Source organism: Episyrphus balteatus, chromosome 2, assembly GCF_945859705.1.
Source record: "Episyrphus balteatus chromosome 2, idEpiBalt1.1, whole genome shotgun sequence".
In the NCBI taxonomy this organism is placed as follows: Eukaryota; Metazoa; Arthropoda; class Insecta; order Diptera; family Syrphidae; genus Episyrphus; species Episyrphus balteatus.
This window is the reverse complement of record NC_079135.1, coordinates 13,451,555-13,739,912: the sequence shown is the minus strand read 5'-3', so window position 1 is coordinate 13,739,912 and position 288,358 is coordinate 13,451,555. Positions and strand designations below refer to the sequence as shown.

At 33.4% G+C, this 288,358-nt stretch overlaps 14 protein-coding genes and 1 long non-coding RNA gene across 30 annotated transcripts in view; 7 read left to right on the top strand and 8 right to left on the bottom strand.

Annotated features, from left to right (window-relative positions):
• Positions 1–18,834, top strand: part of LOC129908361 (death-associated inhibitor of apoptosis 1) — a 45,639-nt gene extending 26,805 nt beyond the window's left edge. For 2 of the 7 annotated variants that reach the window (XM_055984805.1, XM_055984804.1), the window contains exon 2: positions 17,339–18,834. In XM_055984805.1, the coding sequence (XP_055840780.1) occupies positions 17,463–18,806 (1,344 nt within the window). In that variant the 5' untranslated portion in view covers positions 17,339–17,462 and the 3' untranslated portion in view covers positions 18,807–18,834. Of the gene's footprint in view, positions 1–5,426; positions 5,764–6,104; positions 6,122–16,398; positions 16,649–17,091; positions 17,108–17,338 lie in introns of those variants that run through there. The other 5 variants (XM_055984802.1, XM_055984807.1, XM_055984806.1 and 2 more) reach the window with 5 other exon arrangements.
• LOC129908364 (neuroplastin-like) lies at positions 13,246–14,456 on the top strand. Its single transcript, XM_055984809.1, has one exon. It carries the CDS (start codon positions 13,567–13,569, stop codon positions 14,344–14,346), a length of 780 nt encoding a protein of 259 aa, XP_055840784.1. The 5' UTR covers positions 13,246–13,566; the 3' UTR covers positions 14,347–14,456.
• A 15,763-nt stretch (positions 18,835–34,597) lies between the features above and the next one.
• On the bottom strand, positions 34,598–46,353 carry LOC129910149 (uncharacterized). The gene is made up of 7 exons (XM_055987423.1): positions 45,897–46,353; positions 45,415–45,828; positions 39,529–39,658; positions 39,299–39,462; positions 38,938–39,135; positions 35,406–35,569; positions 34,598–34,947 (listed from the first exon to the last, which is right to left on the bottom strand). Exons 1-7 carry the CDS (start codon positions 46,006–46,008, stop codon positions 34,729–34,731), a joined length of 1,401 nt encoding a protein of 466 aa, XP_055843398.1. The 5' UTR covers positions 46,009–46,353; the 3' UTR covers positions 34,598–34,728.
• Positions 45,072–45,452, top strand: LOC129910150 (uncharacterized). The gene is made up of 2 exons (XR_008771485.1): positions 45,072–45,168; positions 45,221–45,452. It is a non-coding gene; the product is annotated as an uncharacterized LOC129910150 (long non-coding RNA).
• A 3,861-nt stretch (positions 46,354–50,214) lies between the features above and the next one.
• On the bottom strand, positions 50,215–67,545 carry LOC129910148 (palmitoleoyl-protein carboxylesterase NOTUM). 3 transcript variants are annotated; one of them, XM_055987420.1, is made up of 4 exons: positions 67,356–67,545; positions 52,135–52,564; positions 51,562–52,065; positions 50,215–51,499 (listed from the first exon to the last, which is right to left on the bottom strand). In XM_055987420.1, exons 1-4 carry the CDS (start codon positions 67,425–67,427, stop codon positions 50,526–50,528), a joined length of 1,980 nt encoding a protein of 659 aa, XP_055843395.1. In that variant the 5' UTR covers positions 67,428–67,545; the 3' UTR covers positions 50,215–50,525. The 3 variants fall into 3 exon arrangements, with proteins under 3 accessions (XP_055843395.1, XP_055843397.1, XP_055843396.1); XM_055987422.1 differs by lacking the exon at positions 67,356–67,545 and adding an exon at positions 58,723–59,467; XM_055987421.1 differs by lacking the exon at positions 67,356–67,545 and adding an exon at positions 54,171–54,336.
• A 3,586-nt stretch (positions 67,546–71,131) lies between these two features.
• LOC129912539 (uncharacterized) lies at positions 71,132–72,343 on the top strand. The gene is made up of 4 exons (XM_055990828.1): positions 71,132–71,263; positions 71,380–71,660; positions 71,959–72,095; positions 72,156–72,343. Exons 2-4 carry the CDS (start codon positions 71,388–71,390, stop codon positions 72,283–72,285), a joined length of 540 nt encoding a protein of 179 aa, XP_055846803.1. The 5' UTR covers positions 71,132–71,263; positions 71,380–71,387; the 3' UTR covers positions 72,286–72,343.
• Positions 72,344–105,910: 33,567 nt separating this feature from the next.
• On the top strand, positions 105,911–110,477 carry LOC129910649 (DC-STAMP domain-containing protein 2). The gene is made up of 13 exons (XM_055988105.1): positions 105,911–106,003; positions 106,070–106,252; positions 106,318–106,628; positions 106,843–107,103; positions 107,161–107,374; positions 108,550–108,703; positions 108,771–108,939; positions 109,006–109,170; positions 109,225–109,368; positions 109,420–109,525; positions 109,583–109,657; positions 109,713–109,853; positions 110,267–110,477. Exons 1-13 carry the CDS (start codon positions 105,990–105,992, stop codon positions 110,313–110,315), a joined length of 1,986 nt encoding a protein of 661 aa, XP_055844080.1. The 5' UTR covers positions 105,911–105,989; the 3' UTR covers positions 110,316–110,477.
• Positions 110,478–131,629: 21,152 nt separating this feature from the next.
• On the top strand, positions 131,630–214,048 carry LOC129912689 (breast cancer anti-estrogen resistance protein 1). 2 transcript variants are annotated; one of them, XM_055991045.1, is made up of 5 exons: positions 131,630–132,183; positions 187,298–187,441; positions 194,296–194,604; positions 208,944–209,743; positions 211,564–214,048. In XM_055991045.1, the coding sequence occupies exons 1-5, from the start codon at positions 131,968–131,970 to the stop codon at positions 212,600–212,602; spliced, it is 2,508 nt and encodes an 835-aa protein (XP_055847020.1). In that variant the 5' UTR covers positions 131,630–131,967; the 3' UTR covers positions 212,603–214,048. The 2 variants fall into 2 exon arrangements, with proteins under 2 accessions (XP_055847020.1, XP_055847021.1); XM_055991046.1 differs by lacking the exon at positions 131,630–132,183 and adding an exon at positions 168,112–169,086 and having other exon boundaries at positions 211,564–214,044.
• A 4,259-nt stretch (positions 214,049–218,307) lies between these two features.
• On the bottom strand, positions 218,308–219,032 carry LOC129911565 (N-alpha-acetyltransferase daf-31). The gene has a single exon (XM_055989396.1). It carries the CDS (start codon positions 219,030–219,032, stop codon positions 218,460–218,462), a length of 573 nt encoding a protein of 190 aa, XP_055845371.1. The 3' UTR covers positions 218,308–218,459.
• Positions 219,033–219,049: 17 nt separating this feature from the next.
• LOC129911566 (small integral membrane protein 13) lies at positions 219,050–220,847 on the bottom strand. Its single transcript, XM_055989398.1, has 2 exons — positions 220,483–220,847; positions 219,050–219,230 (listed from the first exon to the last, which is right to left on the bottom strand). The coding sequence occupies exons 1-2, from the start codon at positions 220,559–220,561 to the stop codon at positions 219,088–219,090; spliced, it is 222 nt and encodes a 73-aa protein (XP_055845373.1). The 5' UTR covers positions 220,562–220,847; the 3' UTR covers positions 219,050–219,087.
• Positions 220,848–224,583: 3,736 nt separating this feature from the next.
• Positions 224,584–225,526, bottom strand: LOC129910265 (uncharacterized). Its single transcript, XM_055987568.1, has 2 exons — positions 225,162–225,526; positions 224,584–225,100 (listed from the first exon to the last, which is right to left on the bottom strand). The coding sequence occupies exons 1-2, from the start codon at positions 225,414–225,416 to the stop codon at positions 224,723–224,725; spliced, it is 633 nt and encodes a 210-aa protein (XP_055843543.1). The 5' UTR covers positions 225,417–225,526; the 3' UTR covers positions 224,584–224,722.
• A 2,084-nt stretch (positions 225,527–227,610) lies between these two features.
• On the bottom strand, positions 227,611–245,485 carry LOC129909984 (BTB/POZ domain-containing protein 3). 2 transcript variants are annotated; one of them, XM_055987184.1, is made up of 3 exons: positions 245,224–245,485; positions 245,082–245,128; positions 227,611–229,598 (listed from the first exon to the last, which is right to left on the bottom strand). In XM_055987184.1, exon 3 carries the CDS (start codon positions 229,499–229,501, stop codon positions 228,281–228,283), a length of 1,221 nt encoding a protein of 406 aa, XP_055843159.1. In that variant the 5' UTR covers positions 229,502–229,598; positions 245,082–245,128; positions 245,224–245,485; the 3' UTR covers positions 227,611–228,280. The 2 variants fall into 2 exon arrangements, with proteins under 2 accessions (XP_055843159.1, XP_055843160.1); XM_055987185.1 differs by lacking the exons at positions 245,082–245,128; positions 245,224–245,485 and adding an exon at positions 234,516–234,707.
• A 3,432-nt stretch (positions 245,486–248,917) lies between these two features.
• Positions 248,918–254,036, bottom strand: LOC129912259 (innexin inx5-like). The gene is made up of 3 exons (XM_055990434.1): positions 253,454–254,036; positions 253,255–253,397; positions 248,918–249,634 (listed from the first exon to the last, which is right to left on the bottom strand). Exons 1-3 carry the CDS (start codon positions 253,884–253,886, stop codon positions 249,116–249,118), a joined length of 1,095 nt encoding a protein of 364 aa, XP_055846409.1. The 5' UTR covers positions 253,887–254,036; the 3' UTR covers positions 248,918–249,115.
• A 4,666-nt stretch (positions 254,037–258,702) lies between these two features.
• On the top strand, positions 258,703–260,920 carry LOC129911317 (RNA exonuclease 5). The gene is made up of 2 exons (XM_055989070.1): positions 258,703–258,998; positions 259,055–260,920. Exons 1-2 carry the CDS (start codon positions 258,831–258,833, stop codon positions 260,888–260,890), a joined length of 2,004 nt encoding a protein of 667 aa, XP_055845045.1. The 5' UTR covers positions 258,703–258,830; the 3' UTR covers positions 260,891–260,920.
• A 5,042-nt stretch (positions 260,921–265,962) lies between these two features.
• LOC129908847 (transmembrane protein 184B) lies at positions 265,963–287,232 on the bottom strand. Of its 6 annotated transcripts, none has more exons than XM_055985642.1 (9): positions 286,092–286,168; positions 281,698–281,896; positions 281,459–281,624; positions 281,140–281,398; positions 280,903–281,072; positions 280,658–280,824; positions 269,069–269,143; positions 268,928–269,012; positions 265,963–266,236 (listed from the first exon to the last, which is right to left on the bottom strand). In XM_055985642.1, exons 1-9 carry the CDS (start codon positions 286,151–286,153, stop codon positions 266,028–266,030), a joined length of 1,392 nt encoding a protein of 463 aa, XP_055841617.1. In that variant the 5' UTR covers positions 286,154–286,168; the 3' UTR covers positions 265,963–266,027. The 6 variants fall into 6 exon arrangements, with proteins under 6 accessions (XP_055841617.1, XP_055841620.1, XP_055841619.1 ...); XM_055985645.1 differs by lacking the exon at positions 286,092–286,168 and adding an exon at positions 287,140–287,232 and having other exon boundaries at positions 265,966–266,236; XM_055985644.1 differs by lacking the exon at positions 286,092–286,168 and adding an exon at positions 286,885–287,088 and having other exon boundaries at positions 265,966–266,236.
• Between the last annotated feature and the right edge of the window lie 1,126 nt (positions 287,233–288,358).

Here is a 288,358-nt window from a genome sequence, read left to right as displayed (position 1 = left end):
TAGTGGTGTCTATAGCAATCGATTTTTTCGGAGTATGTTTTTTGATCCACCCTAATACCTATCTACATATCTTATTCTTGCAATTTTTAAGGATTTCAAAACATTGAACATCTTTCACTGTCCTCCTGCGCAGTGGTCAAATGGTATCCAATTTCATCTCAATTCCCGTTGAATTATCTTTTTTATTACATTTAAAACCAAATACAGAATTAATGTCAATTTTTTTATCCCCAAATTCCTTATAAGGTCACTCAAAAGCAATTGTAATCGATTTCGATGTTTCCTTCCGCGACATTCTTCATTACCCTGACACACAATGCTACGTCGATATTACATTTCTGCAACTCTCCAGACAAAACAGCTGCTCCAGGTGTTTTCAATATGAAAACAGCTAAAGTTGGCTGCTTTAACAACAACAAAACATCCTAATCAATATGACTTAATCGAGTTTTCAAATATCCATTGTCTATTCCTGATGGTAGACACGTATCTACTTTTATTCGTTTGTGTGTTTATTGTCCTAGACATTCGTCCTTCCATCAAATCGGGCATTTTTTTTTTTTAACTTTTGGTAAATCGCTACTTTGTCAGCCCCCATAACTCGAACCTTCATTCGGTTCTTCACCTCGCTTTACCACCACCATGTTATCATGTTTCATATGTCTAACATTTTAATGACTGCGTTCCGTTTGGCATGCGCCATCATCATACCCACAAAAATTGCTGGCTGGGCCCGCTCATCGTCGTCGTTGCCGCGCCGCGGCCATCATGTCGTCCTACCCCCCTTTCCTGTGTAATTATCAGTAGTTGAAAAGAAGAAGCCTCTCTACCAACAACAACTTAAAATTTTTTTGGATAACCTCTCTCCCCCACGCAGCACGCATATGAAAGCCACTCACTGGTGCATGGCATAACAACATCCGCTCTGGCTCCATATTGCTGTTGCTGTGTGTTGTGTGTGCAATGTGCATTGGCATATCCGCCGAGAGGATCCTTTTGTGTTGCAACAACGACTCTTTTTTTTGGTAGTGTGCATTGACGCATTGGTATTTGTGTGTGTATACTACGAAAAAAATGTGTAGTAGTAGAGTATTCGTATTGCGCGTTTGTAGAGTGTTAATGCGACGACGATGGAGATGGTATGATATAAATGAATATTTCCCGTTCATCATACTGCAACGACCGAACCAAACCACGACGACAAAAGTAAATGCGTACGCAAGATGCACGTAGTGGGCGATATAGAAGAGTGTATTTTTCGTGATTCTGACCATTTTTTTTTACGTTCCACTCGAGTTGAATGAAAAATTTAATGTGTATTTGTTGAGGATTATCAAATCAAATGACAGTAGCGTAGATTAATTTTCTTTTGAGGGGGTGTCATTGTGCAAACAGTTTTATGGTAAGCCCTTATAACCAAATTTTAAGTAAAAATACTATATCACCTACAGTAAGTAGGTATTCCACAGACGAAGAACCCCTTTAGATTATGTGTTGTTTTTTTTTTTTTTTTTTTATTCCTGAAAGTGGTTTTCCTGTAGTTTTATGAATTTTTGGCAACAATATACACCATTTGTAACATTAAAAAATAACAAAATTTCAACTTTGTTACAATTTTTCAAATGACCATTATAGAATTCCTAAAACTAGCACTTACGAAGTTTCGTGATATCTTAATATACCATCAATGCAAAATTATTTTGATTCTGTATTTTTTTTTTTTATTGATTGGAAAAAATGATGCAATCCCTGTACGAAATTTACTTGAGTTTTTAAAAGTTACCTTATAGTTTCCCTACCATTATGAGGATTTAATTAAAGTTTCTTATTGAAAAACAATAAATAAATTCTAAATAATCAATTTATTCATCCAAATAATATAGTCCAGTTAGATTTTTGTTCCCAGTTAATAGAACAAAAAAAAAATCGGTACACAATCTTTATATAAAGTACAAACCTGATTAACACCACTAATAGAAATTGGGGCAGTTGCAATAACTTGTTGCACTTACCGGGTTGTATTGTTTTTTGAACATTTTTTTATTAAATACTAAAACGAAATGTTTGAAATTAAAAAAAAAAAAACAAAAAAAAAAAAAAAACAAATGAATAAACACAAGAAGATGCACAAATTGTGGTAACATTTTTAAAAGGTTGGACTTAAGTTCATAAAAAATTGAGGGCGGGAATGAAATCCTCTCCTCACATGGAGACAATTGATCGAGAAACATTGTAAATTGGAATGAAATTATTTTTATCTCGCTTTGAGATTAACATATAAACTTTAACATAAACTTTGTTTCTATTCAAAATATATTTCGGTTAATTTTCACACCTCACAGTGTGAAAATTAACCTCACAGTGTGAAAATACAGAACGTATGACGATGCATTCATTTAAATGCTTTTTTTTAACTGAAGCATCCAAAATTAGATAAAATTACCCTTAAAACTTCCTATTCCAAAATTGAAGCACAAATTTTCGAAAAAAAAAAACTAAAATAATCTCAACAACATTAAAATACACGGTCTGGTTTTAAGATAATGAAATATGAATATAAAACACAAGATTTTGATTTGGTTATGTCAAAATCCGAAGCCAACAGAATAATACAAGTTACGAAAAATTTATTACTTAGCATACCTACATGTACAAGCGATTAAATGATACACAAAACTAAACGTGATGGAACGATTTTTCAAAAAGAACAAAAATGATGATATTTTTTTAAACGAAAACAAAACGAATTCTTACTTACTTACTTAAAACCTTAATGAAACATGAGCTTGAAATTTACTTCCTCATTATGTACACTTTGCTTATAAAGATTCATAAGTTTAAAAACTTTGAGCTAAGATTTTTACTAATAATTTCACTTATATACTGCACGTCTAGGTTGCACTTGCTCTTATCCTAGCTTGAGACTCAATCATGAACCAAACAGCAAAAGAGTGTCTTAATGGATTTCTTATAGATATATGGGTTTAAATTGAACAAAATTAAAAACTAAAAATTGTTTCCATTATTGGAACCATTGAATTAATAGCGTGCAATAACCCGAGGTATCCGGACGTTTACCTATGAGGCAATTAAATTTTCAATCAAGAAAATTTAACTTTATTCAACGATACGTTTCTAGGTTGAACTTTCAAATCGGTATTTTTTCACAAAATTCTGAACTTTGAAATTTAAAATACAAAATTGCCACAAATGATTTAGTTGAGTCATCTTTTGATAGGATGTCATCTTTTGATAGGATATGAATCTCTGTAGTTCATAGAAAATATACCGAGTACAACCACCTGTCATCCTTCTGAGACCCTGGGTTTTTATATTAATAAAAAAATATATACTACTGGGTGACAGGAGGCTATGCTAATATTGCTTACGACCATAATTTCACTAGTTTAAAAAATACATCTGGATGTAAACAATGTAAAATGTCAAAAATAAATCCAATTCCATAATATTCACTACTTAATTGCAATTCCAATTTTAAATTCTGGAGGTCTGTTTAACTTTATAAAACCAGATGTAAAATTCATTTTCACAGTGTTCAGTTATTTTGCCAAGTATTTTGTGAAGGAAAATTAAAGATAAATGCAAATTATACAAAATTTATTGAATAATCACATAATTGTTTTTTGAGTGAATAATATGAACAAAAAATTAAATCCTTGGATTCATGAAATTCAGATTTAATGGATTGGATTTAAAATTAACTCTAATCCAAACTTAATCCAGAGTGAATAATTTTATTTTTTTTTATGGGTAAACTCATAGAAGTTAACTGCTGGACTTAAGTCGTTTTTGAAATGATTGATTTAACTGTACTTTAATTGTACTTATGATTTTTGAAAGTTATTAAGATATTTAAAACATAAAAAAACTACCTTACAACTCTAAATTTTTGGTTTTGTTTAGCTCGATATTTTGCCATTTGCTTCCCGCTGCCTTAACATCAATTTTACTGCTTTACTTTGGACTGATAAAACTGAGGTAATTGAAACCGGGGTTGTAAATCATCATTTCATTTTTAATGCATTTTCCCTCCAATACAAATTTTAAAAAAATGTATTTATTGCAAAATGAAAATAATTTGCATTAAAAAAAATGTTATTGCAAATGAAAATATTTTGCACTAAAAAAAAAACAAATTATTGCAAATAAATACATTTTTTTTTAAACTCGTCGGATTTCTTCCAATAATTTTTTTTTTCATACGAAATATTTTTACTAGCAATACAAATTTTATCTTCAATGCAATTTTTTTTTCATTTGCGATAGCATTTTTTTTTAATGCAAGGTATTTTAAGTTGCAATAATTTTTTTTTTCACTTCAAATATTTTTCGATTACAACAATTTTTTTTAAATGCAAATATTTTTCAGTTGCAATAAATAATTTTTTTTTAATTTCAAATGCATTTTTTTTAATTGATATTTTTTACAACCCTGGTTGAAACCAGCTTTTAGTACTTAGCAGTAGATTAAAGTACCTTAAGGAATGCACCATTTTTATTAAATTGTTCTTTTTTTACACAACGCAGAAGAAATTGGACTTAAACGTCCGTGTGAAATGCGTTGTTACAACTCTCATAGACAACGCAAATACAAATTTGTATTTTCTCCAATTTTTTTTTTTTTTTTTTTCATTTTTTAAAACTATTGTAGTCTTTAAAGAACTGGAAGAATGAAACTTTTGGTAAAAATAAAAATTTTGCCTATCATATGAAAATCCAAAAAGCAAAATGGAAAACACGGTATACTGAAAATTTTTAATCTTCTAAAGGACTACTTTTTATTTTCAACATTTTTTCAATATTGATCAGAAAACCAACCACTTCATTTTTAAAATAATTACCCAAATTTAAAATTAATTTCCTTAAAAAAATAAACAAACTACGTCACTGTCTGGAAAATGCCATCTTGCTTTTCATTATACATAAAATCCATTTCGTAGTGAGCATGTCAAACGGCGCACAACGGTTGTATTGTATTTTTCTTCATATTTAAATGGGAACTCCGCTTATGCGTGTTTTCATCATCATCGTCCATCGTCACAACTACGAACATCTAGTAGTATTCTTACAATACTAGTAAACAAAAATTCCAACCATTTTTATTTGACTTCTCATTCCCTCATATATACTCATCTCTTTCTAACTTGTTTGAAAACAAATTCCATTCAACCATCGCGCATAAATACATACAAAAAATATAACAATACAAATATAAAAAAATCAATGACGGACGATGGCAAAAGGAAAATTCACAAATACACAGAAAGTAAATGAATTTCTACTTCCACTACCATCGTCTGGTAAAACTTTTCAAAACCAACTCCGTTCGATATTTTTCCACTTTTTCAGTTCAACGTACACTCTTCTCAGATAAGATAGTGGTGTTTCGTAGTCTCTCTTTTGTATATTTATTAAATAAAAAAAAATAATAAATTATATATTCTATAATTAAATTATGAAAAAAAAACTTTAATTTAAAAAAGATTAAATTATAAGTTTGTATTAAATCAACGTGTGTGATGAATTTGAAATGTGTGTAAATAAATGATAAATGAAAATTAAGCACATCTCGCAAAATACAAAAAAAAAGAAAAAAATACAGAAACAATTCTCTCTTGAATGTCTCGCAAATAACAAAAAAAAAACGGTTATAAATGAATCTCTCTCATCATTAAGTTATTTTTAACAAATTTACTAGGAAGTCAACAATCGAATTTTTTTTATAAAATAAAACATTAAAAGGTAGGTTTTTTTTCTCTATCTTTAAAAATTTTCCTTTTCAATTTAGTTGGAATACAAAAGAAAAATTTGTATTTTTCCCATTGAGTGTGATTAAAAAAAGAGAAAAAAAAATAAAATAAAAATGTATGTATGAACGTTGTGTGTGTTCCGTTTTAGTGTAAAAAACATGGCTGCCTTTTTGCTCCATGTCGTTCGTTTGTAATCATATAAAAACAGCAGACAAGAGGCTTTGACAGCCAACGAAACAAAAAAATCAATATTCGCCATGGTAGTGCTAAAAATGCGTTTTGGTGGTCCTTTTCTTTTTCCCAAAATAAACAGTTATTAAATTAAAGCAAAGTGATAAGACTTTTACAATGTATGTATGTGGGAAAACTATTCATTTTCTTAAATAAAAAAGGAAAAAAAAAGTCCAAAATTAAATAACATACTTTTAATATGGCTTTCTCTCTAATAAACCCCCCTTGCTGTTTTTTTTTTGTGTTTCTGTTTATTTCCCCCTTCCCCTCCTCTCTCTCTCTCTCTTCATTTTGCGTTCGAATGGTATTTGTCTGGTTTCCCGTTCCCACAATCCACACAGATATAAAAATGTATGTACGACGACAGTGGTGCCAGCAATATATTTATATTTATTTTTTTTTTTTTTCATTTCGTCTCATTCTTGTGTATATGTACTATTTTTACGAGAGTTTTTGCTCTGTGTGACACAAAACAACAGCAATACATTTAATTTGCTATGTTGCCAGTTTTCATTTTTAAAAATGAATTTGGTAAAAAATTTCTTTCTTAAAAGTAAATTTTTGTTTATTTTTAAAAGAAGTTAAAATCCATGATTCCGAGGAATGAAAATGATAGATATTAAATTCAGTTTATAAGAAATATAAACAAAAGATATAAAATTCATTTCAACGGAAGTTAGAAATCAGATTAAACTAAATACCAATTATAACTGGAATCTTCTGTAGGTATGGAGATGGGGAATGGATGGGATGGAAGAGAATTGAAAGACTTTAACCAAAGATGAAATGATTGCCTATTTTATATTGGTGATATCATTCTTTGGTACTCTCAGAGTCTTTAAGACTTGAAAGATCATAATTAAGAAATGTTTGTTATTTGGACATTTTTCAGATTGAAGGTCTTTTGAAAAGACTGAAAAAAATAGTTCATAAGTTGATAGTTATTTAATTTGTTCATTCATTTAATTTTGCAATACCTTTTTAAAGAAATTTGCTTAATAACTAAAGGAAAAGTCTAGTCTAGACAATATTAATGGATTTTTGTATATCAATCTCATTCATATTCTATTTTGTTTGTCGCTTGCGTTTTGTTATGTAGAAATGACTTGACTGAATCATAGACAATAAGCGCCTATTAAAATTGAATAAATTATAGACTTAAATGACAATTGAAATGAAAACAACAACGTACGTAGGTACTTGAAGCATAATTTATAGTAAACAACACACCTAGTAGGAATGACGAAGCAAATATATTTATGTAGAATGTTACTATCAAGTCAAGACGGATATCAGAATGGGTCTGTGTATAAATAATCCACCTAGTAACAATTCTCTAAGCAAATGGGTAACTGGAAAGTCTTGCCATTTTTTTCTTTTCTATGTTGAGCAGAATTTAATTGAAAAGCGTTTATCTACCTACTTTGCTTTAGGTCTTAAACTAATACAAAAAACCAATTGAGCCAATTCAATGAAGTTCCAAATGCTGCTGCTTTTTAAGATTCCTATTATAGAATTAAAGATAATTCCAAATGTCTTTTTTTACACGAAATATTTTTACTTAATTAAGTACATTTTAACTTAGTTTAAACTTATTTTAACTTCTTATTTTATTAAGGAAACCTTACTTTTCATATCATAACTTGCATAGGTATTCATTTGCTTTTTTTAAAGCTAGAATGTGTAAAAACCTTACTCAGTTCCCCATTTTGGGGAATACTAACTCAGCCGTGGCGGCCATTTTGTAAATAGTAGGTATCCAATCCATATTTGTAGAAGAAACCCACCACACAAGTAAACAAAGATGCTTCTACCTACCTTTCTTGGAGGAATGGATGCTGTGTTTTGTTAAATACTTAAAAGCTGTAGGACCTAGGATAACACTATAGTACCTAGATGATTGTAATTTATTCCTTTCAAACAAGACCAAGTTATATACCTACCTACCAATCTTCCTACTTGTTAATAAAAAAGTTCTTCGAGGCTTTTCTAATTATTTGAATTTAATAAGTCGATGTTTAGGGTGTTCATCACCTACTAGGAGCGGATATGCGGGCAGTACTAACACACATCCTCTAATGTGTTTGGCTTTTTCAACTCAATTAAAAGGTCTAGAAAAACGAAAACTCCTTAAATTTATGAAAAATACAACTTCTCAAAACTTAAAAAAGAAATTTTGTAGGAATTCGATTGGAATTTTTCAAAACTTGGATTCCATTGGCAAAAGAAAAAATGCTTCTTAATTACATATTTGGAATCAGGTATTTCAGTACCTATAAAGAATTTGAATTGGTTCTGCAAAAACTACTTAGTAAAGCAGTTCAAATTTTGCCGATTTTAAAACTATATTAAGCTCCAAAAAATTTACCAAAAAAGCTTGAACAGTAATATTTGTTTTTTTTTTCTGTTTGAAGCTTCCAAAAATATATTTATTATTTTCGGCATTGTCAGAAACGTGCATTAGCGCAAGATACAAGTGAAAAATTTTCTATGCACTTATGATAGCGAAATAATTCGTATTGCTTTCAGGTTGCACTTAGGTCTTAACCTCTAAAATATTCATAGACACTGTCTAACAAATAATATTTGATAACCAGGGGTTTAAAAACGATTATGAATATACCCCAATATGTTAGCATACCCACAATTTATGAAAAATTTCTTATTTAATAGGTATTTTTCATATTACTAAGACATTTTTCATAAATTGATCTTTATACTTTAAAAATACTGTAATATGAAGGACCTTAAAGTTAACACTTTAAATTGCATTGTGATGGTACAGAAGTTTTAAGAGTTGACCGCGAACTGGGTAAAATTCAAAGAACACATTTCGTAAAATCGCATTTGAAAACCTTTCTTTTTGCAAAAAAATGTGTTTCCCAAAATCAGATCTATTGAAGTTTTGAATTGACAATTTAATTCTGACAATATATTTGCAAAGTAATATTGGACTAACAATCCAATTTTTCTGATAGTTTTTGATAACCTAGTTCTGGCAAAACTCAGCACTGGTCCTTTACTCTAGAGTCCTACCCATAATCAAAATTTCTTTATTCTTTCCTTGAATGAGATTTTGGGAAGGGTTCCAATTCCAGACTATTAATAAATTAATTTATGTAACTTTGCTAGTTTAGTGTTCAACTTATTTTATTCACCGAAATATATACATATCTTTTAATCATCTAATTGATTGAAGCTAATGGGTGAAAAACTGTAGCTTGTAGTTACATTGTACCCGACCTTTTTATAAAGATTGATGAGCGATTTTAATGACAGCTTCAATAACAGCTTTTTAGTTTAGTTCAAGAAGTTGAAGTAACTTCACATATCATTATAAAATTTTCAATCATAAAAATTATTAGCAATTTTGCGGCTATAAATTTTCCAATTTTAAGTGCTTGCTAGTACAAGTATGATAAACACTAGGAAGAACGCCCCCGCTGCTGTTATCAAGAAACTATATATGTAATTTATATTGCCCCTTGTTTGTAGTTTTATTGCAAGTAATTATAATTTTCAAATGCAACAGGAAATGACTTTACTATGTAGTCGTTTCTTCATCATAGTTGTTTGAAGTTGTTGTTCTAATTCATTTCTATGAAATCTAAAAATTCTGAATAAACAACTATGACGAATGCAATTTTAAATTCTACTATGTCATCAATACTGCACACCACGTCTACGTCCATCAGAATATTTCCAGAAAATAGGTTCATTTCATTCCAATATCAATCAAACAAACATTCAGTATCGATGACAATTATCGATTTTTTAAATTTTACAACCATACGCGACATCAGCTGCAATCTAATCTGACTGAAAATAGTTAATTTCCGGTTTCCTTTCCCTTTAGAATTATACAAAAAAAATCATTTATTTTGGTATATTTGACTATATTATGTACATTCGTTTGTTGTTCTCATTTTTCATTTATTTTTTTTTATGACGCAATTTTGTGGGTACATAAGACCTCTACATAAAATCTATGTAGCAAACAACCCCTTGTTATTGTCATCGTCGTCTCTTTAAATTATATAGAAAAAAGACCGATAAACCATATGTTTTTTGTATATATTGCCAAAAAATATTTCATACAATATTCTCGAGTATGCGCATTTTACAACAAAATATAAAAGTTTCCTATGGAATATTCCAGTTAAGTGTAGGTTGGTTGATCTGGCAATTCTTTGTCGACAAATTTCTTGGAATTCGTACTCGCACAACTTGCAAAGCGTTCAATTGAATTGGACATTGTACCCAAGACATAACATATAGCTATGTTGTATGTATAGAGTTAGTTGATGCCCTCCGAAGAAGAAGCAAAGCCAAAAGACCTCACAAGGCATTTTTTCGAATGTACTTGTTTTATGCTATTGCTGCTGTAAGACTCTGATGGTTCTTCTCCTTACTCGTATCTCTCTTCTTCTCTAATAACTATTTGCCTTTTGCCACAGTTGAAGCAAAGCAAAACTTCGTGAGCTGTGGTGGTCTCCTCTCTGCATCTTAGGGAGTTGGAGTCTTTTTTTTTTTTTTTTTGTTACTTCACGATTTTCCCGTCCCAAAGCTGCATGACTGCATACCTTTAGGCCCCTGCCGTCGTCCGTCCGCTGTTAGTTGTTGTTGTGTCGGTCGGCTGGAAAAAGAAGTCGTGTTCAAGCCCACTAGATTGGTATCATTGATGAAGCCCGGGTAGAAGAAGAAGAAGGCGCAAGCGTACAATAATTGTGGAGGCATCATAGCATAGCAATAGCATAAAGCCCTTTGCGCAAAGCGGCGCGATTTATATATCCAATCTACTCTACACACACACACAAGTCGACGACAAAGTCGAAGTCAGCCAGCGTGAGAGACTTGCCAAGGGGATTTTCCCCCCTTCTATGCTGTTGTTGCAAGTAGGTTCCAGTTCCACTCCTCTGATTGCCATAATGTGTGGTGTGGAACATTCTGTGAGAAAGTTAGAATGGAATGCAGTCAAACTAGTGTGTTGCATGAGAAAAAGGCAACAGAAAAAAAAAATGAACACAAATCAAGCAGCTCTAAACCACAGAGGACGACGGGATACAAAAAACCATCAATGGATACAGAAATTGGTTGAGAAAAAAAAAACCATCATCGTCGTCGTGTCGGTACAGATTTTCGGTCCATAGTCCATTCGCTAGACTGCACGATACAAAAAAAAAGCAACAAAAGAACATGAGAAGTTATAAACTAACAAAAAAGAAACAGAAGAAAAAAACCTCTGGAATGCAGTTCTTCCACTTTGTGTGGTGGTGGGTTCAACTTCAAAAGAAGTACAAGAAGTACACTCTTGAGAATCGCTGGAAACTAAAAAAAAAAGAATCAACCGTGATTTTCAACGTTTTTTTTTTTTTACTTCATTTCGTGTTGCATTATAAGACGATCGACGACGAGTTTTATGCTCGTGTGTTGTGCATTTAGCTGCTTTGGCTGCTATTGCAGCAGCAGCTTACTGTGAGAATGGAATGCGGGCGCGATAGGAATCGAAAAGAGATTCTATAAGAATATGACCACCATCACCGCCGCCGACGATGAAGGCGACCTAACAATGAAAGACGAGTCTTTTTCGATTCTGAGAAAAATCTCTTATTATATTATCTTATAGTCCATTGCATTCCAAAGGGGGCAGAGCAGAAGTGAAACGCCAGAGGGGTGAATTACATCGTTTGTGTATCGGCAAAGTTCAATCGGTATACAAAAAATAGGTTTTTCTTTTTGTTATTTTTCTCGATGGAATGTCTTTAAGAAGAAGAAGATTTTTTTTTTTAACGTTGTCTTCTATTTAACGAGTATAATCTTAAATAGGCATCTCTAATGCCTTGTGCGCCGGGTTTTTTTTTTTTTTTTCTTTATTTTTTTGGACCATTAATGAGTATTGTTGCTGTGAAGATGATAGTAGAAAACACAAGGGAACACCTATATCTATCTACTCTCATTCTCTTGCGAGAGGTCTATGAATTATGTTAAGGTCGAATATCAGATGGTTCTTATTTTTTTTTTTCCAATTCTTTTATATTATTTTTTCAGGTTTTTTTTTGAAAAGATTCTTATTAGTTCTGAGAATTTTCTTATTTTTAGGGAATTCCATTAAGAATTTATTTAAATGAGTCTCATCATCTTCTTATCTAGAGGGGATTGATGACCACCAGGCGTGTTTGATGAAAAGAATTTTTAAATTACTCTAAACAGGGAGAGGGATAGAGAGATTGATAAAGAACTTATAATGTATTCTAGAGGTCAAGTCTGGTTCCTTTTTACAAATTTAATTTCTTGATTTTGTCTATTTTTTTTTTTTTGGTCTAAAATAGCGGTTCTTGAAATCCATTCTACTTGGAAGATTATAATTAAAATATCACCTCACCCTATCTACACAAAATTAGAGAACACTCAAAAGAGGCGATAAAACAACTGCAGTGGAAAAATTCACTCGATTGACATACCTCATTATTGAAAAAACCAATACTTGCCATATAGAGAAATTAAAAAGGGACGTCTCAAAATCAAAAGAATCCTCTAAAATGAAGCGTCAAACCATTTTTTATCTTAGAAACTTGGAAAAGCTCTGATATTTATCAAAAAGCGCGAAAGCCTTGTTGATTTCAAAAGAAATGATGAAATAAAACACGCGAAACAATCGTGTTTTTAAAAACGATAAACGGTTAATTTGAAAAACTAGATGACGCATTCGCACAGGAAGTCAATGTTATCATTGCAAATTGACGTCATTATTCCTCGAAATGCTTTCAAAACGATATTATCAAATGTTTTGAGAATTGCATTCGTTTTATGTGGAGAATTGCATTTTGCCTTTTCAACTTTGATTTGAAATGCAATCAAAGTCAAACCAATTCAAAGTCTGGCTATTTTTATAGACTTCAGAGTGAAGAACTTTTAACACTTATCGATTTTTTTTTAAATTAATTTGTTTACCGCCATATTCTTCTTATCAAGGTTTATGTCCGTTAAATGTCGCAGAAATTTCAAAAATTAAAAAAAAAAAAACGTTGAAAAAGATTGATAAGTAACAAAAAAAAAAAACTTAAATTTTTGTTTGTTGAAGGTTTGGTTTACTTCAGATATCATATCAGTACAATATCATTTCTTATCACTTGACTCGTTATCATATTGATTTTTGTTCCATTTTACTTCGCAGTTGTCTCCAAAACAAAATTCTATTCTTCAAGTTTTCTTAATGCTTGTCAGACTCTAGGAAAATTTCTTAATCTAAAGATAAGTCCATTTCTTGTCATTTTCGCCCCTATTTACTATATCCCTCTCTAAGGGGTGTAAATATTTTTAGCTTAAACCAGTTAGTTTATCTCTCTCAAGCCAAACCCATATCTTTACCCTCTTATCTATTTTTTTTTCTTTTTTGCTTTAAAAGTATTTCTGCATACTATAATGGGACTCTGAACGTTTTACTCTTCACATACGATTTTCATTGTAATTTTAAATATCAAATTCGTTGCTCGTAGTGCTGCTTAGTAAATTATTATCTTTGTTTAAAGAATTATATAATTCTCTATACTTCGAACTTGTAACAATGGCAACAAAGTTCTTTATAGTAATTTTCTCATTATTCATTACAACAATTACTGGTCAAAATGATCTTTTAGTTCCGAATTACGACAATGTCGAACATCAATTGAAACACTTTGCCATCAAACAACCATTAATACTCAGTTGCAATATTACAAAAACCGGAGATTATGAATTAACATGGGAAAAGAATGGAACTGAAGTCTCACAAGTTAGTTCACTCGAAGGTCGCTATAAAATTATCAATCCCGAGAGGAAATTCATCATTGAAAAGACTGAAGAAAAAGATGCTGGCATTTATAGTTGTAAAGTGAATAATGGTCAGAAGAGAGATATTCGTGTTGTGGCAAATGTTGTTGTACGATTGCCATCGAATACTAATGTCGTTGAAGGTGAGAAACTATCGATTGTTTGTGCTGTTGTTGGTACTGAACCGAGATTATATTGGGAAGCTGGTAATTTGACAATTTACAATTCAACTGGACGTCATATATTGAAGGCCGATCAGAATAATAATAAAAATGCTATTTTGATTGTTGAAAATGCTGGGCTGGAAGATAGGGGAGAATACAAGTGTCATGCTAGGAATATTGTTACAGATTTGGATTTAGCTGAAACAGCGAGTGATTTTACATATGTTCGAGTGAAGGGTAAATTGGCTGCTTTGTGGCCGTTTTTGGGTATTATTGCTGAGGTATTCATCATGTGTACGATTATTTTGTTGTATGAGAGGAGACGGACTAAAGGCGAACAAGACGAAACCGATACCGATGGAAATAACTAGATTATGTTGTTGTTGTAGAGATAAGATAAGATTAATGTTTACTTAGTAACTAGAAAGCAACATTTTTAATGTTTTAAATTAAATAAATGAAATTAAAATTTAAACGAAAATATGTTATTTGATTTTGTTCAAAGGTGTGTTGTGGTTCTTATCATATTTGTTGACAGCTCAAGGGGATACAAAAGTAGCATTATCTGAAAGTTCATAGTTTCATGAGAGGGTCTCATGTTTTCGAAAAGTATTTGATTTGATAAAGGAAAACTACATTTCTCTACTTACTTAAAAAAAGCAATTTGACAAAAAACTGTTTTAATTGAAGGACAAAACATTCGCTAAGAGCGCTTTTATTCTTATTTAATGAGTTCTTGATTTATAAAAGATCCCTTTCAGATATGGTGAGTTTTTCCATCGTTTATGTTCCCTTGCATGTTGTCATATATTGTTTAGTTTAAACCAATTGCTTTGTCATCCGATATGGGTCGTGTAGTTCATTTTTCTTCAACCATGAGAGAATTGGTGTATAAACTGGCACGGAAAGGCAAATCACAACGCAAAATTGCCAAAACTATTGATAGATCCAAATCATTTGTATTCAACGCATCACAGCACCCAAAAGAAATTGCTAAAGTAGGCAGACTGCGAAAAATTTCACAAAAACACGACCTCAAAATAAAGTTATTGTTTCAAAAAGACCTTTTCAAGTCATCTTTGGACATAAAATAAAATGCACGACTGGGTCGCACGTACTTGCTCTTGTAGTTCAAAGCATCTTTATCTTAAATATCTATTGGAAATTTAAGATTTTGTGGGGAAAAAAAAATAAAAACAAAAAAAAAACTCGAAAGTTAAAAAAATTCATTTTTTTAAATTTTTTGAAAAACTTTTTTTTTTAATTTTTTTTTTCATTTTACACTTCAATACCTATGATGTCTGTAAATTTTGAAAAAATTGACTTATGCATTGATGAAATATATGAACTTAAAAAACATGTCAATTTTTGAAAAACGGCAACGCCATATTTCCGCTCTCGGCATTTTTTGAGAAAAACTAAAAACGCAGTTTTGTTAGAATCAATAAAAGTATTCCGCACACCAAATTTGATCGAAATCGTTAGAGCCGTTTTCGAGAAATTTGTAATACCTCGAAAACGTTATATGGGAGATATGCGTTAAAATGGAGATATTAAAAAAAAAAAAAAAACGGACCTAGGGAATTACGTAAAAATCATCTGTACCAAGTTACAAGCAAATCCATCCACCCGTTTAGGCCCTAGCTCGATGTACAGATGGACGCACAGACGCACAGACGCACAGACCGACGGACGGCATGACGAAAACCACTTTTTTGATCTTCTCCATCATCGTAATGTTGGTTTTGATTAAAACCTCGATTTTTTTTTTCTACACGAAACCAATACTTGCCCTATAGAGCAAGTAAAAAGAGCTTAACTTGCTCATAAGTGAGAGTGAACCTCAGAAAGGATTCCATAATTGCTGAAAAACACTGAAATAATCCAGAATAATTCAGGGTCTTCTTGGTTTTTCATAAAAGTACTTTACTATAGTATTCCGACTATTCATCAGGAATTTCCAAAGATCCATTGATCCCAGCTTCAAAGTTCACTCAGTGAATATGTTAAGTTAAGTCAAGAGATAAGCATTTAATGATAAAACTATAACGAGTTTGCTCAGTCCTCAGTTGAAATGTGGAACACCCTGTAAAGTATATGTATATATCGCAAAAATTTGTACTTCGCACAAAAATAAGCAATTCTGTTTCTTTAAATTATAAAATTTCTTCATAAGATATTCATTCTTTGAAAAAAAAAATTGAAGATAAGATAAACAAAAAATAATTATGGCGGCGGCTTTCCTAGAAAGAAAAATGATAACCGAGGACGAACGAATAGCAAATAAAAAGACACAAAATTACTTCTTTTAGATAAAAAAAAAACAAACTAAACGATACTGTTGTCTGTTTTTAAAGCCACCCACACTGATTTAAAAATGTTGTTCAAGTATCAATTCACTTAAAAAGCAAAAATTATTTCTTCAATACTCTTGTGACTATAAACTCGAACTCGTCGCGAGTCTTATCAATTCCTCGATATACACTTTTTGTGTTCTATAAAAACGTTGTGGTTACACTTAATACTCCACCAGTTACCACATTTATCGGAGGAAGGTCACATCGTTCTTGTTTTATATTATTTTATTTATAATTTACTATTGTTTATTAAGAATGTAAAATTAATCAGAAGAAAATAATAAAAAATTAAAAAAAAACACAAAAAAATAGTAAAGTAAGTTCAGTTATTGTAACTATTTTTCATTACTTTTAACTTAAATTAAGATCAAACTATCTTAAAGACTAGTATTTTCTCTTTGAATAAAAGACAAAGCTTTTAAGAGCTTTTTTCTTGGAATTTTCAATAAACGATCAATGGAAACACCCAAAATATGATAACATTCGAAAGATATCATACACGAGTGCACCTTTTAAACGAGCTTTAAACAACAATATGATTAATTGGTTTTTAATGTTTTTCAAGTTGAAATTCGTAGAAATATATTTTTACTGCATATTTTTATTTTGCTCGTGATCAACATACAAACCACAAAACTTCTCGTTTAAATTTTTGTGGAAATACAATCAAAATCATTTGAAACTTGTGACTCTTATATTCTTGGCTTAACTTAGAAGCTTTTAGGAGAATTCTTTATTAGTAAAGTGGGCGACTTTAATTTGGAAATGACCTCAGGTCAGGAAGTTTAAATTTTGTTACCAATAAAATCTTAATAATGAAACTGAGATTAGTTTTTAATTGACTCTTGCTTGAAAAGGTTAAACTCAAGTTCCAAAATTGTGCCTTTCTATTGACTGAATGTGACTGAATGTGTCTTCTCTTACCAACTGCTAACTTTATATACAAAATTTTGAGTAAAAATCCAAATTTCTAATTGTTTTTTTGTTTTTTTCTTTCTCTTTACAGAACATTTATTGTATAAAATATCATCATCATCGTCTACTAGATAAGTCGTCCTTCCCACCACAAAATAATTTAATAATCAACTCTACTACTACCACCAATCAGAAAAACGAATTAAATACTAAAAATGTCTACGATACAAATTTCATGTATGGATTCGTTTTTGAAACGTGCTACCGGAACCAATAGTATCTTTGGTTCACCAATCAAAGATACCAATATTCCTTGGTATGTTAGAAGTTTCCAACAACAACAACAACCATTACCAACAATTGTTGTAAATAACAACAACAATTCCAACCAAAATAGTACAATCGACGAGATCGATAATAAAACCAGCGATCAGCCTGGTTTCTTTTCAAAATTTGTCATGAATGACATTTATCGTTCGGAAGCAGAACGTTTAAAAACCTTCGAGGAATGGCCACTCGATTTTATTGATAAGCATGTTTTGGCCCAAACTGGAATGTTCTATACCCGCGAAAGTGACAAAGTCAAATGTTATTTTTGTGAGGTGGAAATTGGACGTTGGGAAGAGAGCGATCATCCAGTGAGTGAACATATTAAATGGTCGGCTAATTGTCCATTGTTGAGGAGACGAACAACAAATAACATTCCACTTAATGTCGATGCATTGGAACGTGTCCTGCCGCCAGCTAGCTATGATGTATGTGGCAGTAATGATTCAATTGAAGTTCGACCAACAGCTTATCCCGAAGGTTCGATATCATCGGCGGCGGGTGTTGGTTCAGGACCTAGCTCTCCTCCAATCTATCAAATGGATTATCCCGAGTATGCGATCGAAGCAGCACGGTGTCGGTCGTTTGCTGAATGGCCACGAACCATGAAACAAAAACCTAAAGAACTCGCCGAAGCTGGATTTTTCTATACTGGCGTTGGTGATCGTGTGAATTGCTTTAGTTGCGGCGGTGGTTTGAAAGACTGGGATGAGAATGATGAACCATGGGAGCAACATGCTCAATGGTTGAGCAAATGTCGTTATTTGAAATTGATGAAGGGTCAGGCTTTTATTGATGCTGTGATAGCTAAATGTAATCGGGCAGCTGAGAAAACTCAAGAGGCTTTAAGTGCGTCAGCGGCGGCTGCTGCAAGTGATTCAGAAGTTCAAGAATGTAGTACTCAAACAGAAGAACAAAATAAACAAAATTGCCCAGCATCAGTAACAGCGGCGACGCAAGTTGTTGCAAATGCCTTAACTGCAGCAGCAACAACTACAACATCGACGATAGATAGAGATTTGCTTCAACGAAGCGATAGTAATAATAGCAATTCTGACAAGAGAATCATTCCAGAAGAGAAATTGTGTAAAATCTGCTATGCAGCCGAATATAATACGGCGTTTTTGCCATGCGGCCATGTTGTAGCATGTACCAAGTGTGCGTCTTCAGTAATTAAATGTCCAATGTGTAGAAAACCATTTAAAGACGTTATGCGTGTATATTTTTCATAAGAATAAAAAAAAAACAAAAAAACAAAAATTTAATAAGAAAAACAAAATTTATAATTCTAACATTTACAATTAAAATTATAAGTATGATGATAAGAAAACCAACAAATAAAAATAGATGTAACATAACAAAAAAAAAATTGGATTGATGTTTTATTTTAGAAGGAAAATAGAGAAGAATGCATTTTATTTCAGAAGGAATGTCGAATCATTGGCAACACGTTTCAGTAAGTATAGGACGTTTAAGGAAAGTTAGTATCCGCAGTCTCTAAATGAAATGAAGCAATTGAAGTGCTTAGGAGATGAAGATGCTAGGTGACATTTTCAAAAATTTGAGTCATGACATCAGCGCTTAACGCTATTTTCTCTACAAAGTGTACTGTACTGAAGTTTATTTTAAGCTTGAAAAGAAAATATTCGACCTAACCTCGAATTTTATTCGAATCGAAAATTTGCTACGATTTCCAAAAACCGAAGAAGAATTTGTTCGTAATGCACAATTTCATACTAATCGTCATTACGAACGGATTGATTGTTTTTTTTTTCGGGATTCGTTGAAAATTTCCAATACAAATGGAATATGTGATAAGACCGTAACGGTAAAGTAGAATCTTCCTTCGTGAAAGCTCAAACAAAATGGAATTGAAATCAAACAAATCTTGGATATCTCAAAAACAAGCAAAATTAGCGCTTTGCACTTTAAAATAAAATTATCATGGGACGAAAGATCCGATCGAATCGGATAGCAGAATAGAGCTCATAGTCTTAATAATTGCTTCTGTCAGGCCTTATTTTCAGTTCATCTTCAAGTGTATATTCCGCAAGTATGTACCGAATAAATGGCCCTTATTGTCACTTGTCTATCGATAAACGACTTTTGTCGATAGTCATCCATCGAAAATGGAAACTTTCAGAAACGTTAAGGACTAAATATTTAGTAAATTTTCCGGTTTCTGATAGGTCAACTGTCAAAAGAAATCCTTCCAATTTGGGCAGTTTTATTGAAAAGCTGACTGAATAGTTAGGCAAGAAAAATCTTCCTTACTCGATTTATTCGTCCAAATATCTAGTCCTTAATGTTTCCTGAACGTGTTGTGAATCTCTATTTAATCCAGTCAAATAAGGGTTTAACCTCGGAATGAATGTTAGTAGAAATTTTTTTTGCTCAATATCTTCCTTTTGCCATTCTATAACATATCTCAAAAGTCTAGAAAAATCTCATGTCCGCTTGTCGCGATTTCAAGGTCAAATCGCGAAATGGAGATTTTCAAAATTAGCAAAAATAGGCTATGGTATTATATACACATATGATACATGATTTCAAGGTATTTTTTAATGCTGATTCCAAAAAATTTAAAATCAAGACAATCTGACGTATCTGGAAAAAGTTATACTTGTTTTTCATCTGTCAACTCATATTATTATAACAGTTGCAAACTTACTGCCGAAAAACCCTTAAAAATTATGGTAGATGAACCAAATTTTGCATGAAGATTTTAGAATCCATCATTATTAAAAATCAAAACAATCCATTACAAAAAATATATATACCTACGAAATAATGGTATTTTTTGATGGAGGGGCAAATTTTAGGATATGCACTAAAGAAGATTCTTGTTCATCTTAGGAATAGGTGCTAATAGGCTAATTTTTTCATTTTAATCTTTGTTTGGATATTCTTTAACTACCCTCAAAAATCTAAAAAAATCTCATGTCCGCAAGTCCTAATTTTCTTGGTTTGAAGATAAGGTACAGATTTGAAAAAATTGAAAAACTACTCTTCAGATATTTGTGTCAGATCAACATGAATAAGGTACATTACTTTTCAGGGATGGTCATATTGATTTTTTTGTGGGTTTTGTTGGAATCAGCGTTAAAAAATACCTTGAAATGATATGGGTTACGTTGGTATACATATAAGAATCTAAAGTTTTCTTATTATTTTTTTTAAATCTGCACCTAACTTAGTTTAACCTGGAAAATTAGAACTTGCGGACATGAGATTTTTTTAGATTTTTGACATAAGTTATAGAATATCTAAAAAAAGATAGAAACAAAAAAATTAGCCTATTAGCACTAATTCCAAGATTGTACCAGGATATTTTTTAGGGCACATCCCAAAATTTCCCCTTTTCTCAAAAAATACCATTTTGTCATAGACATAAATGTTTTTTTGCATTGCATTGTTTTGATTCTTAATGATAATGGATATGAAAACCCTCATGCAAAATATGATTCCGCTACCATTACTTTTAAGGGTTTTTCGGTAGTAAGTTAGCAACTGTTATAATAATATGGGTTGAAAGATGAAAAACAGGTATAACTTTTTTCAAAGACGTCAGATTGCCTTGATTTTAGATTTTTTGGAATCAGCATTAAAAAATACCTTGAAATCATGTATCATATGTGTATATAACACCATAGCTTATTTTTGCTAATTTTGAAAATCTCCATTTCGCGATTTGACCTTGAAATCGCGACAAGCGGACATGAGATTTTTCTAGACTTTTGAGGTATGTTATAGAATGGCAAAAGGAAGATATTGAGCAAAAAAAATTTCTACTAACATTCATTCCGAGATTTACCCCTTTTTTCTCCTTATTTTACTGTATTAATTATGAACGATATTTTTTGCTTATCGTTCGATATTTTTCGTTTCCAATTTTGCGATCGATTGACTCAAATGAAGTTCATAATTCACAATAGCAAATATTTTTGTCAAAAGAGATATACCATAACATATTTATCGATTCGATCGACGTTGAAATTTTCTTCTGCGAATGGAATTCGTGATATGGCCGAATACTGATTTAAGTTTCATCTACTTTTTTAAAAGCCAAAGGACCAAGGTGTCTTTCTTCTCAGTTAAAAAACTAACTTCTAAACTTAAATATAACTTAGAGTTAATGTTTTCTTAAGATGAACAACGGCTACCATCATATTCCAAATTATATTTTCTATAAACTGATGAGCACATTGTTGTACCTGGGCGAGCTAATTTTTATAGCTACATAGTAGTTTTAGCTACATAGATTAGAAAAACAGCAGATCTTCAACCCACAGCTTTGTTTTAATTAGCCAGATACTGTGTCTTCTAAGAAATAGTGACGCTTTATCATGAAGAGTAACCTTGACTTAAAACACGTAATTTAAAACCCATTTGTTTCTTCTTATTAAAAAAGACAAAGAATGATGTATTATATTGCGTTTTAATTTAAAATCTCTTACTAAGTTTACCTATTTGTACTATTTTCATTGACGACGTTATTTTTTAAACTACCTTTTATGGAAAGTTGTTGCATTTGAAATTTGGATGTGGGCTGTTTTAATTATAAAAATAAAAGTTGAAGAATTTTATTGACATATAACATGATGTCGATATGAACATCGCATTGTATGAATAAGAACAAAATATATTCAAAGTTGATTGATTTATACTTTGTGGACATGACGTTTTAAAGATAAAAAAGATTTAAATTTTTACTAAAACTAACTAATGATGATTTTTAAAGAAAATCGGATAAGAAGTCCCGCATTAAGAATATCTATTCGAAATCAAACTGACTTTATCCACCTCAAAAAGTACACTCATTAAAATTTTGTGAAATTTTTTTTTGCAAAAAAAAAAGTATGAAAAACATTGTATTTTGGAAAAAGAAGTTAATGTATGTAAGCATGAAGTATTTCTTTTTAATTTACTGAAATAAGTGTTTTAAAATGATTTTCATTTTTTTGGTGTAAAAATTAAATTGAAAAAACTCAAAATGGGCAAAATGGCCCACTTAGTGGCTTAGTGCTCGGGTAAAATGGCATACTTACTTTCACATGCTATTTTATACTTTCTTGCACTCTTAATTTTTTTTAAAGTGAAAATAGTTGCTAAATATAAACGATGTACAGAGATGAGCGGAAAGCCCTTGATTATGTCAAAAACCTGGAAAAAAGCATCAAAAACATTTAAAGTTGCAAAAACTACAGTAACGAGACAAGCAACCAACATGAACTGGGTTTTGAATGACTCGTAGAAAGATATGGGGGGATTAAGCACCACTTGTTCCAAGAAAATGGAAAAGGAGCCCTTTGACTCAATTTTGGATTTAAAATCACGTATATTTGGACAGTGTGCCATTTAACCCGGGTAAATTTGATCAGTGAAATTTGTAGACGTCTTAAAAATTAAATAATTTTTGCAATTTTTTTAACTCGCAAAAGAAAAATATGTGATAGGAATATATTAAACTTTGAAAAGTTTATAGCATTTAAGTTTGAATGTCACTGTTTTTCGAGATATAGGACATTTTCCTTAAGGGGGCCATTTTAGGCCACCTTCCCCTAATATGTAAAAATAAAAACACTATAATATCGTCCGTCTTTCGCTCAAATCGGTTGAAGTTGTTAGGAAAAAAATGATTTTTTTTCCTTCGCTTATTATTTCGCAGCTTCTTTGCTAAGTGTTCAATTTCAACAAATATTAGCTTAAAAGTTATTTCTTGAAATTATCTTTCATGAAAAAGCCTAAAAATACTTAATATATTTTTGTTTTTGTATTCAAAAATTCAAATTTCTTCGATTTCTTCCTATTTTGAGCGAGCCAAAGATATTAATCAGCATGAAAATAAATTGTAAACGCAGGATTTAGTTTTGATAAGCAATGCAACTTTTAAAAGCTATTACATTTGAAAATTCCATTGTTTAGCATTTTGACACACCCTACTACTCAGTTGTGGTTATGGTTTTGAAGAAGAAATTTAAAAATAATTTATTATTGGTTGTTCCTCAAGCTTGACATACGAGTATGAAACTTTGTTATCACTTGAATCGAATAAAATCCTATCCTCTGCTCAAGATTTTAAATGTGTGACCAAATAAATTGTTTGTTTTTTGATATCGGTCATTCCCTCAACGGCGTATACAGGGGGGGGGGGGGTCACGGGGTCATGACCCCCCCCAAGAGCTCAAAACTTAAACAAGAAATTGTTATGTGAATTGCAAAATGTCGAAGTTTTAGAACATGAACGAAAATGAAAAGTGAAAAAAAATTTCGGTATTCAAACCAACTATTTTCCTATATTTGGGGATATTTTTAGCAACCGCTATGCTGGATTAGGATTATTTTGATTCGTTCGATAATATAAGGCATTGATAGGCTACAAGTTAAGCTGTGTTGTAGAGTTTTGTATGGATTAAGAATCCAAATACTATTTTAATTTTGACTAAACCGATAAAATAGATAAGAATATAAGCAAGCTTGTCTAAAGGCAAATTAAATATTTAAGCAAGCTTAGATCACTTAAAATATCCTTTTATAATCAATTTAACAAAAACTAATAAATATAACTGTATATGTTTTATATTTTAAACCGCCGATAAATACCTCAAAATTGACGAAATCAGAGCCGAAAATTGTAAAATCCTCAGTGAGTGATCTAAAACATTTCTTTAATTAGTATTGGCGTTTGAAATTTCGAAAAAATATCTACCCTAAAACTAGCATAATTTTGTTTATTATTTTCTGTTACGACAAAAATATTTTTTTGTCTTTACTGTTTTCACAGAGGTTCCTATTTGAATCCTGTAACCCCCTCGTCTTAAAAAAAAAAATAAAAATTCGCGTACAATTTTAAAACAAAATTAAAAAAAAATTATATTTTCAAACACAATTTTTTTGGAAAAACTTTGCGATTCGTTTGCCTGAGGTTAGGAAGACAATTAATTCGAAAGTTACCAGTGTTATTAAATTAAAATGATTTTTATTTTAACTTATTAAATAATTCTGGACTAGCGGAAAACAATGCAGAGTTGTTTAAAGGCAAATTATTGAATCGAAGGACTTGTACATTACTAGGGATCGGGTTTCCATGCAAATGCATGTTTTTTTAGGAACACCTCGGAAGCATGGCAACGAAGTATGTACACGAATCAGGATATTTCCTTTAAAATGGCAATCAATCGTTAGTGCATATTTTTGCATATTTTGCATTTTTTAGCATTTTTTTTTGCATATTTTGACATATTTTGGAAATAAATGCATGTTTTTCGTGCATATTTTCGCAAAAATTGGCAAAAATAACGAAATTTCACGCTTAAAATTTTTGACTAAAAGTGACTGAAAGTCAATTGGAAAAAAGTCAAAAACGTAAGCAAATGCTGTGCAAAACTGGCAAATTGTCCAAACTCATAAAAAACACGCTCAAATGATAAATTGGATTATTTAAGAGTAAATTTTCGCCAATTTTATTTATTGTTTTTAAAGAAAACCCCAATATTTCCAAAAAGTTACATCTTTGAACTCGGAAATGGTTTCGTAGGTATATAGATTTCATAAAAGTTACGTAAAATCTTTTTATAAATTTAAAGAAATATTTATATTTTACAAATTCATGTGGCCTTAAAAGCATATTTAAAGTAGATATTTTTTTATAAGAGTATATTTTGAGCGCATATTTTTCGTTTTTAAGTGTATGAAAATCCTATCCGTATACATTACACTGTACTTTAAGGACAGGATGGTCTTAATTGGTTAGACTTAAGGTTGAACCCTAAACAAAAGCAAACGAATCACACAACGTTTTTGTTTGGTTATTCTTAGAACTCTTCGGAACTGCTCGATTCGATTTGCAAAACGAACAAACTTTAATATTTTTAATTCAAATAGCACATTTTCAAGTTTATGCCTACTATCAAAACTTTTGTAAAAAAAAATTTGGCATGACCCCCCCCAAGAAGAAATCCTGTATACGCCCCTGCATTCCCTTGATTCCTGAATAGCCTTGAACAAAGTCAAAATTGCAAAATCAGACATCCAAGGTTTATTGCAGGTTAAAAGAAATTTAAAATATTGTAATAAGATTATAATAATGAGAGTGACGCATTATTGTAAATAAATACAAAATAATGCGCAATCAATTGATCAAGTGATGCAATTTATTAAATATTTAAATTGAATCTGAGAAATTGAACCTATCTTAAGTACACGGAGAAAAAGGAATAGCTAAAAAACAAGCGAATTCTATCTTAAACTGCATGTTTTACCGACTTCCAAAAAGGAGGAGGTTCGTCAGGGAAAATACTCCCTGTATTTTCTACCAAAGTACCTACAAGAGGATAAGTTCAAGGGTCAGGGATTTTGCGTAAATCGTACAAATGTATTCATAGCCGAATTATAGCAAGATCGTTCGGTGCCGTGAAATAACGCCGAGCGAAATAACGCCGAATTCCAAAATTCGGCGTTATTTCACTTTACAAAAGCGAAATAACGCCGAATTTCAACATTCGGCCTTATTGCACTTTGTCAAAGTGAAATAACGCCGAGTTCCAACTGAGAAATAAGGCCGAATGTTAGAAAAGTGAGCATAAGAGCAGACGCAAGTTAACCGGTATGTTACCCTTTTTTTTATTTTCAAAGGCATATAAGGCCCAAATTTATTTGGGCACAATGGCTCCCATACTAATTTGGGACTTATGTCCATCCCATCGAGGTATAGGTTCAAAAAAAGTTTTGGCTCTTATATGCCTCTTAATTATTCATTAACCTAGATAAGTTTCAAGAGGTGATAAAAATGTGGCGCAGGGACATAAGACCCAAGGACATAACGCCCACTCTTTATTTTTGGGAGTTATGTTCCACTTGAGTGGGACGACATTTAATTTAAGAATTATATCCCACTTGAGTGAGACATCAGCCCAACATATTTTTTATTTAACTGGGACATAAGCCCCACACTTTTCGAAATATAAAATAATAATGTAGAATAACTTTTGTTCTATTTTATTCGCGTTTTGTTTCAGATTCTTTAAATGAAAAAGAAACTTTGAATACAACCAACCTCGCATGATAAGCGCGGGTCATTTTGAAAATTATATCGCAAATAGGGCGGTCACCACAATACAAAGATAAGAAACGAATAAATCCCACCTGTTTTAATTGGTGGAAGGCAAAGCGGAAAAAAATTTGCTTACATGAGAATCTATTTAATTTTCGGAACCCAAACGCGAAGCGGAAAAAATTTTGCCCACGGGAGAATCAATTTTGAGGTGTGAAAATAAAAATTCGCGCGAATTTTTATTTTGGGTTCCGAAAATTAAATAGATTCTCATGTAAGCAAATTTTTTTCCGCTTCGCGTTTGCTAAGTTATAACACAAACATATCTTTGTTGTTGGTATACACATAAAAACAATAATAATACCCAGGACTTAGGCGTATAAACAGTGATGTATGTTTGGAGGCTGGGGACATGCTGTCCTGCTTTGGATACACTATTGGATAGGCGTATGTGCCAATAGGGTGGGACATAAGTGCAAAATCGAACTTTGTAACTATCCCAAATCCAGTTGGGAAATAATTTTATAACTTGTGAATTCTTCGTTAGTGAGACATAACGTCCATCTTTTATTTGTGGGTCTTATGTCCAACCTGAGTTTGACAATCAATTTGGAACTTATGTCTAACTCAAGTGGGACTTAAGTCCACAAATATAAAGTGGCTGTAATGTCCATGGGCTATGTCCCTTTGCCAAGAATATGGCATTTCAATACCAAAGTGACTACAGGTGGTTACATTGCAATTTTTCATAAGCTCCACTTAGCAGGATTTGCCTCACTGAAAAAGTGAAATAATGCCGAATCGGCGTTATTTCACTTTGTCATTGTGAAATAAGGCCGAATGTTGAAATTCGGCCTTATTTCGCTTTTGAAAGTGAAATAACGCCGAATTTTGGAATTCGGCGTTATTTCGCTCGGCGTTATTTCACGGCACCAGATCGTTCATCCTGCAATTTTTTCGTATTTTGTACGAAGTTTTTCTAGTTATACGAAAACTTGTCTTTTTTACCGACTTCCAAAAAGGAGGAGGTATTCAATTCGTCATTTTTTTTTTTAATTTTTTTTTATGTTTGTTACCGCATAACTTTGGACAGAGTGAATCAATTTTGATAATTCTTTTTGTATTGTAGTGGCTGCAATGTGGTCCCATTTCAATTTCGTTCGGTTTAAGCCATAGGAACTATTAGAGAAACCATAAAACCCCGTTTTGAATCATCGAAGTCGGTTTTGTTTTTTTAATAAAAATGATTATTCAAAATAAAGTTCTTCCAATTTACAAATGCATGTTTGTAAAATGTAGGTGTAGCAAACAAAAGATTGTTTTTGTAGACTAGAATCATAATTTTAAATATAAGGTAACTACTTGTTTTTACAATAATACATTCTTTTCTTAACGTTACTAGAAGCAGGCTTCGGTTTCAACATTAAAGTCATAGTTGCTGCACAACTATTTTTACTTGCGATGTAGGTACAACATATATGTCAAGTTATGCATTCGTACAAAAAAAAAAGTTGTGATAGCATTTTTCCATGACAATACGATGGTAGGGAATGCCAAAAAAGTGGGTCTCGGAAGTCCGTCTACAGCCTAAACGGATGGACTGATTGATGTAAAACTTGGTATGTAACGTTATTTGGCGACTCTCCAGAGGGGTTTTGGAATTATTTTTTTTTGACCAAAAATAACGGTACTTGTCATATACCGATTTTAGTAAAATTGAAATTGCTCAAAAAAGGCTCCAACGATTTTGTTTAAAAAATTCACATGTAACTTTAAAGACAAGGTCTATCTTTTAATAAATTTTTTTTTTCGAAAATCATTATTAACGGTACCTGCCATAGAACCGTTTTTTTTCAAATCCGATTATCTCCGAAAGTGCTTATTCGATTTCAACGAAACTTTTTGTAAAGAAGCATTTATATGATTTTAGTATAAGCCAAACATAAAATTTTGAAAAAAATAATTTTTGGATTTTTAAAAAAATTTGAAAATTTTTTTTTGAAAAATCAAATTTTCGAAAACGGGACATTGAATTTTTTTGAAATTTTGTTTTTAGATGTTGCCATACCAATTATATTTTAAAACTTTTTTTCCAAAAAATTATTTATAAAAAATTAGTTTTTTTAAAAAACGGCTCTAACGATTTTGAAAATTTTTTTTCGAAAAATACATCTTAATATATCAATTAAAACTGCATACTTGTTTTAGAGGGCAATTTCATTTCAGATTTTATTTTATTTTTTTAAAAAACGAATTTTATTTTTTTCTACTTTTTTTTTTGTATTCACTTTCCAAATTTCTATATAAAATGTTTTAAAAATTTAAGCAACTTGAACTCTAAGAGCAAGTTCGTGCGACCCAGTCGTGCATTTTATTTTTTTTTAATGCATAGCTTCAGATCAAAGTTAGTTGATCAAGTAGAATGTTTTCTTAATCTAAAGTCTTTAAACGTACTAAAGTATTTTGACTGAAAGACTGTATTCAGCAGATAGTAGTAATGTTATGTGTTTCCACAGTACACATAATAAGGTAATATATTCCAAACGTTGTCAAAATTTGTTTGTCAAAAATGGGCACCAATCTGTCATGGTAAATAATTGTTTAAAAATTAGTGGTGTGCGTGGTTTATCGATTTTTGTTCGTTTTTCGTCGGTATTTTATACAAATAAGAATTCGGTAGCTGACATTGGTCGCCAAAGTGTCATGTTTTAACAATCTGGCGACCAATGTCAGTTCGAAATATATTACTTTTTTATGTGTACTGTGATGTGTTTCAACCATCATTTTAAATAAATAAACTGTTGAATGTTTTATTGACTGGTTTTTGTTTTTGTAGGCATTCGTAAATTTTGTACTGATACTTAAGTAAAATAGGTTTGATTTTACTCAGAGCTAACCTAGAATTAAAAAATTCTTAAGCTGAAACTCGATACAAAAAAGAATAGAGGACTCAAGATTGTCCCTTTCTTAACACCACTTGTACATTGTCCCTTTTCTGTATAAACCTCGAAGGTTTAATTTATTTAAAAAAATATTGATTTTTGGACAACCCTCTAGAGAAGAAGAAACAAAAATTTTAACTTGAAACTCAATGAAGTTAAGGTCTGAAAAGGGGCTGTATACAGCTGGTAGCATTACATTTTTATTTTAAGTGGTTTATCTGTTCTTGAGTATACCATAGCACTCATTTTCATAATTAAGTCAAAACAACCATTGACAGGCCAGCAAACCCAAATTCATATAATTTATTTTTTTATATAATTATACTGCAACTTGTTGATATTTACATCAAAAAGAGAACATGATATAAGTATTGCACATTTTAATAACAACGAACGACGCATGACGTCCAGCCTCGGTTCATACATCAAAAATAAAATTTATCACCACTTAAACTGTCGAATGACACAATTAGCATAGCCGACGTCTTTGACTTTTCAATTTTTCCAGATCACATCTCACAAAAAAGCCATTAAGCTATTAACAAACAGCTGATTAAAAGTAAATCTAACTGCGGCCTGCGAGTTGCTATGCAATATGCTTGACTTGTCAAGGCAGACCGAATTGGCTTTTATTAAAAAAAAAATAAAATTTAAAACCTAAAACAGAACCGCACACTTTTCAGACAGTGCGCATATGTAAGCCCTCTCTCATAATGCCATAGCCAATAACTGACAGCTCTTATTAGTAGGTACTTTGGCTATATTTAATATTGTGAGTTACTAGTAAAATCTTGGTGATCAAGTCCAACTGGTTGGCAGGAGATCTTGGTATCAGTGTACAGCAACATCGAGCGCGGCATGGGTTTCTCTAAAATGAATCATCGATTAACAAGATTTGCATTTTTCAGAGACTTAAACTGCTTCTGTTTTTTTCCTAGAAGTTAGTTGCTTTAAAGCTGCCATTTACAATCAAAGCAACTAAGTATGCAAGGGGTACGTATGAAATAATTTGAGTGATTTTAGATGTTGACTGCATTGAACGGTCGATACTCGATAATCGTCGATATATATTTTTGTATACCTGCCATACGCCTGTCTCACAGTGAGTAATTTTCATTTGAGACGTCCATGAAAAGAATGTGGCCTTCAGGTGTTTTGGCCCACACGATCTATAAGGGGGACTTACGGGCTTTCAGGTGAATTAAATTACACTAGAATGTTGTTGATACTGTGAAACATTAGTTGCTAGAGAAAAAAAAATACATTCCTGAGCAAGAATTTTGTTGACTTAAACGCATTCGTGGCAGATTATATGGTCAAATGCAATAGTTTTTACTTGCTTGCTTGGGATTGGCTTCGTGGAAAAAAAATTACATATTTGTTTGTTGTTTTGAATCATAATGAGAAACTTATTGAAATGTCATTTCTTATACAGGGTGTCCCACAGTCACCGCCCCAAATGAAAACCATGGATTTCTGAGGTCATTTTAAGTCGAAAAACTTAAGAGGTAATTTTCTCGTTTTCGTCCCGTTTTCGAGTTATCACGGTTCTTATGATTTTTGCTCTCTTGTCCTTTAACTGGCCTTATCTTTGCCAGACTACGGTTTATTCGAAAGATTTATTTTACAACCAATCAAGAATTTATTACAGTTTTAGTTTGTCTCAAAACTCTTTTTTCTGCGGACATCCGTTTCTCCACAATTTTGCATCAAACACAATTTTCTTCGTTTTTTAAGTTGTTTTTTACACTTTCATATCATTTAAGTCAAAAAAACACTATAATGAGTATTAACTTTTTGTGCTTTTTATTAAAGCCCAGTTTATTTTCATAAAAAAATAAGTTTAATTTCATAAAAAAGGCTACTGGAAGTAATTAAATAAAAAATAAACAAACTGAGTGAATTAAAAAAAATAATAATTTTTAAATACAAAATAATTTAAATGAATTAAAACTTTTTCTGAGCTTTATCTATTTGTTCTTTTCTTAACCACTATAGCTCAGAACAAGTTTTTAATGCATTTAAATTAATTTTTTATTTAAAAATTATTTTTTTTTTAATTCACTCAGTTTGTTTATTTTTTTTAATTACTTTCAGTAGCCTTTTTTATGAAAATAAACTGGGCTTTAATAAAAAGCACAAAAAAATAATACTCATTAACGTGTTTTTTTTTACTTAAATGATATGAAAGTGTAATAAACAACTTAAAAACGAAGAAAATTGTGTTTGATGCAAAATTGTGGAGAAACGGTTGTCCGCAGAAGAAAAAGTTTTGAGACCAACTAAAACTGTAATAAATTCTTGATTGGTTGTAAAAATAATCTTTCAAATCAAACGTAGTTTGGCAAAGATAAGGCCAGATAAGGGAAAGGAGAACAAAAATCATAAAAACCGTGGTAACTCGAAAACGGGACGAAAACGAGAAAATTACCTCTTAAGTTTTTCGACGTAAAATGACCTCAGGAATCCATGGTTTTCGTTTGCGGCGGTGACTGTGGGACACCCTGTATACATTAATGAGTATGATTGAGTAATTTTAATATTTACAAAAGGTTAGACTGCATGAGTAGTTTCATATTTTTATTTGCAATTTTCTACAACTACATGCGTAGATGCATAGATGTGGACCATGTTATGCGAACATGCGTAGAACCGTGAATTTGGACTTGCGAACATGCAGACACTTGCCATGCAGACATGTAGACAGCCAGATATACGAACATCCAGACATATGATATCAGGACATCGGGATATGCAGATATGTGGACATGCGGATATACGTACATGCGGACATATTGATAAATAACTCAACAAAAAAAAAAAAAACTCCGAAATCTTTTTTAGATCCCAGTTACTTTTGTACAGCAGAACTGTCTGCAAGTTGATAGCTTTTAGTAATTTAAATATTTGAATTAGTTCTTTAGCTACAACCATGGCGTTGTCGCATGTATCTATTTCGTTGGTGCATTAGTACTCCGAAGTTATCCAGTATGTGTATTGGAGTTTCTCCATGCTCGTTGCAGATCCTGTAGGTGCAACTGTCTACCAGGCCGAGTTTGTTGAGGAGTTTACTACCTTGTTACTATTCTAAGGCTTTTTCCTGCTCAGAAGGATGCAGGTCTTATTATACCTTTTTTGGTTGTATTTCCCAAGTAATAGTTTTGCTTGTCTGGGGTTATGAGTCTCTTCCGTTATGAGCACTTTAAGAATACCAGCCCTAAAGTAAATTTCAACTTTTATTGTTTGATTTCAAATTTTTAACAAACATTTTTTTCATTTATGAATAATAAATTTGTCCACAATAAATTTTATTTATAAGAAATTAAGAATTTTTGTCACGTGATTTGGGTTTTAATTAGATACAATGCATTTAAGAATGCAAAAGCTTGTGAGTCAACTTTCTAAGATGTCAATGAACGCATAAAAATCTCACTTAAAGGTTTCGCACATGTACTACAAAAGTGTCACAACTCAAAAATCTTCATTTTTCAATAGAGACGATAAACCAATTTAAGGAGAATAGAACGAGTATATTTATTATTTACTTAAGTTTTAGAATAGGAAACACACTTTTAACCAATTTTAGACAACCACCATCATTTTAACTATCTTAAACCTTGGAAATTCACGTTTTTAGAGTTGGGACAATTTTCGTGATCTTTGGACTAAAAATGTGTCATTTTTGTCAAAGTAGTTTTTATTTCAAATGAAACATCTAAAACGACATTTTACCTTCTGGAATAAAAACTATTCAAATTATATCAATGGCAACTAGATAGATTTGTCCGGGAAAATTTCAAATATTTTTTTTTGTCAATAACTAAAAAAATCTGTTTTTTGAGTTGTGACACTTTTGTAGTACATGTGCGGTTTGTTTTATTATATTTATTTTTATGTTGTTTTATTTTTTTTTTTTTTTATAAAATACGAGTTCGTTAAAATTGTTTGCAGCACTAAATTTACCGACACTGGTAAGCGAAACAAAAAATTGGAGTTTTTAAAAAAATGTTTACTTTACAAACTTATTTTTTTCTCCTTTAGATATAAAATTTGTTTTTTTTTTTTAGCGGTAAAACAAGTTTTTGAACCATTTTGTAAATATTTTTTAACAGTATTGTTTTTAATGGAAAATAAATAAAACCGTTTTATGACATTTTACGTTAAAATTTTATTTTTCAATACAGAAAATTTTTTTATTAACAATGACATTTTCTTTACCTAATGCAAAATATTTTTACTTTTTTTTCAATTTGTAATGCATTAAAAGAAAATGATTTTTTACAACAAAATTCAAGTGACTTGAATTCTTTAAATATTGATAAAATAGGTGTGTTTTTATGCAAGCGTTAGTTAAATTTTCAAAATCATTATAGCAGGACTGACATCTCATGGCATTGAAAGCAGTCTTTCGATGAATAGAAAAAAAAAAAGAAAATTTAATTTGCAATATTTTCCTATAATTCTGTTACTGAAATGTTGTCTTCATTATTTCTTTTACTAATAACAGTAAGTGGAAGAAATCTAGAGCAGTAATTTGGAAATGACAGCTTTACGGATACCAACATTGTGTCATTTTTTAAAGTTTAAGGCATTTAAGAAAAAATGTTGCGCATACGCCATAGTGACCGGTTAAGTTAAACTTAAACAAAACATTGTTGCTTAAAAAATAAGACCAATTGATTTTGTTAACCATTCACTGACCTTTCAAATGTTATAAATGCTTATGCAAAATTCTTCTTTTAGGGTGCAAGTATCTTAAGCTTGTATTGGTTTTTTCGCCCTCAAGAAGACTAATAAAAATTAAAATGATTAGAAAATGATGCATCTGGTTAACTTTTCCTCGAGATAACTTGTTCCATTCGTATGCAACGTAAAAGTTTTTTGATCTTCAATTTATAGTATGTAAGTACCAATAGGAGAAACCGCAGTCTTATGGCATTCTGTATATTTTGAGAATATCAATATTTCTTACAGTAAAATATGTTTTTTTTAACCTTTCCTTAAAAAGCGTTAAAATAAAATAAATCAATTTCGTATAGTAAATTTGTTTCCTTATTTAATTATTATTATTTTTATTTGAAATACAAAAAAAAAAAAAACTCATCCATTCATCCATTACTCATGTACCGTTTAAAAGTCACCATATAATGCACAGTTTCATCAATTAGCAATTTCCAAACGCGTAAGATTTTTATTCGCTAAGGTGAAAGCCTTATGCAAGTTGGCATAAATTGCTATATCAATTATATTTGTATAAGTGAAAAAGTCAACGGCAACTACATTCGCCGTAAGACTCCATGGTCCACCAAGCCAACTCGATAGCTTAACATTAATAACACTGGCCCGTTGTTCGGTTGTTTTTGCTTTGCTGTATACGTTCTGCAAAAGAAAAGAAATAAAAAAAAAAAGATACCAATAGCCATTAAATTTTAGATAGACATTAAGACATACTACAGGTGCTCTCGGTTATTGTTGCTCAAAGTTTATACAAATGTATAATATTGATTGTTGTTCATTGTTCGCAGTGCTTTCACCCAGATGTGGGGTATTTTTATATATACGAGTATATCTATGACTAGAGTAGTACTCTAGATCTAGAGTAACACTTCAAGGTGAACAGAGAATAGACTTTATCGTTAAGTATAATAATGAATTTCTGTTCTTTCTCTTTTTCTCGTTATTTGAGAGGTTTACATTTTTTTTTTTTGCAAACGATGCAAGAAAAATTGTGTATTTTCAAGTCAAACAAAAGCACTCAACAATATCCAAGAACCAAACAGCACAAACAATAACAATTAATAAACAATATGAAAACAGAATTATAAGTCTATACATACCAGTGCCTGTTCAAGTCCAAGTACCGCATGGAATATCCAGCCTTCATCCTGGATGACTGAATCGTTTTTCCTTGCAAACAAAAACCTCATAAAATCCAATGATGCGGATGTATTCATGTCACCTAGTGAGAATGTCTTCCATGTGGGGCAGAGTATCTCGGATTCTGTGTGCACAAAGTAAAAAAAAAGAGATTGTAAAAATGGAAAAATTTCAAAATGTAGAAAAATTTTACTTCAGGCTAGTTTGTATGGAATAATATTGTATGTTGTACCCTATTTAGAAAAGAAAATCTTTGGGATTAAATTGTCACATACGTTAAACACATCGTACTTAAACGTTTTGACAGTAGATGTTTGTAGCTTTTTCTATAGATTAGATAAGAAAAGCAACTGCAAGACCGTTAATGCTGAATCACCTAAATGTCCGACGGAATAAAGTATGTTTTTTGTCGAAAGGGAAAAAAAGTTTTTGAGAACTCGGGCCCAAAAAAATTTTAGAAGTTATTGAAGCTGTAAAAAAAAAATTAGTTTCTAAGATGTCGAGATCAGTTTCCCAAATGTTCATACGTAGCTATCATTGTACCTTTACACAAGAGGACGAAACAAAAACAATATAAAAGCTAAGCTATTTAAAAAACTATCCAAGATCGTTTTTTCAAAACTCAACAAAACCAATACAAAATGTATGGGGGTTTTTCAAAACTAAACAAAATTGCAGGTTTTTGCCAAACTCAATAAAATTTGCCTGTTGTTGGAAGATTTATCTTTTTTTAAATATCAAATGTTTTTACATGGGTTGATTGGTTTTAGTAATTCATTGGCACATAGATTATGCATTAAAGGTTATAATTATAACGTTAGGCAGAAAAAAGTGTACTTTTGGATTTGTTTCAATTTAAAAAAAAACGTGTTTTCATGTTCAAAATAAGGACAAATCGTTTCAAATCTGAAAATTTGGTTGTGTATTCAGATGGGAAACAAAAAACCTTCTCCTAAAAAACTTGAAAAACAAACATTTGTTGGGTTTTGAAAAAAAAAAACTCTCCTCAATTGGTCAATACCTAAATCAGCCTCTGTTATGATAGTTAAATGGCCTCTTGAAGAAAATTCGTTTTCTAGATATAACTAAACCATAAACAATTTTGCTGCAGCTTTTTTTTTAGAGGTTATTGAGGTTTCTATACTGTATGCCTGAAGATTCTGCTGGTAAATGTTTTATCTAGCCAAAATCTTATCAATTTTTAGCAAAAAAAATGATGATGTACACATTAAAAGCATAACCCCAAAAACAATCTATATTCGTTTCTCTAAAAAAACACCCTTTCACCTTGGATATTGGTATAAACTCTATTCGTTCGTTCTTGGTTGTCATATCAACTGCAATACTCTCACTGAATTTGAAAGGTGTTGCCATCGACAAACTATACCAAGACTGGAAACTTTAGTACGTCTTACCTCCCAAAACCCTTTTGTGTACAGTGTTGTCTGTGAATATATATGAAAGCCACCACGTTGGTTAATGACGTTAACACGCACACATTTATAGATTCACGACATTCACCACACATCCAACACGAACACAACGATAGATTGATGACATTCACCACACCTCGCAGCTTGTAGGCAAACGTCATTCGACCGCTCAGTTTCCAGTCTTGGAATTTTTTGTTTATGGGTGTTGCATTCTATTCACAGGGTGTTTTGGTACCTACTAGTAGCAAATACCCTCTCGTGTAAAAAATTTAAATAGACTCCATATTGATTCTTTGTTTGACAAATAAATACGAAAGTGGCAAATTTTTCTATCATACCATTATTTTTAAAAGTACATATTTCGGTTATATTTTAACAATTCGTCGCCGTAAAGCAAAATTGTTCTAAGTCACAAAAAGCAAATTTTACAAGGAACGTTTTTTAAGTTTCAAATTGGTTTAAAGCGACAATTTTCTGCTCGTTTGCCATTCAAGTTATGTTTTTTATAAAGTTTGTTCTTATCTTTTGAATAAAATATACAAGTTTACCTCATTAGTAGGTACATACTATATTTAAATATTTAAAAAAACTAAGAACCCTAAATTGGACATAGAACAATTCCTATACATGTACGTTTTTTACTTAAATAAAAAGTTTACTTAGAACAAAATATGATAGGACTTAGAACAAGAATACTCGGGCTAATTTTCAAAAGGCTACTTTCCTGTTTTTATTGTTCTATGTCCCATTGAATTATATTATCTGTGAAATTAAATTTGTTTGATCAAAACGGTTTTCAAAATTCGGAAAGAGCATCCTCAAACTAGTAAAACTGCATCATTTTCGGTAAAAAGTGGATTTAGAACAATTGAATCGGTGATTGTTAAAACAACATAAGTGAAATTTTAATTTTTTCGTACGAGGCTCAAAAGCTCCTGTATTTTCCATGAGGTGGTCACATTTACAATGCTTTGGCAATTTTAATACCTCAATTGACATTCCTAGATTTAATATTGATTATTAATAATATACAAATCCGCAGCCTATTTAAAATTATAGCGGTTTTGGTCTCACGTTCGAAAAAAATAAAAAAAACAATCATCGATTCAATTTTGCTTCACGCCGACGAATTGTAGATACCTACTTAAAAAAATAATATTTTCATAAAAAGGATTATAAATTTTGGGTCTCAATCGATTCAGCGTTATAAAATACTTTGAAATAATGTGTAACAGATTTCCCATCTTTTCTTAACTATAGGGCTGTTAAAGATACGGCATTTTTTATTCCAAATTTTCGAATATTGTTTTAATTATTTTTAAATTAAGTACCGTAACGTCAGCACGTGTAAAAAAAATACAAATTAGGGCACGTATACGCCATAGTGCACGTGGACAATTTGAAGTACAACTTTGGCCTAGATGCTCAATCGTCAAAATAGCTAAATCTCGACACTTGATGTTCAATTCTAATTTTGACGGCCAGTGGAGTCGAAAGCTCAACTGGCAATTCGTTTCCACAATTTTAGTTAACATGTGAAGTTTTTTGCCTGATCTAAAATAAAACATTTCATTGAACTTAAAATATAAAACCAACTCAATACACCCTATAAAAGAAAAATGAAAGAAAAAATCATATACAAATCAAATCGAGTAAAAATCACGCTTCAAGCTCCGTCATCATTATGGGGCTGACAACATATACTCTATCTGGGGGTATATGGCTACATCATATCCTCTCTTAGCCAATTTTTATTTTCCATTGTTTACATCGAAAAAAAAAACAACGACTGACTGTTGCAATTATTGTTAAATCAACCTGTACGTGTTGATATGTCAATTTGTTTAACCCTATAACTACACATCTACCTACTTATAAATTTGTAAAAAAGCCAGAAGAGAAGTCATGGGCGCCACAAGTCTTATCTTTTTTTTCTTCATTATTTTAGTTGTTGTTGTTTATATTCTTGGAATTATTGTTGCTATAATAATAATCTGTTCCAAGATATTTAACGATGAGTAAGCTTTATATGGGTAATACTATAAATAAAGATACTTACCACTATCGGGATATGGCAACTCTTCAATGGGATAGATTAACAGTAAGTGTTTGCCAGTCTTGCGGATGTCATTCATTGATAGTTCATAGCATTTAAAGTTGGGATCTGTGGTGGAATTACGTTTATAGGCTAAATCACCGATTTCTTTTTCAATCACACGAAGCAGGTCACTGTGTCTATCCGGTCGTTTGTAGAAACCTTATAAATGAAATCTTATTTTATTGTGAATCAGTAAAAGAGTTTAGAATGGGTCTTTTTTATAGAAAGGTAGACTTAGTTAAAGTTTTATGGAGCATGACTGACTTAGCAGATATTTCTTGGCTTTGTGATCAACTTGCTTGTTAGGGTTTTCAAAACTCACCAATGGGAAACGAACTAAAATCCATTATAACAATTTCTCCTGAAGTTTCCACGAAACGTTTAACATCTTTCAAAATCGGAGTTAGCTTAGAAACTAGCATGTTTTCGTTTACAATCCAAAAGTTGTCATCCTCTGGAGGTGTTCGACTCTTTTTCAAGTTTATTCTGAAAAAGAAATTTCGAAACACATTATGTTCTCTAAATTTAATAGTTTTTATTGAAATATTTTACCCAATACTCATATCAAGAAATCGAATACCAAATATCAATTGTGACCAAACATCAACATGTTGAGAGAAAGCATAGTCTTTGATAAGATTTGATTTTTGATTTGAATTAAAAGCTCCAGATGCATGAGTTCCTGTCAAAGAAAAAAAAAATTATTTGTTTTAAATGTTTTGATAATTTTAAATGTAATTATTTTTTAAATATCTTGTACAACATTTATACCAATATAGGTTAAGTATTAATACCTACTTTTTCAGAAAAAGTTAAAAAACAAATAGAAAGAATTATTCTACAGTTATTCTCAGTAAAAGCTTTTAAGTATTTTAACTGTAAATTTCAATGAAAATATTTTCCTTCAATGACCAATTTTTGGTCAAACAAGAAAGTCTGAAGAATAGACCCAAATGGTTTGTTAAAAACGCGTATAAATGGAGTTCTATTAATAGTAACATCAATATAAAGATCTTTAAATTTAAAAAAAATTATAAAATATCAGCTTCTGTAATTCAGGAACTTGGATATTTAAAAAAAATCTTAAAATATGGATGTATGATATCAAAATAAGCATTTTTCATAACCTAAGAGGAGAAATGATTCGAAGTTGCACTTAGATGCATTTTTACTTGCGACATAGGTACTATAGGGCAAGTTTAGGATTCGTAAAAAAAATCGAACTCGAGATAACAATTTTCCATGACATTACGATGATGGAGAATGCCAAAAAAGTGGGTCCGGCAATTCTGTCTGTCTGTCCGTCTGTGTGTACCTCGAGCTACAGCCTAAACTAATGGAGCGATTTCCTTTAAACTTGGTAGTTAACAGTTTTGGGTAATTCCCTAGAGGACAAATTGAAATTTTTTTTAGGACCAAAACTAACGGTACCTGTCATATAACGGAAATAGAAAAGTTAATTTTTTTCTAAAACGGCTCTAACGATTTTGATTAAAATTTTTGTGTGTAGTGAAGCACATAAAAACTTCCTTTAGAAATAAAAAAAATATTTTTTGTACCGTTATTAACGGTACCTGCCATAGACCGTTTTTTTTGATTTATGAATTTATCGTAAACGACAAAACAGATTTTGACCAAAATTTTTATACAGAAACGTTTTAATATTCATTATTTGAAAAAAATTTAAATTTTTCAAAAAAACACATTTTTGGATTTTTAAAAAATATTTCAAAATTTTTTTTTGAAAAATCAATTTTTTGGAAACAGGTTGGTAAAAAATTTTGAAATTCCGTTTTTATGTGTGAATTAATTATTTCTTTAAAATGGCATACCAAATTTTATTTTTAAAAATGTTAGAAAATGTTTATATATAAAAAATTATTTTTTTAAAAAAAGGGCTCTAACGATTTTCGAAAATTTTTTTCTAAAAATTCCTTTTTATACAAGAAATAAAATGCCATACTTAGTTTTTTTGTAAAAGATCATTTAAAACGGTATTTAATTATTTATTAAAACAGATTTTAATTTTTTTTGCACCACTTATGAAATTCCGTGAAAATATCAAATTTTAAATTTTTCCTTGTTTTAACATTAGAGTAACTTTTACCATAAGAGAGCAAGTACGTGCGACCCCAGTCGTGCAATTTATTTTTTACAGATTCCATAAGATAAGATTTAAACCTTAAGGAAACATAAAGTAATAGATATTTATATACAGCATCTAGTAGACAGTTTTGTATATCTGTATCAATATTCCATAACAACTCTTTTCTATAGCCGCACCACAAAAAAGTACTTACTTTAGCATTGTTGCTAAATTATAATAGTATTAATTTTTATCTTTGCCCTTAAAAATTAAAAATTGGAACCATAGACCTGTTTGTCACCTGGAGTGACGAACAGCAGCTAACTATAAGACAATGCTAAACAAGTTATCTTATTTTAGTAGGATGTTGATTTTTTACGTTTGGATCAGTTTAAAATTTCTTGTTTTGTCCGCCTAAATTAACTAAATACCAGAGATCAGAAATAAATCTCAACCATTTGAAAGGATCTTTAATAACACATATTTGTTGCCATTTTCAATAAAGGTCATATAATAACCTTTATTTTTAAAAAAAGAAAAATTTCGGTCAAGGTCTGAGAGAATTTTTGTATGCTTCGGTCAACCAGTGAGATTTATCGCTGAGAGAAAAAAATAAATCTCACCTGCAAATTTATCAATTAGAACATAAATCTCCTGAAATATTCGATATTGCATTGGTCGTCCCAGCGACTTAAATTACAGTGGAAAGGACATTTTTCATCTTTACATTTTATTTTTTAAGCGAAAAGAGATATTATCTTGGGTCAAAGAACTTTGAGAGTCTATTATTAATTGAACTTAATACATAAACTAAGAAAAACATTTTTTTCATATTATATTTCTGCAAAATAAAGACATTTTTGGTATATTCGACTTTTTCTTTTGAATTAACCATAGTCCAGTAATTTTAGGTTTTATCTGCGGAAAAATTCCTACTGGGCTGAATTTTGGTATACAGCTTAATGACGGCTTTGTTATGAAGATGTGAAAAATCGACATTGATATCGTGTCCGCGTTAAGAGTTATAGGGGTCAAAAGGTCACAAAAACTGGTTTTTCACGATTTTCAGCAAAACGGTAAGTCTTATCAAAAAATATTCAATGCAAGAATTGTAGACCAGATTATTATATATAAAAAGTGTCATGACACTTTTTTTCCTAAGACCCACCGTTTCTTAGGTATAACGATTCAAAAAGTTGAAGTTTAGTTGTAATTGTCATAATCCTATTCCTGAAAAAAAAAAAAACCTAACTGAAAAGTTCCTGAAATTTCATTATTTTTTTAGCTTGAATTTCGTTCCTCAACTGTTAAGAATATGGGGAAACCAAAAAAAAATGGAAATTTTCGCCATTTTTCGGATTGGGGCCCTTCTCCCGAAACCATTTCCCTGGGAATTTTTGTTTAGAATATGTCTGAAAATATACAGGGTGTGCAATAGAGAATGGACAACCCTAAAACGGCTTATAGCTACACTTATGATTGTTCTAAAAACAGATAGAAAAAAGTTCTATCGCAACCAGTTCATAAAATATGGACTTTTTTTCGTTCAGTGTATTTTAAATTTTATCATCTTATGTTTTCGTTCACTACAACCACGAATGAATGAATTTTATTTATTTCTTTTTTTTATAATTTTCTACAATAATTGGATGAGTACATAAACAATTTAAAAATTTCATAGCTATTGCACATTTTCGTAAAAAAAATTTTGAAATCTGTTTTTTGATGCAAAATGTAAAAAAAGTATTTTATGAAAAATTTTAAACACCTGTGGTATAAAATAAATCTATAGAAACCTAGGTGGCCATCTTTCTTAAAAATATTCTCCTTATACCAGAATATTTTTAAGAAAGTTGGCCACCTAGGTTTCTATAGATTTATTTTATACCACAGGTGTTTAAAATTTTTCATAAAATACTTTTATTACATTTTGCATCAAAAAACAGATTTCAAAATTTTTTTTACGAAAATGTGCAATAGCTATGAAATTTTTAAAGTGTTTATGTACTCATCCAATTATTGTAGAAAATTATAAAAAGAAATAAATAAAATTCATTCATTCGTGGTTTAGTTGTAGTGAACGAAAACATAAGATGATAAAATTTAAAATACACTGAACGAAAAAAAGTCCATATTTTATGAACTGGTTGCGATAGAACTTTTTTCTATCTGTTTTTAGAACAATCATAAGTGTAGCTATAAGCCGTTTTAGGGTTGTCCATTCTCTATTGCACACCCTGTGTATTTTCAGACATATTCTTGTGACCTTTTGACCCCTATAACTCTTAACGCGGACACGATATCAATGTCGATTTTTCACATCTTCATAACAAAGCCGTCATTAACCTGTATACCAAAATTCAGCCCAGTAGGAATTTTTCCGCAGATTGGGCTTAAAAATGACTAAAATGACTGGGCTACCATTACATTGTCTAACTCTTAAAAAGTACTCGGGTGGAGACCTATTACGTTTTATAGGTCTTGGCGCTCTGATAACGAAATGGTTGGTACTACACCCCCAACTACACCCCCAAAATCTGGCAAAAATTAGTGTCGTCAATTTTTAACCATTATAAAAAAAACAGTATTTTATGCATTCTTGGGATAGTCTATTTTTTTTAACTTTATGTTCTATACATTATTAACATCTATTAGGCGTGTTTTTTCTAATACTCAGTAGCTACTCATTTTTCATTTTTTTCGCAAAACAATAATTAAAATTACACAAGTAAGTATTTGTTTTTATTGTTTTTCGAAAAAAATAAAAAAATGAGTAGCTACTGAGTTGTAGAAAAAACACGCCTATTATTAACAGGTTAAAGAACTAAAATCGGTTGAAAATTGACGACGCTAAAATTGTTGCAATTGCTTAAGATCGAAAAATATATTTTGCCTATTTTGGAAATTTATGTTACGTGTTAGGTGTTACCAATTTGTGTTTTCTGAAAAAATAAAACTTAAGTTATAAAATATAACTTTTCATATCTCTCGAAAAAACACCCTTTCATTTTTTCATCAACTGTAACACTTTCACTGAATTTCACAGATTTTCATTTTATTTGCAAAATGTTTCGGTATTAGTTTCTCACCTTTTTATTTTTCGTCTGTATCTTGTCGCGTGAAAAATTAAAAGAGATTTTATTTAAGCTATGGAAAATACGAACATTTTTCTGCATCTTACCATTTTTAATTTTACTTTTACTTCTTATCCTGCTCTCCCCTACTCAAAACATATTTATTTTTGATTTTTTTTTTGAGTGGCCGTATCGGTTTCATTCCATTCAGCATAGTAAAAACATACTTTAAAATAATGTGTCATATGGCCAGATTGTATGAACAATAAATAAATTCAAAATAGAGCACGTATACGTCACAGTGCAACGTGGGCAACGTGCAAATAAGGTGCGGGCACAAATCGAAATTAAATAATACTTGCACTTAAAAATTGAAGAAAATCTTTATGTTTTTAATTTGTCGTCAGGAATTTTGTTTGCTATCGAGTACACATTTCTGTAAAGCGACTCACATCACATTCATAGGATATTTTTCTCTCGTTGTCACTTTTGTACATAACAATTCAATGGTCTTGGTTTTTAACCAAAATGTTGAAAAATTAACCCAGAGATTAACCGGAAGCGATTTCATTGAACAAATTTTGTTAACAGAAGAACAAACTTTGTTGAAAGTTGAAGTGGTCAACGGTTAATTTTAGATATATGAAGATTTAAAACCATTAGTTTTAACCCGATTAAGATTTGATTTTTTTCTTATGAAATATTGACCAATGGCCATTGAGTTCATCAATCGATCCTCTGTTTCTATTACTGCCTTTTCAAAAGTTGCTTTTTCTTTGAGAGGAAAAAATCAAAGTGGTTTCCAAGCGATCTTGCCAAAATGCGATTAATAGGTATATGATTGAGAATTTCGAATGATAAAGTAAAAATTCAAAGTAGTCTTTCATAGAATTTTGAACTTTCTAAAATCCTTCAAATTTTCTTTTAAAATCAGTTTCTTAGTTATTATATTTTTAACATAATTTTGTGACTATTGTCCACAAAGCTAATTATTAGTTTGAACTTATATTTCTTAAAATTTCAATGCGAAAGGTAATTGAAAAAATTTACTGAATTTACCAACACCAAATTGACTTCTTTTCAGAAACGCACTAAAGCACAGATAAGATTAAGCAATGACAGGAGAGCTTGGGTTAAACTTTTTCGAAAAGGATTGAAGCAAAGATTGTTTTTGAGAAGAAATTTTATTTTCCTAAACCAATTTGCCAAAGCTGACAAAAAAAACCGTTTCTCACTAAAAATAAATCCATTAAACATTAATCCTTTATAAAATCTTACCTGGAATAAATAAACTTTTAAGTGGAACCTCAGCAACATTTTCAGTTTTTCCCATCCAATTTGGTAAAATCTTTAAACATTCCACCGCCAAAAGTTCCATGCCTTTAAAACTTGCCACAAAAAAATCCAAACATTTTCCCTTTGGATATTCAGCTGGCAGTGTATTAACATCATCACGATTCCATCCCCTTGGAAATCTTAACTTTCCAATTCTAACATCTGTTATGAATTTTCCGGTAGAATTTTTAAGATCATCAACTCTGGCCAATGGTTGTGTGTTGGAGATGGATGGATCATCGGGAAACAAGCCAATCCATTCGGGTTTGTTGCGGCAATCCGGTCCCCAGTTTATTTCCACAAAAGATTCTTCGATGGATTTTCCATTTAAGGAAATGGTCAGGTAAACCGGACATGCTACAGGAGGAGTCAAGAAATACTAGTAGTTGTCCTTTTTAATGAGAACTACAATTAATTGTACCTACCTTGAAGTGTGCCCAAAGAGGTGATGAACAGAAGAAGAAGCAATGTCCTCCTCCTTGTTGTCGTTGTCATAAGGTACGGCGACGATATATTTGAAAGATTAATTGCTGACATCTTTTCGCCACTGGTTTCTTCTTGGCATTCAAAGGAATAGGAGAATAGGAATTTTTCTGTGGATTTTAATAATTCAAAGCCTCATTGACTATGAACTTGATATTCCGGAATATGGCGTCTTAAAGTGGAGACTGCACAAACAAACAAAATCAACAATATAAATCCGACTTTGACTGGGAGAGCGAAATAAATAAAATTAAACTTGTACAAGTGCAAGCCGACGACGACGACGGATAATGTCAACTTTTTTATATGACACTACAGGGAAGATGTTTCGCGACACACTATTCTGGGGTTGATTTTATGTGACACGAGACGACCGCTACCGCTGCTGGCCGGTCGCTAAAATGCCGAAAGCCTATAAGATTGTACGTTAATAGAGTCATTTCCTCATTAAAAAAACATATGATCTTGTTTTTTTTTATAAGTTTGTTTAAGGCTCGTCATCGTCACTTCTTGATTGTCCAATCAGTAGAATAGAAATTTATATTATATCACCTCTCGGGAGATAGAAAAGAAAATCATCTTTTTTTTAAGCTTTAAACGAATTATAAAGACTTAGAGAAAGCATCTGTTGTAGTCTGATTTGGTGCGTGCGTATATTTTTTTTACGTAACGAGTAATTCACGTTTGTTGGTGCGGTGACATCAAATGCATATGGTTTGTGTATAGGCAGTGTCTCAACTAGATAAACTTATAAAAGATACTAGAGCATATAAGGCCATTTTGAAAACTACTTTAACCGTGACCCGCATTTAAATCAGTCTTCTTACAACTTTCTAAGCATTGACAAGGTTAATTTTTTAGTATTTCACTTCAAAACATAGTTTTTGCTATTTTTGTTGCAACTTTGAATTGATTGCGCTTTAATTAAAGTTCATCAATCAAACAAGAACAATGTCAAAAGTTTTATTAATCCGCAAACTTTTGAAAAAACAATTTTTGAAAATAAACAAAAACACAAAAATTCGAACCGAAGTTTGACTTTTATTTTTGATTGGAAAGGAATATAAAAAAATGTAAACGAAATTAAACCTTTATAATCAATGAAGGCCATCTATGAGAATCAATAGGTTTATTAGTTAAGCGAATTTATACGTGGTCGTATACACAGTTTTCGGGAAAATATTTGAAAAATCATAAGACATCATTAATAGTTTAAAGCAACCTTAATTACTAAGCTTTAGATAAATGTCCCCAAAGAAACGCAGCTATCATGTACTTTTATTTAAATTTTATTTAAAAAAATACGTATACGCCACAGTGTACTATGTATGATTTTTTTTTTTATCAACAATCGAAAAAGCAATTATGATCAAAACAGCATTTCCGGGAACACTTTAGAACTCTGAATAAATAATGTTGTATTACCGACATAATTCTGCTTGTTTTTTTTTTATATTTTTAAATAGAATCCTGGCTGTAATAAAAACTTTTTGATAAAAATAAATCACATGCGTAAAATAAATTTCTTTTTATAGAAATTGGACTTTGAATAATATTTTGCCGAAATAAAGTTATAATTTAGATTTTATTAAAAGCCTATCGAATTGATACAATTTCTAGTTTCCTACAGTCGTTTTGTATAGATCTTCACCATTTTATGGGAAAGTTCGTCAAGCACTATTTTGTGTTATTGCTGTTTGGCGGTAAATTGTTGTGCTCTACCTGTTTATGAGTCGATAAATGCTCCCTATCCCGAACATGAAATTTTAATCATAAAACAAAATTTTCACCTCAATAATAATTTTACTCACCTGTTTTGTTTAAGAAAAAAGTGCGTATACGCCACATTGTACTTTTGTTTTATTTACTGGTTCTGTTCATCTTATGTTTTTAAGCTTCTAGCTTTCTAATAATAAATTTTACTATAAGAGTAGTTAATCTTTATCTAGAATTTGGCAAATAATTTTAGGATGATTGTATAGGTATTTTTGACAGGAAATGGAAGAATGTGTGTGAAAACAAGGAAATAATTTGACCGAATTATCGAACACTAGATATCAATTTCACTCTCGCAACGCTTTCGTCTCGTCGTCTCGCAATATTGTGAATCAGGCATAAATGGCTTTGGAATGCTTTTTGGCAACGTTATAGGTTTTCAAAAGTGATGCAGAAGTCAAATAAAATTTATACCTACTCTCATCTCTAGTTCTTTTATGATAATATCTCTTCCATGTTTTTTTTTTACCGTTTTGTTAACCAAATTTGTCTGTGACTTAAAAACAAGATTAAAAGGACACCAAAACTTTTAATCTATTAATCAGTATTTATTATTTTCTTTAACAATTAACATTGGAAAAAAATTAAATATTATTATCTATAAGTACAAACATTATTTTACTTAAATGCAATACATATTTACAACAAATTATACAAAAGTAATAATACAAAATAATATTTACAATTTTTCACAAAAAAATATTACACACATATAAAAATTTTAGATATTTATTTTTACAAAAACAAAAAAAAATTTTTTTTATTTAATCTTTGTTTATATAAATGTATTTTGACGGAATGTTTTAATTTTTTTTTCTCTGTTTTGTTTTTTTTTTTTTTTGTGTTTATATTCGCAGGTACACTATTTTACATATAAAATTGAGTTTCTTTTGCTATGAGGTAGTATAAGATTATTTTTTTTTTTTATTTATTATTACAATTTTTGTTTTATTTAACAAAAATTATAATATAAATTTATAATATTTAAAAATGAATAAGGGCACGGAATAAAAAGAGAATTCTATTTCATCAACAAATAAATTAAATTAAAAATATAAAAATTATTAAAATTAATTATATATAAACTTAACTTGAAATATATATATTATTCAATAAATAATTTAAAAACAGTCTTGTAGTTGCATTTGTGTATGGTTGTTGTTTTTTTTTTCTTTTTTTTTTCTTTTTTTTTCTCTTGGTGTATAGGATTTTAAAAAGATTTATAGGAATTATATTTTTTTTTTGTTTATGATTTGTTTGATTTTTTTTGCTTTTAAAATGATCTGCAAATCTTTAAGATTAGAAATAAATAAATAAACTTTAAATTTAAACATAAACTTAATTTTTTTTTGTTTGATTAATTTTTTTCTTCTTTTCTTTTTTTTTTTAACTGGGCATAAATGTTTTAGTCTTATGTACAAAATATACATTTATGTATTTACAAGAAAAATTATATTTCAGATATTTACAAAGTTTTTTTTTGTGTAAAATTGTTCCATTTTACTTTGAAAGATTGTTTGTGTTTTTTTTTAAAGAAAAGTAATAATAGTAGCAAAGTTAAAACAACAAATAAAAAAAAAAAATAAATTAAAATCCTACAATTAAGAGAGGGAGAGAGTGTTAAACGTTAATTGGAGATATAGTCGCACTGGATTGTAAGTTTTCTTGTTTTGGACAGACATGAATAAAATTGTTATCAAATCAAAACCTATATCAATTTATAAATCTTTTGAGACTAGGTTGCAATTTCTTAAGTGGTGTGATTAAATTTGTGTTTGTCAACAGAATGCTCACGAACCTTATTCTTCTCGAATTTGTTTACAAACAACAAAATTATGTTCCATGTTCTTTTTTGAGTGTACAACTTCTCTGAACTAATTTGGACATTTAGAAGTAGTTTAGTTTATAAGTGACAGATGACAGTTTTAATGGATGGCTCATTTGTAACTAAAAGTCGTTAGAGACGTGGAGAAAAAAGTTCTTGTTGTCAAAATAGAAATAGCAAGAAAGTGAGGCACTTTTTAATTTCCTTTAGTTTTTGATATTTGAGATGTGCCTCACTCCACCGACTCATTTATGACATTTCTGTGAGTCCAAAGATTTTAAATGAGTTTAAAATGTCCACCTTTTCCGGCTATTCATTTCTTATCATGAATTTCAAGAAAGAAAGCAACGCAGTTATGTCAAAATGAGTTGGTATCTACTATTTATTTATGAATAGGTCTTTTCATAGCTCCACAATTTGTGGGTACTTTATTTGATAGTTGACACTGATTTTAAAGAAATAAAACTGTCAAAAAATCAGTGAAAATTTGACCAAATTCAACTCAGTCTGAGACTTTCGAATTTAGTCTGAGTCTTTTCTGAACCTCAAACATTTTGTTATTAGAACAGACCTTATTTGTTATTACTTTATGACGTTAATTGACGTATCATTTGACAGAAGTCATATTTTTATTAAAATTTAATTTAATAATTTGCGAATTAAGCAAAAAAGCTACAAGCAATACTATTTTTGGAGTTTCAGTCTGAATGTTGAACACACCCATTTCTTTGTTTCTGTTTGACAGTTGTATCCACAGATTATATTCAAGTACTGTTTGACAACACTTCAGTTTTTCCTTGTCTATGAAACTTTGACAGGTAAAAACTAATAATTTGAGACAAAACTTTTCTACATTTGTCTCTTTTATACAAAACGTCAAAATAATGTCCAGTGCTACAACTCCCCTAATCGAGATTCTTATTTCATTTCCAAAATTGAATTACCGTTATCTTCCTATATATACCTAACTTCAACTGACTTGCTGTGTCAAAAGATTAACAAGTTCTGTTCGATCCATATTGATCAAAGTTTGCATATCGACTCCTAAAGCTGTTGCCACTGTCTCAATATCCAACCCGAACGATGTCAACAATTCCAAAAATCTCATTTCCTCTCCCGTTGCAGGATTCGTCAGAGTCGGACAAGAATGATTACATTGTGGCCAACTACAACGTTCCAAATACCTCAAACTGCATTTCTGTTTTGGTCCATCTTCATTTGATTTTTGACTTTTGACAACTGGCATAATTGCAGGTTGTTCCTTTTGCAATTGTTCCTTTCGTCGTCGTTTCTTATTACCGCCATTACCATTACCGTTATTTTTCTTATGATGTGGATTTCTATGTCCACCATCTTTGTCGTTTTTTCTTCGATTCTTATGCAAACGATTTGTATGAGTTCCATTTTCGGAAATATTTCCGAATCGATTCGGATTCATTGTCGATGTTTTGATTCGTCTAGGATTTTTGTTCTTGTTGTTGTTATTGTTTTGGTTATTGCGTCGTCTTTGTTGGTTATGTCGGCGGCGTTGTTCACGTTCCTCTTTGGTCAAACGATGATGATTCCTTTGGGATTTGTCTTGTTTTTCTGCATGCTTGTGTCTTTGGTTGTGCTTCTTGCGTTTCTCTGGCGATGAGATAATACTTGTTTCGGTAGCACGTCGAAGTTTGTTGTTTCTCTTGCGTCGTGTTGATTGTTCCCAACAACGCAGAGCTTTTGGCAGGGAAACATCATCGATCTTAATATTGACCCAATCACGTTTGGAAAGTACCGCATGTCCAATACAGGACGGAGCAAATACTGCGGATACATTTTCTAAGGAAGACCTTAGGGCGCCACCCATTTCATGAATGTAATTCCATTGTTGAGGGGTAACTGGCGCCCCAACATTATCAGCTCTCATTTGTGCCTCATCGAATAGCCATTGAAATACGAAGAGAGGAGCTACAAAGAAAAATAACGGTTAACAAGTGTCCATGGAATAATTCTTGGTTCTTAAAACTTACATTCTAAAGTTGGATAGAGGCGATAGCCGAAATAACACCTCCAAGGTTCCTCTTTGTGTTGCTTTACACACGACTCGGGTAACTGCCCCTCCCACAGTTTCCAACCCTGTCGTACAGCTTCGCTAGAACCAATTGCAGCTGGAGCAAAGGGTTCTCTATCCAAAAACCATCCGGAATCACTGACTCCTCGGACCAAGACCTTCAAATTCTTCTCATGGTGAAGAAAATGGTTGATTCGATCTAAATTCAACATAACCCCCAATCCCCCAGCTGATGATCCCACCAAAAGCAGTTCTGAAACTGAACCTCTGCCCAAACCCAATGGAATCAAATCAGCAATAACTTGACGAATAATAAGTGATCCCATAAAACGCCAACTATCACCATCATCAGCTTGCGCTTTAGTTCCCGACCATGAGTCACTACTGCAATAGGGCACTAAAACATGATTTGCATTATGCCAATAGGGATTCTCTTCTGGAACACCTGACAAAATACCTCCAGCTGCAAGTACAAAAATTCAAATCATAAATAAACCAATGGTTAAATAACGGTTTCATTTTTCAAACTAACCATTTCTAAATTCTGGCCATTGATAGGAAGTCATCAAATGTCGTAATTTCATCCATCTTGCTTTGCATGATTTCGTATCGTAACAATGCCAACCACCTTCCAAGAATACAACCCATTTCTTTGAACCGGCTGATTTCCGTAAATAGAATCCCGCTTGGGAGCCATCATTGCATGTGACTGTACGATTTGATAGGAATACCTTTTTTAACGAACGGTTGTGGTCGTTGCTAACTTGAGCTTCTTCAACTTGCCGCAATATGGAATTTGTACCAATGATTAATCGATGTTTCGTTGAGTTTGTATTGGTGGTAGTGGTTGTTGTATTCGATGAAGTGGCAGCCATTGCACGTGTTTCGACATTGTTTGCATTTAGGATAAGTACGGATAAAATTAAACACACACAAGTGGTTGTTGTCGATGATATTTGCATCTGTGAATGAAAATAGGAGAGAAGTGGGTAAGTACAAAGTTAGGATAAAATAAAAATGATAAAAAATAAATGTTTTCAAATTCTCCTTTCAGAATTTTTATTTAAGGTGTGTTCCATCCTCATAGTCTTAAATTGTCAAATTTAGTCATATTTGATAATTTTCGGTCTGATTCTGTTTCACACTCCTGTCAAAGGTGTGTAGATACACGTCATATGAGCAAAAAAAAATTGTGTTTGTGTTGTTGAAGCGAATTAAGTTTGACGTTAATTGCAGATAACGGAGGAATTTTTCCTCGAGTTTTCTGAATGCATTAAACACGTAAAGCAGCCCATAGACACCACACTTGTGTGCACACCGTAGCGACAAAGTCAAAACTTTTTGATTTTTTTGTGTGAGTGGTCATGATCGGTGTGCTGTCTGTGGTGCGGTGTACACACAAATGTGCGTACAAGTGTGCACACAAGTGTCTTGTCTATGAGCAGCTTAAGATTATGAGAATTGACATAAGTCTGTGTCACTTGTTCTCTGAATTCGGGGAAAAGCTACACTGTCATTTTCATAAAAGAAATCAAAATTGGACTCAGTCCAATGTGAACACCTTCAATGCAAGATATACAGAATACAAGGTAGGTAATATACTAACGCTGTTTTGATGACATCACTTGTATTATAAATTGAATGTGAACACTGCCCTACAGATTAAAGACAGCCATACTTGAATGTTTTATCTATGGAAAGCAACAAATAGGTACAACATAAAACCATAGACAAACAACTACCTAACCCGGAATCTTTTGTATGTTTAATCTATGGACACTTTATATTAAAAAATTTTAATAATATGGATGACGATATCACAAAAACAGAAAGAGATAGTATGACGAAAAGTGTCGATATTTATCTTTTTAATTTTATCTTTTAATATTTTTTGACGTTTAACTGTGCGTTAAGTTTGTTATTACTGAATTTCGATGTAAGGCTAATGTCAGTGGATAGCAATAAAAATTGTTTGGAACAATAATTTAATAATTCATAAATAAAGTAATTTTTTCCGCAATATCCAAATCGACTTCATTGAACAAACCCAGAATATACAAGTTAAGAAAATTAGATAGTGTTTAGTATTAACGACAGAATACACGGTTTTTGACACATGTCAAATGCTGCTTATAGAAAATTATTTAAGCTATCGAAACACTTTTACCAAATGAAAATTTGATAGATAGTTTAAAATTGAACTGAAATAAATCTGTACCATCAAACCTAAAGTAAAAAGTCTTTATTAACAATTAATTTTTTTTTTCAATAACTTCAATATCATTATAAAAACCATCTGACAGAAGGTATTTTTTCCTTATAAAAAAAAAAAACGCGGAAGTAATGCAGAACGTTCTTCGCATATTTTCTTATATTTTTACATTGTATCAAATTAAAGCGTGAAATAACATTCTGCCGCTATGCTGCATGCAGACAAGACAAAAACAAAAAAAACATAACAACTCTGTGGAACAACATCAAAACATAGTCAACTTCCATAGATAGCTTGATCATATTTTTTTTCTTACAAACTCTAAGAAATAGAGGTATACTACCTTTACCTCTTACCTCGGTACAAGAGATACAAAATTACTTAAAGACTTTGCCGCAGGTAACAAGCCGCAATTACACACAAAATTAGAGAACACAGAGTAAAGCCGCACGTTCAACTATATACGCCAGCCAGCAGCGTAAGCGTTTTAAAGGGAATCTAATAGCAAAATGAAAAAAAAAAATAGCTTACTACTCGTATATCGAGATATCAATTGGGTTCAAAAAGATGTGTTTGAGACAAACAAGCCCCACAATAATAACAACAACAACAACGACGACTTATAACGTCGTCGTCGGCATAACAAGCCAGCGTGCGCGCGCGCTCACATACAAGAAGAAAAATGTACCGCGCACTGCCAGCCGCCGCGCGACAGACATTAATACAATAATTCTAAATTCCTTTGCTTTGATTTTGGCCCCGATGCCGACAAAACCAGCGAAACTCTGCTGTAGCTTAAGAACCGAGCGTCATTATACAAACTGGCATCACCATCAGCCACACATAAACTCCATGTGTATAATGTAGTAGAATGAAACCAGCTAAACAAGGTCTCTTCCATCCTCACACTCTCACTCTCCCCAATCGACCGCCACGCCGCCTGCCACCAAACACCGATATCACCTTTGATCGAACCAACGCTAGATGCTTAAGAGCAAATCTCACTTAATTGTATCAATTAATTAATACGGTGCCACATAAAACTGTTCACTTAGTGTCATTTACCAAAGAGATCATGAGAAGATCGATCTCGCAACAAATGATCGCCAAGCTTCGCGCACACGCCGACAAAGAACAAACAACAACGGTCAACAGCGACACGGTGCGGTGCGGTGTGTCGCGCGGGAGAATTAAAGTGGGCAACAGAATACAAAGCAACAACTACAGTGTGGCTGCCATACGACACGCACGCGTGTATTCGTTGTTGCTCTTTTTTTCTTTCTTTCGTTTCTCTCTGTTTGTGACTCTTCCATGAATGAATCTGCATTTTCATATAATTCCAAACAGCTGATAAACGATCATGATGCATGCCTCAGAATTGCATTTTAAAAAGGCTTGTGTCCTTTCCATTGGTAACTCATCATCATGCATGGTGCGGCGGAACGCAGCAACGCAACAACATATCGGCATTGGCGCGGGCAATAACAAAGTAGATTGCGCATTGTTATTATGTTAAATTGTAATTAATATTTTTTTCTCTCATATTACGCACCGAGGGAACTATAACTATCTTCTCCATACACACTTTAACTATCGCAGCGTGTTTGTATGTAAAATGTGTAGCCGTGTTTTGTTGTTGTTGTTGTTGTTGTTGTTGTATATTTCGTTTTTCTTACCTCAAGTCTTTAAGCGAACGTAAACACACTGTTTTGGCGGAAACTCTTTGATCAAAATGCGAGCAAGGAGCTCAGCGATAAGATCAAAGGGATTTGCCGACAGACAAACAGATACAAAAAAAGAAAAACCTGAACATATTAGGTACACAGATATAATACGCACACAAATACACACACATACATATATAGCAATCCGTGAAAGAACAACAATAATAATAATAAAAACAGGAACAACAACAAGATCACAACAAACACCGACAACTCTCGGCTACGATCAGTACCATAACAACAACAACAACAACGATGACGATTACTCTTCACCATCATTACAATAATAATAATGATGATGATGATGACGACAGAGATATGATTGTCAAACACACACACACACTAGCAGAGATACAGAAAGAGTCGGATAAAAAAGAGAGCGTTAACCGTCCTCGACCTGGCAACGCCAAGGTAACATGCATGCATGATTGGGTTTGTGTACGAGATATATTTATCGGTTGCAGTTGCAATTGAAAAAGAAGAAGAAAAAGAAATTGAGTTGTCAAACAATACTGTCACATGCACATGCAACAAAAGAGAAAATTACTGTTGATTTGATTATGATCTTTGATAGTACCAATTTTTCACCGGCATTTTTTTTAAATTTGATATGACATATGAAATATTGTGCTGTCAGACAGATACTTAATAGCAATAGCAAGGCTTTCGGCTTAATTTATTTAATTCCAATTTTGAACACCAGGTGCACATAGTTAACCTTATTAATCCCATATAAGGGAATCTTTGAATCTGTCAAAGTCAAAGTGACAACAATTACTTTAAGAAAACTGAGAGAAAGATTATTGGCGTTTTCGATTGGCAGTCCGGAAGCGTCCGGAATCATTCTGAAAAAATTTTATTCATACAAAACTGTCAGTTTTGTGCGAATAAAACGCTTTCAGAATGATTCCGGACTGCCAATCGAAATTACTATATGTGTAGATTGTAGTACTAGATCTACTAGATCTACTAATCATCCTTTCATAAGCAGTCTAGCACCTCCAAAAGTACGCGGCTATTGCATCGATCTCTATAAAACACTGGATAGTGTTAAACAAAGTATAACAGTTTTGCTGCTCCAATTGAAGATAACATTAGTTAAACCTGTGCACAATTCTGTCTCGATCTTCTCAAAAGAAGAAATGAATTGAACTGATTATAACAGTGCTTCAATTGGGATCAACATTTTTACATGCATTGATTATCCAATGTTTTATAGAGAGATTGTGCGTAGGGACTATTATTTTTATAACAGTTTAAAAGATCTTCGGCAACATTCAAGGACTTAAATTAATACAAACAAATTTTGACATATTTCTCAGCTTACAATGAGAACCCCAATTAGCAAACCTCTTTGATCGTATAACTTCAGATTTTCTCACAAATAAATTAATCTCATCATCTCGAATTTCGACAGCCTGTCCAATGAAATACACTAAAAGTGCCTATAACTTCTGGTTGAGTGTGATAAAGTGACACTTCTCCTTCTCACAAAAGTCATCGAATATTGAGTCTAAGACAATGGAAATAAAAAAAACATTTTTTGTTTCTATTTTGCACAAAAAGCTGATTTTATCACACTCAATTAATTTTTTGACAGATCTTATTCTCAACAGATGACAGTAATACGAGATACGAAGCGCATGATGGCACTTGTGTGTGCAGTTAAAAGCACTTATCTCTTTCAATCCTTATTGGCAGCATTTTACCGTTAACATTTTCTTTAAAGCTGTCATAATTAGTACAGTTTATAATCTTATAACTACTACTAACTTGCTATAGATACCTTGATATCGATCGTACTTCTAAATTCTCTCTAAATTATCTGTTTTTTTTTTTTATAAGTCAGGGAATACCTCGTTATTTTACCGTTACATGAAAAGAAGGAGCCAGATAAAAAAGCAAAGCCGGCTCTAGGTCTTTATATTTATGAAGGTATGTGCGCCACAATCTTAATAAGATCAAACGCATGCCGCAAGCAAATAACAGCGAGACACGATGTATAGATTTATCTCTTAAATGGCAACGTTTTCTTTTTTTTTTTTTCTTTAATATTAAACCGATAAATTGTTGTTGTTGTTTTTACATTTAATAGTGTAGAGAACTGTCAAAAATTTAATATCGATAATAATTGACATTTCTTTAAGGTGGCACCGCATCAGTCAGAAGCCATCTTGATTGCATTCAACTACAATAATACCTAATCGTAAGCACATTTAACACAAAAAAGTTGCGTTCACTGTCAAAGCTATGTTGTGTGATATCGATCAAATCACTATACCTACTACTTATCGACAATCAATTTAATCCGAAAAGGTTCCGCTCATTTAAAAAACTAAATAAATCTACATACATATAGAGACAGTCAACTCACGTACACATATGATTCTATATTACTTCTTCACAAACCGAAAGACTGTTAATCATCCATCAATCTTTTTCGACTACCGTTGATAGACGTGTTGATCGTAAAGCGTTGACATTTGTGGCCGAACCTGTCGATGACGATCGATTTGAACACAAGAGTGACAAACAAACTTATGACAGATGAACAGAACAAATGGTGACCAAGTAAATGACGTTTCACATGACGCACGTACTAACACTCTACCCATCGTAATTGATCCTCACCGTCACCACCGTCGTCCGTCATCATCATTCTCTTCATCATCGTCGTTTGGTGCTCGTCTTAGTCGTCGTCGATTGTTGATCGTCAATGACGAAGACGAGTTTATGCCGATCATGATGATGATATTTACTTGGCGAGTGGATAGAGTAGGATGATACGTCGTCGTTGTCTTCGTCTTCATCGTCGTCGTCTTCGTCGACGATGAATTGTGATCTATACGGCGCGTCCCCTTACGTTGGATAAACAAATATTTAAACGATTTTAAATAAAGAGGCGGCGTACGCGCGGCAGCCTCAAAGACCTATGAAGCGGTAATAATCATAATAATACTCTCCTGAAGATAATCATCGATTGCACACATCACACACAGGCACTCGCTGCTGCTATACAGAGAATGTGTGTTTGAGTTTGAGAAGATGTGTGGCGCCAGCAGATAGTCACTTTTATGACGGGGGACACAAACGGAAAAGAAAAACTGAGGTATACAAGCAGTTCGCTGGAGTTACCTTGGGGGAAAGCGCCAAGTAAAAAAAAAAAACACAAATTCTTAATTACCTTCCTCCCTTGCGGCACCGACAAATACAGTGGCTGTTATATTGCTATGGATGGCGCATGGCGGTGGATTTCACGCTCGTTCGAATTGATTTAAACGGAAAACTAATATTAGGCGAGATATGATTGCTGGCTGCTGCTGGTTGCTGGTGCTGCCTACTGACTAGATTTTCTGTACTCGTTTGATGCTTCGACACAGAGTGCCGCAGCCGCTGAGGAACTTGTGGTGCCCCCCTTATTTCTCACCACCCTATCGTGTTTGCCTTTGCGGGCTCTGACGACTGGCGGACTCCATAATTTGTTGAATCTTATGATGTCGTTGTGTGGAAATTAAATTGTCACCTGAAAGTAATTGCTAGTCTATACCGTCATTTATACTTGTTTCTTTTTGGTTGTTTTTTTTTTTTTTCAGTTTGTTTTTGAGTTTTCAAGTTTCGCCGAGCCTTGTGTTTATGGTTTAATTTGCACTAACCTCTCTTGGTATAAAGTACACGTTACACCTGTCATGTTGACGTTAGATGATATGTCTGTTTTTTCTTTTATATGTGAAAAACTTTGGTAGGTAGTTTTGATTGACTTGACAGGTTTTTGGCATAATTCACTTAGATATTAGTTTGACATCTTGTAGATTGACATTGGAATCTGGGTCACACAAAATAGATTTGTTATGATTCGGATATCCATAATAAAGTGTGACTGAAAATTTTAATTGAAATACTTAAGTGGTTTGATATGCGATATAGAGCTCTTATAAAGACTAATTTATTTTGTGTTGTTTACAGCACAATCATTTTTAAATTATGATAGTATTATTCAAATTGCGCAATTGGATCGTTATAGTGTTCAAAATCACTTGCACATTTTGACGTTTTAGTCAAAACCAAGTATAACATTGTTAATATCAAATTTGTCCATCTGTCAAAACTTTACTTAAGGTTGTGTTTCTGTCAGAAATGGGGAAATGTAGAAAAATGTACCAGATTATATTTGTCTACTAGATGTCAGTACATTGACACTTCGCAAATAAAACGTAATCAATTGAACACATTTTGACTTTTATGTCAAAACCAAGTTTACCATTGTAAACGTCTTATTTATCCATCTGTCAAAACCTTGCTTAAGATCGTGTTTCTTTTAGAATAGAGGAATTGTAAAAAAAATGTCCTAGATTATGACTGTTATCTGTACATGTCAGTAGGTACATTGACACTTCGCAAGCAAACCATCTAATGTCATGCTTCCTTCTAGGAAGTTAGCAAAACACAAAGTGGTTTTTCTGGAAAACTACTTTTGCAATTGGAAATATTTATTTGAACTTATATATTTCTATCAGCATGAAGTCTTTCTTCTTTTTTTTGTCTTGTCATCGAAATCCATACTGCAAGTAATTACATACCAACTACATCCGTAAAGTAGTACACACGTTACTTTAGTTGACAGTCGTCACGTTGCGTCGTCGTCGTTCCAGCTGCGTACCAATCGTATAATATAAAGTTGTCTTATTACCTGGTGACAGCAGCAGTCGCTCCTTCTCTCGATTGTCTATATGCCGCAATGTGTTTGTCGGTAAGTAATTAGATTATTGTAATGCGGCATACCTTACCTACCTACCTTCTTCGTCTGTGTCGTTGTTTATAAACGTGTCGGTGTTTACAACAATTTTTGTAAAGGAATCAGCAACAGAACAGTACAATATATAAATTGACATATGGCGCCCCCTGTCGATGACAGAGGGAAACTAATTTCCCAAACAACTCCATGCGAGTACACAAGAATACAAGAAGAAAAACACTATACAAAAAAAACTCCTCTGACAACTCTTACAAAAAAAATAAATAAAAAAACAAGTAAAAGAAAAGAAAACCGACCACGAGAAAGAGGCCACAAGAGAATAAGAGATGTCCATGCACACACAATAATTATATCATGATTGGACTGACGGATGCCATGTCGGTGAAACACTTTGAGGAATCCGGTAATTTATTGATGATCGCTATGATCAAAAGAATGCAACCGGAGCGTGCGTGCCGCAAGTTACCAATCTTGACGATGACCGACCGAATCAACCGTGCCACCATTCAACGACGAGTTGCTCATGCTATCTATATATTGCTTCCTCTGCGTCTGCCTCCAATCTCAATGCTCATTCGTGAACAACTTTTTCTCCGCTGACTGACCGACCGACAACGAAAACGATGGACGCGACATGATGCTGCCGCTGTTGATGTTGATGCTGTGTTGTTGGAGTATATAGTTGGTATGGTTTTGGTGGCGTGGTGGAAACCAAAACGGCACCCAGCCAACACAATAACTACAACATACAACACAACACACAATATAATAATGCAGGAACCGACCGCTGGTCTTGGATGGATCGCAGAGCACAGAAACAGTATAAAAATATGCTACTGCTGCTGCATCAGCGCAGCGGCATGATAGTGGAATAAAAAAAGGAAACATTTAACATCCAAGGAAACTTCATTCCTGGGAGGATAAAATGCCGTTTGCCGCGCGCGTTCACTATTGTGTACTTTCAGACATTTTTTTGCACTGCATTGCACTCGCTGTTGTTGATGATGACGGGCAGTAAAACAACAGACCGCATCATGCCAAATGTTTTGAGTTGACGGGTGATGATGATGATGGTGACGCGTTGAATGCTGCTGAGACATTTCGCTTGCAGCTAGCTGGACTGACGAGTGCGAGTGTGCAGATCATGGAGACGGACTCGGACCTCGGACTATGGAAAAGAAGTGTGCTTAATACAAGACTGTATTATCATTTAGTTCAACATTCTAGATAGTTGTTGTTGTTGGAGCAAATTGAATTTGATACAGGATATGTCATGATGTGTGTGGTGCCTTACGAAAAGAAAAGGAGAAAATATCATACATGGAGATGTGATTGATCTTCTTTGAAATAATTGTATTCCACAAGCGGTATTGTAATAGATTTTGTAAAGTTATCTATACCGCTCTTGTATACTTTTCTGGTGTGTGAGTATCTTAATCTAGTACATTAGCTACGTTCCTTTAAAGGTGGTAAACTAATCATGAGTAGATGATTACTAGATCTAGTAATACAATCAACACATGATCTTCTACTCGAGTACATAATTTGTAGGAATACGTTGTTTTTGTACTAGATTTATACTCTAGTGTACCACCTGCAAAGGAACGTGGCTATTAGCCGAAGTAGAATACTCATGAGTAGTAGTAATCTAGTACATCTACTACACTGTCCTTTCTACTCTAGCAGAAGATCATGTCTTGATCTTATGTACTAGATGTACATATCGTCTACCCACCTCCAAAGGAACACTGCATTTTAAGGTGTAAACAAAATGTTATAGATCAATTTCTTATTTTTTGTTTATATTTTGATAAATTTGATGAAATGGACGATAACTTACTACCCAGCCATACCAAAAGTAATTAAATTTGAAAGCTAAGCTTAGACACAAACACAAAGAACAAAATTATACTTTTTTGACAGTTGTTGTAAAAATCTTCCTAATCTTCGCAAAAATAGACTCTACCTCACTTGAAATATTAAACAATCATAATTCAACCACATGTTATAACCAGCTTTCAAATAGGACAAGGAGTGTGAAAGAGACCCAAGGAGTTGATAGTGAAATAAAAAAAATAAACTTACTAAAACTGAAAACAAAAAAAGAAACCAAACGGATCAATGGATGCCGACAACATTGAGAGGTACAAATGCTCTCAAATGAGCCGAAAAGTGAGTTAACTTGGCTTGAATAGCCGCTACTGGTCTCGTTCGTAACAAACAGCAGCTCAGTAGCAGTAACCGCCGCCACCACCACCACGCATATCGGCCACAAAGCTTTGTAGTGACCGCAGGGTAAATGAGTTAAAAAAAAAAAAAACAATAATAAGAAACTGGAAGGAAACAACATAACAAAAATTTAAAAAAAGTTGAAACACAAAAAACCGAAATCGGCATCATCGTGCACCTGTTCGAAGAGACGTCAGGAGTTCAGGGCAAAGATAATTCCCGGTCTGATTACTGCTTGCCGCTGGCTGGGCTGCTCCTTGTCTTGGCTGCTTCGCGCGATGTTATGATGATGCAGCTTCCTTTTTTGCGCGGCTGACTTACATGTTGTTTAACTTTTTTTTGTTGTTTGTTTTTTTTTTTTTGGGTTTTTTGGAATCCCAATGCAATTTTTCTTTTCCTTTTAACATTGGTAGGCATCGTGTTGGTCTTTTTTTGTTTTGTTTGTTCCTTCGTGCTGAAAGAAATTTTATTTCTTTTTTTTTTATTGTATCGGTTTCGGTTCTGTTGAAGTAGTTTTTTTTTTTTGTGTTTAAATGGGAACAGGAGTATTTCGGAAGCTGTATGCGCAGCGTGCAACTATGTGACACATTTTTGTCTGATTGGTATGCAAAGGGTTTTATTTATTATTATTTTTTTGTTTTTTAGCGAGACACTTCTCTGGAAAGTGGCGAATGGGTCGATAAGGTTGTTGTTTATTTCAACAATTTAAGTTTCAGCTTTTGAGTTATTTGGCTTTTGAAGCTTAAATGGGATTAAAGAATTATTCAATATGCCGCATTCTGCACTAAAAATGTGTATACAGGTGAATGACAAACATTTTAATAGTTTCAAATTGAATTATGTTGAATTTGCAGATATCAGTTAACAACCTCTCCAGCTAATAGCCAATGCCTGTTACAAATCATTGCGATTTCACCTTTAATATTCGAATGATTGTGTTTCCAGCTTTTGTAGTACTTTTTACTTTTCAACTACTAGAAGAGTTTTACGAATTTGACATCTGCTCATTTAGAAGATCATGTGTTAATTGTAGTACTAGATTAAGTAATCGTCTACTCATTAGTAGTCTACCACCTCCAAAGGAACAACGGCCATTTTCAGCTGTGTTCAAGTTGCATCGCAATGTCAGAAGTTTGAAATGAATGACAGTAGGTGCGTTCATAGCTAAATACAATTTAAGGGTGGAAACAAAATGTTACGATTTAGTTTCAATTTAAATTAAGCCTTCACAAGTTATATACAAATATTTTAGTCACACGCAAACGAAATAATAAAATTCAACGAGGTCATCCAGCTGCAAAAAAAAACACCCATTAAACTTTTTACTTTTCCCATATTTTTTTTTAATAGTTTAACAATTATTGTTCTGGTCATAAAAATGTGCAGATGTGCTTTCCTTTCAAAAATGACATAGACCTAATTCATTTGCTCAACTTATTTATAAGCCGGTCAATTTTAAGAACTGATCGTAAATTTTACGACTTTTGGTTCACAACAGGTAAAAAATCTGCACATGCACAATATGTCTTTAAATACCCAACAATAAAAAAAAGGGTTTGATTCTTTCACCCCTTTGACATTCACGCATACAGGATGATCATTTATTTGTGTCCTTTTTGATGGTGGCGGCACATCTTTTCATCTTTATTATCCTTTAAGAAGCCTCGATTTTATCAGCTGAAGAGTAGAGAGAGAGAGAGAGAGAGAGAGAGAGGCTATATAGAGAGGAGTGATGCATCTTTCAAAAAGGTCATACAGAAAGGTAAGAACGCGAAACAAGGTATGAGAGTAGGTATGGTTAAGGCAAGGTATTAAAAACGCGGTTTCACTTGAAAGCTGCTGTGCTGCTGCTATCCTTTTGCGCAGTCAGAGCGAAAAGATACTCACTCCAGCAGTCCATAATGCAATGAGCCGCTATTTTATTGGCCACGCAAAAATATCAAAAAGCCGAAAAGTCGTAAAATGTTTCCTGCGTTGCGTTGCAGTTGCTTTTCTTTTATTTATATTTTTGTTTATTCCATTCAAAGGAACGCGGCAGCACAGGTTCAAAGTCGGAGAAATCCAATAAAATAAAAGGAGGAAATTATAAAAAAAAGACAAGAAGAGTAAGGGAGAGATATATGAAGCTTCATACACGAGCGATCATCGATTGGGCCAGACCCCGCGAGCACTAAGTCAAGAAGAACAACTGTGAAGCTAAAATAGCAGCTTCACTGTCCTTTACACAAAAAAAAAAAGAAAACAAACAAAATATAAAAAAAAAAAATGGTGAAAAACAAAACAGTCAAAGCAAAAATCCACTTGACTTTATTTAAATGGCGTAATTTATACTTTTGTCGGTCGGCGGCACTTTGAGTTTTAATTCACCTCGTTTGTAGTTGCCGTCCCGCACCATAGCTTGGTGAAATTGCAATTTTATGTGCCCATTATACGTGCACACACATACTATTATGGCACACGAGTTCTCTGTATATTCTGTTGCTGTTTCATTTTTAAAGGTGGTGAAAAATACCGCGAAGGTTAAAATGGACTTGCCGCGATATAGGTGGATAGGAGGTATTTGTTTTCGCACAAGCCGACTGCTTTTGTTGTTGATCTTGATGCTGCTGCTGTTGCTGCCGATTCTTCTGAAATTGAACATAACACAGCAGAAGAAGAAGAACTGTGCCGTGTGTAGAGATACGTATCTGCCGGAAAATTCTTAAAATAACACTGCGACATTGAATGTGGTTTTTGGAGGACGATTTATCAACAAGACTGATTGGTTTTTATTTGGGGTCTCAATAAATATTTATCTTGAATTGAAATTGAAGCAGGTATTGGTGTATAGTAGGCACTATATTAAGATCTGTGGTTGATAATGAAAAAGCTATAAATAGAGATATGACGTTTGGAGTTAATGGATAACCATACTAACAATTTTGCTTCTATAATGCTTTACAATTGCATCTGTAAAGCTTTATAGAACCAAAATTGTCTGTCGGGAAGGTTTGTTGAAATCAAAACCCACGATTAGTTTGGATCTTGATGTAAGGATTATTTCTTCTTCCCCGGGTCTGATAATACATTCAACACGTATATAAGTCATGTTTCATGTTTCAAATGTCAATGGGTACAGATCTGAGTGACAGTTCTTACTTTGCCGAAATTATCGAATGATGCAAGGTTGAAAGCTTTTTATAGAAAAAAAAATCGTTTGTGCCAAATGCGCTTGTCCTATTCGTTGAACCAATACAGAATCCGTACAATAGAAAATTTACAGTCAAAATATTGTAACACAACGGCATAACAGTAACAATGTCAGTGAATCAGTAAGTCAGAGATGAATTTCCACGAGCCATAAAACAAATTTCACCAAATGTCAGTTTCATCAAAGTGAAAACTTTGAAAACCTTGTGAACAAACAAGTCACTCGAGTGACAAGTTGCCAGTAATTTTGTCACAGAACTGTCAAATGCTCTTGTCATAAAACTGGTGAAAAATTAACAAGTTTATTCTTTTATTGGGGATTTTGCCATTCTTTTATTTAAAATAACAGATAGCTTATGCGACGAAAAAATCTTTTTTTTATGAAATTTATTTTTAGTTTACATGGTTTTTAAAAGATTGACCTCACGGATTTAGTGGTTCAATCTTGTTTAATGTTATTAGCTCAACGATTTCGGTATGGAATAGAAGTGCTTCAATTCTGGTTCAAACATTTACTTAGCTATTTTTATATACATATATGAACCATAGCTCAACCTCAACTAAGACATGATTTCAAAAGCTGTACCTTAGTCGCGTAATTTAAGCTGACATTTTTCTCTCCAATCAGCTTAACTCCTAGTTTAATTTTGACATATGAAATTTGATGGAGAGTACTAGAATTTTTCTACATATTGAATACTTTTAAACAATTTTATAAGTTTGTATTTTCAAAATTTGATTTGTGAATTTAACTTAACTTTGACAGAAAGCCAGATTATGTAGGTACAGTTGGACGCGAAAATTTGATTTTTAGCTGACACCGTATTGCTTTAAAATTACAGCTAAAATTTTCAGCTAAATTTTAGCTCTGCTCAAAATTGGAGAGAATTCTGAGCACTACGAGATTTGAAAAGATTGTTTCTAATAAAAGTAACAGTCTGTCAAAGCTTGTAATCATTATTATTATTGGTAGAGTCTTGGGTTTTATAGATTAAAGTTTGACAGTTTTTGAATTTTCTACTGGAATATAAGAATCTTTTAAGGATTTATATAAAAGGTGATTTCATTGTGTTTCTGCCTTCAAGAAAGCATTGACATTGAATGCGCTGAAAAAATCAGAACGGAATTTCCACTAAAAAATATTTTTTTTTTTGGGAGCGAAAACTATTTTCAGCAATACAATCTTTAAGTATCTAAAGGTTTTGGTTAGATTTTTAATAAAAATCTGGAATAAATTGCAATAAGTTTTCCATTTTGACACTTTTTATTGGGTGTGTTCGATTAAATGAAATGAGTGCGTCCAACAAATAAACTATCTACCTAATTATTAAAAATAACTTAAATGATATTAATTTTTAAACTTTAAAGTCTTCGCTGGTTTAAAGAAATGTGTTTGTATTGATTTGAAGAACAAATTTCATGAATATTTATATGATTTCTCCAAGAGCTCATTATTTTTTCTAGAGTTTCAGTTGAACTTATTTCTTTAAGATAATATTTACATAGATTTTTAAATTTTGCATTAGCAAATCGGCATCATTCAGTGACAAACTAGTTTACAAAGACTACTTATCTTGATAATCAAACGAAAAAAATGTTCAAAAATCTCTAAACTGTCAATATGACATTCCAATGTCAAAACTTACCATTCTTGTAAAATGTTTAATCCTCAAAAAGACATTTATATTTGTCAGTGATGTATTTGTAATCGATGACATTTTGTTGATTTTATAATTTATACTTAAGATTCATACATTCACAAAATTATGTACTTGATTTGCTTTTTTTTTTTCAACACTGGTTAAAAAATATATTTTGACATTTGTTTACATTTAACGAATCTTTTTAATTTATCGTTAATTTTAATTATAATTTTTACATTTTAAACATAAGATTTTTATAACACTTAAAAAAAAAACTGTATAAAACTACCATTTATGGGTAGTTAACACTTTATTTTATATTTTCTTCGAAATTTCGATATATTTTTTAACAATTCGATATATTTTTTTAATAAACTTAACGAACAATTCGATCGATACGAAGCGTACATATAATATCGCTCTTATTATTATTTTTATAGAGAACTGTCTAATGTAAAAATTTTACAGTTATAAGACGATCCAGAGAGAACTAGACAACTTTACCGATTGAACGATCGTTTCGGAATGAAAGAAGAAGTCTGTTGCGCCGTGTGTTTACCTCGCAGAAGAAGTTGTGGTAATACCTCAGCTCTAGCGCAGCAGAACTGGATGGAACAAATCCCAACAACCTAACAGATGAGAGCGTGGCACTGGCACACAAAAACAACACCAGGAGGATCTTCCTTCGAACATCAACCTGATCTTGTCAATGTATTGGTTTTGTAAGGTGTATTAAGGAAGCCTCTTTGCGGTATCCTCAATGACGGAACGGACTCGGTAAATCCAATGCGATCAAGGCTTTGGGAGAGATATGTCACGAATAAATAAGAAAAAGAGTATAACAATGATCATGACGATGTTGATAATAATGATCATGATGATGAGAGAAGAAAAGAGAGGTGTACGGAGTAGTTTTCTTACTTTGGCGCTTCTTTTTGAACAACACACAACACATTTGTTTAGAATATGAATGTTAAAAGAAAATTGATAAAACAATTTATCAGTATGAGTGATGATGATTATTGTTTGTAGATCGTCGCGCATCTAAAAGAGAGAATTATAATTCAACTCTGTATAGTATCGGCAATTTTCAAAAGAAAGATCAAAACAATATTTTTTTTTGTGTGTGCATGTTTTTCAGCTTAAGAGAGAACACGAGGCTTTCTCTCTCTTAAATTATAATCTTCTGTTTGGCGGTGGATGGTGGCGGCATAAATGAAAGAAATAAATAAAAAAAAAAAAAACTAATTGCTGATTATGTAGGTGAAATGAATGAAGATGATAAGAAAGTTAATGGGATTTTCAAAGTGATTTTATCCTATATGTATAATAATGAGAATGCGGAGAAGGCGGCTTGGCGATTATGTTGAAAGAACAATACTGTTTTATCAAAGACTATCCGTTTTTTCGGGTGTAGGTATAAGGTATAAAGATATAAGATAGTAGGTTGAGGTAACCGTTTTTTTGTTTTTTGGTGTTTTGTGTTCTCTGTTTTGTTTTATTTGATAGAGATTTCTTTTTTTGGATTATTTGCGTGAATTCAGTGAATTGAAGCAATAATTGAAATAAAACGGAGTGATCAAAAGATACACCGACTATACAAAAGTAATTAGTAGGTAACGTATATAAATTTTATGATGTAGAAGTATGAGATGCCACAAATCAATTAAACGATGAAAAATGGCTACTAAGGGTAAAGGTTGTTAATTATTTATTTATTACATTTTGAAGCATTTTTTGATCGCAAATTTTGATCAGTCTCGGTAGCAAATTTTCGATTAACATTTTTTATTTTATTTCTATTGAAAGTTTCTCAATATTTTATAGTTTTCCTGTAGAGAACTTTGTAGAATATTATTAGGTACATGTAAAAGTTTGTGACTACAAGAAAAATATGAAATGATAAGAACAATAATATACATCAGTGGCGTATTGAGGGGAGGGGGCTCAGGGTTCTCAAGCCCCCCCCCCCCAAGCCTCCAAAATCATGTTAGTATTTAGCTGATTTCATCATAATCTACATGATTAACTGAAACTTCTTCGTAAATCGTAGAGATTTAGAGGCAGCTCAAATGATCGAGCCCCCACCAAATTCTAAAATGGTTGTTTGTGTTTGTTTGAGTAAGTGCCTTAGTTGACGTTGAGGTTTGAGATTTTCAGGATTTTAGTCCAATTCAGAATTCTTCAAATAATTTGTTTGTTGTTTTGACGTCGAATTACATCACCGTTAAATTTTGCAAAGCTTCTTATGCAATCCCGTCGTATTTTATTGTCTTGAGTATATTACTTTTTTTTCAAAAATAATATTTTTCTCAAAGATATTGGAAATACAAATTTTTTATATCTCAATATCTTAGTGGTCAACATATGTAACTAATGGTTTATTTAAGCAAATTCCAGTTTGTGCTTCTGATTTGTATTAAAAAAGGAACATATAATTAAAAAATATATACATATTTCGGATTAAACATCAAAAGAATTTCATTGAAAATTAGGTTTCGACTTTCGGTCGAATTGCGGAAATATGGGCATTTATACCGAAAAAATTGATGAGTATAGCTCAAAAACTAGACGTGATAGGAATAAATCTGTAAACAGTTTTGAATTCAGCACATGAAAAAGTTCGAACGAAAAAGTGTTTTTTTTTTTTTTTTAAATAAAAATGCACGACTGGGTCGCAAGAATTTGCTGTTAATACTGTTCCTAAAGTTCCTAAAATATTAAATTGAGCTCTGCAAAAAGGTTTTCATTATAAGATGTATTTTGATAAAAAAAATTCCAAAATCGTTAAGGTTTACAAATTATATTTAAAATAACAAATTATATTGAAATAAAATACCCTCAAAAACAGTCCAAATAACGTTTTTTTTTTTCTTACATCTTACCACGTAAATATGTCAAAAACGAAGGCCAATAAAATTTTCCTTCTTAAAATTCGAGTTCGGCAACCCATAAACATTCAGAAATACATACACATTTTGGTTTTTGTGGTAAAAAAAAAAAAATGTTTAATATTGCTGAGCAGCGCTATATTAAATTAATGCACATATTTAAAAAAAAAATTCTAGAAAATTTCATTAGGTACTTCGTTTTGAAAAAAAAAAAATATTTTGTATTTTGTTAAAAAAAACATTGAACTTTTTTTAAAAATCCAAAGTTGATATTACTGACAAAATGGAACTAAAAAGAAAATATATTAAGCTTTAAAACACTTTAAAATTGGCTTTTCTTTCCCATCTCTACCTTCTTATTAGGTAAACTCAATAGTCCAATAAATAATTTGGATGAATGCAATGAAATGATTAAATACATTAACTCTAAACCGAGTAGACACTTCATGATTTATTTTTAATTAATTTATTTTTTATTATTTGACTAAATTCAGTTGCATGAAAGAATTAAAAAAAAAAAAAACAAATAAATATTATAAATTCATATAAATAAGTGGGAGTGATTCTGCGAAATACATTATTTAGACAAGACCACAAGATTGTTTGCATTTTATCATTTCGGTTGTTTACTAAAAAGCTTATTAAAATCAAAAAAAAATATCTTAAATAAACAAATTTTTGCATCAACGAAAAATACATTTCTTTGCAGTTGATAGAATTCTATAAAAATTGTACCACAATTTTTAATTTTGGTTAGTAAAGTAAAAATTTTCTTAGCGTTAACCGTTTTTAGTGCGATTTTATAAATATCGGTGGTAAAATGAATTTTTCAAAAGTAGGTGGATAAGTAAAGTTAAAAAGAATTAAAAGTATCTAATGAACTTTTAAAGTTGTTAGTTTTGCAGATTTTCTTTATTGGATTGCTAACATTGTTTAGCAAAACCAATGCAGATTGCAACAAATGCAATAGTTATTCCATTGCTTGCAAGAATTCGTCAACATTTAGCATTTGTGAAGATGGTAAATATACGACATATTTCATACATTACAACGTAATTCAGTTTTAAATAATTTTTTGATGATTAAAAATATTGATGATTGTGTATTAATTCGGAACTTCCTTATTAATTTTGTAGGTGCAAAAATGTCTGAAAACTATGGACATTGTAAAACAGGAACAGTTTGTACTGATCAAGCAACTACTTGCATGCCAACAGGGGGCACCACTGTCGCAGCATGCACTGCAACTGAATGCAATGAGTGCATTGGAAGATTTAAGTGCACGTCACAAACTACCTACGATTTATGTGATTCGGACAAGAAAACAATGGCAAGTGGAAAATGTGATAGTGGAAAAGTATGTAGCATTGCTTTTCTCAATTCGGCATCAAAATCAATATGTGGAACATCTTGTGAGGTAAGTTTTTTTTTTAAATTAAGGCAAACTAATTAAGGCCCTAGCTGATATGACACAATTATTTAAGTAGCATAAAAAAATGAGTTTGGAAAGGGATGTGTTCATTCCAGGCCATTTCTGCATACCTAATTGGGGTTCCTCAAGGCAGCCACTTAGGTCCTTTTCTTTTTATCCTAACCTTAAACGATCTCTGCGGAACGATACCTAGAACCATAACCGATTTTATTATTTTTGATAAATTTATTAACATGATCTTTTGAACTGTTTTTTTTTTTTTTTATTATAACTTTCATTCAAGACAACACCAACATGTTCCAATACTGAAATAATACCCACTGTTGCCCCAACCACATCAACTGCGAATTATAAGGAGTCGTGTAATGGTATCACAGTTAAAGGCAACTATGCAATGAAAGATGATCTCCAATGTAAGAAGTAAGTTTCTTCAAATTTATTTTTTTGTTTTATAATATTTAAGGACTTGAAATCTTTAAGGTACGTTTATTGTGAACCTACGGGTACAACTGGTGATATAGCTGCAATTTTATTAAGTTGTAGTGCTGATACCTACTTCGATGCCTCAAAACAAAAGTGTGTCGGTGAAAAGCCAAGTACTTGTACTTGAAGCCTAATTATTTCATTCAATAAATAAAATGCTTAAAATATGTAAAATTTCAATAATTTCCAAATCGTTTTCACAGAAATGAGACCTTGATTTTGAATAAAATATTTACTACTTTTATTATAATGCATTTTTTTTATTTATATCGTACCATTTTTGAGTGTTTTATGCTACTTGCTTAAGTAAACAATGTAGCAAGAGGGTAGTAGATAGAGGAAAATGGAAAATTGGAAAAGAAAAGTAGGTACCAAATGCTTAGTGATAAGTGTTAATTGAAAACGGATAAGTGGTAAGCGATAAGTAAAATTGTAAATTGTAGATAAATTGTAAATTTTAAATCGTAAATTGTAAATTGTAAATTGTAAATTGTAAATTGTAAATTGTAAATTGTAAATTGTAAATTGTAAATTGTAAATTGTAAATTGTAAATTGTAAATTGTAAATTGTAAATTGTAAATTGTAAATTGTAAATTGTAAATTGTAAATTGTAAATTGTAAATTGTAAATTGTAAATTGTAAATTGTAAATTGTAAATTGTAAATTGTAAATTGTAAATTGTAAATTGTAAATTGTAAATTGTAAATTGTAAATTGTAAATTGTAAATTGTAAATTGTAAATTGTAAGTTGTAAATTGTAAATTGTAAATTGTAAATTGTAAATTGTAAATTGTAAATTGTAAATTGTAAATTGTAAATTGTAAATTGTAAATTGTAAATTGTAAATTGTAAATTGTAAATTGTAAATTGTAAATTGTAAATTGTAAATTGTAAATTGTAAATTGTAAATTGTAAATTGTAAATTGTAAATTGTAAATTGTAAATTGTAAATTGTAAATTGTAAATTGTAAATTGTAAATTGTAAATTGTAAATTGTAAATTGTAAACTGTAAATTGTAAATTGTAAATTGTAAATTGTAAATTGTAAATTGTAAATTGTAAATTGTAAATTGTAAATTGTAAATTGTAAATTGTAAATTGTAAATTGTAAATTGTAAATTGTAAATTGTAAATTGTAAATTGTAAATTGTAAATTGTAAATTGTAAATTGTAAATTGTAAATTGTAAATTGTAAATTGTAAATTGTAAATTGTAAATTGTAAATTGTAAATTGTAAATTGTAAATTGTAAATTGTAAATTGTAAATTGTAAATTGTAAATTGTAAATTGTAAATTGTAAATTGTAAATTGTAAATTGTAAATTGTAAATTGTAAATTGTAAATTGTAAATTGTAAATTGTAAATTGTAAATTGTAAATTGTAAATTGTAAATTGTAAATTGTAAATTGTAAATTGTAAATTGTAAATTGTAAATTGTAAATTGTAAATTGTAAATTGTAAATTGTAAATTGTAAATTGTAAATTGTAAATTGTAAATTGTAAATTGTAAATTGTAAATTGTAAATTGTAAATTGTAAATTGTAAATTGTAAATTGTAAATTGTTAATTGTAAATTGTAAATTGTAAATTGTAAATTGTAAATTGTAAATTGTAAATTGTAAATTGTAAATTGTAAATTGTAAATTGTAAATTGTAAATTGTAAATTGTAAATTGTAAATTGTAAATTGTAAATTGTAAATTGTAAATTGTAAATTGTAAATTGTAAATTTTACAGTCAAAAACAAAAAGTCATCTTTAAAAAAAGTGATGATAAACAGAACAAAGAGAAAATATCACTTTTAAATGTCTAAATTTCGATTAACTTTTATACGATCGAAAGGTCTTCTGGCAGACATTTCAAATTTTAAATGTTAAGACATTAATTTGATTGAAAATTCCAATATTTTATTGATAATAACTTTATTTCTTTCCTTACAATTTCATCCGCCATAAGATAATAATTAATAAAACCTCACAAACTGGCAAACAAAAACCATCCATCGAATCAATCGAACTGGGACAAAATGATACAAAAAAAAAAGAACACAAAAATATAAGAAATAAAAATCATTTTAAAAAATCAATTAATGACATGACATTAAGAGTTTTTCCTTTGATTTTTGCCGACAAACTGATCACCGACCCAGTGTAACTAACTAATTTGCCTTGCATCACATCACTGACGCGCCGACACGCCATTGCGCCGCTCCTCCTCCGTCTTAGGTCCATCATCTCAACAATAACAGCAACCAACAGCAGCTGGACGCAACAAATAACAGAAAAGAAAAAAAAAAGTTTTTTAAAAAAATATAAAACAAACGAAAAAACATTAAAATCGACATCGACAAAACAACATTATAAAGAATTTTTAACAATAAAAATTAATAACGATCGCTTTTCAATACTTAGACGGAATTAAGTATTGTTTTTAACGATCACGACGCAAGGGTCAAATAATGATCGTTATTATAATGCTTCGGCGCAGCAGAAGCGGCTGGCGGCGCGGCGGCAGCGGCAATCGCCTCTTGCGGTAGAATTAAAAACCACATAATAACAACAAATAATCGATTTAAAAATAAAACTTTGTACATTAGGTTAGGTGGATTTTTATGATATTGTTTTTGTTGTATCTTGTATCTGTTTGAAGATGCATTTTGTGATGGGTTTTACCTGGCACAAATGAGGTGAAAAGATGAAATGAGAGCACCGCCATCGCCAGTTGAGTTTGCTTTAGGTGACAAGGACAACCGTGCAGGTAATTTGTTCTGAAAAAGAATTAACATTTTTGCGGATCTTCAAGTATCTACGAAGTAGTAAGTTTTTCCAGATAATTTTCTTCTATCGGGCATTCGAAAAATTAGCCGATGTGAAAATAGTAAAAGCCTAGGTCGTATAGGTAATCAAAACTATTCAAAATGCCCTAAAGCATGTTTTCACTAAGGCCCGGTGAAAGCATGCGATTTTTTGACGCATCATGCAGCCATTTGATTCTTACAGGAATCACATCAATGCGGTGACGGACGCTGAGAAGAAAGATTTCCTCTTTTAAATGCTCCATAGAGTTTCCCGAGTTAAAATTAAAATTGACCGCCAAATGACCGAACACCACAGCCGTTTTGGTGAAAAATTGCTCCCACGCTGGTGTTGCGAGTTGAATAAATTTTTCTCCTGATCAAAGGCTTCGGTAAATTTTTTAGCCAATTTTTATGGAGGAGCGAGAACACTTCACGGTAATCCTGCAGATCCGAGTAAAAACGAGAATTAAATTTTTCGCCCGACTAAAAATCAAATCCCGTCGAACCACCACAGCTCCCTCATAACCACACGGCTTTTTGAGAACCGAACCACCGCACCACAGTCGCAACGTCAAAATCGACAATCAGATTTTGGAAGATTTGGCCGATCGTCAACTTCTCGATGGTGGACGCTGGGATACGAATCCAGAATTCTGGTATCATAGTCCATTGCATTTACCAGGGAAGAAAGCTTCCGAAAGAATACACACTTCACCAAAGTTATTTTCATACATTTTCTATCAATATTCAGAAGGAAATCTACTTCAGTTCACCAGCTCTTACGAAAGCTTCTCTTCTTCATTCAGAAAAAAAAGACTCAATTAACTCAATTAATAGCTACATCTATCAGAAACAAACCATCGAACATATACAATAAACCAATTACAATAAAACACAAGTAGATAGAGTCTCTACCTTGAAAGAAAAGTAAAGTGGAAAGACACGGATGGGATACTGGAAATAATACAAAGTACGAATACATGATGCCACATTATTTTGTACCACATAAAAAAGCTACGGTAAGAAGGACGAAGAAACGGTCTATTATTCCCACACCAACGGAGTTCAGCCTGTGATCGGTGTAATCAAACAATAATCTCTGCATTAAGGCACACGCCATTTCCAAGATCAAACGTTGCCGACAAATTTTCTGCGGTTGCGCGCGCGCGACGCAAGAAATCCCAAGAAATCAGGGAGTTGTTTTGTTTCTTCTTCTTTTTTTTTTAGTCTTCGTTATAGCTGCCCGCCTTTATGCCACACCACCTCCCTGTTCCGCACTATGATGTTTCTACTCTTCATATTGGACTTTATATCATCATCATCACCGTCCACATCATCGTCATTTTCCTCTTTTCGTCTTCCAATGATGTGTATTTGTGGCCTTAAGCTATTCGTTTTTTTTTGTTTTTTTTTATAAGAAACTACGGAAGATTGTCTTCTGCTTCATCATGATGCACACCATTCTTCCGCGGTATTACTGGACTTGGCTCTCTTTAAAGTTGCCGTAGAAGAAGCATTCACACCGTCATTTATGAGACAACCTGTAAGAGTATACCAACGCAGTACCAAGTCAAACGAAGTCAATCCACCAGCCAAGAAAAGTTAAGTAATGTCTTTCAAAGAGAGCTATTGATGGAAAAATACGAGAACAAATATCCAGTTCAGACTTTATAAAGGAAGTATTTATGAAGGAGCATTGAAAATAAAGTTATCAAATCGGGAGGGAAACAACAAATTATGGTAGCAGGGCACGCCAGCCCATCGATTTACTGATGCTTGGTGGTGATACATTTTGAAAGAAAAAGAAAAAACTAAATAAAGGGACCTACTGCCAGTTTGAAATTATTACACATTTGCGTGCTGCCAGTTTCTCTGTTGGTGAAAAAGCTTAGTCATTTTTGATAGTTGAGGGGGCCAACCATAGAATCCGTCACTTGCGTTACGTCGAAGTTTTCAACTGACATGACAGCCTGATAGAATATAAACTTTCTTATTAGAACCAACCCATAAGCGACGGATCGGACGAAGTCCAACGAATGCGACGGAATTAGCCCAACTTTCAAATTTTTAGTTCGGCAGATCCGTTGACATCAATTGTCAAAAATAGATCCGTTCGATTTTCGTTTTCTGAGTGCACACCGGAGAATATCAGGAGTCGAAATCCGGCATACGATTACGATCATACGTTAACGTTTTGAATATTGCTGTCTCTATTTTTTCAGTACAAAATGATAGAGACACATAGCGTCAATACGTTAACGTGTGATCGAAATCGTATGCCGTATAACGGCCCCAGAACTCATAACTATGTTCTTTTATCATCCGATTTTATGAATTGTGAACTTTCATTGTTTATTAGTGATGAAATTTAAAAAAAGGATCTAACATTTATGTCCTAATGACATTAATTTCTGTATTCTGTTGTAGTGTCCAATTTTACAATACCACAGTCATACCAATAACTGATGGCCTGTTATTAAAAAATGTTTTTAAATCAGTTTTAAATGTCTGCCTCCCTTTACCATCTCTTTCTTCTCATAAAGTGCAGAAAGAACAACGATATAATAGTTAAAAATTGTTTATATCAGAAAAAATCAGAACTTCCTTAGTGACACATTTAGAGAGAAAAAATCGAACAGAACTAGAAATTTGAAGTAAGTTGTCAAAAAGCAATCTGTCATTCAAAGTATTATATGGGTCACACCTTTCCGTCTCATCCGTCAACTTCAACATCTCGACTGCCGCAACGCAGGCAACGGACTCTATAGGTTGGGCCCTTTATTTTAAAGATATAACGAAAAGGGTTACTTCGTTTTAACTCTGTTAAGTGGACTTCTTGTTAAGCATATTTGCATCATTTATGTCATCTAATACATTACCTTCCAAGTGACGGATAGACAGGAATCCCAAGCATCAAGCTGGTACATTTATATACAAAAAGGAATCTTAAAAACCCAGTTCAAAAAGCAAGGCGTACATACACAACATAAACACCTGACCAAAAACTGAGTCTGTCTATGTTGTCGCATATATGCCATTTTGACATTGACCCATGTAAGTTCATGTCTATTATAGTTGGACTTTTACAGCCGTATGTAAACTTTTAACGAAAATTTACCGCAGAGCCCGAACGGATAAGCAAAGATGTACTTTTTCATGGCAATGAAACTCTTGGAAGCTCTGTCAATTCTGCTCAAGAGGTTGTACCCCTAAAAAAATTCTTTTTATTTTTGGAGGCTGGAAATCAAACTCAGACCTCTGGGTAAAATTCACCTTCTTGGAATATTATGTTTGAGTTTTGAGGATTATTCCAGGCCTCTGGAAATCTCATAAAAAAGGTGTTTCCACAAGACAAGAAATAAGAAGGCCCCGAGTAAAAATAGTAATTTTTTTGTTACCTCCGAACTGTAGCCGTTTGACGGCTTTCAAGTAATATTATTAATCATGTTGCGGCTGTTGTCCGGCGCGGCGGCGGTGGTTTTGGTTCAGCTAATTAATAATTGATCGTGGTGCGGTTCTGATCCGGCGGTTGTGCGGCGCAAATAAAGTCGTCCACGATATCGCCTGTGGTTCGGTGGAGTTACATTTTTACTCGGTGTGCCTTCCTATTGTGGACACTGAAATCACGAGCTAAAAAAACCTACTTTAGGACTATCTGTCACGCTCCAACATGTACTTAACGTCTCCTATATTCTACAGCAATGTGTCTAAATAATGTCATTAAATTAGCTATTACCATTTAAAAGACAATTCATTTTTAGCCATAACGTACCTTAGAACCTAATAAGTAAACGAAGAATAACTACAAAAAAAAAAAACTAATGATAACGTCTGATAAACTCCAAATGGAAATCCCAATACGAAACAATAACAAAAAAAAATATCTGTATCTTCTAGCAGCAACAGCACCTTAAAGCAAATGCATGTGCAACAAAAATTCGAAAAAAAACTGCAACAGCTGTTGCCCTAAACACATCATCATGCAAAGGAACTTGTCTGTGTTGTGTTTTGTGTGTGTAAGCGGTCCCTTTCATCCCGCCATTCTATTGTTTCTGTATCAAAAGTCCACTATTATGTAAACAGTCGGCACTTTTGATCTCCACCGCATCAAAGGGCACCGCGCTCTGGGCTTTCTCTCTCTGCCGTTCGCCGCGCCCCGCTCTCTGACTCTGATCTTTCCAAATAACTCTCAGTGGACTATCTCTGGTGGCCAAATCCCTGAACAATACAAAATTGCCGGTCAACCAACCAACCAACCAACAACTTGTTCTTCTGGAGAAACTGAAAAATGTTCAAATCTTCAGCGCGGAACACTTAAGATTCGTGCACAGCACACTCTTGAAGTGCGCATCAACGTCCGTCGGTCGTCGTTGTCCGTCGGCATCGTCCGAACAACCTATTCTTCTCTTTTGTTGCAAAGGAGCTGGATGGGTTTTTTTCTTCGGGTTGGTGTGTATTATTTTGAGGGAATCCAGTTCAATTTGTTGGCAGTTCGTTTCTCTGATCAGAACGAAGAGTGCGATCTTTTCTTTTTGATCTTCCTACACTCTCTATACAATTCAAGTTGTGTGTTGAGTTTGTGTCTGTATTTGTGCGTTTACATCTGTATGCCGCTGGCACTTCATTTACATTTTTATTTATTTATTATTTTTTGATGAACTGAACTGGCGAACAATAATAATTTCATCAGAGAACCAAAAAGCTTATGCAAGGATCTAATAATCGTCTGAGCATCGATACCAGAGCCTACAATGTACTCTTTCAGCATCATCTGTCTTATAAAGGGGGTGCTTCTTTATGGCAACGATAACGATGTTGCGTATGGGCAAAAAAAAGGATAATTGAATTTCACGGATTTTATCTGTGTGGATCTGGATAAAGCAGGTGCTGAAATCAAGTGGACTGATTTAGTTTTGCCTTTTTAGTAAGCGCAAAACAGCTAATTTTGTTTGCTTATTGAAAGGATAATTTGAATCAGTATTTCTGTCCAAGAAAATAAAAAAATTGCTATTCTGTTTAATACTTTGCTGCATTGAAGAAATATCCTTATGTAAGGTGGTCTCCAGGTCAAGAAACCATTTCAAAGTTTCTTGAAGCGAACATTTATTCGAATCACGTCATTGTTCCTCCAGAACAAAGATTAGATATTGTAGGATATATTGATGTAAATAAACCGCAGGGGCTTTTACAGGCTGGGCCTTTTTTCATCTATTGAAGGAGTATTACGCAATATAAAGGACTAGTGAAAACACTACCGATGGCCTCTCAGAAACTCGAAAACCTAATGTGCTAAGTTTTAGTTTAAGACCACCAAAAAGGAACCCCTTAGAATGCCAGCACAAAGACGAGAACGGCTGACAAACCTGCTCCTGAGTTCTTATGAAGAGATACAAATGGAATTTCGCCGTACCAAAACTGCACAACGTCCGCAGCACTTTTTGACCCCCCACCACCGCTGCACCACGTCCGCACTATTATCAGAAATTTCTACGCCCGCACCATTTTAAATATTTCTAAACTGCCGCAACACCACTGCACCACGTCCGCACCGTTTCATTTTGAAAAAAATATTAAAAATATTAAAAAAAAATTCTCTGCACCACCGCCGCACCACGACTGCAGCACGTCCGCACCATTTCATTTTGAATGAAAAATTTGGTGCACCATCCTAAAGGAACTTTAAAAAAAATATTTCACAGAAGATTAGCTCTATATCCCCAGAATTCTGTTCTTTCATTCTATTTGAACTAAAAGAAGCAAAACAAAGAAGGTAATAAATAAAAGGAAACCCTTAATTTTTAAGACTTTAAAATATCCAACTTATAGAAAAGTGGACTTGACCCATTATCATTCTGAACGCCTCATATAGGTTCTATGAATCTAGTCGTGCTTTTTATTTTTTATTGCAAAAGAAATTTAGTTTTATGAACAAAAATTTAAAAAAAAGTTACACATACGCCACAGTGACCGTTGAAAATTTAAACTCTGAATTGCTTAAACATGGTTTTTTGATGATTTTTTTTTTCTTCTGGTCATCATTAAAAATTAAAACCAAAAACATCACGAATGCATGAAAAAGCTTCACTCAAAATAGGTCCACAAAGACGAAATCAAAATTATTTTGTTTGAGATTTTTTTTTAAATTATGTAACAAACCAAAAAGGATCCATGTTAACAGTTTTTTTCAAGACATGGTTCGTAAATTTTTTTCGGCTTTAAAAAATTATTATTGTTTTATCGAAATAGTAAAATAATAGTACACAGAAATGGCGATATAACCAGGTAATAGACAATGAATTTAAAGTTTTTGATTTTCTTTTAAAAAAGGAAGCATGATGTGTAAAAATTAATTTTTGCTGTTTTCAGAAAAAAATATTGAAAATTTACATTTTGAACAATAACTCTGTGAAGATTTTGTGAAGATCTTAACAACGATGACCTTCAGTTTTCTAAATTTTAAGCCGAAAAACTCAAGTGGCAATTTTCTCGTTTTCGTCCCGTTTTCGAGTTATAACGGTTTTTATGATATTGGATCTCTTTTCCTTTAACTGGCCTTATCTTTGCCAAACTACTTCTGATTCGAAAATTTTTTTTTGCAACCAATCAAGAATTTATTACAATTTTAGTTTGTTTTTAGTTCATTTAAATTAATTTTTATCTAAAAATTATTTTTTTTAATTCACTCAGTTTGTTTATTTTTTTTAATAACTTTCAGTAATCTTTTTTATGAAAAAAAAATATTTTTTTCAAGAAAATAAACTGGGCATTAATAATATGTGCAAAAAATTAATACCCATTTACGTGTTTTTTTTTTTGGCTAAAATGATATGAAAGTGTAAAAAATAACTTAAAAAACGAAGAAAATTGTGTTTGATGCAAAATTGCGAAGAAACGGTTGTCCGCAGAAAAAAAAGTTTTGAGGCAAAAAAAATCTTTCGAATCAGACGTAGTTTGGCAAACATTAGGCCAGTTAAAGAAAAAGAGATCAAAAATCATAAAAACCATCATAGCTCGAAAACGGGACGAAAACGAGAAAATTGCCACTTAAGTTTTTCGACTTAAAATGACCTCAGAAATCCATGGCTTTCATTTGGGGCGGTGACTGTGGGACACCCTGTATATACCTATTATATATTATAAAAAGAAGCGAACTTACCTTACAGGAATTTTTTTCGCGATCGGTAAATGATCAAAGGGTTATAGCTAAATTGTTTGATTAAAAAGGTTGTTTAACGGCTAAAAATTCTTTGGGTCGATTTACATTAAATTCAAATTTTAAATAAATTTTTTTGGTCCTTCGCTTTAAGAATAGACTAAATATTAGACTTAAGACGCCAAAAAGACGTTATCGTAAAGTCCGTTAATGTTTAAAACTGCTTATTTGGTGGGAATTTCGTCATCTTACCTTCGAACATATCCTAAATAACCTTCTTTCTAAAAAAAAGGCTTGATCTTATCACCAAATTAAAACGCTTTTAATGTTCAACCCTAATTTTTTTTTTGCGACAATTTAGGCTGAACTTAATAAGATGAGAATAACCATTCTTATAAGTTCCCATCAACCATCTGCTTCTTCTTTAAAAATTGGCAAAATTTATTGATTTCCCATGTCAATCTTCTTCGTCTATCGTTCGATCGTAAAAATCATCATCAAAAAACATAAAACGACCATCCTGCGACTAATTGACGAATAATTTTCAAATTATTATCAAAAAGGTTAATTTCCATCGCCAAAAACCCAAAATGTATTTAACGATCACTCTAATATCTATACTTTTTTTAAGATGAAATCTTTCTTTCACGCTCTCAATATTATTCGATTGTTTGGCAGTTAATTTTTGCTAAAAGCTCATCGCTCGTAAAATAGATAAATACCTACGTCTTATAAAAATAGTATAGTTCTATCGTAGATAATGTTGAGCGGCGCGTATTCATTGATCTTCAATCTAATTTTCTTCCATATCTACTTTGTTGTTGGCTAATTCTTTTGCTAGATTTGGTTGATGATGAGCATGCGTGCGGCAATATAACCAATCACCGCGATGGATGGAAAAAAACAACAAACCAACCGAATTTGTGTCACTATCGGCAAAAGATCAAAGCAACCGAAAAGTATCTGAAACAAAAAAAAAAAAAAAAAGATCAAAAGGACCGCGTGCGCGAACACTTCGCAAAGCAGATTCGGCAAGAAATAGTCCATAGTTCGAGGGCTACACCTCGTCGCCGCCATCACCGCACAGCATCGCCATCATTCGAGTACCATCAAAATTGACGGCTTTAAGAGGATGTTTTTTTACATCTTCGCCTTCTTTTTTTTCCGATTTTGATGTCTTTCATTTTATCTGTTTTATTTTTATAATTTCTTTTTGGGAAACCTAATCAGCCAAATTGCAATTCCTACACGCATGTCAATGCGGTATATCATTCCATTTCCATCAGGCTACTGTGAATACCTACGAACTATGAAGCCAAATCTATAGAAATCTGAATCCAAGTCTCAAATCTTTTGCATGCTCCAATTCGGCTTACGAGCGTATGGTTAATTGATTTGGACAAAAAAAAAATATCCTACACACGAGAGAGAGGACGACAATTATGGCGATTTTACTATACACACTCAAAGGATGCGCCGACATCGACAGTGCACGACGAAATTGGCGTGTAATTTTTCGGATCCACCACCTGCTTGCCGTTTATGATTAGTTCCCTATGTTTGTACTTTGGGAACCGATGAGAATGACTATACAACAACTACAGTAGGAAGGAGATCCTTTTGTGAGTTATCTCTCTCTCTTGTCTCTTGTGTAGTTATACCGACGACCGACCCCGTTCAATTTTGGTTCACAGGTGGAACTTAATAAAATCCTTTAGATCCTTCCGACAAGGAGTCGCAAATCAATTTGAACCACCACTCAAATCTTTTTATAGAACAGGGAGTAGCGTTGCAAATTATGAAATTACATATTTTACTTTAACTCAAAAATGCTTTTGATTAAAGGGTGTTTTTTTTTTTTTGAAATGTTGAATTTTATGTAAGAAAGGTTCAATAGCAGGTGACATACTTTTTTTTTTAATTTTCAAAGTTCGTGCAAGAGCTTCGTTTGTCATTGTCATATAAAAAATAAAAATTGCAACAAAAAATTATTTTTAGTGAAAGGGTGTTTTTTTAAAGAAAAGATGACATCAGTCAGAACAGAACTAGCACCTACCATAAAAACTATGACCAAAATGATACCTTATTGAAAAATGGTAAATATGTTTCATTTACCACTGGCATCACAAATATAAGTAGTGTATCAAAATATTTAAGCTTAGAACAAGTTTTTTTTTTTGGGGAAATATAAAATCAACGGTGTAGACATAAATTGTACCCCAACGAACTTTATTAAAATGTTGTCGTTACGAATAAAATAAGACTATAAAAGCAGAAACACAATCACGCTTTGCGGTCGATTTTGACAACTGCCAAAAGTACAACTATACGAAAACTGTGTAACCTCACACAATGACGCTTTTTCTACGTACGCTTTTTTTGACAAACGTAAGGAAACGTAAGAAAGCGAGCAAAAGTTCAACCAGACTGAACTTTTGCTCGCTTTCTGACATTTTTATCAGACATAGTTACAGTCACTCACAAAATTATTGGGCCAAACGTGGATACAAAAAAAAAATAAATTATTACAAAACTAGGTGTGTTTTTTTGTTTCTCTATATAGATTTTGCACAAAAAAACGACATCGAGATATTTTAAATAAAAACAATTTACATATTAAAAACAACAATAATTTAGACTGAGTTTTATTGTTTGTTCTGTTTGAAAAAAAAATTTATTTTGATTGGTTTTGTTTTTATAACTATAGGATTAAAGAATAAACAAATTTCTACGCATTTTTTAAACACATTAATATCCTTCTTCATTTTTCCACATTTAAATCAAGATAAAGACTTGGCCCAATAATTTTGTAAGTGACTGTGTTTTTTTTATTTGACAGCAGATTTTATGTTTCAATCAGCTGTTCGACGTCAAAGTGACAGAAGCGCGCTTTGAGGATTTCTCAACGTAACGCGATGACGCGTCTGGCAAAGCGTGATTGTGTTTTTGCTTTAATTTGTTTTCATGTAAAAGGGTATTTTTTTAGGTGTAGAGAATCTGGGTTTATTGAAAAATCCTAAGTAAAAATAATGATACCCTATTGATAATCAGCTATTATGTTGCTTTTGAGATTGAAAGCAAGAATCTAAAGTGTCCGTAAGAATAGAAAGGGTGAAAGGTTTTTTTTATGAAAAACAAAAAAAAAAATGAACGGCAACCCTAATGAGATTTGGTTCCAACGTTGCATTAGTAATAGAAGAGAGTAAATTTTGTAATAAGCCCCCAACGGCAAATGATTCGTTTATAACGTCTAAGATCTATAACATAACATTCAATTTGGGAGCGGGTCATAATTCTGCTTGTCAAAATTCTGTACGACAAAATTCTGTGGGGTCAAAATACTGTAATACCATAATTCTGTACGTCATTATACTGTAAATACAAAATTCTGTACGTCAAAATACTGTATCAACAAAATACTGACATGCAAAATTCTGTTTTGTAAAATTCTGTACGACAAAATATGTACTGTATATCAAAATTCTGATTACATTATCAAAACGATATTTTTTTACAGCATTTTTACAGAATTTTGATTTACAGAATTTTGATGTACAGAATTTTGAAATACAGTATTTTGACCAACCAGAATTTTGCTATACAGAATTTTGACTTTCAGAATTTTGTTCCTACAGCATTTTGCACATACAGAATTTTGGCATACAGTATTTTGGCATACAGTATTTTGAATACAGAATTTTGCAACACACAGAATTTCGACCCCAACCCATTCAATTTGCCATCGATACTAAAAATAATATCAATTTTTTACTGAAAGATTTTTTTTGTGAAGAAAACAAGAGTATTTATCAAAAATCAGTTTATAAATTGGCACTCAATTGAATACAACCTTCCATTCAAAGGCTTGTTATATTTTTGGTTCTCTTTACATATAGAACGTCTATATTAATTCCTGGTGTTTTTGTTCCAGGCTAGATTGAAGGTTCTGTTTTTCTTTTTTTGCTTAAGAATTAAGGGAACGGTTTAGAATTACCTGAGTTGTTTATTATTTATTATGTAATTTTCAAAAATAAGGATTTTTGACGAGAAACCATCTTTTTTATGCATTATTGTTCAAATTGTGAAATCGTGATATTCAAATTCAGATTATAAACATTTTATTTGCTCCAAAAAGTCTATATGCATTTCTTCCCAAAAAAAAATAAATGAATCTTTTCAGTACTTAAATACTGTAGGTCCAACAAATGAAATAGAGTGAAAAAAAAAAATTGTATAAAAAAATAGTTTGTAAAATATTGACCCTTAGTATAACACTTCATTTTTCTCATTTCATTTTCTTCATTTTTTTTAATGCATTAAATAGGATGAAAATGTCACATTTCCACTAGAAGATATATAAGCCATTCTCTCAAATGTCATTGAATTAAAAAAAAAAAAAAGAAAAACATAGAAGAAAGTTGAACATTCAAAAGCGTATTGGTAACACAATTTGTCTACTTTTTCAATCGAACAAAATAAGCTACAAGCAAAAAAGCAAGCTGCAAGCTTTTACATGTTTTATTGCTCTCTTTGCATTTTTAATGCATTTAAAATGATAAAAAAAGAAGTATCATTTATAGGCTTGTAAATGACCAAAATCGAATTGTTATATTTCAAGCTGCAACATTTCTTCCTCGGACTGTTAGAGCTTAAAGAAATTTTTGGACAGAGTCAGAGGCAATGCAGATAAATAATGGATCGATCCACAACAGTTTCTCTTGTCGTGAATCATCCTTGATTCAAATAATTTTTTGTTCAACAATCCTTTATCGATTCTAAAAATGCTGATGATTCGGTGTAAATTAGATGGTGGTCGAATTTTAACCAGCTTGAAAGAAATAACTAAAGAGTGAATCGATTCCCCTGCAGGAAGTCTAAACGAAAAAAAAAGAAACTAAACAAAATCATCTCTAAATCGGTTTTCGTTTGATTTTCGGCCATAAAATATTGACCCCTGCAGTTTGGAACACACACAAAACCACACAAAAAAAAACAGCGAAAGTTGTTAGTTAAGTAAATATTGACTTTGAAACGTGCAGCGCCGCCGCTGCCGGACGCAAGTCGCCTTACCACGCTAAACGATAAAATCAAATGAATTTCTTCTGATATTGACTAATTGATTTTAATCTGCTGAAAATGTATATTCTTTATGTTTCTTATTTTTTTTTTTTTTTTAATATTTTAATTAAATTTTGGTTGTTTTGTGTTATTCATTAGCGGCGTCCGTCCGGTCAATGAATTTGATTAAATGGTTATAAAAATATTGCCAGAAAAATACATAAATTTTAATTGATTTTATTCACAAAGAATTTCTTCAGAAAGAATATACAATGTCGTTTAAATAAAACTTTGGGTGACATTTATATTTACGACTTAATGTGGTTTTTTGAATGATTTCTTCTTTAAGAATTTCTAATAAATTTGCAAGAAATTATTCATTGTGGTCAAAACCATATTCACTTTAAAAATTTATTCAAATTCAAAATAATTTCAAACTATTTTAAGATTATGAGGTAACTATATCTACTAGCATCATATAATAAAACGGCAAACACTTATTTTGTGGTACAAAATACGTGGCCCACAAAAACCGAAGGGGCATAAATTATATACGGAACGATAGGAAATTTTATCTAGATGTGCAGAATATATACTTTATTTATTTTTTTTTACCGAAATAGCTAAAAACAATAAATTAAAATTGAGGAAAAAAACAAAAACAAATGTGCTGAACCACGCCCTCTCCCTTCTGGAAGTGGAAACTTCTAAAAGCAAAGACGAGAACCTTCGAAAACATTCTCGAATTTCGAAAAAAATTAAGTGTTGCATATTCTTAGTAGTAAATAAAGTGATTTATATAGTGTGCTTATTTGAGCATAAATAAAAGTTACAGTTGGCACTCGAATTTTGAGTGCGGGGTCGGCTAGTTTTTATTATTTCTTGACTTAGAAGTTGAAATTTCCATGAGCAAATTGCTGAAAAAAATCCGATTTAATTTCATTTCTGAGCTAGTTTCCTTGCTATGTCCAATATAGCGCCCTCTAGAGGCAAAAGACATAAATATTTAAAAAATGTTTTATATAAAGTGGCTTTGTAAATATAATTTATAACAGCAAAATAATACAAAATTAGCACTGACTTTCAAGGCACTCAGCTCAGAAATTAAAAACATCGCTTTTAGAGCGGGCGGCCACTGCAGAAACGCTCAACTCATCGAGCTAAAGAAAATTTCAAATGGGAAGTGAAAGAGGGCTATTAGTAGTTACGAAAACCACAGGTCTTCCCGTTCGCATCCTGGCACGATTGGCGTGGTAAAGTGCATTGTGCATCTCATAGAGTTAAAAGACAATATTGATGTCAAAATAAAGGTGATATTATCAGCTATCAAAATTCAGAGGTCTTCCGGGTGAAAGTCTGGCAGTTTTGTCATGCAGCCCGTTTTAAGGTTAGAAGCGATGAAAGTGAGTTTTTTCATAAAGTCTTGTTTTTTGGTATTTGGTTCGATGAGTTAAGGAGTTTTTTCACTATAAAATAAAAAAAAGAGTTATAAGCATTTAAATATAAAACGATGTTTTGGAAAAAGCTTGATAGATTATTAAAAATGACCCAAAGTATATGCAAAACTACGAATAATTCACGAAAAAGTCTCAAATAATACGCTGCGCCCCTTACAACTTACCGAATTAAAAGGCGAATTTAATTTCAAATTAAAGCTAAAAATGTCTTTTTTTGAAAACCAGAGGTCTTCCAAGCCACATCTTGACATTTCACCCCCCAGCCTGGGGGAACTTTATAAGTGAAAAACGCTCCTAACCTTAAAACAAGCTGCGTGACCAAACTTCCAATTTTTGGCTTGGAAGACCTCCGGTTTTCAAAAAAAGTAATTATTAGCTTTAATTTGAAATTAAATTCGCCTTTTAATTCGGTAAGTTGTAAGGGGCGCAGCGTATTATTTGAGACTTTTTCGCGAATTATTCGTAGTTTTGCATATACTTTGGGTCATTGTTAAGAATCTATGAAGCTTTTTCCAAAAAACCATTTTGTATTTAAATGCTGATGACTCTTATTTTTATTTTATAGTGAAAAAGTTCCTTAAGTCATCGACCAACATACCAAAAAACCAGACTTTATGTAAAAAACTCACCTTCATCGCTTCTAACCCTAAAATGCGCTGCAGGACAAAACTGTCAGCATTTCGCCCAGAAGACCTTTGAATTTTGATAGCTGACAATCTCACCTTTAATTTGACACCAATATCGTCTTTTAGCTCTATGAGATGCACGATGCACTTTACCACGCCAATCGTGCCAGGATGCGAACGGGAAGACCTGTGGTTTTCGTAACTACTAATAGCCCACTTTCACTTCCCATTTGAAATTTTCTTTAGCTCGATGAGTTGAGCGTTTCTGCAGTGGCCGCCCGGTCTATTTTCAAAACTGCTGTAGAAAGTATTAATTTTTCATCAAAATTTTTCATTTCACACTCAAAAACTGGAATTAATCGACGGTGTTTTAGCAAATCACTTTGACATTAAACAACTCCTCTCTTAGATAATACTTTGCACATGTCCCACCCGTGACAAAATATTTTCCGACCCGTGACATTAATAATTCATTTTATAATATACATACCTAAAGGTAATCTTTTTTAAGTCACTACGATTGTTTTGTGTATGAATATTTTGTAAATAAATATTTGAAATGAATTTGCAGATAAGAAAATGTTCTACTTTAAAATCACTTCCTTTTCTTGTCCCACCCGTGATGAAAAGAAGACCTTGTCTATTTTCAAAAATAATTAGCTTGGAATATTTTTTTTTGACAGTTTAATTAATAAGCAAATTTTACTCTCAAAAATTTGAAAGGGAAACAAAATTATAATTGTTCAAGTGTCCCACCCGTGACGATGGAATGCCCCATATGACAATCGACACACAAGTAAAAATCGGTAAAAATACACAAAGGTGGTTTTTGCATCTATATTCTAAGATGTCTATATTCAAAGATCAAATATTACTTTTTTTTATATTACATTCTGCAATGCAAAAACAATTCAAACTAACAACTTCGAACTGTGTTATCGAAAAAGGAAATTGTGAGGCAATAACAAATAAGCATGGAAAACTAATTTCAATCGAAATAGTTGCTATGGAATGTAAAGGTTATAATTTTAAAAAACAGAATTTTTTTTTTCTTTTTTGCCTTAAATTTGTGTTAGTTTAACAGTTAAAACTAAAGTTTAAAATTAATAAGGCAAGGTAGTGCTGTTTTTTAAATAAAAAGTAGCGCTTAAGTTCGAAATATCGAGCACTTACTCATATTTAACTTTGAAACTGGCTCTAAAAAGCAATATTTTCAACAAAACAATTTTTTTTTCGAGTCTTGAAAATTTGTTAAAAAAGAAAACGTTACCTTTATTTAAAAAAGGCTAAAACTTAAGTCCTTACGTAAGTGTATAATTTAAAAGTAAGGTTTTTCCATAGTTTTTTACTTCGTCTTCTTTGAATAAAAAAATAAAACCTTCCTTATCACCCCATTTCATCGCACATTACTTTCACCATTATTTACGCCTGAAAAAAAAAAAAAAAAAAAAAAACTGAAGAAAAGAATAAGAATTTAAATCAATTTTATTTCGATAATCCTGTCTGGTTCTTCAATCATCCACGCTTCTGCAACGCTTATAACCAACTTATATAGTGTTAAATTTACTCTCTACAGCATCTTCTCCAATCTCCATTGGCAGGTTGCACTGCACCGCATCATCAAGAACCAACAACAAAAAATAATATAAAAAAGGTAGCCCTAAAATGTGTTTGCCCATTATACTTAGGATACGCTCTATTAGGAGCCCAATATACATTTACATAGGTGCTGTATGCGAGACCGAAGAAGATTACACACACAAATAATTAAAAAAAAAAAAAAAAACCAAGATAGAAAGGGCGGCTACGATAAAAGGAGTTATTGGTTGGCGCGGTGCTCAACAAAGGCTACCGCTTTTTTTCGATCTGGTATGGTGGCCACAAGAACGAACAGCCAGTAGCAGCCGGGGCCAGACCAGAAACATCAGCGTATCACGGTAGCACTTCAAAAGTAAATTGCTTTTAACATGATTCTCAATCGGTTGTCCATTTTCAAAAAAAAAAAAAAAAAAATAAGATAAACTTTATGCGTGCATCACACACATTTATGGACATGTATTTTTTTTTTAAGGTGCATGTATTTGTTGAGATTTTAGCCATGCGATGGTCAAGGTAATCCTGAGGGAATTAGTTCCACTTTGAATTGAAATTAAGCGGCGATCTATTGATTGAGATTGAAAAGTGAACATTTATATGTTACTTTTGTATTTTAACAGATCTCAAAAAGGACATTGTGGTTGTTCAAAAAATTCATTTAAAGACTTTTTTTGCTTGCTGAACTTTACTTAGAGCTAAAATACAAAATATCATTTCAAAATTTGAGGATAAAAGCCAAATTTTATTTTTATATCTAAATCTTCAAGGAACAATAAAATGCTAGGAAAATCTTGTCAATTATTTTTTTTTAATGGAACCTATATTTTCGATTTATTTGACTGTGTACTTTGGAAGTCTTAAATTAAATTAGAAATAAAATAAACAATAAATAACTGATGACCGATCATTCGATTTTCTTATACTTAAGTGGAAATAATTACTTTTTGGCGCCGTTGGCAGTAATTTAAATAAAAAAAAAAAAAACATCAAACCAGCAACGAATAATAAAATTTGAAATTGGAAAATAAAAAAATAAAATTAATGACAACAACAGCAAATCTCCATCAACCTAAGGCGCATTATTATTAGTGATGAGATTAAATTTTCGTTCCGACAAAGGCTATTAATTATACAAATCTTTCTTCTAAAAGCATTGAAACATTAAATGTTCGTCAAATAAATATAAAAATTTAATTCCAGTAGTCGCAAAAGGGTATAAATTTTTAACTCATATAAATTTTTGCCGATAGCTATTATAGTATAGGTATTGCGGTTAACTTTGTGTTTTTTTTTTTCTTAATTTAAATTTCAAGTTAATCCAGTTTTTGATTATCGGTCAAAAAGTGTATAATGTGCGGATGGCATTAATGGCATTAAAAAAAGAAATCAATAAGAAAGACTTAGGCAAATTTGGAACAATCAAATTTTTATTGTTATTTATTTTAATATATATCACTTAAGCCTTTCTGCATAGCATGTGTGGTTTATTTTTATGACTTTTTTTCAAAATAAAATAAAAAACTAATAATACAGTCAAATAAGGAGAAAAAAGGGGTAAATCTCGGAATGAATGTTAGTAGAAATTTTTTTCGCTCAATATCTTCCTTTTGCCATTCTATAACATATCTCAAAAGTCTAGAAAAATCTCATGTCCGCTTGTCGCGATTTCAAGGTCAAATCGCGAAATGGAGATTTTCAAAATTAGCAAAAATAGGCTATGGTATTATATACACATATGATACATGATTTCAAGGTATATTTTAATGCTTATTCCAAAAAATCTAAAATTAAGACAATCTGACGTCTCTGGAAAAAGTTATACCTGTTTTTCATCTGTCAACTCATATTATTATAACAGTTGCAAACTTACTGCCGAAAAACCCTTAAAAGTTATGATAGACGAACCAAATTTTGCATGAAGATTTTAGAATCCATCATTATTAAAAATCAAAACAATCCCTTACAAAAAATATATACACCTACGAAATAATGGTATTTTTTGATGGAGGGGCAAATTTTAGGATATGCACTATAGAAGATTCTTGTTCATCTTAGGAATAAGTGAAAATAGGCTAATTTTTTCATTTTAATCTTTGTTTGGATATTCTTTAATTACCCTCAAAAATCTAAAAAAATCTCATGTCCGCAAGACCTAATTTTCTTGGTTTGAAAATAAGGTGCAGATTTTAAAAAATTAATAAGAAAAGTTTAAATTTTTATATGTATACCAATTTAAGCGACATGATTTAAAGGTATTTTTTAACACTAATTCCAACAAAACTCACAAACAAGTCAACCTGACCATCCCTGAAAAGTAATGCACCTTATTCATGTTGATCTGACACAAATATCTGAAGAGTAGTTTTTCAATTTTTTCAAATCTGCACCTTATCTTCAAACCAAGAAAATTAGGACTTGCGGACATGAGATTTTTTTAGATTTTTGAGGGTAATTAAAGAATATCCAAACAAAGATTAAAATGAAAAAGTTAGCCTATTTGCACTTATTCCTAAGATGAACAAGAATCTTCTTTAGTGCATATTCTAAAATTTGCCCCTCCATCAAAAAATACCATTATTTCGTAGGTATATATATTTTTGTAATGGATTGTTTTGATTTTTAATAATGATGGATTCTAAAATCTTTATGCAAAATTTAGTTCATCTACCATAACTTTTAAGGGTTTTTCGGCAGTAAGTTTGCAACTGTTATAATAATATGAGTTGACAGATGAAAAACTGGTATAACTTTTTCCAGAGACGTCAGATTGTCTTGATTTTAGATTTTTTGGAATCAGTATTAAAAAATACCTTGAAATCATGTATCATATGTGTATATAATACCATAGCCTATTATTGCTAATTTTGAAAATCTCCATTTCGCGATTTGACCTTGAAATCGCGACCAGCGGACATGAGATTTTTCTAGACTTTTGAGATATATTATAGAATGGCAAAAGGAAGATATTGAGCAAACAAAATTTCTACTAACATTCATTCCGAGGTTAAACCCTTATTTGACTGGATTATAAATAAATAAAACGTTTCCTTTTTAAAAAAAACAGAAGCACATCTTATGGGATTAATTTCATCGCCTTGGCAGATATAAACTAGATATTTTATGGGAATATATCTTTGGGTTTTATTTTTGCCATAAAAATGCGCCCAAGTTGCAAAAGATTGTCCCAACATAATGGATTCTAAGAATTCTTTAAAATATTCTGGATCAATCTCATGTGAAGGAAATTCATGGTTTAAATTAGTTAAGAACGTTAAAATATATCTGTGTAATCTCTTTAATATAACTTTCAATAAAATGAATTTTAAATGGAACCAATTTAGTTGCCCAATTGATTTCTCTCAATATCAACAAAATATAAAATCAAAAAAAAAAAAAAAAAAAATCATGTGTGCAATTCACACGTGGTAGAAGTGAAACCTTAAAAAATCATTTTTCTTGCAAAAATAAAAAAATAGAAAAAATCTACCTATTTTTATTCTATCACCTTCAAATCCATGTTTTTTATATGACAACCTATAAAAATCTTATATCATCTGAAAGCTTATTGTCTAAGCTCAAAATATATATATCGATCAGTTCTATGAGACATCTACAAAAAGAGCTAGAATTTTTTGAACTGAAATTTTTTGAAATTTTTAGACCATCTGAAAGCTTATTGTCTTAGCTCAAAACATATATATCGATCAGGTGTATGAGACATCTACAAAAAGAGCTAGAATTTTTTTAACTCGATGAAATTTCATCTAAAAAGCAAAAAAAACATTTATTTTTATGTTCTCATGCTTTAAATCAATTTTTTTGTTTGACAATGTATAAAAAATTTTATACCATGTGAAAGCTTATTGTTTCACCTTGTATAATGATGTATAAATCTTATTTCAAAGATGTCTACAAGAGAAGTTAGAATTTTTTAAAGTCAACCATGTCGAATTTCCAGACTGAGATTACGGTACTTCCTACACTGATAGCTGGTCATCGCCAACAGATCTCCACAGGTGTTTTGAGGTATTTTTAAATTTTTTTCAATTTAAGATTGTGTAACTTGTAGAGCACGTAACGTTATGTGTGATATATCAAATAAAAGGTTATGTTAGCAGCATGCGTATTAAAGTTAAATCAAATTTGTATGTGCACTAGATCAAAAGATATAACGTGTGTTCGAAAAGAACATCTTTTTACCGTTATCTCCGAATTTTGAATATGAAATTAATTGAAATTTTGTACAATAATATATTATTTAATTACCTATCTACAGTACAAATTTCATTCATCTATCTATTAAAACAAAAAAGTTATAACAAGTTGAAGTCGTGTCGCGTTTTCGTTTCATTTTGTTTCAAATCACTACGATACTAAAGAAGTTTTCACTTCAAAAAAAAATACAACTTAAAATTCCTAAATTAAATATTTAATTTAATGTAAATTGCTCCAAATATCGACAAATTTAAGTTAAAAATCCATTTAACTTGATTTATGATGAGCTACTGTTTTCAAAAATTTTAAATCAGTTTATTCAGCTAAATTGTTTTAAATTTGCATTTTTACATATGATTACAGTATAGAATATTAAATTCAGTATAATTTAAAAAGAATCAACATTTTGTGGCGCCAAAAATATAAACTAATGTATAAAATAACTAAACTATGCAATTAATTAAAATTAAAATTAAAATATCTCAAAAAGAAGTTCTTGCATCAGCTCTTTCGTTTTACTTTTACTCATAAAAATTCTATTATTGAAAAGCTCGATAGCGAATTTTTAAAGAATGCTTTTGGTTTATCTTTATTTTGATTGTTTCTTTAATAAATATCTTGGTATAACAGATGTGATTTGTTTAAGAATAAGACATATTTTTGGCCAAAACCGTGTAAGTCGAAATATTTTATGTTAATTTTTTTTTGAAATCAAGAAATGTAATTTTGGCGATTGCCAATTGTTTTATTTCATCGAATTTCAAGATAATTAAATTGACAAATGTTAAAATTTTTTATACAATTTATAAAATGTATCAAGAGAACAATACAAAATTAAAATAAAAATAAAAAGTAAACACAGGGTGTTACTTTTACTTTCGAGGGTGGGCGCCAGGAAACTTTTAACTGGTAGTTTGAATTACCATAAGAAAAATATATATCTTGGTATAACAACCAGCAAAAACGGTTGCGAGTTCCGCAAAATTTTACTCACTTTTTGGCCAACGAAATATAAAATCACCTATTTTTCGAAAATACTAGTTCAACAATTAAACAATACAATTTTTTTTTTCCAGAAAACATTCGTTCGCAAGTGGAACTTTTATTTTCTTTATTCCACTCAAAACTCAATTTGCATAGGAAAAAATCGGCATCGGAAAATATTTCTTCCTAGCAGGAAAATCAACGGATGAATCCAGAAAATCTTTATGGGAGTTAATCAACAAAAGAATCCGTCAAATCAACATGAGAACTTGTCAAATCAACAGGCGGTATTTTAGAATTTACGGGATAACTTTTAAAATCAGTCAACGATTTCGGTAACCAGCAAATCAATCTGTCAAATCAACGAACAGGCCCGAAAAATCAACAGGTGATATTGTCAAATCAACACTTCCTTTTCTTGTCCCATCCGTGATGAAAAAAAGGCCTTGAAACTGGCTGATCTAAAACTTAAATTAACTTGGAAAAAACTCTTAAACTTATTCTTTTCATGACAATCTTCAAATTCTATTTTCAAATTTGATGAAGTCTCTTCCTTACCAACAGCAAAAGTATGGCGTCTCTAGTAGAACATCAAAATTTTAACAACAAAAATAGTAAACAAACTAGAATTTATTTTATTTGCATACATTTTTAACGGTGGCGGTGCGTTAAAGACAGTCCGTTGCTTCCTTCCCTTTAGTAAATGCAGATTATCAGAATATTTATTTTTGTTTGCTGAGTTAAAGCGCACCATTTCCCTCTACTGTGTATACCGCCAATGGAGTATTTTTTATGTAAATGATAATCAATTATAGGTCGTGTTTTCTGATAAGCCGAACGTGGTCCAGACAACGCACAACCAGACACAACGCCACACTGTGCTATCCTCTGTAACGTAGAACTGACTTTCGAAGGGATTTACGCACTTCCACTCTCGCTGTTCATCGCCGTCGGTTACCGCCGCCGCCGCCGGAACAACTGGGGCGGCAGTGTTTGACGATTTGCTAATTCTTATAGCTACTTCTGCGCTACTACCTATTCGCCTGGGACATTTCATAGTAGACTATAGATTTACAGCTACAGCTGCTGCTCGTTTCGGTCAAAAGCTGAAACTTTGATCTTGTATGCATTCGTTTAGTTGTTGCCCTGTGTGTTGTGAGCTTGAATTATAAACCAATTCAATTAATTCACGATGATTTTGCATGTGAGCCAGCATCACCACCGTCTGCGCCACCGCACCGCTTAAACAGAGACAAAGGTTTGCCGCCACAACGCAACTCATTTGCCAAGGTTTTGGTAGGTCGGTCGGTCGGCCAGTAAGTCCGCTGAATAGATGTTGCCTTTTGAATCTTTTACTTGCGATGACGCGATCACTTGAGAGCTCTGACCATAAGCTCTGTTGTTTGTCGGTCGCCAGCATTTTTAAGGAAGAAAACTCCATATCAGTTGCGCATATATACAATGTAATGGCTTTTGGCATGGAACACACACAAATTGCAGTTGACTTGATTTGTTCCTTTCCAAGTAAAACAAATTGAACATAAAAGTGTGACGTTTGACAAATTTAAATTAAGGTTTTTCTTTACACGCAAGCTGGGGTAATAAAGTGGTAAAGAGAATGCAAGAACTTTAGAATGCATGACAAGTCTGGAAGATCCCTTTTGTCTATAGCCGCCCTAACTGACAAAACTATTTTATCATTTCACATGATCTGATTAAGAAATTTGAACATTTTCCAGCTCTATTCGAGAGCTTGTTTAAAGCTAAAAGCCAGCTCACGCACAATGCCAATTTTAATAAATCATTGACAAAAGTATCCAAGGAATGGAAATAGTTTTCAAGCCTCCTCTACAAGTTACAAGTCGACCGACAATACGATGCTACGCACTCTCTGGAAAGTCGGAACCTCAGAGAGACTACAATCTACAGGGATTTATCTCGGATGCCATATTAATTATGTTGCAGCCCCAGCAGGGACAATAATTCCAAGTTCCACACAAGGTGCAGCACCAGCATGATGGTGGTCACTGTCAAAACCTAGGCTTCAAGAGACACCTAGCTGTGAACTCGCATTCGAGGAACTTAATTTTATGTTCCGATCAAACAGACCGACCGGGACGACCAAGCAGCAGCAGCAACCAGCTTAATACGCTGAATAACAAATAACCATGAGTCAGGCGAGAGGGCTCGCAACACAAAACACAGCAAAAGGCAACGAAACAAGACAAAACAAAACCAACGGTGAAATAAATAAAGCAATCGGACATCAGACGGTTTTTCGAATCGGAATCGGACGATGTCATGCTGGGAGCAAATAAAGGTGAAATATCACCAAAAGAGTGTCGTTCTGTCAAAACATCCGACGCGCCGCCACCGGCCAACCGAAACGCGAGACACCATCAAGACCCCACTTACTGTTTCGGCAGAATTCCTTGAATACTTTTCGAAAAAGTTGGATGAGAATGCGTTCCTCTCCAACTCGAATTCAAGGCGGGAGATATGTATACTGCATCAGGTTACTCTGATGTGCGAGCGAGTCTATTGAGTCAGGCGAGAATTCCTGAGACGTCTTGGGCCTTTAAGAGATCTTGTCAGATATACCATCCATCTGGGCAGGGTTACGAGAGGGGGCAGCTCACATAATGGGTCACACGCAGATGATAATGGTATTCATTCGATTTCGACAGTTCGAGTGAAGTTCGAATATGTGTTGTTCGTTCGGTGATCTTCAAACAGACAAATGCATCCTACATCATTATTCAAGCGGTCATCTCGTTTTAGTGCTACACATACTCCAAATGTATCTTCATAGGGGTTTTCGGCTAGGATTTATTGTATCCGAATGATGTCCTGCAGAGATTTTTGTTTACCTTTTTATTATAAGAGGCAATTAAGCGGAAATAATATTTTGTGTGATTTTCGATTTAAAAAAATTTCGATTGTCGGTTTAAATATTTTTTTTTTTTTTTTTGTTCGAAACTGGACATAATTTATGGATGACAATAGTCTCCTACAACAACTGGAAGACCACCTTGTTTGGGTAAATGATTCAGATTCTATTCTTTAAATTAAGTGATTAAGGTTTGGTTTTTTCTTTCTTTTGTTATATAGGTGTCGTGTGTTGGGTAAATATTTGTCGGAATGTTTCAATTATTATATGAAATTCTTAGAAGGTCATGAAAAAGGAGATTTTATTTATGAGTTCGGTTGAAGATTTTAAATGGAATAATGGTATTTATCAAGGACCACCCATTATTTGACAATTTGTCTTAAAGATTTTTTCCAATAAAAAATCAATTTTCCGTGTGAATGTGTTTCAAAGATTTTTTCGCTCAAATTATCTCTATTATATGCTAGTATTTACGGTCTAATCATTTTCCAAATGCATTAAAATGTCACTGAAAATTTTACTTAGTGGAAACATACTATTTTAAAAATTTCATTTTCACTAAGAGTTGTTGCCAAAAATTAAAAAATAAATATACATATTATTTAAGACAATGAAATGCATAGGTACTCTTGACTCTTAAAAATTGACAAAGGTACTTCGTGCCCAACTCGTTTTTTCCTTCTTTATTTATATATATAAAAAAATATATAAATATTGCATCCCTGTTCACAAATTTGAACTAAACGTCAAATAATGACAGAAACTAGCGCTGCGTTGTTTTGAGAAATTTCAATTTTTGCTTATGTTATCTTTTTTGTGGCCCCCATTTTTGCATCCAAGTAATGTATTTTTAAAAATAAGGAGGCGAGATACCTGATATTTTATTCTTACTCTGACAATTCACAGCACGACAAGTATAGACTCTCATACCCAAAAGGAAAAAGAAATTTTTTTGGGCCATGATTTTGTTGTAACTTTTAAAGAATAAGTACCTACGTTACGTATACGTTGACTAAAGGCCCAACCATAATAGGCATGAACTTACATGGGCTAATGTCAAAATGACACGTACGACTCAAAATTCCAAATTTAATTTGTTGCAACTGAATGAAACCAATTCACCTTCATTGACTATTTTGAGACACTTGGAATTGAAAATACACTGTTTTAAGTTAACACATAAATCAGGAATTTTTTCAGGATGTCAAAAATATTTCTTTAATTCAATTTTGGATTCTTAGCGTACGGCAGTATAGACCAGTTGAGGAGTGTCTTTTCAAAGGGGGATAAAAACACTTTTTGCCCATATTTCTCAGAAAATGAAAAAAACTGAAAGCAAAAGTATTTTTTCATACGATTTTCAGTTTTCACCGGTTTTCACCGGTTTTCATAGCCCGAATTGTTGAATAAATTTTCTGTTTTCATTTCACCCTTTGAATGTGAAGAACTTAGTTTGAAAAAAAAAAAGTAAAAAGTGATTTTGAAAAGTCACCAGTTTATTTTGAGTAATTAAACGCAGATTATAAGAATTACAAGATTATAAGTGAAGCGTCTTTGGAATGTTGCTCTTTATTATGGTCCTTTCTGCTTTTAGGAAAAGTGACAAGACAAGCCCAAAAGTGAATCAGTTACTCTTTGCTGAGATTGAGCAATCCTTAGTGAAGATCCTATATTTTGAAAAGAGCATTTGATTGTTATTTGCATGTTCTGTAGAAAATGGATACCATCACACCTCCTCTCTACGTCATAAACGTCAAACTTTTTGATTTGATGACATTTCCTTATTTTTTTTTAGAAGCAGCTGTCAAATTTATGTAATACACACACCGAAAGATTTAATTCTGTTGTAATTAAAAACAATCAGACAAAAAAAACTTTCCTAAATGTTTAGGGAAAATTTTCTTGCCAGCTTTCCAATAAAATAACCTAAATTGGAAAGATTTTTTTTGACAGTTGACCAATCAGAGCCCGAGAAATTGGGCACGTTCAGGAAATATTAGGGACTAGATATTTAGGCAACGTCATTTTCCGAACGGAAATTTGAGTAAATTGACTAAATTAGTTTGGATGTGATGCTATTGTCAAATTTCGAAATTTACTTAAGTATTTTACCGATCGCATGGGGAAGACACCAAATTTCACTTAACTGTAATGAATAAATAAAATTAATTATAGCCGATAATGCACTTTTTAGTTGTTTTTCACACAAATAAATTAAATTTTGCTAAATTAATTCTTTAACTAAAAACAATCTGCTGTCATGTTGACAAAAAAAACTTTCCTAAATTTATAGGGAAAATTTTCATGCCTAACTTTCCAGTCAGCTTTCCAATAAAATTACCTAAATTGGAAGGATTTTTTCTGACAGCTGACCAATCAGAGACCGAGAAATTACCTAAATATTTAGTGCCTAACGTCTATCTGAACCTGCCCATTACCTAAATATTTAGTCCCTAACGTTTCTGAACCTGCCCAATGTAAATTAATGGGACTTTTCAAATATTTTTTTTTTGTTTGACATTATTAGAATTCTGTGTATTCGTTCGAAATGGCTTTTCAAAAATTACCTTATCAGTAGAGCCTATATCATATTCCTTAAGGAATAAAGCAATGCCTTCAAAACTATGGTGCGGAGATTCTTATCTTTTATCAATGTCTTGCATAAAATGTATTCACTCGGTGTCATCTATTTTTATATGACTCTGGCCTTGAGATCTCTTGATATATTTTTCATCTTCATGTAAATGAGTTCAAATTAAGTTGTTCATGGACGGAATGGACAATCGTATGCAAAAGTTTTGCAGAATCGAGATCTTATCTGATTTAAGATTCAAAGCTAAATCTTGCCGGCTCACCTTTGTGTGAATGAAAAATCAGAACTTTTATAATTAATGGTTTTTTGGCATCCAAGGAGGCCAATTTATGATACCTCCTCTATATTACACTCTCTTCCTACCTCTCGAGCCATTTCAATATAATTAATGATTTATTTCGCAGCACTGCCAACAGTGGCGTACGTTGGGTCGCCGGGGCCCCGGGGCTAGACTAAATTTTGGGGCCCCTTTGATATCTGGGGGCCCCTTAGGTATAAAAAAAAGTACGTATAAACCATACATTTTTTTTGTATAGCTTATTTATTTTTAAGTTTATTTTAATGTTTTAATATGTTCATAAAAGTAGTAAATACTTGTACTAGGGGCCCCCAAAATTAAATATATTTAGAGACCACTAAAATAAAAATTTGTTTAGCTTAGAATTGATAGTTCTTGGGGCCTCTGTTCTGAAGTAATATGTACAAGTACATGTACCTACACATTTGATTTTCCAACATCAAACATATTTTATTTCTTTTGGGGCCCCTGAAAAATTATTTTTGGGGCCTCAAAATTAAGTGCTTAGAGGCCCCTAAAATATAATTTAATTTTTTTGGAGCCAAGAAATAATAGGTATTGGGGCCTATGTTCTGAAGTAATATTCGGAATGCCACCAATAACGTAATGTTTTTCTTTTGGGCCCTGATGTATTTATGTTGGGGCCCCTGAATTGATATTTAATTTTCCATTTGATTGTTTCGAACCACTGAAGTAATAGCTTTAGAGGATCCTCAAATAATATTTGTCATGCCATCAGAAAATTTGATGAATAATTTTGGGTTCCTTAGTTATAGATTTTGGGGAACCCAAATTATAATTTAATTGCCTCTAAACTAACGGGGTTCCTGAAAAATTATTTTTTGGGATCCTTCATATAATATTTTTGGAGCCCCGAGGTCATATATTTTGGGGTTCCTAAAGTAATATTTAGTAATCCATCAACAAATGTAATTTATTTTAAGAAAACAATTTTTTTTAATTTAATTTTTTTTTGACGCCCTGAAGTAAAGGCTTTCGGGGCGCCCTGGCCTGAAATTGTTTTTTGCTTTTTTGGGGCCCCTAATGTTTTACTTGTGGTTGCAAAGATTTTTCAAGTAATATTTTTTTGGGCCCTGAGATAAAATTATAATTTTTCTTTTAAAAAAGCAGTTAATTTTTTTGGGTTACCCCTGGGGCACCTTTTTATTAAATCAATATATATTGAGTGGCTACCAATGACCAATGATACTGAATGACTTAATTTGTCTCCTTTGTATCTGAAGTGATTCAAATACATTTTAATTTACTTCGTAACTCAATTTCTGCTAACAGTTTCCTTCTCTGCATTTTCTCCAAAGGGGGCCCTGGGGTCGGTTGGGGGCCCCGGGGCGCCGCCCCACTTGCCCCAAGGGAGTGTACGCCCCTGACTGCCAAGTTTTTTGAGAGTCATGTGTCGGACAAATAAAATAAAATAATAATCGGAAATGCCAACACCTCTATTAGCTTCCTGGAAACTTACCTTCTCACTATCCCTTAATCTACATGTAGGTATAACCTCTGGGATGATGGTTTGGTTTTGGGATAATCTTGGGGTAAAGAAACCACAATCTCATTTCGCCGCGCGCATTTTTGATGTTGCAAAGAGCCTATGACTTTGTGTGTGTTAATGCGGGTTATTAAACAATACCTTGTGTTCTGTGTACCTTCTAACATATTTTTGTCCTATTTATTCAAATGTAGGTAAAAATTCTCATTTTAATGATGAATAGGAAGAAGGACATATATATGACGGTTAGGTTTTTGAAAGAGAAAACAAAAAATAATAGAATATTGTAAGCAATCGCACTATAACCTCAGGGCTGTGTTATCCAAAGGCCTTCTCTAAATAGCATCGTAAAGCGGGGCGGTAGCCTTTGAAGTCCTAATTGGTTTATTACTTTGTCGGCATCTTGGATTTTCGTTTTTTTTTTTTGTTCTTTTCTTCTTCTTGATTTTTATACTATATTATTTAGGCATGTAGGTTGGCTCGCTCTCTCGCTGCTGCTGCTGCCGCTCCGCTACACGCCAAGATGAGATTACAAAACAGGTAAAATCGTAAAATTCATAAAAACAGAAAAACAATATAAAAATGTGTAAGAGAGTTCTATAGTAAAACAGTGAGCGAGTGGAAAGAACTAAAACCAAACCAAACCAATGGCAATGGGAATTAAAAAGAACACAAAATATGGTTGGGAAGAATAGAATGGCATTTCTTGTAAATCTTTGTGACCAACTCAAGGGAATATTTTTTTCTCTCTTGTTTTTGTTGTTGTTGTTGGGCCTTTAGGAGAAAGAGTACAGATATGCTTCCTATTTGCCTTAAAACAGTCAGCCAGCTAGCAAAGAACTGCTCAGCGGTGCAGAAAGGCTTTAGCGGGAATGCTCAAGGCGAATAGATATACGAGAGATAGAGAGGCAACACCGCCGCCGCGCCGACCAAAACCTAGACCGAGCCAGTCTCTTGAGAATGAATTGTGTTTTTGGTCTAGGATTTTAAATGAAATAGGTAAAGGTTTCTTACTTTTAGAGGAATATTTTGTTTGGCGGCTGATTTTATACCAATGAATCCTAGATAGATATTTTATTGGAGTACTTTTGTGCATTTTTATGGATTTTAAGTGACAAAAAGGATGTTTTGTTGGCAAGATTATAGAGAAATAAAAATGTCGGTAGATTGTTTTTTTTTTGTTTATTGTTTTTCTTAGATGAAAATCAATGAAGATTGATAGGATTTTTTTTAAAGAGGGAAATGCTTCGTTAGAAGATATGGGAACTAAGATTTTATCGTGACGAATATTATCAAAATGAACAAAAGAATTTGTAATCGATCAGCAATAAGAAAATGATAGATTGTCTTTAGTTTTATTGAAAAACTTTACTTCGAGTTACATATATAAATTCACATTCTGAGACAGGTTCAGATTTCATTATTCGTACTTTACGCATTCTTAACGAACCAGATGACGAACCGAACTCAGTCCAAAAGCAGAACTGCACCATTGAATGTCGTCGATGAATTTTAACATTTGCGTCCCCCCGACTTGGACAAAGAAAAAAAGACTGGCCATGAGTACCCAAACTAAAGATGACATTTGTCATCCTATATTAAGAGCAAGAAGGTTAACCAAGTTTTGAAAATCCTTTTTTTTTTAAGTAGGTAATTATTGTTTTGGCTTTATCGCTCTGTTGAATGCAGACACTTCTAAGAACCAGCCCATGTAAAGGCCTAGTAATCAACTCGTTGAAGTATGACGTTTCAAGTGACGAGTCTGACCTGTCATAATTTGATCATCATCTGTCACTCTGTCATTATCAAAATGAGCTGGTGCAAATAAAATTGCGATTCTTCCAAATAATAATTGTGTCGTGTTTTATTCCTTAAAATTAAAGATTTTTACAAACGAAAAGCTTAAAAATAAATATAAAGGCTTTCGTCGAAAATAAGCTCCGCCACCACGTAGTGTAGTAGTTTTGCTTTATGTTGACTTTTCAAAAATAGATTTTTGTTACAAAAACTAACTGCACGATAGAAGTCAGTTTTCAGTTATTCCGACTTTTCTTGAATCGATATTATCCATTCAATATGCCGCACGTCAAAAGTCGGCTAGACAATATTTCATTAAAGTGGTCCATCAAATTTTGTATACCTATTCAATAAAAAAAAACACCCTTTTAACCTTTAAATATTCTCAAAATCAATTTAGATTCTTGTTTCTTATCTCAAATGTAACATAATATAACTGAGTTGCATTAGGATGGCATTATTATTACTTAGTTTTTTAATATTATCTTTTCTTTAAAAAAAACACCCTTTCATAAAAAATTACATCGTAGACAGTTTAGATTCATAGTTTTTATGACAAATGAAACTTTTTCACCTATTTTACGAAAAACAACAAAATTTATGTCAGCTACTGTTAACCTAACTAAGCCCTTAAAAAAAACACCCTTTCACCAAAAACATTTTTAAGAACTTTATGGATCATTTCTACTTTCCAATTTTTGTATACCTACTATTTTACCTAATTTATGCTATATATGTATGATTTATTACTTTGAAAAAATTAGAATTTAATTTTAATTTAAAAAGAGGCTTATTTGACATACATATAAACAAAAGTAAAAAAAATAGAGACCCCTCTTTTCGAATATCTGTCTATTTCAATGAGTGTCAAAAAGTAATTGATTTTATTAATCTTCTATTACTTTATTTATTTAAGTAATTTTTTCCATTTTTTTTTTAGATTTCCTTGGAAGTCTTTCCTTAAATATATCCTTTTCGGCTATATAATTGGACTATCAATTACATTCACTTGGTTTCTTTATCATTTCTCTAAATTTGAATATCTGCAGAGAAAATCAACTCTTCTAGTACTTGCAATACTTCTTCTATATGGATTTCTTTTGGCATTTAACAAAAATATCAGGTAACCTTAAAATTTATTTAACTTCCTATTCGTATAGCTTTTAAAAAAAATACAATATTTTCCAGATGTATTTCAACACTCATTTTACCGATTTTATTCAGTTCAAAAGGTCGATCTGTTCTAATTGCTTCTGCAGTTGTTTTAGCGGCAACAGGACCAACTGTAAATATTCTAAGTAACGTTGACATTCTTATAGAAAGTATATCTTGCGGTCAAGAACAATTAAAAGGAGCTTTAGAAAATATGTTGGATTTGGTTAATAGACCTTTGGTAACAGTAAAGAATGCAATTAAAGTTTCAATGGCGGAAATAAAAAAGGTTCTTAAGCGAGTTGAAGAAGTTCTTTTGAGAATTCGAAGTTTAACTGTTGATATTTGTAAGTTATAAATTAGTTGTTTAATGGGTTTTAAAATGGTTTCCAATTGGTTTCTGATTGGTTAAAATTTGGTTTGATTAAGGTTTCTTAGTGTGTGTTTCCGAACTGATTTCTGAATGGTTTCCAATCGGTTTCCAAGTGGTTTTCAAAATAGTTTCCTACTGGTTTCTGAGCATTTTATTCATTCAATATTATGATCCCTTCTACTTTCCAGTGGAAGCAATTAAAAAATCCTTCGACTGGCTTGGTAATGTCGTTAGTATGTGCAACAAGGAGCTAGGCACTCCATTTGATCGTTGCATAAAAATTGCAGATGATGCCATGACTGATTGTAAAGAACAAATGGGAATATTAGAAGATTTATGCAATGTTACGGAAATATCTCGTGCACTTTGCTACAGTGTCAAATTTATTGATGTTATCTGTGAGTTGGTAGACTTTGTTAGCGATTCAATTGTTGCAACCGTTACCGAAAGTAAATCTAACTAATTTTAAACTCTATCAAAATTTTTAAAAATTAATTTTCTTGTAGAGCTTCAAAAATTTACCGATGACATTAAAAACATGTTTTTTGCTTCAATAAAATTTGATCATGAATTCAATTTTAAAACAGTGGCAACCAAGAATTTGACAACTGTTGGAAGTGACATTTTGACAGAAATACAAAATCAAATGTCTGAATTCTTTGTGCTCTTCAGTTGGGTGGAATTCGTTGGAAGTTTTATGGTGTTTCTTGTGGTACTGAAGTTAGTTTCTTCCATTCTGATTAAAAACAAAACATTCCAAACAATCAATTTAGCTTCAATAATGCCTTACAGATGCTTTTTTATTTTCTGTGAAGCTTTAAAGAAGCAAAATTGGGCAGGTTCAGAAACGTTAGGGACTAAATATTAAGGTAATTTCTCGTGCTATGATTGGTCAGCTGTCAAAAAAAATCTTTCCAATTTAGGTAATTTTATTGGAAAGCTGACTGGAAAGTTAGGCAAGAAATTTTTCCCTAAAAAATTAGGAAAGTTTTTTTTGTCAACATGACAGCTGATTGTTTTTAAATACAGAATTATTTTAGCAAAATTAAATCTGTTTGTGTGAAAAAAAGAGTAAAAAGTGCATTATCGGTTATAATTAAAATTATTTATTTATTAAAGTGAAGTGAAATTTGTTGTCTGTCCCACGCGATCTGTAATTTTCTCAAGTAAATTTAAAAATTTGACAATTATGCCGTATCCAAACTAATTTATGTCGTTTTCGATTGGACGTCCAGAAGCGTCCGGAAGCATTTGGAAGTCTTCTGAAACCGTTTTATTGAATTAAAAATGACAGCAAGAACGCTTCTCAGAAGAGAAATTCTCTTCTCGATTCAAAATCAGAATCAAATCCAGAAGCACTAATACATGAATATTTAAAAGTCAAAATAATCACTCAATCACTAATTTTTTTGGTTTTTCATTCAAAATGTTATTTTTTTCTGCGTAATTAAACAAATAAACGCATTATATACTTACTTAAAATATTCTGCAAACCAACTGTCCCATTTATTAGCTGAATATTACCGTATTTGAAAATTAATTTGCAATATTTCATTTGAAAGAAAAAAAAATTAATTTATATTTGACATTCAAAATTTCACAGAATAACTAACACAAACACAAAAAACAGAATTGAGTGGAAGTGATTCAAACTGTTTTATTGGATTTCAGAATGAGTGAATCCTTGAGTGATTCCAATCGAAAACGACATTAGTCAATTTACTCAAATTTCCGTTCAGAAATTGACGTTGCCTAAATATTTAGTCCCTAATATTTCCTGAACGTGCCCATTGTATGTTTGGTTTGACAGTGTACTTTGACAATTCTCCAAGAACTGTCAAATAAGTCTTCTTAATTTCACTCACTTTGTTCAATTTAAATTTACCTATTTTTAGAGCATTGCTATACAAAAGCAAGTATTTGACAAGTGATCATTTTGATAATCAATTCATAACAAAAGATTTCATTTCAATCAACAACCAACGAGAGAAAATGGGAATGGATTGCGTTTTGCCTTTAACAAGAAAAGAACGCCGGAAATACGTCATGGTAACGTCTAACTTTTCAAATTCAAACCTTAAAGGGAATTTTTAATTGACGAACAAATTCCCTCTAGATAACATCCCTGACATTGGTTCGTGCAGAAATATTCAACATGTCCCGTACGATTTTATTTCTTACGATATCATCAATTCAGTTGGCTTGCATCTGCATTGCCGACTACTCGTTGTTTTGGTTGTTGTCTATGATAAATGTCTATGGCCAACAGGAAGCTGGTTTGGATAGTAGGAAAATGGGAAATTTATTTTTTAGAAAAATATCCCTATTTTATTTGAAATTTTTGTTTTCAGTTCCGCCTTTTCTAACTGTCAACATTTCCGGTGGCGGTTTTACTGCAGATATATTCAAAGGTATTGTTCATGCTTTTGAACCTTTGAAGGAGAGCTATGAAATAGATCCAAGGCCTTGTTTACCGATACCTAGTTTGCCAAATTTTAAAAGATATTGGGAAATAGGTGAATGCCACCATATTGGAATTGGAATTTTGAAGAAAAGTTTTTGTTTGACAGGTGGTCTTATTTTTACTGCTTGGGTTTGTTTGATTTTACAACCTTACGGTTTGAGGCTTCGTCAAGTAATTATGGGTGTATATTATCCGGATCGGTCGAAACAGCGGGCATTGTGGCTCTACAATGAAATTTTACTAAGGAGAAGTAAATACTTGATTTTTTCAAAAGAATGTGTAAGTAAATTTTAATTGACAGCTAGCTTCATAAAATTCGCTAGACGTCAGGCAAGGAACAAGCTCCTCGAGGACGGAAATGTCAAAGATTATTCATTTCTGGATTGGATAAGAGCAAGAACTAATCAGTATGTGCAATAAAGATGAATTGCGTATAACAGTTTGATACTTTTTTTTTTTGACAGATATTGGATATTTCGAAAAATACTTGGTTCTGGTAAATTAGAATGTTGCAATATCTGTGGAAGTCCATTGAAAGGGTTAGATATAAATTTAATTTCTAATCTACTACTTTTTTTATTATATACATTTTAGAGAAGAATCATCTGTCAACTGTCAACAAATAGGATGCAATGAAATGTATTGCACAGAATGCTTTGAAGAATTGAATAATATTTGTTGTTTGTGTCAAAAGCCAATTGATTATGGTGATTTAAGTGACATTTCTGAAGAAAAGTAAATAACATTTATTAATGGGACCATAAAGGGACGATTAGGGACTTGATTTTTATATAATGTCATTTTATGAACGGAAATTTAGTCAGACGAATAGCGATTTTTCTTAGCTAACTTTACAGTCGTCTTTCCAACAGAAATTGTTTACATTTTAAAGATTGTTTTTGACAGCTAATCAATCAGAGACTAATGGCGTTTTCGATTGGCAGTCCGGAAGCGTCCGGAATCATTCTGAAAGCGTTTTATTCGCACAAAACTAATAGTTTTGTGTGAATAAAACTTTTTTAGAATGATTCCGGACGCTTCCAGACTTCCAATCGAAAACGCCATAACTCAACTCAACTAACTCTTTTAAGTCCCTAAACTTGCGCATTGTAACGATTTTGAATTGTAGTTTTTTTTTAAATCCTTAGAGATTCGTCAGATGAATTAGAGGAAATTCAAGTAACTCAAGACCAATAACTTAATAAGCACTATAAACAAAGATGTGAAACCGGGGAGGATGGCGTTGTTATTGTTATAATTTTTTGATATTGTTTAATTTATTTATCTTTTTTAAGACATGTGAAATTATAATATAATTTTAATAAAAAGCTAGCCCTTTGGAGGCCTTGTATAGAGTAATTTTTTGGTCCTAACAATCTTGTTCCAAATATGTAATGAGCATGTCACGAAGATATCCCGAAGATGTCCCGAAGATGTAACGAAGATGTCCCGAAGATGTCCCGAGCATGTCCCGAAGATGTCCCGAAGATGTCCCGAAGATGTCCCGAGCATGTCCCGAAGATGTCCCGAAGATGTCCCGAGCATGTCCCGAAGATGTCCCGAAGATATCCCGAAGATATATCGAAGATGTCCCGAAGATGTCCCGAAGATGTCCCGAGCATGTCCCGAAGATGTCCCGAAGATGTCCCGAAGATGTCCCGAGCATGTCCCGAAGATGTCCCGACGCTGTCCCTAAGATGTCCCGAGCATGTCCCGAAGATGTCCCGAAGATGTCTCGAGCATGTCCCGAAGCTGTCCCGAAGATGTCCCGAAGATGTCCCGAAGATGTCTCGAGCATGTCCCGAAGATGTCCCGAAGATGTCCCGAAGATGTCCCGAAGATGTCCCGAGCATGTCCCGAAGATGTCCCGAAGATGTCCCGAGCATGTCCCGAAGATGTCCCGAAGATGTCTCGAGCATGTCCCGAAGATGTAGCAAAGATGTCCCGAAGATGTCCCGAAGATGTCCCGAGCATGTCCCGAAGTTGTCCCGAAGATGTCCCGAAGATGTCCCGAAGATGTCCCGAAGATGTCCCGAAGATGTCCCGAAGATGTCCCGAAGATGTCCCGAGCATGTCCCGAAGATGTCCCGAAGATGTCCCGAAGATGTCCCGAAGATGTCCCGAAGTTGTCCCGAAGATGTCCCGAAGATGTCCCGAAGATGTCCCGAAGATGTCCCGAGCATGTCCCGAAGATGTCCCGAAGATGTCACGAAGATGTCACGAAGATGTCTCGAGCATGTCCCGAAGATGTCCCGAAGATGTCCCGAGCATGTCCCGAAGATGTCCCGAAGATGTCTCGAGCATGTCCCAAAGATGTAGCGAAGATGTCCCGAAGATGTCCCGAAGATGTCCCGAGCATGTCCCGAAGTTGTCCCGAAGATGTCCCGAAGATGTCCTGAAGAAGTCCCGAAGATGTCCCGAAGATGTCCCGAGCATGTCCCGAAGATGTCCCGAGGATGTTCCGAATATGTCCCGAAGATGTCCCGAAGATGTCCCGAAGATGTCCCGAAGATGTCCCAAAGATGTCCCGAGCATGTCCCGAAGATGTCCCGAAGATGTCCCGAGCATGTCCCGAAGATGTCCCGAAGATGTCCCGAAGATGTCCCGAAGATGTCCCGAAATTGTCCCGAAGATGTCCCGAAGATGTCCCGAGCATGTCCCGAAGATGTCCCGAAGATGTCCCGAGCATGTCCGGAAGATGTCCCGAAGATGTCACGAAGATGTCTCGAGCATGTCCCGAAGATGTCCCGAAGATGTCCCGAAGTTGTCCCGAGCATGTCCCGAAGATGTCCCGAAGATGTCCCGAGCATGTCCCGAAGATGTAGCGAAGATGTCCCGAAGCTGTCCCGAAGATGTACCGAAGATGTCCCGAAGATGTCCCGAGCATGTCCCGAAGTTGTCCCGAAGATGTCCCGAAGATGTCCCGAAGATGTCCCGAAGATGTCCCGAAGATGTCCCGAAGATGTAACGAGCATGTCCCGAAGATGTCCCGAGGATGTCCCGAATATGTCCCGAAGATGTCCCGAAGATGTCCCGAAGATGTCCCGAAGATGTCCCGAAGATGTCCCGAGCATGTCCCGAAGATGTCCCGAAGATGTCCCGAAGATGTCCCGAGCATGTCCCAAAGATGTAGCGAAGATGTCCCGAAGATGTCCCGAAGATGTCCCGAAGATGTCCCGAGCATGTCCCGAAGTTGTCCCGAAGATGTCCCGAAGATGTCCTGAAGAAGTCCCGAAGATGTCCCGAAGATGTCCCGAGCATGTCCCGAAGATGTCCCGAGGATGTTCCGAATATGTCCCGAAGATGTCCCGAAGATGTCCCGAAGATGTCCCAAAGATGTCCCGAGCATGTCCCGAAGATGTCCCGAAGATGTCCCGAGCATGTCCCGAAGATGTCCCGAAGATGTCCCGAAGCTGTCTCGAAGATGTCCCGAAGATGCCCCGAAGATGTCCCGAAGATGTCCCGAAGATGTCCCGAAGATGTCCCGAAGATGTCCCGAAGATGTCCCGAAGATGTCCCTAAGATGTCCCGAAGATGTCCCGAAGATGTCCCGAAGATGTCCCGAAGATGTCCCGATCATGTCCCGAAGTTGTCCCGAAGATGTCCCGAAGATGTCCCGAAGATATCCCGAGCATGTCGTGAAGATGTCCCGAAGATGTCCCGAGCATGTCCCGAAGATGTCCCGAAGATGTCCCGAAGATGTCTCGAGCATGTCCCAAAGATGTCCCAAAGATGTCCCGAAGATGTCCCGAAGATGTCCCGAAATTGTATCGAAGATGTCCCGAAGATGTCCCGAAGATGTCCCGAAGATATCCCGAGCATGTCCCGAAGATGTCCCGAAGATGTCCCTAGCATGTCCCGAAGATGTCCCGAGGATGTCCCGAAGATGTCCCGAGCATGTCCCGAAGATGTCCCGAAGATGTCCCGAAGTTGTCCCGAGCATGTCCCGAAGATGTCCCGAAGATGTCCCGAAGATGTCCCGAGCATGTCCCGAAGATGTCTTGAGCATGTCCCGAAGATGTCCCGAGCATGTCCCGAAGATGTCCCGAAGATGTCCCGAAGATGCCCCGAGCATGTCCCGAAGATGTCCCGAAGATGTCCCGAAGATGTCCCGAAGATGTCCCGAAGATGTCCCGAGCATTTCCCGAAAATGTCCTGAAGATGTCCCGAAGGTGTCCCGAAGATGTCCCGAGCATGTCCGGAAGATGTCCCGAAGATGTCCCGAGCATGTCCCTAGCATGTCCCGAAGATGTCGGGACATCTTCGGGACATGCTCGGGACATCTTCGGGACATCTTCGGGACATCTTCGGGACATCTTCGGGACATCTTCGGGACATGCTCGGGACATCTTCGGGACATCTTCGTTACATCTTCGGGACATCTTCGGGACATCTTCGGGACATGCTCGGGACATCTTCGGGACATGCTCGGGACATGCTCTGGACATCTTCGGGACATCTTCGGGACATGCTCGGGACATCTTCGGGACATCTTCGGCACATGCTCGGGACATCTTCGGGACATCTTCGGGACATCTTCGGGACATGCTCGGGATATCTTCGGAACATCTTCGGGACATCTTCGGGACAACTTCGGGACATGCTCGGGACAACTTCGGGACATCTTCGGGACATCTTCGGGACATCTTCGGGACATCTTCAAGACATCTTCGGGACATGCTCGGGACATCTTCGGGATATCTTCGGGACATCTTCGGGACATCTTCGGGACATGCTCGGGACATCTTCGGGACATCTTCGGGACAGCTTCGGGACATGCTCGAGACATCTTCGGGACATCTTCGGGACATCTTCGGGACATCTTCGGGACATCTTCGGGACATGCTCGGGACATCTTCGGGACATGCTCGGGACATCTTCGGGGCATCTTCGGGACATCTTCGGGATATCTTCGGGACATCTCCGGGACATCTTCGGGACATCTTCGGGACATGCTCGGGTCATCTACGGGACATCTTCGGGACATGCTCGGGACATCTTCGGGACATGCTCGGGACATCTTCGGGACATGCTCGGGACACCTTCGGGACATCTTCGGGACATCTTCGGGACATCTTCGGGACATCTTCGGGACATCTTCGGGACATGCTCTTGACATCTTCGGGACATCTTCGAGACATCTTCGGGACATCTTCGGGACATCTTCGGGACATGCTCGGGACATCTTCGGGACATCTTCGGGATATGCTCGGGACATCTTCGGGACATCTTCAGGACATCTTCGGGACATGCTCGGGACATCTTCGGGACATCTTCGGGACATGCTCGGGACATCTTCGGGATATCTTCGGGACATCTTCGGGACATCTTCAGGACATCTTCGGGACATGCTCGGGACATCTTCGGGATATCTTCGGGACATCTTCGGGACATCTTCAGGACATCTTCGGGACATGCTCGGGACATCTTCGGGACATCTTCGGGACATGCTCGGGACATCTTCGGGACATCTTCGGGACATCTTCGGGACATGCTCGGGACATCTTCGGGACATCTTCGGGACATCTTCGGGACATCTTCGGGACAACTTAAGGATATGCTCGGGACATCTTCGGGACATCTTCGGGATATGCTCGGGACATCTTCGGGACATCTTCGGGACATCTTCGGGACATCTTCGGGACATCTTCGGGACATCTTCGGGACATGCTCGGGACATCTTCGGGACATCTTCGGGTCATCTTCGGGACATCTTCGGGACATGCTCTTGACACCTTCGGGACATCTTCGAGACATTTTCGGGACATCTTTGGGACATCTTCGGGACATCTTCGGGACATGCTCGGGACATCTTCGGGACATCTTCGGGACATGCTCGGGACATCTTCGGGACATCTTCGGGACATCTTCGGGACATGCTCGGGACAACTTCGGGACATTTTCTTGACATCTTCGGGACATCTTCGGGACATGCTCGGGACATCTTAGGGACATCTTCGGGACATCTTCGGGACATCTTCGGGACATCTTCGGGACATGCTCGTGACATCTTCGGGACATATTCGGGACATGCTTGGTACATCTTCGGGACATGCTCGGGACATCTTCGGGACATCTTCGGGACATCTTCGGGACATCTTCAGGACATCTTCGGGACATGCTCGGGACATGCTCGGGACATCTTCGGGACATCTTCGGGACATGCTCGGGACATCTTCGGGACATCTTCGGGACATCTTCGGGACATCTTCGGGACATCTTCGGGACATGCTCGGGACATCTTCGGGACATGCTCGGGACAACTTCGGGACATCTTCGGGACATCTTCGGGACATCTTCGGGACATCTTCGGGACATCTTCGGGACAGCTTCGGGACATGCTCGGGACATCTTCGGGATATCTTCGGGACATCTTCGGGACATCTTCAGGACATCTTCGGGACATGCTCGGGACATCTTCGGGACATCTTCGGGACATGCTCGGGACATCTTCGGGATATCTTCGGGACATCTTCGGGACATCTTCAGGACATCTTCGGGACATGCTCGGGACATGCTCGGGATATCTTCGGGACATCTTCGGGACATCTTCGGGACATGCTCGGGACATCTTCGGGACACCTTCGGGACATCTTCGGGACATCTTCGGGACAACTTCGGGACATCTTCGGGACATCTTCGGGACATGCTCGGGACATCTTCGGGACATCTTCGGGACATGCTCGGGACATCTTCGGGACATCTTCGGGACATCTTCGGGACATCTTCGGGACATGCTCGGGACATCTTCGGGACATCTTCGGGACATCTTCGGGACATCTTCGATACATCTTCGGGACATCTTCGGGACATGCTCGGGACAACTTCGGGACATTTTCTTGACATCTTCGGGACATCTTCGGGACATGCTCGGGACATCTTCGGGACATCTTCGGGACATCTTCGGGACATCTTCGGGACATCTTCGGGACATGCTCGTGACATCTTCGGGACATATTCGGGACATGCTTGGTACATCTTCGGGACATGCTCGGGACATCTTCGGGACATCTTCGGGACATCTTCGGGACATCTTCAGGACATCTTCGGGACATGCTCGGGACATGCTCGGGACATCTTCGGGACATCTTCGGGACATGCTCGGGACATCTTCGGGACATCTTCGGGAAATCTTCGGGACATCTTCGGGACAGCTTCGGGACATGCTTGGGACATCTTCGGGATATCTTCGGGACATCTTCGGGACATCTTCAGGACATCTTCGGGACATGCTCGGGACATCTTCGGGACATCTTCGGGACATGCTCGGGACATCTTCGGGATATCTTCGGGACATCTTCGGGACATCTTCAGGACATCTTCGGGACATGCTCGGGACATGCTCGGGATATCTTCGGGACATCTTCGGGACATCTTCGGGACATCTTCGGGACATCTTCGGGACATCTTCGGGACATGCTCGGGACATCTTCGGGACATCTTCGGGACATCTTCGGGACATCTTCGGGACATCTTCGGGGCATGCTCGGGACATCTTAGGGACATCTTCGGGACATGCTCGGGACAACTTCGGGACATCTTCGGGACATCTTCGGGACATGCTCGGGACATCTTCGGGATATCTCCGGGACATCTTCGGGACATCTTCAGGACATCTTCGGGACATCTTCGGGATATCTTCGGGACATGCTCGGGACATCTACGGGACAACTTCGGGACATGCTCGGGACATCTTCGGGACATGCTCGGGACATCTTCGGGACATCTTCGGGACATCTTCGGGACATCTTCGGGACATGCTCTTGACATCTTCGGGACATCTTCGAGACATCTTCGGGACATCTTCGGGACATCTTCGGGACATCTTCGGGACATGCTCGGGACATCTTCGGGACATCTTCGGGACATGCTCGGGACATCTTCGGGACATCTTCGGGACATGCTCGATACAACTTCGGGACATCTTCGGGACATCTTCGGGACATCTTCGGGACATGTTCGGGACATCTTAGGGACATCTTCGAGACATCTTCGGGACATCTTCGGGACATCTTCGGGACATGCTCGTGACATCTTCGGGACATGCTTGGGACATCTTCGGGACATGCTCGGGACATCTTCGGGACATCTTCGGGACATCTTCGGGACATGCTCGGGACATATTCGGGACATCTTCGGGACATGCTCGGGACATCTTCGGGACATCTTCGGGACATCTTCGGGACATCTTCGGGACATGCTCGGGACAACTTCGGGACATCTTCGGGACATCTTCGGGACATGCTCTTGACACCTTCGGGACATCTTCGAGACATCTTCGGGACATCTTCGGGACATCTTCGGGACATGCTCGGGACATCTTCGGGACATCTTCGGGACATGCTCGGGACATCTTCGGGACATCTTCGGGACATCTTAGGGACATCTTCGGGACATGCTCGGGACAACTTCGGGACATCTTCTTGACATCTTCGGGACATCTTCGGGACATGCTCGGGACATCTTAGGGACACCTTCGGGACATCTTCGGGACATCTTCGGGACATCTTCGGGACATGCTCGTGACATCTTCGGGACATATTCGGGACATGCTTGGGACATCTTCGGGACATGCTCGGGACATCTTCGGGACATCTTCGGGACATCTTTGGGACATCTTCAGGACATCTTCGGGACATGCTCGGGACATGCTCGGGACATGCTCGGGACATCTTCGGGACATCTTCGGGACATCTTCGGGACATGCTCGGGACATCTTCGGGACATCTTCGGGACATCTTCGGGACATCTTCGGGACATGCTCGGGACATCTTCGGGACATCTTCGGGACATGCTCGGGACAACTTCGGGACATCTGCGGGACATCTTCGGGACATGCTCGGGACATCTTCGGGACATCTTCGGGACATCTTCGGGACATCTTCAGGACATCTTCGGGACATCTTCGGGACATCTTCGGGACATGCTCGGGACATCTTCGGGACATCTTCGGGACATCTTCGGGACATCTTCGGGACATGCTCGGGACATCTTCGGGACATCTTCGGGACATGCTCGGGACAACTTCGGGACATCTTCGGGACATCTTCGGGACATGCTCGGGACATCTTCGGGATATCTTCGGGACATCTTCGGGACATCTTCAGGACATCTTCGAGACATCTTCGGCACATCTTCGGGACATGCTCGGGACATCTACGGGACATCTTCGGGACATGCTCGGGACATCTTCGGGACATCTTCGGGACATGCTCGGGACATCTTCGGGACATCTTCGGGACATGCTCGGGACAACTTCGGGACATCTTCGGGACATCTTCGGGACATCTTCGGGACATCTTCGGGACATCTTCGGGACATCTTCGGGACATGCTCGGGACATCTTCGGGACATCTTCGGGACATGCTCGGGACATCTTCGGGACATCTTCGGGACATCTTCGGGACATCTTCGGGACATGCTCGGGACATCTTCGGGACATCTTCGGGACATCTTCGGGACATGCTCGGGACATCTTCGGGACATCTTCGGGACATCTTCGGGACATGCTCGGGACAACTTCGGGACATCTTCGGGACATCTTCGGGACATGCTCGGGACATCTTCGGGACATGCTTGGGACATCTTCGGGACATGCTCGGGACATCTTCGGGACATCTTCGGGACATCTTCGGGACATGCTCGGGACATCTTCGGGACATCTTCGGGACATCTTCGGGACATGCTCGGGACATCTTCGGGACATCTTCGGGACATGCTCGGGACAACTTCGGGACATCTTCGGGACATCTTCGGGACATGCTCGTGACATCTTCGGGACATGCTTGGGACATCTTCGGGACATGCTCGGGACATCTTCGGGACATCTTCGGGACATCTTCGGGACATCTTCGGGACATCTTCGGGACATGCTCGGGATATCTTCGGGACATCTTCGGGACATCTTCGGGACATGCTCGGGACATCTTCGGGACATCTTCGGGACATCTTCGGGACATCTTCGGGACATCTTCGAGACATCTTCGGGACATCTTCGGGACATCTTCGGGACATCTTCGGGACATGCTCGGGACATCTTCGGGACATCTTCGGGACATGCTCGGGACAACTTCGGGACATCTTCGGGACATCTTCGGGACATGCTCGGGACATCTTCGGGATATCTTCGGGACATCTTCGGGACATCTTCAGGACATCTTCGGGACATCTTCGGGACATCTTCGGGACATGCTCGGGACATCTACGGGACATCTTCAGGACATCTTCGGGACATCTTCGGGACATCTTCGGGACATCTTCGGGACATGCTCGGGACATCTTCGGGACATCTTCGGGACATCTTCGGGACATCTTCGGGACATGCTCGGGACATCTTCGGGACATCTTCGGGACATGCTCGGGACAACTTCGGGACATCTTCGGGACATCTTCGGGACATGCTCGGGACATCTTCGGGATATCTTCGGGACATCTTCGGGACATCTTCAGGACATCTTCGGGACATCTTCGGGACATGCTCGGGACATCTTCGGGATATCTTCGGGACATCTTCGGGACATCTTCAGGACATCTTCGGGACATCTTCGGGACATCTTCGGGACATGCTCGGGACATCTTCGGGACATCTTCGGGACATGCTCGGGACAACTTCGGGACATCTTCGGGACATCTTCGGGACATCTTCGGGACATCTTCGGGACATCTTCGGGACATGCTCGGGACATCTTCGGGACATCTTCGGGACATGCTCGGGACATCTTCGGGACATCTTCGGGACATCTTCGGGACATCTTCGGGACATCTTCGAGACATCTTCGGGACATCTTCGGGACATCTTCGGGACATCTTCGGGACATGCTCGGGACATCTTCGGGACATCTTCGGGACATCTTCGGGACATCTTCGGGACATGCTCGGGACATCTTCGGGACATCTTCGGGACATGCTCGGGACAACTTCGGGACATCTTCGGGACATCTTCGGGACATGCTCGGGACATCTTCGGGATATCTTCGGGACATCTTCGGGACATCTTCAGGACATCTTCGGGACATCTTCGGGACATCTTCGGGACATGCTCGGGACATCTACGGGACATCTTCGGGACATGCTCGGGACATCTTCGGGACATCTTCGGGACATCTTTGGGACATCTTCAGGACATCTTCGGGACATCTTCGGGACATGCTCGTGACATCTTCGGGACATATTCGGGACATGCTTGGGACATCTTCGGGACATGCTCGGGACATCTTCGGGACATCTTCGGGACATCTTTGGGACATCTTCAGGACATCTTCGGGACATGCTCGGGACATGCTCGGGACATGCTCGGGACATCTTCGGGACATCTTCGGGACATCTTCGGGACATGCTCGGGACATCTTCGGGACATCTTCGGGACATCTTCGGGACATCTTCGGGGCATGCTCGGGACATCTTCGGGACATCTTCGGGACATGCTCGGGACAACTTCGGGACATCTTCGGGACATCTTCGGGACATGCTCGGGACATCTTCGGGACATCTTCGGGACATCTTCGGGACATCTTCAGGACATCTTCGGGACATCTTCGGGACATCTTCGGGACATGCTCGGGACATCTTCGGGACATCTTCGGGACATCTTCGGGACATCTTCGGGACATGCTCGGGACATCTTCGGGACATCTTCGGGACATGCTCGGGACAACTTCGGGACATCTTCGGGACATCTTCGGGACATGCTCGGGACATCTTCGGGATATCTTCGGGACATCTTCGGGACATCTTCAGGACATCTTCGAGACATCTTCGGGACATCTTCGGGACATGCTCGGGACATCTACGGGACATCTTCGGGACATGCTCGGGACATCTTCGGGACATCTTCGGGACATGCTCGGGACATCTTCGGGACATCTTCGGGACATGCTCGGGACAACTTCGGGACATCTTCGGGACATCTTCGGGACATCTTCGGGACATCTTCGGGACATCTTCGGGACATCTTCGGGACATGCTCGGGACATCTTCGGGACATCTTCGGGACATGCTCGGGACATCTTCGGGACATCTTCGGGACATCTTCGGGACATCTTCGGGACATGCTCGGGACATCTTCGGGACATCTTCGGGACATCTTCGGGACATGCTCGGGACTTCGGGACATCTTCGGGACATCTTCGGGACATGCTCGGGACATCTTCGGGACATGCTTGGGACATCTTCGGGACATGCTCGGGACATCTTCGGGACATCTTCGGGACATCTTCGGGACATGCTCGGGACATCTTCGGGACATCTTCGGGACATCTTCGGGACATGCTCGGGACATCTTCGGGACATCTTCGGGACATGCTCGGGACAACTTCGGGACATCTTCGGGACATCTTCGGGACATGCTCGTGACATCTTCGGGACATGCTTGGGACATCTTCGGGACATGCTCGGGACATCTTCGGGACATCTTCGGGACATCTTCGGGACATCTTCGGGACATCTTCGGGACATCTTCGGGACATGCTCGGGATATCTTCGGGACATCTTCGGGACATCTTCGGGACATGCTCGGGACATCTTCGGGACATCTTCGGGACATCTTCGGGACATCTTCGGGACATCTTCGAGACATCTTCGGGACATCTTCGGGACATCTTCGGGACATCTTCGGGACATGCTCGGGACATCTACGGGACATCTTCAGGACATCTTCGGGACATCTTCGGGACATCTTCGGGACATCTTCGGGACATGCTCGGGACATCTTCGGGACATCTTCGGGACATCTTCGGGACATCTTCGGGACATGCTCGGGACAGCTTCGGGACATCTTCGGGACATGCTCGGGACAACTTCGGGACATCTTCGGGACATCTTCGGGACATGCTCGGGATATCTTCGGGATATCTTCGGGACATCTTCGGGACATCTTCAGGACATCTTCGGGACATCTTCGGGACATCTTCGGGACATGCTCGGGACATCTTCGGGATATCTTCGGGACATCTTCGGGACATCTTCAGGACATCTTCGGGACATCTTCGGGACATCTTCGGGACATGCTCGGGACATCTTCGGGACATCTTCGGGACATGCTCGGGACAACTTCGGGACATCTTCGGGACATCTTCGGGACATCTTCGGGACATCTTCGGGACATCTTCGGGACATGCTCGGGACATCTTCGGGACATCTTCGGGACATGCTCGGGACATCTTCGGGACATCTTCGGGACATCTTCGGGACATCTTCGGGACATCTTCGAGACATCTTCGGGACATCTTCGGGACATCTTCGGGACATCTTCGGGACATCTTCGGGACATGCTCGGGACATCTTCGGGACATCTTCGGGACATCTTCGGGACATCTTCGGGACATGCTCGGGACAGCTTCGGGACATCTTCGGGACATGCTCGGGACAACTTCGGGACATCTTCGGGACATCTTCGGGACATGCTCGGGACATCTTCGGGATATCTTCGGGACATCTTCGGGACATCTTCAGGACATCTTCGGGACATCTTCGGGACATCTTCGGGACATGCTCGGGACATCTTCGGGATATCTTCGGGACATCTTCGGGACATCTTCAGGACATCTTCGGGACATCTTCGGGACATCTTCGGGACATGCTCGGGACATCTTCGGGACATCTTCGGGACATGCTCGGGACAACTTCGGGACATCTTCGGGACATCTTCGGGACATCTTCGGGACATCTTCGGGACATCTTCGGGACATGCTCGGGACATCTTCGGGACATCTTCGGGACATGCTCGGGACATCTTCGGGACATCTTCGGGACATCTTCGGGACATCTTCGGGACATCTTCGAGACATCTTCGGGACATCTTCGGGACATCTTCGGGACATCTTCGGGACATGCTCGGGACATCTTCGGGACATCTTCGGGACATCTTCGGGACATCTTCGGGACATGCTCGGGACATCTTCGGGACATCTTCGGGACATGCTCGGGACAACTTCGGGACATCTTCGGGACATCTTCGGGACATGCTCGGGACATCTTCGGGATATCTTCGGGACATCTTCGGGACATCTTCAGGACATCTTCGGGACATCTTCGGGACATCTTCGGGACATGCTCGGGACATCTACGGGACATCTTCGGGACATGCTCGGGACATCTTCGGGACATCTTCGGGACATGCTCGGGACATCTTCGGGACATCTTCGGGACATGCTCGGGACAACTTCGGGACATCTTCGGGACATCTTCGGGACATCTTCGGGACATCTTCGGGACATCTTCGGGACATCTTCGGGACATGCTCGGGACATCTTCGGGACATCTTCGGGACATGCTCGGGACATCTTCGGGACATCTTCGGGACATGCTCGGGACAACTTCGGGACATCTTCGGGACATCTTCGGGACATCTTCGGGACATCTTCGGGACATCTTCGGGACATCTTCGGGACATCTTCGGGACATCTTCGGGACATCTTCGGGACATGCTCGTGACATCTTCGGGACATGCTTGGGACACCTTCGGGACATGCTCGGGACATCTTCGGGACATCTTCGGGACATGCTCGTGACATCTTCGGGACATCTTCGGGACATGCTTGGGACACCTTCGGGACATGCTCGGGACATCTTTGGGACATCTTCGGGACATCTTCGGGACATCTTCAGGACATCTTCGGGACATGCTCGGGACATGCTCGGGACATCTTCGGGATATCTTCGGGACATCTTCGGGACATCTTCGGGACATCTTCGGGACATCTTCGGGACATGCTCGGGACATGCTCGGGACATCTTCGGGACATCTTCGGGACATCTTCGGGACATCTTCGGGACATCTTCAGGACATCTTCAGGACATGCTCGGGACATGCTCGGGTCATCTTCGGGACATATTCGGGACATCTTCGGGACATCTTCGGGACATCTTCGGGACATCTTCGGGACATGCTCGGGACATGCTCGGGACATCTTCGGGACATCTTCGGGACATCTTCGGGACATCTTCGGGACATGCTCGGGACATCTTCGGGACATCTTCGGGACATGCTCGGGACAACTTCGGGACATCTTCGGGACATGCTCGGGACATCTTTGGGACATCTTCGGGACATGCTCGGGACATCTTCGACACATCTTCGGGACATTTTCGGGACAACTTCGAGACATCTTTGGGACATGCTCGGGACAACTTCGGGACATCTTCGGGACATGCTCGTGACATCTTCGGGACATATTCGGGACATGCTTGGGACATCTTCGGGACATGCTCGGGACATCTTCGGGACATCTTCGGGACATCTTCGGGACATCTTCAGGACATCTTCGGGACATGCTCGGGACATCTTCGGGACATGCTCGGGACATCTTCGGGACATCTTCGGGACATGCTCGGGACATCTTCGGGACATCTTCAGGACATCTTCGGGACATTTTCGGGACATGCTCGGGACATCTTCGGGACATCTTCGGGACATCTTCGGGACATGCTCGGGACATCTTCGGGACATCTTCGGGACAACTTCGGGACATCTTCGGGACATGCTCGGGACATCTTCGGGACATCTTCGGGACATGCTCGGGACAACTTCGGGACATCTTCGGGACATCTTCGGGACATGCTCGGGACATCTTCGGGATATCTTCGGGACATCTTCGGGACATCTTCAGGACATCTTCGGGACATCTTCGGGACATCTTCGGGACATGATCGGGACATCTACGGGACATCTTCGGGACATGCTCGGGACATCTTCGGGATATCTTCGGGACATCTTCGGGACATCTTCAGGACATCTTCGGGACATCTTCGGGACATCTTCGGGACATGATCGGGACATCTACAGGACATCTTCGGGACATGCTCGGGACATCTTCGGGACATCTTCGGGACATGCTCGGGACATCTTCGGGACATCTTCGGGACATGCTCGGGACAACTTCGGGACATCTTCGGGACATCTTCGGGACATCTTCGGGACATCTTCGGGACATCTTCGGGACATGCTCGGGACATCTTCGGGACATCTTCGGGACATGCTCGGTACATCTTCGGGACATCTTCGGGACATCTTCGGGACATGCTCGGGACAACTTCGGGACATCTTCGGGACATCTTCGGGACATCTTAGGGACATCTTCGGGACATCTTCGGGACATCTTCGGGACATCTTCGGGACATGCTCGTGACATCTTCGGGACATCTTCGGGACATGCTTGGGACATCTTCGGGACATGCTCGGGACATCTTCGGGACATCTTCGGGACATCTTCGGGACATCTTCAGGACATCTTAGGGACATGCTCGGGACATGCTCGGGACATCTTCGGGACATCTTCGGGACATCTTCGGGACATCTTCGGGACATCTTCGGGACATGCTCGGGACATGCTCGGGACATCTTCGGGACATCTTCGGGACATCTTCGGGACATCTTCAGGACATCTTCGGGACATGCTCGGGACATGCTCGGGTCATCTTCGGGACATATTCGGGACATCTTCGGGACATCTTCGGGACATGCTCGGGACATGCTCGGGACATGCTCGGGACATCTTCGGGACATCTTCGGGACATCTTCGGGACATCTTCGGGACATCTTCGGGACATGCTCGGGACAACTTCGGGACATCTTCGGGACATGCTCGGGACATCTTTGGGACATCTTCGGGACATGCTCGGGACATCTTCGACACATCTTCGGGACATTTTCGGGACAACTTCGAGACATCTTTGGGACATGCTCGGGACAACTTCGGGACATCTTCGGGACATCTTCGGGATATCTTCGGGACATGCTCGGGACATCTTCGGGACATGCTCGGGACATTTACGGGACATGCTCGGGACATCTGCGGAACATCTTCGGGACATACTCGGGACATAATTGGGACGTGTTTGGGAACATTTCTAAAACCCAATCCAAAAACGTACGGTACTCCATTCGATCGGATGTCTAATATTCATGAGTTAAGTTGAGCGCGATGTTGTATTGACTTTCTTTTCATCTGATAGCGAAGAAAAAACAACGAAAATTTTTTATACTTTGACCATCTGGTGATCTAACTGGCAAATAATACTAGGAAAATTTTAAAAATTTAAATTTAAAAAATTTACTGACTGTAATAGAAATGATTTTTGCCTATGACGATAAGAGTTGCTGTCAAAAAAAGTTTGAACTTTAAAAGTTAAGTAATTAATTAAAGGGTTTTTTAGCATTGTTAGTTCAATCAACTGCCAAACCCTTTTATTGGAAAACCCCAATAAATGTCCAGACAAAAGTATAGTTATTAAAGTATAAACTTATATTAAAATAATATTTACTCTCAGAGTAAGATATGTATAAAGATCATAATGCAGGTATTTTTATGTAAAAATAAAAAAACACAAATTTATGTAAATTTATACAATTTATTTGAACCCATCAATAATAATAACAGAAATAAATTTTTAAAAAATATATGTTTGATTCTACGGGCTATGAATCTATTTTTCAGCGTGAAAAATATAATTTATATGGAAATTTTCATATAAAAATCAAAAATTTTATTTATCTTTCCAATTGACAATAAACAACAAAAAAAACCCTCTGTCCACACAAAAGGATTTCCTTTCCACTCGACCAAATTGAACACAATAAACGTGTTCAACACAATGGATTATGAAATTATTATTATCTTTCCAACCGTTGCACCGCACCGTTCTCTTTTGATTTTTCCATTTTTATTTCATCCGAATTTCCCGCCTCAAAATGAATGCATCACAATCAATAAAAAATCGACAAAATCCCATTTATATAAACAACATCAACAAACAACAATAGCCAAAATATTGTCAACTTTTTTCAAAAATAAAAATCTTTAAGGACACAAAAGGAAGACGACAAACCCATCATTTGTATTGTCCTGTGTGATCTATGAATATTATGGAAATCACTCCTTGTGTCCAATCTGTCTATGATAGCATTTTACTATTTTGTGTCTGTGTAACTGCATTTTAAACTGACAGATGAATGACCACACACAATGTCAACTCGATTCTATAGTTAGACACAAATTTATGGGCGTGTAATCTGTTGTTTACGCTTGTTCGTCCTTTTCACTTTCTGGCTCTCTGATGGACACGGACATTCCCCATGGATGATATGATGCTATCGCCTATCGTGGAGTTTCCATTTGGAAAATTAAGTGAGCATTTATTTTTGTCACCCGATCTATCTTTAGGTTATAGGTACCTGGAGATGGATGCTGTATCTTAAAGATAAGAGAGTGCCCTGCCCTCCCTTTTTTAAATGGGACTGTCTTTTGATGCGGCGATAAATATTATGCCACAAAACATGCGGCTGCATGCCACAGAAGTTGTATGGAATTTCCTACCTTTTCGATTGGGGTTGAAGATATAGAAAATATGGGGCTTTTTGTTAAGTGGAGCGGAGAGATATGTTTGGTATTTTACCGCGTGCAACAAAAAGATAGAAATAAAAAACATTTCTTTTGAAACTTTAATCGAGCATTTAGAAAATGGTCTAAAATTTGATTTGAAAGGAAAACGCAATTAAGGAACGAATTCATTCTTCGACATGGTTTTCATCGTTTTCCACGATAAGATCGTTCGAGGTTTTTAAACTAATGCTTCTGGAGGTTTTAAATTACCACATTTCAATATTCCATAGCAGTTGTTTTATTCGAAAAAATAGCCAAAGAGCGGACCACCGAAGTGTTAATCATGGTTCTATCTGGAAAATATTTAGTGGAATGTATTGAAGAGGAAAATCTTTGGTTAGAGAGAACACAAATGGTATCACTTGTGGACATTGTTCATGAAATAGGTATATCTAAAAATTGGGCTTGGGTAATATTTTATTTAAATTCAAGAACACTGGTTTGGCCCATGTAAGTTGTGTGATTTCATGACACCTTTGTGACATGGGTTTAATGGTTATGGTCAATGACAGCAATGAATATATTTTGTGTGTGTAACTCATGTTACATTGAACTTTTAGGTTAAGTAATAAAATGATGTTTTTGACTGTTGTGTAACGTATATTTAAACAACAATGACATCAACATATTAGAGTTGCTCCACTTTAAGTGGCAGTAAATAAAATTTTTAAGAAAATATCAATCATAAATGCTCTGAAAAACTACATAAATGTCTATTTTTTGTATCAGAAAGTTTCACAAAATGCGACTTTATGCTAAAATACTCTAACCATATGGTCAAACCACCGTTGAACCACCGGCCACCGCGGGTTGACGAATAAGTAATTGTTGATCGTGGTGCGTTATAAGGAATAATTATATTATTATAATAGGTGTGTTTTTTATTACCACCGGGCTTAACTGGACAAAAAAAACGCCTCCGAGCTTAATGAGAAAAATTAGCAGCACTGCATATTAAATGTTCCGAAATCAGCTGACACAAAAATATATATTTAGAGTTGTCATATTTTTCGCTTTTGAGTTTTTTTGTGTGTTTTTTTGGAAAAAAAGTTTAATAATTAAACAAATAGTTAAAAAAATAATTGTCATTCCAAACATCAGTTTTGATGTTTTTAAACTAATTTTAAACAATTTATGAAAAAACTCATTTGGTAGCACAGATTTTAATCTGTCGAAAAAGTTAAGCCCAGAGAATTCTGAGCCCGACGGGCTAAGGTGTTGTTGTATTTAACATGTAAATTTCTTAGCCCAGACTGCGTTTTTTTTGCCCAGTTAAGACCGGTTGTAATAAAAAACACACCTAATAGTAATAAACATATTATTCACAAGTTTAACAGAAAACTCATATATTTTTTGATACTTGATTAAAACATGCACAAGGTAAAATCTCAAAGGAATGCGTTTTTCTTAGGTCTCAAAAGGCCCACAATAAAAAATAATATTAAAAATATCGGTGGTTTTGCTGTGGTTCAGCTTTGATTCGGCGTTTGTTCGATTACCGACCATTTGTGATTTTATGAAATGCACGATGCCTTTTAAAAAACTATCCCGGCGCTCAAGCAGAAAAGCTGAATAGAGTCGGCGAATTATTTATTTATTTTATTTTATTTATTTTTTTTTTTTGGACTTAAGTGCCACTTACACAACTGTGAAATAGACCCTTCTTGGCATGATAACACTTATTATTCTGCTTCCCCTGAAATATTTTTTTATTTAAAAAACGTGTAAGTGTACTAAATCCACCCACATAAACACATAACCTTACATCTTTTAATTAAATGTTAACTACCTTGCTAACTTCTGCAACAAAAACTATTTCACCGGCTTAAAAGTACGAGTTGACACAAAGGACAATAGTTAATTTTATCTTAACTTTTATGTATGGAATACAACTCATTTCAAAACTATGCGTTGAAAAGTCATAACAAAACAAAAATATCTGTAATTAGTCTTGTTGAGGGGATCGCGTGCTTGTTGTTCATAAATTTCGGGGACGAACATCACAGTGTTGTGAGTTGTCTGTGGAAATAAGAAAATCACTGATTTTTATCAAAATACACATTGTTTGTTTGGAAAGGGAGCATTTCTATTTTCTACGAGTATATATGTATATACAAATAATCGTGACCTGCACGAATTCTATCAGGATTCCAGGATACAATACACTTAATGTTAATTGGGCTAAGAGAAATATAACACTAACAACAAAGCTATATCTACCTGCTTACATAAATATAAACGAGCAAAATCGGAATCAAAGTCACACAGAAATTTATTAATGTATTGAGTAAAATGTAAGGTCTATGAATATTCAACACCAAATAAATTATCGTAGGTTTTTTTTTGGCAACAACAATTATGATGTAATGTGTAGTACAAAAAATCCATGAGTTAAGATTGGTGTGAAAACTTGACAATGCTAAGCTAAAATTGGTGCGGCCGACTGATCACCGGGACAAAAATATCAAAAGAGACATAAATCTAAACGCCCTCATGAGACATGTCTCATCGGACATTTCTCATGAGACATGTCTCACGGGACTTGTCTCATCGGACATGTCCCATGAGACATGTCATCAGACATGCCATAAGACATGTCATCAGATATATGATCAGACATGTCATCAGACATATCATCAGAGACATGTCATCAGGGACATGGCATCAGACATGTCATCAGACATGTTGTCAGACATGTCGTCATACATGTTTTCAGAAAAATTTCATGTCTCATCGGACGTTTGGCGTCTGGATTCTATCTTAGTCACTTCTAGATGACGTGTGGGAAGCTACTGAGTCACAGACGTGACATTTACGCGAACAATAAAAATTCGGTTTGGCACTCAATGGGTGCGTTCACGTACGCACAGATACAATATCCAAGATACCTAAGTATCCGCTACGTTTGTGAACACGAATCAGCTGTTCTTCAAATCTCCCATAAGATACACAAGAATCCAGAAATTTTTAAGATACCTTTGAATTTGTTTGCTTGTCAACACATGTGTTAGATCAGCTGAGATTTTATATGGGATTACAACAACACAAAGGTATCCGGATACCCTTGGATCGGTACGTGAACGCACCCAATGGGTCTTACATTTACAGCAATTTAATGTAGAAAATTATTTTCTATGTTTAATGCGATTTTATTCACCAGTTATAATATAAGAAAAAATTCTTTTATGACCTCAATCTAACTCGCGTAGGCTACAATTAAATCTTTCAATCAATCTCATCAATAGTAATCCACTTAAGAAAACATTTTCTTTCATTCCCAAAATAAACAAACCTTGAACGATGACCAACCTCAAATTGAATAAAAATAGATAATCTATATTGACCACACATATTGCTCAATTTTGAGTTTCTTTTTTTCTTAACTATTTTTCCAAATTGTGTGTTGTTGTCTAGATAATCAAAACATACTGTCAACTAATTGCCAAATACCTTCATACAAACCCCCAATTGTTCTTTTAATCTGAAGTTCCCTCCCACAATTCCGATTGCAAACAATAACTTTGCACACATCCCCCACACACCCTTAAAAATACATAACATTCGAAAATTGATTATCCTTAAAAAGTTCGTCCTTCATTCGTGTTTTCGAGACTTTCAAGACCGCGCCACAAAAATATAGTTTTGCGTCGACGGTAATGCTGATAAAATAAACTACACACTCTGGCACAACACAGACAACAAAATTGATTGCTCTCTTAAGGATCCACACTTTGGCTGAAGCATATAGTAATCTTGACTTTGGTCAGCACTCTGTCCCTGTCCTCTTCAAAAAAAAAAAAAGAACCTCTCCCAGGGCTTTCATTCATTTTCGCAAAAAACAGACAAATACGAGTAAAAACAAAACAAAAACAGCAAAAATTCAAAACTTTTTTACTCCTTCAAGGAACTTTAACTATGCAAGCTTTCAAGTTAATTTTTAGTATATTTTTTGCAGAGAAGTTTTGTGAGATAGAACTCCTTCGGCGCATGACGACGACGCACCCCATTCATCTTCCCCAGGATTCTGCTCTCAGAGTTTTGCCAGGATAAGACAGAGCTCGTTTCGTACAGAGATTTTCAAAGCCAGCCAGCTTTAGCAAATCAGTTCTCTAAAGGTCCTGTTTGAATTCGAACACAATTTCGTAGAAATATCGGCCCTTGTATCCGGTAAAGGATAACATTATCCTTAAATTGTTACAATTTTCAAAAAATTAATGGCCGTGTCGGTCGGTTAGCAATTTAAAAAAAAAAGGAAAAAAACAACCGGAAGTAGTTAAGAAAAGTTAAACCAAATGTCGGGTCTTGAGTCCTTTGAATCCTGTGAAGTGTTTTCCTTGTGATAATTGTGTGAATTTTTTTTTATTGTTTTAATTGAATACAATCTCAAGTATCAAGCTAAAGCAAATTCTAAAGAAAAACCAAAAAAAAAAGTTACAAAGGCGGAACATAAATTTATTGCTGCTGCAGTTGAAATGTCACAAGGATCAAGAGAAACACAGCATCATGGTGGTATTGCTGGAATCGGAGGAGGGGGAGGAGGTGGTGGTAATGGTAGTGTAACGTTGATGGGGAAACCAAACCAACAACATTCACACTTCCATCAGCAGCAACCGCCTACGAATATTTCAACGAGCACCATTATTTCAAATACCGGGGTAGGAATACTACAAAGGATTACATCTACGCAGGTACGGTAACTCTGTGTCCTTTATTTTTTTTTGTTTAAAGTTTGTTTTGTGTGTAATTTGATGACGTAAATCCTTGGCTCTCGCTCTCATTGAAATGCGGTGTCCTTAGAAAAAAAAAAAAAAATGATGACGGATACACTGCATGCATTTTATTCAAAAAGGAGAAATTTCTCGAAAGCCGGCTTTTCCATACACAGATTGTGGTTCTCTAGACTCTGAGTTCGAGTTTGAGGTCCAAATGGGGTTTGTGCTGTGGGATCTTTCTCTATTGGAGAGAAGTTTTCATAATTTATTTCATTCATTAAAGTTTGTTTTGCTCGTTAATTTTAATGTTATTTCCCCAAACGATTGCACATATAAATATCATCATCATCATACCAAACTCCTACGCTTTTTGGTTGGTTAATGGAAGGAAACGAAGGAAGGATGGAGAGGGTTTTAGTCCATTCAAGTGCGAAAACATGAATACCCTTTTAGAAGCTTGATCTTTTGGTATATATATCTGAATTGTAATTAAGATTTATAATATTGAGAAAAGAGGATTTGGGGAGTTACATAAGCTTGAGAGTAGAAGGAATATCTGATTTTAGATAAAGTTGAAATATTAAAGTTATTTATTTATGTTACTTTGAAAAGTTTCATTGTCAATTGGGGATTCATAATTTTGTACCTGAATATATTTATTGTAAGCAATCTGAATTTGTTTTGGCATCCATGATGCAATTAAAGATGAGAACAAGGATAAAAGGAATTATTTATAACGATCTTGACATTGGTTTTATTGAAGCAATACGAAGAACAAATTATTTGTTATTGAGTGTTTTTCGTTTTTCGTATATGTTCATATGTTCAATTATAACTTCTATATTACTTATCGTAATTTGACAAAAGATGTATCTTTGGAATCGTCTTGTTTATAGGCAAGTTATTGGCTATGTAACTTATTGAATATAGAACCCAAGTGAAAAAAATAAAAAATCAACATGCTAAAATGATGCTAAGAATTGTTTGCTTGTTTAAGAATCAACGCAAAAGTCTTAAAAAGCTTCTAATCCAACTAAAATTGTTGCTTCTATAAAGTTTTACTAATGCTTATAAATCTGGCTTCTTTAAGGCTTTATAAGAGCAAAATTTTGTTTCATAACGCAAGCACTAATAGTCCTATAATATATGCAATAAGTATTCTCTGGTACACTTATAGGTATAAATAACACTATCGGCTCTTGATAAGAATATTTATTGGAGTATTGGAGTACTTCTTTTAGGTACAATAGGAGTGAAAAAAGGTAGCCTTTCTGACTCCTTAGATTGTATAGAAATTTGAAACGGGCAAAACTAATCATGACAAGAAGCTTCTCTGCATCATTATAGAAGGGAAATTGTTAATTGAATACGTGGCTACATTTGCCTTATTGAAAATTTCTATTTAAAAGAAAGATATTAGAAAAATTTTTATATTTTAAGAAGAAAACATCGTCGAAAAATTTCTGACTAACAATGTTGAAAATTTCCAATGATTTCTTAAGGATTGTTCAACTCTGTTTGTACTAGATAATAAGCGTTGGGCGCCATTTTAATTTAAAAAAAAAAAAAAAAAATTTGGTAGAACTAAAAAACCAATGATAATAGAATTCTTAACAAATAATACGAAAAGAAGAAAAGAAAACAAGTTGTCTCAAAATTTCCAACCCACAAAAGAATCAAAAACACAAAACAAAAAGAGAGAAAAACAAAATATAAAGCAGCTTAAGAACTAACTGACACAATTCACATTTACCATAATAAATCCTTAAGCTGATTATGTGTCAAGATACAATCCCGAAGAAGTGTCTAAATAAATTGCAAAACACATATCCACCCGGATTCAGGAATTTCTTTTTAATCTTCTTTCGAATGCATTAAAAGTATGTGTAACTTGTTCTTATACATGGATAGGATATGTACCTACCCTTCAATTGAGACATATCACTGATTGTCAATAAGTATAGTACCACCCTCTTCATCTTTTTATTTTTTCCTCCTTAAGTTCATTGAACTTCTATGCCATTCCTGCAGAAATGGAAATTTGCCACCCCACCAAGCAGGCAGGCACAAGACAGTGCGTCCTTCGCCACCCTACTACAATCATCATATACACGTATTTTGTGATATATCAAAAACACTTTTGCATAAAAACTACTTTTTTTCATCACTTTTGTATCAAATCAACTATGCACAAGGTACTTTTCGCGCACATGCAAAAGACAAATAACAGAGAGCAAGCAACTCAGCAACAACAACAAAAACATCAACGACAGTAAAATAAAAAAAAAGTCCTATACTGCTGCTTTGTAAATAAATAAAATGCTCAACACAAGGTAAAGAACAATCACCCCCGTCATACAGTTAAAGGCAAGCAAGGACGATATTTCTGGAACAAAATGAGAAACAATAAAAAATCTAGTGACTGGGGAAAAATATTAAAACGAAAGAAAAAGAGGAAATTCACTATTGCCAACTTGATAATAAATCGGTGAAAATAGGAAAATTTGCTTCTATAAGGTTTTACAGAAGCAATTTATGGCATCTGTTGAGCTTTATAGAAGCAAAATTGTTAGACAGGTAAAACTGCATAGTTTATTGCTTCTATAAAGCTTTAAAGAAGCAATGGTTATCCGGGTAAAAGTTAATTAGTTTTTGACGTTTAATATACTCTTCAACTGGATATTTTTTTTTTGCTTTTATAAAGCCTTAAAGAAGCAATGGAAGCATCAGTTAAGCTTTATAGCAGCAAAATTGTTAGTCTGGTAAAACTGAAACAGTTTTTGACATTTAATTTATGCTTCAACTAGATCATTTTTTGCTGCTATAAAGCTTTACAGAAGCAATGGAAGGAAGCATGTGTTAAGTTTTATAGCAGTAAAATTGTTAGTCGGTACACAGAAATTTCAACAGACAGATCGGGCAATATTGTCAGATCTGAAGGTTGTGTAAGAATCTTCGAAAAACTATCGTTGGCAATAATGTCCTTTTTTTCAAAGTTTCATAAGCTATTCAGCCAAAGCATTCAGCTGAGAATACTAACAAAAAATACACAAGAAACGAAATATAAAGAAAAAAAAAAAAAAAAACACTAACGAAGGATAAAATAGTTCGCCCCTAGATCAACTTTTTTTAAATGTTAACAAAAGCACCATAGTTGTGCCTTTCAAATCCCTTGCAGTATTATATGCTGCTCACAAGTCGCAACGCAACACTGGAGACTATGTCGACTGAATGAATGACCTTACCAACAAGCTCTACAAGCTATACGCGCTCTCCTTTATCACCGAATGCCAAGTTCATGTCGCATTGAATTTGTATTCCCCCTTTGTCTCGCTCGAGGCGCTTTTTTTGTATAGGGGCAGAATATGGTTTGGATATTATACATATAAATTGGGTGGTGGTGGGAGCACACCGCAATACTAACCTTCTGCCTGAGGGGTTTGCATGGGTGATTTGACTCGTCGAACAAAGGGAACTTGTGCCATCTCTTCTCTGTGTACATTGTTGTTGGTTTGGTGTGCTGCTGTGCTGATGGCTGTTGGTGGCGTCTCTGATTGTCAGTGTGTCGACATTTAGTCGATTCTATGGTGTTTCTTTTTGCCTTTCAGAGGGTGAAAAATCGTTGAATGGAAAATGGAAAATTCCGCATAAGAAAATCTATATGTTTGTTTGTGTGTTTTTATATTTTGGGGGGAAATACAATTTTATAGAGAGGGTGGAAAATAATGCGGCACACATGATTTGGTCTTTTGTTTATTATTTTTGTTTTTTTTTGTTTGTTTTTTTTCCTTTGGGTGGGCTTTTTCTTTCTTTCGTGTGCTAATGTTACACTGAATAAGAATGACAAATGATGTGCGTATACTGCTGTTTGGATGTTGTTGAGTGCGTTAACACATGAGTGCTCAAATGTTAATGCCTATCAACGATGGTGCTCAATTAGGATCGGAAGACTATTTAAGAACAAAAGATTGTTTTAAAGGCCTTTAGAAGATTGTTTTTCTCTGCTTTTTTATATTAAAGGACCTGGAAGTAGCAAGGACTTTCAAGCAAATCATGGACATTTTAAAAGTTGTTTCCCTTCAAACTAGTACTTTTAAACTTTGTAGTAATAGAACAATAGCAACGGAATATAGGACAACCAACTCCAGAAATGGGTCATACTTTATAAAAGGCCCATCTAGAAGCGCCATAAAGCTCAAAACTGAAAATATAGATAAGGATACGTCAAGTGTCAAATATCAATTATTTGTGTATTTGTGAAATAAAATCCAACCTCCATTCACATCGATGAATAAAATTCCTTTTGCGAAATAGAAATAGCATCTGTCTCTTGTGCATTTGTTTTAAAAAGTGCTTTTAATAAATTAAAGCTAAAAATAAAACTATGACTAATGTCCAAACGTCAAACAATATTAGTTTTCATCTATTACAATTCACACTACCACTTTATGGTGAAAAAGAGATAGCATAGTTGAGGATTTCTTTTCCTTTGAGGTACAAGTGAGAAAGTAACACAGAAACGTCAAAATGAGTCGCAGCACTGAGTTTTTTTTTATGAACTTCTTTGCAATTCAAAACGTTATCTAGCACTTTTCATCATGTGACAATACGTAAGCACTGGATTCAAATTCAGACCACACCTCGAACACATTTTTTTTGTATCACTGCAATGAATAATCGTTCTGACCTAATGATGATGTTGCTGCTGTCTGAGCCCGCGTCCCTTTGGAGGTCGTAGACTACTCATGAATTCATAAATTAGTAGATCTAGTACCTCAGTTAACACACGATCTTCTAATCGAGTAGGAAGTATGTGTAGTTGATAGTACTAGATTTTTCCTCATGAGTAGACAATGCCACCTCCAAAAAAACGCAATCTATATAAGAAGCTGTAGCTCAGTTCTTTATCCTCTTAAAAAATTAAAAAAAAAAAAAAAGTTCTATTGCAAACACAAGAAAAATTTTATATACCTAAGAAAAATCCTGATCTACTACAACATGTTTTGAATTACGAAACTATAAAAATAACAACACAACAATTATTGTGTTTACCCTGTTATTGTTCGACAATATAATCCATTATTATTTTTTTTTTGTAAATCCAAAAAAGAAATATTCCCACGCAATTTTAAAACCAAAAACCCTATTTTGTCGCCTAAATCAAAGCAACTTGTCGGCGGCAAGTGAAAAAGCAAATTGATTCATTTTTCCCAGACTGAAGTAGTAGTAGGGGACACTTGAACGACTTATACTCAAAAAATAGAACACTCTGGTCAGAGATCATCACTTTAATTGCTGTGGCTGCGTTTCAAATAGGTTTTTTGCTCGAAAGAGATTACAAACTCAAAGTGTTTGCTTGTTATACATTTTGTTGTCCCATAAAAAAGCTTCTTCAATTTTTGATAAAAAAAAAATATTGTCAATTTTTATTCAAAGAGTAGAGAAGTTCTTTTGATTAAGTTAAGTGTCACTCGTTCTATATTGATGGAAATCTTTAAGCATTAATAAGGAAATTATGTATTCATAAAAGAATAAACTAAATTTCTTAGAAAGGGACTACATTTCTAGTACTACTAAATTTTTCAACTCATGATTAGTCTTCAACCATCAAAGGAACGCAGCTTATAGTCGCGTTCCTTTGGAGGTGGCAGGCTACTCTAGTACTAGATCATGTGTTGATTGTAGTACTAGATCTAGTAATCATCTACTCATGAGTAGACTATTTTTAGACGATTTAATATATACCTATTTGACAGGTAGTCACGTGTTTATATAATTTCATTGGTAACCAAGCCATACATTGTTTCCATTGCCAGATAGCAGACAGAAAGGTCGTGCAATGAAAATCACACACATGTCTTCATGTGAACATTCCAATCCTTAAGGTAAGATTGCACTCGTGCAACCTCTGTCAAAAGGGTTATATAAAACATTGACCATTGAGTTGACGATAGAATTCCACCTTGGCATGTATAAAGATAACAAAAAAAAACTGTGCAGATTAAAGTAAAAATAGAAACTAATAAAAATACAAAAGAAAAAACAAGCATTTTGCACGCAGGTGTTTTCTGTGCAAGCTGTATAGAAAAGTATAAAATGCAAAACATGTAAATTCAATTTCACGTTCCGTTTGGAGTGTGAATAAATATTTTAGTCTTGGACAGCAGCGGTAAAATGTATGCTTGTATCTGTAGAAGAAGACCAAACCATAAGACTGTCATCTTGACCATTGAGCATTGTACAACACAGTACCAGAGAGATGCAATGGAAGAAGGATAGGCTAATATCTATCTACCTACCACATACTGCATCACCTGACAATCTATATAGAAGTGTTATAGGAGGGGAGGGATGCAATGCAAGGAACTTTATCTTATACTTCTACCTCCAGTAGGTATTAACATTACAAATGCACAGTGGTAGCAATTTGAATATCCGTGTTGGCTGTCAGTCGGTTAGAGAATCTCTTTTAACAAATAGCTAAACAGTGGCAAACTCGAGTAATGTCACTGTGACAGCTAGTAATTTTTCAATGGAACTTGAAAGTGTCAGTTTGTTAGTGTTGTTGTTGTTTTTATTTCCAGTATATACCGTTGTATACGAAGTTGGGGTTTTATTATTTATGCTAACAGAGAGAGTATCTATCTGTTTAACTGTGGGAAGAGAAGTATGCAAATTTTAAGCAAATAGCAAAAATGTTGTTTTTTTATATTTTCTAATTTATGTTAAACCAACAAAAGTGTTGAATGTACTTGGACTACATATTTTTGTAAAGAGGGACGACACTTACTATGTCTTACTTGAGTGAATACCTGACTTAGTCTATTTTGACAATTTGAATATTTTTATTTAGGCCACCGCAGAATTTTGTATTTATAATTTTGTTCAATAAATACAAACAGGTAACAAATTGAATTAACTTACAGATAAGCATTAGCGGGAGTGACTCGGAGTGGGAATAACTCCTTGAAGGCTATCTCCCACACCGTCGACGAAAAAACGTCACCGGCAGCGTTTTTGTATGAAAAAACTCCACACCTGAATGTCACAAAAAAAAAAAAACTCTGTCAGCAGCGTTTCAGAGAGACTTCATAAAAAAAGAAGTTGAAAAGCTTTTAACTTTTAATGCGATAGACTGTAGTTCAACCTCGGGTTAAGATTTCAATAAGGTTTAACCCGTTTTGTTTCTGCACGAGTGACAAAATGTAATTTGTTTGACATTTTTTTTACATAATGACAAGCCGTCATAAGCTTACCGGACAGACCAGCTGCCATTTGGTCTGATCTGATGCTGTTTTGATAATGTGAACAATCATCCGACGGCCTGTCCGTTTTGCCGGATGGTTTTCAAAAAAATTTTGATTTTTTGGTGGTCGGACGGACATGTTAGTCGTGTCTGACCATTCTCTCTAATTTGAGAGCAGAATAGGGTAAAGATACATTAAAAATAAGGTGAAAAATGGGTTTTGATGAAAATTGTCTGATGATTGTGAACGAAAAATATAATTCGGCCATCAGGCCAAATGACATTTTGGTCTGTCCGGTATGTTGGTCAATGTGAACCCCCCTAATGACAAAAATATTTGACAGTTAAATGACAAACTTAATGGCAAGTTGCCACTCATATAAATGTGCATTGATGTCATTTTTGACTTTGATAGATCCGGAGTATTACTTATCTAAAGTTAAAATGCGTTCCAGGTGGTGACAATATGAACTGTTTGTTTCATCTAAAAGGGAAGGTATGAACAAAAGGTGATAAACCAGCTCAAAAAATGTCATAACCACATCCTTCCAACAAATTAATTCCACTAGTTTATCTCTCTTCTATAATATCCAAAGACAAGAAGTGCTATGAACTCCATTACCAAGGTTATAGCCCCAACCATCAAAATATTGTTTATAAATGATAATTTATATCCAACCAACATTTTATCTCAATTATCATCGTTAAAATGATTATATTGTGACCGGTTTTTTTCTGCCAAAGATTTATTAATATCTTTCTACATCTTTTCTATCTGCAAATGACGCGTGTTTAAATGCATCTTTTACGACTGCATTATCGCGCCACCGTCCGTAGACGGTATTTAATGTAGTCCAACTTCAACTTTGCATTTAACAGATCAATTCATAAATTCAAAAACTGAAACATTCATTTGTGCAGACGACCAACCGACGACGATAAAAAAGGTTCCATCTTCAAGCTGATGCTAGACATGGTGTGTGCAAGCAATGTCGTGCATCTAGTTGAAGTTGTTATGTTTACTGAGTGTGGAAGTGGAATGCATGTTAAATAGATTGGTCTGGTTTTGAGACTTGTCTGGTATGACTCTTTTTTTTTGTCATGAAAATGTGGTATTTGAATTTTCTCCTTGAAATATATCTCATTCAAAGTTTAAATCAACATCGCACTGGATTTTTTTTAACGAACAACATTTCGACGAAATAAAAAAAAGGACAGAAGATAACGGTGACAGACGTCATTACAATTATATTGCTGAAACTGACAGTATGTGACAGATATGGGGGAATTACGGTTATCAGAGTATATTCTATAGTGATGATAGCGAGAGGATAAAGGACCATCAATATTGATGAGAGGAGATATCATAAATTACAAAACACCCCACTAAGTTAGAAATAAAATACTATTTGTATGAAACCCCAAGAGGGATGTTTTGGGTTTTGATGAAAACTGTCAAATGAACTATCTCGTGAAATGACAGATGGAATTGGATATCATTTATAATAAAGTTTTATATTTTTTTTTCTTATTTTTATACTGAAATAAATTTTCTGAAACCATGGAGGGTGAACAAACATGCTAGAGATATGAAAGAAATCGCAATTACTTCATGATTAATCGGAAAACTAATGACACTTAAAGTTGGGGTTTTGGAAACATACACTTTACATTTAAACTTCCACTTCTGATGTCAGTTAGAAAATAGATTTGCTTGACATTTCTCAAACTCTTTAACATACAAGATGTATAGAATACAAGGTTATATACGCCCGCCATTTTGATGACGTCGCATGTGATATAATTGGAATGTGAATACCGCTTATCAGATTCAAGGTTGTTATTTGACAGCTCCTATCTTTCTGCTAATATCCGCATTCAACGTAGGCCACCTGAACTTAAGTTCTAATTTTGACAGGTTCTGATTGGTCAGAACCAAATGTAACCTAAATGTCACTTAACTTGTTGCTTTTCAGCGATTCATTCAGTTTAGTTATAAAAACTGTTGTTCAAGACTAATTTTATTTATTTTTAAGAAGAATTTGTTTTATTTTTAACAAGAATTTGTTTATTTTTGGTCAAAAAAAAAAAAAACAAAGTTCCTTAATGTTCTCACTCAATTAAAATTGATTTTTATAAAATTACAGCCGTAAAATATATGATGCTTCTTCTCCAAAATCCAAATTAAACATTAAATTTCTAGAACTCGAACATCCCCGGATCTGGGTGATGAACATTTAACCAAAAAAAAACTATCCATTTGCATGCTAATTTACATCATTTATTTACCATGAAACCATTAAAAACCTGACACGCAGACGAATTAAGAAAAAATAAAATCAACTATAAAAAAAAGTAAAAGACCTAAAAGGGGAACCGTCCAATACACAGTGTTGTAGTGATAGAGTAGCTAAAATGACAACATTTTGACATGGCAGCAACAATTAACCCTGACAATCCATTCCTATATACGATCTGTTAAATTAGTCAGTTGTTGAGATTGACGTTTAAGAATGAAGAACCACCATAAAGCTGGCTGAAACATCATGACATGGTGCCAAGTGATTTCTTATTTTTTCTTTTCATTCATGTGTGTGAGGGTGGAGTATCCCCGAAACTGATGACACCATATGAAATGTCTGATGTTTTGAAAGTCATCATTAAAATCTATTTATGTTCCAGTTGTTATTTTTAAGTTTTTTCTTTCTCGTGTAAACAAAAAACTCTCTGATAAATGTTGGTTTATATTTAGGTTGGATGGACCTGGAATAAAAATTAAAGCTTTTCATTGCAATAATGGTGTCAGTTTGACATTTCATATGTCAAAACATGGATTTTTTATTTTTTATTTCGACGAACTCGTGTTAAATTTGAAATATTTAAAAAAGAACACGTAGTCATTTTTTTAAAAACCTCCAGAAAATGTGTCAAAAAATGTGTCATATTCAATTTTGCAATACAATATGTCAACAAAATTTAATTAATTTGACACATGTACCTGCTAGTTAACATTCAAAATTAGACAGATTGTATGAGTAGGAGTATAGATGTTCCCAGTTGGCGGTATTCATTTCTGAAGAATTTTCTTCGTGTATATTCTCATGTGTGTGTCCTCTCAGCACTGCTGCGTGTGTGTCAATATTTGATGATCTTTTGGTTTCAGTTTCGGTCTGGTTCTCAATTCCATTTTGAAATTTGTGTGTCAATATTGTTTTTCACTTGTAAATCACTTTTTTACACCGCCTTTATGTTTCATCGTCTTCTTCCTTTTGGATGGAGATCGTGCTTCATCGTCGGTATATGTCATGTTATTTCATTCTCTTTGCCATCCATCAGACAACTAAATTGCTTATATAACGTCAAATGCAATTCATTTGTGATTCTTCATCTTTTTTTTTTTTGGAACGAGTGTATTTTGTCTGTGATGTAAAGTTTCCCATGTTGATTTTGTTATTGGATGTAGTGGTTTGAGGCTTGTTTACCCAGTTGTACCTTAAAGAAAAGAGCCAAAAGGGGCAGGGCGACTTGTGGGAGCATAAAGTGTCAATTTTCGTGTTCATTGATAGTTTTTTTTTTTTGGTTTATTGACCGAAAAGTATTCTTCTGTCGGTGTCATGTTCACACACCAAAGATAAATTGACATTTGATATTGATGCAACGTCAGTGGTGGCCAAATGAATAGTTTGAATAAATAAACTTGGGGTGATGACCTTAATTTTTTTTCTTGTGAGATATTTTGAAAAGAATCTCTTAAAGATTGAAGCACCCCCATGACATACAAACGAAGGCGAGTCAGTTCTTCAAGACAAATAACTTGCAGAGTTTGTTGGGTCTTTCATCTTATATGAATTTGAATAGATGAATCTGACACTGAGAGCGATTGTCACAGCATAGTTCAGTAAGTGAGTCTTAAGTCGACAGTTAAGTTTAGGGACCGAAAGGCTGTTCTCATTTTTCTATTGGAAGTGTCACTTTTTTTCCACTGTTATACTGTCACATAACATGAATTCAGGGATGCATATCCAGCTCAAATATAACGCACTTAAAAACCACTTACTAAACAGTGAAAATGTCCCTTAACGTGCACTGTACTAATGTCCCTTACCTTAAACTTGGGTGTGGAACAGGCTTTTACTAAACTGTTATACTGTCACACAATGAAACTCAGTGCTGCAAAAAACGTGAACTGTACTACGGTAGTTTAATCTAGTCTGTGGAACATGACTTCAACTATACTGTTATACTGTCACACAACATGAACTCAGAGCTCATTGTTTAGAAAGAGAAGGTAAAAAAACTATACTTATACAGAAGTACAATTATATTTGCACGGAGTGCATCTTGTTCTTAATAAAACTAAAAATAGAGCACTTTTTCAATTTAGGTCAAATTGTGAGAAACAAGCGACTTTCCAGGCTTTTGGTTTTAGGTCGATAAAGTGTTTTCATTCACAGGTTTTGTTAAACCAAAAAGTTAAAGGAAGAAATGACAGCGCACGTTGAAACCCTAAACTCACATCGCGAGTTCTACATTAGCTGTCAGTATTCACGGAATGTTATGTACTGAATTTTAAGTGGGACACAGAATTTCAAACAAAATATAACAACTGTGAACTCAATTAAATAACTAAATAACCTTAGGGTTATATTTCTTTCAATTCTAATTGGCTTTGGAATCAAGTCTCTTTTTATGAATACCTTAATGAATAAGCCCTTTCAAAAGCAAAATCTTCCCTTCGTATAGAATTACATCTTCCATGTTGTCCTGGATTTTATCTAAATTGAAAGGCATTCCATAGAAGCTAATATGTGTATGCAAGTGGCCATATCGTTCCTGATGAATTTTATTCATCCTTTCAAAACTACGAATGGAATTAACCCCTACAAATTCTATCAAAGACATATCATGTACCTTAAAACCTATTTGAGAACTGCAAACACGTGACCAAGTACATCAGACTCACATGTCTCTGGCACGACCATTCAGAAACACCTTATCATCTAAACTTTTCTTCAAACATTTATTATTTGTGGACGCCTGTCTGGGCCATCCTTGGTGCCACACTATATTATAGCACTACCATACCAACCCACCCACAATAACCAACTGACAAGAAGAGGGTGTTGTCACAAAAGGATGAACATGAACAGCATTTTGTCTCTAACCTACCGCATCGCATGTTTCTTGTAGTGTATTTTTTGTTGTTGTGTTAGTGTTGTTTTTCCTACCTAGGACTGTACAAACAAATCAGTGGCAGCAGCAGCCAACGTTCAACCAACAACGTCAACGTCAGTGTTTCTATCTTGTCTATATTTGTTGCAGACTTTGAGCAAACAAACAGCAGCGGCAGACTTCACATTATCACCGTTCAATTGGAATTATAATAAGGGCACTCTCCCGGCAACCAACGTGCCACACGCTTCAATTTTTTGTGTTGGAACAAAGAAAAATGTGTGGGGTGAAAGAATTAAGTTATTTCTTTTTGGGAGAAGCTTTGAACTTTGTTTGATTTTTCAATTATAACAGAAGATCCAATATAATTATGCAAGCACTATAGAAGCTATTATAAGATTTGGCACTGTTTTTCACTTTCTCATGTAAATCATAGATTAATTAGCATACTTTTGTTGAGCAAAAATTATAGAAGCCTTATCTGAGTTGAAGATGAATTTGATTCAAAGTGCAATGGTAGCCAATGAATTCGATGTTCTAATTCAAAATTACCTATAGTTTTTAGTGTATTGGGACTAAAGATTTAAATCGTACAATTCAACAAAAAATACATATCTGGTTCTTATAACGATTTTTTCACCCGTCAAAATTTAGATACATATGTCAGCTTCAATTGGAGCAGCGAAAATGCTATACTTTTTAGGGAATCCACTATTCAGTGTTTAAAAGAGAAGAGATGTCTATTCACTTATTCAACAGAACGATTTTTTTCAAAAAAAATCGAAGAAAATATTGACAGCTCAAATTTTGCTTCTATAAAGCTTTAGAGAAGCAATCACCTATAAAACACTATGCTTTGTAAGAAGTGACCATAAAATAAAGTGACAACATTGAAATCCTCTTTTGCTTACTCACACCTAAAGTACCGTTAAAATTCTTCTTCGATCACCTTTAACATTCACCGATGATCACGTCACCATCCACCAGACGTCCACTATTTTTCCCATGATTCGCAATTTATATCAACAATCGGCATCTTCAATGTGACACTGGCTCTGTGTGGTATGTCTATCCATCGGCCTGTCTATCTGTCTATCTATTTCTCTGTTCTTGTGCATACTTGAGAGGTTCTTCGGAGAGAGGATGATTCTACGAAGACAAACATGGAGAATCGCACATATTAGCTGTGGTTTCCTAGTATGACGTCTCTCAATATACAGCACACACAATCTCCAGGCTGCGCTGCGATTACACCGATCGTTAAGTTGTTCACCACCTGGTCTACCATATTTACACGATAAATTCTTGACATCTTTAAAGCTGTCTATAAAACAAAAAAGCAAAAACGAAACAAAGCCTTGTCAGAAGTAACATTCAAGGCGGAAAGACATTTTAACCACTTGGCATTTTTTATTTAACTCTCATGTCTCCATCATTGACGTTCCTTTGGTATATACTCAGAAATGGTTAAGATAAAAAAAAATATCAACGAGTAAACATGAAGCTCGTGGTATCTTATCACCTGAGGCTTGTGGGATGACTCTATAAACGATAAGATAAAATATTATGAATTTTTTCACCTCATTGTACTATGTAAGCGAATTTTTTCCCCCAGCATTTAGATAACTTTATTTGCAAGAACATAATATTACTCAAGCTTGGTGAATAACAACGATAGCTCTGTTGACTGAACTCTAAAATACTTAACAACCCGTACAGAGTTTGCTCGTTCTCGTTCAAACGACCTTAGCTAATATATTCGAAGAACGTAAGCGTCAGCGATGATGATTATCATAAAACGAAGACTTTAAATGGGTACTGGGTGGATATTTTCTCGACGCAATTAGAGTGAAATGGTGAGGACAAAACTTCCAGCTATTGAATTTTTAACGAGATTCGCTCCATGCTTTGGTTATATCTTTTTCAGAATATTATGGGAGCACTTTGTTAATAGAGTTTTGATAGTCAGAATTTTATAGTTTAAAATGGTTATTTTTTATTTAATTAATTTTATCTGTGTTTTATGCACTTGAAATCGTTAATTTGGTCTTTGATTTCGTTGACGTGCTTGGTGTCATAATAATTGAGAGGTGTGGGCAGTTTTTTTAATGAGGGCGGCTGAGTGGCGTCCAAACAAACTGAGGAGTGTTGAAATGTTTATTTTCGTAGAGAAATTCCTATAAGTGGTTCAGGTTCAGTTTGGTTACATAAATGCGCATTTTTATGATGCAACATGGACAAAAAGTGATAAAGTTCTTTTATCGATTCAAATGATGACTTTTTAATAAATATGTTTCTTCAAAAAAAAAAACAAAACGCTTGACAGTCTTTACTAGTGACAGCACATAGGTATACTCAGTAATGTAACTTCTTCGCCAGACGTTTCCATGCATGCTGAAAATAGAGCATAAATTGAACGTGGCGTTGACCGATTGACAGTCTCACCAAATCATAAAATTAGGCGTATTGGTGAAATAACTTCTTGTGACAGCTGTCAAATGAAAGACTGTAAAAGCTCAACTGTCAATTTATTTCATTAAACTTCATTTAACCACTACTGGCAATTTTTTCACAAACCAAAACTATTATTCCCACAAGCTTTCCAGCTTTTATTCAAAACCACGCCCTATATTTGCAACTTAATTAATATAATTATTTGCAATACACAATCGACTTGTGACCATTGTTTATATGGTGTCGCTATGTGCGGCACTAAGTTGTTTTGTTTTACATATTCTAGCACTCAATTATCACCTGTTAGTGTGCACTAGATACTTCCATTTAAGATAATTACATTTTCCATTCATAGATTTTAAATTGCCAGTATTTTTTCACCCGATATGGATGAAGTGTAACATTCCAATTTCGATTTTAATCTTACCTTTATATTTTTTAAAATGTATAAAAAAAACTTATATTCAATCTAGTTTTGTCAAAGCCTACACTTATAACTTATTTCATTCGCTGGAGAGAGACTGACATTATGCCTTAAGCTCCATGCTAGTGTAGACGTTAATTAAATTACGAAATTTTCTTTAAACGAACAACAAATAGAAAAAAAATGAAATCCGTGAAAACAGCACGACTAAACCACTTAATCGGACGTTTTGCTGTCCCAGGTGATTCTCCAGTTATAGCGAGTCTCTCCAAATTGGGCCAAATGTGGGTATTATACTACCATCGGGCATATGCACCAGCTTTATAGACACAGCAGCAGCACTAGCGCCGCCACCACCGCTGCTGCTGCTACTAAATTTTTGTGAAAGTGTATACAATGTTTTAACGTTGTAGTTGGCAGCTGCTGTTCGGCTGCTGATGGCGCCGCCAACACCGTCGCTGCCACCAAATTGCCCAACCAGACAAACTAAAAACATCAAAGTGAACTCTAATTCGAGGCTTAAAAGTCTACAAACTGCCGTGTATCTTTCACATATACACCTATAATACTGTCAACAATGTTACTCTGTCTATAGCGTCTAGTCGTAGCTGGGTATCCTATCCTTAGTCTAACCTTCCTACATCATGATGCATGCAACACTGCTTGGCTAAACGCATCGGATTATTCAGTCGCACAAAATTAATTGAACCACAAGTGGCTGAAATTGTTCCTAAAGCCGTATGTGCACTGAAAGAAATTTACGCTTAAGAATACTAAACGAAGAATTTCTTTTTGAAGACCCTAATTTGCACTTTCGGAAATTAACTTCAAACTTAACGAAACTCTCACTTAACAAAATTCAAAGTAAAATTAGACCTTTATGACAAAAGATTCAACCAGAAACTTTGAAGTTTATGAAACTTGACGAAAGAAAATGCACCAGCAGTTATCCGAACGTGTACATAATTTAACGAAACAAGACGAGAGAATATCTGTCAGAATTTAAATCAAAATTAGAGCTTTATAACAAAAGAGTCAACCAGAATTGCTTAGAGCTGTAAGAAACTAAAAGAAATACCGTAAACTAAACTTAACGAAACATGACGAAAGGACATCTGTTAAAATTCAAAGAAAAATAAGAGCTTTATAACGAAAGAATCAACCATCAGAATTGCTTTGAACTGTATGAAACTCGACGAAAGAAAATGCATCACCGTTTATCCGAATGCTACTAAATTTAACGAAACACGACGATAGAACATCTGTCAAAATTTAAAGCGAAATTAGAGCTATATAGCAAAAGATTCAACCAGAAATCCTTTGAAGTTTATGAAACTTGACGAAAGAAACAAGATGATAGAATATCTGTGAAAATTTAAAGCAAAATTAGAGCTTTATAAAAAAAGAGTCAACCAGAATTGCTTAGAGCTGTAAGAAACTAAAAGAAATACCGTAAACTAAACTTAACGAAACATGACGAAAGGACATCTGTTAAAATTCAAAGAAAAATAAGAGCTTTATAACGAAAGAATCAACCAGAATTACTTTGAATTGTATGAAACTCGACGAAAGAAAATACATTACCGTTTATCCGAATGCTACTAAATTTAACGAAACACGACGATAGAACATCTGTCAAAATTTAAAGCGAAATTAGAGCTATATAGCAAAAGATTCAACCAGAATTGCTTTGAACTTTATGAAACTCGATGAAAAAGTTATCCGCAAGTAAACTAAAGAAACTCAACTTTATTGATACCAGTGCAGTGCATAGATCAACGACAAGTTAAGAGGAGATTAAATAGATGTACAACGTGAAACGGGGGACTTTGAAAGGCAATACCTATACTTTTTGGGCAAAGAGTAGATGATGGTCTGTGAGAGACGTGAGTACCAATATCATCAGTTTGTTTGCATGTTAACGGCGAGACGGTCCTCAGATATATGGCACGAGGTTTCGTTTTACACATCGCGTATCAACACACAACTCAATAACTTTTACATCAGCCAATTCTCTGTAACTTTAAATCTATTCTATTCTGGCCTCTTCTATAAATGTGTTGGTGAGAAGGATTTTTCATTTAGAAAAGAATTACCCTAAATGGTTAACCTCTCTTGGTTGGGTCAAATTAAACAAAATGCGGCTCTTTTGTTCTTAACAGCATGAGAAGCTTTTTATGGCGCATATGTCTAAAGATTTTTTTTTTCTTCACCAGAACCTTCTGCATTAGCCGTGTGCAGCAACATGTTCCTATAAGACAGACCACCATTTGGGGAGCAGCTATATCACAAGAGCGACGCTTAGAATGTGTGTGATTTATTGAAATAGTTAGTCAAACTGTTTACCGTTTTAAATATTCAAATCACATTCGTGTGAAATATATAGTTTCTTTAAAAATGCTTGAACTTGCTTTATGGTAAAATTGCAGCCAGGTAAGCAGTACAGTGTGTGATAGAGGGGGAGGCAGTATAGAGACCTATGGACTATGATATGAGGCGCCTTTTGCAAGACATGCCGCCGCGTCCAATATAGTCAGGAGAAGTAGGTATATGGTGCCGCGTTTTCTTTGAATCATATTTCAGATTATTAATGACTGTGAAATGATGTTGTAAACATTCTCGAATGAGTGATTTGCGGCACGGATGCGCTTGATGTTTTTCATTTCTGTGATTTTATTTTTCTTGAGTGAAAAATTCGTGATAAAGCAAAGTTGAGAGTTCTGACAATAGATTCAGTTGGCGAAAATATAGACACAACGTTTGTTGAGGGACAAATCGTGGGAAATTTATTTTAAGCAAGATATTTGATTACGAGCATCATGGCTAACAATATGGATAAAAAAACATTAAGAATCAGTCATAATGTGCTCTGGAGCCAGACTTTTTTTTTCATTTATCATGCTTCTTAGCTGATAATTACAAATAGAAAGTTTCATTAAACTGCTGTTTTTCAAAGCAGTTTTTTCGGTACTTATCACTTACATAGCATTTTGATAAATATCATCCTTATCATCTTACAATTGGATAATGCATTCGTATGAACCCTATGCGTAATCACTATCACATCTAACACTACCTTTATTTGCATACAAATTAAAAAACAAAAGCAATTATTTGTATAACAGTATGTCAGTATAACAGTATTTCTACCTATTCATCTAACGTCATAAACTCGTAGTTAGCAAGACCGTGATTACATTGGACACAGTTGGACGCATTCCAGCTACGCATATAAAATTCAATATCACGGCTAATAAAGTTTGGCTTATTGTTACAAAACAAAACAAAATTCTATTGCAACAATTTAAATTCCACAAAAGTCATTTTGACAACTGAATTCATCTTCACCTTACAACAAATAATGTAATTTGCATTATCTGATAGATGACACATAATAAATTGTCACTTTTTGACAAAACTTGTTTACCAAGCACCCTATTTTCTTATTTTGAACATAACTAAGCCCATCGATATAATACAAAATGATAAATAGAAAATAAATAAATTCAGCTTGTGTGTGTGTCTCAAATTTATGCACCACAAATAAATTGTATAAGAAAATTATTAGAAAACCCGCCCCTCATTTGCATTTGACTGTCGCCAGCATAAATAATAACATCAACAAGACCTCATAAATTCAAAACTTACTGTCACATGAAAAAAGGAGTAGTCTCGGTCTCCACTCTCCACAACTACAACTGTCAACGAGTGCGCTTGTGGGCCTTTAAACATTTCAACAAACTGTGGTTTCTCTAAGCAAAATAATGTTAATCTAATTGCGGAATGCACTTAAAAAACGGAACAATAGATAAATAAGCTGCAAGCTGGTTATGCATGAAATAGGTACAAGCTTGAAACTTATCTATGTTGAAGTAATTGAGGACCTAATTTAGGTGTGTCGGTGTATGGATTAATATATCGCAGTTTAACCAGAACTTAATTGCGCAGTATTAAGCAATTATTGGCATAGTTTATCAATATTTAAAATCTCTTTAATGCAAGCTTTGATGTAATTACATTTTTATGGTCTGGCGCCTTGTTTTGAAATATATCGTTCAGTTCATATATTTTAGAATTTGACAGATCAGACAGTAGATGACTCTGTTAATCTCTTTCTATATAAATTCCAGATTAAATCATGTCAACTCGCTGAATAACTTAGCACTCTGAATGCTTTTGTTCGTGAGTCAGACATTAAGTCCATAAAACAATGAATTTATTGAATGCAGAAATGGCTACTGTCATTATTTAATTACTGACATTTTTTATGCATTTCATGCCTCATAACATAAACAAAAAATACCAAGACTGGAAAATTTCGTACGTCTTTCCCCCCAAAACCCTTTTGTGGACCGTGCTGTCTGTGAATATATGTGAAAGCCACCACGTTGATAAATGACGTTAACACGCACACATTTATAGATTCACGACATTCACCACACATCGGACACGAACACAACGATAGGTTCACGACATTCACCACACCGCGCAGCTTGTAGGCAAACGTCAGTTGACCGCCGAGTTTCCAGTCTTGGTATTTTTTGTTTATGCCTCATAACAACAACTTAACTCACACGTCTAACTCTATCTTTCAGAATTACTTCTGTCTAATGCACAAATGTCACGTAGGTGCCCATATTCCTTTGACTCACTGACATTTTATATACTCAAAACTTCCTCTCTGTTTAATGTACGACCCTTATCCTTTAAAAACACTTACCGGACATACTTTTGCGCAGTATTAGTTCCTTTGATAAGACAGACATATTCGATCAATCATATTAACATTTTTGACAGTTCCAAGATAAAGAGAAACCTCCCGCAACTGTCAAAAGGTCATTGGATCGTAAAAACTATAATATAAACGATAACTATCTTTCACACATATACAGTCAATGCTAATAATGTCAAATTAGCATATGGTTGGGCATTAAAGTTCATTGAGTATGCAAATGAACATGAAAACGCCAAAACCACTGAATCGCTGGCTGACTGGTCGTTTACACACAACCATAAACACAGTGCTACCAACTTCTATCGCTCATTGACGTCTCGTCGAATCTTAAAGTTTAACTCATGAATATTTATTTGCTCACCACTTGTATCAGTGCAGAAGTTAACTCTTTTAATGTATGTGCATTCCGTCCAATTGTTTATAGTTTATTGTTATGAGTTTGGAACAAAATATAGTCACTAAACTGAAGAAAGACGCTTCTGGTCTGGCGAGGCACACATTAGACCAATTTACATACATCGAGTTGAGCGATAACGTCAACAACTTCAGTGTGGTAGGCTTTAGGTATGTTTGGTCCATTACATGGTGTTTAGTTTACCTTTTTTTAATAGTTTATGAAGTTGGCAGCGCACCACTGCCGATATAATATGAAGTTGATATACCTACTCCTGCAATTTGTTGGCTAATTTTTTATTCTGAGTCATGATTGTCTCGCCTTGTCTTAATGCAATTTGTCTGCATTTTGCTCTTTGTACGCGGTTGCCTCTGGTTCGGATCGGATTGGTGCTTCTGGTTTATATGAGTACTTTGGACGTGTGTGAGGTCTATGGGCTGGAGGGGCCCAAGGCTGCTGTGGCGTTTTGAAAGTTGAATGCCTGGTGACAGGGCAATTATGTGTGGGTGGATATGTAGAGCAATTACATAAGATTATTGTTGACATATTGTTGGGACACCTGTTATGAAATTGGTTCTTTTGTGACAAAGATATTTGTGTCAAGTTTGTTTTGGTTCAATTTTGTTTTAAATTTTCTTATGTAATTGCATTTTGTATATATTTATGATCATGTTCGAATAGTTTCAGTTTTCCATTCAATTTATGACAGTTACAGAAATGGTCATGCTCTATGCTCAAGTTCAACCAGAGTATCAGTTTTCACGGGCAGTCCTTAGCTTCAGAGTTCACCAAGCAAGAATAGTGATAATATTTATGAGATCTCAAAAGACGAATTATCGAATCACGAGCACCTTATTTAAAAGCGCCCAATTAGAAAATTTTGTTTAAATGGCAGGTGACAGATGACAGCTAGCAACAATTCCAGAAACATAATTTCTGACATTAGTGACAGTCGGCGGACTACTACCGCAAGGCAACTGCAGGTCACAATGCAGTATGGTGGAGTGACATTTCATTGACATTCAACATGAACAATAACACGTCCAGTGTGCACTAGTAGCATTCTGGTCAACAATCTAACAAATCAGTGTTGATTGAAATAATGTTTGGGTTAAACAGCGCTATTGAATAAGCTCACATGAGCTTATGTCAAAATAATTGAACGTCATGTTTTTAAAACATGAGGAGTAATCATAATGAACACATGGGCGCACAGCTTTCTGTCACAATGATGTCCTTTGCCGTTTATAACTCTATTAAAATTTCGAGCAAGGTTTATTGGTAAAACAAAAACACCATTTCGACCAATGTACGACTTATTAAATTTTTTCTTAATGCAAAGTTATGAAGTATTTCTAACTTTCAAGACAAAATACCTTCAATTATATTTTTAATTGCTTTTCAATAGTTGATTTTGATGTGATTTACTCGTACCTACTTTCAATTAAAAAAAATCACTTCATAAATCACATAAATATAGCGCGTATGAGTACGACTTGACTTTATATCATCATCCCAAGGTTTTCCACCTTTATTGCTTCCATTCCAAGACACCATCAACCTTGTGTTAAATAGACTTCAGCAGTTTCTTATAACGACACAACATCATGCTGCTGCTGCCTCCATGGTCATCCATGCAAAACCGTCAAGTGTATATATTTATATCGTCTAACCTCTTCCCTATTCATAGTCACATCACAACTCACCTAAACTTTTTAGAATGTGTTGCTGCCACAGAGTAACAAGGGTGTTAAGTGCTCTTGTGCACAAATAAATTGCATCCGACTCTTAAACATCATTTAAGTTTCATCTCTCGCCAAGTGTGCGCCTTGGGCAGAGTCAGTAGAACAATCTCAAGTAGTAGTTAGAAATATACCGGCCGGTCTTATAGAAGGTACATATAGTAGAGGTGTTCAGTTACTATACCTACGTGCGCCAACACAAAATCTCACTGAATGCCAGTATCATTTTTTCGCCCAGCACTTCTCACCTCACCCACGCTGCGATGCTGCTGCCTGCGCTAGCTGCAGATACCTTCATCAGACCTAGCCTTCTTCATAGACATGTTAAAGCAGCCATTTAGTTCACGAACTGGCACTAAAACAATCGCATAGGAAGTATCTTGAAAGGTGTCCATGTAAAAGATACAATCTATTCATTACCATTGTGGCAGCGGCCGTCGCGTCGGTCGTTGCGGACATTGCGATAATGCTGAAACGAAGCTTGCTTACAAAGATGCTCACTGAAATCTTTTGTCGCTGCTGCTTCGTTGCTAGAGTGGAACGATTTTAGCGGCCACTGAACGTTTGTTATAGCTTCCCGGAAAAGGGTGCGTAGAGCGTATCTAATGTGTCATTCAGTGGGTGACAGTACTGATATCTATGACCATCGAAATTGTTAAGAAATAGACTTTTGGTAATAATCTCTCTCGGCTAGTTCAAAAAGATAAAAAAAAACACAGACGATAGAAACCCACTCAAGAAGCCGTTAGCAAACCACAAAAGTACCGAAATCCTATAGCTAAGTCTCTCTCTTGAAAAATTACTTTTTCTGAAGTATAGTTTTTTAGTCTGCCAAGGGTTATGTCGAAACCTGATCCATTTCTGCGGGGCGAATATTAAGATGAAGAATGAGAGAACTGTGTTATGGGATACTTCCACATCATACATCCCGAGACACCATATCATTCAGCAGCAGCCATGTGTGTTTTTGTATTTATTCAGAAGTGGAATTCCAGAGAAAACCACTGCTAGAAGTAATGCACTCGGAATGTGAGTTGTTATTGTTTTTTTTTTATTCTTTTTGCATTTTTATTTTTGTGGTGGTGCAATTAGTGCAACAGCATCTCTTATTCCCTACTTTTGTTTTTTTACAACTCAGCATGTGAGTAGAAGTAGAGGAGACTCTTGCTCCAGAATTCCTTGCCAACAACCAACACCGCCCGCAGAGTTTTTAAACGATTAAATCCCTTTGTCTGGTGTTCTACTAAACGTTTTGCCTATAAAAATATATAAAATTCTATTTTAAGTGATCGAAGAAGTATTTCTTTTTTTTTGTTTCATTGTCTGTTGATGGCCTCGATTTGTTTGTCTGCTGTGCAAAATTAAAAGAGTTTTTTTTTTGTATATACAAATTATACAAATTGTTTGTCTGGTTTTTGAGAAGTGCAAACATGATTCTGGATAAAATTGTAAATTATTCGGATAGGATTTATAGCGAAACCATTAATAAACCATGGATAAACATTTTTATACATTGTTGTAGGCCTTGTGGGTATATAATTTAGTTTTTGATGTTTGGAAACGGCCATTCTAAAATTGATGATTAAATACGTCAAAATTTTCCTAAATGTCAAAATAATTGACTTCTAAAATGATGAATAAAAGGAATATAGTCAATCTTAAAAGTATTCACAAAGTCGTTCCCAACTTGTCCGCGTTACTTAAGGCCCAACTATAAGGCATGAGCTCGGATGCCATCCCTCTTGCATCCATGTTGCTTTCATTCAATTCTGAGAAATTGGCACATGCGGTCTAGAGTGCACGCTATATGCGTAACAAATGTTGAAAGAACCACGCATATACGCATTATAGCCAGTCTTATGGGATTGTGTGTTTTCGCTCACTCGTGCATGCCATTTTGACATTAGCCCATGTAACAGATGCCCATTATAGTTGGGCCTGTAAGGTGAAGACCTTCAGAGAGCTATAGATCATCCATATTTTGGAGCAATACGATATAGCTCCCATAACGAACTCTAACCGAATTCGTCGATTTGAAAAAAGTTCATAAATTTAGTAGTTACTTCAGTTGGGACTTACTTTTCATTATGATTAATGTTGAATTGTATGCTCTTAAATTGTTGTCAGTTGATTTAAGTATTATACACAGAGTCATATTTTCATAAAGAAAAAGGGAGATAAGTTAACTCAAACTGTTATACTGTTATACAGAGCAATTTTATCTTTGCAATTTTTCAATTCAGACCACCTGAACTTATGTTCCGTATTCTTAAAGGCTTTTTTTGTCATGTCAGGTGTAATAAAAAGTAAAGTGGCATTTGCCTCCGACCAATAAAAGCTTCGAAAAATTCAGAACTTAAGTTAAGGTGGCCTGCGTTTAACCCGGTCAATGTGATGAAGGGTAGGTACCTACTTAATTTTTAGTGACGTCCAGTCTCGTATGTATTTACTCGATGCTTAAGTAGTTTGACAGTCACCGTTATTTAAGTAACGTTCAAACTGAAAATTTATAAGTGCTCATTAAGTATGAGAAGGTTTTCAAACTTATTTATGGAACTCAAGATGCCACTTTATAGCTTTTGTTTTCTTATCTACACTTATTTATAGCTACAAATTACCTCAAGATATTTTTCTATTTCTAAGAATTTTCATTAAAAAACAAAACCAATTTCATTTTCATACTTTTGTTTGTTTGTTTAAAAAATTGAATTATTCACCAAATGGAATAACACAAAAATGCACTTACTTTTCTTGTAGGTATATCAGGAAGAGCATGTGGACAATAATAGCATTTTTTGAAGCTACACAATCAATGTTTCTGATTGTGCAATTGTATAACTGGCGGCAATTGACAATTTTTTCCACTTGCGTCTCAATTAGTCGTGCCACCATCAGAGTCTTTACAAAATACAATTATTTTTCTGATAGCCTGATCTGACTACAGAAAAGATTTTGTTTTCATTCACTGATGGCTGTGATTGTTTGCAGCGTTCCATACACAAAAGTTCATTTCATTCTTATCGGACGATGTAATGCATTTAATCGGAACGAGGAATCTGGCGCGAGCGTTTCGTTTCAGAAAGATGGTGTGTTTTTTTCATTTTATATAGATGTTTACATGGAATTTCGCAAGAACACAAATTACACGCCTGTTATGGATGCATGTGTGCCTGTGCAATGCATAAGCGAATATCAACGAAACTTCGACGACGACGACAAACGACATCTACGTCGTCGGCGACAGCGATGGTGGCGACAGGAATGCTCGCTCTATGCAAGCAATCATTTGTACGAGGGTGACAAACTGGTTGTAGTACTCGCATACTGGTAAATGGTAACTACTGCTGCTAGTGGCAGGCACCCCTATCACTTTCGATACAACCAACAGCAACACGCCAGTCAACGAGTAGAAGATTGCTTGTTGGAGGTGGATTTGGAAGACTGGCTTGATGCTAACTGCCTCTGCCAGTCATATAATGTAGGTATACCTACACGCATTTTGCAGCTTGATGACAATTCTGTGTGGTTTTACGGTTGTAATCTGAGATATTTTTTTTTTGCGCATACAGATGTTGCAGATGGCAATTGCGGGAGATATTGAGAAATAATAATAAAATTATTGTTACCTACAAAAATCACCTGGACAACGGGTAGTTTACATAGGTAAAGAATTAAAGGTATCTTGTACCTTCTATATTATAAGAATGTTCTTTGTGGTTATGTATATGTGCCGTGACTATATAGCGGTATAATTGGAGTGAACAACTCACGGGGACTACTTCAGTCCTATCAAATAGTCCTATCGCAGCCGAAGCGTGTAAATCGCAGAAGAACCGGTAAATCGCAACCAAAACTGGTTAATCGCAGCCTAAATCGGTGAATCGCAACCAAAACAGTCAAAAATAGGCGAATTATAAGTGAAGCTGGTAAATCGCAGCCTTAATCTATAAATCGCAACCAAAACAGGTAAATCGCAGTTGAAACTAATAAATTGCAATTTGATAAATCGCAACCAAAACACGTAAATAGCAGTCAAAACAAGTAAATTCGAAGCGAAACCGGTAAAACACAACCGAAATTGTTAAATCACAATGCTGGTAAATCACAGTTGAAATTGGTAAATTCCAATCGAAGGCACAAAATCGTTTTGTTATCGAAACTGGCAAATCACAAAAAAGGCTGGAAAATCGCAGCCGCAGGTGGTGCATCGCAACAGAAATCGTAGCTGCAACTGCCGAATAGTGGTGAAAATAAGAAAATCTTTCCAGTTACTAGTGAATAGAAGCCAAAACTGGTAATTCGCAAGTTGAAACCAAAGCTTGTAAATCTCATTATGAATTTATAAATCGCAGCCGATTTTTTTTTAAGCTGCAAACGGTTGTCGAAACTGGGAATTGCCAGCAAAGCTGGTAAATCGCAACCGATATTGGTAAATAGTAACAAAATCTGGTTAATCCTAAACCAAGCTGGAAATCGTTGCTGAAATCAATAAATCGCAGCACTTGGACCTTTTTCCAACATTATAAAACAATAAGAAGACATCAAATTTCAAAGAAGATGTTAAACCCTATCGAAAGAATCCCTTTCTAGAAGACTTGAGCAGATGCTATCCATTTGAACATTTTATAAACTGCAAAGTTAGCAGCATATTCCCTTGTCTGATGGAACAACTATTATTCCAGAAATTTTTCCATTTTTCAATGTGGGTCGTCTGACATTTTGCAATTTCTTGTTACTCCACATAGGGTCAATCGATTGGATTAAAAGCCAACTATCCATCCATAATGCCAATTCAATTTTGCATGCGATATCCTCACTCAAACTCTATTCATATACTCTTCCCATTCCACAAGGCTAGGACATGAGAGTCTCTGTCGATTGCAGCAGCACCCGCCCTGGGATATCTCTATTTCGATTCGTTATTTATGCCAGAGATTTCATTCATATTTACAATTTGCCTATACGAATTGTGTCTCCTTTAAGCCCTCTTTTATAGAAGCATTGGTAGCTGGGAGGATTGCAGTGGATTTACATTAAGATCCGGCACTCGTCTCGACTCTCGAGAGCTATATGAATCTAGGTACACTCTCGTAGTCGTAGTATATTTATTTATGGAGACAGAGACAATGGGACTACAAAACGGATCTTTGTCAGATTTGCGCCATTGTTGTTTGCCGATGACGACGATGATGATGATGATGACGATTGTCTCTCACAAGGAGCACACGTTCTTAATAAATTGCATCGCCTTGTTGACGGAACTCTTTGTGGCAGACACTCAGGACTTTTAGGTTATATATGGGGTGCGGTAAACTCTCGGTAAGAGGTGAAGCTAGAAGGTGAACTGCATGCAGTAGTGGCAGGAGTAAATGCCAAGCCAAGTGGGACTACTCTCTGTTGTATATTTATTCGAATATAGATTCGACAATTCAAATTGATGTTGGAATTTATGCGGCATGCGTGCAACATCAGAGTGCAGGCAATTTATTGACTTTTTGGAGGATTTCATTTCAATTCTACCTCATACGGCATATACGAGGCCGACCATCGAAGTGATAGTGTCTGGCTGGGTTAAGAAGGTGTTTATTTTAAGTGAATGGCTAAGTTATTTGCTTGAGGTTTTTTATTGAGGTTTTTTGATAAATTTATTGCAAGTTAGTGAAGTTGTGGATGGAATATGTGAATAAGAAATTTACCGTATAGAAAAAGAATTATAAGAGAGGAACTAAAGGAATCTATTTCTAGGTTTTTGATTAAAAGACATTCCAAAGAGATTTATTGGAATAGGTTTCTATGCCATAAGTCTTTTGGTTTTATACTTAGACTTGGTGGAAATCTGTTAGAATTGTGTTAAGCTAAAAATCTCCCATTTAACAAGCCTTTATTTGACTTAAAGTGGTTTTGACTATGAAACTAAACATTTTGCACATACAGAATTTTGACATACAGTATTTTGGCATACAGTATTTTGAATACAGAATTTTGCAACACACAGAATTTCGACCCCAACCCAAAATTACACTTATTTAAAAAAAACAATCTGAATTAAACCACGTTGCATACATAAAACGGATTGAAAAAAAATTAAATTTATATTGATTTTGACATTTTTTTTGTAAAATGTATTTTGTATGTAAGAAAAGTTTGTTTTGTGTTCCTAGAATTGATTTACTTTTTTACTTTAATAATTATGTTTGTATAAAATTACAACTTTACTGTCAATAATTATATTTAAAGCTAGTATTTAGTGTTTTTTTATCAAAGGAAATTTCTTTAAAAATACTGTTTTTAAAATACAGTATTTTGTTCATACAGTATTTTGGCGTACAGAATTTTGTATTTACAGTATAATGACGTACAGAATTATGGTCTAACAGTATTTTGACCCCACAGAATTTTGTCGTACAGAATTTTGACAAGCAGAATTATGACCCGCTCCCTGTAGTTTTGTTTTCTCTCTCTTTTTTCCGTAGCTCCTAATAAAATACCTAGATTAATTAATCAGCTTGCCTCTTTATTAAGTTGATCTCTTAGAAATTCATAGTGAACCCTCTTTTAAATATATCTGTATTTCAAAATTCTGTAAAAATGCTGTAAAAAATATCAAAACGGTATTTTTTACAGCATTTTTACAGAATTTTGATATACAGAATTTTGATGTACCTACAGAATTTTGAAATACAGTATTTTGACCAACCATAGAATTTTGCTATACAGAAATTTGACTTTCAGAATTTTGTTTGTATAGCATTTTGCACATACAGAATTTTGACCCCAACCCGGTTTCTAACACTTTGTTAAATTCTTCATAAACTCAAGAACTTTAAATAGAACTTAAAATTTCGTGCCCCTTTTAGCTATCTGTTTTTCAATATAAAGTGTTAGTGAAATGTCAACACAAAAATGTCAAAATAAGTTGGCGGAGTGAGGCCAATGTGTAAACCGTCTATTGCAACCAATGATCCAAAAAAGGAAAACTGCAAAAAAGAGGCTTGTCGATTGATACTGATAAACCCTAAGCCTTAAAATAAGAAAAAACACCTCTTTTTACCTCTATCTATCAACTTTTTGAGTATGAAAACACTTTTAATTTGACATTAGTTGAATATGATACAATTTCAAAGTACGCGAACAGATCTTATCTGATTGATCTTACAAGATTTCGACGTTAACAAAATAAGCTGTTTACTTCAATCATCTGTCATAATCAAACGTTTCACATCGATTATGTTTGTGTCATTGACACTTGAAATATTTGTAATATCAAAAAATGTTGAACATTTTTATTATGTCTGCATTATTATCCACACTGACATTTAGCTTGACAGAAATATTGATCAGTGAAATTTCTTCGAACCTACGTCAACACAAAAATCTTAAAATGTCATATCGTTAAAACATATTTATAACACTTCATAAATTTTATATAAGATTGAAAATGACATCCAACAAACAAAGAATTACATACTTATGTTACATGTGTGTATGGTAAAAACAAACTTAGTAATTGAAGCGGTTTCCCAAAAGGCATATTGGATCTCATCTCCCAGAGTACAAAACTCCAATCCGATTAAGTCACAAAAAGAAAAACATACAAACTTCAACATAATAAAGACAAAATCCTCTCGCACATCGATTAAGTCAATTTCAGAATTGTAGACAATGTAGGGATTTAGAAATAAAAGTCAATTTTGTATCAAAAATAAATATGAAACTATACTCCCACTCATTATGTGTCCTTCTATGTTTATCAAGAGGGTTACTTACATCCATTCCCTTCATCTATTTATGACCATAACCAATTCAACAAAAAAAAAAATATCAATATCATTGAAACATAAAATTTCATCAATGAAATATAACTTAAGCGGCACACACAATAATTCGTCCAATTATAGCACAAGTTATATTATACTGAAACTCTGAAACAGATGTGGGTTTCATTTAAGCCACCCCTGGTGAATTCCTAAAATAAGTAGTAAAACCTTAATTTTGTCAAAAATCTGCTGGGGTGCATATTAATTGAAATTTATGTAAAAACGAAAAACTACAAGAACCAGAGGGTTAGTCACAAGTCACTTTAAACGTTAAATTGCTTGATTATGTGCATACATTGATATTTTATGTTCTGTCAAATTGTTTAAAAACGGTTTAAAGATATACAATTTCTTCAAGTTCAATTCACATTGAATGTTTTAAATTGTTAATCTATTCAACAATTGCATCAATATTCGGTGATCGCTCAGAATTACCCCTTTCCCCATCTAAAGAGCTTTACAGAAGCAACAAAAGCATCTATAAAGCTTTATAGAAGCAAAATTCTAAGTCGGGTCGTTGCCCAGTTTAATAGATTTTGTTTGATTTCATGAGAAAAACAAAACTCATAAACCTAACCTACGTGTGCAAAGTATATTTATAACTTGGTCTTACTCATCGTCTTATCTAGATACATGAACCTGAATGGAAGCCTACAAGCAATAAGTGTGTTGTGGTTTGTATCTTGTGTTGCGCGAATTAAATTCACAGTTCAAGTCACTTCCGTTGAATGACGTCATTCAGTGCACAAAATTCCTACTTTCAATCCTTTTTCACTGACAGTGACAGTTAACGAGCTACTACCTTATCTCAACACTCTGTACAAACTGTCAATGTCAGCAAGTGACGTGGGTGTCCTATATAATATTTTCTCGGGCTTCTTTTTACAAAAAAAAAAAAAAATCGTGCTGGACAGATCATTTGCACAAACGGAAACTATATTCTCGTTTTCTTAATTGATGCGAATTCGAAATTTCCAAACAGACGTCATTCTCCGTTTGGAACTTGTATCTCAATTCGATATACACGACTACGATCGAGACGTAGCCAATTCGCTAAATTGATGCAAAACAAAACAAAAATATAAACCAAATAAATCTGCGCAAAAGAACAAGTTTTATTTTGTGTGATCTTAACTTCAAGTCGCCTCAGTCGTCGTCGGAGTTGTCGTCGTCGCGACCAGTACCAGACTTGGACCACCTGATGTGGTATAGCGGGAAATTGAGCTCTCAATTTCAGGTTTAAGGTGTTAAACGGATTCCGCTACTCTTTTGTTTTGATTCAATCGAATCTCACTACACCTTTTTGTGTGACTCTGAATATGGTGTTAGCATATTTGACATTTCATTTTAAAATGTACGAAGCTATTTTGACATTCAAGTCTGACCTTAATGTGGTTTAAGGGTATGTCCACAATGGACACATACTCTCCCCTTTTGTACGTAAAAACTGTCTTCAAGAGAATGGATTAGACTTCTCACATCAGCACCCAGCCAGCCAGACACACACCGGATAAGACCAAGCACATAAAAATGAAAAAGGATGTCCATGTGAGTGACACTAAATCCATCTAAGGTTTGTGTGTTTTTGGTTGTTGGGCAATGTTTGTCTGAACTTTAAAAAATACTCTGATTTTGACATTGACACTTATGCGGTTGGATTTTAACATTCAAGTTCTAACCCTTTTGTTGATGACATTTGATATCCATCCAGAAGCCAAGAGAGGGCTAATGAGATGGAAAGAGAAAATGTATGCCCTATGAAATGTATACGGACACATGGTTTTGAAATGTATGGATAAATAGATACATAGTTGTGTTGTGCAAATGATGGTTTACGGTTTTACTTTTCAGCTGTTTAGCAAACATGATGGGGCTTTATTTTGATGGAAGGTATTAGAAAATTGACCTTTTTCGGGTTATCCGAAACAGAAATTGATATTATGGTCGTGATGAGGGATTTGATTTAATGAATTTGGTGTTGATACAGCTGAGACTTTGAGAGAAGAATCAGCACAAACATAAATTATTTGTGAAAAATTGATGAATTTTAAGTCAGATAGTTTAAGCACAGCCTAAACGTGAAATCTTTTCAATGAGTGCATTCAGTACTCACGAAACTGTCAAGAAACTTTTCAAAACCTATTTCAAATTGAAAATACAAAATTGTCATAAATGTCAAAAATAGTTTATGTTTTTGACGTTTTTAAAGGCTTCAAAGATTGAACTATCAATTAGATTTTCAACTCATCAACTATTTTACCTTTTCTCCAAAATGAACACGACCAGTGTCAAATGAAAAAGACCAAACAAAAAAATCTCACTAATTAGGTAAGAACCCTTGGATAAGAATTTTTTTTATCGTAACGAAAAAACATTATACCCCCTGCCTTCAATAATTTTTATTCATTCAGTATAAAATTCCCACACATGTTTAAGATATAAGAGAGAGCAGGTAGGAAGTGTGTATACCACACATTTTGAGATTTATATTTCCAAACAGACCACATTGGAAATTTAAAACAAAAACACAGAAAAAAGGCTGACTTCATTCAAAAATATAAAATCGTAACGCTCATTTCATAGGAGCCAACCAACGCCAACCGGTTCTTAATCCATGTGTGATTTTAGTTCTTTTTTTTTATTTTCTTAAGAAATCCCAAATAAACATCGAAATAAAAATCACACATGATTTGCCCAAAAACAAAATTATGCGAGATGAATATACCACTTTACGAGAGTAGTCTTTTTTTCTGCAATAAACATGTCCTTTCTCAAGTTGAAATTAATACTCAATTCAGATCACTAACACTCAAGTCCACAATCCACAAGAAATTCATATAAATACACTCAAACTTAATACTTTTTGATTGTTTCATATTTTTCACTCATTGAAAATGAATGTCGTCATAAGTACTTACGATCATGATAGAAGATCGATACATTAATCGTTTTAGCCCAGTAATTTTAGACATTTTTTAACCCAATCTGCGGAAAAATTCCTACTGGGCTCGATTTTGGTATAGACCTTCGTTACGGCGTTGTTATGAAGATGTGAAAAATCGACATTGATATCGTGTCCGCGTTAAGAGTTATAGGGGTCAAAAGGTCACAAAAACTGGTTTTTCACGATTTTCAGCAAAACGGTAAGTCTTATCAAAAAATTTTCAATGCAAGAATTGTAGACCAGATTATTATATATAAAAAGTGTCATGACACTTTTTTTCCTAAGACCCACCGTTTCTTAGGTATAACGATTCAAAAAGTTGAAGTTTAGTTGTAATCGTCATAATCCTATTCCTGAAAAAAAAACTCCTAACTGAAAAGTTCCTGAAATTTCATTATTTTTTTAGCTTGAATTTCGTTCCTCAACTGTTAAGAATATGGGGAAACCAAAAAAAAATGGAAATTTTCGCCATTTTTCCGATTGGGGCCCTTCTCCCGAAACCATTTCCCTGGGAATTTTTGTTTAGAATATGTCTAAAAATACACAGGGTGTGCAATAGAGAATGGACAACCCTAAAACGGCTTATAGCTACACTTATGATTGTTCTAAAAACAGATAGAAAAAAGTTCTATCGCAACCAGTTCATAAAATATGGACTTTTTTTCGTTCAGTGTATTTTAAATTTTATCATCTTATGTTTTCGTTCACTACAACCACGAATGAATGAATTTTATTTATTTCTTTTTTTTATAATTTTCTACAATAATTGGATGAGTACATAAACACTTTAAAAATTTCATAGCTATTGCACATTTTCGTAAAAAAAATTTTGAAATCTGTTTTTTGATGCAAAATGTAAAAAAAGTATTTTATGAAAAATTTTAAACACCTGTGGTATTAAATAAATCTATAGAAACCTAGGTGGCCAACTTTCTTAAAAATATTCTCCTTATACCAGAATATTTTTAAGAAAGTTGGCCACCTAGGTTTCTATAGATTTATTTTATACCACAGGTGTTTAAAATTTTTCATAAAATACTTTTTTTACATTTTGCATCAAAAAACAGATTTCAAAATTTTTTTTACGAAAATGTGCAATAGCTATGAAATTTTTAAAGTGTTTATGTACTCATCCAATTATTGTAGAAAATTATAAAAAAAAGAAATAAATAAAATTCATTCATTCGTGGTTGTAGTGAACGAAAACATAAGATGATAAAATTTAAAATACACTGAACGAAAAAAAGTCCATATTTTATGAACTGGTTGCGATAGAACTTTTTTCTATCTGTTTTTAAAACAATCATAAGTGTAGCTATAAGCCGTTTTAGGGTTGTCCATTCTCTATTGCACACCCTGTATATTTTTAGACATATTCTAAACAAAAATTCCCAGGGAAATGGTTTCGGGAGAAGGGCCCCAATCGGAAAAATGGCGAAAATTTCCATTTTTTTTTTTTGGTTTCCCCATATTCTTAACAGTTGAGGAACGAAATTCAAGCTAAAAAAATAATGAAATTTCAGGAACTTTTCAGTTAGGAGTTTTTTTTTCAGGAATAGGATTATGACGATTACAACTAAACTTCAACTTTTTGAATCGTTATACCTAAGAAACGGTGGGTCTTAGGAAAAAAAGTGTCATGACACTTTTTATATATAATAATCTGGTCTACAATTCTTGCATTGAAAATTTTTTGATAAGACTTACCGTTTTGCTGAAAATCGTGAAAAACCAGTTTTTGTGACCTTTTGACCCCTATAACTCTTAACGCGGACACGATATCAATGTCGATTTTTCACATCTTCATAACAACGCCGTAACGAAGGTCTATACCAAAATCGAGCCCAGTAGGAATTTTTCCGCAGATAAAACCTAAAATTACTGGACTATTTGGCTTGTTTTTAAATAATACTTCTATTCCGGCGTTTGAAATACATGAACTAGTCAGATCTAGTTCTGATAATTGTAAAACAGTTTTGTCTGATTTTCTCCGAGACGTTCGTTAAAGTTTTTTTGAATTCATATAAGCTGAAAATTTAAATGGTCAATTGCTTTCTTCTTGCCAATTTTACATTACATTGGGCGCCATTTATTTTGAATACAAAAACTTTTGCCCATATATTTTTTTTTTCAAACGTTTGATGATAGGTTTGATAAAATGCGTTTTAACGGTGATTATTTTATTTAAATAAAAAAAATGGCGCCCAACACAAATAACCTAATCGAAATCATTTTATTAACAATGTGTAAAAATGCCAGTGTCTCAAATCTTTCATATCTCTCTCCACTAAAAATAATCACGTTGAGCGTGAAAAAATGCCAATTTTACTAACAGTTCCTAACGTTGGGCGCCACTTATTTTACAGACTTCAGAATTTAATGTCAATCAAAACATTATAATTGTTTTAAATGGCGTCCAACGCTGATTACAAATCCTTTGTCTTCAACCGCTTTATACACATCTTTCACAAAATGAGTTTAGAGGAAATTATGCAAAAAAAATTAAATTTTATAATATCAGTCAAAAATGCTTGATGAAGCTAAACCTCTTTATGGATTATTTCCACCCATACATCGTTTGTTGGGGTTTTCTATAATTCATCTATGTTTTAAAAGTCAATAGCTTACTTCGTGCAAAGTTTTTTTTTGTATTTGATTTTATTGGCATATTTTAATTTCCAACGTTGGGCGCCATTTGGTTTGAAATCTTCTTGTTTTAGTGTCAGTAAGTACAATAAAATAAAGAGAATTGGTTCCATACGCACTAAAACATCAATTTCAAAAAACCAATAAATAGTCTTTGAAATATTTTACTTAAAAAAAAAAAACAAGTTTTCTATTTGAACAAATAGCAAAAGTAAAATTCTGTCGCAATGAAAAAAAAAATCTCTCATTCATTTCAACCACCGACAGCACTGTTCAACAACACGAAAAACACCTCACAAACAATTTCACTCATTTCACTACCGCATTTGAGTTTTTTGTTTAGTTCCATAAGATACTCAGTTGAATTCGGTTGTGTTATCGGATGAATGTAACTTTCTTCAGCTCCGAGTAAACTTCTCCTTTCTGCCCGAATAAAAAAATATACGAAATCATCTAATAAACGAGGCATCTTTTTTTTTTCGTTATATTTTGTGGCTAGTTGTATCTTTAGCGCTCTCACTCAGGATTGGGCGGTCATGTGCAAATAAGAAAAAAAAAATATTTACAAAAAAAAAAAAAAATTTTTTTTACCTATCTATTGTTACTTTGTTCGGTTATTGTTGTTTTTGGTTTAACTTTCGAACCAACAAGTGTGGAGTGGGAATTATAAATTGTACAAAAAAAATCCGCCAAAATAAAAAAAAAAGTTATATTCGTGTGAGATATATAACCAAAGTTTATCTTGAAGCTTTAGATATATTTTTTTTGGCTTTTTTGTTTTTTTCTAGTTTTCCGGTATCTCTAGTTTTTGTTATAATAAATCACCGAAAACGAAGTGTCTTACAAAAAAGATAACAAAAAAAAAAAAAAAGAAAAAAAGTTCAAAAAGATATACAAAAAGGTTCAAAGTGCCAAATGAGAATTTATCATAACCGCTGTTTTGGTTATAGCTATCTGTTGTAGCTAAGTTAAGATATTTTCATACCTTTTTTTTTATTGGGAGTTTGAAAGTGAGTGATCATTGGTAAAAGCGGCGTCCACGCGAAAGTTGTAAATCAAGAAAAGTACCAATTTGTGTCTCTAAAGAAAACATATTTCTGTGCAAAATGGATAGTTGCTGTTGATTCATCGTAACTCACTTAATTGGCGCCCGGGTTGAACTCAAAATACTTTGCCGTCCATTTTTAACTGTGTTTTTGTTATTTGGATACCTACCACAGAACAGTCATCATGATTGAAAAAATGAATTCATCGTTTTACACAAATGACTACGATGTACCGACCTTCACTAAGCGGATAAATAAGGTAGATATAGGTTCCCATCAAAATAAGTATAATTTTACCATCTCGAATTTCAAAGACCGATGTGAGTAAGCTTTATGTTGTCACTTGAAATGGGGATTTAGGTTCAACAATTTTAAGAGATTATTATGCATGCCAATCTATTGCAACACACAGAGCAGATGCATAGAGATACATTTGTATCTATCTGTGTGACGCATTTTAGAAAAAGTGACTGATGGTGGCTCCAGCTCCATCATCATCAGTCTACTTTCAATCCAATAGCCAGCGCAGTCGCGCCGTGTGTCGGTGCAATCTTGATGCACTTGTTGATCTGAAAGACGTCCGTGATCGGACTATCGATCTCTCATGGATACTTTTGTATCTTCTACCTCCACCACCGACCGTTCTGATGGAAATTAATCATTCCGCAAATTATCTCTACACTGGACATCAGTGCCATGGAGATGATGATATTCTTGATGGTCAGGGGCAGCACTTCATAGATATACGTGTGCACGGGTAAATGATCTAAATGGACCTGGTAATTGGCTACAGCGTATTTATTATATTAATCCATTGGATATATTCACCGGGGTGTTTTTGTTGTTCTTGTTGTTTTCCTTTTTGCCATCATGTCCATCGACTTCTTGGGCCTGCTTCGATGGTCTCATTTATCATGTTTATAATGCCGGGGCTAATGTACAGAGAATATGGATACCTATAAAATAATTGATGGGTGCATGCGATGCAGAGAAAGAGAACATTTAGTTTTTTGTTTTGCTTCGTTCCACCAGCTCTATATTCTATCTTGATTGATCTGTCGTTTAAGTGGATTTATAATATAAGTTTGTAGTATGATAGGAGCCCAAGCAAATTTGCATGCAAGTTGTGTTTTTTGTTCTCATAATTTTATAGTCAATTCAGAAATAGACTGGCGTCGACACGACTTTAAATAGATCACATCAGACTTCTTAATTGCACTCAATATGATGTACTGGATGGCGTTTCAGAAGAGATAGATTTCATGGACATCATGAATGACAGCTATTTGGGGGAGGTGCTGGAACGAAGAGGAAAGGGGATGGGAAAAAAAGTGTCGGGTTCGATGGGAGATTATAATTAATCTTGTCACCTTTTTTTAAACTGAATTGGTTTGATTTTTTTATGAATTATTGTAGAAAATGTACATATTTATTTTTTTGTGAATTTAATTCTGTTATTTATTATTTTTGTTTTAATTAAAGTCAAGATATTTTTTTTTTTGTATTATTGTTGTATTGTTGTGAATGAATATAGGGTTATCAATAGCAGAAAGTATTTTGTGAAATGATTAATTGGTTTTGATAGCAGCCGGCACCATCAAGCAATTTATGAGTAGATACTTTTTTTATAATCGCACACTGATAGTCCAAAAATAGTTGCAGGCGGTCTTTGTGGCATAGTTACCTATTATTGAAGACTTCAAGGCTAATTTGAATCAGTTTTGGGGAATATAAATTTACGCATATTTTTTTAGATTTGAATTGAAATTATCACATGATTTTAATTTGGAAGCAGCAGTGTGGGATTCATGTATATTTAAATTAACTGACGCCCAATTTTAGAAAAAGAGTCTTAATTCCAGTATAAACAAATAATTCAACTCTGTGAGTTTCGTTGGGCGCCACTTTTTTATTTTAGTATATTCACTGACATCAGAATAAGAATAATTCAAGCTAAATGGCGCCCAACATGGTCATAAAACATAAAATCGGAATTTTTTTGTCACGTTGGGCGCCATTTCTTCTAATTTTATTTCTTTAACTGACATAAGAATCGGAAGTACTCAAACCAAGTGGCCCCCAACTTGCATATAGAACGTAAAACATGGAGTAACCTTTTATTTTGGGCGCCTTTTTTTTCTTTACCCTTTTTAAATGACACACGCCCAACGTAGGGTATATGTCAAATATGAAATTATCTCCTCAACTTGAAAAATAAAACTGAAAGTAGGGAATTATCTGATTAGTTGTGCGCCATTTTTTTTTTTTATATTTACTCATATTGAATAGCATTGGAATCAGAAGCACGCAAATTAAATGGCGCCCAACGTAGGGAACAACACGTCAAATATGGAGTTATGTATCTACAGCAACTAAACCATCTTTTCAGGATTTTAGACAATGGGACAGTATTTTCACTATAAGCAACAATTACCTGTTACCAGTTTTGTTTGGCGCCCAACGCGATTAAACTCCTTTAGTACACTTTTCTTAAAACCTATGCTGGGCGCCAATTTTTCTTCTTTGTTTTTGTGGCTTGTGTATTCTCAATATTCAAACAAAAACAAATAAGTTAGTTTATTTTATAATTCTTCAAGCACACAGAGTTGTAGGCATTACACTCATTTTTTAACCAACGTTTAAGGGGTCAAAGTTCAACATTCAGTTTTACACAAAATCATTCTTATCTATCTTAAATGACACTGCTGGAAAATAAAAAAAATTACAGGTAGCTACTTTGTTTTCATCCGAAAGAACAAAAACTTAAAATTTGAATAAACATCATAACCTAAATCAAAGCTTTTATTAACAAATTGTTTTTCGCTTGCAAAACTGTTTTTTCCTTGCTTTTTCTCTACTCAAGAGAGAAGTTGTCAGAAAACTTTTAGTTGGCTTTTAATTATTATGTTAATTATTATGTTAAGTTCTTGTTCTTTTTTTTTTGTCATCATCAGCGAACAACTTCATCAAGAGATTTTTAGTTTATAAGTCAATTACTTTAGAATGGCTTAATTATTGTACAAATTTTTTTTTTCTTAGAAATCGCAACAAGTTTTTAAAACAACCATTTCAACTTTTATTCATCAAGCGTTTTTTTGTTATGTTGTTGACTATTTTTTTTTGCTGTTCTTTCTGCCTCTAAAGACTCATAAACAGCAAATTAAAATCTATAGCTAAATTGTAAAGTCACGTTTTCTGCCTCAAGGGTCACACTTCGCCCGGATAGATTGTAATTAGTAGTCGCACGTGTAGCGACGTCAAACGACGTTCATATGTACTATATACCACCATGTGCATATATTGTGTACGTACCGGGGCAGGGACGACGACTAAAAAAAAATAACGTCGTCTACGTCTCATTGGAATATATCCACGATTGTGTGCTTCACAAGTCAATAAACTACTTCATCAAGCCATCATCATCCAGCTTTAAACAACAACAATATCAGCCAATTGTTGTTATTTGTCGTATAGTGTAAATCACAAGACTCCTGCACCATAAGTAAAGTCGTGTAATTAATGATTTTTAAAACAGCTCTTTTACCCATATAAAACATAGGTTGAATTGTTTTTTGTTTAGCTTTTGTTGATGGATCGGTCTGTGTTAGTGGCAGGAGGCAGTATTTTATTTTTATTCAATATTCAAATCACCCACATGTCTGGTTTTGATGGTAGAGGCAGGAAAAGTTTTAGCTACATATATTATATATTGCCGCCTCTGTCAAAGCAGAGGGTTTGAATTTCGACTGAAATCAATAAAAAATAAAGAATACAATTTCTCACGATTTTTTGTTTTATAGCTGAGACATAAAAAAGTGTCAGACAAAGCAGAGGGAGACAAATGAATTCGTATGGTAAAGGGATACATGATGGTAATGCGTATGGCATCACTTATGTCAAGAATTTCCGGTTACGCATTGATTTTGTTTTTTGCTATTAAGTTTAATACGATTCAATCGATTAGTCATCTAGATAAAAATATAACAAATTTTTAAAAAAAGGTTTGGCATCTCTCCCGTTGCCATTGATAAAGTAAAGGAAATGACTAAATGCCAATTTGACAGATACGCAATTTGAGTCATAGACAAAATGTTTATGTATTTACTTATAACTTTGCAGCCATTCCCCAGCAAACGCAGAACTACAGAAAAAACCGGTGAAATATGTACGTAAAAGAAGTACTTCTTTTCCACTGAAAAAAGATAGGAGCTCGGGAAAAAACTCAGTTATATACTTTCTGTATATAAGAATACGTGAAGCAGCTATCTCTTTCTTGCATGCAAGATGAAATTAATTTCCCCTCCATTAATAGTACAAACAAATGTACTTCAAAAGGGCATCAGCGAAGCACTTCTGGAAGTGGTTCTGATGTACATTTTCCAGTACTTTTTTACCTACAGAAAAAATCACTGAAACTTGTACTTTTAAAGTACTTATTTGGAGCACTTTCATTGGTTTATATCCGTACTGCTAAAATCCATAGGTATTTTAATTTCATCTGAAAATAAAAAAATCTTCAAAACAAACAAACAATTCTTTTAAACAACTATTATTTATAATCCAGTCAAATAAGGGTTTAACCTCGGAATGAATGTTAGTAGAATTTTTTTTTGCTCAATATCTTCGTTTTGCCATTCTATAACATATCTCAAAAGTCTAGAAAAATCTCATGTCCGCTTGTCGCGATTTCAAGATCAAATCGCGAAATGGAGATTTTCAAAATTAGCAAAAATAGGCTATGGTATTATATACACATATGATACATGATTTCAAGGTATTTTTTAATGCTGATTCCAAAAAATCTAAAATCAAGGCAATCTGAAGTCTCTGAAAAAAGTTATACCTGTTTTTCATCTTTCAACCCATATTATTATAACAGTTGCTAACTTATTACCGAAAAACCCTTAAAAGTAATGGTAGCGGAATCATATTTTGCATGAGGGTTTTCATATCCATTATCATTAACAATCAAAATAATGCAATGCAAAAAAAACATTTATATCTATGACAAAATGGTATTTTTTGAGAAAAGGGGAAATTTTGGGATGTGCACTAAAAAACATCCTGGTACCATCTTGGAATTAGTGCTAATAGGCTAATTTTTTTATTTCTATCTTGTTTGGATATTCTATAACTTATGTCAAAAATCTAAAAAAATCTCATGTCCGCAAGTTCTAATTTTCCAGGTTAAACTAAGTTAGGTGCAGATTAAAAAAAAAATAATAAGAAAACTTTAGATTCTTGGTATACACCAACATAACCCATATCATTTCAAGGTATTTTTTAACGCTGATTCCAACAAAACCCACAAACAAATCAATATGACCATCCCTGAAAAGTAATGTACCTTATTCATGTTGATCTGACACAAATATCTGAAGAGTAGTTTTTCAATTTTTTCAAATCTGCACCTTATCTTCAAACCAAGAAAATTAGGACTTGCGGACATAAGATTTTTTTAGATTTTTGAGGGTAGTTAAAGAATATCCAAACAAAGATTAAAATGAAAAAATTAGCCTTTTAGCACTTATTCCTAAGATGAACAAGAATCTTCTTTAGTGCATATCCTAAAATTTGCCCCTCCATCAAAAAATGCCATTATCTCGTAGGTATATATATTTTTTGTAATGGATTGTTTTGATTTTTAATAATGATGGATTCTAAAATTTTCATGCAAAATTTGGTTTATCTACCATAACTTTTAAGGGTTTTTCGGCAGTAAGTTTGCAACTGTTATAATAATATGAGTTGACAGATGAAAAACAGGTATAACTTTTTCCAGAGACGTCAGATTGTCTTGATTTTAGATTTTTTGGAATCAGCATTAAAAAATACCTTGAAATCATGTATCATATGTGTATATAATACCATAGCCTATTTTTGCTAATTTTGAAAATCTCCATTTCGCGATTTGACCTTGAAATCGCGACAAGCGGACATGAGATTTTTCTAGACTTTTGAGATATGTTATAGAATGGCAAAAGGAAGATATTGAGCAAAAAAAATTTCTACTAACATTCATTCCGAGATTTACCCCTTTTTTCTCCTTATTTTACTGTATTATTAATATTTTATTGGAAAAACACAAAATAGTTTTTTTTGAAAACAAAATACATAAAAAAAGATCCTTGGGCACCCGACTGTGGCCTGGCCAGTTGAGAAAAATGAAAAAGAAAAAAATACTCTGCAGTCTGCACTTTGGTGGTAGTTTTTGTATCTTGTTTTGATTTTTTTTTCTAAATTCTCAAGGCTGAAGCTGCTGTAAACTCAGTCAATGATGTCTGGAATTGATCGCCACTAAAAGACAGAAAAATCAACAACTTTATAATTTATCAATTTTAGCTGCGTTCCTTTGGAAATATTTATCTACTTTTTATTACTTAAAACTACTTTGCTATACTGAAAAAGTAGTTCAAAGCAGCTTTAAGTACTAAAAAGTAGATAAATATTTCCAAAGGAACGCAGCTTTTATAATCAGCATACCTTTACTTTCCAAATCAATTGGTGGTGGTTTTTGTGTCATTTTTTTATGATTTTTTTTTTTTTCTAAATGCACAAGGTTGAGGCTGTGCATTTTGATGTTGGAAATGGTGGAATTTATGTGGCGTGTCGAAGAATTTATGCGGTAGATTGTTTTTTTTAGAAAATAGTTTTCACAAATAACACTGAGAAGATTATTTATTTTTTTAAGTTAAATTGTTCTATTTATCTATCAAATGGAGCACAGAAATGTTTTTTTTTCTTAACTAATATGTTGCTGTGGCTATCAAGGTTTCACTAGAAAATATAAAATGCAGGAAAAGTCAAATCAATGGCGCGCCGCCATTACAAAAGAGACAAAACTTTGTGCAATGTGCATTGCATACATGGCACTCTTTTCCTCCCATTTACCAAAGAGTTTATTTTTTTCAGGAGAAACAAAACTACAATATTTTGAGGGGAGAAATTTTGGTAAATAAGGAAACACATACACCTACAAAGTATAGACTTTGTTGGTGGTTGTAATTTCCCCTAAACTACTGAGGTTTGGTTTGCAGGGTCGTTTGAAAGTTTTGGAAAACATGTTACAATACACTCGATTTACACTTTTTCTACTTGACTGTCAACTTGCATCCAAATTTTAAATCAAATCAAACAAAGCCTTTCAAAATTTCGAATCTCTAAAACGGTGTTATCATTGGCTTAACTCCACAGACTCATTTTGACAGATATGTGAGTCCAAAGATTTTAAATAAGTTTAAAATTTCCTGGCTCTTTTGGCTATCTCTTTCTTACCATGAAATGTAAGTGAGAGAGCAACACAGAAATTCCAAAAGGAGTGTATAGAGTGAGGTCATGATGACAGAAATGTTTGATCTATGTCAACTCCGACCTCCCTGCCGAGTCAAATGTCATAGAGAAATTTTATTTGTTGTGACGAATATTGATCACAATTTTGACACTTAATTTGATATCCTAATGAAATGTCAAAATTTCGTACCATCTGTCACCTAAAAATCAAAAAACCTCCAAGAATTTAAACTATTTATAAACGAACAGTTTTTAAAAGTACGTCAATGTGTTTCTCATTCAATGTATTGACATGGCCCCATGGGGACCTGAGGCACTGTTTAAAGTCAAGTCATGTGTTTTTTGTTTTGTTTTTTTTTTTTTTTTGTAAAAAAAAACAGCTCAGACACATTTATCACCTAGAAGAGTAATCCGAAACTTCAGATTCGCTTTGGTTAATCCCCTCAATGTGTTTAGTTTAGTTCCAGCTAAATTTTTTTGTTCAAGGATTCAGTTTTCTTTTCATTTATCTCGCAAAGTCCCCCCTGAGCCCAACCAGAGACTTGACAGCACAAATGAACTTAATAAATATGCTACGGACGTGACTTTTTGTCATTTTTTTTTTTGTTTCTTTAAGAGCATTATAACATCGAAATTTGGTATGGCACAACTATCACACTCCATTTGTTGGCATCACATGAAAGGCAATGTCACATACCACAATGTCCCACAATATAATTTGTAAGGCAGTTAAATCTGCATGTGGAACGTCAAAGAAAACGACAACCGCGCCATCCAACGACACAACGACTCAAAGATAATTGCACTTGTTAAAGAATTTGATTGAGTGTCGTGTGTTTTATTTTTTTTTTTTTTTTATTCAAACGAAAATAATAGATAGATACTCTGCTCTGCTCCCTTGACAGATAGACATACTGACAACACACAATGGGTTAATTAGAATGACGTTTAGATATGTTTGTGTGTCTCTCAAACTGACATTTCAAGATCATGGTTGTTGGCAAAATATGTGAACAGAGAAAAAAAATAAATAAAAAGACGAAAACACAAAATTACATTTCAACTTTTCATCGCCAGACCTCGCGATGCACTCTATTTGTACTGCACTTAACGATGAAGCGACAACAATGACACCCGGATGTGAGCATCTTTTAAAAAAAAACCATCTGCTTGCAATAAACCAAAGCAATGCGGCGATGGCGAAACTGCAATTTACTTGCCGCTCGTATATGTTTTGTTGCGTGTTTAATGTTTTTTTTTTTTCTTTTCTTTAAGAAAATGCTCACCATGATTGCATGAACTGTGATTTCAAAAAAAAAAAAAAGAAACAAACAAAAAGAGACTAAAAAAAAACAAAAGTTAATTGAAAACATTCAATGACATTGCCACACAAAACATGCAACCAAAATGGAATTTAAATGAATCATTGAGTTTGTTTTGGTTTAATTAGATCGAAAATTCAATTTGCCACACAATTGCATAAGCAATTACGCATTATAATTTGCAACTTGCCCCAGCCATCGCACAAACAACTTAATTAGCATGCATGTGCTAAAGTCAACAGGTCAAAGCGAAAATAGGTATGGAAGTGTTAAGAAAACACCTGTTTCCACCTTTAAATGGAATAAAGATATTATAAAATGTAGGTCTCTATATCTGGAAACAAACAAATTAGAAATTCTTTTTGATAAGGAAAGTAAATGTAGAATCAGCTGTCAAAGTTTTTTTTTACTTGTATACCTTTGCCATTAAGAAGGTAATCAACAAAATGATTTATGATAGTTTTTTGACGTTTATCGTCAATTTGTTGTTAAGCAACAAACACATTGTTCCTTATGAATAACAAGAAACTTATCAGGTACATTCTACCTGCTATTCAACAATTTCTAACATGATGCGGAACTTAGCGCCATGAAATAAAGAAACAATAAGCTAAAGTAACAATCCTAAACGGAAACCAGTAATAAAACAATGTTTTTGGTATTCTTAGATTTGAATGTCAAATGAGCAGTATTTTATCACAAAAAGCAACAAACAGGTCGAAAAAACCTGTTGCATTAAGAGAATTTGCTTTGTTTGGTTACTGAGTTAAATGGTTTTCGTGTTAGATTATAAATATTTTAAGATATTTAAATGACATCTGTCATTTTAGCAATTTAAAAGTGAAAGGAAGCTAATTTATCTCGTTGGATATTTAAAAGAAGAATGCTGTGGTACTTGACTTAAAACACTGGATAGTGGATTCCCTACAAAGTATAACAGTTTTGCTGCTATAATTGAAAATGGCATTACTTTTATCTGTGCACTATTCTATTTCGCTCTATACAAAAGAAAGATAGAGACAGATTGAACATCTTAAATAATTTGTCTCTTTGACAAATAAGACTGTTCTACTGCTAAAAGCTGTTATACTGAGAAATGTACCCGACCAAGGTTCTATCTTACTCAACTCGACAAGCCTATTCATTCATAAATGTCAACTTCAAAGAACATGAATCGATTAATGTGGGTTTTATTTCTCAAGAACTTTCTTCTTGTTCAATGAGCGATTAGCTCTTCAACTTCCATGAACATCATTCACACACGTTCCTCAACAATGACTTTGTCGATTGGAATGCACCATGCTCTCTACTATATACACACGAATGCTCAAAGAAATTCTTCTCAAGAATTTTCAACTTCCGATTGCGTCACGCACTCTACACGCTTCTTCATCTTCGCAACGGATTCCCCATACCAAATATGAATGGTTACAATAATTTTATGATGATGACTCATATTCAATGGTATCTCTTTAAGCTGAAGGAATTCCTCTCATAATAAAATCTGTCAATATCTGACAAACGTGCAACTATTAACTCTACACAAGACAACCCACGTGAAGTTGGCTACACATTTGAATGAATCTTACAAAAGTGATGAATTACAGTTAATTGCGGAGATAGGAGACAGAGGGTGTTGTTATAGACTTGAAGTCTAGTTGGATATAATTTTCATGTAAGTGTGGGTGCATGTTGTTTATAAAAGATTTTAAAGCTGCTTTAGAGGCTTGTTTTATTTGTTTTGGTTTTTTTTTTTTTTTGAGAAATTCTTTACAGTTACGCCCATACGAAATTAGTTTTTATTGACGAAAAGAATTTTTTGTGCGGGTTTATAACTAGGTTTATGGTTATTGTGAAGTGTATTTTTAGAGAAAAACTATTTGAAACTTATTTCCATAACTAATTAGTAAGTATGTGGAACGGAATTTATGACGTTATGTGGATAGAATGTTACTATTTGATGTAACTTTTCGTGTTTGAATAATATTTGAGCTAAGTGAATACAGTTCGTTAAAATTACTGAAAACAAGTTAAGTGTAACTATCCCCTTAGGTTCATTTAATTAGTGAATCTGGATCTGGAGTAATTGGATAGTTAGATATAACGGCATAAAAAGGCTATTGACTTCATGTTATACTTTCGTTCAGTTCTAAGTTAAATAGAAATTCTTGTGTCAAAAAAATTATAAAATTACATCTCATTGGTAAACTGTCAAAATTTCAATTTGTTTGTCATAGTCAAGTTGTTTTCTTTTAACAAAGTTATATTTTCCATGGAAATGACAGGTATTCTTTCGAAATGACAGCCGGCTTATATGATTTTTTCACCGAGTAGGTTTTTTCTCTAAATTGAATGATTTCAAATGAATAAATTATAAACACAACATTCATACAATATTTTGTATTGAATATGAAAAACCTAATTAAGTTATTTGACAAGAAATTATTCATTTGGGTACCTATTATTTTTATCATATTCAATGTTTAGTAGGTACAAAAAATGCCACTTTTTGTTTATGCTATATTGATGTAGGTCAGTATACCTCAAGGTCTTTGATCTTTGTACTCAAAATAACTTTGATTTTTTATTTTTGTTGGGCATTTACTTTTATTTTCAATATAAAGCTTAATCATCGGTTTTATTTTCTGTTGACAAACCGCAATTCTTCCTTTAAAGCGTGACTTGGCGCCGCACAAAAGTGATTCATTCGTGAAGGTTAAAACATGAACAGATTCACATTATTTTTTAGTGAAAAAAGAAAAATATTAAAAATGCAAAGCCTTTATACCTTCTCGAAATCTGAATTGCATTCAGAAGAAAAAATTCAAGTTATTTAAACTTCACAGCTTGGGTTTTTTTTTAAGTCATATGAATTTTGTCAACAAGTTTGCTAATGGTCCTTCATTTATTGTCTTTTTTAATCTCTTTTTCCAATAAACTTCAAGGTCATTTGGAAAGGAATGTCGGAATTTTGTTTGGCATTTCATGTAGCTAGCATTTATTTAATGGTACCAGTGTGATGTGAAACTCGTCACCCGGAATGCTTTTGGAGAGTTTTGAAATCGTTCGTTGACTTCAAATGACTTCAGGCAAACTTGCTTCTGAATTTGAAAACGGAATCAAAACCAGAAGCATTCACATTGTTTGAAGATAAGCTAAATGTCAAACTAGTACAAAACACAAAGTTATGCATCGTTCGTATTGCACTTGCGTTTCGTGTTGTTTTAGAAATCATTTTGACATTTCTGTGAGTCCAATGATCCTTTCCTCACTATGAAGTGCAAGGCAGAAAACAACACAGAAATGTCAAAATGAGTCGACGGAGAGAGCACCGTCTATAAATTCTTCATAAGGAACACGTCTAACTGCAAATTGAACAGGGTGTATCGGCAATTTTTTTTTTTTTTGTTTGTAAAAATTGTTAAAGAAATTTAAAAAAAAAAAATTAAACCAATTTGCTTGAAACGTTTGCCATTTTTATAGTAAAAAGCTTTGTAAAAAGTCAAAATAAATCAAATCAAATAAGTCTTTAATGAATAGCTAATTAATAAGTCCTTGGCTCCCATTCAAAACTGACATTTGAAATTGAATTTTAAATAAGTTTTAACTTTTCAGTTTGTTAAAAGTTTTCTCATAATTAAGTAATTTATTTTAATTCGACTAAACAAAAACAAAAAAACACAAAAATAAATCTAAATAAGATTACAAAAAAAAAAAACTGTAAGTCGTTCACGTATAGATCATACAAACAAAAATGTATTTCTATACAAGCATTATAGAGGTATACTTTGACAATCTTAAGTGGCAGTGTAGGTCATTTAAAATACAATTTATTATCATGTATACTGCCAAGAACCGATGTTGTACACAGCGTGTCATAAGAGCAATTCAGCGATGTCAATCAAAAAAAGTTTCGAGATTGTTTTATATATATTTTTTTTTTATTTTATTTTTTTTTTAACTCTTGTCTGGTTTTGAAATTGAGAATAATAGAAATTGATTGGGAAAAGAGAAAAAAACAACTTCAACATTTATCAGTTAACATTTAAATGAAAACAAAACAAAAAAAAATGAAGTGTTGTATTTTTAAGTATTTTTTGTTTTTTTTTTTTAGTATTTTCCAATGCAGATAGATGGTTTTTGAATTTGTATATTTATCAGTATTTCTGATTTGTGGTATTTTTCAAAATAAAATAAGTATTTACATTCTTATGACGTTGGCATTTTGGGTAATTGAGGTTCCACTTGACCTTATCCCAAAATTTAAATTGTTTTTATGTTTTCGATTGGATTTAGACATTTCATTGTGTTTAAGAATTTTTTGGGAAAATAGTTTCGAAAATATCTTTGTCTTGAAACAGAGTGAATTTGAAGGATAAGTGCACTCGTCTCATTCCAAGATCAAAGCTCATGAATTCATCTTTTTCCTTCAAAAAATATCATCTGTCAACAATTTATGGATACAGATATTTCCGATCGCATTGATCTTCTAAATGAATATTTGTTTGTTTTGATTTCTCTTATATACAAGTGAGAAAGACACTGTGTGATGTAGATATAATCTACTTCATCTAGATATCTCTCTACTTAATCAAACATTCATTTAAAAACCAATCCAACATGTTTCTTTTTTCATATGACCTCCTTTTTCCATTACAGAGTGCGCAATGGATATTATAGTCGTTTTTCTTTGAACTACTACTCACTTCGCATTTATGTATATTTAGTTTTAATTATTTTCTCTTCTCTTCTTGAAGTGGTTTGTAAACAATTACAATAATATACATTTTGATGGAGCAATGAAATCCTCATCTATAATCAAAGATTTATCTCTATATCCACTATAATGATCAACCATGATCACTATATGGATGTCAAAAAAAAAAAAATTAAAACAAACATAAAACAGATATCGATCGTGTACCAACTCTAGGTGTCGATTTATTATAGAAATTATGGTGTGGTTGAAGCTACTGAATTACTGAAATTTTGTTTTAAGAAAAGTATTAGGTATTCATTACATTCAAGTACTAACAATATGCACTTCCTTTGATAGGTAGATTGATTTTCAGGTCAAAATGCACATTATGAAGTTAATCGGAAATAAAACATAACCACAAAAGAGTGAAATCGATTTGGTTTTGATATGAAATCGATTTCATGCAAATGTATTTTCCTTACCTATACGATTTAAGGTTCTGCTTTCACTTTCTCACTGTATGCATGCACTAATGTCAGTAATTGAAAATCTATTTTTACTCAAGCCTGGAATGCATTCGATTGATTTTAAAGTGAGGTATTACATGGAGCGTGCAGTCACTCTTATACTAACGTTCAAACAAATGATTTTCTTGCTTTCATTTAACTGTACTATATGAAAACTTATTCACTAAGATCAAACGAAAAAAAAAACTAAGGAAACCTGTGATACTCAAAAGACAACTCGTTATACTAACCGAAATAATCCTTCATACTTGCACCTGCTGCAGCAACCTGTAATACTTGACGCAGAAGCCAGTGATACTTACCTGGTCTGTCCATGATACTTATCACAAAAACTCATCATATTTTCTGGTGCAATTCTTGATACTTACAGAGAAAGCTATGATACTTACTGGAATAACCTGTGATACTTTTCATGGGAACCCATGATACTTATTAGGCCCATCTGTGATACTAAACAGGACTGCCCGCGATACTTTCCTGAACAACCCCTGTTACTTGTCTTGGCAACCAGTGATAATTACTAGAGCAGCCTGTGATGAAAACAGTGATATATACCAGGCTAGCCTTTGATACTTACCTGATACTTATCGCTGCAATGCTTGATATTTACCGGTGCTCTACTTGATATTTGCTGTGCCAACCCATTATACCTACCTGTGACCGAGATTAACCAAATCGAAGAAACCAAACCGCAGCAATAGTGATGAAATTCTCTGTTTCGTTTAGATTTGAGGCTAACCTGCTTAAAGAGTGTTCTCAAACTCAGTTTAAATACAACTGTTTTGACAACTGTCAAAAATAAACAAAACGTTTCTTTCCGTTTTTTCAAATGAACAAAGTACCATTGATTGACTTAAATTGTTTCTTTTTACACATTTATAATTTCCGTTTCTTGTATGTAGGAAATATTTCACGACAAGCAAAAACAACAATTTAACTTCTTCGAAGTAGAATCTGACGTCTAGCTTTGAAGCCCAACTTTAAGGCGTGTTCGCACAACAATTCTGATAATTTGCTTAAAAGTTTTAAATCAGAAAATTTGTTATGTTTTGGTTCTGTTCCGTTACTTAATAGAAAAAACATTAAAACAACGTTTTTAATGTTTTTTGTGAGTTTTCTTTGACTCTATAAATCAATTTAACTTTAAAGATTGCATCTTGAGTCAATTGGCATGGCACTATACTATTCGACATCTTTGCTATTGTTATTTTCTTTTTTAACTATCTTGCCAAACATTGATATTACACACACTTGCCACTGTAAGTTCACCGAAATATAACCCTAACCTTTAGTGCTCTTAAAAAAAGAAAACCTTTTAAACAACCCAACAAAAACATTAATGTCTACTTAGACACACGTGTTGTTTAACATAAACTTTCTTCCTCCATATGAAATGTCTAACATTAATGTGCGTAATAAGGGGGGTTCACATTGACCAATTTACCGGACAGACCGATTGTCATTTGGCCTGATGGCTGAATTATATTTTTCGTTCACACTCATCAGACAATTTTCATCAAACCCCATTTTTCATCTTATTTTTAATGTATCTTTCGCCTATTCTGCTCTCAAATTCAAGAGAATGGATTATTACTGTCTGCCGGACAGACATGTCGTTCAATTGACTAACATGTCCGTCCGACAATCAAAAAATCAAAATTTTTTGAAAACCATCCGGCAAACCGGACAGGCAGTCGGATGGGTGTTCACATTATCAAATTAGCATCAGATCAGACCAAGTGGTGGCTGGTCTGTCCGGTAAGTTAGTCAATGTGAACCCCCCTATAGTCGTAAATTTTAAGCAACATCATTTCTTAAAAGTTTCTGAATCTAACCTTTCTATGCGTGTTAAATGGTTTCAAACAAGAAAAACAGTTTAAATGTCACAAAAAAAAAGAAAGAAAAAGCTTAGACCATCTGTCATGCAATGGAAAAAAATCGTTCCATATTCACTCTCATATCTATGGCGACGCATCTTTTTGATCTGCAAAATGACAGCTGGTTGGTATCTGTACAAAATCAACTACTGATCGACGACAACGACGCGACATCAAGTCGTCGGTGTTGCGTTGTCGTCGTCGTCGATCCGCTAGAAAAACAAAACAAATAAACGTAGTGTAAACGCATCCCGTCAATAAACCTGATGCGCGATTGAAAAATGTCAAGTCTGTGTGGTCTTCATTTTTAAAATGTTGTCGGCTCCACGACTGATTATGATAGATTTATTTATTGCAGACAAAAACAAAATTGCAAGCAAAAACAAAAAAAAATGCTAAACATTAACATTTGTTTGACACACGTGACAATCTTCCAATGGAATCATAAATCGAAATGATTGTTTACACAGATATCTTTTATATAAACCTCTACCCCATAAATGTATAGTTTTTTTATGATCTTTTTATAAAAATAACAGACATGCTCTGAAATTGTTATTAAAACAAACACACTGTTTCTTTTTTTGTAAGAAAAAAAGTATCTAATTAGCAAATGTTTCCGGTAAGCAAATAACTTAAGTAAAATTGAAATTGCGACGCAGAATTTATGACACAATGTCATAAACCTAACGAAGATATGGTGATGACAACCTTATTTTGGTGGTTATCGTGATTCTGCAAAATGACAGAATGATCACGTCTTTCCTCCAAGCAGAAAAACAGCGTTCCGAAAATGTTTATAAATTTTGACATATAAAATGTCTATATTTGCTCTTCGTTTTCATTTTGCAAAATGAAATATCATAAAGTTTATCTTATCATGTGATAAATTATATCATGTTTAGTTATTGTGATAAACTAAAGGGGAATTACTTTTGTATGAAAAGATAAGATAAAGTAGAATCTACCTATTCTATTGGCAAAAATACACAATTCAAAATGCGTACGTGAGGTAAAGCTTTATTTATTATTAACTTTTGATATCCGTCACTTTTGCAGTCTGAAGTAGTACCAAGATATGCACTTGTAAATTCTGAAAATAATAATATGCGTTCATAATTTTTTCGTGGAAAATGTTAGCGCAAACATTTTCGTTAGCAATGACTGTAATATGGTGGGTGCAAAAGTACTTATCGTAAGTTTACTCATATCTTATTGACGTTTAAATGAGTTTTATCGATCAAATTTGCTTATGGGAAATACCAGCTATATATCTACATGTGAAATTAAATCAAATATAGATGGAAGTTCTACGTGCGACATAAAAGTTTTTTCGTACTGGTGTAACCTTGAATACAATGTTGTTTATAGAAATCCATATTTTATGAAGATAAACAGATTTTTTCGCATGACGTGTTTCATTTTATTTTAATACTGTCTGTTAAATAAAAACGGTTTGTGGCAACACAAATTATTTAGTAAATGAGTGGAACAAAATTTATTTGACGCAGATAGAAAACTATCCAAATACTTATTCGTAGCTAAAATAAAGATGTTACTATGGCACTTCATAAAAATTTTGAAATAATCTTCAATCTCTGGGTGGGTAAATTTAACCAGTTTAAGGTTAGGGTTTTTAAGCAACAGTATAACAGATTATAACACGTTTTTTTTACAAATGAAACAAGAACTAATTGCAATTTTGTTTGCACTTTTTAAAGGTCATTCCAAACAAAGGGCTACCAACGACATCGTTTTTGAATGAAAAAGAACTCCACACCTGAACGTCGAGGATCCGATGTCGATTTATTTTATACAATAACGCCGCGGTAGCATTTTTTTGTCGTTGTTTTGGGATGGCTCTTAAAAGTGGAAACAAAATTGCAGTTAGTTCTGTTTGTTTCAATAATAATAAAAAAAAACTGTTATAATCTGTTATAAAACGTTAATTTAATTACAATTTCATTAAAACTTAAATGATTTGAGTTGTAAGATGAATACATCTACTTAAATAATTTTTTTATGATCTTAGAAACAGGTTAATTTAACTGGGAAAACCCTTCAATTTAATGAATGAAGAATAACAATATTTTAATATTGTTTCGTTGAACTAAGATGTATAAACAAACCTATATTCGAAAAAGGTACCGGAATACCTTTGTAGGTACATAATCATTGTAAATTGAATACAACATTCATTTAATTGACAATTATTTTCGTTTATATTTGGTACAATATGGACTTCCTTATATAGAATTTCATGAGTCATCTTTCAATCGATTGAGTAAATGAATAAATTTGTATACAAGTCATTATTGAATGTTTACACAAATGTTCAACTTTATTTATTTGATTGAAAGATAATGTATATTGAATCCCAAGTAGGTATATGTACTTGTTATGATGGAAAATCCCTACAAATGTTATGAATAGGTAAACCTTTAGGTAAATTTTGGTCAATGGAGACTAACTAACAATGTTAAATTGAAGTTTTAATAAAGCATAAACTGTCTTTGAAAGCTATTGACCATTTTTTTAATTAAATACAAATATATATTTCATCATTAAAATGTCAATCAAAATTGATGAGGAGATTGTTTTTGAAAGCATCCATTGATAAAATTCTATTTTAAAATACAGCTTTTAATTATAATCAAGAATCAATTATTTTTAATCTCATTCAAAAAAAAAAACAAAAATCGATTAGTTGTTATAATTCAATTTTTAACCTCAAATTTTTATTTTTTTTTTACAGAAAATTTACGCGAAAGCTATTTATGATAATCTAGCTGACACCCCTGACGAATTGGCATTTAAAAAAGGTGACATCCTGACTGTCATCGAACAAGATTCTGACGGCTGTGAAGGATGGTGGCTGTGTACGGTTCGTGGCCGACAGGTAATTATATGATTATATATGTAAAATAAAATATCACCAAGCATATCTGAGAGTCTATATATATCTTAAGTTAATTTAAGTGCAAGGAGGAGATAAGTTTGCCTCGAGCTATGAAATAAATGGCGTTGATCTTTTATATATTTTTCCTCTCACTTTCTGACAATTAATTGGATTTTCACTTCCCATCGTCATTATTGCAGGCATAAGTACTTTACCTACATTTGGATTCCCTTCTTTGGGAGTCAACTTGAAAGGCTCTTGACTTATGTGTTCCATTTCCATGGTCGCAATGTTCTTCGTCGTTCGTACCAGCCCTTCCCTAGAGTCGACAAATTATACCCTATACCATCTTAAAAGAAACTCATAATAAACACATATATACATAGAAAAAGGCAAAACCCAGCCACTTAAGAACACCAGGAGTAAATGAAAAAAAAAAAAAACAAGCAAAAAAAATATATAAAACTTCCATCATAACAAAACAGGAGTCTGAAGGATCCTTTTATGCGAGATGATGATGATGATGTAGCATGATTACAGTTTATTCTTGTTAGATGTGGTAAAAGCCATATTTATAACAGTGATGCAAGAAGAACCTATCCCGCATAGTAGAAGGACTTCTTTCTAAAAGAGCTCCTTTAAAACAAAAATTTTTATGTAAACCTTGAAGTACTGACGAAGATTTACTGCTTGCCTTAGAACCAGGCAAACACTGTTTGTTGTAATAAATTTATGATGATATGAGAGATTCTGCTAAGAGAATTTAAATGGTCACTGGAATCCTTTTCCACAAAATTTATTTCATCCCCCTTAAAAATTGTTATATGTGTGTAATGTGTATAACGGTAGAAGCGGATATACCTAAAATGTTACATTTATCTTTGAAAGGAAACAGGGCAAAAAACCGTCATATATTTCTTTGTTAAATTATCCTTGCTAAAAAGTTTATTGAAAATAATTTGTGGTGAACATGAACTTTTTTTACGATAACTTCCATTATTGTATCGGCCTGTTATTATTTCCATTAGATAACTTTTAAGCATCCTTCGGGATTTTTTGCATAGACAATACAAAATTTTTGTGCTAAGTATAACAGTTAATTTTTGTATGTGCCTTCAGAAAGTGGAGTTTAAGTACGGTTCACAGTTAAGAGCTAAGATCATCTTCAATTAGAGCTGTAAAACTGTTATACTTTGAAGGAAATCCACTGTCCATTGTTTTGTAGGTATAGATCGGTGAAGCGAATGCACTTTGTATAACAATTTTGTCTGTTAAGTATAACAGTCAATTTTTGTATTTGCTTTCAGAATGTTGAGATTAAGCGCTGGTTCACAGTCAACACTTCAAGTTTTTTAATGTTAATGCAATCTTCTGACAGATTATCTCATTTTAATTAATTTAGTAAACGAACAGAACTAACCCAAAATACACTCAGATATCGTAATCGTTATTAGTTTTATCAATTTATAAATTGACAATCTTAACGAATTAGATGTCAAATAATATCTATGACTTTTTTCTTCTTTCGTCAAGACAATTAATGTTTTTCATTGGAAAAATAAAGTCACCAGATCAAATTGGAAATTAATGCAATTTTTTCTTGTAAAATGATTACCTATAAAAAAACATGAAAATGGTTACGAATTATAATAACTTTCAAATTTGAATACCAACTACCACCAAAAAAAAATGTCAACCACAATAATTCAGTGGCATAAAAAGAACAAACTGAATTACCTACAAGCTATTGTTATATTTTATACAACTACATTACCACATCCTGTTGAGCTTCCATATTTTCCCAAAAATAAAAAAAAATTCTTTTATCATTCATATTTAAATAATTTAATAATTCAATTGGAATTTCTTCTTTACACAACTTTTGTTACTTCAAAAGTCATAACATCCACATGCGTCCTTTTTTTTATGTTTTCAAAAAGTAGTATCATATTTGCGGAAATTTTCAGTCTCTACTTTACATCCTGGAGGTTATTTTTTTGTTTTGAAGGATTTACATAATAAACTTTTGATTTTTTATAGAAAAAGTTTATTACCTACAAAACGGAACAGCAATTTACTTTATCCAAAAAATTTTGTGTCGTCATTTTACATACAAACATAATAAAAGAACAGAACTTTTACCTCCGTACACAAAATTCCCCCAAAACAAAATTTTAGATTCATGATGATTTGTAGCTATAAAAATTTAATTTTCTGTGACAGAATAAAAAGGATAACCTAACAGAGTGAGTTTCTGTTGTAACGTAACACACAAAATACAACAATGTAAAACAGCAAGAATGATATTTTCCTATTTTCGTGATGTCGTAAAAATTTGTTGTGTTTTTTTTTTTTTTGTTTTGTTTAACGGTAATTCGAACTGGAAGGCACGTTACATTGTTTTATTTTTTCTGTATAGGTAAGGTTTTTGGTAATTTTCTTCTATGTGAAACATGAAATATATTATTTTATGTATGAAACATTACATTTTCATTGATATGGAAAATTTTTGTTACAGGGTGAGCTAGGTTATATTCTATGTTTTTCAAATGTTTCCTAATTAAAAAAAAAACACTACCTTATCTACAATGCATCAACTCTATAACAGACCTTTTTGTGATGCAAAGTAGTTCTATATTCTTTATTGCAAATGAATTCTTTTTGTTTTAATTCACCCCCCCCCCCCCACATTGTCGATAATGTGGTGTTGTTATATAACAGTTTTTATAAAATAATGAACTGCCTTACCATTCCTTAGATTAAGTCGTGATTAAAATTTACCTTTATGTCCAGAATGTCCCTACAAACAATTTTGGTCCCATAATGCTTTACAGAAGCAACAGTAGCATCTGTAAAGCTTTATAGAAGCAAAATTGTTTATCGGGGTGGCAAGACCGATATTGGAAACTTAAGTGACATTTCTCATGTAAGGATAAGGACTACACTACCATCCCTAAACTTATAGGTATCTTATGTCAAAATTGCACTAAATCCCTTTTAACAAAAAATAAAGTATATATTTAAAATGAAAACTGTTATATAGAATATAATTAATTTTTAAACACCCTTTTCTAGTTCAAATTTCAAGAAGGTATCAACAGAAAAAATATATAGGTACTCTTTTCCTTTAGACGTACTGAACAAGTTTAATATTAAACCTTATGCGTTGTAATCCTAAATATTTCTTCGTTCGTCTTCTTCATCTATGAACGTTCTACGTCGTTCGTTATCGTTATTCTTCATGTACAGGATGTTGTCAGCGCACAAAAACATTATTCAACTTTATGTTAAATTTTGCAGTAAAAACCCGGATTCGATGATATTTTAGATTTAAAGCCAAAACACGTGACTTTGTGAAATGATGGTTACATGGTGATGGTAGGTAGGTATAGAAATATGGGGGTGAAATTAAATGGCTTAAAAAGAGTATGAACCGAATGAAAGCAGAGAAGACTTGTAGAAGAAATTATAAACATAGAAGTATATAGGTATACTTGAGAATCTAGAGAACTTTCCATTGAACATGGATGCATTGTTGGAGTTTAATCATGAATAACTGTGCTGTGGGGCTTGTTTGTTTTGAATTGCAAAAAGGATATTGTTAGGGGTTGTTTTTTTTTTTTGTCGTTTTTTTTTTATTTTCTATGTAATTCCAGTACTTACTTCAAAATAGGACAAGATAATCGATTTATTTATTTTTTTTTTTTCTTTAGAAAGAAAAAGAAATTATGAAAGTGAATAAATTTAAGAAAAAGGATTTCATTTTCTTTCATTATTATTAATTAAAAAAAAGCTCGGTACTTATTTTTAATTCCATTATTTAAAATGCTAATTTATGATTATTTTCGGATTCAAAGTGGCATATTTTATGTTAAAACATTTCTTTAAACATTTTAGAAAGGGAAGTTATAATTATGGCTTTTTAGTACCTACTGAGTTAAAATTTTGTAATTATTAAATTGTAAGTAAATTTTCTTTTTTTTGTTGACTCGTTTTGTCAGATCCACATCGATGATATATTCCAATTAATGATTTAAACGGGAAAAACCGTGGTTTGACCGACATGTGACTCGTGATTTAGCCTAAAAGAACTTTGTTTTTACTTGAGCGACCCATAACTCGTGGATTTACCCTTAAATTACGAAACAAAACAAAAAACTAAAAAAATATCACGTATACGCCATACGCACGTTTTAGTTTTCGGCTAATGAAATGAAGAATAAGCTGAATTGCTATTTGATGCAAATCAGTTATGTTCTATTTAGTTCCAATTTACACCACCAATGTATAACAGTTGCAAGAACTGAGGCATTGAAGGTAAGGTAGTGTTAAGAGATGTAAAGCGTATGATGACGTTCAGAAATTCAACCAACGCTTCAACTACTCTGCATCCAGATCTGTTTGAGTGCCTTCGTAATTTGGAAAACAGAGCGTTTTCCATTGTAAATCAAAACATTCAAAGATCAATTTTACTAAAAATTGTTTTTTTGATATGTGTCATGGCTATTTATCAGTCTCCATCGATAATAAATCCATGCCAATTTCCTAACCACTATGATATTTCTAGCTAATTTTGTTTTTCAATTTAGTCATTTCCCTTTTGCTCTAAATTCCGTCAAGTAGACGCATTTTTCAATATTTTAATGGAAACCATATTGCCTGACCATTTCATTGAAAGATTGAAAAAACAAACAAATCGTAAACAAATTAATAATTCAATTCATTGTGATCTAGTTTTTACTCAAATTTTGCTTGCCAACTCACGTTGTTATAGGAGCTAATTAAAATTGCTTGGAAACTTTCAATCAAGACAATTAACCCAAAGTCAACTAACTTGAGGGGGGAAAATGAATTTTTTTATTATAAAGACTGACATTCCGGTGATTGTGGTGATGATGGTGGTGGGCAGTCTAACTGGCAAAAATCGTATGTCTCCGGATCAATTAATCAATTCGCACGTCATACACACCAGTATACACTACGTTTAGGTTAGCTAGTTTAGGTTTTTGCTATTCAAGCAAAAATATTCGCGCTCTCAATTGATGAAAATTGCTTTTCTTGGAGACAAACCATTTGTTATAAGATCAAGTCCATGAACCCGTATAGTTATAGGTTTATTTTTGTTTTTTTTTTTTATGCTGTGACAATAGACATGGTAATAACTGAAGTACACCATTAATCTATTTTGACCGCGCGTAGCTCAGTTTGCAATCGTGCGCAATGAGATCTCTCCGACTATGTTGTACGGTTGCCCGCCCAGTTTGTGTTTAAAAAAGCGATCGTTTGTCTGTTTATTGGAGCAAAGTACAAAAGAATTTTTATTTTATTATTCCTCAAGTATAGTCGACATTGTTATGTAGTTTTTTTAAGGGGGTTTTTAGAGGTGAAAAAAAAACGGGTACCAACTCTGCATGTCGGCATTTTATTGACACAACAAACCAGCAACTCTTTTTTTGTAAGCTTCCGTTTGACAAAATGTCAGCGACAGCACAAATAATGGCGAATACAGTAAACATACAACAATGGTACTGTAATTAATGTAGTAGTTGACGTTTGTCTGAATGCGACTAAAAAATTTATATTGTTTATAGAGGGCGCGATCAATGATCGTGAAATTGTATACCTATTTGCTGCTCGTTTTGAAATTTGATTTGTAATTTCGATATAAATAAATATACCCGCATTTATGATATTTTTTTTTACTGATTTTTGTTTATTTTTTTTTTTTTTGCACATTTATCGCAGTATCAAGTCACAATATCACAATGATTGTTGATGATATCTTTCCTCGAATTCGAATTATTATTTTGAGACCTTTGAATCTTAAGAAATGTTTTTTCATATCAATGTGGTCTGAAGATATCTGATAAGAAATTTTGATCTCGAAAAAATCGTATCTTGAAAAGTTATCTCGATTACTTTCAAGTTCAAGAATGATAATATCACAGTTTGCGAAATATCATGACGTTTTTGTATTTCTAATCTTGTACCTATCAGTGCGAGACTGCGAGGTCATCCTATTGTTAGGGTTGAATTTTAATAACTTTAGCGAGTTAGAGGTTACCTACTGAAGTAAGAACATTTTTGACAGATGCAAAAAATCTATCCCTTTCGTTAGAATTTCTATTACCGACCTGTCGTTGAGGATAACATAGTTCATTTTTTGACATTTTAAATCTCAGAGCGAAGTAGAAAAAAGTTGTATTGTATTCGTTTATTTTTATTTTTATTTTTTCATAACGACAGTGTTCACATTGGCCTCCGTGAACACCAATTTAAAAATGAGTCGACGGAGTGAGTCCAATGTGAACACCATGAAAAAATGACATTTGACGTTTGGATGACCCAGTTCACCTACACTTTTAGCATTTTTATGTGAGTTGTTCCTCAGGAACTTTGGAGCCGAAAGGTTTTTCTTAAAAATTAATTACCTTCTTTTTCTACTTACATAATGCAAGATAAAAGTGTTAAAATTTCTGCCTTAACTACACATCATTAACTTGATATAAACAAACTGTTTAACAAAACGAGGCGTATTCCCCTTAAAGCTAGTTTTCTTTAAACTCGTTTTCTATAAACTTGTCCAGCGACACCTATAACTGAATACATATAAAGAAAATTTCAAACTCTTACACTCTTATTAAAATAATATGCATTTCTTCGACACGCTAAGAATCTTATATATTCAATTTCTCTCTTAAGACCTCCTTTTAAATAAAATAATAAAAATACAATTTTTCAATTACACACCGATAAGATATCTTAAATCTTACATACACCTATTATCTGATCTCACTCTCACCGTATAGCTTTTCCTTCTCTATAATCTAATGTGTTTCTCTTTCTTATTACAGGGCATTTGTCCAGGAAATCGTTTACGTATAATCAACTCATATGACTCTGGTTGCTTTTCACCATCGCCAGCCTCATCACCGTGTCCATCATTGGGCGCATCAACAGCGACACTCAACAGTTCGATATCATCGTCGGAAATCTATGAGAACTCTTCAATCATAAGCGGCTGTACCCAGAACCAATTATCATCATTGCACCAGCAGCATCAACATCAACAGCAGCAACAACAACAGCAACACATCCAGCATCAATTCCAACATCAGAAGAGTCAAAGCAAAAGAAGGTCGTGGCATACAACGCCGCACAAGGTAATTACCTCATCTTGCTTCTCTGTACTGTCTTTACTCAAAACTATGCATGCATATCTCTAAGCCCGCGAATTATATCTTTCGTTCACTGTATACATGCAAAACAAAGCACATTCATTAAATTTGCAAAACAAAAAAAAGATAAACAGGAAAAGGAGTTAATTAATTTGTAGAGAGAGAAAAAAAAAAGTAATAATAACTTCCCCGACTCACCGCTTGCGTCGCTATCATCGACGTTTTCGTGATGATGATACTCTTAAACCTTAGGTAATAAAATAAAATTTATTTTTAAACTCTGACAAAGCTTTAAGATCATCATCACTGTGCTGCTGGCTGCTGCATGCAGCATGAACTTGATGGCTGAGCTCATTGTCGTCTACCTCTATACCCTGACTCCTAAACTCAAGAGTTGATGAACTTATCACAGCATTTATTTTATTTTTTTTTATTTTCGTTTATTTTCTTAAGTAAAAATAAGTGAAATAAGACGGTCATGCGCTTATGATGGACATAAAGTCCGGTTGGGGCTTGTTAATTACTTTGTTGTCGAACCTATTTGTTTACTCGCTACCAGCCTGTACCTACCGCCAGCACAGCCAGCGGCGGCAATGAGGTTTTGTGATGGACAAAATTAAGTTTTTATTTTTGTTGTTGCAGTGAAAGAGAAATTTTTATCTCAATCAAGATTATTAAATCGATTTTCTCTGGGCTGTCTGAAGTGATTATTTTTTGGAGAGGTCTCTACAGGGGTTAGTTTTGTGATATTTAAGGTCGTGAGAAAGACGTTAAAAATTTAAGAAATGACAGAGTTTTTCACTTATTTTTAATAAGTAGTAGTAGATTTGGAATTTTTACGCATTTATATTTGTCATTTTTTTTTTTTGCTTGCAGAAACAACAAAAATATTCAAGCATTGTTGTTGTTTTCAACTTTTTCGAAGTAGAGTTTAAATTCTTCGTAGTAGAATCTGACACTACACTACACACTGTAGAAAACTGCCAGGTCCAAGGTCCAGGGTGGGTAAGGTAGTGCATATACGTTTCCACATAAATTCATAAAACATTTAGGACCACTTTAACGGTCGAGTAAGTGGCACTTTAGTGGTCGATAATAGAAGTGACACTTCCAATACAAAACTGAGAACTGCCTTGCCGTCCCTAAACATAAAAATGAAGTATTCACAGCCAAAATGATGGTAAGGCAGTTTGCATTTAAATTTTCTTTGTTAAACTATGAACTGCCTGGCCGCTTCTTTACTAATGGCTGCGTTCTTTTGATGGTGGTAGTCTACTCATGAGTAGAAATATAGTACTGCCAACTATTTACCTGAGCAGAAGATCATGTGTTCATTATTTTAGTACTAGATCTACACATGAGTATTCCACCACCGCTAATGGAACGCGCCTAATGCTACAATTTCTTCTAATAGAACTGTTTGTGATGCAAATTAGTAGGAATACATTTGATCTGTCAAAATATTTTGATCACAAACATAAAAAAACGAACACAATATAGACAGTCGTTAAAAAAAAATATTTCCGCACTCCAATTAAAACTCTTATTTGACACGTGCAATGAAAACTATAAATGATGACATTTTCATTGGAATATGAATTATCTAATAATAATTGTATGGCTCGTTTCTTATAAATTTTATGCAAATTAATTTTATTATTCTGCTATAGAACTTGCTTAGTAATAATTTTATAATTTAGCTGAAATACAAACAAGTAGAATCGTTCTATTTCAATTAACCAATTTATGTAAATACGTTAATGAATTTATAAATTTATTAATGAACTTACGTATTCCAAACACAATTCCATTTATACAAACAAACAAAATCAATAATTTATTGTTGCATTTGAAGAAAAAGATATGACACATTCCATTCCACTGAAGTGAAATGAAACTGAATCAACAACCAGTAGATAGTTGAAGAACTTGTTCCTATAGTCATCTAAAGTATTGTTAAATGATCATGTTCTAAAAAAAACTGTCAAACATCGGAAGTTTACATAATAGTCATTTGGTTGCATTTCAAATAAAAAAAAATTCAAACAAACTTTTTTTATTTGCTTTGATTCGAACTCGAATTTCGTTTAAGTGTCATATTTGACATCTGCATTCTGCATAAAGCATAATATAATATTTCAAATTTGCTTTTGTGTTGTTTATAGAACCCTCTAACAACAACTGGTTTTAATTTCTTATGTGCACTCAAATAAATTAATGAAGTGTGTTAAGAAATTGGGTTACAATTTACCAATTTCCTCTTTCTCTTTCTTTAGAAAACAAACATACCTACATAACTGATAAATTTACTTTCAAGGGCAGATGTTTCGAGATCGAAATAGATATTCAGTCAAACAATAAATTGCATTTCTTACAACTCCCAAAGGATACAAAGGAGTATAGGCAATATGCAACCTTTGAAATAGGAAGAGAATGAAAAAAAAAGGGATCCTTACACATTTAATGATCCCTTTCAATAGCCAATTTCGAAAAACGAAGAAAGAATTGAACAAAAAAATATAACTTTAAACCCTCCATTTCCGTTCGCGCGTCAAGCACGAGAGTATTTGACACCATACGGCATTGCATTGTCATTTGGCTAAACACATAAACGTATCCTGTTATTTTTGCTAATCCATGTTTAGTTTTTGACAGGATACTTGTCAACTTCCTCATATTTCAACACTTTTTTTTAAACTTTTTTTTATTAATTCAATTCTATTGTGGTGAAAATTTAATTGAATACTCTGAAATTCTGATGTGACTGTGTGACGACAGGGGAAGGGTATATTTGCACAGAAATCAGGACAGTAGGACATTAGGAACACCGCAAAAAAAAAATGTCAACAACTTCTATTTCGATTTGAGAGGGTGGTGGCTGAATGGTTAACTGATGATGATGGTTGGATGGATTGTGTGTCGCAAAGCGTTCTTCGTTGTATTCCATTTTGATTGGAACATTGTTTACTATGTAGGGAAAATGTGTGCCGCTATTATTCTTCATGTTGATAAACCATCTCAAGGGGATGACAAGATGACGGTTGGCTTGGCAAATATGTAAACAAACAGATTTTTTTGTGTACTTCTTTGTCGTTTGTTAGATTCTAATGAGGGACACTTCACATCTGTTGCCAAACTGACATATTCGCACCCTCTAATATATGTATAACTTGAAATTGCAAAAATCGTTTTGCGAAAGAAAACTTTATTTAAGGGTCTTATTACATTAGAAATATAACTTGAATGCTAAAAGTCTGTTCATTGAGGTAGACCTGGCAAAAATGATTTAGTGTTCAGTGAAAAATGTTCAGTTCCAAACTTATTAGACAGTGTTCACATTGTCCTTAATGCTCAGACTTATTTTGAAGTTTCTGTGATACTTTCTCACTTGAACTTCATAGTGACAAATAGACATTCAAAAGTGGCAGAAAATTTCAAAAAAGGCAACCATAACCCATAGCTCTGATGAAACGACAGATACAACATTTTTAAAAAATTCTTTTCATTTGAATAAATACGTGTTTTCCACAAAGGAAAGCGAATTCCAGATTCATCAAAGTAGAGAGTTTCACGTTTAAAAGAGATAGTATAGCGATCAGCCTTTTTTACCTTTTTCTCATGTACAGCAGGAAGTAACTGCGCTGGCTTAACTGTTTGTATAACAGTATAACAGTTTAGTTATTTCTGGATCAGAATGATGTAAACGCTTTTATTCCGCGCTGTAAAGTATTCTTGAAATCAAATTTGACTAAATGTCTGCCTACAAAAAAGTTTTTCCTACAGTGAGATAAAATTTTTGAGTCAACATAAATGTCAAAATGAAGTTTGCAATGTCAAATGAAAAATGGCATTTAGTTCTGAATTTTCTTAGATATTTGTTAGTAATCTTCATTAAAACTTAAATGACTTTCAGTTGCATTAAGTGACATTTGTTAAAATTAAGTTTTCAGTTGGAAAATCTCAAATCCCTTTCTCTCTTATTCATAAACGCAATACAATTTTCTTCTAGTTAAAAGCGAATTATAGGTTTCGTTTATACACATATTATACCTCAAGCAAACTGCGTGATAAAATCTATTTCTTCAAGTCTTCCATTGCCAGCACCTGTATCCAAAATCAGTAATATGCATTAGCTTAACACGATTATTATTTGTTTATGGAAATTTTCTTTTAATTCAAAATCAATTGCATCCATTCATTTCTCTCAATTTACAAACGAACATAATAAATTACCCCTTAATTTGCTATATTTACTCTAAAAAGAGTTTCTGCGTTTATATTTTTTGGTTTATTTGCAAAAGCAGTCCAGCTTGCTTATTACTAGCCTAAGGCGTAGGCAAACGTTATAGCCCACCTCGATTTTTCATTTCCGCTGCTTTCAAATCCTACACACTCCTGCTATAGATAGAAACTCACACAACACAGCCTTTGAGGTCTCAGGCGTTAAAACAAACAAACCCATATTTGAATCTTTCTCTCTGAATCAATTGCTATTATTACCTTACACGATCAAGATTGCAGAAATTTAGTTAAATGTAACTCTATCTAAATCGACCAGAGGCAGCAGAGAGCACACCACAGAGAGTTTGAATTTAGGATCATTTCTCCAAATCGCGATAACTTCGATTGGCAGAGATACACCAGACAGATACAGATGATGGGAGGTTGAGCTTATCTCAAGCCTTCCATCAAAAATTTCAACTTAAGGTGTTTTTTTTTTTGGAAACAAATAAGGAAAAACTAAAAATGGTTACAAATACAGTAATGAGTTGTTATTTGTGGGTATACTTGGACCAAACCAAAAACTAGTTTCTTTTTTGCTGGGCCAAAAGTGAGTAGGCCGCTTGTCTCCTGCGGTGGGACCAACCGATGCGATGCGGGACTACTTCCAATTTCAAAAACTTCTCACTGGTTGGTAGCTACCGGGAGCAAAAGGAAAAGTTCCAATGCGCGTGTACCTAGTTACACGGGCAAGTGTTACTCTCTTGTACACCGCACGATGACGTTTAAAGTAAACTTCGACAACAACAACAACAACTCTGTGTTGACTCTCGGTACATTTATGGTAATAACAAATAAAAGCTGTTTACTTGAGTCTGCAAATTGCAATCTATCCACAAACAAAGATACAAGAAACGAGATTGCCCTACTTAGTGAGAGTCAGTTTGTGTTGTGCGCGAACGGATTTGTCACAGTCACAGCCATGCTAAAGCTATATAGATCGCATGGTGCTGCTGCTGCTGTTGCGCATATTTGCGTTCATGTTGCCAGATACAAATTCGCAGCGTGCCGTGTAAGATGTAAGTGGCTGTGCAACGCTTGTCATCGTCGTAATCCGCCTGCCAGTCTGATATAATTTATAATTAATTAATAAAATATGTATCATGATTTTCGCATGTGTTTCTGACAGTTATTACAGCACATATATTTGATGCTTATCTTTTTGGTGATACTCGCACGGATACAGCAGGTTAAGCGTGATATTGATGGTGACAAATGTTGCCAATAAATTTTGAACCTATTTGGTTTTCATTATTGAATGTTGCGAAACATTTTTACTGTGGGAGAAAAGGAAGAAGTGCAGATATTTGACAGTTTTTATTGCCACAAAGGTGACATAGGTGACCTTTTGGTAGCAGAAGCGGGATGGCAGCTGTTGCATGTTAACTTGTTTTAATTCTTAAAAATTCCACTAAACGTCAAAATTCATAAGATTGACAGTACCTACACAAACAAACCTAAAATCGATTTCATTTTGTCAGGTGGGCTTAAGTGAACAAAACAGTACACAAACAAACCTAAAATCGATCTCATTCTGACAGGTGAGCTAAAGTGGTCGACGTGTTCCTGTTAAGGAAAACAATTTTATTGATGATCGTGAATGTGTTCAGCTTTATAGAGCTTTTTCAGAACTAGCCCTTTGGAGGTGGAATTTTCGGGACACAATATATTTAGTTATTGTCTAAATAACTGACAGGTTGGTCAATGTCATTGGCTGTCAAAATATTAAAGTAGCGTTTTACATATATTTCTGACATTAAACAAGGTAAATGTAATACCTTCTCGATTATTAAAATTTATTTGGAAAACAAAAACATAATTTTGTATAACCATTTAAAAATTTAATAGTTTTGTATGTTTGATGGACAAGAATAAAGACCGAAAAACGTGCGCCATCTATTAGAATTTTGATATGTCGTTATACACACAGTTTAACGAAATTGTCCGTCCTGCATTTTAAACTTTACATTCTGGTTTCTGGCGGCTTGCCTTTTTCTTTTTTGTTTTTCTTCTTTGACAAAACATCCGCACACAGTTTTCAGATTGTGTATTTTTTTTTCTCGTTTGGTTTTTGTTTATTTTTGTTTTAAATCTAAACAAAAATCCCTACCTGATGTCTAAAAATGCATCTTCCAATTTATTATTGTAAAAAAAAAAATTGGCACATCGCCAATTATAATTTTTTTTTTTTTTCTCTTTGGATAAAAATATTTCACTGGAATTTTATCTTTTTTTCTGTGTTTTGTGTTCCAAAAATTTGAAGAATTTTTTTTTCAAATCACCATCAATTTTGTGTTTTTAATGTAGCCCGACACAGAAACGTTGCTTGCATTTTAAGTAGTATCCAAGTTAAAATGTTTTGTTGTTTTTTGTATATATGCATATTGCATTTTAAAGAAATGTTATAGGGCAAAACTTAAAAATTGTTGATGCGATGATTATACTTTACGTGTTGTTTACCAGATATCAGATTTTTGTCCTTGGGATAAAATATATTTAGCCTTTCAAAAGAAACACACGAAAAAGTGCTACCTAAGGTTCTTGATACGCTACCGGCGACAGAGGTAGCTGGCTTTTATCTCTTTCACAATCGGTTTGATTGAAAGACATACCAGGAGAATGAATGACACACCAAAACCAATTATATATAGTTGGGTATTGCTTGGAAGAAACCGAAGGTATACTCTAAATGCAACTTCCGGTGATGGTTTTATTTTGTCTTACACCTCTTTTACTCTTTGCCTGTGTGTTTTTGTTTGAATTGGCATCAATATCGGTCACGCAATCGACTAAAGTGCCAATCCTTAAACCGATGATCTCATTGGAAGTTGTTTCAATGTTTATATAGTTCTCGTCTGCATCCAGCTTAAGGTATAGTGTATGTGTGTGATATGTATATCTTATAGGAGTCTTTTAAAAATGATAACTGAGGTTTGAAGAGGATTTAAATTGTTTACGGAAATGGAAGGTTACTATGCTAGGATGGATCATGATTAAAGGTACATCATTAATTTAGGATGGGTTTTTGACACTTCCTTTACGTCATTGTGTGACTTTTCTATTTACTTAGTGTTATATCGTTTTGTATGAATCAAACAAGACTAATGTTAAATTTGAGCGGGAATCTTTGACATCTGTCAATTAATTTATATAATTTATTTCATGCTGAAGAATTTTCAGTTTTTAAGCAGGGAATCTAAATTTTCTATGAAAGTGATCAAAGAAATCCAAAGCGTATGATTTTTATCAATTCCTTTTTTTTTAAATGAAAAGTGAAAGCATTTCATTAAAACACGCCTTATTTCGACTTCTGATCCAGTCAAAGTAAGAAAACATTTACACGCGATTGAAGTTACTCTCCACAGAAATTCACTAAATAAATACATTTTTATACCTGAACGCCGCAAAAGAAGTATAAAGGCTTGGCCACACCGGAGGGTATGCGGTAGAGGTACGGGTAGCGGTAACGATATTTGTATGAAAAAAATTCCACATCTGAACGTTGATATGTCAGTTTGGAATTTTTTTCATACAAGTACCGTTACCTCTACCCGTACCGCTACCGCATACCCTCCGGTGTGACCAAGCCTTAACTTCAAAAAGCTATGAGTGACATGTGTCAACCAAAATCAAATTTTGGGTTGCAGAGCAAAAAGTTAAGGACCACAAGCACTAGTTTTATTAAAAGTGTCATTTAAGTGGCATTTACTCAAATGTTAAACAGGCCCTAAAAATTATACAATTACTTTTTTTTAAATAATTTTTACACAATTTTCAAAGAATTCCTTAAAATGAAAATTGTATAAATGTTAAACACGCCTACACTCTTTTGTATTGAATTATGTTTTAAATCGGTTTAAATATACACATTTTGAATCACTGTAATAGACAACGAAACCCGCTTTATTGCTTTGCCATCAGCAAAAATACCGCCAGGTAAAAAAAAAACAACTCGAAGGACATAACCAAACAAGTTCCCTTCAAATTTGAAAAGAAAGCGAATTTGAAAAATTCCTCAACGATGACACTTTCCTTTTACATCCTGTAGGTATTTTTGTCGTCAGTCGTTTTCAATTTCTTCCATCCTTTTGTGTCTCGTTTTATTTTTTACTCAAGAACCTCTGAATACTTTAGAAATTGTTCGCATTATGCCAATATATTATGTTGATAAATCCTATATATCAAGGTAGAGTGTTCCTAAAAGAATTCTAAGTAGCATTTTTTTTTCTGAATAAATTTCTTTCTTTTGTGTTATTTTTTGACAAAAGACAAAAATAACAAAAACGAAAATGTCACGCAAAAGAGGATGCATGCAATATTATAATGTGCTTCGTTTATGTCGGTTAACTTGATATTTGTGTACCCCAATCCGGTTAGTTTGAAATTTGTGTAATATTATGTTTTACCTGTTTTTATTATGCAAACAAAAACAACAAAATGGTAAATTAGACCTTGAATCGAAGTGTTATACTGTTTTCTTTTTTCGTTTTTGTTGGCAATTTCAATGGAATTCGACATTTTTAAATTCTTACGAATACTCAGAAAAAAACCAGGTTTAATTTGGGAATAATTGGAATAAGATAGCCAATGTATAAATAGTTTAAAAGCCATTGTATAATCATAAAAGCCTCTTTTTCATTAGTATTTTTTTTTTTTCACGAAACCGATATTTCAGTAATATGAACACGATTGACATAAGGTTTGTTCGATCTACGTAGACGTACTGGTACTGTTGTTACACTTTCTGCATAGAGAGAACACTAAACAATCAACGTATCTGTCAAAAACTACGTTTTCGATCCAATCAGTCAAAAGTGACAGCTATCAGCAAATGTTAGAGACTCATTTTGACATTTCTGTGAGTCCAAAGAAATGTCAAAATGTCCCAGAAACTAGGAGCTCGGTCGGACAGTGAAAATAAATTTCAAAACTGTTATACTGATAAAAAAAATGTCAAAAATCAATGTGTTGCAACATCGCATACGTTACAGAAATTATGTTCCTACCATCCTTTCCATACGAATGCAATGAATTGCTCCGATAGTAGCTTTATAACACATTTCATAGAAAAAAGTGTGGTTCCGGCTTAAGAAACAAAACAAAATAACTCTCGTTAACACAACTTGTACCACACCGGCAACTTGTAATAAGCCGCAAGACCATTTACCACGCAATTACAAAATATTTTAACACAATTATGCAATTACCGTTTTATTCGGTAAAATAAATATTTCCAAACGCATTTCATCGATTAAACATTTAATTACTAGCAACACAATTACAAAAGATACCATACACAATACTCCAACTTCTATGAAACATAATAATAAACTATACACTCTCTACACTACAAATGCATTTATACAGAAGAAGCGTGAAGAAAATTCCTCAAACCAAATGCGAGTCAGAGCAAGTAATCTGCATTTTTAAAATATCATTCCATATCGGTTCGGCACATCTTTCTCTTTTCTTGGACAACAACAAAAATGAAGTTCCACCACATCAGTAGTAGCTTAAAAGATTCCATAGCCTCCATCATCATACAGTTCGTGATCCTATTCGATGCTTGCAATTTGTTACCTTCTTCCATCTTTCTCTCCGTTGAACCCCGTGTGTCTGGTCTCTGTGCGGTATACCCCCGATATCCAAAGGGCAAGAAAACACGAGTTCGCCTTATGAGCCACACGCATAAGGAGATACAACTATAAGCACTCTTTTAGATATTTATACGTTCAAGTTGCTATATGGAAGCATTTCGAATATAACCACTGCCAGTCAGTGGTATAGGAGTATAATATAAGCTATCAAATGTTCCTTGTTTCAGTATAAAATATCTCCTTGCCAACGCAATCTTGCCAAATATGGCACCGAGACTTCTCGGGTTAGTGCTTAACTGAGTTGATAGTGTGTGTGTGTTGGTCGCGTAATATCGACCAACCATCGTCATCAGATAGAGCTAATGAACTCTATGGTTAGCAAAAGATAAAAAGGGCAATGCACACATTTTGGTAAGTCCTTGAACGCCTAAAATGATTTTTAAGTAACTTACATGGTCTATACCATATAACATCATCACAAGAATTCACTTGTACAAGTCCCTCCGAAGCAAACGTCTTTTCAAACAAGAAAGTGCTTCTCCGCGTCCATCTTTCACGTTTATTGTGCTGACATATTTGGACCCAAGACGTGTATAATGACGTTTCTGCAATGGCAAAGCAAGAAGTGCCAAACCGGACAGAGAAAGATATAACTTCTTCTCTGGTATCGTCAACTGACAGACAGAGGGACATCCTTATTCGTACATTTATATGATGACCATCATCATCATTTTAACAACATTGAACCGGTTTAGCACTGTTTTCCCTTATCAAAGGGTTCAGTCAAGTGTTAATTTATAAGTTGCTCCTTAGAATATAAAATTTTTCTTTTCTTTAGCAATTAATTAATCTGTTTGGCCTGACAATTTAATCTGACATCTTAGCCTTTGTAAGCCAGAAAATTAATTTGAAAACTGTCAACAAAAAAAGAACCTATACTCCCAATGGGAAATGTCATTTTAAAGCTTTTTGGCATTTACAACTATTAAGTTGGAGATAAATGGAATATTATTAAAGAATTTGATTTATATTTATTAGTTTGCATTGGAATTTTCGTGACCTAAAATGCTATTATAACGATGTCAATGTGGCTCCACATCAGAATATTAAAAAAAAAAAAAAAACAAAAGTTTTTGGGGGAGAAAAATTCATTTCGGATAAATAAACATAAAATATAGAAATGTAGGGGGCGTTAGGATACGACAATTTATAGAGATTTCATTTATGATGCATGATATAAAATAAAAACGATGATTTAAAATAAATTGTAAAAGAATATTTACGCATGAGTGCGTCTACTGTGGATGTTAGATATGTTTTATGACATTAATGGAGATTTTATGAAAAAAAGATTCAAAAGAGTTCATAACAAATTCAATTTATTATGAAAAAAAAAGAGATAGTTACAATGAAGATTAGAATGGATTTAATTGAGACATTTGAGAATGGTTAATAGTGTTTATGCATAGTATAAAGATAATGGAGGCATTAAAATCAAATCTATTGCAAAATAATGATACTTTTTGACAACTGATCTTAATTAACTGCATATTGGTTTCCATTGAAATTTTTCTTGAATCTACATAATTGAGTTTGACTGTAACACAAATACAATATGGTTTTTAAGAAAACAGCAATAGAAATATCTCTCTCTCAAACGTCAAACTCTGTACTTTGATGAATCTGACATTTAGTTATTTTTGTAAATGGAACTCCGGGAATGGGAACTTTGAATTTTAATCAAACAAATCAATTTAACACTTTTATTTAAACAGTCGGCAACTATTTAGTTATATAAAATTAATTAAACGCCCATGTTTTATTGGCTTTGTAATTTGTATCTGTCAGAGGTTCATCAAAGTATCAGTTGTCACAATTAACTTTGATAGAACCAGAAATGTTCCCATTGGATACCACTTTCTATGTTACAAGAAAAAGACAAAATAGTTTGCTGTGACGTTAAATATAACTGGATTGAATGGTACCGCTAAAATTATAACACTTCTTCCATGAAATATAACAGCATTTGTATGTGAATTATCCTGTCTGTTATGATCAGCGGGTATATGACACTTGGTGAAATCTCTATTAAAATACAACAAAAGGGGTAGAACAGAGGGATACAAATTACAAAAATTGTGGCAGGACACCCCATGAAGGAGCAAGGCCTATGGACCAACAATTCGCAACCATTCTTGTGTGGACGTTATCAATATTTGCAAGAATACTGTTATACAAAAGAATATATCGGTGGTCTTAACTGTTCTAGGGCATATTAGGCTATACCTACCCTGTCTTTGTAATGCTGAATTTCAGGAGTCCATGTTTGTCGTGCGGTGAAGCTTTTCAGCGTTAATCGACTCATGTGAACGTAGGCCGCGGGTGATTAAAGTCACAATCTAAATAGTAAAGTTTTAGTCGACTTATGCCATATAGTGCGGCTTAAATCGAATCGTGAAAAATCCGCGAGAGTTTTTAAGATTTCTATGGTTTTGCGTTGGGCGCCATTTCATTGACTATTACTATTTTTTACATACTTACTTATTTTTCTTTTTAAATAAATGCTTGATCAAATTCTTAAACATTATGAAAACAATTTCAAACTCATACTTTTCGATTGCTTTTACGCCCTGGTGTTGGGCGCCACTTAAGATCATGAATGAAAAGTGAAAAGGTTGTCTTTTCTTGGGCACTATGTTGCTGTGTTTGGCGCCTCTTAAATCCTATCTTTTGTTTTTATCATCTTCTTCTAGAAAACTCAATGCCCGACATTGGGTGAAGGACTCAAACCTCCAGCACTGTTTTAATCCATTACTATCCACTACATTTGTCAATGTTACTTCTGATATAATATTCAAAACTCCTTATTCGTCAAAACCCCCCCCCCCCCCCACCCCATATTAAATTAACATCAAGAAACTCCCTTTTCCAACTTCAAAGAACCTCATAAAACCATTAAGAAAACAATGTTATTTCATTCCAATTATTTAACTACTCCAATAGATGGATGCTTAATGAAGCATCTTTATCCCATAATCGAAGACTAATATAATGTCCCTCTCTCTATAAAATTCAATTTACATATAGCTAAAAGAAGGATCAAAACTCCCATTGTCATTTGCATGATTACTTTGAAAATATATATAAATAAATTTGAACCCATCACGATGTGGATATGCTTACACAACACATCCGCAATTTCTCGCAATCTCTTCTCAACTGTGTGTACTAAAGTGTATAATATAAAAGCAATGAGTTCTCATAAGACTTTTGGCCATCTTCTAAAAATATCACAGATATCTTATATAATTTTTTTTCATTTCGCTCCGCAGTCTCCCCACACGACACCCATATTTCGAAGAAAATCTATTTCCTAGACATCTTCAACTATTTTCAAACTTTCAATAACCAAACAAATCCCTCGAGACATTATAGTCATCATCAACATCCCAGGGACAAAATCAATGGTTGGTGGGGTTCCAATGCGGAACTCAGACAATTCTTCTTTGCGTCTGGTTAGGGGGGTGCTGGCTCAGAACCCTCCCCAACACAGAACCTATTACAAAAAAAAAAAGAAAAAAATTCAAACTAGTTATATAGAAATGATGTAAAATAAAGTAAGTACACCAAAATCCCCTCCTTGACACTGACAATGAGATTCAAAACACCCGCGGGCGGGTAACTGACTTTTGGTTGTAAGTTTTGCTGCTGTATATACAGAATCAGCGACCTCTGGCATTAAGCAAGGGTAAAATTCATTTTATTCTCATACTCACCATTTTTTTCATACATCACTGACGAAAGAGAATATCCTTATAACGCCTGCGCTTCCACACAAGGATATTTCCCCTCAACACAAAAACAAAAAAAAAAGAACAAAAATAAAAGAAAAAAACTTAGTAACTTTCCTTCTATATGAAAAAGATAATAGTGGCAATATCCCATTAGAGACTCATCGGTGCACTAAAGTAGACGGTTGTTGCGCGCATTGCAATGGCCAGTAGTAGATTTTTTTATACATTTTTGTACTTTTTATAAAAACATTTTTTAAACTAAATAAATAAGTGTAGTTCCTAAGATATCGTGTTGTGATTAAAAATAACACAAAACAAGGACATCAAAGACATTTTAAAGAAGCAAAAAGTTTGTCTTATAGTGTTGTTACTGCGGTATAAAAGTGCTTCATGAGGAATCAGTGAAAAATCGATACTGGATGGTTGAGTAGGTAGATATTTTTGTGTTCCCAACCCCATTTTTATATAGGATTCAACGAAATAGATAAGAATAAAAAAAAATTAATAAATCATTCCCCATCCCTTTACTCTTGGGTAAAGGATTTCTATGAATATGAATGAACTACATACATACACACACCTTTTCTCGTAGTAAATTGATTTTTTCTTTTCAAATTAATATTTCCTGTTATTTTTTTCTGGTATATTCCAGGTGATCACACCCCAGAGACATGGTGACGTTTATATTTACAACTCGATACCATCGTCAGCAGCTTCCTCACACACATCGAGCAGCAGTTGTAGCAATAGCACCTATCAGAATCTATCTATGATGTCCTCGGATTCATTCGAGACATACGACGTACCAAAGCCAGCCACCCCCATTAATTACGATTGTCCAAAGAATTGGTGTCGAACACCAACAAAATATTTTGACCAAATGTCAACTACTACAACACCCACAGGCATGAAGCCTCCCTCTTCGCTGCATCATTCTTTAGGCAGCAACAATGTATCATTGCAAGAGGAATGCTATGATGTACCGAAGCCAATAAATCTGTTGCATCAACAGAATATGACACCGAGCAGTTCAAATTCATCGCTACTAACTTCAGATAGTTTGAGCTTATCATTTTCTTCTTCGAATCGATCTTCGTTGGCTAATATGCCGGACTATGATATACCGAGAAAGAATCCAATTGCTGTACGTAATGGTCATCATGGGAATTTAAATTTACAACAACAACAACAACAACATCATAATATGATGCAACACCAACATCAAAATCAACAAAACACATATGACTATCCGTTGCCAGCGGCATTTGCGCATGCGGGTGGTAATAATGGTAGTTGTACGACACCATTGCAAGACAAACATTCATCACTATCGGCGGCTGCATCTCCAATCCCACCATCAACAGCTGTTACCAAAGAACTACCATTAGAATTATCATCGGCATTGGAGACACTGGCGAAATTGCAAAACGAAGCAACCACAGCGATATCGAGGTGAGTTTAAATGAAATTATTTTGCGATATGTTAGCAAAAGAATGAAGAGTAATCGAAATTGCATTGACATTTTAAAAACTATTTCATTTTTGTTAACTAAAGACTTTTAAGTTCTGCACTATTTAAGCGCATTTATAAGTATGATTGCTTTCATGCTTTGTGTTGGGCGCCACTTATGCTCATGAATTGAAGTAAAATAACATTCTTTGATATAATTTATCATTTTGAATCTGAACTTCGTTCTTTGTAGTTCTGATTTTTGATGACTTCGATGTTTTACGTTGGGCGCCATTTAAGTAGAAGTATTGGGCAGTGGTTCAATATAATTTTTTGGAATAAACTGATGAAATTTAAACATTGTTAACAATGCTAAGATTATACTTTCACGCTTTCTTTTCGACACCATTTAAGTTAATGAATAAAAATAAAATACCATTCTTCCTTCTTTCTGTTTCATGGCTTCCAAGTTTTGCACTGGGCGTCATGTATCCTCTTAAATTCAAGTACTTACTATTACTTTAGCAAAAAGACCAAAAACATTTTCATGTTCTCACTTTTTTTCATCTCTATGGTTTCGCATTGGGCGCCACATAATTTCCTTTATAAAAGTACTAGATAGAGATCAAATTCAGTTTTTTTTTTTAACCAAATGGTTAAACAAGATCATAAATTTCGATCGCTTTCACGCTCCGGTGTTGGGCGCCATTTAAATTCATGAACTAAAGTAAAGTAGCATTTTTTGAAATACATAACTGATCAATTACAATCTGAACCACTTCCAGTTATGATTTATGATGACTTCTGTGTCTTACGTTGGGCGCCATTAAATTTTTTTTAGAAGTTCTTCAATAAAAGTAGTAGATAGAGATCAAATCTAGTTTTTTTTTTACAAATGCTTGATCACAATAAAACATTTTTTAAGATTATACTTTTCGATCGCTTTCACGTTCTGTTGTTCGGCGCCACTTAAGTTCATGAATGAAACGGATTTATGGACCTTGAAATGCCATACTTTGAAATAACTGATGATGTTATCTCTGAACTTTTAACATAATTTCCAGTTCTTTTTGATGGCTTGGACATTTACGTTGGTTGGGCGCTATTTTAAGAGTATATTGCAGCAATATCAACACGGCCATGTGTTTACGTGTAGGTGCCACTTAAATCTAATGATAAAATATTTCGCAAGCACTCAGATATCATTTTCTTGGAACAAACTTTATGACACATACAGAATCTGAACATTATAAGCAACTTTAAGTTCATAGTTCGGTTTTGCATTGGGCGCCATTTAAGCATATAATTCTATTTACTTTACAAATGTGAGCACACAATTTCAAATTATCATTTTGGCCACTATTTTTCTGCGTTGGGTGCCATTTAAGTTAATTTCCTTATTTTTATCATCTCCTTAAAAACTTAAAGTCTGGCATTGGACGCCATTTAGGTTCTTGTAGAAAAAGTCAATTTAGTGATGAAAACTATTAAAAATATACATGACTTTTATTTATAAATTATTTAAGAATAAACGATTCTGCAGTGCCTGGCATTGGGTGCCATTTAAAAATATAACTTCAAGTTCATCCTTCGTTTGTTATTTAAGAGCGAGCTATCTCACAAAACTCAGTTTGAAAAATAAAAATCTCGTTCACTACATCTTTTTCTCAATGAATGCCCTACCTGGAAGATTTTGATTTGCTTGCTCTTTTTCTATACAGTAGCTGGCATTGGGCGCCACCTAAAATAGCTGCTTCTTTCTTTCATTTTTTTGTTAACATAATTTAATTTATTTTACTAATATTAATTTATTACTTTGCAGATTACTCTATTTCGTATCGCCAAATTGGAGAAATCGAGAAAAACTCGAACCAGTTGTGATGGAAGTTAAACTAGCTGCAGTTAGACTGCGTACAGCCCTGCATGATCTCACTGAATTTGGCGAGGGAGCCCTTGGTAATGCAGCCCGTTCAGATGATCGTAATTTAGCCCTCAAACTACGCCCACTAGTCAAAGCTCTTCGAGATGCTGATAAACTTATTCATGAATCCTCACAAACATTAGACATGCAAAGTGGTTGGACCACAGAAAATCTCCAACGAAATGACGATCGAATCAACTATCCACCTGATAGCTTGGATCAGCTGATTGCTTGCGCACAAACATCAATTGAAGATGTTCGACAAATATCATCATTCATTCAGGGAAATGGGCCATTGTTGTTTAAACGTAGCCTTGAAGTATTAGAAACTCCAACCCATGAGAACAACAATAGTGATTGGTTGAGTGATAATGATTATGTCGATTTGGAATCCAAAGATGCAGCAGCTAAGAAAAATTCATCTCTTCGAGAAGCTATTCCACAAAATTTACAAAAAAAGTTTGATAATGTGATGAAATCAGCTGAAGAAGCAGCTTTTGCTGCAACAGATAGCCGCAATGAATTGAATTCAAATGATAAACTATTGGTGCGGTATTATGCTGTCCAAATAACAACGCACATGGGTTACTTGACCCAAGCTATCGACTCGTTCCTTGAGACTGTGGAAAAGAATCAACCGCCAAAGTTTTTTATTGCCTATGGTAAATTTGTTGTCCTAAGTGCGCATAATTTAGTGACAATTGGTGATATTGTCCATCGAAATATCTCCAAGCCGGAATTGAAAGAGAAGGTCTTGAGATGTACTGATGCACTTTCGGATGCTTTGAAGACATGTGTTACGAAATCAAAGAAAGCTGCACAACATTTTCCAAGTGTGACAGCTGTTCAGGAAATGGTCGATTCAGTAGTTGATATTTCACATTTAGCTAGTGCTCTCAAGATATCTATGCTTAAAGCAGTACAGTTAACTAAAACTTAAGGGAATTGTTATAATTTATTAATTTGTTTCAAACTGTGGGAGATGTAAAGAAGAAGAAAAGTGTGTTGCCCTTTGATTTTTTCTAGCTACAGCAAAAGCATTCAGAAAAGTCTTCCAAAACAAGAGTCAAATAATGTATGTAGTTAAGTAAATGACAGTTAATTTGACATTTTCTCTCTCTTTTTCGACAACTTTTTATACGTTTTTAAAAACACAATAAAGTTTAATATTCTAACTCTTGAAAATGGAACTACCAGGCTTACAGGAAAATTTAAAAAAGAAACAACAAGTTGTTTCTTAAAAAAGTTAAAGAATAAACTTTAACTTCTTCAAAGTAGAATTTGACATCTAACTAAAAAGCATAATTTTATGGATGCGAATGTTCATCCTAAAGGAAAATAAATGTGTCATTTACCGTTATAAAAAGCAAATGTACATTAAATTTAAGCCCCTTTCACACGACTGACAATCTGTCAATAAATTTGGCACATATTCGTCAAGTGTTCCGTCATAATAGAGGCCATTAAGTAAAAAGTACAAGAATGGGCATCATTGGAAACAAGACAAGGATTTTGACATTTGTGTTTGAAAATCTAAGTGTCAAAACATTTTTTAATGTGTTTTGACAATGTCGTTTGAACTTTGCCATTGTTTTCAGGAAATGACAAAGCATTAATGTGACAAAGTGTCGCGTTCGTTTGGGAGAGCCTTTAAATGTCATATTCAATTTTGACGTATGAAATTATCAGCAGCCAGACCTTGCATGTAATTTTTTAACTGCCATAGTCATTTGCAGTATTCATGGCATAAAATATTAGCCGCGTTTCTTTGAAGGTTGTAAACAACTCATGAGTAGATGATTAGTAGATCTAGTACTAGAATCGATATAATGATCTTCTGCAAAGTAGATAAGAAGTAAAAATAGTTGGTAGTACTAGATTTTAGAATTCTACTCATGAGTAGTCTACCTCCTACAAAGTAACGCAGCTATTGACAGAGGAAACACAATGGGCGGACAAAATAGAAACATGGGCAAAATGTCATATGGGAGAAAATGTCAGTTAATCTGTACACAAAAATATGAACTATGCATGATGCTTAATTTAAATATTATACAAAAAGAAAATACAAAAAAAAATAATAATTTCTATATAAATTTATATTTGTGATATGTTAAGGTTAATCTAAAAAAAAAAACAGCTAGCATTACTAAAAATAATGTAATACAAGTATCAAAAAACAATTCTATAATTATTCTCTGTTTTGAGTTTAATTTGTAAATTTTACGTTTATACCTACCTACTTCTTGTAAATACACTTCTTAAAAGATCTTGTTATTGAAATAAAAGTATTCAAATTTATAATAATTTTATTTTGAAAAATTTTTAAATATAATTTTGTTTTTTGAATATAAAACTATTATAATATACGAGTATATACCTATATTCAAAAATATATATTCATGAAAGCATAAACCATACAGCATAAATATTGAAGTAAAATATACAAATAAAAATGCTTTGCAATAATTGTAAATATTTGTTTTAATTTTATTATAATTATTTTTAGTTTTTATTTTTTTTTTGTTTTAATTTAATATAAATGTTTAGTTATTATAAATATAAAATATTATATAGTGGTATAAATAGTCATATTTATTAGGAATATATAATCTATTAATCATTAATTTGAAAAAAATTAAAAACGCATAATATTGTACAAAAATAATAAATTTGTATCATCTTTATTGCGTCAGTTAAATGTGCAAAATAAACCTTTATTGTAACAGAAACGTATGTATAGAAAGTAAATTCTATACAAACAAAAAATTGAATCGTTGTATTAAGAATATAATTAATATTTGGCAACGATGAGACTACTAAAGATATATTATGTCAGCAAAATAATAAAAATGTTGTAATAAATTATGAAATATACAATACAATTAAAAATAAATTATATATCAAATAAATTACTTCATCTGTGTTTATTATTTTTTACAGACATTAACAGATAGGTACTCTGTGTGCAAAAGCCAAAACAGCATAAGTCTGCACTTTGATACATAATTACAGCATTATGGTATTTAACATTAACGTTAAACTATTCGTTTTTAAACGTATGTTAAAAGTATCAAAACTTAGGTCTTGAGAATTTCATTAAGTAAAATTGGCGATGCTTACAATCAAAAGAAAAAAGATATAAGGACCAACTTTGAAGTTCTAATCTTTTATTCAAATGAATTGAAAGTATTGATCGATTGGTATTAGTCTCGCAAAAACTCGAGGACGACTTGACTTGAGTTTTCTTTTAGAATATTGTTTAAAAGAAGAAAAGTCGATGAATTCAAAGGAAAAGCCGATAATAAAAAAACGAAGTTTGTCTTTTGTATGACCACGAGGATTAAAGCATCCTCAACTCAACTCAAGGTTGATCGAAATGATTTCAAAATTTAATTCTCAAAACTTGTTTAGCAAAAGAATTTCTTTTTTAATTAAAAAAAAAAATGTTGCACATACACCACAGTGACCGTTTAAAATTTAAACTATGAATTGCTAAAACATGCGTTGTTTGATATTTTGTTCTATTAATACCAACATTTGTTATCAATTAAAATAAGATTCAAGAACATCACGAATGCATGATAAAAAGTTTCGCTTAAAGAATATAATAAAATCGGTTGAATCAAATGTTCTGTAATAATCCAGTAACAGTCTGATTTTTGCTATAGGTACAGGTTGATATTGGAGTGATTTTCAATTTGTGAAAAGTCAATGATCACAAATTTGTTCATTTTAAAAATTCATTGTTCGCATTGCCATATACAAAAGTAGGTACTATAGCCTATAGAGCAATTTTAGGATTCGAAAAAATAAATCGAACTCGAGATAACAATCAGATCTAGTATAAGATGATAGAAAATGCGATAAAATTGAGGCCCGCAATTCCGTCTGTCAGTTTGTATCTATCTTGAACTACAGCCTAAATTACTATTAACCGATTTTCTCCAAATTTGCTAGTTATGATTTCTGTGAGATTCCCTAGAAGCAAATTGAAATTTTTTTTTTTTAAGACCAAAATTAATTAAAAACGGTTTTAGTGATTTTGATTACTTTTTTCGTAGGTGCAAATAAAGTTGTACTTTTGAAGTAAAAAAATATTTTTTGAACCTTTGTTAGCTGTACTTCTCACAGAACCGTTTTCCTCATTTCGGTCTTACTCGTAAGCGATTCAACTGATTTTGATAAAAAAATTTATAACAATCAATTTTTTGATAACGATTTTTTTAAGTATTTTTTTACAGTTGAATACCAATTTGTTTTTGAAAAATATTTTAAAAAGTTGTAGTTAGGACACATACATTTTTTTTTACAAAAACGGCCAAAACGAAATAAAAATTTTTTTTTCTAAAAATTTATTATACAATAAACCAAATGGTAGACTTCGTTTAGTTGGTGAAAATCCTTTAAAAACGATATTTTCACAGTGTGAAGAGGAAATTTAATGGTTTTTAAAAAGTTTTTTTTTTTTTTGAAAGATTAGATTAAAATTGTTCCTTGATAAATCTTCTTATAAATAGTTTTTAAATTCTAAGCAACTGCAACTATAAATTATTGTTGAAGACTTTAAAAAAAAAATTTTGTATACAATTTCAAAAAATTTCATAAAAATGTGGTATGATATTTAAAAGGAAATATTAATCGACATACAAAAACAAACTTACAAGATAATTAGTCAAAAAATTGATTTTTCAAAAATAAAAATTAATTAATTTTTAAAAGATCCGAGAATACATTAAATTTTAAAATTAAATGTTTTATGCAAACATTTTATTTATTTATTGTTGTATAAACTCGGAAAATTTAAATATAAATTTTAATTTCAAATTTAAAATTTTTCTTTAATTTTTTATAATTCAAACATTTTCGTTAAAAGTGGTTAAGTTGTTAACGAGAAAGTCAGAAATCTAGATAATATCGGTTCAAAAATATTAATTCAATTTCTACATGTTGTAAAATTCTGCTTTACTGTCGATTAATAACGAAGTAAGACTGAATTAAAAATGGAAAACTTTGATGAGGACGATCTTCATTATTTATTAAGGGCTCATACTTGGCAATTACGTTTTAGAGATGCCAATAATCAATCTATTTCCTTTGTCAAAAAATCCCCCAAAATAAGAGACCTACATAAATATGAAAGTAAATGCGTAATCTTGAGTTTTTCTTTTAAATTTTTTATGATTCCGCTGAATTTTATGCTTTCAAGGAGCAAATAAGCAAATTACTCTGGATGAAACGATCTACTAAAGTACCTATTGCGAATTATGCTGCCCATATCTCGTAAAGGCCCTAACTACATTTTTAATACATACTTCTGAGTTAGAGAGGGAAAAACTTGATCGCTTACCGCAATCTGAATACAAAAATTATATTAAAAAAATATTTGAAAATATCGGGCTTATTTGAATGTAATGTAAAAAAATAAATGAGAATAAATCAGAGACAATACCCCAACTCCTTTGCAAAAAAAATCAAAATCGAAAATTTTTTAGTTAGGGCCTTTAAGAAATTGGGTGCTTTCATAAATGCATGGTTGCGCAAGTCTGACGAATGCAAAGCTTTCATTAATGCAAATGACAAATGTCAGGTGTTCATAAATGTAATACGCAAATATTTGCAGCGCAAATGTGCAAATGAAAAAATTCCCATGCGCAATGAATTTTAACTGAAGAAAGAAGGAACATGACGTAAAAAATGATAAAGCTTTCCTTTATTTCTCAATTCTATCAAAATTTTGATTGGAAATTCAAAATTCAAGTAAAAATAGCCGCGAATTTCTTGAATATAATAAATTTGTAAACATTAAGAGAAATGTAAAAAAAAAGTTTTTTTTCTTAAAGGAAGGAATTGGTTTATTTTGGAGAAGAGGCTGAATTAAAACTTCAAACTTTTGAAAAATGACGCAAATCAGAAAAAGTGTTCATAAATTCTAAGTAAAATACATGCGCAAATAGTTTTTCTGACATTAGTCTGATCGCAAATGACCGCATGTAAACAAAGCAACCATGCAATTATGAAAGCACCCATTATGACTGTAACTTGTGCCGCTGAAAAAAATTGACTTTAGTCACCTATATTGTCTCACCCGCTCAAAATTTTTCATGATGTTTAGTTAACACTGGCACATAAAAGAACGCACTTCTAATCTATTTGAAAAATATAATAGTTGTTTGTGATAAGTAAACAAAGGAAAAAATTACTTTTATTTTAAGCCGAGTGCCGAGTGATTGAATATACATATTTAAATTTTAAAAGTTCAAATGACCTCAAACTATTTACATACATATTTGAATTTAGTGTTTACCGCCATTAAGACGCTTTTTTTTATTAAATTTTAAATTTGGACTTCTCATTTTAAAAGTAATGTTTTTTTTCTGCAACAGTTTTAGTTTTGCGAGATTGTTCATTTTTTATTAAGAACACCTTAACAATCATGAACGAAGCTTACCTTTTTCTTTGGCACTCCGATCGAAGATCTCAAATTACTCTCTTCATTATCCTAGAACCTAAATGCTTCGATTTTGATTTTACCAATTATTTCGATGAACAACCAATGTCCATAAACAATAATATCAATTCTATGGCTTTCTTACATGTGTATATATTCTTTATCCTCCATCGAAATAAAAACTCATTTCAAAATTTTGTTCTCTTTTCGGCAAATGCTTTCTTTCTTTATACAAAATAAAAGAAAATCATAAAAATTAAAAATCTCTTAAAACTACATGTAGTAATATTTTTTTATAAAAAAAAAAAAAACCGCTTTCTCCTCAGCTCCAATTTTGTGTTGTGTCTCAGCAACAGTGTCCATCATGCATGCTATGGTCATGAGGAGCAGCCGTTTTGAACACAATCTTACTTCCACCATCCAACTCTTTCTCCGGATGTAATTCCCTAGCAATTTCACCCAAATCACGTCTCATCGAATAAGCATCCTCACCATCGGCATAATATTTCGGTTCGATTTCCAGAATCTTAAATTTCAACGAATTGGTGTATAAATTCAGAGCAGCTCTGTTGCTCTTCCTTACGTGCAATGACACGTATTGAGCATCAAAACACTCAACCATTGCCTGTGAGGCTTGATTCATCAATTTCTGAGCTAGCCCTAAACGACGATAGGATCGCTTTACTGCCAGCGATGTGATATGTCCATGTTTGCTCTCCTCACCCGGTTCTGGCTCTTCCATCTTGGCTAGCACATAGCCAACAATATTCCCCTTATCGTCTTCGGCGACATAACTCAATTGAGGCCATGTCAGACCGTGATAGAAGTAATACTTCATTTGGTAGTTCTCGGGCAGGCATAAAAGATTGCAATGCTGCATATTCATTAGATCTTCTGGTTTTGCACAACGGATATTCATGGTTGTAGGTTTGGCGGTTATTCTTTTTTTTTTTTTTTTTTAATAAATAAAGTCTTTAATCTTTTCTAATCTTTCGGGATTTCGCAGACTTTTCTGGATGATTGCTTTGTGCGTGGGCTTTATCTTCGTTCGCTTGGCCTAACAGCTCACGAACAAGCCGGAATTTTGATAGAAATGCTTTCCAAATAAGAAACCAACCTGGAAGAGAAGACAAAAAGAAGAAAGTCATTGTGGTTCAAAGTACTGATGGGAACTATCGAATGATTTGATATATCGATAGTTAGTAACTGAATGATTTAAACTATCGAATAAATCATTCATTCATTCATGCATTCATTCGAATAAAAACTATCGAATGAAAACCATCGAATAAACTATCGTATAAAAAAAAATTAAATTTTCAGTTATTTTCATTACAATTACAAGTACAATTTTTTTTTCATTCGATTGATTTTTAAAGTTTTAACTTGGAAGATATACTATCGACTAAAAAAAAAAAGTGCTATTGAATAAAAAAATAATTTGACTGAAAATACTTTCGAATGAAAAAACAATCGAATGAAAAAACTATCGAATAAAAAAACTAATCGAATGAAATATATATCGAATGAAAAAAACTATTCGAATGAAAAAACAATCGAATGAAAAAAGTATCGAATGAAAAAACTATTCGCATTGACTTAATATATATGGACTGCTAGAAGCATATTCAGGTTGGTTCCACTTGTTTCTTCGCGATACTAGCGCCCTAAAAAAAAGCGGAGAATAAGTGCAACATTTTTGACGAAGTGCGAAAGGAACAAATATAGAAAAACTGAGAAAGCACTACCTTTTAACGACAGATGTCATTCACTAAAAGTTTCCTTTTTTCGCCGTCTAAGGTTATACCGCTAGTAGAGCTAGAAAGATGTGGAATCATTTTTTTTTTCAATTTTTGTATGGAAAAGTCAAACGACTAGCAGTCCATATATAGTAGGTCAATGACTATTCGAATAAAGAAAACTATCGAATGAAATAACTATTCGAATGAAAAAACTATCGAATGAAAAAAGTATCGAATGAAAAAACTATTCGAATAAAAAAAACTATCGAATGAAATAACTATTCGAATGAAAAAACTATCGAATAAAAAAAAATTTAGTAAAATATTTTCGAATAAAAAACTATTCGAATGAAAAAACTATTCAAATTAAAAAAAATATCGAATTAAAAAAAATATTCGAATGAAAATAGTAACTAAATGAATGAATCAATGATTCGGAACTATCGAATGAATTAATATTTTACAACCATCAATAGTTCGATCTTTTTTATTCGATAGTTCTCATCACTAGTTCAAAGTTCGATTTGATTGTCGCTATGAGAGGTTAGGAAAAATCATTCATATTTCATAAATCATTGGTTTTTCAACGCAAAGCAGCTTGATAGGGCAACATGCAAGTGTCTTTACCTAAAAGAATAATAATTGCAACAATGCTAATCGATGCCAAAACAGTGAGCAGCAGAACAAGGGTACTTTGCACAGTCATTTGGGAGAGATCACACAAAAACACGAGAAAATAATATACGAAAACGAGCGAGGTAAAAAAAGGAATTGCTTAATTAGTTATGATAATGTTTTTCTTCTTCTTCGATTGCACATTTGATTTTAATGAGTTTTAACTTAATTTAATGGAAATTTCATAAACATTTGAGAGGAGCAACAAAAAATAAAAAAAAACACACGTCAAAAGGTAGACCGTCGTCGTTGTGTCATAATGGTCAGTTGAAGTTAAGTTCATACAAATTCGGAACAAGTGAAGTGACAGAACACAGAAGTGAATAGAGAAGCGCGTGGGAGTGTAGAAAAGAGATAGATATATATGATATATATTTATCGATATCGATTACAGTTGAATGTAATCGGTAGAATATATGCGAGGGGGTTTTTTTAACAATTTTAATGAAAAATTTTGTTTAAAAATTTTTAGTTTTATTTAATTAAAATGAACAAACAAAATCAGCCGACGCCTTGAAGTCTTCTTTGTTAGTTAATAATCATATTTGATGATATAAAAAATGAAATTATTATTCCCAACAACCAAACCGACTTTTGGGATAATTAGGGTTTTATATATTTTTTTGTTCTGAGCGGAATAATTGTTAAGATGAAGATGAGTGTTAAGATTTTAAATTACCTTTTATATTAATAATCTTTAGTGTTTTTAGAGGTAAATTTGTAAAAAGAAAATTCACTGAAAACCACAAATTTTCGCACACGGTCGGGTAGCAGCAGAATTTTGACATTTCCTTTTTTGACACTTTCTCTTGAAAATTGTTTAGAAAGTTTTCTTAATTTTGTACTTATCGAAGTGTTGCCTACTTTTCTTTCTTGAGTCAGGGTTGGTGTTGAGGAAGTAAATAAAATAAATTTTGAATTAATGATAATTTGACCAATTATTTGAACTATTAATGTTTATGTTGAATCGTAAACGTAAACGTAGGGCGAAAGTATGAAATAAAGATTTTTATTTGCATATAAAAGGAAGTGACCAAAAAAGCCCGATTCAACATAAACAAAAATAAATTTTGTTTAAGAGGTTGGACTGACCAGGGATTTATTTTTGCTTTTGATTTTATTGCTCCGTTCAAGATTAATGAATAGTCTGTTGGGGAGGCAGTCAACTACTAATAAATTTTCATTTTTAAAGTCTGGTACGCAGATCGAGATAAATTTCCATACAAATTATGGAAAAAAAAATTATCTGATCATCTTATCGATAATTTGTATGGGGGCTAAAATTTGGCTCGGATCTGCGTACAAGGCTTAAATCTCTTACAACTTTGATTCTACCATTCAACCCTACTAACAATTTTGCTTCTATAATGCTTTACAGAATCAACAATTGCATCTATAAAGCTTTATAAAACCAAAACTGTTTGTCGGGAAGCCTAGTACACGCAGATCGAGATAAATTTAAGCTCCCATACAAAATTATCAATAAAATTTAGACAATCTAAAATGTATCCCATACAAATTATCGATAGTATGGGAATTTTATCTCGGCTAAAATTTAGCTCGATCTGCGTAACAGGCTTTAACTCTTGTGAGAATAAAAAAAAAATAGTTTTTTTTTTACTTGCTCTAAAGGATATCACAACTTTTTGTAACTGGAGCAGAACTGGGGCTGATGTAAGCCTTGATTTTCATTTTTTGTTTTAAGCCTGGTACGCTGCTCGCGCTAAATTTTAGCCAAGATAAAATTCCCATACAAGTTATCGATAATTTGTATGGGAGTCATTTTAGCTCGGCTAAAAATTTTCGATAATTTGTATGGAAGCTAAAATTTAGCGCGAGCTGCGTATCAGGCTTTAAAGCCTGGTACGCTGCTCGCGCTAAAATTTAGCTGAGATAAAATTCCCATACAAGTTATCGATAACTTGTATGGGATCCATTTTATCTCGGCTAAAAATTTTCGATAATTTGTATGGGAGCTAAAATTTAGCGCGAGCAGCGTACCAGGCTTAAGCCTGGTACGCTGCTCGCGCTAAATTTTAGCTGAGATAAAATTCCCATACAAGTTATCGATAACTTGTATGGGATCCATTTTATCTCGGCTAAAAATTTTCGATAATTTGTATGGGAGCTAAAATTTAGCGCGAGCAGCGTACCAGGCTTTAGATTGCAGAAACTTATAGAAAAGTTGGTCGCAAAATCGTCGCTTAAAGGCTTGGCCACACCGGAGGGTACGCGGTAGAGGTACAGGTAACGGTACGGGTATTTGTATGGAAAAAATTCCAAACTGACACATCAACGTTCGGGTGTGGAATTTTTTTAATACAAATATCGTTGCCGCTACCCTTACCGCTACCGCGTACCCTCCGGTGTGGCCAAGCCTTAAAGCCTGGTACGCTGCTCGCGCTAAAATTTAGCGGAGATAAAATTCCCATACAAGTTATCGATAACTTGTATGGGATCCATTTTATCTCGGCTAAAAATTTTCGATAATTTGTATGGGAGCTAAAATTTAGAGCGAGCAGCGTACCAGGCTTAAGCCTGGTACGCTGCTCGCGCTAAATTTTATTATCTCAGCTAAAATTTAGCGCGAGCAGCGTACCAGTGCCCATGTTCTGTAACTTTTATCACTGGCGATAAAATATTTGAATGGCTTTAAAATCCATTAAATCTTATAAAAATAAAAGAAATTTTGTTCCAGATCATAATTTCTTAATTCATACATTCTGAATTTGAAAGAAATTTTGCTTTATTTATGGAAGAAAATGGATTTTAGAGACATTGAAAAACGTTTATCGCCAGTGATAAAGTTACAGAACAGGGGCCCAGGCTTTAAATGCTATCTTCTTCTAAAGGCCATTTTTTCCGAAATCGAAAAATTTTCATTCTGAACTATAAAAATCGATTTCCCAAAATTTGAAGTCTCCAAAGTCAACGTTAACAAAAAATACCATCGGTTTATAGCACACTAAAAATAATAAAAACACAAATCAAAAAATTCAAGAAAAAACATCAAAAAATAAATTTTAAAGCAAAAACAAAACAAATTTAATTTCGTTCAAGATTTTGCTATCGAATTTTTGTATGGAAAATTTCGTTTCGCTTCAGCTGCGTACTAGGCTTTAATTGTAGCAACTTTATTTTATTTTCAAGGGAAAATATAGAAGGTACGTTCTTTTGGGAATATTTATCTAGTATCTACTGCTGAGTACTTAAAGCTGCTTTTAACTAATTTTTCAATGGAGCAAAAGTAGTTCAAAGTAGTTTTAAGCAGTAGATAAATGTTCCCAAAGGAAAGCAGCTAGAAAAGAATTTCTCACCAGTAGCTAGTAGTTGCCAACTGAAGTAACTTCAAGCCCGGACGTGGAAGTTGTTTAAATTATTTGAACATACATTATTTAAAAAGGAGTCAGTATTTTTTTTTTTTATTTCGTTCTAGTGCTATTTGTTTTTGGAAAAAAACTACAAAACTTGTTTTTGAAACCAAAAACTAATGCAGAAAGCTTAAATTTTTCTGTCGGAAAAGCAACAATCACAAAATGCGTCTGAAAATGTTCACTTTTTTCAAAAAGTGGCTGTTGTATTTATGCCCTAATTAGAGAAGAAGGTGCCCTTCATGATTCTTACGGGAATGTTTATTATTTTCGCTAGTGACTTATGAAGAGCCGGTTCTTGTGTGGCCAATTCATCCTTTTATGAAGGTCTAGAGGTATAAAAAATGCAAGAGAACGCTAAGTGCCTCAGTAGAACACGACCGGTAAGTCCTAATCTCTCCTACGCTCGCTGTTCTATGCTTTACTGAGTTTGGGGCCACCAGACAATAGAGAGTAAGACTGGGTCGCTCAACCGATGTGTTAGTCCATCAAATAATTTTTTTTAAGACTACATTTTTTTGCAGAGGTTTTGCAAAGGCTTTTATACATCCACAAAAAAGACGCATTTAAAGTAACTATGACTTAAGCTGAAAATGCGAATTAACATTGAACTCTTTCGTAAAATAAAATCTTGGACAAATAAAATAAATATTTTGAAGATAGTTACATGTTTTTTTTCAGTTTTCATTATCTTAAACGTTTATTCTAGTAAAAGTGCACTTACATTCTAAATATTACATTTCAATTCTTATAATGTTCTGTTTCTTAATCTATTCTATACCAATTCTGAACATGGTATGTTTATGAGAAACTTTATAACTTTAATCCTCATCTTCATCTTCTTGAAGATGTGACAAAGTCAATTGTGAACTTTTCTCAACCTTATTTGGAGATCTTTTCTTTCGTTTGTCCTTTTCGGCCTTCTGACCAACCACATACTCGGGCATTACCAATTTGGAACCCTTTAATTTAGGCCTATCTACCTCCTCATCATCAATTTCTCCAGAAACTCGTATGCTTCGTTTAGCTTTAACCGATTTGTTAAACGAAATTTTACCAGAACTTGCTTCTTCCGATTCATCTGAATCTTTTATAGATTCAATTTCTTTGAGAAAAGAAAGTGCTGCAGCGGTGTTTGTATGATCAGATGATAGATCCACATCAGCTAAAGAATATTTCTTCCATTTATGTGGATTAACCTTAAGCAACAAATGGAAACATTATTTTCATATCAAGACCATATAAAACCAATTAAAATACCTGATAATCTGGTGCAACTCGAGGTTTTAAACATTTAGCAATTGGTAATTCGGGTTTCTTGAAAATACTTTCTTTTCCACGAAGTTTAGTCAGAGTGCGATCGGAGGAGATTTCCTCCGCAGGAGCACAACGTTTAAGCAAATTCACTGTGTGAGACTCGGGTCCGGTTTGATCAAGAATTGTTCCTTTTAAATCTTTACCAGCTATATCAAGACTGGCAAATAATGCATTTCTTTTTGTTTCAAATTCTTGCATTTTAAAGCTATCAAAAGGCTGTATTTGAAGACTTTTTTATTTTTGCAAAATCGAGTTAAAAGAAAAACAAAAGATTTGTTTTATCTGTCAAGTGTCAAATGTGAAATGTCGAACAGCTGATAAGTACAGGGCTGTTATAAGAACATTAATGGTTGCATTCAGTGATATTTGTTGAATTGGTCTTAGAAATGGCAGCATTCGGATAGCTTTGGGGATTGAAAAGATTGTTAAAAAAGTTTTAAAATTAGAGTTTACTCTCATAGCCTCCTAGATGAGGTACTTACGCAAATTATCTCATTTATAATGTGAAAACTTATAGCCTTTTTTCACTAGAGCCCAAATAAGATTAAAAAAATTTGAATTTAAAATTTGCGAAATTATATCTAGTGAAAACAGGCTATTACCTATAGGAAATTAATTTAATTCGAAGTAAGCCAATTTTTCGAAATTATGTCATTTAAGCCTATAGTACGCAGATCAAGCGAAATTTTAGCTCACATACAAATTATCAAACAAATTTAGCCGATTTTTCGATAATTTGTATGGGAGATAAAATTTCGTTCGATCTGCGTGTAGTGAAAACAGGCTTTTCGCTCCTATACAAAATGTCCTCTAAAATCATGGTAAATGTGTCAAAATTAATTAGAATGGGTTTGAAACATTGACTTTAATATATATGCACTACTAGAAGGCAGCTAAGGTTGGTTCCAATTGTTTCTTCCTTAAACAAAAGCGGAGAATAAGTGAAACATTTTTGGCAATCGATATTCGCGCTTAAAAATCTCTACATAAAAAAAACAAACAAACGAAAAATATAAAAACAATTTTTTTCCAAACACTTTTTGTTTTATTTTTTTCTTCAAATATTAATATATTTTAAGCACTTAACCACTACAACGAAACTATTTTAATTAAAAAAAGCCACACCGCCATGTTTGTAGTTTGTTTTGTTCATCAAAAACTGTAAAAACAAATAGAAAAAAAAATTAAGAAACGAAAAACATAAAAATTACTTTGTACTTATTGCTTTTGAAACACTTTTTTTTATTATTTTGTCCATAAAATATTAATTTATTTTAAGCATAACTGACGGCAAAGCCAAAGCTTTAAAATTCATTGTAAAATTTGTAAATAGTATTTAAAGAAACAAACCAATAAATGAATTACTTACTTACTTACTTACTTAAATTCAGATTTAATTTAGCATGATCTCTGCATAGTAAGGTTAAAGGCTTGTACGCAGATCACGGTAAGTTTTAGCTCCCATAAAAAATTACATATTTATAAATTCTTGTCAAGCAAGCTGAGAATTTTAGAGTAAGGAATGCACTTCAATATTTTGAGTAATCATCTTTCTTGGACCGAAAAAAAAAAACTTCTACTCGCCAGACAGTTTGAACCCATACCGAAAGTTTTGCGCAAAAAAGGCCAACCTCTCTCATTTAAACATATTGGTTTTTATTTGCGCAACACTATATCGACATCAAAATGAGTTTTTTTCTGTGAAAAATAATTACGTCATACAAACATCAATGCAATACAGTTTAAACCTGGGTTTATGAATATGACATATGGCAAACACTTAAAAAAGGTTTTATCTATCAGAAAGATATCTGTTTTAATCTGCTTCAATAAGTTTTTTCGTTAATCCATAAAAATTCAGTTATAAAACAACGACGTATCCACTTTAAAATAATGACTCAGTCATAGATATGTAACATAATTTCAATTCAAGTGCACAGAATGTTAGTTTATCATAAATTTATTTTTCTGATAACAACTTGCAAAAATAGAATAGTAGTAGATTGGTGTGTAAAATGTTGACAGTAAAATCATTAGACTTACATGCAATCGACAAAAGAAAACAAAGTGTAAGTTTCCCTTCTTATTTTTTTCCACAGAACAAATATGGTTTGTCATTAGATGTCCTATGAAAAGAAATTAGCGGTATTCAAAAAAAAAGTACTAGAATAAAATTTGTATATAAAAGTCACCTATCAGGTGAAAAAGAAATCGATCGTAACTGGCTGGATACCTACTGGATGAATAAAAGTCCATCCCTATCATTATGCTCTATTTTATATTTTATTCAAAAATCACGTTAAATACCATTTTCTGAAATAAAATCAAAATTGATATAAATATGAAATAAAAACCATGCAACTGTATATTCACCTATATTTAATTTTCTTTTATTTTTGATATCTGATAATATGGCATTATGATATAATTTAGCTATTTAATACAACAATGATGAGTCTGCAAATAAATAACGACTCTTTCTCGTCTAAAAACTTACAGAAAATGCTAATATTTTGTGTTTTATTTTTATTTTCTAATTCTCTAGACAATATAATTGTACTCTAAAAATAAATGCATAAAAATAACATACATATTTTATTGATTAATAACAAATATTTTAAAATTTAAAAACAAAACAAAGAAATAATTTTTTTGTATTATTATTTTGTTAAAGAAAAAATGCTTCGTCATACATTTTTTTGTTCATTCATAAAAGCTCGCTCTCTCCAAATTGACTAGTATTATTTTAAATAATCTTTCATTTTTTTAAATTTACTCCGAAACAAATACATATCTTCTAGCATAAATTTTTTGTTTTTTTTTGTCTGTATATAATGTTTGTGTAGGTACAAAGAATACAAATCGTATATGTGCGTTGATGTTTGTGTGTGTGTATATATATGTGAATTATTTATGTGATCTTACCGAAAAAGGATAATTTACAAAATCAAAAAAATTCAAGACGACACAACACCGAAAATTAGCTTATTTTGTATAATCCTTAATCTTATATCGAATCCACACTACGTTACGTTACATATTATTAGGCATATCTGTTTTACTCAGTCGAAAATGCATGCAAATACCGTTAAGCAGTTCATTCCGAAATTCTCCCAACAACCATCATTTCCGTTTTCTGTCTTTTCAGCACGTCTCATTTTTTTTGGATAGTTTTTCGGATTACTCCGATCACTAAGGTGGATAGGCATTTTCGCGAATTCCGGCCGTGGGGTGCGGAATTTCTCCAACATGTGCGTCTGTTCGGGGGTGAGATGTTTCATTTTTTTATTATCGATTGCATCGGAAACGAGGGACACTTCCGCCGGATCTAATAATTCCACTCGATCACATGCTCTCCGAAAGTCTTTGGCTGTCATTGTTAGATAACGTGGGGCATAACACAACGGACCCAAGACTCTTCGACGATTTTCGGCATTAGGGTCGAGTTTCTTACGCTGACACTCTTCCAATGACCAATCGGCAAGGCATTCGAAAAGGGCTAACTCCGAATGGAGCTGTAAGGCGTCTCGTTTAGCAATCATTTCGAGTTCCTCGAAACGAAGTGCTGTCATTTGTTCTTTTGTCAGAACCAATTCAGCATGCATGTCAATCAATTGTAGGGAATTATTCAGCAAAGCAATCATGTGATCTTCAGGTGTAAACGGATAGGTGTTGGTTGTTGTTGATTTAGATTTTTTCGATGACGTTTTACCAGGCTCCTGGCTAGTCACCGATTGATTTTGGTGTATAGTCGATGGGGCAGCACTGTTGTAATACCACAGAGAGCGAAATACATCCAAGACTATGGCACTTGTCAGTTGCAAGTCTAACTCTCGTATGCAGTGAATTACAAGATCGGGACAGTTGTATCGATTGGCTAGCTCGAGTATTTCCAAAATGTGCATGTGGTCGCGGTACTTGACGAACTTTGTTTCGAGAAATCGAATTAAGAGTTCAAAGTCTTTCTTGTCAACATTGGATATTTGAAAATGGTTGTCATTTTTGCGACCGCTATTTGGACCGGCGTGAATTATTTTCGCCAGTTCGACACTGTTTTCGAGAACTGCTTTGCGTTCGCAGCGAATCATGTATCGATCATCACCGTTAACCACAATGAATTCAATGTATTGACTTAAATTTTGTGGCACGATTACAGGCACGGTCGTTACTGTCGTTGTGATGGGCACGTGTGGCTCGGCAGGTGGCGCTGTTGGCGGTACCATGGCACGGCCAGATGCTGTCGGATGCTGGCCATCTGGCCCAAGTCCAAACGGAAGAACCATTTTTTGCCTTGACTTGACTGTTTTATTCGTTATACTTTTGTCAATTGATGGTAGACGCTAATCATCGGTGGCAGTGTTGAGTGAATGGATGCGTTATCTGCAAAACAAAAAAAAACACTTTCATTAAATAAGTATTATTAGCAATCGCCTTCTATATAGATTATGGCTATAAACGAAATCGATTAGAGGTCGTGTTAAGGGGTCTTCCCCAAATGAATTTCGTCATTTTGTGAAGACATAATGTTATTGCAAAATACTAAATTTTTTTGAAGGTTTATGGTGGGTGTGAATCATTAAATAAATTGATAGAATAAAAGACGACCCATAAAAAATATTGTGTCCTCGTGCAAAAAAAAAAATTATAAATGCTGGCGGTTATTGATATAATTAGCATCATAATTATTTATATCATACCATTGTTTTGAATATTTGTAAAGAGCTTTATCAAAATGAGTTCAATTTAAGTCATTGACCGTTATTGAAGAGGGGTAAAGGTGTAAGACAAAAAAAACGTTTCCTTGATTTATCTTAACCGCTCTCTATGATTTAATTAAACTTCAAACAATAAATATATCGTAAGAGATAGGCGTGTCTTTTATGATATAGGTTTTTGTTCTTGTCAGTGTCAACTCATCAATTAAAAGGTGCGTTGTTGAATTTTCAAAACACTTTATTACTTTACAAACTCTGTGTGATGGATGGTGATGGAAATGTTTAATCAGTATTTAATCGAGTTAAAATAAATATGAAGAGGCCTTGACAATTAGGTATATAAAATTATTTTTTAGTATTTCCTAGTTTTTCATTGATAAAACAATAATAACAATCAACAACTTATGTAAAAGAATGTTTAGTGAGAAATGTTATATTAAAGTGTTTTTTTTTTTATTATTTTATTTTATTAGTTTGTATCACAGGAAATAGGCCAAATCGCAGAATGACAATATGACTGTGTTGTTAAGTCTTTTTCATTTGTTCTTCTTTTAAACTTAAAGATAAACAGTGCAAATGTTATCACGTTATCTTAAGATAGAATTTCCAAAATTCGAAAGAAAATATTCTTTAAAAAGTTTGAAAGAGGATTAAAACCTGCGATCTCTCTGATAAGGTCAAGATGCAAATACATAGATTTGACAAATGTATTTTGACCTTATTCTATTTTTCTGTATTTTCTTAAAAAATTTTAAAATAATTGGTAAACTAAAAGTTTTTTAATTTATCCATGTGGCTTTAACTGACGACAAAGCATTGTTTAATTTATTGGTTGCAAGTGTTATTTAATTTCGATTTGGGTGTGTTGTCATCCACTCCAAATTTTTAATTCACATTATTTGCATGTTGTTCGCATGCACTGTGGCGTATACGTACTATATTTGTTTTTTTTTTTTTTTTATTGCATGTGCTAGAGTAGGAAAGGAGAAGACAAGAGACGATCTAAAAAAAACTTTTGGTTCATTCAATCCGGTCAAAGGACACATTATTTTTAAGACCCATTTAAAAAAAACTGAAACTTTTTTTAAATCCAAAAATGTGTTATTTAAAAATTTAAAACTTAGTAATAGAGATGAGCAAAAAATCACGACCTGTGATTTTTAACCTGTGATTGACAAATCACAATCACTACCTGTGAACAGTTCTCAAATAAACTGTGATTACCTTAACCGTGAATTGGGTATTTAATTTTCACTTTACAGTTCGCATTTCGCTCAAATAGAGCATTTACCCCGAATGTCATTTTCGACAAGTTCGTTTAGGATATGGCGTGATCTCATAGATCAATCATAAAAAAGGGCTCTATGTTTTAAGTTTACACTTTACACTAGAAGTGAGGCAAAAATGTTTGTCAAAAGTAAATGTCACAGGTCAAAAGTCATTTTCAATGCGTTTTCGTGAATTCCGCGGAAAATAATTCACGTTTACACTTGACCTGTAGCAAAAAGTTATTTTTTCCAAAATTACAGGTCAAAAGTCATTTTCAATGCGTTTTCGCAACAGTTACTGTGTAAACGTGAATTGTTTTTACCGGAATTTACACAAGTGCATTGGCAATTATAACCTGTGCTTTTTCCCAAAACAACTTTTAAACAGTTCTTGTTCTTGTGTAAACGTGAATTCACTTCACAAATGCTTTGGAATTATTTTTAACCTGTGATTTTCCCAAAACAACTTTTGCAATAGTTCTTTTGTGAACGTGAATGTTTTGACCGGAATTCACGCAAATGTTTAGGATTTTTTTAAACCCGTGATTTTGTTCAAAATAATTTTTGCACCAATTCTTATGTAAACGTTAGTTATTTAAAGCGGAATTCACGAAAATGCATTGAAAATTACTTTTGACCTTTGATTGGAAAAAATAACTTTTGCAACAATTCTTGTGCAAACGTGAACTGTTTTTATCGGAATTTACACAAGTGCATTGGAAATTATAACCTGTGATTTTTACCAAAACAACTTTTCAATAGTTCTTATGTAAACGTGAATTGGTTTGACAGGAATTCACTTCACAAATGCTTTGGAATTATTTTTAACCTGTGATTTTTCCCAAAACAACTTTTCAACAGTTCTTGTTCTTGTGTAAACGTGAATTCACTTCAGAAATGCTTTGGAATTATTTTTAACCTGTGATTTTTCCAAAAACAACTTTTGCAATAGTTCTTTTGTAAACGTGAATTGGTTTGACAGGAATTCACTTCACAAATGCTTTGAAATTATTTCAAACCTGTGATTTTTCCCAAAACAACTTTTGCAACAGGTCAAGTGTATAGGTGAATTATTTTAAGCAGAGTTCGAAAATGCATTGAAAATGACTTTTATTTTGGCCAAAACAACTATTTGCAATAGTGTAAAAGTGAATTATTTTAGCCGGAATTCACGCAGATGCATTGAAAATTACTTTTAACCTGTGATTTTGTATAAAACAATTTTTTGCAACGTGAATTGTTTTTACCGAAATTCACGCACGTTCGGTAAAATAATTGTTTTGTTAACCCCATACAATAACGTATGGCTCCAGAAGAATCACGGTTTGCACCCGAATATTTTCTGTGAAATCGCAGGTTGCCCTGATTAGAATAAGGGGTTTAAAAGTTACTTTTCCCGTGAAATAATAAATTTCTTCCGTAAAATCAAGAGTCGCCTAGACAAAATAATGTTTTCCCCAGTATAATCACTAATGGCTTTGGTAAATCGCGGATCTGTTTGCTTAAACCAGTTTTCCTTGTAAAATCAGCTCCATTGTTTCAAATATACTCGTATTTGAGCTTCAATAGTACTTCCTACGTAAGTATCGTACGAAAATACAAACGTTAAAAATGCTACGTTTTTTTTTTTTTTTTTTTTTTGGGATTTTCATAAAAAAAATTGAAATCACGGTTAAAAATCACAGGTTAAAATCACCGTGAATTAAAAATCACAGTCACAGGTATACCTGTGATTGAAAAATCACGACTTAGCTCATCTCTACTTAGTAATACTAGGTCCTTGACAAGAGATAGCAGAAAAACAGTTTAATGACAAGTAACTTTTAAACAATACTTTTCTTGGGATTTAGTTAGTACGTACGAGGAAGTTCGGTGAGGTATTGACAATTTAAGGAAACTAAAATTTAGGTTGTCCCTAGCGACTGAATTTTTTGTATTCATTTCATAAAATATATGCTTTTATGAAGGTTTGGTACTCCAAGTCTAACGTCAGAATTTTTTAAAATCAAATTTAACCTATCATGTTTGTACTCATTAACTCGTTAAGAAAATATTCAACTGAGGAGTGATTAAACAAAATGCCGTATATTTCCATCTTAACAAATTATTTAGAAATCGCAAACATTTTGTGACAAAGTCAAATAGCCAAAATGGAAAAAGTTTTCAGTGGAGATACTTAAATAAAAAAGCTACTTTAAACCGAACCCCTCATTATTTTTAATTTTTGTCATATCTTACATAATATTATTATATTTTATAATTTGGAAATATGCCCTTTTGCAACTTAATGGAAATAATAAGCCGTCTATACGAGATAAGGCGTTTTAGCAGTTTCCATTTAAAGTAACATGTGTAGTTTCGGGAAGGGCATCGGAATCCCACATATGTATTTATATTTATTAAAGTGATCTGCAATCCAGATACATTCTTTAGAATATAAAGCTAACTACACTTAAAAAAACCGGCAAATTCTTCGAAAATATTTAAATCTTGAAAAAAATTCATAGGTCCAAAAATGTTTAACACACTTTTAATTCTCAGTGAATTCGTAAGAAGAGAGAATAGAAGCAGAAAACATTGTTTATAACAATTTGTATATAAAACAGCTGAGTTAATAAAAGTAGATATTATTTGCAAAAAAAAAACTTTCATTTACAGCAGACTTTCTGCTAAAATTCAACAATGATATTCAAATTGAAAATAAAACAAAAAAATAATTCAAAACTCTCAAACTGAAAAGCAAACAAACAAAAAAAAATACTCCTTCGTCTCTTGTGTAAATAAAGAATTCTGCTATATAATTGTTATTGAAATGCATGACATATGGTATCGATGCTCTATAACAAGTATACAGCTTCAATTGAAAAATAAAAGAAAATAAAAGAACAGTCTGTCTTATTCATTGACTCAATGTATTTAAACATACATAATTTTTTTTTACAACAAACACAAAACAAATAACAGAAATGAAAACGTACAAGTTAAGGTATTTCCTTACAATCATGTATTAAATAATGTAGTGCAACCAAGGCCATATCATAGTTTTTTTTATTGACTTAAAGATTATAAAAAAGTCTTTAACGATCGAATGCAATGCGAGTTTAACTTTAATATGTTTGTTTGCAAAGGTTTTTATCATATTTAAAAGTTGATAAAAAAAACTTAAAGGTTAGTTAGGTATATCTTCTATCAAACGCGACAGCTCTATTAGTATTATCATAAACATCAAATTATCAAAACAATTTGGTCGAATTGCAAATTTATTGAAACATGAAAATATGTTTAATTTATGTATGTAGGTACTTCTCACTTACGATTAAATTCAATTTTTCACACACAAATTGCCATCAATTAACACAAAAAGCTATCATGTGTCATAACTTCCCGCCAAAGATTAAAATAATTTTTCTATGGCAAACCGTTTATTTGAGTTTTAAAAGCACTTCATTTTCTTTATTTCGACACTTTGTTATCCAAGATTGTCTTTAAATGACGTTTAATCTTTTACGTTTTTTTTTTAGATATTTTAAGTCTTAATCACATAATTTGTGTTCATCAATAATATCTATTCAACAATATTATCATCAATAAATTTTAAAAAAAATGACAGTTTATATTTTTGACAGTTCATATTCATCAAAACAAACACTGTTATATTTTGTTAAAACCACCCACGTGACATATTCTACTACCGGCGGCAAAGCACTAGATTTGACACTGTCAACCGTTGTTGTCGACTCGAAATTCTACGATCGACTAAAACACAATGTGCACAAAAAATGTATGAAATTAAAAAAAAAATTAAAAAGAAAAAAACTCCAATTCGCGATACAACTAAATTGATTGTTCTCCATTTTATTCCAAACCAAGAATTTACACATATTTGCCTTTAAGCACTGATAAAGTGGCCCTAGAATTTTTCAAAATTACATTATACAACACTGTCCCTTCCCCATATAAAAACATAATATACACACAAGTACCTACAACATAGAGTTGTTATAGGAAGTTTATCTGTGTCAATTGGAAGAACCTTCAAGTTGGTGTAGGGAAATGCAAACCCTCGATAAAAAGCATCAACATTCGAATCTTTATCCGAACATTATACAAGCAAACAAGGGTCCGCGTTTCGTTCTATCTATACTCAAAAGTCACAAATTATGTATGTTCAATTTAACTCCTTCAACGCATGAACTCGCGAGACTATAAAGCGGGATCGGGATGTAAACACAAGCATAAAATCCACAGCAAAAATGACGGTAGCTCTATAAATCAATTAGGATTCAAATTAAGTGCCAAATATACGCTGACAGAGAGAGAGTGTAAGGTACCAGCATTTTTGACGTTTGAGGTTAAGTTCATGGTAATATGCGAAGTTGTGAATTGCTTTAATAACTAAAAAACATACAACACGAATGCAATTCAGTTGAATAGTAGTTAGAGTTGAACTCTCATCACAAAATACAATACAAAATTTAAACAAATATTGGCTAACAATGATTAAGCTTGTTTATTGTATGAATGGAGAGAGAGATGAAATTTGCATATTAGTTGTCCTCCCTCTTCCTCTCTGTCTATATTGAGTCCCAAATGTTGTATTGTTAAATTAAATTATCACTTCTTTTCGACCAGAGATTATGCCGGTCGTTTTTGCCGCCGGAGTCGAGGTAAAGCATGTACGCATCATGGAGGTAAACATTGAAAATTTTTGTGAGATAAGAAAAGCTAATACCAAATCGTTTATGGGTCGTAATCTTGTAATACACTTACTTACACGAACAAAGGTTGTAGGTAGTGAAATATTTTAGGAATGATGTTATTTATGGTGAATTAATTAATTGGGTTTGTATGATCATTTTTTTTCGATGTTAAACAAATAATAATTATCGAACAACGTGTGCGGCGCGCCGATACAGATTTGAACTTATTTGAAGTTACAAACATAGTTATTAAGAATGTTGTTTGGAAGGGATTTTCTTTTTCTTTCCCGCACATAACTGTACTGCAGGAAGTCGAAGAATTAAAAAAAAAAACAGGAGCTGATAACAAATATTTTATTTAAAAAATGTCTTATTCAGCAAAGCTAAAAACAATTAAACACTTTTAATCTCCAGATTTAAATGTGAGTAAGTTTACTCACACAAAAATGGCGCCCAACAAATAAAAAATAAAAATTTGAGACATTATTGGTGAATAATGCTTCCACTTTTAAAATCAATACTATTCAACTTTTATAATTTTCTCATTAAGAAACATGAGAAGGTACAGCTCAATAGCAAGAAAATTGAAAATGAAAACGATAGCTACTACTATGTACTTAACTGTGGTGGTCATTTTCAGCTCAAGGCAACATGTTTAAAGTACAAATGTCATCAGAAGAAATATGTTCTTTTATAAAATATCGGTGGCTGTTATGTTTCACTAAGTTGAATTTAAAATTTTGTAATTTTGTAAACTGCAGATTTTATTCCTATCATCCTACCTTGTCTTTTAAATACATGGGTTAATAGCCCGATTGTTATTAGAATATATCTGCAATTTCAATCTACTCAAACAGAAGAACATGAGTAGTTCTAGTAGTAAATGTACTAGATCATCGTCTCATGATGCCAAATGATTAGCTTAAATTAAAAAAAAAAAATTGCATAAACATTAACCATTATTTCAAATGTTAAGCTTAGTTAAGTTATCTTACACCTCCTTTGGAGGTGTTTAACTACTCATGATAAGATGATCAAGTTTCTAGTACATTTACAACACGGAGAAAAAAGACTACCTAAAATTAAACGGATTTCTGCATGGCTTTTTGCCAAGATAACTTTCGTCTTAAATTAAGCGGACAAATCGTATTAATTTCTTGAATGTGCTAATTTAAAAGAAATACACTTAATTTAAGATGAAAATCATCTCATTTTAATGTGGATAATCTTTTTTGCGCCACCCTGTATAATGAGAACAACCAAAAATTATAATTGGAATTATTTTTATTTGCACTCTTATTGGCTGTTTTGTCTTGTCAAATTTTGAAAAGTTCAAAACAAACTTTTATTTAAAGAACAAAAAAAAAAAATACCGGTTGTTTATTTAACTTCGAAACGAGGTTTATCCAAATACTCAACGGTTAGCTGAATGTTTGTTATAATAAATAAAAAAAACAAAAAAACATTTTGGAATAACCTGACATATGGCGCACTATGCAATTTTTAATACTGCTTTGCTTGTATGTACTTATAAAACAAAACCAGATGATACGCATTTTTAGTGTTGCCTATATTTTGCCCTGATTAATATTTGGTTTTAAAAAATATGGTTAAGACATGAGATGACATGAGACTGCTTACTACTATATGAAGTAGTTCCTACACTGAGGGAAAAAAAGCAACGTAAAATGTAAAATGTTCAACGTAGATTTAATGTTGAAAAAATTAACATGAAACTTCTTTAAAATAAAATTGAAACAACGTAAGAATATTTTTTATTTTTGTCGGACTTCAGCTTTTGTTGCATTTTATCACTCTAATTTTCAACAGTGAGATAGCACGTTGGTAAAGCATTCGCCTAGTAACCCAAGAGTTGTAGGTTCGATCCCCAGCGGCTGCCCAATTTTTTCTTTTTTTTTAATAAATTGATGTTTTTTTTTTAAAGTTGAAACAACTTTGATTTAAAGATAGTTTATAATGGTTAACCACTTTAAACTTACGATTTTCTACTTTGATTTTAAAATTTCCGAAAAATAGTTGAATCAACGTGGTTTTCGTTGATCTTAAGTTGTTTTTTCCCTCAGTGTAGTTTAATAACTGATTTTGAAAAATTGTTCTGCATAAATTACCATTTACCTAAATTTTTCTGGTAAACGAAAAACATTGTAAGATCGGCGTTCCCAAAATGACTCATTATAATAATGTACGCTATTTATGTATGAAATTAAAAAAAAAAAAATATTTCATTTATGAAAACCTTTCGAAGGCTTTGAGCTAAGAAAAATGATCATCCAATATTTTAATCAAATCGTATTTATTCATCTCTTTTGTTTTGTTTTCGTGATGATTGATTTATGAATTCATTCGAAAACAAAATAATTTACCCGAAACAAATGACAAAGGAATAATTCTTGGATTTATTTGGACAGCACACAGATGCAAGTATTCGTCAGTTAACAAAATACATTTTGGCACAGTTCCAGTCATCCAACAGAACAGAAGTATCTTAAATCAAAATTCTTTTTAAGAAAAATGATCCCGACACATCATTATTTTCACTCAAAATTATACAATGTTTATATAAATATTTCAAAATGATTTATTCAAATCAATGAATTCATATTTTATTTATAGGTAGTCTATACTGATCGTATTTTGCACCCAATTACTTCAGTCAAGTTAATTAAAATATAAATTTTGAGAAAATATAAGAAATAATATTAAGTATTCAAAGAAGATTATATAAACATGTTTCCTTTTTATTTAAAGGAATAACAATTTCGCAAGAAACAAAAAACATATATTTTTGTAAGCGAACCAAACGAATTGCAGCTGGAAGAGGAATTTCAAAGATACTCTTGACAGCCACTTGCTATAACGTTGCTCCATATCTTGTATAAAACCATGCATAGTACTCTGATACCTGAAGTCTTATGCATTTGGTTCTATAGAAACGTAGGCCAAAGTCTATTTAAAGATATTGCCGACTACAGTTTATTTGGTATTTACACAGCGGGATAAAATTAGGTGATAAAAGAGTTAATGTGCAATAATGCTTTGTGCCCTAGGAATTTCATTCAATTGAATTTATTATTGCACTTTGATGTTGTGAATGCGTAGAATTTAGATATTTCTGTTGTTAATGCAACAATGATAGATATATATTTCCTCAGGCAAAAGACTTGTGTTGTATTTTGGGTTTAACAGTTGAAAATGCTCCATTATTGTGTAACAAAATTATTTTTAAAAAAGTTACGTATACACCATGTAAACCGGTAGATAAATCAATAGAAAAAAATAAAAACCTTTAAATTTGAAATGCGATACATCATTTCAATAAATTCTCGACTTCTTATAAAAAAACAAAAAGAGAGAAACAAATAAAATTCACTCCATTTTGAATGCTAGCTGTGTGAAATTTATAAATAAAACCTGCGAAATACAATTTCATGAATTGAACCACTTTTATGGAGTTGCTCCTCACACATAGCCCGATCAATCTAGACATTTTATCAAAGTTAATTTAAGTACAAGATTTTTTGATGCAGTTAGGTTCCTTTGATGGAGGAGAATATAAAACCACAGTTTTACACCAAAATTTGATATGGCGTATCCCCGAAAATGACCCCTGACCCCTAGGTAGTACGGAAAAAGGTGATTTCACGATTTTTTGATGCAGTTAGGTTCCTTTGATGGAGGAGAATATAAAACCACAGTTTTACACCAAAATTTGATATGGCGTATCCCCGAAAATGACCCCTGACCCCTAGGTAGTACGGAAAAAGTGATTTCACGATTTTTTGATGCAGTTAGGTTCCTTTGATGGAGGAGAATATAAAACCACAGTTTTACACCAAAATTTGATATGGCGTATCCCCGAAAATGACCCCTGACCCCTAGGTAGTACGGAAAAAGTGATTTCACGATTTTTTGATGCAGTTGGGTTCCTTTGATGGAGGAGAATATGAAATCACAGTTTTACACCAAAATTTGATATGGCGTGTTCCCGAAAATGACCTTTGACCCTAGGAAGTTCGAAAAAAGTGATTTCAGTCGAAGGCTTTCATAAGACCTGTTTCAAGAGGTTCTTGTAAGTATGCAATGTTTTCATCTCTCAAATATGCAATGTTTTTCACCAATAAGTATGCAAAGCTTTTATCCTGCAGATATGCAATGTTTGTAACGCTTTAGAAAAAAACATTGCATTTTTATGTGAGGTTTCAATTAGCTCCCTTTTTTCCACTCATCTTTAATATTCCAGTATGGTCTACTGGTAAGGTGCTGGCTAGGTATGCAGAGGTACGTGGGATCGATTCCTGGTCGGCCCATGTGATGAAAATAAAAAAATGTGTTCTTTTTCAATTAAAATAATATTCTCATCATTTCAGAACAACAGAAAAAGCTGTGGAATTTCCAAAAAAGGAAAAGAAACAAAGTAGGAAAAAATTTTCGGGGATACGCCATATCAAATTTTGATGTAAAACCGTGATTTCATATTCTCCTCCATCAAAGGAACCCAACTGCATCAAAAAATTGTGAAATCACTTTTTCCGTACTACCTAGGGGTCAGGGGTCATTTTCGGGGATACGCCATATCAAATTTTGGTGTAAAACTATGATTTCATATTCTCCTCCATCAAAGGAACCTAACTGCATCAAAAAATCGTATACTTCCATTAACTTTGATAAAATTTCTGTTAAATTCGACTGAAATCACTTTTTCGAACTTCCTAGGGGTCAGGGGTCATTTTCGGGGATACGCCATATCAAATTTTGGTGTAAGACTGTGGTTTTATATTCTCCTCCATCAAAGGAACCTAACTGCATCAAAAAATCGTGAAATCACTTTTTCGAACTTCCTAGGGTTCAGAGGTCATTTTCGGGGATACGCCATATCAAATTTTGGTGTAAAACTATGATTTCATATTCTCCTCCATCAAAGGAACCTAACTGCATCAAAAAATCGTGTACTTCCATTAACTTTGATAAAATTTCTGTTAAATTCGACTGAAATCACTTTTTCGAACTTCCTAGGGTTCAGAGGTCATTTTCGGGGATACGCCATATCAAATTTTGGTGTAAAACTGTGGTTTCATATTCTACTCCATTAAAGGAACCTAACTGCATCAAAAAATCTTGTACTTAAATTAACTTTGATATATAGTGAAATTTCGTCTAGGATGATCGGGCTAACAGTCACACAAATTTATAGTGCGATGGATTTAAATGCACATTCTATGCTATAATTACATGCCACAGCAGAAGAATTGAATGCGAACCTTGTTCTCGGAACTGAGTCTTTCCGGATGGAACTTGCTGGCAACAGATGTAAGAGATTAACTTTAGTGGTGTATTGTCAAGGTCATTGTTCTTGTACACTATATAGTTTACGTAAAAAACATTAATGTTGGAATGTATTGTTCAAGTGTCACTACTTTCGTTGTTGTATGTAGTGTTTTTTTTTTCTGGGATTACAGCATTTATTTATAGTTTGAATTATATTCTTCAAATGAAAGTTCCTTAATTGACCTAGAGCCCACAAAAATTTTTGTGATTTAGTGATAACAAATGTTGATTTATAATAATGGGAAGGTTTTTTAGAATTTAGCGTATTTTTAATCAAAGAAATAATTAAAATAAGGTGTCAAAAGGTTGGCAGTGAATTAAGAGTTAAAAACGTGTGGAGACTTCATTTACATTTGACAATTTTTAGCCAAAAATTAGTTTTCTAAAATTAAAAGCATAACAAAAGTTTTTGTTTACGTTGTGCTATTTTTGTATGGGATTTTTCGTTTCTCTTCAGCATACACCGATAAATTACGAGGGAAAATATTGAGCATCATTCACTTTTCACAATTCTAGGAAAACAAAAAACATTCTCGGGAGAATATCGCTCATTTATAAAACTAACGCAGTTCAAGTTCCTTGGCCTTGCTCCATCAACTTTTTTTGACAGCTATGTGAGTCCGAAGATTTAAAATCGGTTTAAAATTTCCTGCCTCTTTTGGCTATCTCTTTCTCATCATGAAGTGCAAGTGAGAAAGCAACATAAAAATACCAAAATGAGTTGGCGAAGCGAGGCCAATGTGAACAACGTCTAATAGGCATGAGCATTAGTCCGGTCCTTATTTGCTTTTTTTCGAAAATTAATGAAGACATCCGCTCAATCGTCTCGAAATAAATAAAAAAAATCCTCTAATTTTTTTTCAGATTTTTAACTATATCCCTTACTCGCCCTGCATCAAAGTGAAATTCTTGTACTTGGACTTTTCGTCAGATTTTTTGGATATTGATCGATTTTGTTCTAATTTTGCACAGTTATACTAACAATTATCCTTAGTAATATTGCATTCCAAGATATTATTAAAATAATATTCTTGAATCACAAAAAAATCGAAAAAGAAATCCATTTTACGTTTACAGTAGATGGCCACATGATTATAACCGATGAAAATTTTCAAAAATTTGTCACTAATTCTTTAACTAGAACGCTAAAAACTAATTTTATTTTATTCTGTACAGTACAATATTATTACGGTTGTACAAAACATTGTGCCACTACGAATTTTTCTTTTAAAAGAGGCAAAGCCAAAAAAATTTATGACGATAGAGGAGAACACCATTTTTCAATATTTCGTGTGTTTTCCTTTTGTTTTAAAAATGCCTTCTGTTTTTACATGAATTAGTTGTTGTTTCGTGCTTGTAATATGTAATGATTCAGCCACTCACCACTAAGCTTTTCCACCAGTTTGTATAAGGTTTTCTGCAGCATTTCGCTAAGAATTCCCAAAGAGCGTTATTTGTGGAATTCATCCCCGAAAAATTACCAAGCCTGATTATTCTTTAATTTTTCTTACTTAGAAAGGACATGACACTCTTAACGTTACAGTAGAAAGCTGTAATAATAATTACTGAACAGAAAAAATAAAATAAAATCAGTTTTTAGCGTAACAAATTTGTGAAAATTTTCATCGGTCATAATCATGTGCCCACCTACTGTATTACACTTTTTTCTAGATTTCTCAAAAACGACTCAGACTCAACCAATTTATCGTCTTAAAAACGAAATTTGCGCAAAGAATGCCGTAGTTTTCTTATTTAAATACGACATGAATGTTCGCAAAATCCCTATACTTTTTAAAAATACTTTATGAAAACAGTTCTTTCAGAAAGAAATAAGAAAAACGACTGGAACTAGTTGAAAAACATTTTATTGGCACGGTACTATTTTTTTTACAAAATCAAGTAAATCTATTAACTGCAATGATCCCACCAATTCAACTTGTTTTTTTTTTCAGTGTTTTCTTACGTACTGTTAACTTCCCATTTTACAGAACTCCTTTAGGTCTGCTCTCACTTTTTCTGCACTTAATTTGAAAGTCTATCTAAGAGCCGTTTGCTGAATCGAAACTTAAGCATTTATGTTCAGCATAAATCCTTATGTGACAGTTTACGCAGAGGAAAAAGTAGTGATTAAGAGTTTATGTTCAACATAAATTATTTAAGTTTCGATTCAGCAAATGGCCCTAAGTCTATCAATTCAATCAGAAAAAAAGTTTGGAACAAGTTGTGACAGTTTTGAGTTTTCCTTAGGTCCGATGAAATGTCTTTTATTTTAAAGCAGTCAATGAAAACTTTAATGCAATTACTACGGACAAACATGATTAATAAATTGAATTTCATTTTAATAACACGAAGCTTGTTGGTTGGCAATTTCGCGCTATTTTAAGAGGAAGCAAGCCCATTGTTCCATCTTTCGACCTACCATATTCTCAAACAAAAATTATTACATTATCGATTATTGTAAGAAGAAGCAAAACTTACATCCATAAATCAACAACAACAAAATCTAAATTTAACTCCAGTCTTCTTGCTGACATTTTACTTATAAAAAAGTGACATCAAATTATAAATCTTGCATAAATAAATAGATTATACCCATCTGTAATTTCTACACCTTCTCCCAAACCACATTGACCACATATTTTACTGTGCTCCATTCAATGAATTTTTTAAATCCCATCCACCCACAAAACTGGCGCCCTATTGTGTTGTGCCTTATGTAAACCGAAGATGATCATAAAAGAAAACTAATAACCCAGTGCGAGCGAGCACTGCGAGCGACTTACAACGACAATAATAAATTGAATGTTAATACGCCTCCTCTTTTTTCTTCTTTTCCCCCAAATCACGTTCTCTTTCAGTACAAACTAAGTACAAGCTATACTACAACCACCCGCATTATCTATCATTATTCGTTACATGCTTCAATCTCATTTGTTTTTTTTTTTTCTCTTTATAACGACATCCTTGGATAACTTAACGGTGCATCACAAAAAGGTTCGTCGTATGCACTTCATACCAATCGAATGAACTTGTTTATCTAATAAGTAGAAAAAAAAAACGCTCTCTTCCAATCCCAATACCAACCCCCATGTATCGTGTTTCTCTGTTACAAGTGGCCAAGTGTTCCAGTTTCATCATCATTTGTGCTCCTTTCTCTAAGCCCTATGCCCTTAATATTTTTGTGTGTGAGCCTGTGAGCGCTTATTTATTTCTCCCTCTCAAAACAAACCAAGTTGTTGTTGTTGCTTTTGCTTTACAATTGGGGGTTCTCTGCTTATCTTTAGCGTTACCAAAAATTTTACAGATAAAATACCAAGTATATAGGTCAAGGGCTGGCATTATTATGTAGGACACTGTTATGCTACAAAAACATAGGAATTTCTAACATTGACTATTGAGACAATTTTATGTTCTCTGTATTTAACATTCCCAAACAACAATTATTTAGCTCTGTTCAAAAGAAATAATTCAGCTAAAAGGACTAAATTTAATCCTGTAATAACACATTTTCACATCACCGAGAATAAATCAATAATCACAGAAACAACCGTGTAGAGTTCATTATACCCACACAGAAATTGAGATTAAAAAAAAGGAGTAGGCGACCAACCGACGACGATGAACAACGACGACGACAAGCGAGGACGACGATGATTTGGATTTCGTATAACAACCAAGGCACCCAAGGAGAGAAAAAACTAAATTGAACCCCCTTTTCCTTCTCAAAAACGTCAAATTATATGATGTGAAAAAGATACATTCACGAACATTTTTCAATGGATTTTCATCTTTTTTGTTCAACTTTTTTTTTTCAATTTTAATTTTTCAACTCACCAATATGTAAAATTTGACTTTTATCAATTTTGAAATTCGGAATATTTCTGAAAATATGTGAAAATATAAAGAACTTAAAAAAAACACACAGAATAGGCCGTTTTTCAAAAAAAAAATTAAAAAGATAAAAAACACCACACACAATACGCCAGGCCAGGAGCGAAAAACTAACGTTACGACGACAGCGAATCCGTTTTTCAACTTAAACGAATGAAAATACGTGTTCGCTCACTTTGCTGCTGTTGACACTGTTGGTGGTTTAAAACTCAATGATTTGAAATTCGTCCGTATCCGACATGCGTACAAAATTTTACAAAAAAAAAAAAAAAACTAGTGATTGTGGCAAAAAATCCTTTTGCTTGGATTTTTCAAAACAAAAATAAATTGTAGGTACTAACTATATACACAAAGAAAGTTCGAACTTTCAAAAACAAAAAAAATTTGTATCTCACACTCGCAGAGTGTTTATACAAAAAATATAAATGTTTTTCTCCCTGGTTTAGCTTGTAGTACAGTGTGTCGCAGTTTATATTAATGTAAAAGCTTTTTAAAAAAGGATTTGAGAACAAAGTTTATTGGTTTTGAAATCGGTGATTTTTAAACGAAAAAGTAACAGAGTTATGAAAACCAGAGTTATGCGGGACAAAGATATGAAAAACCCCAAATTTTTCAAATTTATTTATTTCTGTATAGCCTGGGGTCGAACTACGGCATACGTATATGAACGGTTAACGCTTTACGTATTGACGCTTTAAATCTCTATCATTTTCTTCTGATACATAGAAACAGAAAGTAAAAAAAGAACAAAAAAGTTTCTAATTTTTCAAATAATTTATATTTTTAAATGTCACAGCAATAAATTTTGTTTTGTTGTTTTATACTTTTGTTTACTTTTTATACTTTTTTTGCCTTTGTGTTTCAATGTAGTTCTAGCTTATTTCTTGTAGTCTTTATTTTTTTCTGACAGGTCTATAAGTGGTAATGATTGATATTCGGTGATATTTCGACTATGAACCAATGTGAAGAGTAGGTGTGAGTGAGTAGTTCTTCAGTATACTTTTGTTTTAAAAGTTTTGCTGGTTTCTTGATATACTTTCTAAATTTAACTGCATTCAGTCCTTCCTTGTAATTCAAAATTTTGCAACGTCAGACTTTGTGGGAGTGCCTTTATATATTTGACCCATCATGTCTTCAAGTTTCACTCAAGCTGATATTTCCTTGACTTTGCAGTTTTCTGGAACTGCTCCTTATTTCGCAAATGTTATTGTATTGTAGAATGACAAAACATCTATGTTGTGGTGTCTCAACTAATTTCTCAGGATTTTTTATATTTTTCTTTCGACATGCCCAAATCCATAAACAAAGCTAATGCGTTCATTAGTATATTAAATATTATGGGATTGCCTTAATGTGTCACTCTTCGCCTTTTCATTGTCCTTATTATCAGCCCTAATCTGAGTTTCACGTGGAAATTTTCCATCCGAAATATTTTTGTTCTCCTGAAATTTTAAAAGCTATTGTGAGTTTCCCCCGAAGGTAGTTGACATTTTCAACTAAACTAGTTTCTTGATAGACACCAAAATTTAAGTAAGGAAAGAGCTGTCGGGTAGTTTTCGGAACTTGAAAAGTGAAATTCAATTTTTTCCGATGGAATCTTGTTTACGTGAAACTCACTAAATTTGTATTTTTCCTAATTTAAAGCAATTCTACGGGAAGACAATTATTATAGCATTTTTACGCATTCAATCATTCGGAAAAGACACCTCCATCTTTAAAACACTACTATGTATGATTTCTTGAATACATAAATTCTAGGTACCTACATGAGTTCAACATCGATTTGAATCACAAACCTAAATTTTTATTCTTGAAATATTCAGAATTTTGAAAAACATACTTCAACATGAAAAATTCAAGTTTCGACTCTTTGTACTCTGTTCAGTGTTTGCGCACGAACGGAAAAGCTATTTTTTTGCCTCCAATCTCAAAATACACAATTATTGTTCTCCTAGTCCTCCTTCAGAGAGAAGTACCCAAGAACTATTCCTAGTTATCCAGAGAGATAGAGAGAGCCAACAAAGAAAAACAACAACAACAATAAAAACACAAACACAAAATGTGTGTCATAACGTGCCACGCATAACATTTATTTTAGATATTGCAAAACTTTACTCAAAAGCTTTTTGTGTTGTGCTATCCCCTGAAAACACACAAAATTTTCTAAAAGTAGGATAACTGTGTAATAGGCTAAGGAAAATTCTGTTAAGTTTATTCTCTCACTTTGCAATAGAAAAACACAGAAACACACCAATCTATTCCCACTATAGAAAAATTAATACATTTTTTTAGCTGCCCAAGTGGTTGAGTAAAAGGTGGTGGTTGTTGGTGGTGTTACTTGTTATTGGGTTGTTGGGTATTTCGAAAATAGTGCGCGTGAAATGAATTGAAAACAAGATTTCATGTTTCCATGTTCAGTTCTATTTTTGACTGTTGGGTCAGAAACAGATACTTTGGAGGTGGTTTTTTTGGGATGGATGATGGCTATAAGTAAGATGCATTAAATGTTTTCTTCGCACGAAATACTGTGACTCACATGTGAATGAAAATTATTTTTCTTCATGATATTACGGTGTGTTATTATAGAGTGTGAGGAATTCCCGGTGATTAACAATTTATTATCCAATTTCGCCACAATTCAAATCGGGAGCAGACTTGAAAGGAAAAAAATCAATGTTTTTTGTTTTGTTTGTTTACTCATTGAGTGTGTTGATTTAAAAGATTTATATTAGAATGGTTAAATTAAATGTTTTACAATGATTAACAAAGAAAATGCAAATGAATTTTAATTACTTATTCAGTTGTTGAAAATAATATCGGAAATATAGGCTTTCTAAGTGATTTCATTTTTATTTGAAAATGCACAAAAAATGTTGTTTACTTCTTTTTCTGTTTTTAATGTAAGAAATTGAATATTAGGAATATTAAAGCTTTTGCAAAAATATTTTGGCTTATAAATAATGTGCACGACTGGATTTCAACGTACGTTAAATTAATATTTAGTTAAATTTGTTAAGAATTTGAGTTTTTTTTTATACAAATTCGTTCAATCTACAATTTTAGAAATTTCGCATAAAAGAGAACTGCATTAATTAAATAACTATATTTATATCTAATGTTCATGTAAATTATTAGTAAAAGGCTTGATATGATCTTCTAGGTGATTGCTTAGAAAAGACGCACAGTAACCCGCTTTGACTTTTTTTTATTGCAAAAACTGTATCTTCTTAAGTCTAAAAGAATGAAAATATCGCCAAAATTGAAAAAAAATTAACAAGGTTTATAAAAATTTGGTTTTAAGTGAGAAGTTTTAGATAAGGTGATGAACATAATGGAATTTTCAACCTTAAAAAATCAACTTCTTAAGTTATTTGCGGTGAAAGTAAAAAGTGAAAAGTACCTACATATATAAAGGAAACCCTGATTTCGTGGTGGATTTTCGTGACCTACCATATTTTTTTTTACTTACTAGAATAACGTGTGAGTTTGAAGTCTTCATAGATTGACTGTTGTTGTGTTATGAATTGGCACTAATCTAGGAATTGCTGTTGAACATGTAATTTTTCGGTCGGTATTATGTTGATCCATCTACTTCTTGAACTAAAAATGTAATTAATGAAATACAATTATTACTTTAATTTTGAACCTTTAGGCTTACCTTCATGAAATGATTTTTTCTTGTCTTAGCCGCAGTTGTTGCTGTCTTCGTGATGACCTTAATTTTAAGTTTCAAAATTTCATAACAAACAAATTAATACATAACTCAAAATTTTAGTATAAAAAAAAAGAAACTTTTATTCCAATAATTCTATGTATATTTTTACATACAGTATATAAACAAAAAAAATTAATTCACATTCAATGTGAAATTTAATTCATTTTACGTGGTCAGTGCTACTAGTTTGGTTTTTAGAAAAACCTTAGAGCAATATTTACATTTGTTTGTTTTTGTTCTTTCAGTTTAAACACTGAAAATTTCAAACAGACATTTCGTTGTTATTTCTTAACCTTTGAAAGTCATATAAATCGCGAACCAATTCGGAAAACATTAAAGGATTTATGTTCACACAAATACGAGTCAAGAGAAACCATTCAGAATAGCTCATGTCCTGGACAAGTTGATTAACTTGTTTCTTCTGATTGCATCCGACATTGCATTGAGTCATTATTATACGAGCTGCACTACTGCATGCAACAATTATGCGAAAAGTTAAATGCATTGCAGAAACCACCATAAGGATCAGAAACCAAACGTAAAGGAATGCGAATATTTTCTCATTTAAAATATTGATTGGCAGCACACATAAGCAATCGTATTTGCTCTGAGATCCAGATCCACCATATTTAAAGAATTCACATTTGGTTATTTTGGGGAAGACCTTGGAACTCATTTCATTCCATTGATCCCAATTGTAGGATGGTATTTGACCCATTGCTTGGGAATAACTCGACCAAAATCCATTGAAAAATAAATTCATTAGGGTAAGGTTTAAAATCTGAAGATTAGAGATAGAAAGGAGATGAACAGTTACACAAGTTTAATAAAATAAATTACTAAAATTTAAATAGTAAATTGTTTCTTTTTAAATCGATAAAGAAGTATGGCGTGTTAATGTCAATAGTTACAGTTAGAAGTTAGCATATAATTAAAAACACATTTTTAAGAATTATTTGGCGAAATATCCTTATTAAAAAACAAAAAAAAAATAAAATCTAAGATTGTGATTAAGTTTAAGGAAAATTCAGTTATTTCCAAATACATATGGTTTGCCGGTTTTCGGGAAAATGAAAAATAAATCATTATAGTTAATATGCAATATCTCAGTAATACAACAAAATAAAGAACTGAGCAAGCCTGATAATTCCCCGGGTTCAAAAATTAAGCCCTCGAAGTTTAATTTTGCATAAAATCTTATTAAAAATGGTGAAAAAGCTTAATCATGTAATTAGAAAATGCCCGAAACAATAATAATAATAATAAAATAAATATTGCTTTTTTGAAGCAAAATAAAAACACACGAAATATTGAAATAAAGTGTGGTCTCTCCTTTTTTCATCAATTTGTTGACTTTGAATTAAAAAGGCAAAAATGAGCCTTTAGTTTATAAGCTATTAAAAAGGGTAGTACCTACATTTAAAAGCGCTTGATGAAACCAAAAGCATGGTAAAATTTAATTTAATCTCTTCATGAAATTATGCATTAAATGTTTAAAAACTGAACAAAAACAAACTGTTTCATTTTGTTTTTTTTATTTCAACGTTTTCAGCTCTTCTCTAAGGAAGAAAATTCGAAACAATAACGGACATGAGCAACAGATTTTTTTACAAAATGAGATATGATAACATTTCCTCAATTAAGGGGTTATATCTAGTAGTAAATGCAAAAAGTCGTGCTTTTGCGTGAATTTTTTTGTGAAGCGGCTTTCTATTAAATAAATACATACAATAAATGGACATATAGCGGATTTAATGTATTTTAAGAATTTTTGATGTGCCTTTAGAGATTGATCGGCGGTGAAAAGAAAAATCAAAAGATTCTATTTTAGAATAGATGAATAGTCAAAATTTTGATTTTTAACAAAATGGCGGCTTCCAAAAGTAAAAAATCGTTTTTTATCAAGAAAATTTTCACTTTAAAGTGGCTTAAAAAATCGAATTATTGTCAGAAAAATTATTCATTCGTTCATTACCTGGCAAAAGTATCTAAGACGACCGTGTGAAAATTTCAAGCCGATGGGTTTAGCTGTTTAGGAGAAATTTTCCTCACCGACTTTGAAAACACTGTTTCGAGAAAAAAGCGTTTAAAAATTGTGGGAACCATGTAAACTAAGTTAAAATGTTTTCATAAAAGCGCTAATTTCTCCGTAACTAATTGCCGTATCAATGTGAAATTTTCGGACAATGTTTTTAAATATACATATGTAGTAGACTGATTCAAAACTGATTTTTTGTTCAAAGCATTGTTGAAAATATTGTTGGAAATGACGAAAAAAAAAATACTGTAAAAGTTTCAGCCCTTAATGTTAACATTTAGTACCGCCGCCGGCCGCATCGCAAATTTCTATTTCCCATACGATATGTATGGGAAAGATTGTGTATTTGTGTTTAGAATTTTTTATCTTTTTAATGGTTCATCAAAAAGGCTAGATTTAATCATTTTCTTGTATAAAATTGAACGCTCTACAAAATTGCATTTATAAAATTTTAAAAAAACGGACGCGAAAAATTGATTAAAATAATTTTTAGTTGAAAAAATGAATAATTCGAATTTATTGAAGAAATCTAATATGATAGTATTAGGGGTTTGAGAGTTATATAAAAGGATCTGTGAAACCAAAACACAACATAGAATACAAATATTCGAAAATTTTGCCAAATTTTTTGAAAAACCTAATAATTTTGTCAAAAAATCGGAAAAAAATGAGAAAAAAACTACTTTTTATATTTTAAAGTTGAATAACTTCGAAACGCGGGGGTAATAATCAAAAAAAATAATAAAAGCTTTTTTGTAGAGCGGACATATGCACCACTTGCAACGAAACTTTAAATTTAGAACATTTATTAAAAAATTGCATAACATCTAAAAAGTTTTTAAAAAATAATAATGCATATGATCTACTTACAACTCCAAATCATACAAATATTGAAATTATAAACAATCTCATATCAAACCTAAAAATTAAAATTTAAATTTATTGTAAAATACCCAGAGCTAATAGTCCTCGCAGCTAGGCTCTTTAAAAATTTATATTAGCTAGTTACTTTTAAGTGCTCGTTAATAAATAATAAATAAAAATAAAAAATAAAAGAAAATTATTTTGTCAAGCCTTTTGGATGAACCATTAAAAAGATAAAAAATCTAAACACAAATACACAATCTTTCCCATACAAATCGTATAGGAAATAGAAATTTGCGATGCGGCGGTACTAAATGTTAACATTAAGGGCTGAAACTTTTATAGTATTTTTTGTTCGTCATTTCCAACAATGCTTTTAACAAAAAAAAAATTTTTTTTTTTGAATCAGTCTAATATGTAGGCACGTTCAAAATATGCAAAAAAAAATATACATATATATATATAAAAATATATGGGTTGTAATAATCTGATTATTTTTTTAATTAAAGCTTGTTTATGATTACATAATTGTTTGTTATCTTTAAAAAAAAATTGTCTAGCTATTTTTTTTTTTTTTTTTTTTTTTTAATTTTCTGAAAATGACTCAAATTATTTTTACCCACTTTAGAAAAGTCATTCCTTAAGTGAGCCAATGATCAATTTCAAGAAATTGAATACAATTCAAAAAATTATGGATTTGTATTGTTTTTTAACGATCTAAAAGTGTTTGCTAAAAAATCTCAAGTGTTCAAGCTTTTAAAAAGATTTGGACTTCGTTCTGTTATTATTAAAATGATCTTACCCATGATTTTTATATTTAAACAATTCAGCATTTGATTGTTTACTAAAATATCATCAGTTTTTTTTTATTGATGCTAAAATTTTGAAGGTACGTTAGTGACAATTTTTAGTAAGTTGATTTTAAAACAGTATCACAAAACGTATCATATTGGCAATAATTATATATGTATATAATCAAATAAATACTTAGTTTTACTTAGTTCTATACTGTAGTTGATTCAATCGTGGGACGGGGACCTTTTAAGGTGCTATTTTGAAGTCCAAACGATTTTTTTGGATGGATCATTTTGAATACTCTCGTTTTGATTGATTGATATTTGGGGTGTAAGATACACTGCGACCTATAAGATCTGCTGTCCCTCACTTTATAATATCCCTATACTGAAAACTCCTGGGGAAATAAATTCGGGAGAAGCCCTTCTCAATAAAAAATTGCCCAAATGCGTTTTAATTTTTTTCGCTTTCTCTTTTTAATAATGAAAGGCGAAATGGGACCAAAATTTCCTAAAGCATTTTGATTGGGAAAGTGTTCATTTAGAATAGGGCGGAATAAAACAAAATTATAACTAATTCGCTCTAACCCCTATTATCTACTTGAATAACATGATTGTTAGTATCTAGAAACGAGTAGTTTTAAAACACGTTAATGGCTCAAATTAGTATTAAAGTAGGAAATAGCTATGAAAAGATAAACTTACACAAATAATAAAATTCATAAGTTCACAAAAGAAGTAGCTTTTAGCATACGACCGATGCATTTGTTTGTAATTTGGATGAAAAATCTGAATCAAATATGTCCTTCGTTCCTTATTAGCACTGTCCGACATGAGAACCTTTCGCTCTGCAATTAAAGAAATTAACTTCCTAATTACATTACCTAATTAAAATCCTACTTACCAAATCCTTCACAAAGTTGACTTATAAATCCGCCTTCCCATTTCTTCCAAATAAATGCCGGAATATAAAAAAACAATGCTTGTATCAATAGAATTAACATAACCCATTGATAATAACGCACATATAGCCTTTGGCTATCTTTAAATTCAGTACCAACTCCAACTGCAATCGAATTATGATTGTTTGTTTGACCTTTTGAATCAGTAAGAATAAATGTGCCCAATGTCCAGCAAAATAGATTAACATATTCAAGATGCTTTTCGTCAGCTAAGCATTCGATTGGTTGGCCAAAGAATTGGCGTGCAGAAACCAAAATTGTAAAAGTTAACAGGATCACTACGGTGACCTTGCAATGCAAGGTGAATGCAAAGTCATAGATGTTGACTGATTTTGATTTTAGGTATTTTGTTAGGGGAAGTATGGCTTGAAACATTGTTTTTTTTTTATTTTTGGAAGAATATAAGAAAAAATAAATTTATTTTATATAAATAAAGCAATTAATTTTAACCAATAAGAATATGATTTTATCAATGTGAAACATGAAGCTCAAGCTTCAAAAATGGAGGATTTTTGACTTTTAAGTGAAGTTTACTGTTATAACGGTAAAATTTGACATAAACTCCTAAAAACCCTTCAAGCAAGAAAACGGAGTCCAGAAAAGACAGTCCGACCTCCGACCGAGAAAAGCGGGGTTGCACTTACACACTTGCAACTTTTTGTGTATGAACACAAAGTCTAAGAGAATCGTGGTGAAAACTGAGAAAAGGAAAAAAAAGTAGACAGACATAGCCAACAAGAGCAAAAGCGTCATTTTGTTATTTTTTGTTGAAGTGTTTAGTCGCGTCGTGTCTCGTGTCGTTGTTAATAAAATATGAGTATAATTATAAACAATTATATCAAACTATTAACAATATGGAAACAAAAAAAGGTATGTTGTATATATCGCTCAAAGTGTTTGGATTAAAGTGATGTGTTTCTGTTTATGTTGTAGATGTAATCTCTAATGATGAAGAAAAAGGCAGAAGGTGAAACATGCGATTGGGCATCTAAAGAAACACCAACAACAGCAGCAACAACAAATAAAATAAAATAAAAAAAATGTATTCTATTTTATATTGTATATATTGTGAAAATTTCGTTTGCCAAAATTAAATAAAAAAAAAACAGTTTCAGTGAAAAAAAAAAAAAATCTAGTTCTTTTTTTGGTCGCAAATGCGAAACGTCATCCCTTTTTTATTCCTCTTTTGGTAGGTTTTCGCTGCTCCGACTCAGGTCCGCCTTCGGCTCCGTTTGCTCGGAATGGAGATTTTCACCACACTAATACATATGCAATCGACTTCGCGGTGATTATAATTTCCATACTAATTTGAGCCGCCTTCGGACCAGTTTCTGATCCGAAGTCGGACTCAGCTCCTCCTCAGGCGGAGCGGATTCGGACCGAAGTCGGACCTGTTTGCTTGAAGGGAACCCTTCAAGCAAACAGGTCCGACTTCGGTCCGAATCCGCTCCGCCTGAGGAGGAGCTGAGTCCGACTTCGGATCAGAAACTGGTCCGAAGGCGGCTCAAATTAGTATGGAAATTATAATCACCGCGAAGTCGATTGCATATGTATTAGTGTGGTGAAAATCTCCATTCCGAGAAAACGGAGCCGAAGGCGGACCTGAGTCGGAGCAGCGAAAACCTACCAAAAGAGGAATAAAAAAGGGATGACGTTTCGCATTTGCGACCAAAAAAAGAACTAGATTTTTGTTTTTTTTCACTGAAACTGTTTTTTTTTATTTAATTTTGGCAAACGAAATTTTCACAATATATACAATATAAAATAGAATACATTTTTTTTATTTTATTTTATTTGTTGTTGCTGCTGTTGTTGGTGTTTCTTTAGATGCCCAATCGCATGTTTCACCTTCTGCCTTTTTCTTCATCATTAGAGATTACATCTACAACATAAACAGAAACACATCACTTTAATCCAAACACTTTGAGCGATATATACAACATACCTTTTTTTGTTTCCATATTGTTAATAGTTTGATATAATTGTTTATAATTATACTCATATTTTATTAACAACGACACGAGACACGACGCGACTAAACACTTCAACAAAAAATAACAAAATGACGCTTTTGCTCTTGTTGGCTATGTCTGTCTACTTTTTTTTCCTTTTCTCAGTTTTCACCACGATTCTCTTAGACTTTGTGTTCATACACAAAAAGTTGCAAGTGTGTAAGTGCAACCCCGCTTTTCTCGGTCGGAGGTCGGACTGTCTTTTCTGGACTCCGTTTTCTTGCTTGAAGGGAATATACAATTTTTTTTTTGTGTTCAGCAAAAATCATTTGGGATGCGTTCGTTATGTTTATTTTGTTCCGAATTTAAGGGCTAGTACCTACCTCACACATTTCATTAAGTGAGTTATAGAGGTAATCATGCAATGGTGTAAGCTCTGGGTAAAGCCTTAACTACATTGGCTCAAAAAGTGAAAAAGTACAAAAGTAAAAATTTTCAAACGCATTTTTTGTTTTCGGGCTGGAAAATTAAAACAAATAATGCAGAAAGCTTATTTTTTGGTCTAAAAAACAAGCCTTAAGGCTTAACTACATACACCACTTTTTGAAAAAGTACAAAAGTGAAAATATTTTTTTTCTTGCTAGCACAATTGTTTTGTGAAAAAGAGTATACAAATTGTTCATTAGACCAAAAAATAAGCTTCCTGCATCATTTGTTTTAATATACAGAAATGCTTTTGAAAATTTTCACTTTTGAACTTTTGAACCAGGCTTAACTGGTACGCTGCTCGCGCTAAATTTTAGCTCCCATACAAATTATCGATAACTTTTAGCCGAGATAAAATGAATCCCATACAAGTTATCGATAACTTGTATGGGAATTTTATCTCAAGCCTGGTACGCTGCTCGCGCTAAATTTTAGCTCCCATACAAATTATCGATAAATTTTAGCTGAGCTAAAATGGATCCCATACAAATTATCGATAACTTGTATGGGAATTTTATCTCGGCTAAAATTTAGCGCGAGCAGCGTACCAGGCTTCAGCTAAAATTTAGCGCGAGCAGCGTACCAGGCTTTAAGCAGGGGCGTACACTCCCTTGGGGCAAGCGGGGCGGTGCCCCGGGGCCCCCGACCGACCCCAGGGCCCCCACTGGAGACAATGCAGAGAAGGAAACTGTTAGCATAAATTGAGTTACGAAGTAACCAGGGAGACAAATTATATCATTCAGTGTAATGTATAATGCATTGGTAGCCACACAATATATGTACCTATATTGATTTTAAAAAAAGGTTACCCCACCCAACTAGCACAACAGCTTCTATAAATTGAAATCTCGCAGGATCTACTTTCTATACAGCTTGTATTGAGCTTGCTTCTGAATTTAACTGCTTATAGAAGTTCGGACTTCTTTAAAAACTTCTAATAAGTTGTTTAAATACTGTTAAAGAAACTTAAACGAAAAAAACTTGTTTTTCGGATAAGCCTGTTTAATGAATTTATAGAAGCTTTACAGAAATTAACAAGTTTTGTATTTGATTTTTGGTTTTGATATTAAATAATCTAGCTCGGACACTTTTTGGTTTTGACATTGAATAATTTAGCTCGGACATTTTTTTGCTATTTGAACTGATTAAGTTTTTGATTTCATTAATGAATATACTAGGATGGCCGAGTGGGTAGAGTGATGGACTACCACCAAGCAGATACGAAGTTCGATTCCTGGGTGTGGTAAAAAAATTATATACTTTTAAAATTATTATTAATAGATATACTAAAAACGAATGGAATGTTATATATAATATCAGATCAAAAGATAAAATTCATGATTTAAAACCAGTTAAAAAAGAATTCTTTTTTGTTTTTGTAGTTGTTTTTTTTAAATTTCGATAAGACATGTATTAAAGAGCTATACAAGCTCTTCCGAAGCTATCTGTCAAACCTCAAAGCTTCTGTAGAGCTTCGGTAAAGCTTCGTTTAAGATCCTTATAGAGGGTCAAAGTTGTATAACGTTCTCCTTTTTCCATGCCCAACAACCTTACTAAAGTTTAAAAGAAGCTGAAATGTAGCTTTTGTAATATATTAACCGAAGCTGAAATGTTAGTTGGGCAGGGGCCCCAAAAAAATAAACTGCTTTTTTAAAAGAAAAATTATAATTTTATCTTATACTACGTTTCCACCTGACCTAAATCCGAGATTTAGCTAAGTAGATTTAGAATAAATCTCGAGATTTATTCTAAATCTACTTCGCTAAATGGTGGATTTAGGTTCACCTAGCCTAAAACCAAGATTTTCAGCTACCCTAAAACCAAGATTTAGAATAAATATCGAGATTTAAGCTAAATCTACTTAGCTAAATCTCGGATTTAGCGTAGGTGGAAACATAGTATTAGGGCCCCAAAAAATATTACTTGAAAAATCTTTGCCACCACAAATAACACATTAGGGGCCCCAAAAAAGCAAAAAAATATTATTTGAGGATCCTCAAAAGTGGTTCAAAACAATCAAATGGAAAATTAAATATAAATTCAGGGGCCCCAACATCATTGCTCAAAATAAAAACATTACGTTATTGGTGGCATTCCGAATATTACTTCAGAACAGAGGCCCCAATACCTATTAATTCTTGGCTCCAAAAAAATTATATTATATTTTAGGGGCCTCTAAGCACTTAATTTTGAGGCTCTAAAAATAATTTTTCAGAGGCCCCAAAATAAAAAAAATTATGTCTGATTATGGAAAATAAAATATGTTTTTATTACTTCAGAACAGAGGCCCCAAGAACTATCAATCCTAAGCTAAAAAAAATTTATTTTAGGGGTCTCTAAATATTTAATTTTGGGGGCCCCTAGTACAAGTGTTTACTACTTTTATGAGAGACATTTTAAGTAAGTATAGCAAAGTGCATTACGAACATATTAAAACATTAAAATAAACCTAAAAATAAATAAGCCATACAAAAAAAAAACGTATGGCGTAACTAAGGGGCCCCCAAATATCAAAGGGGCCCCGAAATTTAGTCTTACCCCGGGGCCCCGGCGACTCAACGTACGCCACTGGCTTTAAGCCTTAATTCTTTTCAATTCGGAACAAATTTTCTAATACACCACCTTGTTTCCAACTTAAAAATTAAATTTAAAAAGAAAATTTGTCCAACATCTCTTTTTAGTAAAAACTAAGAGCACTAACAAATGTATACAACAAAAATGTCAAAAGTGACATTTCGAATTTCCACAACTGCATGCTTTTTTGTTAAAAAAAAAACCACACGTGAAAGCAAAACTTCCGTAGAAAAACATAAACTAAATAATTTAAGTTTAATAAAATTTTTTATTAAATTGTTTGGTACTATAAATTAGTTACTTAACTATGCAAACAATGACTTCAAAAAAAGCCGAACGTTCTGAGAAAAAAAAGAAAAAACTTGCTGCTCTTGCCAATTTGGTTAAATTAAACGATAAAGATCGTGAATCTACTTCTAGCATTGCTGCAAGTAATACTCAATCCGATAGTGATAGTTCTGATGAAAAAAATAAGGTAATCTATTTCAACTCCTTCAATCAATCAATATTAAATGAAACTTTCTCTCAAAGGCAAAAAAGTCCAAAGTGAGTGAAGACAAGCACGAGGACGAACCTAAAACCAAAAAAATCAAACTAACCAACGAAGATGATTCACAAAGCAATGATTCTAGTAGTACAAATGATGATGGCTCTGAAGCAAAAAAACTCAATCTTACCCAAGAGCAATATGTCCAACTAAAAAAAGAACTCAAAGAACGTAAACGGGAACTCGAAAATGTACCCAAATTTCGACTAAGACCAGCAGGCTACAGTGCCAGTTTGGAAGTACCTCAAGAATCACGAACTCCGATATTTCTAACAGATGTCCAGCATCTTCTTATGTCGGCTCTGATAGGTAAGAAGTCCCCATGTAGCCCAGATCGTTGGTGTTATCTTGAAAAACCTCTAAGATTGTCTCACACACTCATTCTTGTCCTCGATGGAGTCTCTCTTTATCATTATCTCTCCAACGAGGACAAATTTATCGAAACCAAGAAAATCTTTGAATCTAAACTTGAAGTTGTCTTGCCAGTTCGTGGAGAGAATCATATAATCCAAGACTTGGCAACAGCTCCATTGACAAATGTTCAAACCGAGGAGCTAATTGCAAAGTATGGATCACTTGAAGCTGCCATCGAAATGACCAAAGATCCAACATTGCTTGTTAAATCAATGTTTCCTATCGATCCCGAAGAGGAAGCAACAACAGAAGAAGGAATTGAAATCCCTAAACAAGATAAATATCCAAGAACAAAATTGCTTCTATCTGCTCTTCAGATGGTTGACGAGGGTTATCCGGTGCCTCTGCGGGGGGAACTTAAAAGTCGATTCAATCAATATGTATTCACAAAAGACAAATACGCACCAGTTACTCCGAATAGTCCAATGTTTGGTGTCGATTGTGAGATGTGTCGCACAACAACTGGACAAAATGAACTCACACGTATCTCGATTGTAAACGAGCAATACGAAACAGTTTACGAGACTTTGGTCATGCCAACGAATAAAATTGTAGACTATCTCACCAAGTATTCGGGAATTACTCCCGAATTGATGGCCACTGTGACTAAAAACCTGAGAGAAGTTCAAAAGGAAGTGCGGGCTTTACTTCCAGCCGATGCGATTCTTGTTGGTCAGTCACTTAATTCTGATTTGCATGCCATGAAGATGTTACATCCGTATGTTATTGATACGAGTGTGATTTTTAACATCACAGGAAATCGAAAAAGAAAGTCGAAATTGCAGACTCTGGCAATGACTTTCCTCGATCAAATGATTCAGGAAAAGGCAGGTGGCCACGATTCAGTTGAAGACAGTTTGGCTAGTATTCGTTTGGTGCAACTTAAATTGAAACATAGTTTAGATTTTGGGGATGAGATTTTGTATCAGAAAAGACGAGTGAATGAAATCATTCGCTTAGCTACAGCTGATTCAATAAAAAACAATCTCTTTGGGCAGGTTTCAACAAGAGATAAGCGAACGGCTATTATTAATACGGGGCCAATGCATCCTGGTGTAAAAGAAATCTGTGACAAAGCTACAGCCAACGACAAACTTAAATCGATTTTATGCATTGAAACTGAGAATAATAAAGAATCAGTTAAGAAAACTCGTGAAATTGCATTAGAACATGCACTTACAATTACGAATCTAAGTGTTGAGCCGGAAAAATTCCAACTCGATCGGATTGATGGTACAGTATCGAAAATAGATAAATGGATTTCTAAATTATGGAAGACTGTAGCTCATAATGGATTGTTTTTGGTACTTTTTGGTGGAGCGGAAGATTCTCCAAGTGGTTTGTTGCAAGTGGCAATAAAGAGGAATGAAGCTGATGTAGCGGAAGCAGTGCCGATTACTGTGTAGTAGGTAGAAAAGAAAAAAAAAACAATTTGTATTCTTTAAAAAAATATATATATTGATAAGAATGAAGACGATATTTTTAATGTTTTTGGATTTTATTATATGTAAGCAACGTAAAGGGTAAGTTTCTATTATTTTGATTTAGACAAAAGTTATTGATTACTTTAAAGTTACGCTCTGACGTTCGGCATAGAAAGAGCCCAGAGAGCGGCAAGTCAACGATAGTGAAGTAAACGATAGTCACGACAAAGAGCTAAACTAAACCGAAAAAAATATTTTTTTGAGGCTCACATGTATTCTTCCAACAGACGCAATAATAATATGACACATGACAGCTAAACGAAAATGGCAGTCGTAAAGATTAACGAGTATCGTTGAAGTAAAACGATTATCGTTATACTTAGTCGCATTTCAACGAGAACGAAGTAGTTTCAACGATTTTGGTAATACAAAATAGAGCCCCAGGTAATAGCTCGCTTGATGTCAAAAGCAAATCATTTGTATTTCCTGCCGAAAATCAGCAGCAGTTCTTTGGAAATGCTCTAGCGAAATTTATAGGTTGTCAGATCTTTTATTTGTTCTTCCTAATTTCGATTTTTACAGAGTTGCGTTATCTAACAAACCCATTTTTTAGCCATATCCAAAAAATGATAGAAAATTCTTGTAGCCATGTCGTGTATTTTGATTTGAAGTCCATTTCGACCTATGTAGGCATCAACCAAATCGACGCCAGTCGTTTGAAAGTTATAATCACGTTTAATTTGTGGACATTCGATTAAGTTATGGGTTTTCTGTTTCTTATTGCAGCGAGCAATATTTGATGGCTAACTAACCAAATTTGTTTTCAATAACGGTTTTGTACCAATATACGTTGATCTGAAGGATCTGAAGTTTTCTATCGAATAATCTGTAGCTGCTTTTTCAGCCCTTCACTCTTATCGGTCGGAGCAAAGACGTATAAAAGTTATCAATATAAATTCTATGGTTAACAAAGTTTTTGTAATAATTTGTGACAATCTGATGACAACATTACCTGCTGTCCCAAAGTCTGGACGAATGCTGTCGACAAGACAAGAACCCATGGATGCGTTTTGTGTGCCACCACACACTGCCTCAAATAATGCACCATTTTAGTCTGTGTTGATACAACCATTATAAAATATTTTTTTTGAATAAACTAATTTGCTCAAAATTAACAATTAATTTTTCAAATTGTTTTCGTGTCAGGATATGCACAGTAAAAAGGTTTTTGATTTTCCTACCCACTAAAAATAACTACAAAAGTGAAAATTTCTCTAGCTTGCATGCTAGAAACAGAATTCCGTTTCCCTAGATTTATTTTCAAAAGATCAAATTTTTCAGTGTTCTATGTCATTTATTGTATTTTTAATCATCTTTTCTCACACATTTCACATTCTTTTTTGTTTCTGATACTTAATTGTTTATGTATTGTTTTATTTTTAATCATTTTTGTTTTTTTTGTTTCTTTATTGATTTTAATGAACTTATGTAATGCTCTTTCTATTTTTGGATCTCACAAATAAATAGGCATTTTATATTATATATATTTTTACTTCCTTTCTTACCTTTTCTTTTACATTCTAATTTCTGTATTGTTTTTTTTTTTTCATTTTTAATAAAATTCATTCATCATTTTTTAATTTTATAATTTTTTTCTTTCATATTAAAGAAATAATATTTCTTTAAATATACAGTTCTGATTTGTTTATTAAAAAAAAACAAACAAAAATTGTTTCAATTTATCTATGAAAAAAAAAAAAAATATTATGCTAGGGTCAACTTAAGGCAAAATGACATAAAAATTAGTTTTGAACAAAAAAAATCTTTATTTTGTTTATTCATATTAATGTATTTTCATTTATCTGAATTTTTTACCTTGAGAATTTTTTTAAAAAAGCTATTTTCCATAAAAATGTTTTTTTTTTAACTTCAGTTTTTGTTTTGTTTTTATTTTATTGTTTAGTTATTCAATGTGCACAAAGTGTATATAATTTTCTCATTAGTAGATAATCTATACACAATCAGGGACAACTTATTTCAGTACCAAGAAAAAAAAGGTCTTAACCTAAAAAAAAAATTAAAGAATAAATTGGAAATTGTAAAGAAAGTTTATTGTGACGGGTGTGACACAAAATCCTAAATTGTCCATCCAAATTAAAGTTCTATTACAGCTTTAACATCTAATATTTTTTTTATAATAATCACATTATAAGATGTTACGGGTGTGATTTCATTATGTCACGCCCGTTTAACCTTTTTCAAAATATTCTGACAAAATAAGACTGATTTTAATGACTGTCAGTACAAGGAAAAAAATACAAAAAATAATAAACTATGTGTTGACAGATTACTAAAAAATAAAACATCATAAAATTTTAATTTTTTGTCACACCCGATACAATGGAAATAAATACCTCATAATAAAATTCAGAGTTTCAAAAACTAGAAAAGGATGATTGAATCAAGTCATTCAAAAAAAGATTACCCATGGACTAAATACTAATATGGCTATTAGGGAATGAGATCTTATAACTTAAAAAAAGAAGTAAATAAATAAAAAATAGGGATACCTCAAAAAATTATCACTGACTGTGTATATTTAGTAATAAGCTTAAAATTATCGACGGCAGTTAATTTTGTTTGTGTTTGCAAAGTTTTCAAACTTAAAATTAATTACATACACTTCGCGTCACTTGAATAGAAACAACATTTTTTCTTTAGAAAAAAGCGATTGGCGCTTTGGTGAGGTAACTTAGTAGATTTTTGATTTTGCATTTTCAAAGAGGAACTTTTAACAAACAATGTTGTAAAAACAAAAAACCCAAAACAGAAACCGTATGGCTTCTAGTTGCGTTTTTTTTGCATTACCTCACAAAAAACAGTGTTTTTTTTGCGTCACTTGAATAGAAACAAGCTCTTAAATTAGATAAAAATGATGAAAAATCATGGAAAACACTAATTATAGTAAAGCAATATTAAGCTTTGACATTATTTGCACATTATAACCAATTATGGGCTACGAGCTACCAATAGGCACCACAGAAAATGCATAAATAGCAGCTAGCATTGGAAATGTACCTGCACTATGCAAAATCGAGAAAGATATTGGAAAATTTGCCAAATTTGGATGAGATAATTTTTAAAATATCGTAAACTAGTGATCAAATCAAAAAATAAGACAGGTGAGACCCAAGTCACGAGCAGAGAAAAAAATAACTTAAAAACTAGCTGCAATTTTCTTCACTTTGCCGCTAAAATCGGTCAAAAACGTGGTGTTAGTGCGATGGAAACGTGTTGGTTTGTTCCATCCTGGAAGTTATAAAAGGTGCACAACGTTAAAAAAGCCTCAAAATGCAAAATAACAACATTTTAAGTTCTACTAAGATTACAAAAAAGTTAACTATTTTATAGTTGCATTCGAACTGAAAAGTAGTGAGGTAAAGAGTGGTTTTTTAAAGGAAAACATACCAACTCAGATGGACCACGTTAATATTAGCCCTATTTCATTGGTTTATAAAAGAATAACCTTTATCGCATCGCCAATAAAGGGCACTAAAATGTGTTATAGTAATACGCTTTGTTTTTATGATGTGCAATAGCAAAATTGAAGTTTCACGCTTCAAAAACAGATGCTTACTCTTACAAAGAAATAATGGTAGAAGCTCTTGGCAAGTTTAGGAACGTGGAAGAACAACCGTCTTAGAGATTGCACAAGGATAGTTCAAGAAAAAACAACGCAATAAAAACAAAACAGATGCATTCCGGATAAAAACGAAAGTTTATTTCACTTATTCAATCATTAAATTGTAGAAAATGTCATTTTCTTAATTTGTAAGAAGTTACCAAACACTTTTATCACTTTCTCCAATTAGGTCCACGATTGTGTACAGTAGAAGTGCATTTTCAATGTTAAATTCTATTTTTGCATTTTCTGTGGTGCCTATTGGTAGCTCGTAGCCCATAATTGGTTATAATGTGCAAATAATGTCAAAGCTTAATATTGCTTTACTATAATTAGTGTTTTCCATGATTTTTCATCATTTTTATCTAATTTAAGAGCTTGTTTCTATTCAAGTGACGCAAAAAAACACTGTTTTTTGTGAGGTAATGCAAAAAAAACGCAACTAGAAGCCATACGGTTTCTGTTTTGGGTTTTTTGTTTTTACAACATTGTTTGTTAAAAGTTCCTCTTTGAAAATGCAAAACCAAAAATCTACTTAGTTACCTCACCAAAGCGCCAATCGCTATTTTCTAAAGAAAAAATGTTGTTTCTATTCAAGTGACGCGAAGTGTACATATGTGAAGTATAAATTGCTAACATTTAACACGGAATTGAACTAAATTCATAAATTTGTGTGGAAAAGCATAACTAGGTAGAGGTTGCAATGAAAAAAAATGGACTTTTATAAATTAAATATATATTTTGTTTTGTTTTTTTTTTTTATATTATTTTAAGACAGAAAAACCTACAGTATAATTTTGTGTTAATTTATAATAAAAATATTATTTCTCTTGATTTTGTATTGATTTTTTTTGTTTTTATTTATATAAAAAGAAAAAAAAAACAGATAATTATTTTTGATTTAATTTCCTTTTCTTTTTTGCTTGTTTTGTTATTTTATTCGCATGTGTATGAATGTATACATATTTTTTTATTATGTGTTCTACTATTTATACGGAAGGATCAACATTTATACTCTTCGGTTAGCAGATACTGCATAAAAGCATATACATATACAAATAAATAAAAAACAAATCAACTAATAAATTTAAAAAAATACTGATAAATTAACCAATGGAAATATCGCACGAATGTATATGTTTGTGTTTTTTTTTGTTTTTGTTTTTCTTTGCTAATGGAATATTGTTTTTTTGTTTTCATGTTTTGTTTTACGATATATATAAAAAGTTCAACTACAATTCTTACAAACTAATAGCATCAATACAATAATAATAATAATAATAGAAATTTAATTTAAAAAAATAATATCCAATTAAGATATTAAATTTCTTTTTTTTTTAATAAATAAATAAATGGTAAACATTTTTTCTTTCTTTTTGTTTCATTAATTTTTTTTTGTTGCATAAAATGGTAATATAAAAAAAATTAATAAAATATTTATTGATACTCATCATCGCTGCTCAGCAGCATGGTCTTTTCATTGTAATTTTGACTTATTGTAGCCACCCTTTGTCCACCGGGCATAAATTTCCTTTGGTTGCCCAACGTTTTAGATGCAACACATCCAGCTCCATTGGCTTGAGATTGTGCATTTGGATCATCCGGGTCGTAGGATGAAACTCGAATGCCTCTCGAATTTTTACCGCCTAAAAGAAAATTATTTGGGAAAGGTGGAAAGAGAGATAAAAAAAATAAGCGCGTGTTGTAAGACATTATAAAGAACCGGTGTGAGGTGGCGTATGCGTAATTTTTATTTTGCTTTATTTATTTTTAAACTTTTTAATGCAGCATGCTTTATGCACAATTAACTCGTTTTGTGATAGAAGTTTGAAAATTTCATTTAACAAAAATAAAAATAAAAATTAGTGCGAGGTAACTTTCGAATAAAGTTTTCTCGATTTTTTTTTTTACAAAATTGTCTGGGGTTTGTTTAAAACAAAAATATTACAATGATTATTTTGTTTTTCATTTTTTTATGAAAAAGAAGTTTCAATAAAATGCTTCTGATTTTTTGTTTGCAGAGATCTTGTCTTTGGCATCCTTAAAAGCCTCAAGTGGTACGAAGAATTCTTTCATACTACTAGAGTTTTAAAAACCTTCAATATAAAGGGATTTAAGATTTATAATATGTATGGGGGGCACAAAATAAGTAAAACTCAAAGTTTTATTGAAATTCATTGAGCGCTTTTTGAGAAATTTCGATAACTAACAAATTTTGTATGCATGGTAACTCTTAAAATGGGTGTGGTCATTAGAAACGTTTACTGTGTAGCTTTTAGCCCTTTTCTTTGAATAAATGCCAACTTTTAGCAATTATCGGGTTTTCTTATAACTCCTACACTTTTTAACACTCTTCCTTAAAACGCAGAAGTGTATGAGAAAAAAAACAAAAAGAAATGGTCAGCGATCGTCTAATTCATACATTATGTACATACTATGTATCTGCGTACATGAAACAAAAGCATCTAGTTCAATTAAAAGCAGGGTCTCATTTTTTAGTCAAAAGAAGAAAATACAAACCTACTGACCGTTTTAATTTTTTTTTTTCAATTTGAGAAGTCAATTGCTGATCAAATATGAAACCCTCTAGCATCTGTGCACATTTAATAATTCATGTTAGCATCTCGAAGTCATCAACATTTTTTACATTTTTTTCCAATTATACTATTCTAGATTGAATCTCTCATTAAACTTCTAACAAAAGTGTTGACCATCTCAAACATTTTTTAAAACAACGACCTTCGAAAACGATTTTTGAGAATTAAATAAACCCCTACAAAAATTAGGTTCCTACATATATGTGTGACGAGCATTCAAAATAAAATTATGAGCCCAATAACAGTAATAATTGAAAACAAAAACTGCATCATTCACACTTACTTTAAATTTTTATTAATTATTATTTTAAAATCAAGCATGATAGTTTTTTTTTAGATATATTTTTTTTAATATGATTATGAAATCATACAATTATATAATTTATCACATACACTAAAAAAAATAAAAAGTAAGTATACATTTAATATTTAAATTTTGCTTATATAGGTACACAATCTAATAAGCTAAAAAAATAGAAAAAATGCACAATCGTAAAAAAAAATCAGTAAAGTGATTTGGAAAAAAAGATGGAAAGTAATATTTAGAAAAAAATAAAAATATTTCTTATTTTTTGTTATTCAGTGCAACTTTGTTTGTTTTTGTATTATCATCATTTTTTAATCGTTATACGTTTAGCTTTTTTCGTAAGTACTTCGTTGGAATTTTATTAGATATAAATAATAGTATTGAGCTAAAAAGTTGTCTCCAAAATTTGTTTGAATTTATTTTTGTATTCATTGAATAATAAGGCAGGAGGATATTAAATAAAGAAAACAATCAAAATAAATGCTTTGCCAGCAAATGCAAATAAAATAAAAAGCTTGTATGTAGATCATTTGTCAGAAATTTAAAATAAATTTATAAAAAAAAGAAAACAAAGTACATAAATGCAAAAAAAATACGTTTATACTACTATTAAATTATTTTTATGCTATTTTCAATAGTTTTGAATAAAAAAAAATCATTATTTAAAAAAAAAGGAAAAAATTACAAATGAAGCATTAACGAAGATATTATCCGTATGTTTCTTTCCTTAATAAAAAATAAAAATAAAATAATAAAAAATTCAAAATACACAGGCAATTTGTTTGTTTTTCATTCTTAGTTAGTCTTAGCTTCCTTGCTCGAATTTAAATATTCGTTTGTTTTTTGTATTTTGTGTGTATTAGCGTTTCATTTAGAGTTTCTCATAGCGCTGAGATGATGTTACTTCTGCAAAAATATAAAATTTCGGAAAAAAGAAAATCATAAATTATTTTCCATTTTGCGCAAAAAACAAAACTTTTTTTGTTTGTTTGTGTTATATTATTAAGGATTTTGCGTGTAAAGGTAGGTATCAACTCCACCACCAAATATAAATTTATGTGACTCTATTTCTACTGCTTGATAGGAATTGCACAAAATTTTTTATTATTGTTTTTTGATTTGCTACTGTTGAAATTACACTGTGAATTCGAAAATACGCGGCATTGTTAATGTGATTATAAAACATTTAAATTCAGCAGATTAATAAATTACAATGTGTTACTAGTTGTTAGTAATTTTTTTGTTAAGTGAATTTCTATCCATAAAAATGTAACGTGTAGCGATTAATTTGAGCAAAGATACTAACTAACATAGTACAGAAAAATAACTAAAATACAATATTAATATAATTTAAAATAAGCATGAAGCAGATTTATGAACAAAATCAATGAAGGTTTAATCGAAAAAAAAGTGAGAAATGAAGTACAATTTACCTGAACTGTATTGTGTGTATTGTTGATATTGTGGATGGAAATTGTGAATTGCATCTGTCATAATATCCTTGGGATTCATTGTTTCCTGAAATTAAAAATTAAAATGTATTCGTAAATTACGTTGTATATAAATTAAATTACCTTTAAACTGCTAGAAATTGATTGCATTGTCACAGATCTTCCATGTCCATCTCCAATGCAGCTACGCGAATACACCTTTGATAATAATAAAAATTCCCACATTAGTTATTTAATCTAGTTCTTGAAATTGAAATCTTTAAGAGCTGTTTGCTGAAACGAAACTCAATAATTTAAGTTCTACATAAAATCTTATGTCATAGATTACGCAGAGGAAAAAGTAGGCAATAGGAGTTTATATGTAACTTACGAGTAACTTACTGGTAAAATAGTACAAAAATTCAACAAAACATACATAAATAACAGAATTTACTCCCTTCTCGAACAAAAAAACCCTTTCATTGTATGAATTCTCTTTCTTCTTGCTTCCTATCCCAAAGACAACGTTATAACCAAATTTCATTAGGGAGGCCCATCAATTTTGTTCAGTAATATTTTTTTTAATGTATATTTTCTAATTTGCATCCAAAATGGCATTTTACAGCGGCCTCATCTGTAGGGTCGCCTATATAACAATAGAAGACAAAAAAAAAATTTAAAAAAAAAACACTTTGCATCAAAACAACTTAGCTGGTCAATAACAAAAAATCGAGTAGCTCAGAAAACAATATTTGAGTTGTCAAGGCAACAAAAAAATTTATTTGAAAATTTCGTTTGAAAATTTTCCATTCAAGTTTGAAATTTTAAACCGTAAAGACTTTTCCTAGAAAAAAAAAAAAAATAAGAATACATTTTTGGAAAGTTCTAGGGCATTTTGTGATTTGAAAACGTGCAATAAAAAAAAAAATTCCTGAAAAATACTTTTAATCCAAACATAATCTACCAAATCAAATTGATGGTTACATTAGATATTGGAGTTTAACAAAAAAGGAATTAAAAAAAATATATAAGAGTGATATTCATTCTATTCAAATAGTGCTGTGCCCCTAAGATACATCTTTTAAAGATGCTATTCAATCTCGAATAAAGTTTTGCTAATTGCGACAAAATATAATAATAAAAATCCTATCTCGATCCAGACGGATTTCAATATTTTAAAAAGCAAAAGCCGAAACTATTAAGCTTTGAAAAATTTATCGTTTTCTTAATCCAGTGCGAATCCTATCTCGATCCAGACGGATTTCAACATTTTTAAAAAGCAAAAGCCGAAACTATTAAGCTTTAAAAAAAATCTATCCTTTCTTAATCCAGTGCGAATCAAGAATTGAAGTTTCGAGAAAAAAATATCAATTCAAGAAATTTTGAAGAAATTTTAACAATCGTGGCGTTACTTTTTTGCTGTTCTTAATAATTTTTTTTTTTTTATTTATTCTAATTGTGTATTTATGTTAAATTGTGTTCGTTTTCATATTTTCATTAGTTTTAACCTTTTTTTTTAAATAAGTTGTTTTATTCTCTGATTCGTGGAAGCTTGTGCAAGGAATTCACTCAAATTTGGGTGATTTACTTAATTATTCCAACTTTTCTATACAGGTCCAAACAGCTTGTGCGCACAATCTAAATGGATACAGGTATGTGATTTTCTGTTAATTTTTTTTTATTATTTTATTGAGTTTGAGTGAGTTTTCTTTTATCTCCTTTTTAAATATAAATTAGATTTAACTTTATCTTTACGATTTGCTAAAAAAATACATAGTAATTGAATAATTAAATTTCATTCAACATTAACATTATTTATTTTTATGAATAATTATTACATAATTATATTAATAAATTAATCTTGATTCTTTTGAAAATGAAATGAGCAAGTTTTCGTTATTTTTATTTTGGTTCAGAAAAAATATTAGTATGAAATACTAAACTTCATGAGGAGCGACTGGTGACGGATGGGACATAAGAGTCCAAAAATTAACTGAGTCTCCGTAGGTGAGGCTTGAGGTCTTATTTTAGGGGCTGTCGCACAAATCTGAGCACGCGGCAGCCAAGGAGCCTTCTCAGAAATGAGTTAGGCAGAGGGAGGGTGCTCAAGGGTACCAATTACACCATGGTGCCCGTGTATTAAAATAACTAGTAGGTTAATTGGAAAGCAGAAATTCTTCGTTTACCTCCGGCATAATTAATTTTCTTATTTGTTCTATAACGTAGCTTAATTTTAATGTCCGTTTTGTCAGTCTGCTCAATTATAGTTTTTCAGTCCTAGATTATTTTAATTTTGAGATTTTTGGTATTTAGAATGTTAATTACACTGGTCAACAAAATTTAACTTTTTTTTTGCCACAAGAACCAAAATAAACTTTTCTAGTAGTTTTTGGGGTGCTGAATCCGAATCTGAAGTCAGAAAAATTTGATTGGCCTCCGTTTTTGAAATATTGCCGTTATAAAATGCTAAAAAACGTCATTTTGGCTGTTTTAGAGTTTCTGTTTTTATGTGGGGTAGTTCATTTTAAGCAAATTTGAAGTGGTTATTATAAGAACAGATATTCTTCTTTCAAAAACTGTTTAAATTTTCCCGATATCTCTTTTATTGCTCGAGATATCTAAAGTTTCATTTAATAAGCAAAGAGAAACTAAACTTAATCTAAAGTTTAAGTCACTGGTCACAAAATTTTTGCCACAAGAACCAAAATATACTTTTCTGAAGGTTTTTGAGTTGCTGAACTCAAATCCGCAATCGGAAAAATTCTATTAGCCTCCGTTCTTGAAATATAACCGTTATAAAAAAAACCTTTTTTTTCATTTTATAACGGTAATATTTTAAGAACGAAGGCTAATAGAATTTTTCTGATTGCGGATTCGAGTTCAGCAACCCAAAAACCTTCAGAAAAGTATATTTTGATTCTTGTGGCAAAAAAAGTTAAATTTGGTTGGCCAGTGTTGTTTCTGATTCAAAGACCGCTACTTAAATTTTAAATATCTCGGGCAATAAAAGAGATATCGGAAAGATTTAAACATTTTTTGAAAGAATAAAAATAGCTCTCTTAGGCACCGTTACAAATTTATTCATAATGAATTACACCACATAAAAACACAACCTCGAAAACTGCCAAAATTACGTTTTTTGACATTTTCTAACGGTAATATTTCAAAAACGAAGGCCAATCAAATTTTTCTGACTTTAGATTCGGATTTAGCACCCCAAAAACTACTAGAAAAGAATATTTTGGTTCTTGTGGCAAAAACCTTGTTGACCAGTGTTATTGATAAACCAGGCATGATAACAATGCGGTAGTCCAGGTAGGCGGGTCAAAAAGAACCCCCCCACATCCGGCGAGCTAAGCAAAGCAAATAAACATGTCTGACCTGGCTTTGCTTCCTGGACACCCTTCCATCCATAATTTTGTGTAGGATCTGTACCTACAGGATGGAAGGGTTGACTACAATCTCACCTTCATTGGTGGGAAAGGGTCTAAACCGTTACAGATGGCGCCCAGAACGTGGGGCAATTGTTGTTAAGGGTACCTTATAGTAGTCTTAATAATTTTTGCTCAATTTTTTTTTTTTGTTTATTTGTTCTTCAGTAATTTCTTGGGGTTTTTATTTGTTTTCGTTTTTTATACTCTTCATTTTTTTTTTTATTTATTCGTGGTTAAAATTTTTTTAATTTAATTTGTAACTTTCTATCTATATGTTTGGAGGTGGACCAACAATTTTTGTTAACTTTTGACAATACTTTCCGGTTAGGATTCTCTGTCCAGCAATGGAAGTTTATTTCGTTGTTTGATGCGGGGTGTCTGAGTTAGAGGGGATTGTCCAGAGGAAAGAAAATATCAGGTGTCTTTGTTTTGGAACATTTTCTGATCAAATAGCTCTGGGTATTTTCGATTTCAGTTTGGGGTTTTGCAAGTTAGTGTATATGTACTGTCCGAAAGAGGAAGTCTTGTTTCTTCTTTGTCAGCTGCTGTGCATATGCACTTGCAATTTTCTCAAACTAATTTGGTTCTTGGATTGATATCCTTATGGTGAAAGCTCGATATTTGCTGTCCGGAATAGGGAATTGCAGTACCTATCTGTCTGTTGCTTCATTTACTTTGGCAAACACTATAAAAGGTTTCAGGTCAGGAACTGAATAGACTGATTGGCTGAAACTTATTTTAATACACAAGCGGAGCTCAGTTTATCTAGGTTTCTGGTTCTTAATGTCATTAGTCGCTCCATTTAATTAATGTTTGAGCTCTTTAATATTCATATATATATAAAATATTTAACATATAAACATAATTGTTGAATTTTTTTTGTTGTCTGTTCGATTAATAAGTAAAATTAAAATGTCTGATCAGCCAAGTGGGTCCAAGGGACCATTTAATCATTTTAAAGACTTAGGATTAAGAATGGATAGGATTTTAAATTCTACACCTCTAAATGTTCTAGATGACACTAGGTCTTTCGGTCCTAGAATTTCAAAGCAGAAGCAGCCTAATTTTTCTTCAACCAATCCTTTTATTGCTACTAGAGAGATATTGCCTTTTCCATGTCCGAATAGGAGAGAAGAAAAAACACCAGATCATGACACAGAGCAAAATGTTGCTCCTCCTAGACCTTTTCAAAACACTAATTCAATAAACAGTTTGGTCCAAAAAGCGGTTGCATCAGCTATTGAGGCCCAAAATACAAATATTATGAAAAGCTTAGACAAAATATTAGCCGAAGAAAGACAAAAGATTCGGGACCAAGTTGTTGAGGTGGTTCAGGAATCACTTCCGAAAAGACCATTAACCGGAACTGTGCCAAGACAAATAAATGCCCCACAATGTAACCAATCAAACATTTTTGATCCAAATAATGATCATATTTATGAATTTCAAAACATGCACATTAATAATGGTAATACAAAATCAAGATTTGACAATCAAACAAATTATCAATGTAATTCAAATTTTAGTAGACCCAACCGAAATTCAACTGGTTGCGATTATCAGAAATGGGGTGTGAAATATGATAATCGCAACATGACAGTTGATGATTTCCTTTTCCGATTGGAATACTTACGTACATCTTACGATGTTCAATGGGATGATGTTGTGCGAAACTTCCATCATTTCATTGAAGGTGAAGTCAGCACATGGTTTTGGATACATAAGAAGTCACATCCCAGGGAAGATTGGTGGCAGCTTAAAATGGCTCTTACAGAGCATTTTAGAAGTCTGGAAACCGATGAAGAACTCGAAAGGAAAATGGATGATCGTAGGCAGGGCTCTCGAGAATCCTTTGACAATTTTTATTCAGATCTACTGAAACTAAATTCAAGACTTCGAAATCCTCGCGGTAATGAAAGATTAATTTTTCTACTCCGTAAAAACGTGTGCCCTGAAATAGGTGGTAAGCTCTTGACATTTAAGACAGCTAGTTTGCCAGAAATGGTGTATACATGTAGGAACATTGAAAAATATAATGTTGAAAGTTCGAATTCTAACCAGTTTCAGAGGCAGCAAAGGTTTCACAAACATGTCAATGAGGTGGACTGCGAAATTTCCGATGCTGCCTACGAACAGTCATTAGAAGCCGTCGGAGTTTCAAAGTCGTCGAATGAATTGCCTTCATTAAAATGCTGGAATTGCAATTCGACAGGTCACAAATTTAAGCAGTGTCCCAATAGCCAGCAATCATTTTTCTGTTTCACTTGTGGGCTTCCAGACACAATTTCAACTCGCTGTCCTAATTGTTCGGGAAACCGACCAAGGAGCAATATGCTGTCCGGGGATCATTGCTCCCAACCAAAGCGACCGGACAATCCTTTCAGGAATCATTAGGTAACAAAGATGATATAAAACAATCAAATTCAACCGTAACAAAAATACTCGAAACACAGCATCAACCAGCCATATCTAAACCTATTGAAAACATACCAAGGCCGACCCTTCATGAGCGTCTTCTCAATTATGAGAAAGTCCGTGCACGAATTTTCGATACGAATCCGATAGACGCACCTTGTACCTCTGACAAAAACCTGAAACTTCGTCAACGTTTTGCAGATAAGAAAGCTATGCATAAGGCCATTGATTCTACCGCTTTGCTTAGTTCCGACGACCCCAGGCCTTATGCAAACATCCAAATAGGCAATACAAACGTTCTTGGCCTTTTAGACTCAGGCGCGTCCATAAGCTGTCTGGGGCAAGGCGCTTTGGAATTCCTTCGGGAAAATGGAATTCCCTACAAAGAGTTCACGTCGGAGGTAAACACAGCAGGTGGTCAGAAGCAGGCAATTATAGGCTCTGCTTTAGTAAATGTCATTTATAAGGGATTAGAAAAAGAAATGCGTTTATTCGTGGTCCCAACTTTGGAACAGAAACTCTACCTTGGGGTGGATTTTTGGAAGCTTTTCAATCTCGCTCCACAAATCATTTCGGAATTAAATCAGATCCCAAAGACCCAACCAACTGACCCGAATTTTCATGAATTGTCACCAGATCAGTTAGTAGCATTAGAGGAAGCGAAAGCATTGTTTCCATCTTATGCGGTACATGGCCTAGGACGGACTGGACTTGAGGAGCATCATATTGACACCGGTGATGCTGCACCAATTAAACAACGGCATTATCCCGTTTCTCCGGCGGTTCAAAAACTTCTCTATGAGGAGGTGGATCGCATGTTTCAACTTGGCGTGATTGAGGAAAGCGACAGTGCTTGGAGCTCTCCTGTTGTTCTAGTGAAGAAGTCAAACGGCAAACATAGACTCTGCCTAGACTTCAGGAAAGTCAATTCCGTCACGAAGAAATTTGCGGGTCCGGTTCCGAATATTGAAGGTTTGCTAAGTCGTCTTTCAAATTCCCGTTTCTTTTCGAGCGTGGATTTGAAAGACGCCTTCTGGCAGATACCGTTGGAGAAAAGTTCAAGGGAAAAGACAGCATTTAGTGTTCCGGGATTGCCTTTGCTTCAGTTCAAAGTCATGCCTTTTGGCTTATGCAACGCAGCACAGCGTATGTGTAAGTTGATCGACAAGGTTGTACCGCATCAGTATAGGGAAAATGTTTTCCCGTACGTTGATGATCTACTAATTGTGACTTCCACATTTGATGAGCATATTCGGATGCTAAAGATAATTGCGGGCCGTTTAACGGAGGCTGGACTTACTATTAACGTAGAGAAGTCCAAGTTCTGTTTTAAGGAACTCAATTATCTTGGCTATGTTGTTGGGGAGGGTTGCCTGAAAACAAATTCAGAAAAGGTTTCTTCTATTATGGAGTTCCCGGTTCCAAAAACTAAACGCCAGGTTAGAAGGTTTCTTGGATTGTCGGGTTGGTATAGGAGATTTGTAAAGGATTATTCAGGGATTGCTGCTCCTATTACCAACACGTTGAAGGGTTCGAAATTCGAGTTTGGTCCTGAAGCAATCAGTGCCTTCAATCAACTCAAAGAGGCACTAACCACCGCCCCAATTTTAGTGAACCCTGATTATAGCAAAGCTTTCAAAATCCTTTGCGATGCATCCAGTACTGGAGTTGGCTGTGTGTTGTGCCAGGAAGACAGTGAAGGTGTAGAAAGGCCTATATATTATTATTCTCATAAGCTAAATAAGTCCCAAAGAAATTATTCTGTAACAGAACAGGAATGTTACGCGGCAGTTTTGGGAATTAAGAAATTCCGGCCTTATGTGGAAGGGCATCCCTTCAAAGTTGTGACTGACCATGCAAGCTTAAAGTGGTTGATGAACCTGAAGGATTTGCATGGTAGGTTGGCCCGATGGAGTTTAAAGCTTCAAGGGTTTGATTTTGATATTGAAAACCGAAAGGGTTCTGAGCACGTTGTTCCGGACGCGTTATCGCGAGTATACGCTGTTGATGCCCTTTGCGATGTTTCAATATCAGAAGATCTCCACCAGGTTGTCCTTCACATTGACCTTGATGACTTGAGTTTCAGGTCAGAGGAATATGTGAAGTTGATTGAGACAGTCAGAGAAAATGAAAGCCAGCTTCCTGATCTTCAAGTATCTGATGGGTTTGTGTACAAAAAAGTCAAACACTGTACAGGCAACCCAGTCGAAGATGACATGGTGTGGAAGCTATGGGTTCCATCGGAATTAACCAATTCTTTAATCCTTCTTGCTCATGAACCACCTAAAGCCGCGCATGGTGGTGTTGCTAAAACTTTGTACCGTCTTCGTGATAGATTTTACTGGCCTAGTATGGCGGCAGAAGTAAAATCATTTATTGCGAGCTGTGACGTGTGCAAAGTTTCGAAGGCCCCTAACACAATTTTAAGGCCGAAAATGGGCAAAGCATTTATAGTTGAGAGGCCGTACCAGCATATCTTCATTGACTTCCTGGGACCGTACCCAAGATCAACAAAAGGAAATACTTACATCATCGTCTGCTTGGACCAACTTACCAAGTTCATTCATGTTCATCCTTTACGACAGGCGAACAGTGAAAATGCCATAAGGTTTTTGGAGGAACAAGTTTTCTCGGTATTTGGAGTGCCAGAGTCTTTGCTATCGGATAATGGTAAACAGTTTGTAAGCAAAGAGTTCTCCAAATTTTTGCTCTCATATGGAGTAAAGCATGTAAGGACTGCAGTGTATTCGCCGCAGGCGAATGCTAGTGAGAGAGTGAATCGTTCAATCCTCAGTGCAATACGATCTTATTTAGATAAAGATCAAAGGCACTGGGATAAACATCTTCCCTCGATTGCTAGTGCTCTCCGAACGACGGTACACTCAGCCATAAACATGTCTCCATATGAGGCATTATTTGGACAATGCAAAATAGAACATGGATCCGATTACAAACTACTGAGAACACTGAAGTCCGTCAATAATCCGGAGTTTTCGCTGTTGCCTTTGCCGTCAAGGATGAATATGATCCATAGCCACCTAAAGAACTCACTAGAACAAGCACATAGAGTATACGAACGCACTTACAACACGCGTAGTAAGGATGTGCAGTTCAAAGTGGGGGACGTTGTCTTCAAGCGAAACTTCGTTCAAAGCGATGCATTTAAGAAGGTAAATGCTAAGCTTTGTCCAAAATTTCTTAAAGCAAGGGTTAAGTCAGTGCGTGGTAATAGTTTATATGAATTGGAGGATTTAGCTGGCAATGTTTTAGGTGTATTCCACTGCAAGGATATTCGGGTTTAGCTCCTTTTTCATATCATTCTTTGAACGCCGACGTTCTTCAGACTGATATGTTTTGTAGGGTCGCCTATATAACAATAGAAGACAAAAAAAAAATTAAAAAAAAAAACACTTTGCATCAAAACAACTTAGCTGGTCAATAACAAAAAATCGAGTAGCTCAGAAAACAATATTTGAGTTGTCAAGGCAACAAAAAAATTTATTTGAAAATTTCGTTTGAAAATTTTCCATTCAAGTTTGAAATTTTAAACCGAAAAGACTTTTGCTAGAAAAAAAAAAAAATAAGAATACATTTTTGGAAAGTTCTAGGGCATTTTGTGATTTGAAAACGTGCAATAAAAAAAAAAATTCCTGAAAAATACTTTTAATCCAAACATAATCTACCAAATCAAATTGATGGTTACATTAGATATTGGAGTTTAACAAAAAAGGAATTAAAAAAAATATATAAGAGTGATATTCATTCTATTCAAATAGTGCTGTGCCCCTAAGATATATAATAATAAGATATATAATATATATATAAAATATAATAATAAAAATCCTATCTCGATCCAGACGGATTTCAATATTTTAAAAAGCAAAAGCCGAAACTATTAAGCTTTGAAAAATTTATCGTTTTCTTAATCCAGTGCGAATCCTATCTCGATCCAGACGGATTTCAACATTTTTAAAAAGCAAAAGCCGAAACTATTAAGCTTTAAAAAAAATCTATCCTTTCTTAATCCAGTGCGAATCAAGAATTGAAGTTTCGAGAAAAAAATATCAATTCAAGAAATTTTGAAGAAATTTTAACAATCGTGGCGTTACTTTTTTGCTGTTCTTAATAATTTTTTTTTTTTTATTTATTCTAATTGTGTATTTATGTTAAATTGTGTTCGTTTTCATATTTTCATTAGTTTTAACCTTTTTTTTTAAATAAGTTGTTTTATTCTCTGATTCGTGGAAGCTTGTGCAAGGAATTCACTCAAATTTGGGTGATTTACTTAATTATTCCAACTTTTCTATACAGGTCCAAACAGCTTGTGCGCACAATCTAAATGGATACAGGTATGTGATTTTCTGTTAATTTTTTTTTATTATTTTATTGAGTTTGAGTGAGTTTTCTTTTATCTCCTTTTTAAATATAAATTAGATTTAACTTTATCTTTACGATTTGCTAAAAAAATACATAGTAATTGAATAATTAAATTTCATTCAACATTAACATTATTTATTTTTATGAATAATTATTACATAATTATATTAATAAATTAATCTTGATTCTTTTGAAAATGAAATGAGCAAGTTTTCGTTATTTTTATTTTGGTTCAGAAAAAATATTAGTATGAAATACTAAACTTCATGAGGAGCGACTGGTGACGGATGGGACATAAGAGTCCAAAAATTAAATGAGTCTCCGTAGGTGAGGCTTGAGGTCTTATTTTAGGGGCTGTCGCACAAATCTGAGCACGCGGCAGCCAAGGAGCCTTCTCAGAAATGAGTTAGGCAGAGGGAGGGTGCTCAAGGGTACCAATTACACCATGGTGCCCGTGTATTAAAATAACTAGTAGGTTAATTGGAAAGCAGAAATTCTTCGTTTACCTCCGGCATAATTAATTTTCTTATTTGTTCTATAACGTAGCTTAATTTTAATGTCCGTTTTGTCAGTCTGCTCAATTATAGTTTTTCAGTCCTAGATTATTTTAATTTTGAGATTTTTGGTATTTAGAATGTTAATTATTGATAAACCAGGCATGATAACAATGCGGTAGTCCAGGTAGGCGGGTCAAAAAGAACCCCCCCACATCCGGCGAGCTAAGCAAAGCAAATAAACATGTCTGACCTGGCTCTGCTTCCTGGACACCCTTCCATCCATAATTTTGTGTAGGATCTGTACCTACAGGATGGAAGGGTTGACTACAATCTCACCTTCATTGGTGGGAAAGGGTCTAAACCGTTACACATCTTATTTTCATAGACAAATGTCTAGCTTCAGTATTTTTTTTTTTTTTTTACTTAAAACTTAATTTACTGGTCTACCTAAATTTCCGTTCAGAAAATGACGTGTCTGACAGAATACTTTATCAGAATAAATACAAGATGTAAAAAACTTATCAAAAGTTTCATAGCATAAACATTTTTATAGTAAAAGAATGTTCTATCTATAAAAAACATTACTTGGCATTCCCCAACGTAAAATGTTTATTTAGAAATAAATATCAGAAATTGATTCATCAAACAAAATGTCAAATTTCCACAAAACCTTTATCTTTTAAGACAAAGATAAACATCTAATCATAAAACTGTTGACTCAGCATAATTTTAACATTATTGAAGCAATTGATTTTGCTATGAACCTGTGACACGTTTATGTGCACACAAACCCATATTGGCGGTTGATAGTTTATTTATCGTAACATTATTGTCTATGAATTAACACACATTACTCTTTTCTACAGAGAAAATAGTGTGTTAAATAGCAGTAAAACTACTAAAAATTATGGCCTTCGTTTTCTTTATTAGCAAATAATTATCTTATCATACTTTGCCAAAGATTTTCTTTCACTATGTTGAAAGGGGGTTAGTTAGGAGAAATAACATACCTGATATGGGAAGGCGTAACGCAAGGCAATAGCAGCAAATAACATTTCGATACAAATGAAAAAGTTTTGATAGCCAGCTGACACTGTACCAGTTGATGTTGTTGCTCCAGTGCTATCAACAATTGGTGATATAATTTGAGCCTTTTCCAGAATAGCCAAGCCAACACCTAAAAAATTATAAAAAAAGATATATGTAAATATGTAAATAAATACAAAAATTAATAAAAGTTTTCTTTCTTTCTTACCTTGCCAAAATGACAAGAAAATCACCGATTTAATTGTGCAGAATTTCAAAACTGGTTCAAATGGAGTCAAGAGATCTCTTGTTGCAAAATAAAACAAATAAAGCCCATACAGAGCTAGCGAAACGGAAATGTTATAAATAATTGTAATATAAATGTAACCACCATCAGCGCTATAAAAGAGAAAATATTTATATTATTACAAATTCGAATCAAAAACAATCAAAGATTGCTGCTTACCTCCAATCACCATCATGATAATGTCCAAAAGCTTGCAAAAATATTATAATAAAAGCAACCAATGGTTTAACAAGACAAAATTGTAAAGTCGCTTGTTTGCAGAAACGCAAAAATCCAATTGTATAAGTTTTTCCTTTTAAACAACAAGTTCCATAAAGGCATGAAGTCTTAATTGGTTTGCCACGAATCTCGGACATAATATTACCCTCGCCACCAAGATACTCATAGCACAATGATAAGAAATTGTAAATAACAAACGCTGCAAAGAAAAAAAAAATTTAAGTTATTTCTATTAAAAAAATTAAATCGAAACTCTCACCTTCATAACAATCTCTGACAGTGAAAAAATAAACATAAACATTGTCTGAGTTGAAAAACAATAAACTTATCCAAGAGTATGTTGCATAAATTGGTACAATAAAAAGTATTCTAACTATCCATCGTTGTTCCTGGGGATTTGTGTACCATCGCAGGTGATGATAAATCTTGATAATTAAAAAAAGAAAAATAATTAATAATATTTTCTATTTGTTGTTAAAATTTAAAAATAATATTTACCTGTTGGCAGGTGATAAAAAGTGCCGCCCAGACAAATATACCCGCCAATCCCTGGGCCGTTTTCGTTTGTAAAAATATACCATCGCCTACATGGCTAAGTGGATCTATTGCTAGAGCCATCTGTGAAGCTGGAGTCACTCGGACTATGTAGTTCGGTTTAGGTGTTGTCACATTCAAATCAATTTCGGTAGTGCTCATTCTTAATTAAAAACGAATACAATTTCAAAAGGCTATTATTATTGAGAGTTACTAAATAAGAAAATCACATTTTTAAATGAAAAAAAAAAAATCGACATGCATGTATAGATGAGAATATATTTAAGAAACAGTGTCGCTTTTAAACAGACAAAAGTTAAAAGAAAGATATGATTCTCTTTTATATTCTTAATTTATTGACAAGAAATCTTGGGAAGAGATAAGAAAAATTTTTTACGAATCTTAAATTACCCAAAACGCAGTTTTAAATGGATTTTATAAATTTTTTGATGCTTTTCCTTTTAAAATATTTCAAATAAGTTTAGCAATTATTTTTGATTTGATGTCCAATTGTTACATTATTTTTTTCGTAACCTTTCGAAGAAAAATAAAAAAAAAAAAAAACAGCAACTTCACATCAATATTTTATCAGTGAAGGCAAACAAATTTTAGCTCAATTTGTAAATTTTCTCCTGATAAGATTAGATTGTTTGTGTAAAATAATGATGTGTACAGTAACATTTCTTTTTTTTTGTAATTTGGTTTTTAAGACAATTATTGGTTGCGTGTCAAAAAATTGTTTTCAATTTTAAATGAAAACCTAAATTGTTGTTGTGAAGAGAAATCTAAAAATAATTTGTGTTTGTCATAACGTCCGTCAAACTATGCGTTTGTAAGCTGATGACGATAAGGCTGATGTCACACACCATGAAGATCGTTGAATAGTTATTGGTTGTGAGCTGATGACTAGTGCCGGCTAGTTTTCCCATCACTGGTCATGACGTACTGAACACTGCTTTCAGACAGTGATTGAATCATTTAATCTTCGAGACGTTAATACACAATTTGTTAAGAATAGAAGTCAATGGCTCGAGAAAATAATAATATGGCAATAAAACACCCCATAAAGGAGCAAGGCAACGTGACTAATAACTCTAAACCATTATTGTGTGCATGTAATTTATTTGAAGAGATGCACTTTTTCATGACAATGATACTCTTGGAGGCTTTGTTAATTCCTCGCAAGGGGAATTATGTCTGTACAAATTTGTTTAGGTGGTGGAGGATGGGATACGAACCCAGTCCATCGCACAAACGATTTGTACGAGGTACAAAAAAAGGCTTAGGTAGAAGCATGCAAACAACTATCTGTAAAATTTGATCAGAGGAATGGAATTACTTGAATAAGATCGATAAATCAAAAGAAGAATTCCTTTTCATCATAACATAACCAAGGTGATACAAATATAATGAAGCACAATTTTGGTTCTTTTTTTTGACTATCAATTATCGACTATTGCGTTAGTAGTCGTTTTTATTTATAAAAAAAGTGAAGTGGTTAACCCTATCACACTAAAAATCAAAGTGTTCTACATTTTAATTTTGATTTTTTTTTTTTAATATCTGTAAATGCATTGGAAGAAAAACCGCATTGACAACATGATATAAACAAGTACATTATACACATTCATATACCTAGTTACACTATAAGCCTTTAGCCACAAGTTTTTCATTTCAAAGTGGATATATGGAAAAAACAGGTAATTAGTCATATGTTAGTAAAGTTACAATTTTACGTAATATTGTTATGAATAAACAATATGGTAATTGACCATTTTAATTATTGAACTCAATATACGAATTGATGCAGTGGGTTAAATTCTATCATCATTAATTGCCAACTAAAATTAAAAGAAAATCAAATCAATATTCAACTGATTTTTATTTTCGACATTTTGCATTTTAAAACTTAAAACCTTAATGAATTGCAGCTAGTTAATATGATATAACAAAAAGTAATGTTATTTAAGAAGCTTCATGTTATTTGATATCAAGTATTGGGAAATAAGAAAACGAATAATCGGAATTGAATTTGTTTTATCTTTTGTTATTTAACAGTCAATAATTGTTTACAAAAATAATATGTTTATTATATATATTTACGATTTTAAAGGTCATTGGTCAGAGATAAATTTAAACGAGGGTTTAATTAAACCTGTTGCATTTTAATTCTCATAATGAACGAACATTGCACCTTTAACGAAATGTCATTGAACAATGTTGTTTGCAGGTGCTTTCATTAAATTCATTTGAGATTTGGAAAAAGTTACACAATGTAACTATTTGACAGTTTAACATTGCATTTAGGAACGTGTTGTGATTGTGACCTCATAATGTTCCATTTTGTAACAATTTTTTCATTAAGGAACGATGAAAGTTAACTTTTGTTAACAATAGGGTAATTCCATAAGAGCATATAGGCATATTTTTGTATGTTTTTGGCTCTTATTTCTTTACACATCACTAAAATAAGTATTAATATTAAAAGTATTCCAGCTATTATGCTTTCTAAGAATATCTTCAAATAAGGTGTAACGGGTGTGACGTTAGAATGTCACACCCGTAACCCGTTTAAAAGTATTCCTTTCAATAATAAAAACAATGAAAGAAATTAATATACTTAGTGTTAATGGAAAAAGATACTTAACTAAGGGAATAATTAAAAGCGAAAAACATACAAAAATCTGCTTGAACGATCCCATGGAATTACCCAATAGTTAGCATCGGCGCATTAAAGGACCCACTTCTTAGCCTCAGTAAGAATTTTTTTCTTTTTCTTAGAATTTTTCGGAAGGTTTCTCAAGAACTGAGAAGTGTTGTCGGTGAAATTCATTATGGTTTTATGACCGTAATTCCACTTAATACCGTTGTTAAATCTTAGCGCACCCGATCCAATTGGCACTTGTTGTAACAACAGACGCCTGTTTTTGAATCTTTGCTACGGTTTTGTGGTTTTGTGTAGTCTTGTCTAAAACAGAGAGTTTCTTAATAAAGAAAGTAGGAACGTGTATTTTTGAGAGTTTTCAAAAAAAAAAAAATGTTTAAAGAATATTTTGATGTTGGAGCAAAGTGAAGGAGACATAATTTAAATACTAGTTTTATCTTCCTTCCTAAAATTTAAACTCTTTTAATAACGCAACCTTAAGTATTCAAATAATATTGACAAGAACACCACACTCAGCATAGAATAGGTCCTACCAGTTAGTCGAATTATAGAACTGTCTCAACTAAAGTTGAATACAAATTAAAAACAATTAATAATGCGCACCTAATGAGAAATGGAACAACTTATACCTAAGTCTGTTTTTTTTTTTTTTTTTGTTGTCATGCCTTAAAGCGTAGAAAATAAAATATTTTCTCTCTCATAGAATTAAGGACAAAAAAACATTTGCATTAAAAGATACCAAAACTAGTGTGTCTACTTAAAATAAGTGACACACATTTTATGTTCTCTCAAAGCAAAAAAATAAATGATTTCATCAAAAAAAAAAAATTAAAAAAAAAACATAAATAAAAATAAACATCCTGGGCGGAAGCTTTGTTTTTCAATGCTCCATTTAGTAATAAAATTAGATCAAAAAAACACTACAAAAAATGAAGAAGAAAAAACAAAAACCCATCAGGTCATGGTCGGAATGAAAAAAAGAGGGAAAAATAAGAAAATGCATAAAATAAAAAAATAAAAATACATACATATTAAAAAATAAATCTTCTTCCCTCGCAAAACATAATGAGACAACAAAAAAAAAATAATGAAAAAAAAACTGCTCTTCAACACGCAACGAGTAAGTAGATAGCACTCCTCTGAGTGAAATTTTAAGAAAAGAAAAACAACTTTACTATCATAAACTATTTTATTGATCTGATTTTCTTCTTCTTCTCTGTGTTCTTCAAAGAAAAACAACAAATCAAATAAAACTCGTCTTGTATATTGTAAATAACAACAATTATATCTTGTTTTCAATTTGATTCAAGGTTATTCCAATTGTCTGTCATTGGTGTGAAATTGATCAGAAAAGGTGATTTCATTCATCAGGCTTTTATAATCAATTTTCCTCACATAGAAAATAAACGTGAAAGTATATATTACTACTCTCTTAGTAGAGTTTTTTTTTAATAATCTATCTAAAATGCGATCTAGTCTGTGCTATTGATTTCTGACCTACGTGGAATCATACAGATGATTCACCTCTTAACACAGTTGGCAGAAAGAGAATAGATAAATTATATAGATATGGCGAATAATCAAAACAAACTCTCCAAAATCATAATAATAATTATATGGAAATATGGAAAGACACGACACAGGAAAAAACAACCAAAATGCAATTATGAAAAATATGTATATACTTTGCTACCTGCTGGTAACTTTAGTAATGTGTGTAGATGTAATCTGCCGAAATTCGAGGGATTTCGTCATCGAGAGTTGCCCCCTTACCGCACAAAGCTATTCGATACCCTGAGACTTTTGTTTTCTGTGTTTTTTTTTGTGCTTGCATATTGAAGCACCACAAAGTAAGCAGAAAGCACACACAGCTAGCTACGTGGGCTTATTCACAGCTCCAAGCAAGAAGCAACAATAATATTGCAAAGCGACAACCTTTTGCGAGTGATCATTTTATTTATATATAAAAAAAAAAACACAAACTAACCAGTTTTTGTGGTTTGGTTTGATTTTTTTCTTATTGAATTTGCAAAATTAAAGAGCCAACAACAACTAGAAAAAGCATCCTTCTTTTCACTTCACCAAGGTAAACAGAGTTCAAATGAAAGGAGTCAAACGCAAAAAAGACACATTCGAAGCTGACGAGGGGGAGAAATGAAAAGGGGGAGGCAGTTTTTCCATTTTCCCATACGACAACGACGAAGGAAAAAAAAAAAGAAAAACTTTTGACCGAACCAAAGCAAAGAGACATGAAGACGAGAGATGGACGTGAGGAGAACATAGAAACGTAGGTGAAGAATGTGAATGGGTTTTTTCAATGCAATATTTTCAGTTTCAACCAATTCCATATGTAATCCGATAAAAACTAAAACAAATGGCATTCATAGAGAAAATGTTTCACTTTTTTTAAAAATAGTTTATTAAACACACCTGAGCAAATCAATTTAAAAAAAAAAGTAATAAAATTGACTTTTTCTTTTCTTCACCTCACCAAAAGCAGCCGTGAGAATTTATGAAAATTTATATATAATTTTTTTTTTGTTCTTTGTTTTGCAAAAATTTTATGGCAAAAGTTTCCAAGGTTTTCACGTTTTTTTTTTTTTAATTAACTAAAAACATACAACACAATTGAATTAATTCATATGCTATGAAGACATGTTTTTTTATATTTTAATTGAATGCAAATTTTGAGATGGATTTTTTTTTATGTGAAAATACGTGAAGAAAAAATAAACACGAACCTTTTTTCACGGGAATGTCAAAAAAACTTTTTCACCATTTTCAAATTTTTTTTTACATATCAAGTGGATTAAGTGATGCCAAGTCGATTAGTGATGACAGGTGATTCCACTTTTTCTTTTTTATAAATACATTCCACAAGTTCTACGTTTGGCTTAGGTGTATGTTATACTAGGTCTGTTTGGTAATTCAAAATTGTACATCGAATCGTATTTCTAATTAGCCCCGTTCCATGGAGGTGGTAGTTTACTCATGAGTAAATCTAGTACTACAATTCACACATGATCTTCTACACGAGGAGATGTGTGGTTGTTGTACTAGATTTCTACTCACCCCAGTAAGCTACCACCTCCAATGCAACTTTTAAGGCTAGTACGTACTTGTGAAGTATGTGCAAATTCCACAGAAAATGTGTATATTTTGTTACCAATTAAGTGATTATACCCGTAGCGCTATTATGCTATATGGAAATAATGAAAAATTTTTTCTTCATAAGAAGTGATGGGCACAAAAATGTGAGCTCAAGGTTAACCTGGTAAAATGGTAAAAATGGTAAACAAAGTGTCAAATCCATACAAAATTTTGACACATTTACCACTTTACTACGTTTACCAGATTTACCTAGATTTTACACCGTTTCATGAATACCCCTAATATAACTTATTTACGTACATTTTTTTTCAATTTGACCACGTATTCACGATCTGGTGCAACAGCCCTAGTAAAAATGTAAAATTTTATTTTTTTACAATAGATCGTGAACGCCCCTTTTCTTATCTATAGTAAATATTGAAGCATGAATGAAATCCGTGATGTTTTTTTTTACAAGGTTGTTCCTCCACTGTTGCTTCTTTTTTTTCCCATTTTTTATAATTTAATTCTTTGTTTTGTTCGGGTTAATTAATTTTCACAAATTATTTTACACAAAAACAAACAAGTAATGTTTAATGTTTATTTAAAACTAACTTAATTTACTTTTGAAAATTTTTTTGTAACTATTTTGTATTATCCTTATATATTTGTAATTAGCTTCTCACTAGCTTGAAAAACTCGAAAGCGAAAAATATGACAACTCTAAATTTTTGTTCTGTCTTGTGTCTTCGGAACATTCAATATACAGTGCTGCCAAGATTTCAGGTTAAGCCCCGATGCGTTTTTTTTGTCCAGTTAAGCCCGGTGGTAATAAAAAACACACCTATTATTTGCGAGATTATATCATTT

Bases quoted from the DNA above. Each gene is read 5' to 3' on its own strand.
- LOC129912259 (XM_055990434.1), bottom strand. From the start codon at position 253,886: ATGTTTCAAGCCATACTTCCCCTAACAAAATACCTAAAATCAAAATCA. The intron at 253,398-253,453 runs GTAAGTAGGATT...CTTTAATTGCAG, and splicing joins TCAACTTTGTGAAGGATTTG to AGCGAAAGGTTCTCATGTCG. The intron at 249,635-253,254 runs GTAAGTTTATCT...TCTAATCTTCAG, and splicing joins TTATGAATTTTATTATTTGT to ATTTTAAACCTTACCCTAAT.
- LOC129911565 (XM_055989396.1), bottom strand. From the start codon at position 219,032: ATGAATATCCGTTGTGCAAAACCAGAAGATCTAATGAATATGCAGCAT.
- LOC129908364 (XM_055984809.1), top strand. From the start codon at position 13,567: ATGGCAACAAAGTTCTTTATAGTAATTTTCTCATTATTCATTACAACA.
- LOC129912689 (XM_055991045.1), top strand. From the start codon at position 131,968: ATGTCACAAGGATCAAGAGAAACACAGCATCATGGTGGTATTGCTGGA. The intron at 132,184-187,297 runs GTACGGTAACTC...TTTTTTTTACAG, and splicing joins AAAGGATTACATCTACGCAG to AAAATTTACGCGAAAGCTAT. The intron at 209,744-211,563 runs GTGAGTTTAAAT...ATTACTTTGCAG, and splicing joins GCAACCACAGCGATATCGAG to ATTACTCTATTTCGTATCGC.
- LOC129911566 (XM_055989398.1), bottom strand. From the start codon at position 220,561: ATGACTGTGCAAAGTACCCTTGTTCTGCTGCTCACTGTTTTGGCATCG. The intron at 219,231-220,482 runs GTAAAGACACTT...CTTCTCTTCCAG, and splicing joins TGCAATTATTATTCTTTTAG to GTTGGTTTCTTATTTGGAAA.
- LOC129911317 (XM_055989070.1), top strand. From the start codon at position 258,831: ATGCAAACAATGACTTCAAAAAAAGCCGAACGTTCTGAGAAAAAAAAG. The intron at 258,999-259,054 runs GTAATCTATTTC...TTTCTCTCAAAG, and splicing joins GTTCTGATGAAAAAAATAAG to GCAAAAAAGTCCAAAGTGAG.
- LOC129910148 (XM_055987420.1), bottom strand. From the start codon at position 67,427: ATGTCATCGATTACAAATACATCACTGACAAATATAAATGTCTTTTTG. The intron at 52,565-67,355 runs GTAAGTTTTGAC...TTTCATTCACAG, and splicing joins TTAAACATTTTACAAGAATG to ATGCAAATATCATCGACAAC. The intron at 51,500-51,561 runs GTAAGTTTTAAG...TTTTCTTTGTAG, and splicing joins CCTCTATCCAACTTTAGAAT to CTCCTCTCTTCGTATTTCAA.
- LOC129910265 (XM_055987568.1), bottom strand. From the start codon at position 225,416: ATGCAAGAATTTGAAACAAAAAGAAATGCATTATTTGCCAGTCTTGAT. The intron at 225,101-225,161 runs GTATTTTAATTG...TTGTTGCTTAAG, and splicing joins GAGTTGCACCAGATTATCAG to GTTAATCCACATAAATGGAA.
- LOC129908847 (XM_055985642.1), bottom strand. From the start codon at position 286,153: ATGACGAAATCCCTCGAATTTCGGCAGATTACATCTACACACATTACT. The intron at 281,897-286,091 runs GTAGCAAAGTAT...TTTTTAATTAAG, and splicing joins ATTACTAAAGTTACCAGCAG to AATGAGCACTACCGAAATTG. The intron at 269,013-269,068 runs GTAATTTAATTT...TTTTAATTTCAG, and splicing joins CAATTTCTAGCAGTTTAAAG to GAAACAATGAATCCCAAGGA.
- LOC129909984 (XM_055987184.1), bottom strand. From the start codon at position 229,501: ATGGTTCTTCCGTTTGGACTTGGGCCAGATGGCCAGCATCCGACAGCA.
- LOC129910149 (XM_055987423.1), bottom strand. From the start codon at position 46,008: ATGTCAGCAATTAATCTTTCAAATATATCGTCGCCGTACCTTATGACA. The intron at 39,659-45,414 runs GTAAGATTTTAT...TTTCTTTGACAG, and splicing joins TAAAAGTTTATTTATTCCAG to GAACTCATGCATCTGGAGCT. The intron at 39,136-39,298 runs GTGAGTTTTGAA...TTCATTTATAAG, and splicing joins TTTTAGTTCGTTTCCCATTG to GTTTCTACAAACGACCGGAT.
- LOC129910649 (XM_055988105.1), top strand. The intron at 106,253-106,317 runs GTAACCTTAAAA...AATATTTTCCAG, and splicing joins GCATTTAACAAAAATATCAG to ATGTATTTCAACACTCATTT. The intron at 109,526-109,582 runs GTATGTGCAATA...TTTTTTTGACAG, and splicing joins ATAAGAGCAAGAACTAATCA to ATATTGGATATTTCGAAAAA.
- LOC129912539 (XM_055990828.1), top strand. From the start codon at position 71,388: ATGTCTGAAAACTATGGACATTGTAAAACAGGAACAGTTTGTACTGAT. The intron at 71,661-71,958 runs GTAAGTTTTTTT...CTTTCATTCAAG, and splicing joins TATGTGGAACATCTTGTGAG to ACAACACCAACATGTTCCAA. The intron at 72,096-72,155 runs GTAAGTTTCTTC...GAAATCTTTAAG, and splicing joins GATGATCTCCAATGTAAGAA to GTACGTTTATTGTGAACCTA.